The sequence below is a fragment of the Pelodiscus sinensis genome, chromosome 3, assembly GCF_052426305.1.
Source record: "Pelodiscus sinensis isolate ZL-2025 chromosome 3, ASM5242630v1, whole genome shotgun sequence".
Lineage (NCBI taxonomy): Eukaryota > Metazoa > Chordata > Testudines > Trionychidae > Pelodiscus > Pelodiscus sinensis.
This window is the reverse complement of record NC_143054.1, coordinates 111,932,882-112,176,674: the sequence shown is the minus strand read 5'-3', so window position 1 is coordinate 112,176,674 and position 243,793 is coordinate 111,932,882. Positions and strand designations below refer to the sequence as shown.

At 42.4% G+C, this 243,793-nt stretch overlaps 2 protein-coding genes across 7 annotated transcripts; one reads left to right on the top strand and one right to left on the bottom strand.

The window, feature by feature from the left end:
• Positions 1-3,489: 3,489 nt before the first annotated feature.
• On the top strand, positions 3,490-106,107 carry IPCEF1 (interaction protein for cytohesin exchange factors 1). 6 transcript variants are annotated; one of them, XM_075924477.2, is made up of 12 exons: positions 3,490-3,596; positions 4,588-4,717; positions 35,851-35,901; positions 41,360-41,396; positions 42,029-42,198; positions 54,139-54,212; positions 57,758-57,829; positions 61,844-61,905; positions 65,654-65,745; positions 77,147-77,522; positions 92,863-93,053; positions 96,979-106,106. In XM_075924477.2, the coding sequence occupies exons 3-12, from the start codon at positions 35,878-35,880 to the stop codon at positions 97,141-97,143; spliced, it is 1,263 nt and encodes a 420-aa protein (XP_075780592.1). In that variant the 5' UTR covers positions 3,490-3,596; positions 4,588-4,717; positions 35,851-35,877; the 3' UTR covers positions 97,144-106,106. The 6 variants fall into 6 exon arrangements, with proteins under 6 accessions (XP_075780592.1, XP_075780590.1, XP_025036432.1 ...); XM_075924475.2 differs by lacking the exon at positions 4,588-4,717 and having other exon boundaries at positions 3,500-3,596; XM_025180647.3 differs by lacking the exon at positions 4,588-4,717 and having other exon boundaries at positions 3,501-3,596; positions 77,348-77,522; positions 96,979-106,107.
• Positions 106,108-128,704: 22,597 nt separating this feature from the next.
• On the bottom strand, positions 128,705-173,501 carry OPRM1 (opioid receptor mu 1). Its single transcript, XM_075924482.2, has 4 exons — positions 172,777-173,501; positions 141,308-141,660; positions 132,230-132,750; positions 128,705-128,868 (listed from the first exon to the last, which is right to left on the bottom strand). Exons 1-4 carry the CDS (start codon positions 173,079-173,081, stop codon positions 128,830-128,832), a joined length of 1,218 nt encoding a protein of 405 aa, XP_075780597.1. The 5' UTR covers positions 173,082-173,501; the 3' UTR covers positions 128,705-128,829.
• Positions 173,502-243,793: the final 70,292 nt, after the last annotated feature.

Sequence of the window (243,793 nt, the reverse complement as noted above, 5' to 3'; positions counted from 1 at the left end):
ACAAAGTGCAGTGCAAATCTCTGAGGGTATGTCTACTTTACAGGATAAGGGAGAATTAAGATAAGTAAGTTCAGCTACGTTAATTGCATAGCTGAAGTTGAAGTACCTTAACTTGACTTTTGGCGCTGTCCACATTGAAGGAAGTCAAAGGGAGAACACTCTTCCTTCAACTTCCCTTACTCCTTGTGAAAGCAGGGCTACCGGCAATGACCAGAGTGCCCCCTCACTTCGAATTAGCTATCTTAACTAGATTGCTAATTTGAACCCTGAAAGATTGACAGCAGCAGCTTTGGTCTTCTCTCTAGTGTAGACATATCCTATGGAACTAGCTATAAAAACATTTGGACAGCTGTGTGCTCACCAGACATTAGGGCTCCACTTTCTTTATTATGTCCCTTAGGAACATAGGAATTGCCAGACTGGAGCAGACTCAAGGACAATCTAGTTCAGTATGCTGACTCTGGCTATAGCTAGCATAAGATGCTTCACAGAAAGACAGTGTTGCTAGTACTAAGACTACTAGGAGTGCTCCCACACCCCTGGCTTGAAGTAGTAGTAAAAATCCAAATACATGGCTTCTGTCATCAGCACCCACACTGTAATAATTGTTCCAGCACTCTGGAGTCAGAAACTTGCAGAAGGCCAATATGGATGATCTGCCTCTCAGATCAGGTCTCACCCTGCTCTCTAATAATTAAATTGGTTTAGACCCTGAAGGATAGGCTTTATTTTTTCCCACTTGTTCTCATTAACTATAAATCTGGATATTCTTGACATCCCGATGGACACCCAAACTCAAAGCATGTTAAATGTTTGGTCTCTATGACTTCTGTGGCAATGAGTTCCACAGCCTATGAAATGTGTGGAAAAAGTATTTTCCTTTTTATTTTTGAATTTGTCACCTTTTAATTTAGTTGAACAGCCCTTGTTCTTGTGTTACAAGGCAGGGAAAACCAAATTTCCTAATCTACTTTCCCTAGACCCTTTCTATGTTTTATCATGTCCCTTCTTATTCATCATCTTTGTAAGGTTAAAAAAACAAACCAACCCCAATATTTTCAGTCTACTTTGAAAAGAGAGTTTTTATAGATCTTGAACCATTTTAGTGACTCTTGAATTCTCTCTACTTTTGTAATATTCCTTCAGATACAGGAGGTAACCAGTACTGCTCAAAATATTCCAGTGGAGGACACACCTTCAATTTATATAAGGGAATAGCAATATTACTTGTATTATTAACTATTTCTTGTGCATCCTAACATATTATTTGGACTTTTAAGTGCAACTGCATGTTCTGCAGAGATCTTCACTGAGCTGTTTAATATGACATCCAGGTTCCTCTTTTGAGCTGATCCTTTTATGGCTCAGTTCATACAGATTACTCTGCTGAGTACTCTTCAAATATTTAAAATGGTAATGCAAAGCCAAATATGCACATGCTTGCCCTTGTCTTAATATGTGCCCTCAAATTAAATAGTGGAAAGAAGACACATATAGACAAGACTCCCTGGAAAGTCACTAGTACCTTAGATAGCTAGGGACTGGAGAAACTGAAAAAGCTTCTGATTTTAATTCCCATCTCTGTTTCAAATTTAATTTCTTCCCAGAGTCAGGTAGGGGACTTACACTAGCTAGTCATGGAAAGATTGGAATCTTTATCAATATAGGATTGTGACTGGGTGGGCCAGGTCCCGGAGCCCTGTGCTGGAGATTCGTGGTACTGCCACACTTGACCCAGCAAACCATACAGAAATCTCCAGGAAAGACAGAGTGGCACAAAGGATATAACCAATTAGGGTCCAGCAAGCCAGTTAAAAGGAAGCTGCTGGGCCAAAGTGAGGCAGTTCCTCTGTGAGCTCAAGAGGCTTAAATTTGGCTCGAGGGTTGGGTCACAGGAGTCATAGCAGGGAATGCAGGCACAGGTACTTGGCCAAAGTGGGCCACTCACATAAGATGAATGACTCCCCATTACAAGGATAAAAATATAACTAATAGACTAAGTAAAAGCATACAACTGTTTCTTATTAAAGAATATTAGTACCTAATAACACTTAAATACCACAATCCTTTTCAAAAAATTCCCCTAGTGCATCACAGAGGAATCTAAACGCAGATGACATCATCCATCGTGGCACAAGAACACCTAAATGTTTAACGATAAAACATATTTTTACTCTATTTTAAAAAAAGTAAACATAGTGCTGAATTGACATGTAGATTTGAAGGCCATAAAGGACAATCATGATCACTTAATCTGACCTCCTACACATCGCAGGCCACAGAACTGCAGTTACGCCTATAATCAATTCATAATTTCTGGCTGAGTTTTTGACATCCACAAATCTTGATTTATAATGTCCTCAAGTTACATCATTTGCTCTAGATCAAACCATCAAGTGAAGATAGCCACTCTACAGAGGAAAGTGAAACAAACCCATTGTCTGTGCCAAGTTGACCTGGGGGAAAATTCCTTCCTTGCCCCAAATGTGGCGATCAGTTAGACCTTGAACATGTGTGCAAGACCCATCAGCCAGACACTTGGGAAAGAATTCTCTATAGTGACTCAGAGCCCTTGCTGTCTAGTGTTCTATCGCTAGCTGTTGGAGATCTTTGCTAAGAGAAGAAGTCATCCATTTAAAGAAAATACAACATGAGCAACAGGAATGCAAACTTTGCCCTGTCTCAGCTTTGGTATAGGTCTAGTCTTCATTTGGAAGACGTACCATATGTCCATGCTGGTTAAGGGTGTGACTTAAATAGTTGTACCAGCACAAACCCTAGTACAGATAAATTGAAATGGTACCTTACACTGTTATAGCTATTCCCCTTCCCATACCAGATTAATAATCCCTGTATTTAGCACCTTTATGTTGATATAACGGTGTCCACATGGAGGTTGGTAGCTAAGCTGCTTTAATAATGCTAATATCTTTAAAATGGTGCAATCTCCCCAGTGTAATTGTGGGTTTAGAATTACAGCCTGAAATGAGTCATTCATTTGCTGTGGTAATTAAATCCTAGACCTCTGTTTAATTGCCAGGAAGTGTGATGTTTAATATGATCATTTTGGACAGATCAAGGCAAACCCACATTTGAATGGTCTACAGACGACATCAATAGTGTCAATAACACCAGCAGTCAAACAATAAATGTGCTGTGCCATAAAACAAATTGAGGAAGAAGCTAGCCACAGACATATGGAACCACTAGCACTGAAAACTCCAAATCCCAAAATTTACACCAAGAAAGCTGGGAAGTTTCATTTAATTTTCACCCCTCTCCCCAGCCCTTTGTCTCATTCTACACTTTTGGATTATAGGGCTAAATGTGTGGAAATACAATGAGAGAACTGGTTCATGAAACATCTGTTCCAATTTTGCTGTTTACCAATGTTGTTGGTACTTATCTGAAATAGACCTTCACATTTTTTATGTTCACACTCCAATAGTTCTGTAACTGGTCAGTTGGATGTTTCCTTTATCTCTTTGCAGACCATGGAACTCACTCATACAAATGGAGAGAAGCTTGAGGAGACACAAGAAAATTCCTAGAAAGAAGTTCAACTTTTTTTCTTCCTCAGCAGATGCTTATCTATGGTATGTTAATGATTGTGAAGGGGAAAGCACAACGCAACACACATAATGAATTGCCATATTTTAGTGGTCCATTCCATCATGAAGGGGGAAGAGATGGAGGTTCTATTTACCGTATATACTCGAGTATAAGCCGAGTTTTTCAGCACAGTTTTTGTGCTGAAAAATGCCCCCCCCCCGGCTTATACTCGAGTCAGCATCTCGAGAACTGAGGTGGGCAAAGCCGCAGAGGCGCGGGACCCCCCCCCGCGGCTGCGGCTTCAGTCCGGGAGCCTGTGGTCTGCTGGGGACGGTCCCCAGCAGACCACAGGCACCCAGATTGAAGCGGCAGCAGCGGCGCTTCCCCGCGCCTCTGAGGCTTTGCCAGAGCAAAGCCTCAGAAGCGCGGGAACCCGCCCGGTGCCCCTGGTCTGCTGGAGACGGTCTCCAGCAGACCAGGGGCACCGGAGCAGCTTTCGCCCCGACTCATTTCCTACCCTAGGCTGCCTTATTTCCTACCCTAGGCTTATACTCGGGTCAATACTTTTTCCCAGTTTTTGGGGGTAAAATTAGGTGCCTCGGCTTATAGTCGGGTCGACTTATACTCGAGTGTATACGGTAGTATATGCTGTTCTTCCTCTGGATTGAGGCAATGTAAACAATAGGTAAAGTAATGTATAAACAATAGCAATTAGCAAGATTTGGCACTCTGGAGGCTATATCAGTTTTCTCTAATAAATCCTGATGCCCACATACCTTCCATAAGATGGTTAAAAGTTCTGTGAACACATATCAGTTATTCCAATAATGAACCCAACCATTTAAGATACTTACTTTGTATTTTTCTTCAGTGTTTCACTTCCTGTGAGTAAAGCACATATTACACATTTCTAGAAGCCCTTCCTTTCTTCGTGATTCTCTCCTAACTAGCATGGGCCTAGTTGGCATGGCATTTAGCAGTTGCTGTGTCAACTGGCTTACAATTCTTAAGTTTACACAGTCATGTCTTTCACAGACACAGCAGTTTCCTCTTGGGCAACTTCAGCATTGCAACTAATTTGAGTAAGAAGTTCTTCTCCATTTTGAGATGTTGAGGTGTTGGCAGGGCAAGTGTGTGACTAGTCACAGGAATTCCTAGCTGGTGGGTAAGTAACTTTTAATCTTTTCCTCCTAAATTGGATCCTTTCCTGTCTTTGCTGAATGACTATCATGATATCAACTTTTACTTCCTTCCAAATGTTCAGTAATTACACTTATAAAATAAACTGTTCACATTGGCACATAAGAGATATGCTACTTCCTTTTTTTCTTTGCTTAAACAAAGCAAATGGATTACTCCAATATATAAAATGAATGTATTTCTACTTTATAAAAGATCTCAGTGGATATCTGTAAGCTGCATCTAAGGTCCATGTGAGAGCCTAATTTTGGATGCTTAACTGAAATATGATGTATGTGAAGATGAATATTTGATAGTAAACAGAAACTGCTAAACCAATTTTGGTTTCTCAGAGGTAAAACATGTGAGTCCTATAAGAAGCTATATAGATTTATGGTGCTATATGAATGGTGAGATTTAATCTGCTGTAGCAATAGCAGTAAGTAAATGGAATACAAGCATATTGTTTAGAAGGATGGAATATGTGAATCTTGTGTCTGTTTTGCTCAGAGAAATCGGGGGTGGAGATTGCTCATAAAAATGAGGGGTAGTGATGTGCAAAATGACAGGCATGTATTAAAGCTATCTCAGTCAGCTAAGGCTTTAACTGTGACTCTCATATTGTTCAAGTCCCAGGCTTCTCTGTGAATAGGTATTCCAGATTATATAACACTGGGTCCAAACTAGGACCAATTCCCCTAAACAGAATTCAGACCTATTTAAGGTTCAGATAAGTAACCTCTCCAAGATCTCTGACTCTCACCAGATGCCCTTTCTGTTTCTGCACTTGGTTGAATTTAAATCCTAATGTATCTCTTGCTGATATATTCTATTATTTCAGCTAAGAAATCTGAATACTGTTAACGAGGATTTGGTATTTTCAGTGGTGCAGCTGAGTTGGCCCCAGGATATTAAAGAAACAAGGTGTGTGAGATCTTTGTTATTAGATCTTTCCCAGACCTGAAGAAGAGCTCTGTGTAACTCAAAAGCTTGTCTCTTTCACCAACCGAAGTTGGTCCAATGAAAGATGATACCTCACACACCATGTCTCCCTAAGGAATTGGTAGTCTTTCAGTGATGCCAGTGATTTGCAATTCAGCAGTTAGAGCAAGCTTCTCTTAGGCATCTCTTAATATAGTGAGATGTGTTTTGGTAACTTCTATTGGGTGCTATTCTGTCCTTTTGCTGGTCTTTCAAGCTCTGTAGCTTCCTAGAGACATTTAGGGCATGTCTTCACTATGCAGAAGATCGATGCTGTCACAGTCAATCTTCTGGAGTTTGATTTAGTGGGTTCCACTAGATTGAATTCAAAGGGCACCTCATCAGTGTTGCTCCTCCCGCTCCTCATAAGGACTAAGGGTATGTCTACACTACAGCATTATTTAGAAATATCTTATTTCGAAATAGTTAATTTGAAATAAGTTAATTCGAAAGAACGCGTCTATACACAAAATTTCAAAATTGCGTGTCCACACTGAGTGGACTCTGAATTGCATTTAAGGCTGGCCGGAAGCAGTTCCAGCAGGGCACCAGGTCAGGACTTACTGTGTGGGGCTGCTGCCTGAGGCTATCTGAGGTCTGTGCTTAAAGGGACCCCCCAGGACAGCCAGTTCTCAGGTTTCTCTGCTTGCTTGTCTACCTTGATGAGGTACAGTAAAGCATTTTGTCTCGGCGTGCTCTGATTGCCCTCACTCGGGACACCACAGCACTCTGCAACATGGAGCCAGAGCTGCCCCTGGGCACTCTGGTGCTTCTCCTGGACGCGTTGCTGAGAGCCTGGCAGCACGTTCTGCAGGCAGTAACAGTCTCCCTGGTGTGCCTCACTGGGGGCTTGTGCTTCATTCCTCCTTCACGTCCTTCCACTTACCCCTCCCTAACCCCCCTTCCTGATGTTAAATAATAAACATGTATTTTCAAAACTAGGGGATATGAAACTCTGGGGAGACTGGGGAAAGGGGGTCGGTGAGGGGAGGGGGAAACCTGGGAGGAGGGAGCTGGAAGGGGGAGGGGAAGTTCAGGGCTGGGGGTTTTGCTGGGTTGACTCTCTCCCAGCACAGCGGGTGCGGGAGCCTCGGTGTCCCTGGGGGGATGGGGAGGAGGGTGTGGAGATTGAGGAGGAGGGTGTGGCGATTGTGGAGGGAGAGACAGCAGGGGGAGGAGGAGTGGGAGGAGGAGCAGGAACTGGAGCGGCACGAGGATGAATGCTCTGCATCAGAGGGCTGGTCACATATAGCACGACCCTGGGTAAGCAGCTCCCGCCAGAAGTCCCTTTTGTCCTGCACCCACTGCTCCAGGGTGCGGTGCAGGGCTCGCAGGGCCCCCAAGTGCTGCTCGTGGTACCCCTGCTGTGTTCGGGTGGTCCTCCGGTGGAGCTCTTTGCTGCAGGAGGCGGTCCTGGATGGGATGGTGCGCCTACATGCGCAGCTGGTGCAGCTGTGGAGAAAGAAGAGAAGTGGTCAGTTCTCCCTGGGGACACAGTGGGTGAAGCACAGCCCCCCTCTGCAAGGTGAGGATGACTGTGCCCTGCACTGTCAGAGCCACTGTGCTTGCACAGAGGCCATGGTCGGATTGTCCAGCTATCCCCGGTAGTGGGAGCTGCCCCGAGACTGCTCCCAGGCCCCTGTGCTGTGTATAGTGTGGCTGAGGTGGGGGGAAGATGTTAGAGGGGGCTTGTGAAGGGACGGCGTACTGCTGTGTCTCGCCCTGGATCAAGAGCATGTCAGGTCTCTTCACACATGCGTTTGGCTATCAGGCGACAGCCCCTGTGTGGCAGGCAGCTGGAGCCACCTGCCCAGGGGTGGCATGGCACTTGCTTGCATGTGCACAGGTTGATGCATGGTAAGCAAGGGCTATGTGCGTGGCCCCTGGTCTCCTTCCCCACCCCCCCAGGAAGGGGACAGTGACAGTACTACATGGTGTGGCCTCCCCGGATGACCCTTCTGACTCCTCTCTTGGGACTTCTCAGGGGTGCTGGTGGCGTGACTTCTCTTCTCTTCTGCACCCTGGTCAGGGCCCTCCTGTCCCAGCTCGCTGCCCCCCGGGGTGGCACAGACCCCACCACCCCCCAGGATGCTGTCCAGAGCGGTGAAGTAGCGGCAGGTCTCTACCCCTGCTGCGGAGCTGCCCCGAGTGGCCCTGGCATATGCCTGCCGCAGCTCTTTTATCTTGAGGCTTACCTGCTCCTGGGTGTGTCTGTGGCCTTTCTTGCCCATGGTGGCAACTATGTGGCCATATATGGCCGCTTTCCTCCATCTAGTGCAGAGATCATAGACACTGGGGGCCTGCCCCCAAACCTCAATGAGGTTCAGGTGGGCTCCCGCCGTCTACGGCCTCTGGCTGGCTCCTGGGTGCTGGGGGATTGGGTGGGGGACAGCTCACTGCCACTGGCTGCCTGGCTCATTGTGTGGCCACTGGTGAGGGGCAGTGACTGCTGACAGGCCTGGCTCTGGCACATGTAGTGCTGCCAGAGTCTACCCCTTTAAGGGCTCCGGGCCTGGGGACAGGAGAAGAGTTTTTCTGATTTGGCCCTGAATGGCCACCAAGGGAAACAGGGAAGGGCTGGAGGCCCCCTATTTCGGATTAAGCATCTACACAGAGTTTATTCCGAATTAGTTAATTTGAGTTTGGCGTTATTCCTTGTAGAATGGCATTTAACTAACTTGAAATAAACGCCCCGCTATTTTGAATTTATTTTGAAATAGCGGTTTGCTTGTGTAGATGCTATGGAAGTTAATTTGGAATAATGGCTGTTATTCTGAATGAACTTTCATGTGTAGACACAGCCAGAGGGAAGCTGATGGGAGCCTTGATGTAGCTGGCATTGCATATCTTACTTCAACCTTCCCATGTAGTATAGACCATGGCTTAGTGCACACTGGAAGAAGGATATATTCCTGATATGCCACATTCCTGCATATAAGAAGTCTTACAGTACAGGAAAATCTATTTCCATTTGTCTATTACCATATGTCTAGAGATGTTATGGAATCTCCATCACTGGAGATTTTAAAGAGCAGCTTAGAAAAAGACTTGCCCGGGATGGTCTAGATCAGTGGTCCCCAACCATTTGAGGTTGCCGGGCGCCAGGGGGCGTGGCCGTTCGCCCGCCGGGTGCCAGGGGGCGGGGACACTTGCATGCCCGGGGGCGGCCCCCCCCCAATAGCCGCATGCCCGGGGGCGGCCCCCCCCCATAGCCGCATGCCCGGGGGCGGCCCCCCCCCATAGCCGCATGCCCGGGGGCGGCCCCCCCCCATAGCCGCATGCCCGGGGGCGGCCCCCCCCCATAGCCGCGTGCCTGGGGGTGCCCCCCCCCATAGCCACGCGCCCGGGGCCGGCGCCCCCTCCAAGGGCCGCACGCCCGGGGCCGGCGCCCCCACCCTCAAGCGCCGCACGTCCGGGGCCAGTGCTCCCCCCCGCCAAGCACCACGCGCCCGGGGCCGGCGCTCCCCTCCGCCGCGCGCCCGGGGCGCTCGCCGCGCGCCATATGCCCGGGGCCAGGCCAGGCACTTGGCGGGCGCATACAAATGCCCCCACGGGCGCCATGGCGCCCACGGGCACCGTGTTTGGTACCACGGATCTAGATGGTGCTTAGTCTTGCCGTGGTTGCAGAGGACTGGACTTGATGATCTCTCAAGTTTCCTTCCCGTTGCAGTATTCTATCATAGGTATTCAGTGATGTGTGGACATCCCTCTTTTAACTGTGTTTTCATTGTGACTTTGTTGAGGTTGTTCACCCTCTTTTTTAAATGGAATGGCGCACTCTTCCTCAGAAAAGAAAGAGTAGGATATCTGCCTTCTATTTGCAGCTACTCTGTTCTGTATGAAAGAGGCACTGACTTGTTCATTGGATAGAAAGGTGAAACTACAGGTGTTAGTGGAGTAATCATTAGTTGTTCATGCACAAACTATTCGCTAATTGTCCAGGGCTTCCAGGACATTGAGATTGTCTGTCTTTTTCATCAACAGAAGTTGGTCCAGTAAAACATTACTTCACTCACTCTGTCTGATATCCTGAGACCAGCATGGCTACAACTCCACCGCAAAGACTTTAAGGTGTCATTAAAGTAATTTAATGTCTTTCTGGATGGGTGCAGTGCTGTGATATTGCAGTTCAGCTGGGTGTGCTTGCTTGTGCAGGCCATTCTTCAGTATCATATAAAACACTGCTGAGTTTTATACTGTCCCCCATTCTGTTCAAGGTGTGCATAAGGCAGTGAGACAATATGGGCTTCACTGCTGTGGTATGGTGATGACACTCTGCTTGTCTGGTTTCAGTGGCCAGCTAATATATTGGAATAAATTGCCAAGGGAGGTGGTGGAATCTCCCTCTCTGGAGATATTTAAGAACAGGTTAGATAGACATCTGTCAGGGATGGTGTAGACGGAGCTTGATCCTGCCTTGAGGGTGGGGGGCTGGACTCGATGACCTCTCGAGGTCCCTTCCAGTCCTATTATTCTATGATTCTATGATAATAGAGGCTTGGATGGGAATGAATTGGCTTGGATTCAATCAGGATAAAAGAAGTGGTAACAGTGGCTGGAGGGAAATGTCTAGGCTCCTTTGATTAAGGAATAGGGAATAAATAGCCTTTTGTTAGCAGCTTTGCGGAATGGAGGTCCTGTTGGATTCAGAATGTGGAGGTCCTGCTACTGCAGTGGTCTCCAACCTTTTTACACCCAAGATCACTTTTTAAGTCTCAGAACAGGCGAAGATCTACCGCCCTGCCCCTTCTTTGAAGCCCCGCCCTCTCTATTCTCCTGTCCATCACTTGCTGAAAGCCACAATCAGCTTGCTGGGGTGTTTCAGCCCTCCCAGCTCCCACCATTCCTCGCAGCTACTCACCTGTGTTGTTGCTCAGTGAGTAGCTGCTCCTCAAATGAGGAAATCAAATGTAAATGTACTGCGCAGGCGCACAGTTCAGAGAGGGCTCAAGAGCTACTCTTAGAGCCCCTGAGATCTACCGATAGCTCGTGATCTACTGGTTGGTGACCATGGTGCTACTGGATTCTGGCATAGCAGCAGAAGCCATAAGCACTGTACATTTGAGATTTGACTGAGTGGGTGCACCCCTATTTTCTGATATGGAAATTGCTGCAGTTGTCTAGGGCTTTGTCATTATGCAATTTTATTATGCTGTGCATGGGACTAGCCTTGAAGGCTACTCAGACGTCTAATAGTGCATGAAATATGACTAGTGGAACTGGAGAAAGAGGACGGGCTGCTGTATCACTTATTGCATGCTGAATCAGGTTCCATGGTGGTTTAACAATGCTGCTTTCATGGACCATGGATGATTAGATAATATTATGTATAATCATCTTCATTGTTGTTGTCCCCCTGCCACGGTTGGGTTGGACGAAGGTTCTGAGCAGATTCCATCTTATTCATATTGATTTTTTTTAAATGTGACTGAACACCTAGGTTGCCCCCTGAGGTGGTTGCAATGGTGCTTTGGATTTGTGGCCTGGTCGGATCTTGTTTCTGTGCAAGGTACTATAGGGTTGGCCCTTTCAATAATTGACTTGCCAGCAAGACCAGCTAGCTGGAAATCCACTTACCTCTTTTACAGTCCCCATTTTTTAAACCTCAGCTTATGTCCCTGAAGAAAACTGGCCAGATTTCTGTCTTTTTATAATTTTTTCAGAAAAGTGTTAAACAGTGAAGCCTCAGAACTATGAAATGCAAAACTCTAAATGTACGTGTCAATAACAGCTGTCATACAGTCTGAAATAGAGAGTACCGTGCAATTTTTTACTGTCAACATTTAATATAAATACAAACATTTTTAACCAGTATCTGGAATATTTTTTCAAAAATTTCTTAATAACCTCTATCTGGCAGTAAACCTGATGGTGTTCTTTATACAGACTCCCCCACTTAGTTGCTGTTGCTCCTATTTCAGAATCAGATTTTAATAGATCATGCATAATTTAGGACTTTTCAACACTGGGAAGTCATAAGAAATTTAATGTGAAACAGTGAACATGTGAATTTAAAGTGCAAAACTATTCTGCACTAACTCCCACTGTGGACACTTTTACTCTACGCTAACGCTATGTCTACACTACAGAGTGTGCCAGAATACACCTCCTGTGTAGATGCGACCTGTGCTCACAGTTTTCTGTCAATGTAGCAACATCACCTCCCGAATGACTGTAGCTACATTGATGGAAGCGCTTTTCTGTCAACACAGCTGCACCTACAGTAGGATTTTTGTCAGCATAGTTGTGTTTGGTTGGGGTCTGTTTGTTTTCAGTCCTTGTTTGACATAGCTGTGCTGATACAGTTTTTAAGAATAGACCAAGCCTAAGTCTACACTTTAATCCTGAGTGAGAGCGTCCACATGGGCAGGTATTAAATGTGCTTTAACTCATACATGTTGATTTCATGCCTTTACTTGATTCATTTAAACTTTTCTGTGTGTCATCATGTAAACGTGCCCCAAGAGTGTCTTTGAGCTTTTTAGATTAGTCCACTTTGGAATTGGATTAAGTTAAAATCCACAAAGATATTCTTAGGCTTGGTCCACATTATGTTGGCATATTTATGTTACTTGGGGGTGTGAACCCCCCCTTTCCCCACATCCCTAGCCAACTTAGCTCTGACAGCAACTGCTCCTCCCCAGCGTAGACACAGCTATGCAGAGTGAGTCTGTTGATGTTGCTAATGTTGTTTGGGGCAGTGTTCCTACACAGTCAGAAAAACTCCTTTTGTTGCTATGGGCTTTGACTACAGTGGGGGCTATCCCTATAGGATAGACATGTAGCCTTTGTTTGCTGTTGTATTAAGTTACAGCACATCAAGATCACTTTACTTCTTTGCGAGAGCTTCTCAGGGTGGTTGGTGTTGGTAACATGCTTTAGCTCAGGCACACTGATAACATCCCACTTTCAGCTGCATCACCTTAACTTCCCTGTCTGTCTCCATGTAGATAAGTCCTTAGTGTGAAATAAGAATGTCCATTCAGGGTATGTCTACACAGAAGGGCAAAAGTCAAATTAAGATACGCAACTTCAGCTATGTCAATTGCGCAGCTGAAGTTGAAATAGCTTAAATTGGCTTGAACAAAGCCACACCAGACTAACACGGATACATTTCTATCACTATTCTTAAATTGGCTTGTGGCACTGTCTACACAGCAGGAAGTTGAAGGAAGAGCATTCTTCCTTCAACTTCACCTACTCCTCGTGAAATGAGGCTTATAGGAGTTGGAGTAAAAAGTCCTCCAGCTTGACATTATTTTGAAATAAAGGCTTGTGGTGTAGACGTGCTCTTTGTTATTTCAGAATAAAGCCAGTTATTCTGAAATAACGCTGTTGTGTAGACATACCCAGAGTGAGCTAGTGAGCTCATGTAGAATAGCTGCTTAGCAAAAGCCATTCGGCACAGCGGGAACAGTTTTTGTAGTGGGAATGCTGAGCTGCACCTCCCCCCCTTACCTCTGTCCATAGCCCTCGCCATCCCTTAGAATAGGGGCTGGTAACCAGGAAACCCACATATGGGGCCAGTGGTCAGGACTGGGTGGGACCCTATATGTGGGACATGGGACCAGCAGCCAAGCCCTTGTGCATGTGGATGACAGCCGAGGGGAACTTGGGGATGGAAGTGAAATCCTTGGGCTGGAAGCAGAGCCCCTGATGAACACGGGGTCAGCAGTTGAGCCCCTGCACATGAGGACATCAACCAAGCGGGACCCATGTCTAGAAGCAAAGCCTCTGTGGAACAGTGGGGCCAACAGCTGGGATTTTGGGCAACAGAGGCAGAGGGCCGGTGGCTGGGAACCTCGGCAGCAGGGGCATGTGGCCAGGATGCAGAAAACCTGGGGAAGCTGTGGCTTTCTCATGCCCCTACTTCCTGTGCCTATGATTCGGCATGAGCTATTTTAGGCTTTTTCCCTGTGTGTATGAGACCTTATGTAGCACACTCCTCTATTCACATTCTGCTCTAAGAAAAGCTAGGTTAATAACTGATTTAAAAAAAAGGTTGTCAGCACTTACTCCAAGAGATTTTATTTAGATTTGTGGGATTTCCATATACAAGGATAAAATTTGGCCCTTAGTTGTGGTGTTTGTCTCATGCCTTTTTATTCTCCTAAATATTTCTTCTCTATTTAAAAACAGGTTGGAGGCCATGTACTATAGCATCCCTACTTCGGGAAGACTGGCTTTTTGCCCTTATTGAATAGGAGTCTTGTTTTCCACATGTGCTCATACACCTTTCTGGGATCTTCAGGAAGGCATCTTCACTGATCACTCATTCAGTTATGCTAAGGTACTAGTGCCAGCCAAAGGTTAGATGAGAGACATCCAAAACGTTAAATAATAGGAGTAAAAATACCTTGCTCTTATACAGTGCTTTTCATAACATAAGTGACAACTTGTAATATATAAATATAATATTTAGCTTTACAACATCCCTCTGAAGTAGGAAAGTGCTGTTAATGCCATTTTGCAGTTATTGACTCTGTGCCTCAGGTCCCCAACCCTGCATAGCTAGTACAGGCCCGTGGCTAGTACAGGCCAGCTGACTCAGGCTTGTGAGGCTTGGGATACAGTGCAGGCTTCTGGGCTTGGGCTGGGGTATTCCCACCTCCCCAAGTCCTAGAGCCTGGGCTCTAGCCTGAGCCTGAAAGTACACTGCAATGAAACAACCCTGCAGCCCAAACCCTGTGAACCCAATCAGCGGGCATGGACCAGTGACAAGTTTTTCATTGCAATGTAGCTATAGCCTGGATGACTCCCCCAAGTACCTTACCATTGTAGTACTTCTGTAAGTACTATTTAGTCATCATCCTTCTCATGCTTAGTAACATTTTGAAACATACGTGCTAGCTTAGACTATCTGGTCAGAAGGTGAGAAAAGTCATGTTGCGGCCAACAGAAACAGGAGGCATAACAACATGTACTTGGACAGGCCATTAATTGTAGATGGGAGGGGGGGAAGCGAAAGTGCTATTCCATATGTTAGGCAAGAGTTCAGGCCAAAAGCAGTGTCCTGCCAGGTGGATTGGTTTAAGTCCTTGCCAGGGGATGTGGTGAAGGCTAGGACTCTAACAGGGTTCAAAAAAGAGCTAGATTGATTCGTGGAGGTTAGGTCCATCTATGGCTATTAGCCAGGATGGGGAGGAATGGTGTCCCTAGCCTCTGTTTGTATGGAAATAGGTGACTGGAGAGGGATCACATGAGGATTCCCTGTTGTGTCCCCTCCCTCTGGGGCACCTGTCATTGGCCACTATCAGTAGACAGGATACTAGCCTTGATTAACCATTGGTCTGCCCCAGTATGGCCGTTCTTATATTATGTACTTATAAGTCAAGGCAACTGAAATCACTGGTATTTAAAATATTGATATTAATCTTTTAAAAAACCCCTCTAGCTGTTTTAAATTACTGCAGTTGAATTCAATCAACATGACTATTGGATGTATTAAGTGTGGATTAGCTACCTTCTGGGTACTTACTGATGTTTGATTGCATATGTGCGCCATGTTCAAGAAGTGATGTGTTTAAATTGGGGTGGGCAATAATTTTTTATGCAGGGCCACTCCAAGATTTTGGAAAGTGGTCAAGGGCCGCACTCTTTCATGGTATTAATGTAGGGGTGCAGAGTCTAGGATTGAGGTTGGGTGCAGAAGGGAGCTTTGGAGTAAAGGATTGGGGTGCAGGAGGGAGAATGGAGTCTTGGAGGGAGTTTGGGGGAAGGAGGCAGTTTTGACCTAGGGCAGGGAACTTGGGTGCAGGGTTTTGGGTAGGAGGGGATTGTGATCTGGGGCAGGAGATTGGGGTGCCAGATCTGGGAGGGGGCATGGGTGCATTTGGAATAGTGGGTCAGGAGTGAGGGGCACAGGGTTGGGGAAGGGAGGAACTGGAGTTCCAGAGGCAGAGGCAGGCTCTGGCCAGGAGACTTACCAGTCAGCAGCCAAACCAGCCTGCCTGCAGAGCTAAAGGCTTGCAGAGTTTAAAATGTTTCTGCCTTCCAAGCCTGCCTGGGGCTCCCTACTACCTCCACAGGCCAGATCTGGTGGCTTGATCAGCCAGAACTGGCCCCTGGGCTATATTTTACCCAGACCTGGTTTAAATGAATCTCTTCAGTCTTTATTCCTAATTTTATTTACCAAGTGTCATTCTTCACAGTGTATATGCACCATGCTTCAAGTGGCACGTGACTAGGAATGATCACCAAATTTGTCTGCTGGTTGGATCATTAGCTTCCCCAGCCCAGACTGGATAACGCTAGGGAATGTGACGTGAATGCTGATCCATGACCTCCTTCTCCTCTTCCCCCTTGCCTAAGTGTGTTGTTAGAATGCAGTATATGGAAATTTTATGGTTAGACTAAAACTACTCTAAGCAGAGTCTTAATTTATTTTTAAATCTGTACTTCCATGCATTAGCACTCTAAAATTTTGAAAGTGTGCTTCTGTACCCATCAGGAGTGTAATGATAATAGTTGCATCAAAATTACAGGCAAAGCATTTGAGGTGCTACATTCAGTGTAAATTCAAGCGAAATATCATCTTAAGATACACACACACACACACACATTGAATCCAGTTTACAGGAAAAAAAGAGACATGGGAGGGAAGGGAAGGTGATAGAACAGCTTTCATAATTCAAAACTACTTTTTTCCGGTTTAAAAAAAGGAGCCCTCAAGTTGTCTTTGATGTGGAGAGAGATGTAATAGGATAGATTTTAGAGGGGAATGAGTTCCACATGCTAAAACCCAGGCACACAAAAAGTATAATTCAGACCTGGTTAGAAAATAATAAGTATTATTAATTCATTTTTTGACCGATTTCCAGCCATGTCACAGGAATTTTCTAATTTTTTTTAATGGGAAAAATGATGAAAAATTTCCCCAACTCTTTTCATTTTGTTACAAAAAAGTGGCATATTCTTTTAAATTATTTTTTTGAGACACAAAGTTTCTATCACTGTTTTAGACCAGCTTTGTTGCAAACACCCACTGAGTTCAGGTGCAGTGGTGGTAATTCTTATCTGTGGGGTTGTGTGTGTTCATCAGCACAAAGTCAAAAAGCAATTGTGTAAGACAGGACAACATTCCTATGAGTAGTAATGAACAATTGCCTATTGGGGACCCATATTTATGTGCATTTTAGGTTTATACATGAAACAATAGCCACAATAGATCCAGAATTTTAGTCTGGCTTGTGACAATAGCTATAACAATCCTTGCCATTAGCAGTGAACTTTGCAAATATTTTATTCTTGCTCCTAGGTTTTTAAACATCTGGTACATTTGTGATCCTTCTTCCAGACTGTCAACAGATATAGGAATTTTCCAAATATTTCTACCTAGACTCTTTGCGGGGTATGTAGACAGAGCAAGTTTTCCTCTTTTGTCTGGTCTCTGCAGTCACTATTGTAACCAAAAAGGCAAGGAGCATAGCTGAGATCTATCAGGGATAAGAATGCCCCAAAACCTGGGAATTTGGGCCCAAATCTGATGCCTTGATAGACACTGATATTACTCAAAGCCACAGACATTCTTTAAAATTATATTGTATATCTACAATCAGAATCTGGTCATTTGCTGCCTCATCAATTCTTGGACTTTAACACTGAGTGTAGGTGCCAACACCATGGCTCCTCTAGGGCTGGAGCCTCCATGGAAAAAAATTAACAGGGGCTTAGCATTCACTGGCAGTGAAATTACCCCTCCCCACAGCTCCTGCCACCCACCAGCAGCCCTCTCCATCAACTCCTCCTCAGCCTTCCAGGGTCTCTTGCCAGCTGGAATTGGTGTAGGGAAAAGGCGACTCCTGCTGCTGCCCCTCACCAGGCCCCCAAGTAATCCCCTGGGTCCCTCCTATCCATAGGACAGTTGAGATGGCTGCCACAGGGCCCCCCAAAACATAAGGCCTGGGGTGGCTGCCCCAAATTGTCCTATGGACAGGATAACTCTGACTGAAAGTGCTGAGCACACGTTTGTGGGAAAACTTCTAGTCTGCCCGTGCCTACATGACGTTGTGAGGGTGCTGAGGATGAGTATTTTCTTCTTTATTCTTTACAATTATCATGTCTCATTTTCAGAGTCCTTTTACTCAGACCAGTTCAGTCTAGTTTCTCCTCACCCACAACATAGTCTTAGAGGCTAATCATATTGCCTGTTTTCCTTGGGCATGCGTCAGTGAGAAAAGGAAGCTCATATAAGACAGAGGAAGGAGAAAGATTCCCATTCCATAGGGACCAAATGTATTTAATACTGACTACTGTTGTGCATTTGTCCTCCTCTGCATTTCCCTTTGAATCCTCCTTCTGCAATTAAAGAGTGCAAGGCGTTAATGCTCATGAAGCAGTTAGAAGCTATGGAGTGCAACATAAGTGCTAAGTACAATAGCAAACCTCTTCCTTTCTAAAACTCTAGAACTTTCCCTTCTAAAACGATGGTGAAGAAAGAGAAGGCCAATCAAATAGGAAAGGAAACCTGTTGCTAAAATCGAATATGGTAAGTGGGAAGACTGTCCATCCAATAAGTAACAAAAGATTTTTCACTGCAAACAGTGTCTACAGCACAGTTGCTCTGAGTTTATCTCTTACAATACAATTTTCCCCTTCAATGGAGGACATCCTGCTCTGATTCATAAATGCCAGAAGGAGCACTGTTTGGTGAATCTGATCCAGAACCGTATTGGTGTGTATTTCTGGAGCCTCTGCCAATGAAATGGTTACAACAAAAACTCTGATGCTGCCACTCTGGTTCACTCAGCATCCTCTTGCTGTGGAAGTGCCATTCCCCATTCTATACCCAGGGCATACACAAAAGGGTCTTTATCTGAACGGATTTCATTCTAGAATGGTGGCATTGTCACCACTACATCCTGTTGGGATAGCCTAGATTCCTTTTACCCCTTGAAGAAATTCACTTTCATGAACATAAGATGGAGGCCTTTGATGGAAAAGGACACTCATGCTCAAGCTATTGCTTCACAGCTTTCCCTCTTCAGAACAGTATCATGGATTTTGTTTTGCTTTGTTTTATATCTGCTCTCTTTCTCTGACATTTCGCTTTGATTCTCAGTACCAGATTTTTATAATGAGTTGGCATACAACGGATTTGCAAGGGTGGCCAGATCAGGGAGACGATCCACTCCCAAAACATAGAAAGAGAACACAAATTGTAATGATATTCTGTTTTCTTTTACTCTCCGATGTGTGCATCAAAGGGAAAGGCTGAGTATTTGTGACTGAACAATCTGACAACGGTTTTACTATTTATCTTGTACTTTACTATTATCTGACAGCTGTGACATGTTTAGTATTACTTCTGAAAAGGACCGATTGCTCTTACTATAATTGCCTGCCAGTCAGTTTTATTAGATTCAGATACTAGCTTGTTCTATGTTCAGTCTGGAACAAAGTTAAATCAGGGGCATTCTAGGCTTGAGTGGGTAGGTTGGCCAGTTTCTGAAGTATGGTGTTCATTGTCTTAAATTATTTTTGGCCACTAGATGGCTCTACACATATATTTATATAATTTTTTTTTTTATTAATATCTTGATTTGGGTGCCATAGCAATGAACTAGAGCTCAGAGGAGAATCTGTAAATCCTATTTCACAGAAGATTTTTAAATTTATTTTCCATCCAGTTTGGAACAAAAAGGCAAAATCAGAAATAAAAAATATATATATTTGGAAAAATCAGAACATTGTGGCTATTTCAAAATGAAATTCAGCCTGGCTGGCTGAAGAAGACAGGGGAGCCTGGGACTCTAGCTAAGCGAGGAACTTCAGCACTTGGGAACCAGAGTTTGTAGGCTCTCAGCTCCTTTTCAGCTTGATAGGCTGACTTTGCACAGGGCTTTGGGATGCCAAGCTATTGAGGTGCTGTAGGTTGGAAGCTGGGATTTCCAGGCTTTTGGCTCTTCTTCAGGAGGGCTGAGAGGAAACCAGGCAAATTTGTTTTGGAAACCCACCCGACATGTCGGTTCCATCCAAACTATACAAAAATGAACATGTCCTTGTAAAAGATTTTGATTTTGAAAAATACACAAATTCTGACTGAAAAAATGTTTCGTCAGAATTGTTTCTGACCAGCTCTACTTACCTGTTACATTTTCTAAATGTTTGCCACTGGTTGATTTCCAGAATTCCTTCAGATGACTTTAATGAGAGTTGTGCAGCCAAAGCCCCAGGGAATGTTTTAGAAACAAATATTTTATGTTAGTGGGTGCAAAAAGTTTGTGCTAGTTCTAGCTATTCTTCCAACTTTCAATATTTCAGAAATATTCCCTATGCTTTCTAGTCCTACCACTGGGAGAAATTTTTAAGAGCACTCTTTATATTTAGACTTGAATAATAGCCAGATGAGTGTGATTACTAAGCATAAATTTATTGGGGTTCCCTCTGAAACCTCTTTTCCTTCAGCTTCCCAAGAACTCTGCAATTACCAATGAGAACAAGACAAGTTGGAGTGCGAAGGATGTGTTTCTAATTTGTGTTGGAGCCACTGATCCATGGGCAGCCAAGATCCTAGGCAGGGGAATGCACAGCCTTCCCAAACCGCCAGGCATGGCCCTGCCCACACTCTGCCCCCACAACACCTGCTGTAGGCATACTGAGGGGGAGTGTTGCTGCCTCTGAATGCCCACCCTCCCTGTGCTCCAGAGTCAGGGGAGGCTGGAGCTGCATGAGGCTGGGTAGGCTGGAGCTCTGTGCCCTCCTCCCTCCCTACTGCTCCAGGGCTAGAAAGGCTGGGGCACATGCACACTCGCCTCCTCTCCTCCCCATGGTGTGTGTGTGTGGGGGGGGCGGCATGCATGCTTGGCATGCTGCCATGCCTCCCTCCCTGTGGTTGGGTGGTGGGCCCTCAGCAAAAGGGATGGGGTTGTAGGTAGGGTTAAGGGCCTGCCTCCTCCACCCCTACCTTCACTGACCATCCTTGCACACATTTCAACAGAAATATTAACTCATGGGGTGTGCTTGTCCACTTCTTGTGAATGGAGGCCTACTTCCTCTTTTTCTTTATTTGGAGGGTGCTAGTTGAAATCTCCCTTGTTGGTGCACTTGCTGAATGGACACTGCTCTCTGCAGTTGGCTTCACAGAAGTGAGTAGATGTTTCTTTGTTCCGTGTGTGTGCTTTTTTCGAGGGATTTGTTTCTGTGGAGGAAAACTGTTTACTCCTACTTTTTTCACAACTGGTAGGGAGACCCCCTATGTTGACTTTGTTGTTGGCCTTCCCTGGGCCTCAACATATCAGGAAAGCTTCCAGACAAGGTCTTTTTGCTAGCTCTCTGTTCCTTTCTTTCTTCTTCAGGACTTCTAAGGGAATTTTGCATTTTGGAATGGGGAGCAGGTCTTGGAAAGATTCCCTTAGTACTTCCCCACAGCACCTGTACGCACGAGCAATGAACATTCAGCAGTTGTTTTCACCCATTTTGGCCGCCAGTGGCTTAGCTTTGCTGTACAATTCTTTGAAGACACTACAAGAGGTTTGATAAGAGGGTGTCAGTATCACAGTCCTGTCTTCCCAGCAGTCCTCTGCCTTTTTGGCAGCCCATTTGGGATTATCGTGAGGGTAGCAGCAAAACAAATTTCAGAGCCATCTTGCTAGTCAGCTCACCCACCTGAACCTGTAACATGTTACAAGACTGCAAGTAAGAGGGCTGCCCATGTGGCTGATATACCCTGGGTTGAACCAGGATCTCCAGACCTAGCAGGGAGCTGTTAACAACCACTCTGTGGATCAGCACAAAAGGGATACCACACATTCACCAGTCAGTTACATGGGCAAGGGCAAATAAAGGGTCGACATATATCTCCAGGACAGTCAGCCACCGTAACTATTTGTTTTTGTCCTGAGTGCTTCAGGAATGGGCTTATTCCCTTGAATCCACTTTTTCCTCCTCCCCTTCTTTCCTGGGAGCCAGCTACTCTTGGAACAGCTTCCTTCAGACTTTCTCACAAGTACATTCACATGTAGCCTGTTTGCATACCGCCCTGCTGGGTTGACAGCTTGCTAACAGACTGCAGTCCAGTCAGGATTATAGCTACAGATCTCTTTTGTGGTACGATCAACCAACCTTGTCCCAGTTTTTCATAGGTCTCTCTCAAGAGGAGTCAGAAGTCTATTTGGAAGACATCCAGGTGAGGGCATTGAATCCCCCTTCAACCTATTTGAATCAAGGATGCTGGAGATATGAAATCTTCTAACCCAATCTGTTAACTGCATATCTTGCTTCCAAGGCTGGCTTTGATTTTATATCTATCATCAACTTTCAAAGGACCATTTAACAAGAGGAGGCCACGTGAACACTTCAATATATAATTCTAGTCCAGGGTGCAGATGCTCTGTGGAAAAACATTACTTGTTCATGTTACTTCAGGGTAGTGTTTTTGTCCTTTTTTAAAAAAAAAGGGGGGGGGGGGAAATCTGTAGTTTTGCAGCTGCTTTAGTACATTTACATTTTGAAATGTTATTTAATTGCAGTCGAGATAGGGCAGAATGCAGCTGCGTCAACCTGAGGTACAGTTCCGGGGAAATTTAAAAAAATTGTTCGTCATTTGGGTCTGAAGCTGATCTAGTGGCACAATCTAGTTTCTGATCTTCCTGGACACCCATATGTCAGAGAACAATCTACAGATGATCCTCCATCTTGTTGTCCAAGTGAGACAGTAATTTGGGAATAGCAAAGTCCACACCGAGAACTTCTTCAGGATGACAAGTGCGTTGTTTCCTGAATCCAGAGGAGTCATCTGTTTTAAGATATATCACAGGGTTAAAGCTCATGTGACTTTACCCCTGTATTTCTATAAGGACCTTATCCAGATAATGAGAGATGACTCAAGCAGTTATGCAAGACTATGACCTTGATACATGTCAATGGCAGAAATGCTTCAGGCGTCATTATGGTTATGAAATTGTTAATTGGGATTAAGTAAAATCTATGGCTGTATTTTAAAAAAAAAGCCGTGTATAGTTTGTCATCTGTCAATTCATCTTGAGCATAAAGTCTCACAGACAAAAAACAAAAAGAAAATGGGGTGGGGAGGGCTAAAGTGAGTGAGAAATGTAGGAAAAGAAGACAAAAGTGAGGGAACTCCAAAGCATTTGCCTACTTCCTGGTTGTTTCATAGGCCTGCTTCTAGTTGGAGTGAAAACTGGAATCTCTTCAGCCAGTCTGTTTTATACTGTACAGGCAGTCCCCGGGTTACGTACAAAATAAGGACTGTAGGTTTGTTCTTAAGTTGAATCTGTATGTAAGTCGGAACTGGCGTCCAGATTCAGCCGCTGCTGAAACTGATCAGTTTCAACAGCGGCTGAATCTGGACACTAGTTCTGACTTACATACAGATTCAACTTAAGAACCCCAGGCATCCCCAAGTCAGCTGCTGCTGAAACTGATCAGCGGCTGATTCCAGGAAGCCTGGGGCAGGGGCTTCCTGTAGTCAGCCACTGGTCAGTTTCAGCAGCGGCTGACTTGGGGACGCCTGGGGCAGAGCAGCTGGGGTGCTGCTGGGTTGGTCCAGTAGCGCCGCCGCTCCTCGGCGCTACTGGACCAACCTAGCAGCACCCCAGCTGCTCTGCCCCAGGTGTCCTGATTCAGCTGCTGCTGAAACTGATCAGCAGCGGCTGAATCAGGACTCCTGGGGCAGAGCAGCTGGGGTGCTGCCCGGTTGGTCCAGTAGCGCCAAGGAGAGGTGCCTCTGCCTCCCCGGCTTTGCTCCGGGTGTCCCTGGTCTGCTGGAGACGGTCCCCAGCAGACCAGAGGCACCGGGAGCAAAGCGGCAACGGCGGCGGGGTGCCGCGCCTCTGAGGCTTTGCTCTGGCAAAGCCTCTGAGGCGCGGGACCCCTCCACCTCCCCGGCTTTGCTCCCGGTGTCCCTGGTCTGCTGGAGATGGTCCCCAGCAGACCAGGGGCACCCGGAGCAGCTTTTCTCGCCCCGGAAGTCGAGGTGGCGGGACCGCTGTGCTCTGGGCGGTCCCGCTGCCTGTAAGCTCCAGGGAGAGAGAGCCCCGTTCGTAAGTGCGGATCCGACATAAGTCGGATCCGCGTAACTCGGGGACTGCCTGTACTCTTTTCCAAACAGGAAGTGAGCCACGCCCATTTTGGATGCTACCACAATACAAATAGCCATGTTACATATCTAAAGTGTTTGTTCACAAGCTGCAAGGCATATTCCCACTTTCAGGATGCCATCTTACGTATGTCTCATAAGCCAGACTTGTGCCAAAAGCACTGGAAATCAGTATGTGCACTGTATTTTACAATCTGTGAGATACAAACTCACAAGCACTTCTGGTGCTTTTTAGTTCTTCAAGAAAAATGTGATTGGCAGATTAGGGCTTCCCTTTGACATGAGGATTGTGAGTACCTGTTTATATCCTTTCTGTGTTCCTTTGATCTTTGATTGTGACATCTCTATTTTTCAGAATTGAGGTAGTAGATAGGTGGAAATTATTGCAAGACATTTCAGATAAGTTATCTGGTGCGTTTCCATGTTCATTGCATCATCTGTTACTCACATGCCATTAGGGTAATGAAGATCTTGTAAGAACGGGAGTAAAGAGTACTAGTAATTTGAGCTGGTCTAAACTATGCTTGCCACCCTCTGGTTCCCATATGTGCAGAAATGTCAATAGTTTTTTTTCAATGTCAATGATTTCTGCAAATAAAAACATTCATCTTTGGTCAATTTGTCACAGCAGGATTTCTTCAATCAAAAATAGCAGTACAAATACTGAAAATGGAGACTGAAAATCAGCAAACCTTGTCAGTGAACAATCAACTGTTCCTTGAACTCAGTCTTGCAGTTATTGTTTGTGGGGGAAAGGTGTGCTGCTACATATCTGCATTTCAGACTTATGTTTTGAGTTAGTCCAGGCTCAAAGGGGTTGGATGTGTCAGGCTGCTTCTACTTTTGTGACTACTTCTAAATCATCAGCTCCTCCTCCTACGTCAGTTGCTCAGAGTCAGACAATGCTACCTAAACCATCTTCAGGATCTCATCATAAAAGATGCCATCAGTAACAACGTTACTGTTATGGCAGTATGATGATATAGCCAACTCCCATTCGGGAAGAACGCTGAGCTAGAACTGCTAAGTGCTGGGTTTGTGGGAAGGAAGTACAATTTAAGTTAGTGTGCCACAGTGCACTGGTTCATAACAAGGGAATGCCTGATGTGCACAGGCCCTTCAAAAGCAATTCTGGGACCCAGGGCAGAACAGTAAATGGGCCCCTGCTGGTGCCCAGTGAGCTTCTGGCTGCACTGCTGGGTATGTTCTTCTGGTGCGGCCAGGGCTTCCACATGCCCACCCAGCCTCCTTCACTGCCACTGGTATCACCCAACATGTGCCTAGGAGCCTTATAGCCCTCTCAGGCACAGAGGCAGTGGGTGTAAAAGGCTGCTGCCATGACAATATAGGTTTCACGGTGATGTTTTCCACTTATGCCTAATGCAGGTTCTGAGGCAACCAAGGAAACAGAATGTGCTATTCAGCTTCCTGAATTCCTCTGTCTGAGAGTAAAAAGCATTCACTTAGATTTATACCACTTCTCTGGGATGCCAACTCTTAGGCTATGTCTAGCCTACAGGCTTTTTGCACAAGAAGCTTTTGTTGGAAGAGAGCTTCCTCAAAAACTTCTTGTGCAAGAGAGCATCCACACTGCAAAAGCATGTAGAAAAAGCAATGCGCTTTTTTGAAAGAGAGCATCCAGACTGCCTGGATGCTATCTCGCAAGTAAGCAGTGATTGCTATGGACAGAATGGCCACCAGGGCACCTGTGCTTTTTCCTCTTCCCTCTTCTTGCGTAAAAAACCCCCTCTTTCCCATCCACACATGCCTTTTTGCGCAAGAGCTCTTCCTTGTAGAATGAGGATTACCAATTGCGCAAAAACCCCTCTGATCTTTTGATTTGCTTGTGCAAAAGCATGCTTGAGGTGTGAATGCTCCATGAGGTGTTGTGGGAAAACTCTGTAGACTTAGACTGATTAGACTGATTAGTACTTCACACATATAGACAAGTAAAAATGAGTAATAAACACAGCAAATAAAACCACAAGCACACCAGTGACAATACTGAAAATGCGAAAGGAAGTAAAACATCAAGTGATTGGTGATGGGTATTTTAAATGAGAGTTTATGACCTACACTCTGCTGGTGCAACAGAGCCCTGTAGAAGTAGGCAAAGGTTGCGGGGGGAGGGAGAAGGGGACACACACACTCTGAGTAGAACATTAACACTTAGCTTTGGAGTGTGCAGACAGATCCCTATTTCAAAGAGATTGCAAGTAAGGTCTTCATCCTCCTAAGCACCAGTGGGAGCACTCTGAAGAGCCAGACCTGTAAAAGATAGCAAAGAGCTGGCCTTAATAATCTCCAATACCTCTTTCCAAATAAACTGTAAAACTTAATGGAAATTACTTGTCTAGATTCCAACATTAATTGAAAGGCCAAACAAACAACAAATCCATGGAGAAGTTCTTCCAGATTTAATAATTTGCCGTGTATTAATAACACTGGAGAGTTTTATAAACATCATTAAGATCACAGTTTTCAGATATTTAAAACACTCCAAAAGAGTTACATTGTTAAAAGAATCCCTTTCTTTCTTACTGTAAGCCATTAACACCTCCTATGTAAACTTGGTTTGAAATGGAACTGTGCAAAAGTCATAAGCTAGGCCTCTCTACATGCTTTTGCTCCAATATTCATTCACTAAAGCCCCTGCATGGGAGCCCTCCACATGTGTAACTGCAAGATTAGTATCTCAGGGTATGTCTACACAGCAAAGCTATTTCGAAATAACTTTCCTAGCGTTTACACAGCCAAACCGCTATTTCGAAATTAAATCAAAATAGCGGAGCACTTATCTCGAATTTGGTAAACCTCATTCTATGAGGAATAACACCAAATTCAAATTAGCTAAATCAAAATAAGTGCTGTGTAGATGCTAATTTCGAAGTAGGGGGCCTCCAGCCCTTCCCAGGGTGCCCTGGTGGCTACTCTGGGCACAACCAGAAAAACTCTTCTGCTTCCCCCTGACCCCCCACCCTGGAGCCCTTAAAGGGGCAGACTCTGGCCACAGTGCCTGTGCCAGCTGCAAGCCTGCCAGCCAAGAGCCAGTAGTCTGTGCCCCTGGCCCAGCATGAGCCAGCAAACCACTGGCACCCAGCCCTCCACTGCTCCCCAGGAGCAGGCTGGCAGCTCCCAGGAACCTGCCAGGGGCTGCAAAAGGCGGGTGCTTTCCTAGTCTAGTGTGGAGATCGTGGACCTGATTGCGGTTTGGGGGGAGGTCTCATCAACCAACCCCCACATTGATGTCCATGAACTGGCCCTGGTGGTCAGACCCAGCCTGCAGGATGACTGAGAAATATCCCTTCCGGTTGATGTAAAGGGAGGCCTGGTGGTCTGGGGCATGGATGGGAAATGTGTGTCCCGTTGATTGCCCCCCTGCAGTTGGGGAAGTCCAGGGCGCCAAACCCCTCGATCACTGCATCCAAATTGGTGAGGTGGATGACTCTGAGGAACAGCACTCTGCAGAGGGACACACAAAACCACCGAGAGTCACTGGGGTGCCAGGGTGGCTCAGAGTGCTTCTCCCCCGCCACTGCCTTGTTCCCCCATTCCCAGGAGCAACCTTCCCCCCTCCTACAATCCTGGCCACCACGGACAGTGCAGGTGGGACGGACCGAACCCTCCCAGGGAGGGGACTTTAACCCTCTACCCCTCTTTTCCCTAGGACAGCCCATCCTCTCTTTGCACCCCCCCACCCGGCACAGTGGCCGGAGATTGCCATACCTGCATGAGCACTTCTCTGATGGTGGATCTCCCCAGGCCGAATTAGTTCGCCATTGATCAGTAGCTATCCGGCGTGGAGAGCTTCCAGAGGGCGGTGGCCACACGCTTGTGAAGGGGAATTGCAGGCCTCATGTGCGTGTCCCATTGCCGCAGAGCAGGGGTGAGCCACTCCCAGAGCTCGAGGAAGGTGTCCTTCATCCTGAAGTTCTGGGTCCATTGTTGGTCTCCCCAGCACTCCAGGACAATGTGGTCCCACCAGTCACTGCTGGTGTCCAGACGCCAGATGCGGCGGGGCACGTTGGTATCTGGGCGCCGATTCTGCTCCTCCCTGGTCCCTAGGAGGGTTGGGAAGAGGGCCTGGGGGTTGGGCTGCAGCAGATGCTGCCAGGCAGTCTCAAGCAATTGCAGCCAGGCTTGCAACAACACATCCAAAATGAGCAGCAGAGTGCCCAGGGGTGGCTCCGGCTCCATGGTGCCAAGTGCTGTAGTGTCCCGAGACAGGGCAACCAAAGCAGGCAGAGAGAAAAATGCTTTGCTGTCCCTCATCGAGGTACGCAAGCAAGCAGGGAAGCTGAGAACCGACTAATCCCTGAAAGCTGCATGGAAACTTTTTAAATACACCATAATAGAGGCCTAACTTAAATGTATACCCCAAACTAAAAAACATAGCAAGAGACCTAAAAAAGAGTCACCATGGCTTAACCACCTTGAAAAGAAGCAGTGAGGGACAAAAAGGCATCTTTTAAGAAGAGGAAGTCCAATCCTAGTGAGATAAATAGAAAGGAACATAAACACTGTCAAATTAAGTGTAAAAATGTAATAAGAAAAGCAAAAAAAGATTTTGAGGAACAGCTAGCCAAAAACTCAAAAAGAAATAACAAAATGTTTTTTAAGTACATTAGAAGCAGGAAGCCTGCTAAAAAACCTGTGGGTCCCCTAGACGATTGAGATATAAAAGGAGCAATCAAGGACGATAAAGCCATTGCAGAGAAACTAAATTATTTCTTTGCTTCAGTCTTCACGGCTGAGGACGTTGGAGAGATTCTCAAATCTGCACCGTCCTTTGTGGGTGATCAATCCGGGACAGTTCCTCAGATTCAAGTGTCATTAGAGGAAGTTTTGGAACAAATAGAAAAAGGTAATGTTAACAAATCTCCAGGACCAGATGGCATTCATCCAAGGGTTCTAAAAGAACTCAAATGGGAAATAGCTGAGCTATTATCTGTGGTTTGTAACCTATCCCTTAAATTGGCTTCCATACCTAATGAGTGGAAGGTAGCCAACGTGACACCAATATTTAAAAAAGGCTTATAGGCGATCCGGGCAATTATAGACAAGTAAGTCTAACTTCAATACTGGGCAAATTAGTCGAAACAACAGTAAAGAATAAAATTGTGAAGCATGGAGAAGATCACAATTTGTTGGACAAAAGTCAACATGGTTTCTGTAAAGGGAAAACCTGCCTTGCAAATCTATTAGAGTTCTTGGAAGGGGTTAACAAACATGCGGACAAGGGGGATCCAGTAGATATAGTATACTTAGATTTTTCAGAAAGCCTCTGACAAGGTCCCTCACCAAAGGCTCTTGTGTAAATTACGTGGCCATGGAATAAGAAGGGGAAAGTTCTTTCTTGATTGAGAACTGGTTAAAAGACAGGAAACAAAGGGTAGGAATAAATGGTAAATTTTCAGAATGGAGAGGGGTATCTAGTGGTGTCCCCCAAGGGTCAGTCCTGGGACTAATCCTTTTCAACTTATTCATAAATGATCTTGAGAAAGGGGTAAGCAGTGAGATGGTAAAGTTTGCAGATGATACCAAACTGCATAGGATAGTGAAGACAGAAGCAGACTGTGAGGGACTCCAAAAAGATCTCACCAAACTGATTGTTTGGACAACAAAATGGCAAATGAAATGTAATGTGGATAAGTGTAAAGTAATGCACCTCAGGAAAAATAACCCCAACTATACGTACAGTATGATGGGGGCTAATTTGGCTATGACAAATCAGTAAAGAGGTCTTGGAGTTATCGTGGACAGTTCTCTGAAAACTTCCACACAGTGTGCAGTGGCAGTCAAAAAGGCAAATAGGATGCTAGGAATTATTAAGAAAGGGATAGAAAATAAGACAGAGAATATCTTACTGCCCCTGTATAAAACTATAGTATGCCCACATCTTGAATACTGTGTACAGATGTGGTCTCCTCACCTCAAAAAAGATATTTTGGCCTTGGAAAGGGTTCAGAAAAGGGCAACTAAAATGATTAGGGGTTTGGAACGGGTCCCATATGAAGAGAGGTTAAAGCAACTTGGACTCTTCAGTTTAGAAAAGAGGAGACTGAGGAGGGGATATGATAGAGATATATAAAATCATGAGTGGTGTGGAGAGGGCCAATAAAGAAAAGTTATTTATTAGTTCCCTAAATAGAAGAACTAGAGGACACCAAATGAAATTCATGGGTAGCAGGTTTAAAACTAATAAAAGAAAGTTCTTCTTCACACAGCGTGTAGTCAACCTGTGGAACTCCTTGCCAGAGGAGGCTGTGAAGGCTAGGACTATAACAGAGTTTAAAGAGAAGCTAGATAATTGCATGGAGGTTAGGTCCATAAAAGGCTATCATCCAGGGGATAAAGTGGTGTCATTGGCCTCTGTTTGTCAGAGGCTGGAGAGGGATGTCAGGAGACAAAATTGCTTGATCGCTGTCTTCGGTCCACCCTATCTGGGGCACCTGGTGCTGGCCATTGTCGGCAGACAGGATACTGGGCTAGGTGGACCTTTGGTCTGACCCAGTACGGCCGATCTTATGTTCTTATGACTATCCAGGCGGGTCCCTTTAAGCACAAGCCTCCGATAACCTCAAGCAGCAGTGACACAAAGCAACTACTGACCTGATGCCCTGCTGGAACCGTTTTCAGTTGCCCTTAAATGCGATTCAGCGTCCAATCAGTGTGGACGTGTTATTTCGAAATAGGAAAACACGATTTCGAAATGCATTTTCCGTGTAGATGCGTTATTTCAAAATATCTTATTTCGAATTAACTATTTCGAAATAATGCTGTAGTGTAGACGTACCGTAAGAATGAATAGCATGAAAACAGGTTGTTAAAGTGATACCAATCAAAATAAAATCACAGATCTATTTTTATTTTTAGCCTTGGATTGCTTTACTTTACCCATATGCTCACTCCCATGTAGCCACATCTCCCTGTATCCCCAAATGCCAGAAGCTCGCCAGAAATCTTGATACCCTGTCCCCCTGCCCTTTGAAGCCTGCTCCCTCCAGCCACTCCACCCTACTCTCTTGCAGCCTACTCTCCTCAGCCCAGCATTCCACAGCTGGGAGTCCAGGGGGGGCTGGGACACTCCAAACTCCCCACCCCACCTAACCTCACTGAATCCTACCTACCACCTATTTCTCCCATCACCTCATATTCTTCCACCTTTTCTCCATCGTCCAAAAGGAATCCACACCTGATTAGTAAAGCCAGCCTTCAGGCTCCACTAATTAACTGAGAGGCCCTTCATTCTCTGCTGCGTGGCAAGCACATCAGACCAGGACTACTCTGGACAGCAGTGGGGGTGGGGCTGCAACTGGCCCAACGGTCCTCTGGCTGAGGGGTGTGTGATGGGTTGAATCATGCAAGTCCCCCTTGGGATTGTCCCTCAGTGGGTTGATCACGCCACTGACACCTGCCTTTTTGCCCTCTTGGGCTCTTTACCAATCTGTCTGTCTGGGACAGATCCTCTGGTCTCCCCCAACAAAACCAAAGGGTTGACATTACTGACTCTTATGCAGCATAATATAGACACTGAACCAGTTCAATTCTGGGAGGGCTCAGCTGGGAGGGCTCAGCTATAAGGGCTCAGTTCCTAGGAAACCAGTTCCCAAAAGGAGCCAAAACCCCAAACAAATCCATCTTCCCCTGTGTAAAAATTCTACGCAGAGAAAGGCCACAAGGAAGTGCATCTATTTTATCGGTGAAAGAAAGGAAAGTGAGATATGCATAGTGGTTGCTCCCCACCTTCAGGTAACATTTAATTACACAGGGCTTGATAATAAACACAAGTGTTTTTATTAAGTACAAAAGGTAGGATTTAAGTGGTTGCAAGTGAAAACAGATCCAAGTAAGTTACTAAATTAACAAATAAAAATTCACTTAGCTAGTTCTAATCCACTAAGAAACTTGTCACATGCATATTCTTACTGTGAACAGCTGCTCTTATTTCAGCTTCAAGTTAGAGTGGATTATTACTCTGGTCTGGGCCCACAGATTTTCAGAGTTCTTCCTTGATAGTATCTTCTTAGGGTGGGTCAGGCAGTTTCAAAGGCCAGCTGGAGATCAAGGTCATTAAGATAGGGAGCATCACTAATGGTTCTCATTAGCATATTTAGACACATACAGGGATCCACACTTCATATTTCTAACTTCACATAGAAGAATGATATGTTCATAAAGCCAGGACATACAGCTTCCTCAGACTGTAACTGTAAAATTGATAAGTTACATGAACAGTTTTGCATAAAGCATTTTCAAATTATGCCTACTCAGATCAATAAACCAATTTTCATAAAGCATGGGGGGAGGGGTGACATGACAGGGGATGCTCCGGGTTTCTCTGGGCAGGGGGAGCTTGTGGTTCTGGCCCAGGGAGGCTGGGGGTCTCCAGGCTCTGGCCATAGAGGAAGGGTACAGGCGGAAGGGGTGGAGCTCAAAGAGGAGCTCACTGGCTGCCCATGTCTGGGTGATTTTAAAGGGTCTGTGGCTCCCAGGTGCCATTACCGTAGCAGTAGGTGTGGCCAGAGATCTTGGGCCTTTTTAAATCACCTGGGCACCTGGTCAATTACCCTTTTCCCCTCCCCTTATCTGGATATGAGCCTGGATATGCATAGTGTGAATATGAAGCAGCAGGAGACTACCTTTATCAGGGCCCCGATGTTATCTTGTAATGTGATCTTCTCATGCAGCAAGGCACTGGGGTTGGTATCCTGTTTTGTGGGAATTAATGGTACACTGATGAAGTGCATGGTGGAGATAGATACTGAAGTTTAACATATTCCCCTCTGGATTCGTTCTTAAAGCAGAGTCAAAAGCCAAGAGGCTGTAGCTGATAGCAGTACCTCCCACATGGCATACTGAAAGTCAGTTGTGATATATACGAGCTAAGCACTGGCATGCTTTACAGACAGTGGGTGAAGCTCTATGTACCATGCTCTACAAATGCGTAGCCTTGACTTCAAAGTTTTACATTGTTAAAAGTACTGTTGTGCATATTATTTCATTATTGTCATACGATCTATGCTATGCATGAACTTGCATGCACAGGACACCTCGGGTGCATTTGTGTCAGCTAGATTAGGGGCGACCCAATGTATGGTTCAGAGCCATCACCATGATTTATTCAACAGTGATGGTGGTCTGTCCATGGGACATGTGTATTCTCGACAGATGGACTTGAATGCCTAGCCCTTCACACTGCCTGCGTGTTGTGTACCTCCCTACCTCTGCCCTTTGAATAAGCTGCAAGCAAAACTATAGTGCATTTAATATAATGGTGGTATTTGGGATGGGGAAGGACCTACAGATTGGTGCTCACCCACAATGTTTCTAAAGAAGAAAGGTGACATTTGACTGTGGACAGATTTTATAAATCTGTGGAATATGAGTTGCTTTAATGGCCAGACTTTGAAGAGATGACATGCCAGGTGAGTGGATCTTGGGTTTTCTTTCTGTTGGATTACTGAGAGGCTATTGGCAAATGCCTGTGCCTGAACATTTAAATTACAACTGACTTTCAGTATGCCATATGGGAGGTACTGCTATCAGCCGCTGCCTCTTGGCTTTTGACTCTGCTCCTGAGGTATTTTAGAGAGTAGTCTTTTAGCTCCTTGAAAATATAGGGGGTATGTTGCTATTAGGGTGACATTCTTGTCAATGCTAAAACCCTTCCTAAGCCTGATGATATTCTGCACCAGGTGCTAACACAATTCCAACAAGTTATCATAAAGTTGAATACAGCTAAGTACAGCATCTTTTGCAAAACTTAACACTTTCTAGGGCATTCTCTGTCATCGGATGTTGTGAAACTGACACCTGAGTTGGTATGTGCTGTTCCTGTGCTAGCCTTACCCACTCCTCGGAAAGGTTTATATTTGTCTCTTAATCTAAATCAATAAATGGATGGCCATGTTCAGCCCCATTTTAGTATCCTTGCCAACTTGCTGTGAGCCTGCATCAAGTCCTCTGTCAGATCCAATCCTGTGCCTTTTTTTTTTTTTAAATCTGTGGTGAGTCAAACTGATGAATGCACTCAGGGGTCAAGGCAATTCTGCTGCAGGAGGAACATCTGGTGATATCTGTATCTCATATTCTCATGCCAGTGGAAGCAAAGTCTTCCCAGACTGAGAGTGTTCTTGGTAATGGCTTTTGCTAGTGTATGCTTCAAAGTCTACTTAGTGGGAAGACATATTACTTTGCCTATCCTGGGCCTCTATCATAAAACCTGAATGTGAGGTTATAACAGTGGATTATTCAATAGCAAGTCTTGACTCAAGTTAACTAACATGAGGAAAAAAGTCTATGGAGCTTAGATTCCTGCATGCCCAAGTCACTTTTGGAAATGGGACTTTGTCTCCCAAGTTACCTGAATGCTTTTGAAAATTTTACCTTCAGTCAAAGTCATAGCAAAATTTTTTCTGAAACCAATTTCAGCCACTTGAACATAAATGGGCCCCTATTAGCCACACAGCAACCTTTTCCTTGACAGTTACCTAAATCTCTTATCTTTCACTCACAGGCACAGTGTGATTTAAAACTGTGTACATTTTTATAATTACAGTAATCACCATTGTCAATTGTTTGTTCAGTTATTGCCTTGTTTTTCTTGTCCAGCATTTGATGCGTCTGCTTTAGTTTGCTTGTATAGCTAAGATGTTTCCTTTCTTCCTGTTTATACTTGGATATGAGTTTTAAATAGCCTTGACATTCTTTTCTATAGAATCTATCCTTATTAATATACTTCTTCAGATTTATCTACTTTTATCTTTTTATTTTTGGGTTGAAACTGTTGGGGGTCAGACTCTGTGTGTGTGTGTGTGTGTGTGTGTGTGTGTGTGTGTGTGTGTGTGTGTCTCTACGGTTTTTATTTTCAAAATAAAACAAATATTACATGTTAAAAATGGCATCTCTTAAATTCTCAAGGTTAGACAGCACAGAAAAAAGGACCATCAATAGAGTTCCTTAAACTCCTTTCTATAAGAAAATAAAAGTTTTCTTATATTCTTGCTGCTGCTCATTTAAACAAAATACCATATTCTCTAAACACTCCTTTAACTGAAATACTTTTTGATGTCCATTATTTCTGAGGGATTGGCTTTCTAGTTAACTGGTTCCAGTAAAGTTATTGTGCCTTTCGTTTGTCCAGTAAATTGCTTTGAATTTCTGCTCCCCTCCCCCATCCCAGATATTTCAGGGTCCAAAGGAATATTGCTCTCCAAAATCATACTGAATTGGCAGCAGAAATTATCTAGCCTGGTGGCCTGAAACCTGGAGAGAGATTCTTTTTTGGGAGAGATTTCTGCTGGACTACATCTCCCATAACACACCCTGGCCAAGGACTTCATGATGCACTGCTTCTCCTCACCAAAAGTAGACACAAGGATGGCTTATGGGCAATGTTCCCTGTAATCTTTTTCCAACCATATGTGGATTTTTTTCCATCCATGTGTGGAATAATTGTTTTCTGTGTGCACCGAGACATGTGCAAATGTGTGCCATCAGGGGAAACAAAAACTTAGCTATGGGCATTCTGCTAATCAGTTAGGCAGAATTTGAATCTCTCTTAAGCAGCCACACAAGTGCACATATTACATGGAACACTAATTATGGGAGATGTAATCCAATTTGGATCCTACCCCATAGAAGAGACTCAGGGTATGGGGAATAAACTAAATTCCTTTGTGACACCGCTCCCATTTTTGGCCAAAACCTTTCGTCTAAAAACTCTACATTTCTGATTAAAAGTTGATTTTTTTTTAAATTTCATTTTCATCATACATTTTTATAGGGAAAATTGTTTTTAGACAAGCTCAACCCATTTCCTAAGACAAATTGTAATCTTCTGCTTTTCTATTGAGCAGCTTGAAAAGAGACCTGATGAAGCTAGACCTCAGGTCCAGATCATTATTTTACTTCTCTGCTAGTAAATCTAGTTCATATACAGCATCCTTCTGTTCAAGAATACAACTTAAACTTAGGCAATTTAGAACTTTTTTGAAAACTATTTTTCCCTTTCATTGAGGATGTATGCTGTAAAAGTGTGGTTTAAATCTTAAACATATTTTTGTTCTTTGTTACAGCTCTCCCCCAGGGTTTTGGAATCCTACATGGCTGCTGATGGCAATTTTCTTGTAAGTTAGACAAACACCTGTTATGAATGGTCTAGATAATACTTAGTCCTACCTTGATTTCCGGGGACAGGACTAGATGATCTCTGAAGGTCACTTCCAGTCCAGTGCTTCTATGATTCTCAGTATATCTTCAGTTTTGGCCATGGTCATTAGTTGCAGAGTGGGTTGAGGAAAGTACCGAATTTGTATGTGCATTTTTACTCTCCAAGGCTTTATCCACACTGCAGGGTTTTTGCGCAAGAAGCTTTTTGTGGAAGAGATCTTCTGCAAAAACTTTTTGTGCAAAAGCACGTCCACACCTCAAAAGCGATATGCTTTTGCGCAAGAGAGCATCCACGCTGCATGGCCACTCTTGCGGAAGAAAGCTCTGATGGCCATTAACAGAATGGCCATCAGAGCACCTGTGCTTTTTCCAATAGGCTCTTTTTGCACGAGAAACCCCTGCAGAGCGTCCACACTTGCCTTTTTGCACAAGAGCTGTAGCGCAAAAAGGAGTTATTCCTCATGGGGAGAGGAATAACTGTTGGCAAAAGCCCTCTGTCCTGTCGATTTACTGTATTTTTTTGCGCAAAAACGCGCTTGAGTATGGATGCTCTGCCTGTTTTTGTGCAAAAACCTTGTAGTGTAGACAAAGCCCAAAAGGCTGAGATTATGGTCAACCTTTAAATAAGTTCTTGATTATTCACTGGGCCAGCCGATGAGATTGTTACAACATGGCCCAGGTCTTCTTTCTGGAAGGGCACCAGTGTGTTTGAATTGGATCCAATGGCTGAATCTCATGTGCTTTTAAGCTGCTGGGTCTTGATTGTGACTCTGGTCACTGTTCCTAGTTCTGGGTCTCTCTAGCATTCTCTCAGGTGCAGTCCCCAATGTCTGATGCATTTCTTGGGCAGTGGTACCCCATCACCTGGTAGCTGAGACATCAGAATCAGTCTGTCAGCCCTCCCAAATCCCAGTTTCTTAGACAAATTCCCCCCCAGAGATCACCTGGTGAGGAAGCTCTGATTTTTCTAGTTCCACCCCCCAGGGATAATGTGGCAGTAAAGCAAGAAACATAGACTTAGCTAAGGAATATGTTATACTTTCACTCTCACTCATTTCTAGGTGTGAGGTAGGGAAGGAATTTTCCCCAGGTCAAATAGGAGGTGACCTTGGGGATTTTTTACCTTCCTCTGCAGCCTCCACATATGCGGGTCCCTCGCTAGGATTATCTGGGTATTTCTCACTTAATCATTCGTTTCTCTGCTATTGTGGGTCCCTCAGGTAGCGGTGCACCGTGGTCCCTCCTATTCTCTACTTGTAGCTCAGTAGTCTAGCCTCTAGTGGGTTGTAATGCTTCGGCCTCATGTTGCTTGTTGAGTTACTGTGCAGTGGTGTTGGTGGCCTGGGATGTACAGGAGGTCACACTAGGTGACCTGATGATCACTTCTGGCCTTAAATTCTATCACACTACTAATAAAACCCTAGAGGGTTACAGGATTCCTTAATGCCTAGTCTACACTTAAACTTTAGTTCAGTGCTCAGGGATATGATAAATCCACATCTGTTAGTGCTGCAGCTATTCCAAAAGAACCCCCAGTGTAGGCTCATCTATACTGATGGCAGAGTGCCTGTGTTGATGTAGCTAACGTTATTCAGGGAAGGGAAATGGTATTCCTACAGAAAAAACCCTTCTATGGGTGTAAAGATATGCTGGCATAAGCTCTACAAAGAAGACATAACTTATAATCTGTCCACCAGATGCCTATTCCTGCTACCAAATGAATGCTCGAAGCTATGCCAAAAGCTACATTCTCAACAGAGGTTAAAAATACAACAAGATGTTCACAAAACCAAAATGGAATTTGCCATCTGATGCAGACATATCCCCCAATTCATCACATCTTTATAAGTTTTCTGCCTATTGATTGGTTCAACCAATGAGACAAATGAATGTGAGCTAGTGCCTGCATGTATTTGCACTCTGCGGGAGCTCTGGATAGTAAGCCGTAGGTTTGCAGTCTACATTTAGGTGCAGAGGTTCCAACAGGCTACAGTCCCACCACATTCTTGATGTGCGAAACTACAGTGAAACAAATTCCAGTATTGTCAAATGTAAGCAAAAACCAGGAATCGGGCTGCACAAAATCGTGAGTGGCTTAAAAATGCTGAGATTTTTAAAACTTAAATTCAGTGTGTCTTTTTTAGGTCCATTAAGGGATTTGTATTTTCAGCTTTCTCACATAAATTGGATGACACTAGGAGCTGGGGTTTAAAAAACATACCAAATATCATGGGACATACAATGAAATTACAACAGATGGCACACTATATACTTATATTGTTCCAGTGAGTGTGTCTTACGTAAGTATAGTCTCTTCTGAGATGGCTGGTATTTTTCTGGTCTGGACCATCAGTTTTATTGGATATGATTGGATGTGTTTTTATAGTGGTTTTCATCTGCTTCTCAGTGCCTTGAAAAACTCCTTGGGTATGTCTACACTAGCCCCCTAGTTCAAACTAGGGGGCTAGTGTAGACATACCCCTCCTTATTAAAGGGATTTGTCTCTTGGTCTGAAGCTAAATTTGCAAACTGGAAAACCACAAGCGACTCTTTACTGATTCCTTGTGTTACTCACCCGAGTATTGTGCAATGAAAGATTTCTTACAAATAATGGCCACATCTGGATATCTTGCAGATGGGTTCAGTTTGATTTTTGGTGAACCATTTGTTAGTACAATCCATCATCCTGTATGTTTTGGGACAAGCTGAACCTAAATTTTGGTGTCTCTGATGAGACAGATGGCAAGTTTAGTGGTAGATTAATTTAAATTAAAAATTGAGGTTTTTAATAATATAGTTCAGTGAGTATAGCTATTTCCACATTTATTAGCTTTGTGAGTAGGAGAGCATGTGTTTCTATTGGTGATACACACCTGCACTTTACTTGGTGCACTTAGCAACATTTATTCCACACCTGGATGGAAAACATTAGCTGGAACAATGACCAGAAAGGGTATCAACTTTTGAATTTTTTTAAACGGGTGCTGAAATTCTGGAGATCAGTGCTGTGAAGGTAGGGAGATACTGTGACAAATCCTGCTGCTGTAGAGTCCTGGATTACAGGCTCCCTAAACTGTGCTTGAACCATAGAAACTGGTACCAGAAGTGTATATTAATTCATGGTGATTGTAATCCATAACCTGATTCTGGGATTGTTTCCTTCATTATATTGTTTTGTCTAGTTCAATTATATATAATTTATGCAATGGGGATTTTGTCTCTTCCCTTCAGAGCAGTCTATGGTCTAAGCTATAGCTCAATGATAAAGGCTGTGCATTAGCTGGAGAGCTACTTCTTCATCAAATAGAGAGAGCCACATCCTGTCACTGTGTTGCAATCTTATCATGACATTTTGTTAGTTTGGATTTAGTTGATGCGTCATCTTTACAGCATCATTCCCACTACCTGGCTTCTGCGTAAGAGGTGTTATTTCATCTTCCTCTTCCTTCACCTCATCCTGATTGCTAAATAGGAAGTATTGAGTCTAAGTATTGAGTCCTGGCAGCTCTTACTATCTCCCCACTGGCCCAAGACTGAGTAAGGTACAACTTTCTTTGGAGAGAAGACTTCAGTGTCAGTCTATATGGGACTGGGGAATATTATTGACTCTCATGTAGCTGGTCTATTTGCTCATAGTGTTCCTTGATCTATTACCATGGAATATTGTCCTGAGAGTAACATCCTAGGTAACATAGCATATATTAAAAAGTATGGAATACGTGATGTTTAACATGAATTTGGGATAATTCATTTTTGACAAAGAGCTCCACAAGTGAGTTAGGAAGGTCATCTCAAATAAACACTAATAAAAACATTGTGGTACACATTTATATATGTGTTACCTTATGTTGCTGAGAAAGATATTTAGAAAATATTTGAGGGTTTTAAAAATTTATTTTGGAGATTTTTTGGTGTCCCTGCCACTCTAAAACCAAGTGTCCTAGTTATGAGTTCAACTGTATGTGGAGCCATGTTAACATCCTAAAAGGGTATAAAATAGCTTTTTTCTCCCTAAAGCTAATATATGTTAAAAGACCAATATGTTGCAAAGTAGGTAGTCAAAGGTACATTATAGTCCTTTGTTACATAGTTCTGCAATTCATCAGATTAATATCACTTCAGCATAGCAGAGTTGTGAGCATAAACAAATATCAGAATACTGAGTTTGAGTGCATCATTTTTCACTGGAGAGATCTGAATGTTTTAGAAAGAATAAGTATCATTGTCCCCATTTTATAGATGGGAGAATGGAGGCAAAGAGCAGTGAGTTGCCGTGCCTGAAGTAAAATAACAGGTCAGGGAAGAGCTAAGAATAGAACCCAGGAATTCTGATTCCTAATTCCCTATTCTCGGGACCCCACTTCGTATAGTTTAGGTTATGTTTACACCATATAAAGCGGTGTGTTCTTAACTTGCATTAGTTAACCTGTGTGAACTAATTCAGATTAAATAGCAGTGAAAACACAACTCCTCAGCTTTTAATTTGAGTTTACAGCTCAAAAATAGAGAAAATGAAACTAAGGTTCAGCATCTTGAGTTAAAACCTATAGGGGAGTCTAAGGTTGGATTTTAGTTTACAGCTCAAGTCCAGCCTTAGGTTCCCCTATAGGTTTTAACTCAAACTGCTGAACTTTAGTTTCATTTTCTCTATTTTTCAGTAAGGCAAATGTATTTTCCATGTAATAATGTTGGATAAAAAAAATGTAAATATGCAAATGAATATATATAACGAAAGTACATAAAGTGTATATGAGATGACATAATAAACTAAGCATATTTATACATGAAAGATAAGGAAATCAGCCAAACATGGACAATATTTTTTAAAAATGCTGAAACACTGTCGTCTTATCTGTAACATGTTCTGTCAACATTTTACTCATGTGGGGGGGAGGGGAGGGGGAGATATGTGTACTAGAAGGAAAAAAGGGGAAAACAGTGATATATTTTTTATTATTTGTTTACAGTAATGCCCTCAATGTGCTAAGAGCTCAGTGCTAACAAAAAATACCCGACATGTATTTTTCAAGCTTACATGCTAATATCTCTAATAGAGGCAATGAGGCTTAAAATGTTTCAGTTTTAACTTTTTTTTTTTTTAACTTCAGAGAACATTATATCATTCACGCTAAAAAGCAGTCAGAGAGGCTGCCTGTGGGTGTGAAACAGGAAGCACTAGTGGATAGATTCATATATGTAATAGCACTACATTTGTTCTTGTTCAGCTGCATATACATCAGTTTTAATTAACACATTTTATGCTTCAGCTAGTAGCGTCCCTTTAGCTGTAAGTGGGTTTTTAGATTCCATCCTCCGTATAAACACCACCTCCTTCAGTCCCCACAGCAGTCTGTCTTTACAAATGTTGTAACACAATCTGAAATTTCCTTTCTTTCCTTCCTGCATTTCTTGCAGGTTCCCTTGCGTCAGAAGACAAAACAGAAAAGTCAAGGTAACAGATCTTTTTCCTCCTCTTTTGTTCCTCTTTTTTTTCCTTAAAGGGTGTTTTGTTGTGGAAGGTTGAGGTTTTTGTACCACTGTCTAGCTGGTGAAGGAGTGTTGTTTAAACTCTGCTTATTTTTGCATTGATTCTGAAAACATGACAGCATGCTGTTCATTTGGACTAAGCTCTTGTGGTATGTCAATAGGCACAGAGCGGAGAGTCTAGAGTGAGACAAGGAGAAAGACATGCAGCTTTTCATTTCGTTGAAAGCTAATCCTCTCTCTCTGAGACTTAAATAGCTCTATCATTTTCTAATGCAATTGTAAGGAAGATGAGATCCATTTTTATCTAGTATGTTTTATTTTACAATAATTCATGTGTCTTATTTGTGTGCAATTATCTTCAGAGAAATTAGCAATTATTTTAAGAGAACATCTCATCTTATCTCTGTATATTAGTATGCCTTTTAAATGAATGTATCTAATAGACATCATAAAATGGTCTGACCCATCTGACTTCTATGAGCATTTTAAGAGACACTTGGATTACTGTCAATATAACAAATGTAGATTGACTGATATATTTAATTTATGTAGTACTGTGCATTTAAACAAGCAGAACCATTTATTTTAATGGCACAGGGATTGTTATTATGAGTCGACGGAGGATATCGTGTAAGGACCTGGGACAAGTTGATTACCAGGGATGGCTCTATAAGAAAAAAGAAAAAGGACATTTCATTGGCAACAAATGGAAAAAGTTCTGGTTCATGCTGAAGGGGTCTTCCTTATACTGGTACAGCAGCCAGTTGGTGAGTACAATAAGCTCCTAACTCTGTGTGAGTGACTAAGCAGGACTGCTGGCACTGGGAAGGAAAGCATTGGGGGCAGATTGGAAGTATAATTTGGTGATGTATAAATGATCAGGCATATTTAGTTTGTGTTTAGTCCGGACGTTTCTTGTAAAAAGAATACATGCCAGAAACTTGCTGCCGCATTTTTTAGTTCTGCAAGCACTTGTGAAACATGGACTTGTACAGTCTGTTCTTTTAAGGCAGTGGTTACCAACCAGTAGATCAGAATCTACTGATAGATCTTGGAGCCTCTGACAGCTGATCCTGACTGATTTGTCTAAGAGGCTATCAAGTGTCTGCACTTCAACTGCCCCTTACCTCCAGTGCTGCCCCTTGCCTTGGAGCTGTCCCTCCCCCTGGGAGTCTCCTGCTTTCTGTGCAGGGCAGGAGAGCGAAAGGAGGGGTTCTGATGTCAGGGTGCCCCCTCTCCCACTCTGTATCCTTTCTCCACAGAGCAGAGAGAGGGCACAACAGGACTTGGGATGGAGCTTGCTGGCTGCTTTAGGAAGTGGAGTAGGGCCAGGGCAGGAGTGAGCCTGCCTTAGCCCCATATCACCACCAACCAGGAGCCACCAGCGGTGCCCAGCTGGAGCCCACATGCCAAACTCTTACCCTGGTCATGACTTCCCTCATGCACCCCAAACCCTTGTTCTAGCTTTGAGCACCCCTGCATCCAAACGCCATCCCAGAGCCTGCATCTAGAACCTTCTCCTACATCCAACTGCCTGCCCCAAGAGCAGCTCAGAGCCCCTCTCACACTGCAGGATCCCTTAATCCAAGACGAGAGCCCGCACCCCAACCCTCTGCCCCAGCCTGATGAAAGTGAGTGAGGATGGGCAAGAGAGGGAGGATGGAGAGAGCACGGTGGGAAGGAGGTGGGGCAATGATATTTATATTTGAGGTAGATCTTGGATTGCACTTAAATTCAAAAAGTGAATTGTGCTTAAAAAGGTTGGAGACCCCTGCTTTAAGGGGTATCCTTGACTAGCTCCTTTGTCATTTCAATGCTGAAAGGAACTTGCCTATTTGAGATGCTTACAGACATCTACAGTCAAGGAAGGGGCAGCACTCTCCATATGTTCTCAACTGAACTAACTGCTTAATTTTAATAAGGGGACCTGCTTCCCCCTCTCCCCTCCCCCCCAGCTTCAACCTCACGTGGCCTATCTTTTACTCTCCTTTAAATATTGTTGTCTGATTAGAAAGCCGGTGTCAGAATTACAGCGTAGCTAGCTAGCTATAGCACTGTTGCTCTGTTATTAAATGGTCATGGGTCCTGCTAATTTGTAACCTGCTGCTCTGATGTGCCAATGATAAAGGGCCAGATTTGCAATGTATGAAGGCAGGAATGCATTGCACTTCAACACAAGACTCAGCTTTCAGTTCAGATGATTAACTGTCCCTAAAGAAGCTGGTACATCCTTTCTATTTTTATGACAACCCTCTGCTTTTTCCAGGCATTCCATCTTCTATTACAGTGTGAATGGGAAACAGCCTATGATGCAGACAGGCCTGCTGACTGGCGGGGGAGGCAAATAGGGGCATTTGCCCTGGGGCCTAGCCTATTAAAGGGGCCTGGAGTTGGAGCACTGCTATGCTGCTCCATGTGGTTTTGAGGGCTGGAAGGTACCCAATGCTGAAGTCCAGGTGGCACTAAGGGATGACTTCACTTGGCCGCACCCCTTCTGCCCTCAGCCCTGCCCTTTGCAGGGCATGAAATTGGGCCCCCCCGCCCACCTTGTCCCGAGACCTGCAGTGGCTGTTGGCCCTGCTGGATGGAGACAATGAGCAGACCCTAGATCCCTGTGATCAACTGAAATAAAAAATCACAGAATCCTAGGGCTGGAAGAGACCTCAGGAGGTAATCGAGTCCAGTCCCCTGCCCAAAGAAATAAAACAATGTGTTAAGAAACCAGAGATGAATTGTTTTTCTAATGGTACAATAAGACTATGTGGTAGCCAATCACCTGGAACAGGTGCTGTTTAGCTACAATGCTTTACCTGGGTTTTAAGTGGAAGATCATGGCTTGTGAGGAAAGGCACTGCATATACTGGAGAGTAAATATACTTGTTGTAGACTGATGGTCATGACCCTACTTGATTAGGCAGGGCTAGTATCTCGCATTTGCTGGTTGGGAGAACCTAAGTTGCAGGGCTTTTACCTCCTTTTTACTCCTGTTGCACTCATGTGTCCCATGGATATGGCACAAAAGATCCTACTGTATTTTGTATGGAAACCTACACTGAGGGAGCCCAGAATTTGGAGGGGCAAGTAATTAGGTGATGGTGATGTCACTGATTGGAATCATGAAGTTTAATTGCTGAATAGCGAATGAATAAGTTTTCTAAATGCAAATAGCTGTTATGCTAAAAAAAATGAAAGGGAGGTCTTGGGGTCAACAAGGGGTAAGATATCTTTGCAATTACAACACTAAACAGTTTAGTGTGTCTTGGATTTCATGTTAAGTAATTGCTGGCTTAGCTACATTGTAACAATTACAGATAAACATCTTTAAAACTTTTTATAAAAAAATAAAACTTTTAAAATGTAAGGTATCAAGAGAGGTTTTCATTTTAACATCCCTTTAGCTGTACAGTGGGGTTGGGGGGACCTTTTTTGGGTCGGGAGCCACTGACCTACAGAAAAATCAGTCGGGGGCTGCACACAAGTGAGAAGAAAAAACCTCTTAAAACCTCACAGATGTGGCCCCCAACTGAGAAGGAGAAACACCCTCCCCACATTCCCCCTCTCACTGGAGCCTAGGATCCTATGAGGCCCAGGCTAGTAGGTTTTGTGGGGGGAGCCCGGAGCCTTGGGGGCCAGATCCAGGCTCCCCACCCCTGCTAGAGAGTTATTTTATAGAAAGGAACCAAACCCCTGTCTTTTTAGATGCTGTTAACTTTTCTTTCAGGGGAAAAGAGAAAACAGTTGAGGAGGCTTGGAGAAGTTCTTGTTGCAGCAATCATTGTTGAAGCCCAATCCTTCTTTCTTTAAGATAAAAAGAAGACAGACACATGAGGAGAGAAGAATAACAAAGATAGAAAACGCAGCTTCTGATGCTGCTGTTGAATCTCACTTTGAGCCTTGCTTCTTGAGAGATACGGGCAGAGCATACAGTTTTATCAGCCATTCTGAGATGTGTCAGACTTGGCGTGCTAAACAGAATCTTTTTGGACAGAAAGTAAAAAGGAAAGAGAGCTAGGAAAGAAGAAAACTAAAACTGGAAAGGAAATTGATATGAGTGAATGGAGCACATATCTCATATACCAGATAGCATCGGTTTCCTCTCCCTGGCTTGCTCTTTTCAGGTTTCTCTCTTACGATCAGGATGATGAAGGCCCAACAGTGTCGTGGTAGTTTCCAGGTCCATGGAGATGGTGGAGATGACAGCCATGATAATAAAACAGTCTCCTTCCAGTCCACATCTCTGGTGGGCACTGAGTGACCTCTAGATAGAGCATGTCCAAAAAGAGACAGCTATCTTAGTTAGTAAAGCCATTCAAAATACATTCAGTGATTTTTACTATAAACAATGTCTCCCATTTTGAGACTCATCAGCTTGTTGTCATCAATCTGTAACTTATGCCAGAGTAACCGCCACCGGGCAGATTTGAACCTGAGCTCTCTGGAATTTAATATAGGAGCCTCTACTGCTTGAGTTATAAAGCCAGCTGGAAGACCCTTCATTGCTGTTCTTTTAACTTAAGCAATCCAGTTTGTACTGGTTCGTTTGTCTCCAACTTTTGTTAAATTATATAAACAATTTTATGGAGCAGGCTGAGTTGGATTATTGTTACCTTGGACAATGTATAGCACAGCCCTCTGCCACATAACACCAATGAAACAGTGTCAAAGAGGACAATTCACTCACTTTTATTAAGTGAAAGCCATCCCAGTTCGATTAATTTCAGCAGGGTTACCCTAGGCATGTATTTGGACCATCATGTTTTATAGGTTAGTGCAAGGGTGGGCAGTACACCGGCAGCAGTTCACCAGGGTTAGCCCCTGACGGGCCACTGCTGCTATATTACATGCATGGTTGCAGGTACTGGCGATTGTAGCTCCCATTGGCCAAGAAGGGTGATCCGCCGCCAATGGGAGCTACAATTGCCAATACCTGTGGTTGTGCAGGTGAATATAGCAGTAGGGGACCACCAGGAGCTAACTCTGGTGGATCAAATCCAGCCTGTGGGCTGGTACTTGCCCATGCCGGCTTAGTGAATGTTTCCACCTCTTCATTTATTTTTAGAAATGCTTAGTAATGCCTTGGTCACTTAATCACTCTTGCTCCTAAATGCCAATGACTGGAACAGAATAAGGGCGCAGTGTTGTGGACAGGCATATAATAAATTTCTCCTAGTTTCTTTCTGAATTGCTGAAAGATATTATGGTCCCAATTCTCTGATATGACATCAGTTTTTATGCTGGTGTAATTGTATTACCTCCAGTGGAGCTAATCCTGATTTATGCCAGCACAACTAGCATAAGAATTGGGCCCTATTTGTTTTAAAGAACGTTAGAATGTTCTGGAGTTTTGATAGGGTGGGGATCAGCTTCTATGTATCAGGCTGTGAAGATGCAGCATGGTCACTTTCCACTTTAGCATCTAAACACTTAAGATTATGGCATAAAAGGGCCTGTACACATCGATCCTCATAGATGTTGAACAAACTAGTGAAAAATGGTGAAGGTAGAAATGAGCTGAGGTTAAATAAATGAAATAAGTCACTGATTTTGGCTACTCATGGTTCTGTATGACCCATTTCTTTATTTTAAAAAGCAAGAGTCTTTTTTTTTTTTAAAGCTTTCCACAGATGCTACAGTCAACCAGACACTGACAACTGTAGCATAGCAACAGCAGTGTGGTGTTGATGGCCTTTTTTAAGAAATACTGGGAAAATATCAGAATTTGGATGGAATGTATAATTGAATGTACGTTTACTTTCTCAAGTTAGGGTGGGTATTCTCCGTAATCCCTGATGGATCATATACTCTTGATTAAATCTATTCTGGGGTCTCAGAAGCTGTGGAACTCTTCTTTAATCTGGCTATCATGTGCAAACCTTGCTAATTGTGGGCCTCTCACTGAAGAGGGAATGGGGAATGAATTCATTCACATCTCACTAGCAGTGTACCACAACACAGAAGCTGGGCAATCTCAACAGAAGCAGTGCCAGATTTATGACCTTAATAAAAGAAAGATGAGGAGAGGCAGTTAAGGTAGTCAGGGAACACCTTGAGAGAAGGAAATTGAGAAGGATCTGACTGGGTAGAAAGGTGTGAATGAGAATTGGTTTGGGAATACGTGGAACAATCTTATTAAGTTAGTTTGGTCAGCTTCAAAATGGTTGATTGCATATCCAGACGAACTCCAGATATCTTTGAGAGTCACTCTTTGCTAGTCTCTGGTTCCCTCTTTTTGTTGTTATTTTGTACAGATGGATGCTTCAAAACGGAACATTCAGAAACATCACCAGGGTCTCCCTCCCCCGGCAGTTTTAGTTCTAGTCTGGAGGATTCATACTGAAACCTTGCAAGTGGGGCATTACTTCTGTATGGGAGGAGAAAAATGAACACAAATAATGCTGGTTTTAGACATCTGTTTCACCTCATGTCTGTCTCACATATGCACCCGTGATTCATTGGAAATTGGGAGACCAATCAACTGTGTGGGGTGTCTCTGTAAGATAATTTGTGTGACTTTCAGTGGATAGACAAAAATTCCGAGTTGTCTTCTGTAGCTATGCGCATGGTTTTAGAGATTGGGACTGTGAACAGTATCATGAGGAATCAACTTAGAAAAATCTTTTAATGGATGCTGTGAAAGGTGGTCCATGCATCTCTAGAAGTTTTGGTGCTCTACACATCCCCACATAGAGGCAGGCCCCTCTGTGGGGGAGGGAGGAGCTGCACTTAGGGCTGTGGGTGCAGGAGCTGTGGGGGGTGGGCAGGCGCAGGGGAGGGAGGCAGCAGAGGTTGGGCCTCATTCACTGACAGTTGGCCGGGGGAGGACGGGGAGAGGAGTTATGTGGCTGGGAGCCAGTAGAGTGGACTGGGCTGGGGCCAGGTAGCTCTGCTTCCTCCCACCACTGCCAGTGAATGTGTCTGACCCCTGCTAGTGGCACCAGGCCCCCCACTAATCCCCTGGGCCATGTCATGTGAAGAGGGAGTTTGGGGGAAAGGGTGGAATGGCGGTGGGGAGGAAGCAGAGCAGGGGCGGAATGGAGCAGGGACTGGAAGAGGTGGGGCAGGGACTTAGGGGAAAGGCTGGAGTGTGGGCAGGATGGGGGTGGAGCAGGGGCAGAGTGGGAGGCTACACTATGCAGCTGTGTATTTTGGGTATTGGTAGGGACAGCCTTGGGTCCAGGTGATGGTGGGCTCTCAATATTTATCCTCAAGTCTTGCTCTAACTAATTGTGTTTAAATTGTGCTCCTCAGGCCCTTTGGCACTGATGAAAAGTCATTGCCTTGGCTGACTGTTGGACTATGAAGTCAGTTTTGCAATTTGGTTCCTCACCAGACTGGATAAACATTACGGCAGGAGAACACTACAAAAATTATCTGAATTTGGTGCTTATCAGGGAAGCAGAGCATTAAATATACAAGAAAGCTGAACTTCTCACTAATGTCTACAAATGGTTCTCCTCCCTGCCTCAGCCACAAGTGAAGCATGATGTCTGATGAAGTCACTGAAACCGGTTTGGCCTGTTGAGGCTCTGCTGTTCAGTCTCCAGCGCTATTAGTTTTGTACTTCTCCCTCTCATTGCTTATGTTTGCTCTAAAAAGTTAAAACTAAATATCACTTAAAAAGTAAAGATGTTCATAAACCTTAGAGGAGGGTATATAATGTAATAAAGTAAATGGGAAGGTGTCTTTCACTGGGATTCTGCATTTTGTGTCTATCACAAATAGAGTTGGTTGAAATCTTTTGACTGAAAAGGCCTTTTAAAAAAAAAATTGGTCTGTTTTTAAAGAAAGTTTTCACAAAACAATTGTGTTTTGCAACAAATCTGGTGACATCTGTAATCAAAGTACTTTTCAAGGTTTTTTATATTCTTTTTTACTAAAACTAAAATGATTAATAAAGTATTTTATCAATAGCTTTAAGATGGCAAAACTTTACTAAAACAAATGGGTTCATTTTAAAGCTATTGAAATGTATATAATGCAATTATTTTGGTCTTCTATTGCTGTTTAACAATGCAATTAATCTTTTTAAAATCTTTTTTATCTTAAAATTAGTTGCAATTATTTTATAAAATAATTTGAAAGCTTAAAATGTTTTTAATTGGTCACAAACTAGCTATAGTCACTCACTTGTTCAGCAAGATGGCTGCTTCTAATAATACTAGTGATAATTTTTTTAAAAAGACATATCCAGTTAATTTAGAATGATATATTTTGGTTTATGAACTTTTGAACTGTTGGATAGTTTTCCTTTATATGTAGGGCAACCCACCTTAAAACCAAATGCAACAGCTTGTTCTAATTTTTGAACATCCTGCCATATAGGTAGATCGGGGTTCTTTCAATTGGAATCCTTCATTTTGAGACATTGCAACAAGACCACAGAGGAACTTGGCCTCATCATTATGAAATTACCGTAAAATCTTGAGTATAATGCGTACCTATGTATAATGCGCATATGCCTTTTAAAGGTCAAAATTCTTGAATAAACTAAACTCTTATCTATAATGCGCACCCCCATTATACTTGAGATTTTAAGGTATGCATAGGAAGGAAGGGCTCTCTGCCCAGCTGAGCTCATGCCTGCTGCGGGGTCCCTCTGCCCAGCTGAGCTCATGCACGCTGAGCTCTCACCTGCCCGGGGGAAGGGAGAGCCTCCCCCACCCAGTTGCCGGTGCGCCAAGCTCGCGCCTGCTGGGGGAGCCTCCCCTGCCCAGCTGTCCGTGCGCCGAGCTCTCGCCTGCCGGCCCCCGGGCCCAGCCCAGCCCAGTCCATGCCTGACTCCCTCCCCGCCCAGCTTGTGCCTGCTGAGAGTGAATTTAAAACTTTAAAAAAAAACCTCCTATGGATAATGCGCACCCCGACTTTGACGTTAAAAAAACGGGGGGAAAAGTGCGCACTATACTCGCAACTTTACGGTAATAATGGCGAATTTAGAATCAGGTTAGAAAATCTTTCTTGAGGCAAGTGATAATGGTTTATGACTTTCACAGAATTTTCACATCCAAAAAGTGATTGTAAAAATGACACCTTAAGTTCATATATCAGCTCCTGATGCTTATTTAGAATCCTATTTGCTGACTTCTGTGACTACAGCTATCACAACACTGCTCATAGACATACTTGCTGTGTGTCTTGGGATTACAGTGGAAATATCAGGTCTAGTTTACAGAACTGTCAGTTAAAAACAGAAACATAAGAAAAAACAAAACTAAACAAACAATGCCCCCCACACACATTGCCCAAAACAATAAAAGCATGTCCAACTTGTAAATGCATTAAATATGATGTGGAAATCACAAAGATACAATGAACATGGAACCCTAAAATGACACTTAGAGAATCACTTCTCAGGGTTTGATCCTGAAATATGCAAAGCACTTAAGCACCTACTTAACTTTAAGAATGCAAATAGTTAAGTGGCTTCAGTTGTTGCACATGCTTAGTGGAAGCACCTGTTTTTAAGTGTTCTGGTGTATTGAGGCTGTAAGTATGTCATCTTAAATGATTGAAAGGAATTATTCTTTTTAAAACAGTGTGACACACAGTGGGACAAAAGGGTCAATTAAAACCTGAAGTGCTTACCGTTATAGTCTACACTTGTTTGTAGAGCTGAATCCTCTGCAGGTCATTGGTGTGCATAATTATGTTTGGAAGGAACTAGGACTGGTATTCATAAATCCATACATTTTTAAAGTAAGGGGGTTCCATTAGATCATCTTGTGTGAGCTCCTGTATATCACAGGCCATAACATTTTTCCCATTTCCCCCCATATCGAGCCCAATAACTTGTTTGACTGAAGCATAACAACAAGTGTTTGGCTGTCAGTTCTGATTCTAAGATATCAAGAGATAGAGAATGCACCACTTCCGTTGGTCACTGGTTAATCACTCTCATTGCTAAAAACAATTAGTGCTTTATTTCCAATTTGCATATAGCAGACTTCAGCTTCCAGTCATATTTTTTGTTGTTGTACCTTTCTCTGCTAGAGTCCTTGGTATTTCCTCCCTGTGAAGGTACTTATATATTAAAATCAAGCCACTTCTAAATCTTCTTTTTGATAAAACAAATAGATTGAGCTTTTTAAATCTCTCTGTCAGGCATTTTGCCTAGTACTTGATGCATTTTTTAGCTCTTCTCTGAATTGTCTCCAGTTTTTCAACATCCTTCTTAAAATGGTATAAAGTGCATTAGGAGGACTCTGATGCCCAGGATTTGCATTTATTTTTAGCTATGGCAAACTTCCAACAGGAAATATCTTGTTGATCCCTCAAAAATACAGTATATAAAATATATACTATGGTACTGTGCAGTCATCTCTCTTCCTTTCTTTCTTTTTTTTTAAAAATAAATAGAGATTCATATTATAGGCTGCCAAAGAGCCTCCTGATGTTACAACGTTTATTGGTTCTTGCTTTATATTTCATTTTGTTGGTGTGTGGGTAGGGCTGGGGGGTGAGGGGAGGTGAAGGATGTTCCTTTTAAAAAATATCATCTTAATCTCGATTTCTAAAATTGTATAGTTTGATTGTGGGTGGACGGAGTGGAGAAACAGGCATTGTGGGTGTACCTTTCCAGTCCAATGGTGCATATAATAACAGCTGTTTCAGCGCTATGCTAGGAATCACATGGAGTACTTGTCTGTGTTGACATTTGTTTTTGAAAGCTTGTGCTGGGAAGAGAAATGTAGATTGTTTATTGTACTTGGCTTTGGAGAGATGGGGTTTTTGGTACTCTAACACTGCATAACTACGGTAGTTCTCTTCCCTTAATGCTGTCAGTAGCCAGACTCTGGAAGGCATGCTCACGGAATTCCTTTCTCTCTTCTTGGCTTTCCTTTAATTTTCCATTCGTTTACTAGGGCTACTAGGTTGAAAGCATTAGTTCAGGGTGTTGTTTACCCTATTTTAAATATGATGCAATTTTAGTAAAATTCCCTTTTGTTTGTTATTTTTCCTTCCCTCCCCTCACTCCCCCCAAAAAACCTTCTGATCTCCTGCTCACTGTATTTTAATGTAATTACATTTCAACATGGGAAACATATAAGTAAGCCTATCCTAGTCTGTAGCACTCTGGACAGATAGTTAAAATTAGAATCTAGAGAAGACAAAAAACAGCAGCAAACCAGTATTTCTCATTGTAGAAGTCACTCCACAAAACTGCAATTTCCTCACCTCCTATGATTAACCTCATTGCTTCCTCTGCACTTAATTACTCAATCAATGTCTTCAGCCACTCTAGTTTAAATATTTGACACATAAAAACGTGAGACTATTCTTGGCTAACATCCCCCTTTTCATAGTCACTTCATATTCACAGACAAACAATGTCATTTGAGGTGCTGTCAGTCTTCTGCATCTGAATTGTCCCTGTGCTTTGAATTACCTTGAGATAGCTTAGCTGCTTATCACAATGTACGTTTTCAGAATTATAATGTGGTAAGGTTGAGGGGGAGGACGAGAAAGGAGTAGCTCAGGAATTAATATTTATCATGGTTTTTGAAAGTGAAAATCTGTATTTTCCCTACACATGTAGATGCAGGTTCTTGTTTGTCTGCATCATGGCCATTCATAAGAGGAGAAGGGTTCAGATCTACAGAGACTGAGCACAATGCTCAATTGAAAGAAGGAAGACATAGGGATGGATTTTAGCAACAGGCTGCAACCTTATTGGGGAGGGGTTCTGTGCCTTTCCTTCCCCAGCACCCTTGTGTCTTGCAGGCCAGGCACTTAACTGAGTTCAGGATAAGCTTAATTATCCAAATATACCTGTAAATCAGACACTTAGATATTTAAATTACACTGGCAATGTTGTGAACAATTAAAGGAAGCCTGGATAAAATCTGGCCCTTTATTTTAGCAAGGTGTATTAAGCAGTGTTGTGCTGAATGTCAAGCCAGCTCAAGCACTTACTCCTCTGAGATTGCCATGCCTGCAAAAAGAAGACTTATATTGACATTATCCTTTACCTCCCAAGAGAAGAGGCTTCTGCTTTTTTGGAGTTGAAGGTTAAGAGTTCAGCTTCCCATGTACCCTGTATGAGGTTTGGCCGATCACTTTGTTCATGTACAGCAGTAGCTGATTGAGACCACTGATCATTGCAAAGGGATCTGTAGTCCGCTAGCTCCTCCTGTTCCAACCCCAGACTACATTTTGCTTTTGGAGCTTATGTCTGGAGCTGACCCTAAGACCCAGAAATCTCAGAGGAGTAGCTGTGTTAGTCTGTAACTTAAAAAAATATATTTTAAAAAATGAGTGGTCCTGTAGCATCTTAGAGACTAACAAAAGAAAATGGACAGCATCATGAGCTTTCATGGGCACAACCCACTTCTTCAAACGAGTGGTGTAAGAGTGTGACTTTGTGATAAATCCTGAATACAAGCACAGTTGTTCCAGAGGAGGGAATAATCTTCCCTAACCCTATGTAGGTTCAGATTCCATACCCTCTTGTGCCTGTTCACCTCTTCTAGTTGGCCTCTGGGGGTATGGAATAAAACCTATGCCCGCACCTTGTTCACTTGCACAGCAGGCAGTTTAGTGACACTACCATCACAGTGGCATAGACAACCCACAGTCACATAAAACCAAACCCTATCTGTTTCCTTGCAGTAGAGATGTATGCACACAAAATAAAAGTTTGTCAGGAATTGATATAATCTTGGTCCCCTCATTGGAGCCTGGGTTAATGCTGGTGACATATTTTGTTGCAGGCAGAGAAAGCTGAAGGATTCATCAACCTGCCAGACTTCACTGTGGACCGAGCAAGTGAATGCAAGAAAAAACAGTAAGTGTGTCATGTGACATAGCCCACAATTTGGCTGATTAAAGATTTTTACACAGCAAAAGCTGCACTTGAATTTGATGGTGGTCAGTGAGAGAGGCTGGAGATCAGAAATAGCATGATAGATTATCTGAACAAGAACTTCTGAATTTCTTACTTGCACCATGACTGGACCTAACTTTTGTCCAAAGAATAGCCATTTTGTGGTTTTGACATTGCTTGGGAAATTATTTTATTTTATTTAGCTGCTATGCCTTTTTTGCTTACCATGTCCTACTTGCACTGAGTATCTAGCCTTCCATGAAGAACTCTGTCATGGGATTAAAGCAGTTTTAGGAGTTGTGCAAAGTGAATTTGGTGCACCTTGTAAAGATAAAATTTATGGCATACAGAATCAGTAAACAACAAATATGTTTTTATGTTAAGGGCTTTATTCCTACAGGTATCCAAATAGGAAAAATCTTGATTATTAACCCGGCCAGTTAAGAAAATATAGTTAATGATATAAATAATACTGATGTGTATTAACAGGGATTATTAAGTAAGTTACAGTGGGGGATGTCTAGGTTGGATATTAGAAAAAACTATTTCACCAGGAGGGTGGTGAAGCACTGGAATTGGTTACCTAGGGAGGTGGTGGAATTTCCATCCCTAGAAGTTTTTAAGTCCCAGCTTGATAAAGCCCTGGCTGGGATGATTTAGTTAGGACTGGTTCTGCTTTGGACAGGGGGCTGGACTCAATGAGCTCCTGATGTCTCTTCCAGCCCTAGCATTCTATGATTCTATGATTATTATTGAAATGATATTACTGCCATGGGATATTCACTAGGATATGCTTGAGGATCACAGAGAAGTCTGTGTTTGTGCAGGCATGACAGCTTGCTTACATAGCAGCATATAATGACTGATATATTGCCATACCCTGGGCTGGAGTTAAGGACAGGCAACCCATGTGACAGCCTGGCTTGCAGGACACTGGGTTCAGGATGCTGTTTTTCTTGTTAGCAACAAAAGGGAAAATAGAATACCCTTTGAAAATGTTTGAGGAATCATTTTTCACTAACGTCCTAACATTTCCTAAAAGAGAACCTTGTGGAGCTTTCCAGACTTTCTGAGAACTACATTTTCCTTGAACCTTCTAGAATGTTGTCAGACATGCCCTTGCAGGTATAAAAGTGGTGGCACGTTGCCAGTCAGTACTGAGATATAAGAGCAAAGTGTCAGAAATGAAAGCCTGGGACCTGGGTTAACATTCTAAGGCTGTCACCTAGTATGACACATTTTAATGCTGGTCCTTCCTGTATTGGTGCACAGATCAATTTCTTGATGTTAGTACATTTCAGTTATTCTTAAAATATTTTTCTATAAGCATAGAGAACATGATTATTTTTCTTATTTGCTTATATTGGCATGAATAAATACAGATTTAAGGATCCTAGCATGTCAATTTATCATCTCTCATGACAGGGATAAATAATGCAAATCATTCAGCAAAGTCATGAAATGGCCTACAAATGCAATAAAAACAAGGTATCTAACTGTTTAATAAATGGAGGGGGTGGAAATGCCAAAACTATTCCTTGCCTAGGGCATCATTTGGTCTTGGGCCATCCCTGACCATTGTATTCTATACACTACTTTTGGCTTCCAGCTGCATCTAAACGCAGTTCAAGGAGTTAGTTTTTAATCTATAAAATACTGCATGGTTTTCACCTGGCTTTTAAGGGAATGCTCTCCTCTCTGTGCTCTATCTCCATATTTTTCTTGAGGCATGCTTCCTGGAAAGCTTGTTACTTGAATTCTTGAGGAACAGAGGCAAAATGTTATGAGTAAGAGTCTATGGCTCCAGAGTTCCCTATTTGTTCTCAGAGCTCATGTTGGCTAAGCCACATAAAACACAGCAGGTGTAGACTGTTTCTTTTGGCTTCAATGAACCATTTGCACCATTAAGCATGATAGATAGTGTTTGTAAATGAGGGGCCCAATGTGCCTAAGGTTAGGCCCTCAAGCATGAAATGTTCAGTTGTAAGTCACCTGGTGTGTTTATGTTCCTTGAGTGGATGAGTGACACCTTTAGAATGAGGATTCCTATGTGAATACTTTGCAAATTGATTGTTTGCTTTCTGTAGCTATTCCTCAATTATTTTCCAACTGATTGTTGCAGTGATCATTTCTGACACAAGCTACTTTGGTAGAGTTTTTGCCATTACTGTAAATCAGGGGTGTCCAAACTTTTTTCAAAGAGGGCCAGATTTGAAGAAGTGAACATGCGTGAGGGCCGTCCCCGCACCCTCAGCCCCAAGGTGGAGGGCCCGCGGAGTCGGAGGCGGGTGGAGAGCGCAGGACACGCCGGCCTCACGGCGGCCCGGGGGCAGGGCGAACCCGCAGCCGAGCGGGGGAGCGGGGCTGTGGACGTGCCCTACAGGGCAGGCTCTAGGACCGCGGAGGCCATGGGCTGCGGCGGCGCGGCCGGAAGCAGCGCGCTGGGCGCGCCAGTTCAAAAGAGCGCCGGGGAGCCAGGAGAGGGGGAGGAAGCGGGGGCCGTATTAAACCGGAACACGGGCCGCAATTGGCCCACGGGCCGGACTTTGGACATGCCTGCTGTAAATGAAAACCGCCCCCCCCCCCCAGATATTTTGAGAAAAAGTGCCCTATGATCTGCTTAGGCTGCCTGAAATCCTCTAGTTAACTACAGAACAGAGATGCAATTGCCTGTAGAAGTGTCATTTTTTTCAATTCTAATTTAACAAGTAGCTAGCTCAGTCTTCATTGCTGTACATTTCTTCATTGAAGCTGCCATTGACAGAGTTGATGATGCATGTTTATGTGGACACTTGCTAACAATATTTGGATTGAGTTCAATTCATTTTATGTAACCCACCAAGCAACCATGAAACGGGATTGACTTTTATTACAGTCCCATGGGCAGCTTCCAGTCCCATTGGCCCTCCAGAAATTTACTAGAAGGCAACTTTATTGCTTTTCTGAAACAAGATGACTTACTCTTTTGGGCGGAAACAGAACAGAGGTGAATTGAGATGGATTCTATGTGAGCATCCAGAATTGGAAACTTTTTTTCTTTAGTCTGCACATCTCTCTTGTGACACTTTGGTGTTTATTCCCAAGCCTATAGCATTGTTGATTTGATAGAGGGCAGCCAATATCACTGTAACATTTACTCTTACAAGTATCTTTTTAACTCCTTCTCTTCATCAAAAATGTGTAAAAATCAGGCGGCCACAAAATGACCCTACAATGCTAAAAATATGTTAGTAATTTTTTTCTTCTGAAAATGTCCTTTCAGTCTTGATATGCCTCTTCTCTATTTTGACTCATCGTTCTTTATATCTTTGCTAAAATGTCTGACCTCTAAAAGTCCACTAAAAATGTCAAACAATTTTGAAGAAAAAATACATTTCTTAATAGACTGGGGTGTACAAAAGTGTTATGATTTGGATAATTTGGTAATACAATTTCATGGTTTTTTCTCTACCTTAATTAACACTCTCTCTCTCTCTCTCTCTCTCTCTGTTGTTTGTTTCTTGAAGTGCTATTAAGGTCAGCCACCCACAGATCAAGACTTTTTATTTTGCAGCAGAGAATGTGGAGGAAATGAATAGGTAAGTAACAGAAAGTGAACATCTTTATCCTTGTCTACCATCTTAGAACCATTCCTTTGCCCCAGGTTGGTTTTTTTAGATGGCAAGTAGTAGTTGTGATTCAAGAGTATTCTTAGATTGTTGTTTCTGTTTTTTCTTATTGATGCAGTAATGGATATCTTCAAGGTAAATGTAAGATAAAACACTCTGATCTACTGGTGGTTGTTTAAAAATGTGCCAATTTAATTAAGATACTATGTAGTGGCAATATTTGATCTTTGGGTATGTCTACACTACCCCGCTAGTTCGAACTAGCGGGGTAATGTAGGCATACCGCACTTGCAAATGAAGCCCGGGATTTGAATTTCCCGGGCTTCATTTGTATAAGTGGGGAGCCGCCATTTTTAAATCCTCGCTGGTTCGAACCCCGTGCAGCGCGGCTACATGGGGCTCGAACTAGGTAGTTCGGACTAGGATTCCTATTCCGATCTACCGGTACAGGAACTATACGATTAAGTTAGGATCCTATTATAAAGCCCATTTTCAGTAAGTCCATCACAAAATCACAAAGATAAATCAGTTTTCCTAAAGTTCTCATAAACTAGCAATCCTCAAAGATTAACTCTTGCCCCTGTTGTTAAGCCTTTAAAATATGATCTGTATTGTGAATTATGAATTGTCTGACAAATTTTAATACACTTTAAATAATACAAATGGAAATTTCGTATACAATCTTACAAAGGAAGGTACGGTACAATAGGCTATACACTGATTTGATATCAGAGGGGTAGCCGTGTTAGTCTGAATCTGCAAAAACAACAAGAAGTCCTGTGGTACCTTATAGACTAACAGATATATTGGAGCATATGCTTTCGTGGGCAAAGACCCACTTCATCAGATGCATGTGACAAAGTGAGTCTTTGTCCATGGGCTTATGTTCCAATATATCTGTTAGTCTATAAGGTGCCACAGGACTTCTTGTTGTTCTTACTGATTTAATAATGGCCCTGATTTTAAAGCCATAATGAAATTTACCTAACTACAGTTTGCAAAATATATTTTGTGAGGATGGAGTGAGACATGCCTGCATAGGTTTTAATTTGTCACTCAAAGGAGACTAAATATTTCAGAATTGAATATTACGACACTCATATCTTCCAGCTGAGTTCAAAAAGTGGTATTGTTTCCTTGTGTGCCTTCCTCTTGACTACATCTTTTAAAGTCAACTTCTTTCTTTTCAGAAGTTTCTTCTACCTAATATTCACTCTCTCCCTTTCCTTCTCAATTTACATACCCTGAGATTTTCACTGTATAGAAGAGATTAGATCTATGGTACACTGAGGGAGATGTAATGTCCCTTTGTATGGTGCTCCCTGCTCCTCCTGGCTGGTTGCAATGAGTATAGCTACTTATACTTGCAGAAGTGTACAAAAACTAATTTCCACAACCATCCCCTTCCACAGTGAGGTCAGTATGTATCATTACTCTACTTTCCTGACTGGACAAAGAGGCAAAGAGAAGTTACATTATTTTCCAAAAGTTCAATGTCAGATCAAGGATTAGATGTCTTACTACCACTGGCTTCTCTCTATACCCCAAGATCACAATGCCTGCCAAACAAGCTGCTTAGTATTAGTTATTATTACTACACAGAGCCCTATAGACTCATTGCACTTTATGTATAAGCAGCATTCCTATCTGCAACAGAATACAATCTACAGTAGCAGACACAAACGGAATATAAGTTGCATGTAAGTCAGACAATGTCGAATGTAAAGTTAAGTCAATAAGGAGTAAAAAATACTCCATGCATAGTTGGGTGCCTTCTAAAATTAATTTTGCTTCAGCAGTATTCACATTCTTATTTTCACTTGTTTTTCATGAATATTGAAGCAAACAATTCCTACAAATGTTCATAGAAAAAAAACATGTGGACCTGCCACCAAGATTCCTTTATCTACAAAAAAAAATTCATTTTGTACTGGAGGAAAAATCCACGTACATTGAGAAAATAGTTATTTTGTGCTTTTATATACACAGTTTCTCACTAATGTACCCAAGACGCTGAAAGATATCTCAAAACAAACAAAATCTCATTATGGCTTAAAAAAAATCAAACCAGAGTGTAGTTAAGTAAAATCAAACTGTAGTTAAGTAAAAAAATAAAATATCTGTCATCTTGGTTCCAATCCTGAAACTGTTTACACTTGTCACTAGTTCCACTGAACACCACCACACCGGTCATCTGAAGAAGTGGGTTGTGCCCATGAAAGCTCGTGATACCACCTACATGTTTTGTTAATCTTTAAAGTACTACTAGACTATTTGTTGTTTTTTAAAGTTTTTCCTGTTACAGACTAACTCAGCTACCCCTCTGAAGCATGTGTAAAGTTTCTCATGTACGTAAAAGTTTATAGGATTATGACCTTTGTTTGTGACTCCCACAGGCTTTCATCCATTAAACCACTAATGAGTTTATTCAGGGAGTAGTATGCTTCATTTATTTGGTACATGTGTTTGAAGATGAACTCTTTGCAGTAGTCAAGCAAACATAGAGCAAATGAGTGCTGGATAGCAGATAGCTACATGTGTCTACCAACGTGCACTTTACACTCCTACGTGATGGCAACCTTTTAAATCTGGACTTTTTTTTAAACCTATCTCTTCTGTTTGAAAGGATCAAATGATTTATAAATCAAAAAGGTACAAAAACTGTAACCTGGCGTCACTTTATGCACGAAGAGAACACAGCCCTCTAGGGAAGGCGAGAAAGAGAGCAGCTGTTAATAGCATGCAACAGTGCTACTGAACAGTTTAGAACAGGAAGTGAAGAATGCTATATAAAACTGATGTTAGAAAGGCAGAACATAACTTACACAATTTTCAATTTGGTCAGGAAGCCTGAGTTAAAGGATCTACTCTTACAAAGTACACTGTAATCTGATCAGAGCATGAGATTGTGTAACCCTGGGGAACAAACAATATGTTACAATACCTTAAATAATGGAGATATTGGTTCAGATTCCTATGTATGGAGGCAGTTTTAAAATAGAGGGACTTTTAAATAGCCTTACAAACAATTCCTTAGCCTGTGAGGTGAGGGGTACATATCAACTTCTTAGATGCTTGAAAGCGACCTTTGAAATCAACGGGACTAGTAGGTATTCAGCATCTTTTAAGGAGAGTCTGCACTATAGAGGCTCACCATCAGCTTGGCTGCTGTAGCACTGTGCTGTATAGACACTTGCTACCACAATGGAATGGGTTATTCCATTGCTGTAGCAAGTCCATCTCTCCAACAGGCAGGTTACGTCTAGACTGGCATGATTTTCCGGAAATGCTTTTAACGGAAAAGTTTTCCATTAAAAGCATTTTCGGAACAGAGCGTCTAGATTGGCACGGATGCTTTTCTGCAAAAGCACTTTTTGCGGAAAAGCGTCCATGCCAATCTAGACGTGCTTTTCCGCAAAAAAGCCCCGATTGCCATTTTCGCGATCTGGGCTTTTTTGCAGAAAATAAATCTGGGCTGTCTACAGTGACCCTTTTGTGCAAAAGTTTTGCGCAAAAGGACTTTTGCCCGAATGGGAGCAGCATAGTATTTCCGCAAAAACACTGACAATCTTACATGAGATCGTCAGTGCTTTTGCGGAAATTCAAGGGCCAGTGTAGACAGCTGGCAAGTTTTTCCGGAAAAGCGGCTGATTTTCTGGAAAAACTGGCCAGTCTAGACACAGCTGCAGTGTTTAGCTTGATGTAAGAATTATTCCATTAGCCTAGTGGTGTCTTCACTGGATCTTCCTTTAGCTTAACTACTTTGCAGTGGGCATGACATTTTTAACAGCCTAGATGTAGGCAAGCCAACCTCACGTGGCAGGGTAAACTTGCCCTGAATCCCACAGGAAGTTTAAACTGAGGGTCAAAGAAAAGAACGCTGGTGGTGAAAATCAAATTTAGGAAGATGGCTGTATCTGAAGATGATGCAGAGCAGTTTACAAATATTCCTAAAAATGTGTTTGCTTTCTGTTTATAACACAGGTGGCTAAATAAACTGGGATTAGCTGTAATTCCCCAGGCATCCAATGGAAAGAATGAGGAAGGTATGTTCACATCACAATTTTTTTGCATGGAAGTTTGGAACCATTTCATTTTTTTTCTTACCCTGTGAAATTTTTTTGTGCAAAATTTCTCGTTAACCCTGTTCTCCTTAAACTTTTAGTTAGTGGCTCATTAGTTGTTAGATGTTTCACTAGCACCAATAAGCCATCTGTGCCCTGAAATATCTGATTTCAATCAACCAAGGCATAGCCATTAATTGTTTGGCAACCGTGAAATGTATGGTTTAAAAGCGTTTCCATAATTTATTCATTAATGAAATATTACATATGTAGTGCTTTCTAGGCATAAAATGACAAAACCCTGCATCCCGGGAGTTTTACAGCCTAAATGGTTCACTCTGTGCGTATGAACACCAAAAGGTTCTGATACACGCGTCTCTTTAGGCACTTTGCTACTTCTGCGAATGAGGGATTTAGTTTGTACATAGAACACATTCACGTAGGCTAACTGTGCTGAGCTTGCTCAGTGCCATATGGTGTGGTATTACAAGCTGCTTTGTGCTGATAAAAATCACTGGTGGTGATATCTTGAGGTACCTGGAGAAGCAGAATGCCTCACAGTCTCCTTTGGGTAAACTGAGATACAGTTGTGTTTTTCCTTCCTTCTCTTTAACAGAAACCTCCATTCACTGGTTCCCTAACTTTCCCCCCAAACTTGCCACTTATGGATATGTTCCCTAGTGACTCTTCATTCAGGTATTAGAGCAGTTTGGGGCAAGTGGTGAGCATGTTGCTACATTGGATCTTAGGTCTTGTGACAGGGAACCCAATGTGATAGGTATGTCAGAAGAGGGAAGTTTGGTGCAGCTTTGCTGGAGCTGTATAGGCAAGCAACAGAATGGCTGGTTGGAAGAGTATGACAAAAATTTGACTGGCAGTCTCTCAGTATTATGGAAACAAATAGGAGATTAAAAATGAAATAACCAGGAAGCATACTATGCTAGCTGTGTTTGGGGAAATAGCTGAAGCAAAAGGAGAGAGAGGAAAATAAGAAGCAATTTAAATTAGGAAAGTCAATTGAGCTTAATAGGAACTATGCAAGTGGACGAAAGAGCTCCTATCCTGAGAAACTCTACTCAGCTAACCTCTACAGCAGGTGACTAAGTTATCAGCACTTTATCATCAGAACAGATGTAATGTTGTCTGGCATTTTTTTAGACTTTTAAAAGCTGACATACTTCATTCTTGTTTTAAGGAAAATTAATCCCTTCCCATCTCCTCCCCTGTACTCCTGAAATGTGTGTTGTTACAGGCCTATTCATCTTCCTCCTGTTAGCTAGGTGGGCACACCCCACATTTTGGGAAATTGCTTACATAGCCTAAGGACATGCCATAGTTCCCAGCACTCTAATGCTTTCCTTAGGGTCAGTAAAGGAGCTCTTGAATTCCTGCTTTTCTGGGGGAACATGTGAGGGAACTGGTTTCTGTGCATTTAGTTCCTCCTGCAATCCATGTGCAATATCCGAAGCCAGGTATAGATTTTACTGTTCTGGTGTGAGATGTGTATATAAAAAAAGAGCTGCAGAAAGAATATAAGAATATTTTCTTTATTAATCAATAGTTCCTTTGATTTCTTAAATGCTTCTACTTGCATGAAATTTCAATCTGTTATTCTAAACAAAATTTTAAAACATGTAGCTGGCCAAAGTTTGCAGTAAACAAAATTATAGCTTTGTTAAAAATAACTAAAAATAATGCTCTATTTCTGCCAATAATAAAATGCCAACATATGCAAAACTGCACAAAACCTGGCAAATCCCCTGCATGTCATTTTATCTACATCTTTATGACATCTTTCTTTTGCTTAAACTCTTCATGTCAGCGCTTTTTGCTAGCAGGTAAATGATTAGAACCAAAAAAGTGGCATACAGTATTCAATATATAAAAGAAGGGGGGGAAAAGAGAATGTACAACCAATAATTTATGGGAAAGAAGTGATAATTGATTGTTATCAACTGGTGATGTTAATTTATAATACTTCGTACCTGCATGGTGTCATGACATTTACAGAGCACAAAATGCTTCGTGAGCATAAAAACAGAAATTTTACAATCTCCCTGTGAGCTAGGTCAAAGATAGTAAGGTGGTATTTCCACCAGATGAATGCTACTGTTATTAAACGGCACAGAGTAACAGTGTGCAACAGCTGAGAAGAGGAAATGAAGAATACTGGTTCTACAGGGGCAGTCAAACCACAGGGGCAGTCATTACCTCTGTCTCCCATCACCCGCTGCTGCTGTCGTCATTGAACTTTGTTTAACTGATGCTTGCTAACCACACGATGGCTCCGTTCAGATCAGATGAACAGGTACAGGGCGCACATGTGTGTGTGTGACACATTATATGCAGCACAGGAAAGTATGTAAGCAGAATGAAATCTCTCATAAACACTTGCTCCAAGTTTGAATCTGAAATGTTGGTGACTGTTGAGGGACTGAAGCTAGTGAAAGCTGTGTTTTCCATTGGCTTCAGAAGTACCCTGCGTATTAGGACCATTTACATTTTGATTTCCTTTGTCATCTTCTTTGTCATTTTAAGTTCTGTGTCTCAGTTTCTCTGTCTGTAAAAGAGTATATCTGTATTAGAAGCTATGCCATGTTTGTGAATGCTTTGTTTGTTTAATCTAGTTTTTTAAAAAAATTCCTAGTAGCAGCAGTGAATAGTTCCACCAACTCTCTTGCTGTTTTTCTTTTGATTCATATTGTTGTCCCTCTACTGAGCAGTATAAGATGTTGGGGCCTTTCAGGTCAGTTTCCCCAAAGGAAAAAAATATGGTGAGGTAGAGGTGATGTGAAGTAAAACTTGTTTACTTCACTTTATGTAAATTAGTCTTAGGCTATGTCTATACTAGACAGTTTTTTTTAAAGTAGCCTTTTTTCGAAAAAAACTTCACCTGCATCTAGACTGCCATTGTGTTCTTTTGAAATTAAATCGAAAGAAAGCAGTAGTTTTTTCGACAGAGGTAATCCTCATTTTATGAAGAAGAATGCCTTTTTTGGAAAGAACTCTTTCCAAAAGTGTTGTTCTTGAATGCAATAGGGCTTTTTCGAAAGACAGCGTACAGATTGCCTGAGTGCTCTCCTTCGAAAAAGCGGTTGCTTTTTTGAAAGTCTTGTGGATGTCTAGACGATCTCTCTCGAAAGAGGCTTTTTTGAAAGAGCTCTCTTGAAAAAGTCTCTTTTGAAAGAGGCTTGTAGTCGAAACGTACCCCTAGAATGAAGATGGTCACAAACAGTATGCAGGAAATCTTTCTCCTCCAGGAATTCTGGCCAAAACACCAATGCCTCCTTTCCAGAGAGCAACTCTAACCCAGCAATTGACACTAGAGAGACTAAGGAAGAGAGCAAACTTGCCACAGCTTCCTCAAAATTGCAAAATTAGCAACAGAGCATTTCTTCATACTTGAACGCTGCATACACGCCAAGAAAAGGAACTGGTAAAACTATATGGCAGCATCATTTGATGACTTCTGCCATATTAATAAAATTAGAATATAAATACATTTCAAAACAAGTTGCCTTACAATAGTGGTGAGGGGACACTGTTGTGAAGTCATTAAGATAATGGGTTTGGGCCTTCAAACCAAAATAACCATGAAGTGCAGTTACATGCAATCAGAGGCAGCTCCATCATGTTACTGAATGTAATCCTATAATGATCCTCAACTGCTGAGCAGCTAAAAGGAATAAATAGGTTTCTGAATTTTTCCCATATTACTTTTTTCCCCTAGAATGCTATAGTGAAAGTGAACATGAAGATCCAGAAATAACAGCAGAGACACCACCCCCTCCGTATACAGCACAGCCGCAACCTCCTCAGTTGGTATGTATTACAGTAATTAGCTTGTTTCCAGTTGCTAAACAACTGGCACAAATGTCATCGCAACCTCTTCAGTAGGAGCACCTCTGACTAATAATTTATAATATGGGCGGTAGGCATTTATCTAATCTGCTTGTGAAACATGGATACACTTATTTTCTGCACCTACCCACTCCTTGATGTATCAGCCTTCTCTACCAACAGTGCAGAAGGGCGTGTCAGCCTTCACCATGACAGTGAACCGAGACTTGAGCACGTGAATGGAATTATTAATATGCATGAAGAGAAAACATAAAAGTTATAATTTTAGAAAGAAGTTGGAGGGGGAATGTATCTTTGATGGAAGTGGTGGTTTTCTCATTGTATATTGCGCTCCCTTCCTGGGTTAGTCCATAAAGACCTGCCCTCATTTAAATCCCTTCCAAAGAGTCGTCTCTTCTATGATACTAAAGGAATCTAGCTGATAGTCACTTAACCTATCGATTTTTATCTACTTATCTGATGAATATATGTCTCATTAGTATGGAAGGAAAGGGGTTGGTCTTGAGAGACGGACCTAAAAGCCTTGGAACAGAAGTGTGTGAGTGCGAAGTGAATGGAGAGAAGATGATGTCACGTGACAATGGTAAAAAAATCAGCGTGTCACTTTCTTCTAACACTGAGCAGGCAAACAATTAGAGGAAAAAAAATTACTAAAGCTACGCTGGCTGTCTCTTTCTGTCTGTTACTCCACAGAGCTTCTGTCTAGAATATACCTCAGTTCCCTCCTGCCTGGCTTCTGTTACAGACTAAAGTAAACAATACTTATATGCTCTTAGGTGAGAGAAAGGAAACATAACAATAAAATCACTCAGATCAACACCCACCATTTGTACTGCTCCCCTTCTTTGCACATTGTATCACACTGCCCCAGCCCTTCACTTTTCTTTATCTTTTTAGACTCTTTATCGATATATGTCTACACTACAGTTAAAAACGTGCGATTGACCTGGGCTCTCAAGGCTCGGTTGAGGGAAGTGTTTAGTCGCACGGTAGATATTTGGACTCAGGCTGGAGTCCTGACTCTAGGACCATGTGAGGTGAAAGGGTGCTAGAGCTCAAACTGAAGTCTGAGCCCAAACATTGACCTCCCAATTAAACAGCCTGTTAGCCTGAGTCCTGCAAGCTTGAGTTAGCATGCACAGTCCAGCCACAGGTTTTTATTTGCAATACAGAGATACTGTAGGGTAGTGATCTCCAACCTTTTTAACCACAAGATCACTTTTTTCATTTTAAGTGCAATGTGAGATCTACCTCAAACCCAAATACCTTTGCCCCACTCCCTTCCCCTGCTCCACTCTTCTCTGATGCCTCACTCTGCTTACTCCATCCCCCTTCCTCTCCCATTCTCACACACTTTCACCAGGCTGGGGTAGAGGGTGGGGGTTCAGGCTCTAGTCTTGGGCCAAGGAGTTTGGAGTGTGGGAAGGTCTCCGGGCTTAGCTCAGGGTGGGGGATTGGAGTCCAGGAGAGGTTTCAGGGTGCAAACTCCAGGCAGGGGTTTGGGTGCAGGAGTTGTTCAGGAAGCAGTCTCTGGCTGGGCACCAATTAACTGAGATGGCTTCCGAGTGCTGGATCAGTGGGGTTGAGGCAGGCTCACTCTTGCCCTGGCCTTGCACCACTCCTGAAAGCAGCTGGCATGTACAGCAGTGACTCCAAGGTGCCATGTGCTGCCCCTCATCTACAGGCACTGAGCGCACAGCTTCTACTGGCCAGGTTCCCTGCTATTGATCAATGGAAGCTGCAGGAGCAGTGTCTGCAAGCAAGGACAGCACATGAAGACCCCCTGCTCTGCCTTTCTTAAGGACTTCAGGGAAATACCAGCCACGTCCAGGAGCACAATTACCATAGGGCTAATGACTCCAGCCACAGTAGGTTACACATTTTACAACTCAAAGAATTAAATTTAAGCTTAAGAGAGAAATGAAAATTATGAAATGCACAGACCAGTCAAAAAATCAAAAATAACCCACTTTGCAAGCAGTAAAAGAAGTAACAACAACCCCCACATGTGTGTTGGATCAGGAGATGAGAGTGAAGGATAGTGTGTGTGTTTGTAAGAATGACAGACACACTCACAGTGTGTGTGAGTGACAGATTTGCATTGCCAAGCTCCCTCTGTCCCCTTCTCTGTGTGTGGAGATAGGGTACAAGAGTGGGGGAAGGAAGGACACCCTGATTTCAGTGTGCTCCCTCTTCTCCCTCCCACACACTGCACAGCAAGCAGGAGGCTCCCAGGGAGGCAGCTCCAAGGCAGAGGGCAGGAGTAGCATGACAGTGGACGGAAGGGAAACTGAAGTGTCAGTGCTTGATAGCTTCCTGGCCAAACCAGATCATCTGTCAGAGGTTCCAAGATCTACCTGTAGATCCCAAACTACTGATGGTGACCTCTGCCCTGGAGCATGGACTATGTCTATCTTTGTGTTTGGAAAACATCTAGCATGTTTTGACCACTAGTGCAATGACTCCAGACCAGTAATAAATAATAGTTGCTAATGTAAAATTGTAGTACAGTGACATGTGAACTGATCTTATTTCTAGTTCCTAGTAGACAGATACCACACCACAATAAACATAAGCATGCTTGGTACTAAGAGACTCCCTTATTGATTTGTCCTAAGGCAAAAGCCAAATTCTAAATGCCCCCTCACCCTGAGAGATTCTTCCTGAGCAAATTGAAGCATGCACATGGGTTGATCAGTGAAGCTTACACTGTTGTGAGTACTGTTCTGTGGATAAAAAGAGACTCTGTCTGCAGGGATATCTGTTTGGCACCCTGCACTAGAGCTAAATTTGCTTTTATAAAGTTAGGATTGTGTGTTACACGCTCCATTATTTTCCATTCTGGCTCAGTCAGATAAATTAATCTATACTTCCTCTCCTAAAACTGTTATCAAAGGCTGAACACTGTAAAACAACCCACCTGACGCTTTTAAAATGTGTATGGTTCCTGTCATGTAAAATTACAGATTCTTTATTCCCTGCACTAACTGAAGGTTAAATGTGGTCCATTGGCTATAAATAACAGAGACAAAGAGAACCTCAGAGATTCTACAAAAAGATTTATTCTGGGTCAAAGGCTCGTAGTGAATAAAATATCTTGAATTTTATCCTGCAGTGAATAATTTTCTCAAGCGTGCCAGCATTAAGCCAATGGGTTGTTATAATACTTTGTAGCTGCCCTTCCCTCATGTTCATCACAAAGATTTTAATTGAATCTGTATTTCTCCATAGGTGGGTTTATCATGTACTATTTTTAATATTCTCTTTCTGGCATGCTAGTGTCTTTCTGCTCCATTATTACAAAGGCTATTATTGGGTGTCTCCTTCCCTTTATGTTCTTCTGTTGAATGTGAAATCAGCTACCTCGGGAGTCAGGCTGGCTTTAGGATTTTAGCAGGCAGGGTGGTGGGGAGTGGGGTGGATGTGGTGGGCTGGAGGGGATTGGAAAAGGCACAAGCAAGATGGATGTTGTGTGGATTTCCTTGATCTGTCCCATCATCAAGCTTCTCTTTTCTTTCTTCCCCGTTCTTGTTTTATCTCTCCACCCCCTCATCACCTACCTGATGGAAACCAGTCTATTATCCCCTAGGCAACCTAGTTGTTTTTTAGAGCTGGTCGATAGGCTGTGTTGGCATTGAACTGTGCTACCCACAGCTTTCTGGCTTTTAGCTAGCAGAGCACATTCAGACACCAGAAGATCTGATTTTAATGTCCAATCAAAGTTCTCCTTGGCCAGAATTCCATAAATCACTAGAGGCAGCTATAGGTGCCGACTCTTTGGATGTACAGGGGCTGGACCACCTATGGAAAAAATGGTAGGTGCTCAGCATTCACTGGTAGCCCCGCTCATCATCTCTCCCCTTTCCTCAATGCCTCCTATGTGCCGGTGATCAGCTGTTGAGCAGGGTGCAGAGGCACTAGCAAGTGGAATGAGGGTGGGGTGCTCTTGAGAGAAGGGATGTAACAGGGTGGGAAGTCGTGGGGCAGAGCGGGGGGGTGGGATGGGGCCAGGTTGGGATTGGAGCCTTGGGAGAAGGAGTTGAGTAGGAGGGGGACTTGATGTGGAGTGGGAGACAAGCCCCCCACAGCACCTTAGGAAGTTGGCGCCTCTGGCAACAGCTGTTGCAGCAGCAGAGACACTGGGAAAATGAACAGCATATCTCATAAGGAGGTACATAAGAACATAAGAATGGCCATACTGGGTCAGACCAAAGGTCCATCTAGCCCAGTAGCCGGTTTGCCAACAGTGACCAGCACCAGGTGCCCCAGAGAGGATGGACAGAAGACAATGATCAAGCGATTTGTCTCCTGCCATCCTTCTCCAGCCTCTGACAAACAGAGGCCAGGGACACCATTTCTATCCCCTAGCTAATAGCCTTTTATGGACCTAACCTCCATGAAATTATCTAGCTTCTCTTTAAACTCTATTATAATCCTAGCCTTCACAGCCTCCTCTGGCAAGGAGTTCCACAGGTTGACTACATGCTGTGTGAAGAACTTTCTTTTATTAGTTTTAAACCTGTTACCCATGAATTTCATTTGGTGTCCTCTAGTTCTTCTATTATGGGAACTAATAAATAACTTTTCTTTATCTGTCCTCCCCACACCACTCATGATTTTATATACCTCTATCATATCCCCCCTCAGTCTCCTCTTTTCTAAACTGAAGAGTCCCAGTTGCTTTAACCTCTCTTCATATGGGACCCATTCCAAACCCCTAATCATTTTAGTTACCTTTCTCTGAACCCTTTCGAAGGCCAAAATATATATTTTTAGGGTGAGGAGACCACATCTGTACACGGTATTCAAGATGTGGGTGTACCATAGTTTTATACAGGGGCAGTAAGATATTCTGTGTCTTATTTTCTATCCCTTTCTTAATAATTCCTAGCATCCTATTTGCCTTTTTGACCACCGCTGCACACTGTGTGGAAGTTTTCAGAGAACTATCCACGATAACTTCAAGATCTCTTTTCTGATTTGTCATAGCCAAATTAGCCCCCATCATACTGTACGTATAGTTGGGGTTATTTTTCCTGATGTGCATCACTTTACAGTTATCCACATTAAATTTCATTTGCCATTTTGTTGTCCAAACAATCAGTTTGGTGAGATCTTTTTGGAGTCCCTCACAGTCTGCTTCTGTCTTCACTATCCTATGCAGTTTGGTATCATCCGCAAACTTTACCACCTCACTGCTTACCCCTTTCTCGAGATCATTTATGAATAAGTTGAAAAGGATTGGTCCCAGGACTGACCCTTGGAGGACACCACTAGATACCCCTCTCCATTCTGAAAATTTACCATTTATTCCTACCCTTTGTTTCCTGTCTTTTAACCAGTTCTCAATCCAAGAAAGGACCTTCCCTCTTGTCTCATGGCATTGTAATTTACACAAGAGCCTTTGGTGAGGGATCTTGTGAAAGGGTTTCTGAAAATCTAAGCATACTATATCTACCGGATCCCCCTTGCCCGAATGTTTAACCCCTTCAAAGAACTGTAATAGATTAGTAAGACATGATTTCCCTTTACAGAAACCATGCTGACTTTTGTCCAACAAATTATGTTCTACTACATGCCTCACAATTTTATTCTTTACTATTGTTTCGACTAATTTGCCCGGTACTGAAGTTAGACTTACCGGTCTGTAATTGCCAGGATCGCCTCTAGAGCCCTTTTTAAATATTGGTGTCACGTTGGCTACCTTCCAGTCATTAGGTAGAGAAGCCAATTTAAAGGATAGGTTACAAACCACACATAATAGTTCAGCAATTTCCCATTTGAGTTCTTTTAGAATCCTTGGATGAATGCCATCTGGTCCCGGAGATTTGTTAACATTACCTTTTTCTATTTGTTCCAAAACCTCCTCTAATGACACTTCAGTCCGGGACAGTTCCTCAGATTCATCACCCACAAAGGGCGGTGCAGATTTGGGAATCTCCCTAACATCCTCAGCCGTGATGACTAAGCAAAGAAATCATTTAGTTTCTCTGCAATGCCTTTATCGTCCTTGATTGCTCCTTTTATATCTCAATCGTCTAGGGGACCCACAGGTTTTTTAGCAGGCTTCCTGCTTCTAATGTACTTAAAATACATTTTGTTATTTCTTTTTGAGTTTTTGGCTTGCTGTTCCTCAAAATCTTTTTTTGCTTTTCTTATTACATTTTTACACTTGATTTGACAGTGTTTGTTCCTTTCTATTTATCTCATTAGGACTGGACTTCCACTTCTTAAAAGATGCCTTTTTGTCCCTCACTGCTTCTTTTCAAGGTGGTTAAGCCACGGTGCCTCTTTTTTAGGTCTCTTGCTATGTTTTTTAATTTGGGGGTATACATTTAAGTTGGGCCTCTATTATGGTGTCTTTAAAAAGTTTCAGGGATTTGGCTCTAGTCATTGTGCCATTTAATTTCCGTTTAACTAACCTCCTCATTTTTGTGTAATTCCCCTTTTTGAAATTAAATGCCAGAGTGCTGGACTGCTGAGGTGTTTTTCCCACCACAGGAATGTTAAATGTTGTTATATTATGGTCACTATTCCCAAGCTTCATTTGCAACTGCGGATGACTACATTACCCCCGCTAGTTTGAACTAGCGGGGTAGTGTAGACATACCCTAAAAGAGTATCATAAGGAGGAGGAAGAAAATTTGTTCTGCTTGGCCTCTGTGGTTAGGATGAGAAGCAATGGGCTTAAATTGCAGATATTTAAAACCAGGTTAGATGGACACCTGTCAGGGATGAGCTAGAGCAACTCAACTTTGGAAGCCTCAGGGGCTGCATTGATACTTACAGAACATGCTGAGGGGCTCAACTTAAGTGTGGTTGCATATGCAAGCAAATATATACAAATAGTTTCTCTCACACTGACAAGCATGAATACAAAGATCAAGGCAAGACTACACAACATACAGGCCCCATTTAAGTCAGTTCTGCTGATATTAATAAAATGCAATATTTACCCAATTTCTACCCATGTGACAGCACTTTTCATGAGCAATGACAGTCCAAGAATTTAACTACTAAAACATATCAACAGAAGATCATTACACTGACTACTTTTTTGTTTTGGCTCCCACTCGCCAGCCACGTAATGATCCCCCACTTAAACCCAAACTGCACCGGGGGGCAAAAATAACTGGCTGTGGGCAGCATACCACGTTATTAATAAATATTTTTAAACCTTTACCTTTTCTCTCTGCTGCCATGTCTCCTCTCCTTGCTCCATCATCTCCCCTCGTGCCTGCTGCCCCCCCCACTCCTCACCCTCCTCTGGGGCTCGTCTACACTGGCCCCTTTTCCGGAAGGGGCATGTAAATTTCATGAGTCGTAGTAGGGAAATGCGCGGGGGATTTAAATATCCCCTGCGGCATTTAAATAAAAATGTCCGCCGCTTTTTTCCGGCTTTTAAAAAAGCCGGAAAAGAGCGTCTACACTGGCCCCAATCCTCCGGAAAAAGCGCTTTTGAAGTAGGAATAAGAGCCTCCGGAAAAGGGCGCTTTTTCCGGAGGATCGGGGCCAGTGTAGACGCTCTTTTCCGGCTTTTTTAGAAGCCGGAAAAAAGCGGCGGACATTTTTATTTAAATGCCGCGGGGGATATTTAAATCCCCCGCGCATTTCCCTACTACGACTCATGAAATTTACATGCCCCTTCCGGAAAAGGGGCCAGTGTAGACGTAGCCCTGCTGTCCTGACTTCTGCCCTTCTCTCTGCCCTCAACCCTCCTGTGACCTGCTCCCTTCCACCAGCCTTTCTCTCCCCTCTGTGCCCACTCCTCCAGTAGCCCTACTCTGATCATGTGAGCTACTCCTCTTCTAACACCTCTTTCTATATGCCTGCCCTGCTTCTCTTCTCTGGTGCTGGTCCCTCCCCTGGAGGTGTCTGCCCTTCTGCTTCATGCCCAGAATCCCCTGGCACCTGTACCTTCCCTTAGCCCTGCACCCTCCTTGTGCCTCCCCTTTTCCTCAGTGCTCCTGCCCCCTTTGCCCTCTTTTTCCCTGTTGCCCATCCCCTCACCACTCTCTGCCCCCATTCCCCTCACGCCCCTGTGCCCTCACATATGCCTTGCTCCATCCCTACCTCTCATGCTCACCCCTTCTTTCAAGCCTTCTCCTCCAACCCCCAATGCCCTTCCCCTCTCCTCTTCTCTCCCCGAATCACCTGTACTTGGTCCCCTGGCATTTGTCTCTCCTCCAGCCTGTCTCTTGGTACCTTCTTTCTTCCCCCTCCCCCTCCGCACAAGCCTCTTCTTCCCGCACCCCATCCAAGCCCCTGCCTCTGCCCCTCCCACCGCTCCTGCTCCCACTCCTGCTCCCCTGCTTTCTGCGGGGCCGGACTGCAAACCGTGTGTGCTGCGGTGGCGGCAGCATGGCACTTTTCAGTTTTAAAATCCTGGGCGTGAAGTTACGTCTTGCCCAGGTGTCTCCCCGCCCACCTGCAAACAGCATGTATGGCAGCAGCAGCTGGCAGCGTGCACAGCACAGGTAAGGGGGAGCCGAGCCGAGGGAGCTGACTTCCGGGTGCAGGCTGCGGGCCCCCCTTAGGTACGGGGCCTGATTCGTCTGAATTGGCCAAATCGGCTTAAGGCCTGTCCTAGATACAGGTTGTCTTGACCTCTTCCCAAACACTAATGTTCACGCATCTGTCTTCCCATTTGATCTTCAAGATCTGGCAGAGGCAATGTTGGTAATAACTCTCAAGGACTTTCAAGTGAGGTCTATAGGTTGTCCAAGTTTCAGACCCATACAATAGTGTTGGGAGAAAATATTGGCTTGATAGACAAGAAGTTTGGTGTCTGTTCGAATATCGTGATCTTCAAAAACCCTGTATCATACATGAGCAAAGGCCGCACTGGTACAGCTCAGACAATGTTGGATTTCTATATCAGTATCTGCTTTGGATGAAAGATAACTTCCAAGGTAGAGAAAATGATTGACATTCTCCAGTGCGCCTCTGTTGGTTTTAATAGATGGGGCATATGGTACCTCATTTGGAGAGGGCTGATCGAGCACTTGGGTCATCTTGATGCTGAGGGTGAGACCAAGACATGCATGAGTATGTTCAAGATATCCTGAAGATCTTTCTCAGAATGGGCAAAAACTGCATTGTCATCAGCATACTGAAGTTCCACCACAGACGTAGTGGAAATCTTACTTGTAGCTCTCCATCTGCTGAGCCTAAACAGCTTTCCATTCATTATGTAGATGATTTCAACACCATTGAGGAGCTTCCCTGCAATTAGGTAAAAAATGACAGCAATAAAGGCCATGAACATGGTTGGGGCGATGATACGGCCCTGTTTGACTCCTGTTTGTACTGGGAAAGGTTCACTCAGGGAGCCAGTGCTGCTCAGAACAGTCATGTTGTCATGAAACGACTTTAGGGAATTGATGTATTTATCAGGACACCTAAACTTCGCAAGTACAGTCTAAAGGGCATGGCAATTCGCTATAGTTATTGTATCCCTAGTGTAAATAATTTTAAACTCTGCAAGCATCTGAATGAGGCTCAAGTGCTCTGGAAAAACATTTTAATATAGTTACAAGAATGCAGTTAGTTCAGGATTAGAGCTGGAGGACTGACCTTTTTTGTTGAACTATGCAGATGTGGGTTGGCTAAAACATTTAATACTTTTTTCTTAAAGTCATTGAATTGTTTCCATCAAAACAAAGCAAAATTGGAAATGTCAAAATAAACCCTTTTGCCATTGTCAAAATGGAACATTTCAGTGCTGGGACTTAGATACAGAAAGGGATTTACCCCCCATTCACAGAATTGGAGCAAGTGGTGATGCTTGTGCTGTAGTTCTGCCCTCTGTGAGAGATGAAAGAAGCAGAGAAATACCTACTCTGCAGCAGGCACTTGGAGCCTGGGCAACCATCTTCCCAGGTGAGCACCTGAACCACTGCATTACAGAGTTATTCCCATTCTCTTTCTCTGGCCCAATGAATATTTTATACAAACTGTAATATCTTTGGCAGTAGAGATTGATAGAGACCCATTCCAAAGTAGCCTAGTGGTTAAGTCATCCTCTATCATGTTGCCCTTTTATCTCTCTTGGTAAAGTCCCTTTGAATTTCCTCTGTCTTCTCTGGGTGTGACCCTTTACTCTTACTCTTTGTTTTCTGTCTTAGGCAGTTTTTGGGTCATGACAATATTTTGCCTTTCACCCATGACTTCTTACTTTCTTAAGTAGCTTCTTGTGAAGGATCTTGCCTGTTGTCCCTCATGCAATGGGGATTTGACCTGATTATAGCCATTGGTAGCCAGCTATCAGTTTAGCTGCACTAGTGCATCTGCCTTTTGTAGACAAGGTATAAAACCCATGTAGAACAGATACCTGTGGTCATCAGACCACAGATCATTAAAGCTGGGAGAACTAAAATCTATTGAAGTTTTGAGATACCAAGGAAACAAACCCAAAACATAAGCATTTCATTGGTGATGTCCCCTGCTTAAAACAGGGGTTTCACTAGTGCAAATGGTGGATGTGCATGTCTATCCTGGAGTTTGCACCATTTCTGCCCTCCTAATGATTGTCAACCAACGGCTTTAACCAGAGCTGGTCCCTAGTAAAGACAAGGCCTTAGCTGATATTTTAAAGCCACATGCCTGCATGAAAGTGTAACCCACACACCTAGTGTGGCACCTAGACCATAGCAACAGTTAAGCTCAAGAGACCTCTACAGCATAGGCTGGGAGCCAGCTGGCTTTTAGCTCAGAGGGTAGAGACTCCTATACTCTGCTTCAGAGGTCCCAGGTTCAAATCCACCGAGGGTGGTTACAAGAGGGGGCTTGTCTGGGATCTCAACTGGGTCTCTGAAGCTTGGGATGTGCTTTCTTACCTAAGGGAAGTATATAACCCACACACCTACGGTATGTCTAGTCTGCACCCCTCTGCCGGCAGAGGGATGCAGATTAGGCTGGGCAAAATTGCTGATGAAGTGGGGATTTAAATATCCAGTGCTTCATTAGCATAAAAACAGCCACCGCTTTTTTCCGGCATGGAGCTTTGTTGGAGAAAAGCGGCAGTCTAGAGGCTGATCTGTCACTAAAGAAAGTCTTTTCTGATAGATCCCTTATGCCTTGTAAAAAAAAATGCCCAGAGGGTAGAGGCTCTTATACTAAGCTTCAGAGGTCCCAGGTTCAAATCCGGCTGGTGGTGATTACAAAAGCGTGTATGGGGAGAATTTGTTGATTTGTGACTGTGCACTTTGCATACTTTGAAAATGTGGGAAACTTTGTGCAAATATAAATATATATATATATATATATATATAATGCTATCTTCTATTTTATGGGCCATTATAATACATAAAGAAAGAGGGTTAGATAACATTTCCCTCCTTCAATTTGTTCTGGAAAACAGGTTCAGCAGCAGCCCTTCTTGATCTCACCTCTATCAAGTGAAGCATCTCTCTCTTCCCTGGAAAGCACCATGAAGTCAGAAGGTTCCACTTCCTCCTTGCTAACCAAAATGTCTTATCCAGAGAGACAGTCTTGGCTTGACATAGTTAACATCTCTTCTGCTCCGGAAGAGGTTGATCCACCTTTATCCTTTTGTGTTCAGATTCATGCTGGTGATCATTCAATGGCAGACTGTAGTGAAATGGCAGAAAGCCGGCTTCTCAAATCTAATAAAGAATCTCAGAACTCTTTAAGTAAAGACACAACTTCATCGGACAGCAGCAGAGATTGTCTAACTGTGCCAGAAGATTTGATAGGAACGAAGACACTATCCAAAGGTGAGTGCATCAGAGAGGCAACTCTCTGCAGGACTGCACACATGAATTCTGCATTTTCCTCTCTTCTTTTTAATTTTTCTCTAAATAGTTTGCCAGTGGAATTTGACTGATGAGTGAATGTCTGTACAATGCACTGAGTACATGATCTGCTGTCACGACCAGATTGTGGACAGGTACATCTAGTTATTAGAGTCAGAGTCCACATCCACAGTCATGAGACAGAAATCAAGAATTAGGTGGGTCAGGATACTAAGAGATCTGAATCAGAAGGTAAACCTGCAATTGAAACCAGAGTTGGTAACCAGAGTCAAGCCAGGTCAGAATACCAGGGGATTAAAGGTAGGAGACAAACCTGAAATCAGAACCACAAGTCAGATGCCAGGAAATCAAGCTGGGGGAGTGGAAGCGGGAAGCACACAGTGCACAGCAGGGTGTCCTAGTTGTTCAGACAACTTCCAGTTCCTGATGCTGGCTTAAGTCGGGCCAATTGGCTGTCCTGGGATTCTGCCAATAGGACTTCAGGAGCAAAGCCTCAAATTTGGACTGGGCTTCATGGGTTCTGGGTAAAGAGTTATCAGCAGGCTGTCAAAGGGAGTGTTGGCATCTCCTGTGAATCCTGTGGGCTGAAGTTCAAGGCCTGTGAGTCATGACGTCACTCCCTCTCCTAAGGGTGCACTCTGGGTGACATAGGTCCAGAGTTCTGAGTGGGGCTTCTATGGCAGACCCAGATCAGGGCAGGATTGTAAATATTCTCATCTGGCTCTCAGGTGCATCCCCTCTGCACTGTAACTTTCCCAGTTGATCAGGTACCAAAATTTACGCAAGCTGACTTTGGAACTGAGGACTTCATGGACAATGTATTCCTCCTAATCTTGTACTAACACCAGTATGGGTCGTGATTGGGCTTTATGGGGAAATGCATTCTGAGTGCAGAGTTATATCAATGAGTGTGGAAAACAAGGTGGACTCTAAGGGTGTGTCTAGACTACAGGTTTTTTTTTTTTAAATAGAAAGAACACTGAAGTTTTTTTGATTGCAGTAAACCTCATTCTTCAAGGAATAACGCCTTTTTTTAAAAGTACTCTTTCAAAAAAAGGTGCTATTCAATGCAAACTGTGCTTTTTCGAAAGAGAGTGTCTAGATTCTTTTTCAAAGAAGTGGTTCGCTTTTTTGAAAATTCTGCTTGTAGTCTAGATGCTCTCGTTCGAAAGAGGCTTGTTGTCTAGACATAGCCTAAGAGATTGAGAGAGTCAGAGCTCAAAGATGACCAGAGTGATTTGTCACCAAATCTGGCATGGTCCAAGGAACCAGTGATCTAGTTTCTGAGATGGCCTGTCTGCCTGGCTATAGAAACTTTGAGATTTTTCTTACATAGTAGGCATAGTCTTGTTGCTGATGCTGGTCCATGTGCCTTTTGTAGTCTTCATTTGCCTTCTCAGGGTAACCCTTCACCTCTTATTGGATGCTATGGATGTGTTTTACTAGGTCTAAGGCTAATGAAGGCAGTTTGAGGATGCTGATAGTGGTGGGTGAAATCAGGAGTGGTACCCATTATCATCAAATAAGGTGTTGTGGCCTGTGTATACAAGAACTCGACATATGGAGATAGTGTAGACCAGTCATCCTGTTAGTGATTGGAGTAGCATCATAGATATTGTTCTACAATCTGACTGATTCTTTCTATTTGGATGTTTAACTAAGGATGAAGTGGGTCATTTTTGAAAAGCAACCCACCATCAGAATTGTCATGAAACCACTGGATTCTGCTAGATCCACCACAAAGTCCAATGAAATGGCCTCCCAGGTCAGAGATGGGGCATCTAGAATTTGGGGGAGTCTGTACAGCTTCTGCCATGGGCTGATGTTGTGGGCAAGCAGCAACAAAGGTCTCTATTGTGAGGTGCATGTGGGGCCACCAGAAGTACTTGGATATTAATTATCAGGTTTTATGTCACCCCAAGTGTCCTTCCAGTATAGAGTCAAGGCAGCTGAAGCACTTTCACTCCTTCGGATCCCGGGGGAACATAAACGTGATCCCTTACAAACTTACGTAATGTGGGTCTCGGTCAATAATGGCCATCTCGTTGGACGGAATTGCAGAGTCCAAACAGAATGGATGAGCATTAGCAGATCCTGGCAGTGGGTCTCACTGAGGAAATTATCATACTTGAGAATGTGGGCTGGTTCTGGAGTACGGCCTTGTGTGTCAGAATCATACCTTTTGGGACAAGGCATCAGCCTTGCTATTTCTAGTGCCAGTGAGGTAGGTCAAGATAAAGTAGAACCAGAAGAAGAATGGGGACCACTGGAAGTGTTGTTTTATGCTTGGGCCCTAAGCTGTATTTGATTATTTTTTTTACATCAGTAATACATGGACTTAGATGATGGGCCCCTTCCAAATAGTGACACCACTCTTCAAAGCCAGTGTTCCTTGACAAGAGTTCTTTGTCCAAGATCTCGTAGTTTTGCTCAGGAGGGATAAGCTTCCTTAAATATAGGCAATGGGGTGCAGTATTTGCTTGTGTCCATGCCTCTGTCAGAGGACTGCCCCAATTACTCAGAGTTTGCTGTTCAAATGTTTGTCATTTTACTTTTTTGCTTGTACACACTACAGTGATATTCTCAATAACCTAATAATATTTAGTCTTGCCATGAGTTCATGGGACTGGACTAGAAGACCTCTTGAGGTTCCTTCCAGTCTTATGATTCTATGCCTCTATAATCTCTATACCATGAATACTAGGGTAATACTACACATGGCAATTCTGTTGTTTTGACAATTACTTGTATCCTTATGACTTAGCATTTGCAGTGTTGTTGTGGGCTGTGTGGATCCCAAGATATTAGAGAGACAAGGTGAGTGAGGTAGTATCTGTTACTGGACCATCTTGTCTCTTTCACCCCCAGAAGTTGCTCCAGTAAAAGAAATTACCTCATCCACCTTGTCTCTGCGATAATTAATAGGCACAAGGATATGTAATAAATTAGGAATACAATTTGTCAGAATAAAATCTGACAAAGGTAAAACACTACCAACCACTAAAACAAAGAAGAGGAAAATCTCGAAACTTTTTGGTATAACTGTCTTGTAAAGTTATAGAGATTCCATTGGTACCCTGATTTAAAATGATGGAACATATTTTGGAGAAAAGTAATGTTTCCTCCTCCCCCATTGCCTAGCTGGCAGCTGTCAAAAACTGCAGAGTACTTGTAAATTGATCCCTTGCTATTGATGGCCTGTGATGGAATTCCAGAAATAGATAACTTCAATAAGGTAGTCACTATGGCAACTGAATAACTTCAGTGTTTGCTTGTGTGCATCATAACCTGCTATCGAGTAATCCATTTACATACTGTACACGTCTTTCGCTCCTTTATTTGGTTGGTGGGGGTGGAGTAGAGAGTGAAAGCTTTTTATTGAAGTAGGTTTTCAGGGGGGGAAAGTGTTTTCAGGATAGATAAATTTCATGGCTTTTCAGCTATAAGAGATGAGAAAACTGAGGATTTGAGATGAGCATATTGGAAAGAATAAAATACTGGTTCTGAGGCTCATTGAACAAGACGATCCCACTTTAGGTGTCCGAATCCCCTCAGAAGCATATTCTAAGTGGAGCAAAGCCCAGGCAAGCCAGGCGTAAAAGACCTCTACTTGCAATTTGCAACCGAACAAAATGATAGTTTTAATCTGTGAAATAAGTATACCATAGCTTGAAGATTTGTTAATGAAATCTGTATTGGTTCTTCCCTGAACTTGTATTATAGTTCTTCACTTGCATGCCCCTCTCCTTTAGAGATGGGGGGTAAGGTCATAAGTTATATATTGCTGCTCTTTGAAAGCCCAATACTCTTATAGCCTAATGACCTGAATCAGTGTAACCATTACAATTATAGAGTTGTTGAAGCATTCTGCTTCATTCACATGCCTTCCTCCTCACTCTTAGGGTGCATCTACACTGCACCGTTATTTTGGAATAACTAGTGTTATTCCGAAATAACAATGTAAGCATCTACACAGCAATCCTGTTACTTTGAAATAATATTGAAATAACAGATGGCTTATTCCGACTTCTGTAAACCTCATTCCACGAGGAATAATGTCTATTCCGAAACAGCTATTTTGAAATAGCTGCAGTGTGGATGCTCTACGGCTGCTATTTCAAAATAGCTCCTCACCAGGGCCATTCTAAGTAATTTCTCCCCAGTGCTTCCTGGTGCTCTAACTCGAGATAGTGCATCCACATTAGGGGAGCCTGCCTTGGACTAATTTTGAGGCTTCCCTGTAGTGTGGATGTTCTATTTCAAAATAAGCTCTTTTGGAATATATCTTCCGGAATACTGTATTCCAAAGTAAGTCTGCAGTGTAGATGTATCCTAACACACACTAGTATATTAAAAGAAGGGAGTTACTTATCAAGGACTTTGTAGGATGGGATATGAATTAAAGAAGGGTGTCTGGTGGGTAAAAGTTTCATAACCCCAAATGAGAATTTCCACAGTCTGACCCTTTCATTAAAAAGCCCAACTCAGGTTAATTGTATATATGTACAGCTTTGTCTTCAGCTGAGTTTAGCTGCAGGTTTTGCCATTATCTATCAGGTTTGTGTGTGCCCCTGGGTGACTCTATATATGTGAAGAAAAACTTAGTGATTAAAAAAACAGATTCAAACAGTTACTTTAATTCTGGATGATGATCAAAACTAAACAAGGATTTTAGCTTTACTGATATACTGGCAAGATTAAAAAACACAGTGACACTAGTTTAAAAAAATGTTCTGCTTAAAAAAAAAACCCGACTGTATAATATTGAGTTGATAAGAATATATGCTGAGTGATAATAAATATCATGATTAGGAAGTAGCATTTCATGGACTCAGGAAAACAGAAATGAAACAAACCCAATACTCTTTTTTCGAAATGGCTGTGTCCTTGAGAGAAGCAAAGGATTCAGATAAATGTTCAGACTCAAATTATATAAACTGAAATGCTGAATGGTTTGAGTGCTTTTAAATATTATTGTTAGTATTGAATCCACTGCTCTATATTCTGAGGAACGCTCATGTATCGTAGAGATAAGTGTGGCACACAAAAAAAAGATAAGGGAGAAGGTGGAGAGAAACATTTTCTGTAGAGAGCTGTAGCAGGTTTCTCACTCTGAAATAGGAAGTTGATTCCATCATCTTCTGCTTTTTATAGAAATTAATATTGCAGTATTATTGCCTGCTGCACATAAAACAAAGGAATCAAAACTCCATCTGGCATAAAGAAAAAGAGAAGTAAACAGCAGTCAGTTAAAAATATAAATATGTATCTGACTACGTGCTCTGTATCCAGGGGTTTGCTTTCCTCCTCCCTGGCAGTAAGATATACTCAATAACCGATCCCTATAATTTTTATTTCTTTTGGCAACTGTTGGAACAAAGTGCCTGATTATGACCACAACCACAAATAATAACAATAAAGAAAGAAAGGAAGCAGAAGATATTGGAACATTTATTTATATTTATATAGGTTTCTTCTACAACAGCAATAACATCCTTCTTCCAGAGCACTTCCTGAGGATTTATGACTTGCTGAGGATATTGGCCTTACTGCAAGAAATTCTTCCAGTGAATGATTCTCATGCTGGTTCCTGTGTTGTTGTTTTTTAGCCAATAACATTTGATCATCTGTCACATGCTCATAATTAGAGATGTTGTAAAACTGGAGTCTGTTCTTCAAACTCTTTCGACTTTGGCAGGAGTGGCTCTTTGGGAAGGAATTTGTTAATGAGATCTGGATCTGAAAAGTTCCTGGTTTTCAGAATTGACATTTTCTTCCCTTGGCCTGTCTCATCTCTGATAATAATGCCATAGGCCAGATTCTCTAATGTGCCTTGATCCTCTTTTCCTGCTCTGACTATGTAAAGAGGTCAGATGCTGGTTGTAGCTAACCAACAGAATTCTCTTGGTGGAGTTCCGCTGCAGGAGAGAATCTGGTGCTGCATGTGGTAGGTAGCCCTGTAGGTGGACATGGCTAGCCTGAGCTTTATTCTTGTAAGCGGAGGAATGGTCCCGCTATTGTGGGGAACTTTCCTGGCTTCTATACCCCGGTGAAATGGACCAGCGAAAGGATCTGAGTCCTCGCTCCCACTTCCTTTACCCCATGGCTTCCTGATCCTGAGGGCTCCCCCTCCACTCTGGCACTTAGCTGTTCGCAAGTACGTTCGCAACCAGTAGTCCATGAGGTAGACTGGCCCCTCGTGTTGGCTCAACAAGCACCCGGTATCCATCGAATCTGCTTAGCACCTGGCAGCGTCCATCAACAATCTTCTCACTCCAGGGAGGTATAACTGTCTCCCTGCCACCTTAACATAGCCAATCTGTCCTGTGGGACCAGGAAAACATCCTTGTCTCTCCACTTGGGCCAGTACCCGCTTCAATGCAGCATCCCTCCTAGGCTCCCCATGCTGGTTCATTTCTTGGGTACCTTCCCCCACTAATAGTAATTCTTTCAACTCTCTTATTATATTCATCCCGAGAATTCCTGGTGCTCTGTTCCCCATCAAAGTCTTCTCTGAAGCTGGATCCTTTAGGATAAAGATGCATTTTCCCGGGATTATCCGAACCATATACCCTACATCAGCTTCAAGGCACCCCACAACAGGGAGAGCTAATCCATTAGCTGCTGTTAGCTGTACAAACCGGGTATTATGCATGGTCAGATCTCTCTCTTTTAAGTAGTTTTGGAAATATGATTCAGAAATAGTGGTGACTTCTGAGCTGGTGTCTATCAAACAGCGGGTCCTCACCCCTGCAATGGTTATTTCCACTGTCAAGCAGTGTCCAAAAGCTCGACCACAGAAGTTATCAAATGCACTAGCATCATCAGGGTCCTTTTCCTCACTGCTGGCATGCTGCCCTTTTCCGAGGGACAGCCGTAAGAACCCTTCTGTCCCCGCTTGGCCTTCCCCTGATGTGCTACTCGATCTTGGTGTCTCTTGGATTTCAGACGCTCGGGATTCCAGTCCCCTCATCAGTGGACAATCTCGGCTAGTATACCCTGGCCTTTCACAAGTGTAACAAATGTACCTTCCCAGCTCATCCTTTAGTGGGGGTCTTTGGGACCCTGGGGTTCTGGGGTATTTTGGCCTAGTAGTGAAGGTGGAGGATTTATCATTCACCACCTCAGTCATTACTTTCAGCATCTCCCCTTGCTGGACTGCTAGTTTTTGGATAGCTTCACTTAAACTTTCCAATGTTAACTGTGTTTGTGGCAGGGCCTTTTCCCCAGTAGTTGCACTGACTAGGCCCCCACTCCGTGTTCGGGAGTTAGGCTTGCCGGTCTCTTCCAAAGGAGCCTCCTCTTCTTCTGACCACATAATGGCAGCCTCCATGAGTTCAGGGAACTTCTTCCCAGGCTCTTCCTTCAACCTTCTCTTCATTTCACAGCGGAGGGAGTCATCTCGGAGCCCCAACACCATCTGTTCTTTCAGCGCCATATCTGCGTCTGAAACTCGTTGAGGGTCTCGCCACTCCATTTTGCTCATTCTCTCCTGGAGTTCATAGGCATATGCCCGGAGAGTTTCACCAGGCTCCTGCTTTCTCTCAAAGAACTCCTTTAGCCGGTTCCAATAGGTACCTTGTCTCCATATACTTCTAGAAGGAGTTCAAATACCTTTTTCACATCTTTCTTGTCTGCCATTGCCATAAACTTTACTGTGGCCTTGGGCTGGCCCTTGAGGTGCTCTTCTATGAAATCCACATGATCTTCTTCAGGTATTCTTAGCACATGTAGAGCTGCCTTCAGACTTCACCCACTCCTCTACCGTAATGTCTCCTGGCCTAGTTGGGAAGCCACCAAACTCTGCAACCTTCCGCTCCCATGGGACATAAATAGTAGGGGGTTTCTTAGCTTCTGCTGCCTGTTGGTCTATAACTGCCTTGATGTAGCCAGACACGAACCCCATCTTGTTTTTCGCCCCCCGTCCCAGAGAGCAAGAGAAAGGCAGTCAGCCTTTGATGCCCTGAGAAACCAGGTGTGGTGCCTGTCCCTGACTCTACCATAAACAGAAACCAGACAGTAAATGGGCTAGTTGACGACTGGGAGGCCTCCCGTCACCGTGATGGCTAGTATCAGTAATTGACACGCCTGCACTCTCAGGAGAGGAATCTTCGCCCATCACATACCAGAGGTGTCCATTGTCTGCATTTTCCCAAGTGTGAATTATGCTTTCACCCTTAGTGGGAAACTTGGCATTCAAAGCCATTTTTCCTAATTGGCCACTTGAGACCAGGAAGAAGCCTACGTGACCCAAGGGGTATAAAGAGGGGTATAGTAGTCCACCCCATTTGAGCTCCAATCATCTATACCTGCTGGCAGGTATTGATTGTCCCCCAAGGTCTGTGGGACGCCCAACCTCATCCTACTTCTTCCTGAGGGATTGAGAGAAAGACGCTGGCCACGCCAAGTCTGGAACGCAGGGGTGAGAATATATACCTGCTATGTGTCTATTTTGCATGCATTTAATAAAAGCTCAGAGAACCAAAAGGGTTTCATGGGACCTATAAGTAACTTATTAGTGTAATTTCTGTCCTGTCCTTTGTAGTGGCTGTGTTATCTGTAACACAGTAGTAGCATTTAATAACTAAGTTTACCCTGTAACAATAAAATAGTAACTGTTTAAGCTTTAATCTGACTCCTTCAGTTGCTGTAACAGAATCAAGCACAATTTAAAAGAACTTCAGCCGGTCATAAAGGACTCACTGCCCTGTCGGCTGACACTTGACCAGTGATAAGGCTTCTCTATGCTCTGCTCTAGCTTGCTGTAATGCCTCGCTTTGGTCTGATAATCTGCACTGAAGTTCAGCAACCTGGGTCTGTAGTTCTTCAATTCCAGCCATGGTAGAGCTCTTGACCAGGCCTGGATGGTGCTACCAGAACTCAACAAATAAACCAATGGGGTGGACCCTTTGAATAGGGTCCTGTTCGTGACGCCAATTATGTAAGCGGGGGAATGGTCCCGCTATTGTAGGGAACTTTCCTGGCTTCTATACCACCCCGGTGAAATGGACCAGCGAAAGGATCTGAGTCCCCGCTCCCACTTCCTTTACCCCACAACTTCCTGATCCTGAGGGCTCCCCCTCCACTCTCTTGAGTAGCAGAGCCCTCGAAATCCCAACAAGGCTGGGCCCAGGTTTCCTGGGGCTTAATCCCCGACCCTGTAGTCACTAGGGGCAGGAGTTAGGGTGTCCCCACTCCGAGGTGCTCTCTTTACACTGCAGGCCTTCTTGGCCCAGTGATCACTTCATAAGGTTCAAAGCAAATACAATTTATTAAACATCAACTGATTAAAGAGAAAAGAATAAGAAAAAATGAGAATGGTTAAATGAGAACACACAGCCCTGCTCTGTAGCACAGGGACATCAAAACAGCAGCCTGCAGAGTGTAAGGACAGTTCACAGTCTCTTCCTTAGAGGCCCTGGATGTGCTGCAGGCTGGACAGGCTTGCTCTGGCAGTGACCACACAGCCTCAAGCTCTAAGTGGCCAGACCCCTCTCCCAGTCCAGAGCCTCTCCCCACACTTTGCAGTTCCCAGCTGCTCACCACATTCAGCTGCAGGCTGTGCTGCTTGGCCAGTCTCTAGCTCCTTGTGTTGCTTCTCTGTTCTTTTTGGCTCTCTGAGCACTGCCAGTCTGCTGCTCCTTGAGCTGTGTGTGTCTGGCTCTGCTGCTGCAAAAACTGCCCCTCAGCACAGCTTGCACTCCTCTTAGCAGTCTCTTAGCTCTCTCCTTGCTCAGAGAGACCCTGAACAATCCCAGCTCACAGGGAGGACGGGTCCTGGCGTCTTGCTTTTCTCACTGGCCTGTCCAAATTGTCAATCAGGCTGAGCTGGAGTGTTGGCTGCTTTCCATTGTCTCTTGGGTCTGTCAGTCTCATGGACCCTTCCCCTTTTGATACTGGGAGCTGGCAAGCCAAAAAACTCCCACAGAGTTTAAGTAAGGGGCTAACAGTCCCCTTACATTCTGATAACTCTGATAGATGTAGGAAAGGATCAAAGTTTTAAATTAAACATTTACCTTTACATTTTTTCAGAACCTTGCAAATTTGCTTTTAATTGAGTGACTCCAGTCAGGTTTCAGTTCTTTAAACATTGGCTCAGTTCTGAACCCAAAGTACAAGTAGGGTAAATGGCCTGGCATTTAACGTTTGCAATGACACATCTTTCCTGTTTCTTCAATTTCTTCCTTTTATGAGGTTGAGTTTTGCAGCTCTGCATTCATTAGGACCAGTTTGTTTAACCTTGGCTCTCTTAAGTCAATTATTTCCCAGCTTCTTTTGTTTGTGCTCTTGAGAAAGCTGTAATTAACTTCCCAGGGACATCATCAAAATCTTGAAACAGAGCTTGTTAAAAAATGAACAACAAGATTTTAGTCTCCCTAGTTTCCTCTTAACCACAGGTTCCATGTCTTCTATCACCACTGAAAGCACACAGTGGCATTCCACAGTCATAACTGAGAAAGGAGATGAGATGAGCGAAAGAGAAAGGGAACCATGAGTAGGAGGTGCAGAATTATCTCTTTCTCCAGCTCCCCCTCTGATCTCTTTTCTCTTCCGTGAATATGAACACCAACATATTTTGATGATTTTGGAAGTGGAATTAAAAATTCTGATCTGTCCTTCAAAGTGCTAGTCCCTTGGGAGGTGCCGTACAGAAATGTTGGCACCCTGCCAAGGGGGAAGGAGGAGGCAGGAAAGGGGACAATTACTCTTGAGCCCAGTGATTCAAAAGGGCCTGGAGTCCTGGGCACTTTGAATCATTGGAGGTGTGTGGGTGGTGGTGGTGGTGGTGGTTGGAGGGGAGGGGAGGTGCGCTGCCCTCTGGATGGTCCTGAGGGCTGCGGGGGTGGGAAGGGGTGGCAGTGTGACATGCTTTCTGACTTGGCCCCACCCTTTCTGCCCAATGTCCTGCCCCTTCCAGGAGTGTGGAGCTCCTCCCCTTGCACAGGGGTCCAGCATGGCTGTCAGATCCCCTGGCCATAAGAAAACCCTTCGTTCTTGTAGCAGAAGGTTTACATTGAGAAATTAGACAGAGAATAAGAAACAAGTTATTGGGCTCAATGGAGTGGTAAATGAGTGGCATTTAATGGCCTGTGAAATATAGGAGGTTAGAGTAGATGATCTGACAGTCCCTGCCAGCCTTAACCTCTCCAAATTCATGAAGTAATTTAATTAAATGTGGCTCTTCATCAGCTCACTGTCATGTACAAACTCAGATAAATAACTAGTTTTGGCCTTTGACCATGTGAGTGTTTTAGTAGGAAGTTGAGAATCTTTCCAATTGGAATGTTTTGTGGAGGGATTGAAAAAGAGAATTGATCAAAAAGAGTTTGAAAATTGGCTGCTTGGCCTAGGAATTAATGCTTTTTGCTGCCATATAAAATACTGTGATTATTATTGTTAAGAATAGTAATATTGCCCAGTTAGATGTCAACAAGCAGAAATCAGAAGCGGTCTGCTCATGGATAGCATGAATCGGCTCCTCAGAGGCCTCTGTGGTACAGGCAGTCCCCGGGTTACGTACAAGATAGGGACTGTAGGTTTGTTCTTAAGTTGAATCTGTATGTAAGTCGGAACTGACATCCAGATTCAGCCGCTGCTGAAACTGATCAGTTTCAACAGCAGCTGAATCTGGACGCCAGTTCCGACTTACTTACAGATTCAACTTAAGAACACCAGGCGTCCCCAAGTCAGCTGCTGCTGAAACTGATCAGCGGCTGATTCCAGGAAGCCCTGGGCAGAGCAACTCTGCCTCGGGTTTCCTGTAGTCAGCGCTGGTCAGTTTCAGCAGCGGCTGACTTGGGGATGCCTGGGGCAGAGCAACTTGGGTGCTGCTGGGTTGCTCCAGTAGCGCCGCTCCTCGGCGCTACTGGAGCAACCCAGCAGCACCCAAGCTGCTCTGCCCCAGGCGTCCTGATTCAGCCGCTGCTGAAACTGACCAGCAGTGGCTGAATCAGGACGCCTGGGGCAGAGCAGCTAGGGTGCTGCCGGGTTGGTCCAGTAGCGCCCAGAGCGGTGCTACAGGACCAACCGGCAGCGCCCCAGCCGCTGTACCACTGGCGTCCGGAGCAAAGCCGCGGAGCACGGGGGCAGCGGGACAGCCCAGACGCGCCGTGGCTGTCCTGCTGCCCTCGGGCTCCGTGGCTTTGCTCTGCTTTGCTCCCCGTCTCCCTGGTCTGCGGACCAGGGGGACGGGGAGCAAAGCAGAGCAAAGCCGTGGAGCATGCGGGCAGACGACAGCCCAGACGCGTCGGGGCTGTCCGCTGCCCGCGTGTTCCGCGGCTTTACTCCCCATCCCCCTGGTCTGCAGACCAGGGAGACGGGGAGCAAAGCAGAGCAAAGCCGTGGAGCACGCGGGCAGCGGACAGCCCCGACGCGTCTGGGCTGTCCGCTGCCCGCATGCTCCGCTGCTTTGCTTCCTCTCCCTGGTCTGCTGGAGACCAGGGAGACGGGCCCCGTTCGGAACTCGGGGACTGCCTGTACACTGCTGACCATTGAGTAGCTCCAAAAGAAAGTCATGTTTAAGAACATAGGTACATAAAAACTGTCATACTGGGTCAGACCAAAGATCTTTCTAGATCAGTCTTCTGACTGCTCAGTGCCAGGTGGCCTGGAGCAAATGAACAGAAGAGGCAATCATCAAGTGACCCATCACCTTCTGGCAAACAAATTCTAGGGCTATTCAGAGCATGGTGTTGCATCCCTACCCATACTGGCTAATAGCCATTGATGGAGTTGTCCTCAGTCCTCTGTTAATTTATCTAGTTCTGTTTTGAACCCTAATCCCTTAAGCTACATCTACACTACAACACTATTTTGGGATACTGGAGTATCCCAAAATAGCTATTCCACGTCTTAACAGCATGCCCATTATTTTAAAATATAGCAAGCTTGCTATTCTGATGTCCCTGTAAACCTCTTTCCACGAGGAGTAGGGGATGTTTTGGAATAGCGGGTTATTTTGAAATTTGGCGCTGTGTAGACTGCGCCAAATTACAAAATAAGCTATTTCAAAATAAGATCGAAATAAGCTACGCAATTTTGACCTATGGAGCAGTGTAGACCACCCTTATTAGCATATTTTGGGCTGCTCCATGAGGCTAATGAAGTTGGATATCGTTTTTTCTACTGAATTGTTTATTCACGTGATAATTGTTACCGTCACTCTGCAATATTTTGAGCAAGATCCACTGCCCATGGAAATCAATGGAAAGATTCCCATTCACTTCAGTGGATACAGGGTGAGACTTTTAGATAATCATGGTCATGAGCGCTACAGGGAAACCATACAAAGATAAGCTTAGGATCAAATCGTGGATCCTACCCTACACTTTGATCTCCCATGGTGCTGCTCTCTAATGGCACTCAAGAGCCTGTACAACATAGTATTACTGGCAGAACTCATTAATCCTTTCCTTGGAGAGGGCAGGTCAATCATAGCATGAAAATTTTGTATGAATGTGTGTGTGTGTGGGGGGGGGTGATGTGCAGAGAGAAGATAGGTGCAACCTGTTCCTTCAGACAAGAAAAGATTTTCTTGTATGGAAGATAATTTGGTAGGATGTAAGAAAAGGAATAACTTCACTTCTATTCTGATCAATAACATTTAGTTGCCCATTTTTTTTAATGTTATCCTGCTGCCAGCTAAAGGACTCGGTATTACTGAAGGAAACAATAAATTCAGCCTTTTTTCTTGCGAGATTTTGTGGGCTAAAGTGTGTAGCTTGTAGTTTGAATTTGATCAAAAATCTTTGACTTTATCAGAACAGTGGCAAAATGAGCCTGCAGTTAAGATTCCCATAGTGAAAATGCTATGTTACTAACCCAAACTCCTCTAAGTCCTGGCATGGATTATTTGTCATGCCTTCATATTAAATAGTGTCTTTAAAAATTTACCTTTTATCCAGGACTGCTTTTGTCCTATCTTTCTGCTTAGTTCCTCACTACCTTCTCCTTCTCCCAAATGTCCCCATCTAGAGGAGATGGTGTTGCAACAAGAAAGCTGTCAGAGTGAAAGGACTAACTGAAACAGAGATAAACAAGAATTCATTGTGAAATTTTCATGAGGAATTCTTGTCCACAGTCAGTCTACGAAATTTGGCCACTTTATGTAATTTGGCCATATGTCCTAGTTGTTCATACATTGTCCCAGCATCTCAGAAGCTTATTTTGTCACTCCTAAAATGTCCCATTTTTTATTCCCTCAATCAAAATGTTTTTGTTGTGTGTTTAAAAATTAAATTTTAGGATTTCTATACCTTTCTGTGCCTCTTGCTCTATTCATCTGATGAAATGGGTGATGCCCATGAAAGCTCATGATACTGTAAAAAATTTGTTGCTAGTCTCTAAGGCTACGTCTAAACTACATGGCTCCATCGACGGAGCCATGTAGATTTGTTTTTTTGGCAAAGGGAAATGAAGCTGCGATTTAAATAATCGCGGCTTCATTTAAATTTACATGGCTGCCGAGCTGAGCCGACAAACAGCTGATCAGCTGTTTGTCGGCTGGGCACGCTAGTCTGGATGTTCCCCTGCCGACATGTAAGCCTTTTATCGACATCCCCTGTAAACCTCATCCTACGAGGCATAAGGGGAATGTCGATAAAAGGCTTTAAGGTCGGTGTGGAGTGTCCAGACTAGCGTGCTGAGCCGACAAACAGCTGATCAGCTATTTGTCGGCTCAGCGCGGCAGCCATGTAAATTTAAATGAAGCCACGATTATTTAAATTGCGGCTTCATTTCCCTTTGCTTATCTGTCTAATCTGCATGCCTCCATCGACGGAGGCATGTAGTCTAGACACACCCTATGGTGCTACAGGACCACTCTTTTTTTTAAGTTACAGACTAACACAGCTACCTCTCTGAGACTTACAAAATGTTAGTTCAAGATATACTGCTGTACCAAGCAGAATTTGCTCTGTGTTTTCTAGAGAGAGACCAGGGGAATAAGTGTTCAAGGTGATGAACAGGAGTGAAGAGAAAAGCTGAATGAGAGTAGATCTTATCAAAGCTTCTTTATGCTCAAAGTGAATGTTGTTAACACTTGTTCAGAGTTTCATAATAAAGACATTCAGGACACAAAATAGCCGTTTGCTTCAGGAAATAGATATGGAAGTATCAATACCAGCACTTTTTTTTTGTCCTACGTACATTACTGAAAAATTACCATCTGTTTTTATTTTGAGAATCTGGTGACTTTAATTTTGTTGAAATCATTTTTATTAATTGAATCCAACATCACTGTAACTTGCTGTAATAGTCACATTCTTATCTTCTTTATTTATTATTATTCTTTTCTTTACAGAACAGGCAAAATGCTCTGAAGATGAAATGGAACGACTTTACAAGTCATTAGAGCAAGCAAGTTTGTCTCCCATTGGGGACCGTCGACCTTCAACCAAAAAAGAGCTCAGAAAGTCCTTTGTCAAAAGGAGCAAAAATCCCTCCATTAATGAGAAACTCCACCAAATCCGAATGCTGAATAGCACATTAAAGGTGAGGGGTAAAGTTGAAGTCTAAAAAGAAAAAACAGTTTGAATTAAAAAAGAAACACTCCTAGGCTTTGTCCCAATCTCAAAGTGAATGTTCTTCAGTAAAATCTTTGAAATAATGTTTCACTTTCTCCTCTGTATTTTGTGGCTATGTTAGAAAGCGGAAGCAAAAGCAAAAATTCAGAAAGAGCTGTTCTTCCTGTATTTCCAGCCCAAATGGAGAAGGTGCGAGGAATTTTATAAGAGATCATATTTTAATCAGTTGTAAAATTCACACGCTCAGTGGGTGTTTGGTGAGTGCGCTGAATGGGGCAGCCTCAGAGGAATGAGAACAGATGTATACCGGTAATGACAAACAAATGACCCTTAGCCAAGAAAGTTTTCCTTAAGTAATTACTGCAGAATGCACAGGATGTGCCAAATCTATTTTAAGGGCCTCCTGGAACTAAAATAGCTTTAATAACACAGGCATCCTGCTTTCATGTTGGAATCTTATCCTGGGTAGAGAATGACAGGGCTTCTCAGAACATTCTCTGGAGGGCCTGATGAACAGACTGCAAAGCTCTGCTGGATAAACTCATATGTGATCCTGGAGAAGTGAAATCACTTATTAATATACAATTAAACTGTAAATGCTGAGGTTTGAATGAACATTAAAACACTGTCTTTCCCATCCTCTTGCTTTTTTGTCACTAGAACTAAGAACTGAGTATGTTACCTCAAATGCTTTTACTTAGCTTTCAGTCATGTCTATTCTGGAGAAATTTATAAAGAGATTTCTCGGCAGCACTATTGTCTGTTCAGCTGATGATAATTCATTCTTCTATAGCATTTGCTGTTTAAGGGCCTCAAAGCTGTTACAATAATTAATGAAGTAAATCCAACTACCCGCTTGTAAGATAGATAAATAGTAATTCCATTTTACAGGGGAGGAAAAATGTTACATGGCTTTTCCAGTGTAATGCCGATCACCAATAAAGGAAAGAACAGAGTTGCTTAGTGCCAAGTGGACTGGTAGCTTCCATGTTAGTGTAAAATCTTCACATTAGAATAACGGTAAGTTGGGTAAAATCTTTAGTGCTATTAGAGTTTTCATTTATTTCCTAGGGGATTCACATCCCTCTGGGTAAATAAATGAGTAAATTATGGACCTGATAGTGGTTAGTCCTCTTTATAACTTTAGACTTTTATTTTTTTGGGAGGTGATTTTCTTGGATATTTTTCTTAAAGCAGAAAATATGGTGAGTTTTGCTTTGTTCAAACTGAGAAGTTGGAGTGCCGACAAGATAAATATGGCATTAGAGAATTTCACATGGAGACAAATAGTATTCTTTATGCAATGGTGTTTACATTAGCTGGTGTGAATGGCACATTCTCAGAGCAAGGAAAATGCCAAACTCTGTGCATCAGAAGAAAAGTATGCTTTTAAAGTAATTACTGTCTTTTTAATATTATATGAATCATGACATAATTAACCCTGCATGATCTATTGGAAATGCAGAACTTAGTGAAGTCCCACATTTGATCCACCTATGCTGTGCTTTGACTAAATCTTTATTAGCTTAAAGCAGAGTGATTTATGAACATGCCAAGGCTGAGTGGGATTCTTATGTTGGACTTGCTGCTCCATGTCTCTAGCAATGAATCAGTGTTGCTGCTGCGGTATATCATTAGCAAAACATACATCAGGTGGCTCGGAAGAGAGGAAAGCTGTATGCAGAGTGTTTCACATGCTAAGGGAAGGGGGGAAATTAGTCTTTTCTCCAGAGATACGGAAGAAAGTTCCACAAAGAAAGAAAATTTCCCCATTGGAAAAAAAATCCCTTCTTCTACATTAGCAGCATCTCTCTTTGTTTCTCTCTCCTGGGCCTTTTGCTGTTCTCTGACAAAGTTGCCAGCTAGACATGGGGTTGAATAATCTGACTTTATAATCAGATGTCCAATTCCAGATGATTTACAGATCACAGAGGTCAGGCATTCTGGGAAAATTGTTGAGACTACTTTTGTGTTTAATTCTGGGGTCTAGAACGCTCTGCGCCTTCTTAGCTGCCTTTGCATCCCCACTTACTCTCTAGCTCATCATCTAGCTCTAACCGTGAAACTTTCTCTCTCTTCCTTTTAACTCCTTCTGCAATGACACTTGCTGGGGCTGACTAGAGGGGCTTAACATAGGCCATTGGAGGGGACTGGTGAATTCAGGAATGTGCCACAGCAGAAACACTCTCGTGCTTGCTCTGAATGTCTGGGGGGGGGGGTGGGATTAAATGCAAGGGAGTGACTTTGGCAGAGCAACCACCACCATGTGAACTCTCCCACAGCTCATCCAAAGCCAAGACAGTAAAGGAGGAGGGAGGGGAATGGCTTGAAGGAAGTTGCTATTGTACCGCCTGTCTTTGGCTTAGCTGTATGCTGTCAGAGCAGGACATGTTAGCAAGAGCTAACTACTTCTGAGTTCAGCAGCAGAAAGTATTATTTGACATATTAATAGTGGAGGGTTGAGATGCTGCCCTTTGAGATCCCATCACTTTCTGTACACGAGCGACAAATAAAGCTTGTTCTGTGGAAACAGACTAGCTTTAAACAGCTGTATTACAGGATTGTAGAGGCAAGTGACTGGCACATTGCATTTGAGAAATGTGCTAATGTAATTAGACTTTGTAAAAATTCATATGGGCATTTTCTGAATTTGAGCCTTGAAATCCATGATATTGGTATCCCAACATTCAGAACAAATGCATACATTAGAGTAAACCGTATGTTGAGAGCCCAGCATATTGAGGCTGCAGGGCAGCTGCTGGGGACTGGTGAGCAGCTCATAAGGAGAACAGCTCCTCTCCTGGAGGGAGACAAGCCATGTGGACAGATGACATATCCCGTTCTTACTATTTTTTCTCTCCATAATGGCTGTTTTTTCTTCCTTCTGATAGCACTAGAACTTCTTCTCATGGGGCTGTTTAACAGCAGAGGCCTTCTCTGAACATGTGCCAGAGAGAAATGGCCACTTTTGCAGCTAATTTGTCTCAGCAGAGGTTCCTGCTCAGAGCTGGCATAGTTAGATGATGATCAGTGGAGAACCTTTTCAGTTCAGATTAGAAACATTTTGTTGTAATATATGTGTCCATAGCTGAAATCCAGTATCACCACTTGGAGGAGCCCTGTATGCCCGGGACACGCTAAAAGGATAAGAAGATACTGTAGACCAAATGAAACTCTGCAATAGAGAATAAAGGTTGAGGGTTTTATTCTCCATGTACCCATATGTCTGGTCACATCTCCTGTGTGGAATGAAACTCAGATCTCTGGGACTAAAAATGTGAGCCTCTACTTAGTGAGCTAAAGGAACAGTGTTCATTAACTTAAAGGTAGTAAACATCTCTGTATGGTCTAGTGGCACTAGACTGGAACAGAGAGCCACTTTATATGAGCTTGGATTACACCTAAATTTAATGAATCTAGGACCTTAAGGGTATCTACAAGGTGGGCAAGGAGTGTTCTTGAAGATCAAAATTTTTGCAAAATGATGTGAAAAGGGACTAGTTCTTCATGACTCTTCTTATGAGCTTTTGTGAAAAAATCCCGTGAAATAGCTTGGCTAGTTTAAATACCCAGATGTAAATAGAACCCTAAGTTCTGTTGAAAAAAACTTTTGTCATGGGCTGTTTTAAAATTCTCCTACTCAAAAAGGGAATCACGTTGCCAAGATGGGCAATTTGCCAGCTGTATAAGGGGATGGGCCTGTAATGTTCATACACGTTTTATTAAGGAAAATTTGGTATGAAGTTGGTATGGAATATATATATATATATATATATATATATATATATATATATATATATATATATATATATAATAATAATGTATGTAATAGAATATATAATATGATATGATATGATATTTATCGTTATTAACCCTCTTGATTTTTTTACTAGAGTAAAGAGCATGACCTGGCCATGATTAACCAATTGCTGGAGGATCCTGAGTTGACAGCAAGGAAGTATAGAGAATGGAAGAACACAAACTCCATATTGGTGCAAGATGTCTATCAGCAGCAGGATGCCCTGGCTGGGTCTGAAGGGAGTAGCAAGGAGCCATAGAAGAACTCACCACCATTCTTTAACTGAAAATGTTAACTGAGGACAGTGGAACCTGCAGTATGTTACAGGATTCCTCTCTAACCCTCTTTGCCTAGTGATGCTTTAAGCTACTAAAGTTTAAGGTGTGGTTTTTGCAAGTGCATATGTCATCCCTTTTAAAAGGAAAACAACCCATTCTCCCAAACATTTTTCCTCTCTCCAAACTCATTTCATGCCAATAAAATGGAACCCCAAAACTACAAAAGATGCCCTTTCTGGGCACACATCTGAGGCAAACAGTATATGAAGCAAAGAGGAAATGGATTTGCATTCAAGAATGGGTGATCTTTCATAAGAGATAAAGTGAATACATAAAGACCTGAAAGTCTCCGAGGAATGTACATATTGTAGATACTAGACCTTTGGGGTCATTTTGTTCATGTAAGCTCTTGATTGAAGGATTTTTTTTAAAAGCTATGAAACTCCTAACAGGATACAATCCTCTCTCCTACCACTTGTTTCTGCACGATAACTACAGATAAGAACTTTTATCTCTACTTATCCTTGTTTTGACTGCATTACCATTTTAAATGGTGACAACTAAGATAATTATTATACAAAAATCTGAACTTTAAATAATGTTCAAGGCACTCAGTCAATGGACAGCATAAAGATTTCCTCATTGTGTATGGACAAGATCAAGATGCTGTTTTCCTACATCATCTAGAGAGGGTCCGTTAATGTGTGTCGGTGACAAATAAATTTGTTCTGCAATTTGGAAACTCTATCTCATCAAGTTTCAACTTTTCTTATGGAGTATAGGATTCAGTAAAGGACAGTTTTCTGCTTATATTTTTGACAGTAATGAATGTGTGAAGAATAAGAGTGTCCTGAATTTTTAGACATAACAATAGCCCTTATGCAGTGCTTTTAAGAAACAGAGCACAGTATTCTTTATAAAGAAGATCAGTATCATTATCCCCATTGTACAGATGGAGAAACAGAGGCACAGAAAAGCAGTGACTTGTCTGATGACATTCAGCAGGTAGTGACTGAGCTGGGCAGATCCAAAAATATAAAACATAGTTGTTTATATTTTTGTAAATATATATGTCACATTATGGCTTACATAAATGCCTGACCAAGTACTGTATATAATTTTATTTATATATTTATGTACTGTGCATTTCCTACTGTAGAAAGGATCACATGTTATAGATGAGATTGTTTATCTGTTGATTTCAAGAGAAATGCCTGCTCAGTTTTCACACTCAAATATGATTAATATAAATTCATATTCATAAATTCCAAAGTTACAGACACATCAAGTGTTGCATTGTAAGCTTTATTTTGACCACCTCACTTCTACCTTTTTGTTCTCGTTATGAGATTTGGTTGAAAATTTCACTGCATATTCTAGGGTAAGAAAATATTTTTCTGTAAAATTTCATTACCTCAGGTGATATAGTTTCATAACCCCAGGTGGTATAATTTTGATTAACAGACTACTTAATAAAAAAGTAATTTTTTTTTTTTTTTTTTTTTTTGCTGCAGTGTGTTAACATTTTCAGCCTTAGGTTTCTCAGCACAGGATATGCTTTTGAACTCTCAACTAGGCCATGTGCAGTATAGTTTTATTTACACATTTGAACATATAGAACTTTGTAAAGTCATTGAGTTTTAAGAACTGATCTTCCTTTTTAAATGGATGCCCATCAGAGAAACTAACATTTAAAGATATATACTCAAATACTCTGTGGGGAAGGAGGAGCACTCCAATAAGCCAGTGTGTAAAGATGCTCTCTAGAGTTTTTGGACTCATCTAGCTTTAAAGCAGAATACACCATAAAACCAAAAATCAGATGTATGCAGATATTGAGCTACCTGCATGCATACTGTAGGTTATTAGAATTTTGATTATGAAAACAAATATTAATCATCTTCATTGGAGTAGGCTAGCTCTCCTCCACTTGCTTAGCAATTAGTTTTAATTGCTTGGAGATATTTCATTACTAAGCAATTAATATTTTAAGATCTAAACACGTAGCTATATCCTAGAACATCCAACATGATATTGGCTCATTAGAGAAGGCTTGAATGTGGTAACTGAATGCAGGGGGAAGTCAGGAAGAGGGGAGGCTCTGAGCACTGAGGCAGGGCAATTTTGGCAGCTGGCAAATTCATTCAAGTTTGATTGTAAGAAGCCCTGCATAGGTAGAGAAATAGGTTTTCCCTTCTGCAGATATTAGTGGAGGGAGACATAGATTGAGGCATGGCAAGACACAGGCAGCAAAAACAAGTGCTTGTTGGGTGTTGTGACTCGGGAGCAAGGGTGGATCAGGGATGCCACCAGCACTGCCTCAGTGAGTCTAGATTTGTATTGCACTATGGAGAGCATTAGCTAGAAAGCAAGGACTGGCTCCGGACTGGAAGTGGGTGGTAAGAACTAGTGTTGGAATCAGAGAAAGAGACTGAAACAATCACTGGGCACATCAGTTAAAAAACAAAACCACAAAAACCTTTTAAATTAAACCTCCTAAACTATGGAAACCACAAGCTAAGTGACATAAGTAGAGCTGACAACTGCCTTACCCATCCAGCTCATTCCCTTGAATTGAACTTAGCAGCTTTAACTGTAACATGATGATGGTTTGTTTGTTTTAGGTCTGAATAGGTATATGGATATATTCTATTGTTTTAAACAACAGTACTGAAGGGTTTTTTTTTTTGCCACTGATATTATGCAACCAAAGGTATAAAATGCTTCAGGAACTCAGAGAAAATTCTGCTTAGGATAAATCAAGAAAACAATTTATTCAACTATGAAATTCCTTAGTATGGTTTGAGACTTCAAACATTTTTTTTTTCAGTTCCCAGTGAATAACAAAACTCCAGAATGTTAGTGATATTTATTGTCCTGGTAAGAATTCTTCGCTCAAAGCTGTCATTTTTCCAATGTGTACCTACTACCCAACAAACAGCTTAGGCTAAACCAATAGTTTCACTCACATTTGGAATATTTCCCCTTGTGTCTTAAAAATCAGTTGCCAAGATTTGATACAGTAAGTAATTTTTTTTCAGAAAGCCTTCAGAATGACCCATATAACTACCATTTGAAAGGACAGATCTTCATCAGTCGGCATGGAGTGCTGGGTGTGGTGCCCATTGCGCTTTCTGATTCTGAGGCTACTCTGTATCAGCCCACAGTATTAAGATCCTTGTACCTTCATCAGCTGCCATTGGACCCTGAGTTCCATAGGGCAGCCAGGTTTATGGAAGCCCTAAATAGTGCACCTTGTCCCTAGCTGCCCTCTATACTGACACCCAGAATAGGTGGTATGGAAGCCACTACAGGAACTCTATACCACTCAAGGATGTATCTGTCCACCAGAGTCCTTTAGGACTTGTTCTGCCTAGTTTAGGGTTAATTTCCATTGGGAAAGTGACACCAAACTCCTCACCCTCAGTGTGGAAACTTGGCGAAAGCCTTGGTAAAATATATAGACAGTACAGAAATGTGTTTCACATTTCACATAATACAGAATATACATGTGTATATATATTTGCCCCACTTTCTCAGTTGTCACAGTGCTCGCTCAGCAGTGGAATAAATACACCCTCCCCTCCCAGCTCATGATACATGCTTTGATTTTATAACTCACTATTCATAAGTATCCCTCCTGGGGACCTTAAAGTCTACTGATGACATCACATTTTATTGTGCCATTGCTTGACAGATCAAACAAAATTGCCTCCCAAAGTGCATGTGATGAACCTGAAACTAAATCAGCTAGATAATACCAATATCAGGTGATTTACAAGGTCACCCACCACACAGTCCCATGCTAGCCCTCAAAATAGCAACAAGTGGGACATAAATAATGGATAGACCTCGAATGAGCCCTCTGCATAGGGGTGGATCGTATGTGTGTTCAGGAGTAAAACAAATAATGTAAATGTAAACGATTATCATAAATCTGAGAGTGTGAATTAAATTGTTGGCTTTCCAGCAATACAGACTCCAGTGAAGAAAGAGATGTTTATCTATTAATTAGTATCTCATGTCTGATTTATTTGTGTATATATTTTTCATCTGTAATTTGGTTTGGTTGAAACAGAAATGGAGATGTAGAGATACACAATTAGGGTCTGATCTTGTGAAAGGGCTCTCAACTTCCATAGACATCAGTGATAACTGAGGGGTTGCTTACATGGCGAGTTTGTGTGCAGCTTACTGGAGCATGACAGGTAGCACGCTGTTAGTGCACAGGTAGCTAGTGCACTGTATATTCACATCCTATAGTTGCCATGAACTAGATAAATGTATAGACAAGCCCTGAGCCATGTCAGCACCTAACTGACATAAGTCCTTGAAGTACATGTAGGTAACAAGTCCTTACCAGCTTATGATCTAACCTGCTTTAAAAGCTCTCAGTCTTATAATCATTCCCAGCAAAACCTTGAAGAGGGGACAATCTAATTGTCTGACTCCTGGAAGTAATTCTCCAAAAGAGAACTGCCCAATTAGATGTGGAAATGAAGGGATGCAAGAGGGATCTTTGGCCATATATTTGGTATTAGATCAAATAATCACTCAACCCATTTGTGATACTCTCATGTTTAGAGGGACCAGCTTGAGGATTAATCTCCTGGGTCCATCTCAACTGTAAACCTGTTGTTGGGACTAAACATTCAATAAATACATGGCTAAATTGTGGTAGTTTAGGGCTTAGTCTTGAAAGTGGCTGATTGCTTTCCCAGGTGCTTCATTTTAACTCCATTGCCCACATGCTCAAGTGCTTTTCTGAACCAGTGCCAGAATGATCAGCAGCTTGCAGGACTGAGCCCTCGTACCCTGGCAAATCTGGAGTGACTCTATTGGTTGAAATAGATTTACATTGTGTAAATGGGAGCACAGTTTGGCCCAGTGGGTCATGCCATCTTATGATTAGTGCAAATGCATGCATACGCATGTGTGTATTTGTAGGTGTATGTATGTTTGTGTAATAAGTAGTGACAAAACAATGTCCTTGGATTAACAATGCAGTACAATTGATTGCAATAGGGTCATGTAGCCTGAAACAATTTTGGAAAATTGGAATAGTGCCTTGTTAGCTGGGCAATAGATTTTTTAAACTATTGACTTTTCAAGCAACTAACAGAGAGTGGATTACATCACTTTGTTACTTAAAATAGAACAGAGAATTCTCAGCACAGGATAATTTTAATGTAGCTAATATTTCAGGCAAAAACCTGTTGTCTAAGAAAGTAAATTTACTGAAATGTCTCATTCAGAATGAGAGGAGAAGAGGAGCGGAATAATTCTATATAAATTGCTGTAGGCAAATGATGGGTGTAATTGTTAATTATATTAGGACAAGAGACCACTGAGCAGCATGTTCTCTAATCAGTAGTGTTGACAGTCAATAGTGTTCCTATAAAAGATTTAGGAGTATGAATTAGGAATGGCAATGTTACTCTAAAATGCAAAGTACCCAGTGAATTATGCATGGGGTTCTAAATGGGTGCTAAAACAACTATTATGCTACCCACCCACGTGTGTTATTTCACATGTTATTCAGGAGAATTTAAACATGTTTTTTAATTTATGTGTATAAGTGAGACAGATGGGGGGGGGGGGGAAGGTTTCATTATTATTCCTTTGTCCATAAGGCTTTGAAGTGACTGCAAAATGTAACAATTTTAGTCATTTCTAAAATCCATTTTAATGGCTTTTTTCAAAATCAAGGATGCCTCTCTATTTCAGCCTATAAGAGCTCATGAGCTGCCAGGACTAGAAGTGAAAGCTGCAATCCACTGAGATGGAACTGAATCCCAGCACTCTCTAACTGTAACCATTTCACTAGATAGTGGACTGGACATTTGTCACTGCTCTAGGACTGACTCTGTGTTTCAGACACATGTCATTTTTGCAGGGGAGGGGGAAATCCTACCAATGCGGGGAGAAAGGAAACTTTTTTGTGGCAAATTGTAGAAGTGTGTACGTATGCATGTGGAAATGAAGCTGTTTTAAATCCACTCACAATTTTGGAATCATTCCTCACTGGAGAAGTTAAAGGGCAGAGTGCGGGTAAATCGGTCAAATGTGAAAGATAAATGCAGTTTATCGCATCAGTGTCATACCTACCTATTTGTGTGTATATTTGGTGTGCCAACGTATTTTTTGATACAATGCATCTATCAAAATATAAGGTTATTTTGCAGGTGGAGTCTCATTGCATTGTATGGTAAGAATTTTTGTGTGTGACTTGAGTGACCAATTGCAATGGCCGTATGTGTCATTTATAAGAGAAACTAAACTCTTATAACAGGAAATAGTGGTTTTCTTCTAGTTTCCAAATTTCCTGTGCTACGTGGGACATTTAGAAAGAATATACATGTAAAAATGTCGGTCATGATTTCCTTGAACGCTGAGCAAGATCTTCAGTTTTTTGTGCTGCAGTCTACTGATTTAGAAAGCTTGCTTTCTTTTTCACATGGACCCAGCCTTTAAACAGAAAGGTGTACTAAGAAAGTGAAATTCCCCCTTTGCAGACAGGCACTACCAAGTTGACATTCCAGTAATATCCCATTTACACCCTATTTGAGGAGGTAAGTGAACCTTTTTTGTTGCCAATTTTCTCCAAGACTGGTGGTGTGCATTAGTAGATTGGCCAAGAACTTAGGAACCATCTAAGTGCTATTGCTTACTCTGTCCCAGATATTGTGGGGCCTTGGACAGGGTACTATAGCTGCTCTAACAAATTACCCTCCCCATTTCACTTTCCCCCTTTTTGTAAATATAGATATAAACATTTATATACCTCAGATGGTGATGCAATGAGTAATACCAAGTCTTGCAAACACTAACACAGATGAGTAACTTTACCCATGAGAAGTCCGTGGAGTGACTCACATGAGTAAAGTTATACACATGCATAATAATAACAGATTAGAAAGGACTGTACCAAGAAAGCCAGTATTATTATCCCCTTTTTACAACAGAGAAGCTAAGGCACAGAGCAATGACATGACTCACCCCAAACCACCCAGTAGACCAGTGGCAGAGTCAGGAACAGAACCAGATTTTTTGAGTACCTGTCCAGTGCTTACTAGCTAATTAAGTTACTATTTTAAAATTTAAAGTACAGTAGGTATGCTCAGAACTATTTTTATTGCCTCTTGGTGCATGTATGCATGTAACACCTAACCTTAGCATATACCCGTGGGTACTAGCCTCCTACATTTACACTTCTGTGTTAAACATTAAAGTCAGAATTATTAACTCAGACTTTTCTATTTTCTTTTTCAAATTTGTTTTGGAAAAAAACACTTGGCTGCTTTGTAGTAAGAGAACAAAAAGTCTGTTCCCAGACAGACAAATTTACTTGGGGATTATTCTTTCTAATTTTTTTCTACAAATTTTGGAAGCTTCTGGGAATGGGTGTTTTGAAAAATGCCTTGCATTTTGGTAGAGCACATAGATTTTGGGACTGCATGGTTGAAACAGTTCCCTTAACTGGCTCTTTTATCTGTTCCTAAAGAAGGATAACTCATGCTAAATGAACTCCATTGAGAGACATGTGCTGTGCTTACATTTTCATATATATTGCAGACGGGCAGCTCTTTTCACTAAAATCTACTATATTTGAAAGTTCGTCTGTCTGTTTGTGTATTTGTGTTTGTTCAAGAGCTCCCCCTAACTGGTTAGAGCTAGGACCACCACATTTGGTATGCAGTTTCCTCTCAACTGAAAGCAAGGTAAGGGTTTGGTTGTGCCAGGAAAATGGGGTATTCATGGAATGGGATTGCTTCTCAGAAAACCATACAGAAAAGAGACAGAGTCACATGGCATGTGAAAGGGACTGGCTGGGGGCATGCTCCCCTGTTCAGGAATGCCCCAGCCCCTAACCTTTCACCCACTGGTGACCTTTAAGGGGGGGGGCGGGAACTGAAGTTACTCCCCCCGCCCCCCAATTCATACAGGGATGTTGCTGACTGTTCTCTTTCATCAGGGAACAAGAGGAAAGTGCATAGTTTGCTGCATTCCTTACTCTGGCTAGGGAGCACAGAGGGCAGATGAACCTGAACCTGGACCTGCCCCAGCTGGGGGACATGCACCCCTTCCTGGCTGTGCTGGTTGGAGCTGCAGTGGCCATAGAGAGGTGCTCTTCACCTGGGTCCAAGCTGGGCTGGGGTAGTCCTCTCTCTCTGAGGCAGCCTGGATAATGAGTCCTTTGTCCCCAACCCCACCCCAGAGCAATGACACAAATGAAGTATGTACGTTTTCATTTTATAAAAAAAAAATTGAGTTAAGGACCTGAGTAATGCTGGGTAAAACTTTTAGTAAAATAATAAAGGCAATGGGAACTGCATAAGGGAAATTTCACTTCAGTTTTGAAAGGCATCACATGCAGCAGCACAAGAAATATCCTTCCTCCAGATTCCTGTCACACACTGGTATTAAGCAAACTTACATCTTTGCCATTTCCTTCTTTCTCATCAACTTTTTAAGTTACGCTATCTCTTGGTGGAATAAAGAGCAGCAGCTCAGCATCTTATTTGTGTAAGAATGGAAATGAAATGAACTCTTTGATCTGTGCATGTATCATACCATAAGTAAAAAGTTTAAATATATGGGAAATGATCAGTTATTTGTCCATACAATGTATGTGTGTATTGCTCTATATATATCACAGTATTTTATGGTAATTGGACAAGATCTTCAGTTTATATTCCTTTCTTACAGCTCAATAAAACAAAGGAAGAGAAGGTGGTAATATTTTGGGATAAAACTACCATTTATTGCCTTTGGGAAAAGGCAGCTTTATGATAGTGTTATCAAATAGTAATAGAAATGTAGCTGTGTTAGTCTGGTGTAGCTGAAGCAAAATGCAGGACTATGTAGCACTTTAAAGACTAACAAGATGGTTTATTAGATGATGATATTAGAGGTGGGGAAAATTAGATGTCTGTGAGCTAATGGTATTAGAGGTGATAATTGGGGAAGCTATCTTACCTATTACCAGGATATCACCTCTAATACCATTAGCTCACAGACATCTAACTTTCCCCACCTCTAATATCATTAACTCACAGATACTTACCTTCCTTCCTCCCCCACCCCCCGCATCTCCCTTCTGTTCTGAAATGTGATTTGTCCTTTTCATATGTGTTCATTTTTTTTAATTGTATCCTTTGGTATATATGGTTGTGACTATTTTCTTCCACTATTTGATCTGAGGAAGTGGGTCTGGCCCACGAAAGCTCATCATCTAATAAACCATCTTGTTAGTCTTTAAAGTGCTACATAGTCCTGCATTTTGCTTTATCAAATAGTGTTTTTTAATTAAGAAAACTTGTACACAAGCACAGCCTGCTGGTTTTTACTGATATTGCAAGGGAAGTGATAATGAAAAGAGTTTATTCATAGGATATGATTTTTTCCCTTTTTATATCTTTTTATTTTTTTTCCTTCTGTGTTTTTACTGCACCATGCAAAGTCATGGCATAGACACAAAAATCATTGTCAGATCTATAGGTGCTTGAACTTGGGCACGGAAACTTACCTAATTATGGTAAAACTTAAACAACACATGGTCTGGTAGCACTTTATACACTAACAAAACATGTAGATGGTATCATGAGCTTTCGTGGGCACAACCCACTTCTTCAGATGACTGGAGTTTTGAGTTTAGGGAGTGCAGACCCAAAATAAAGAGGGGTGAAGGGGGGGGGGAGAAGGAAAAAAATGGAAGGGGACAGGAAACAAGGAGCAGAGGGTATGAAAATATCAAAGGGAAAACCAAATAGGCAGAACTGGTAATCTATAAGCACCTAAAGATAGGATAGTTAAAAGAAGCAGATAAGGATCATAGGATAGCAATTAGAGAGGAAGGGTACTAATGCAAGAATCTACACCATAGGTTCCCAAACCAGAGGGTGTGCAAAGAAATTCCAGGGGGGGGCACAAGGTGACCCGGTTCCCCCCATGAACCCCCCCCCCCCCCCAAGAAAGAGCAACCTCTGTGCTGCTTGGACTGGTCAGGGTGGGGGGAGGATTGGAGTGTCCCTGGCAGACTTCAAAAGGTTTTTTTTTTTGCTCAACAATTTTTTGGTCCTGTTTTTGAAGGGGAGGGGAAGGGTTTCTCAAAAATCAAAAAGAGGGCATGATGCCAAAAAGTTTGAGAACCGCTGATCTACAAAGACAAAGAGCTGTTAGCACCTTCATTGAATGTTAGGTTGATAATGTCCAAGCCATCCGTTATCTTGACTGAGGAGGTCATCAGTGTGAGAACTGAATTTGTGGATTAATTGTAATTCCAATGTCTCTTTGTGTATTTGGCTTGTAGAATTATGGTAACCATTGTCAATTCACTTTGGTTGGTCAATTCACTTTGCCTGGCAAAAAACCAAAAACATAGGCTGTGTGTTAGTTATGCTTCTACCACATGCCATGTAAATGGCTACGTTATGCCCTGAGGCTGCAAGGCAGACTCTTTGCCCACATGGACCTCTGTGTTGGAGCACTGTAGATAGAGCTCTATACAGGACCAGGCCTTTGTCAACCCTGTTACTTGGAGTGGCTTCAACAAGAAATTGTGCTGCCTAGTAATTAATTCATAATAATTAACAGGCTCTATCTTCATGACAGAAGCTTGATTTTGTTACATGCTCTATGAAGGTTATTTGGTGCTCTTTGGTTTATTTCTTTATAGTAAATTAGTACAAGGAAATATAAATGCAAAGACATTATACATCAACTACTAATAATTATATAAGCAATTTTGTGTTTTAGAATCAACTAGTAATTGTAAATGACTAGAAAAAAGATAATTTCAAATTTTACTCAGTCTAGATAACTTTAGAAATAATGTCAGGAGTTCCACAAAATATACTATTGTATTATCTAGACAGACTTTAGTTAAGGTGTTACTGGTATGGAAATCTATGGTCCCTCACTTACATTTTTATACAAAATTATTTTCTTTCCCTTAACTAATTTGCACTTGGGTAGCAAATGCTATTTGAGGGTTTCTGTGTTGTTTCTGTTATAAAACCCAGTTTTCTTACAAAACAGCAGAACTTTCTAAACATCAATTGTCTTTTTGTTCTGAGATGTTCCATGCTTGGTTTCAGACTGAATATGATTTTTTTTGTGAGTGAAAGTTTAAGCAAGCTGAATTCAGCTGCTTTCATGTTACCAGGAGCATGGATAAAAATACATTCTTCCCATTCTAAAAGTATCATGTTACTTTTTTCCTTCTAAAAATAGCTTAAAATCCAGCTGTGATTTGAAACATGAAATTTAGCACATATAATGCGCCTTACCTTAGGAAAATTGACTAGAAATTAGCAAAGTTATAAACTTGGAAAAAGTTGCTCTGGATATGAAAAGTGCCCTTCAAATACTGTGTTTCTAGACATTTTTATGGCATTCATCAAGGTAGTAATGAAGCACCTCATACATATTTAGTGAACTTATCCTTGCAAATCTCACTCTGATGTAGGAAATTTCCCCTTTTGCATATGGGCAAACTGAGGCTCAAAGAAGGGAAGTGACTTGCACAAGGTCACATCGGAAGTCCATGGCAGAGTTAGGAATAGAACTCAATTGTCCTGAATCATAACCCAGCATTGTTACCACAAAACTATCTTTCCTTATAGCATTTCAAGCACCGTTCTCTTTGTAGTTCCACTGCTGCGTTTTCCTAGTCTCAGTTTTAATAAAGATAGTGAATTACATTCACTCAGGGTTAGCACCCTTTCTCCTGATACTTTATGTATAGAGGTAGGGAGGTGAGCGACAGAGCATCTTTCTGCCTCCCCACCCCCTTCCCTTCTCCTATTTATTTTGAGTTTTCTTATCCCCTAGTCATAATTCTGGTCATCTGAAGAAGTGGGCTGTGCCTACAAAAGCTCATGATACTGCCTACATGCTTTGTTAGTCTATAAAGTGCTACCAGACTATTTACTTGCTGTTTTTTTCCTGCTAGCATGTAATGATGCTAACTGCCTGAGTGCTGAGGGCTAACTGCCTGAGTGCTGAGTGCTGGCTTGCTGTTCACTCCTGGTGGTTCTGCTGAAGGACAGCAACATTCAACTCTGCAATGGGGGGATCGAGCCCACAGAAACCGTACACAATGTTGCACATAGCTAGAAAAAAAATGCGTCATTTTAATGATCAGCTTGTATGCCCTTTGTTTGATATTTCACTTTGATGTCACTTGTCAGTTGATATCGACTCTGTATTGTTATCCAGACTGGAAATTCTCCTGCTTGCACGATGACAAGCAAAGGGAATTCAAATTCACTCGTCCTGTGTGTTCCATTTGAAACACATTTTCTTATACTGTAAAATGCTGAATTACGCTGCTAATACCGATAGCTGGCTGCAGATCTAGAATTCTCACGTCCCAGTTGTGCAGACACAACTCAGAGAGTGACACAAATGATGGCTTGCTGGGAGTGAGAGACCCGCCTAGCTTGCTTACCAAGGAAACATGGTTTCCTCAGTCTTCAGGAAATTAGAAGGGCATTGAGACTATAGGAAGGAATGGCTTGCAAAGCAACAGTGTCTGTGTCAGAACCAGGATACAAAGTAGAACTGACTGACTGATACACAGTTAATTTAGCTCCTCTCCTTGCTCAAGAAACATCAGAGAGCAGAGTGCGATTTCCTTGAATTTGTCATTGCTGATTAACCAGAGACATGTATTTATTTTCTGTGCTGCTGTGTGGACTGATCACAAACATTTGGCTGTGGGCATGTCATGTGAATCTCTAGGGGTTAGAAACGAAGGATCAAGAGGAGCCTCACTTCATATCACCTTAATGCTTCCTCTCTTGTGAGCTGGCCAAGAGTTAACAGGGATAAGAATATAGAAAGGTAAGGGGTGAAATCTTGACCCTACTGAAGTCAATGGGAGTTTTGCCATTGATTTCAATGGGACCAGGATTTCAGGCAAAACCTCTAATTTTTAAAGTTGGCTTCTGATGTGGGACTCTTGAGCATGGGATGGGGAATTGTTTCATTGTAACTGTTCTGTATTTGTAACTAAAAGAATATGTGTGTAGCCCCAGTCAGATACCATTTCCTAGAGCGCAGACCCACCAATCCTGCCAAAGGAGATGTCCACTGAAGACTCAGGGTCAGACTCTCAGCTGGGGGTAGATCAATATAGATCTATTGATTAAAGATCTAGAAAACATGACTTACAAGGGAAGACTGAAAGAACTGGGTTTGTGTAGTCTGGAAAAGAGAAGACTGAGAGGGGACATAACAGTTTTCAAGAAGCTAAAAGTTTTTTCCAAGAAGGAAGGAGATAAAAATATTCTCCTTAAACTTTGATGATAGGATAAGAAGCAAGGGTCTTAAATTGCAGCCAGGGAGGTTGAGATTGGACGTTAGGAAAAACTTTGTCAGGGTGCTTAAGCACTGGAATGACTTGCCTAGGGAGATGGTGGAATCTCCATCACTGGAGATTGTTATGAGCAGGTCAGAGAAATATCTGCCAGGCTCCAACTCAGGTATGATTTAGATCAGGCCTGGGCAAAATACGGGTTGTGGACTGGATCCGGCCCATGGACACAGCGGGAAGCCCTATAAAATGGCCAATGGGAGCTGCCTGTTTGAATAACAGGCAGGTACGAAGCACCATGTCCTCTCCCCTGAAGCTCATAGTTATTCTCACATACACATAGCCCTGTAGCCTGTATGGGGGTTGAGCAGGCAGACAGGCTGCCTAAGAAAGGTTCTGGTCTGCTGGCCAGGAGTCACCTGGCCAGAGCCTGCCTCTGGCACCCCACCTCCTCCCTTCCCCAACTCTCTGCTCCCATTCCTGCCCCCCTACTCCACATACCCAACCCCTCTGCCCCTCTTGTATCCATATCCCCTCCCAGATCCAGCACCCCAATCCCTTGCCCCAGATCACAATCTCCTCTTGCCCTAGGTCACAACCCCAACCCCTGCACTGCCTTCTGTACTCCAATCCCCTGCCCTAGATTACAATCCCCTCCTGCCCTAGGTCACATCCCAAAACCCCTGCACCTCCGTCCAGTGCCTTGGGTCACAATTGCCTCTTTCACCCCCCCAGATCCACACTCCCTCCTGCACCCCAGTCCCTTACCCCAAGCTCCCTTCTGTACCCAACCTCCATCCCAGACCCCCACACTTCATCCATTAATATCATGCAAGAGTGTGGCCCTTGACCACTTACCAAATTCTTGGAGTGGCCTCCCCATTAAAAATTATTTCCCACCCCTGGTCTAGTTGGTGTTTGGCCCTGAACAGGCAGGACGTGATGACTTCTTGAGGGTCCTTCCAGTTCTATAGTGCTATGAATTCATTGATGTCAACTAAGCTATGCAAAGTTGCACTAGGTATGAAACTAGCCCTCCACATTAACCACTTTGAGTGGCTGTGGTTATCTGTAAGAATCCTTTGGGCGCTGCAATAAACCATAACTGAAGCCTGCAGAGGCAGTTTTTGGCACCACTGGCTGTACTGTCAGCAGGATATAGTATCTGTGGTGAACTTTTTCAAGGTTTCTGTTTAAAACCAAAAAAATTCTAATTTTGGGTTGTTTTGGAAAACACTACTGTTGCTGACCAAACTGAAAATGTTTCGTTCAAAAAAATTGTTGGTAGGGCAAATGAAATACTTTCCTTAGTCAGTGCTAATACTGAGTTCATTCTTTATACCCTTTGGCTACGTCTACACTGACAGCTTCTTGCACAAGAACTGTTTTGCGGAAGAGTTCTTGCACAAAAAGTCTTCCACAAGAGCGTGTCTACACTGGCATGTGCTTTTGTACAAGAGCATCCATGGCTGCGTGGATGCTCTCTTGTGCAAGAAAGCTCTGATGGCCATTTTAACCATAGGGGCTTCTTGCACAAGAAATTCATGTTGCCTGTCTATACTGCCCTCTTGTGGAAGAGCTCTTGTGCAAGAGGGCTTATTCCTTGTGGGGAGAGGAATAACTCTTCCGGAAGAAGCCCTGTTTTACAACACTATACTGTAAATTTACTTGCGCAAGAACACGCGTGCAGTGTGGACAGCAGGCAAATTTTTGCTCAAGAACAACTGTTCTTGTGCAAGAAGCTGCCAGTGTAGACATAGCCTTAATGTATTTTGCTTTTGTGTTGTGAGCAGGAATCAGCGGCAATGAAAGTGGAATTATTACAGAATATCCCACGGGAATTGGCACTCTGTCTGGAGTAGTTCATGGCTGAGAGTGCTGACCTCAGGGCAGTCCATGAAGAAGCAGGGCCGAGACCTCAAACTGGTTGTATTATTAGATTGTTATATTATTAGATTTCACCAACCCAGTAACAAATGTAAACTCCTATAGCACTTTACTGGTCTTGTCATAGAGTCATGGACCATCCCATTGGGCAGTCCCAGTCTATTTTTGCCAGCCATGCAAGCTGGACCTACTGAGAGTTGGCTCCCACCTATCAAAGATCACAAAATATTCTGTCTGTTCCCAGTCTCAAGAGACCAGTCACTTACTTCAAGTCAATTTGTACCTTAGATCTCTCACCAAAGACAATGCTTGCAGCCAGCCCTATAATAAACTAACTAAAGATTATTAACTAGGAAAAAAGAAATGAGAGCTATTTACAGGTTAAACCAGGCAAACAAATATACACAAATAAATTACAGACTATGGTTCCCAAAGCTGAGAGCGCTGCAGTAACCAATCAGCACTGAATTGTATTTCAGAGCTATCCCAGATTGACCATTAGGCTCCAGCTCCATGAAAGTCTAAACAGCAAAAGTGAGAGAGAAATGTTTTCTTGTCAGCTATTTTTATTCTTTCTTCCATAATTCAAGTGGATGGGACAAGCCCCTTTACACGTAATCTCTTCATGGGTTTGAAGGAGCAATCAAAGTCTTGTGATGTCTTTCTGTAGTTCAGTTTTTTTAGGCCTTCTTGTTGGTTGGAAGACAAGCTATCCTGCCTATCTGAGTCCCTGGTCTAGAGCAAACATTGTTTACAGTTATTAAACACAAATGTAAATATTACCTAATAGCACGTGATAAAAATATTATAAGTGAAATTAATGCATGCAGCAGCTTCCTAGTATTTAATAAAGTCTAAATACGAAACACAGTGTTACAAGAGCAATATCCATATTAACAATAGTAACATGCAGGTGAAACAGACTGGTTTCCAGCAATGAATATGTCAGTACTCAGCTGAGGCCTAAAGCCAGTGTATCAGGTATGTGTGAGAGCCTGGCCTGTCTGTGCCCTCTCTGTGGCCCTGTGCAGGGCTGTCCTCTGAAAGGTGTGGAGACCAGGACAACCCTTCCCTCTGCCCTAGGACACGTTATGTTCCACCTCTTCTTGCCCTGCTCCACCCCCTTCTGTCTCCATTGCATCTCTTCTCCCAAGCTCTCTTCCCCAAGTGATGTGGCCCTGGGCATTACTGGAGGGCCTGGCACTGGCAGCAGGCCTCTCTCCCCCCCCCACATTTACTATGGCAGGAAGTGGAGCGACTGAACCACAGCTTGCTGTGCTCGCCTAAGCCTGGTTCCCAGCTGCGTTGTGAAGTGGATGCCAGAGGAGGTTGCGAAGACCAGGACTTTAACAGGGTTCAAAGAAGAACTAAATCAATTCATGGTGGTTAGATCCATCAATACTTATTAGCCAGGATGGGTAGGAATTGTGTCCCTAGCCTCTGTCTGTCAGAGGCTGGAAATGGATGACAGGAGAGGGATCACTTGATGTGTAGCAGTTCTGTTCATTCCCTCTGGGGCACCTGGCATTGCCACAGTTGGCAGACAGGATACTGGGCTATATAGACCTGTGATCTGACCCAGTATGGCTGTTCTTATGTTCTGCTTTCTGTGGCTGTTGCTGCTTCTGGTGAGTGCCAGTCCCCCAGGTAATCCCCGGGCACCTTGGACCCCACAACCCTTCTCCCTCCCAAGCCTGGGGCAGCTGCCTTGAATTGTCCTATGGATGAGACAGCTCTGGTCTTGTGGGATATACAGACAGTTCTCTCTTCTCCCACTCCACCAGCACAAGGGAGGCAGGACAGAAACATGCCTCTTTGTTGGAAAGAAGCTGTACAGACAATTGAACTATCCTTAAAAATGTCATTTGTAACTCTAATAGCTAGCTTTGTGCACTGGTCCAGCTGTGGTGCTGGTGGAGACAAGGATGACACAAAACATTTCGGGGAGCTGTACTTGTTCATGCTGCAAATTGTTTTTTGTGAGTTTGGTCTCTACGGAATCGTATTTATTTTAGTTGAAATGTATCAGGCAGGAACACAGTTTGAGGCAGGTAGATTTTTCTGGATGGGAATGTTTTTATGATGTGTAGCTATGGACAGGGTCAGTTCAATCACTTTCGAAATCCATGGCCACTTGAGTGTTTGGCTGAACTCTCGAAGGCTATGTCTAGACTGCAGGCTTCTTTCAAAAGAGGCTCTTTCGAAAGCATCTTTCAAAAGAGCCTCTTTCGAAAGATCGCGTCTAGACTGCAGGCGGATCTTTCAAAAGAGCAATCCGCTTTTTCGAAAGAGAGCACCCAGCGAGTCTGGATGCTCTCTTTTGAAGAAGCCCTATTTACATTGAAGAACGCCTTCTTTCGAAAGAGGAACTTTCGAAAGAGGAACTTTCGAAAGAAGGCGTTCTTCCTCGTGAAACGAGGTTTACCGCCATCGAAAGAAAAGCCGCGTTATTTCGAAATAATTTCGAAAGAACGCGGCTTGAGTCTGGACACAGGGGAAGTTTTTTCAGGAAAAGGCTACTTTTCCCAAAAAAAACCCTGAGTCTGGACACGGCCTAACTGTGAGACATGTGCTCGCTTCTGCTTCAGGATGCAGATAGAAGCAAAAATCGCAGAAAACCTACCCGGAGTTCTACCTACAAAAGCATCTTCCTGCCTTATAACCAAACTCTTGCAGAGGACTTGTCTACATTTAAAACACAGCACTTGGGCAGCTGCATCAATGCAGCTTGCTGCTGTAATATTTTAATGAAGTGTGCCAAGTCAATAGGAGAGAGCCTCTGCCATTGGATTAGTTGGTCCACCTCTGTGAGAGCTTTCCTGCTGATATAGTATTGTCTACACCAGCCAGGCCCACCAAAAGGGGAGAGGAAATAAAGGGGGCAACTTCTCTGGGACCTGGCAATTCAAAAGGGCCAGGGACTCCCAGATGCTGCTGTTGCTATGGCAGCAGCAGCAGCCAGAGCCCTAGGCCCTTTAAATTGCCACTGGAGCCCTGCATGTCATGCTCCAGAGCCTCAGGTGGCACAGTCTCGATAGCGTGGAAGGGTTGGAAATGGAGAGGCTAACCTCAGCCTGCACCTTCTGCCTGAGGCCCCATCCTTTCCAGAAGCGTGGTCCCCTCTCCCCACTTACTCAGGGTCCTAGCAATTCTGTTGGCCCCCATGACACCAGCATTTAGTTTGGTATAATTACGGTGTTTGAGTCATTCACACCCCGAGCAATAAAGTTATACCCAAGTCATTCTGTAGTGTAGATTGGTCAGAAATTAAGTTAAGGAGCCACTGCCTGGCAGCTGGTTGGGGGAAGAGTTTGGAGCATCTGCACCACAAAGCATATTTGTCTCACCCCAGAGCAATCAGGTTTATGGCACAATCGAAGTAACAGTAAGTTTCTCTCACCCCCATCCTGTTACTCAAGAGTGCTGCCTGTGATGGGAAGGATGGCTTCATGGACAGAATACTGAACTGGGATTCAGGACATCTGGGTTAAATTTCCAGCTCAGCCACAGACTACTTTTATGGCCTTGGTCAAGTCTGCAACTTAGCCAATGTCTCGGTTTTCCATCTGTAAAATGGGGACAATACTTGCTTTTCTCACAGGGTTGCAGTGACGATAAAGATCCATTAGTAACTGTGGGATGTTAAAATGCTACAGTGATGAGGATCTCAGGAGCACCAGGGCAGGTGGGGGCAGAGAGGAATGGTAATCTTAGGGGTGGGCAGGTAAACAGTTCCTTTTGTGGGTCATGCCCTCTGCCTGGTTAGTCTGACATACGCTGCACTTCCCAGAGGGCATGTTGTGGTGGAACAGAGTGACAGGACATGTCAAAGAGCTTTCTTGCTTAGATTTCCACTTGCACATTGTTGTATAGGATAAGCTGGGGAGTCAGTTGCATCACCAAATGCTGAGAGTTTCTGGGTGCAACTTTGTCCACCCTCCCTATATTGAAACCCACTCTATAGCTACAAAATTTGAGGCCCTTAAGCCTGATGCTGACCTTATCACTTTCATTCCACTGAGTTCAACAGAATGACTTGTTGTTGATACAAATGTGAGATCAGAGTCTGGTCCCTCATGTTGCTCTCTGAAAAGAATCCGACAGGAGCCTGAGTTAGTCTTCAACTCTCATTTCTTCTGAGTGATCAGTATAAAGCTTTTGGCTCGTCTATTGCACTAATATCAGTTTTGTTCAAACCTACCTCACACTCCATTCAAAACTCATCCAGTCTCTTTGGGGAACTAATAGAAAAATATTAGCAATTACTTTCAAAAGAAACCTGACTCATTTCTCCAGCAGTGACTCAGAGCTAGATTAATTGTTTTCACTGCTCTCTCAAAGTGTTTGGTAGTGTTCCAGCAGATTCGATTGATGGCCTGGTTCTACAGACATTATAAAAGAGTGCACTACTAACTTACTTGAGTCACTGGCTTATATAACAATATTTATATTAAACTTCTAGAATTGGATCAACTGTTTTCATGATGGGGACTAATAATTGGTAGGAAATAGCTATTACAATGACAAATACTATAGAAACCCTTGAATCAGACAGCCAGATGAGCCCTTGAACCTAGCTTTTATCCAAAAGTTTTAACTTGCCCTTCTACTAAACATTTCCCCCCTTTCCCCATTTCTATTTCCAGTTATTAAATGCCAGGCATTTTCATCTGAAGAATGAAGCTTATCAGAAACTATTTAAACTATTTTGGCTTAATGTTGATCCAAGCGTGTATTTATATTGTTAGTCTATTCCCCTGTCCAGACTATCTGAGTGCAAGACATTTGCAATCTTTTTCTGGTGGCCAACGTATCAATGAAATCATAAAGTTCATTTACACTCACCTGTGTAGCTCTTCTCTTTTCAGAGCCCTGGAAACCTGGGACTTGTATAGTTCTTGCAAGTTATAGTTTTCAATGATTTGCTCGTATAATTTGTTTTACACTTGGTTACTTCAGAAAGGTGAGACTATAGAAACAATGAGGGACTGAACTGTGCTACTGCTTTTAAAATTACATGTATTTGTTGATATTCCACAGATGTAAATATCCCCATATAGTAGATGCCTTGGTAAATGGAATAGCAATTTTATCAGCTAGGATAACTTTCACCCATGATCTTCACACTGGTGTAAAAACATTTTCCTTTCTTGTTCCTCACATTTCCCATTGTCTTTATCATATCCTGGGAGCTCCCTTTGCTAACAGTGGGATCTTTGCACAAAGAATGGGGATGGAATGGTAGCCTTTAATATTTTGGTGTGTGGTCAGAATGTGATAGACGTTATTCCACCAATTAGAGTGCTTCTGCTGCTGCATTGCACACCAAGGAAGTTCAGATGATACTTAAAACCATATACAATAATATGATGTGTAACTCAAAATATCTCTTAGCATTTAACAGAGTCCTTTGAATATATTGGTTTCTCCATTTCTGTAGTAGTGAGTACTTCCTTTGGTTAATTACCCCAATTGAGAACATTCCTAGAGAAATGCACAAGGTGTTCTAGTTTAATTATTTTTCTTTATTTCTAAACCTCATTGTATCTCATATGCAAGAGCATTACAATACAGAAGAACATGTTTGTATATCCTGGCACTGCACATAAAAAGCAATACAATATCAAATAAGTAAGAGGTTTATAAAGGACTAGATTGATGATAACAGCAAAGGACCTTAGAGCAATATTGATTCATTATAATGTTGATCAGGTGAGGCTCCTGTACAGGAATAATGTGCATTAGCTTCTGATACGCTGCAACTTTGCATGTTGCTTTTTTTTTTCTTTTTGCATGCCATGTGAACTTAGTCCACAGTATCCAGAAACCAGTCAAAGGTTAAAAGAAGGTTATCTGTAAATGCTAGCTTGTGACTGGTCAGTGTGTGTGCAATTGCAGACATTATCTCTTGGTAATGCTGATGACGGTGTGTCATTGCTGGAGGACCAGTTTGAATGGTGGGCCACCTAGTGGTGATGTTAATTATATACAGTCTCCATCTGTGCTACTGAACTCTGTATGCAAGCTGCTCATTATCACGTCACTGCACACCATATGTTTATTGGTCTAATAAAAAATTGTAGCACTTTACCCATGTTTGTTTCTTTTTGTTGTCAGGCCTTGGAATTCAGATGTGAAGTTATCTTAAACACCCTTTTTTGAGGAAAGGTGATCTTTGGTAGTACAATCACCTTCCCCCGTTAACAGTCTATAAAAAGTCTTAAAAGAAGTAGTAACAAACATATGTATTCAATTTATAACCTCTGTTAAATCTATTAATCTCATAGTAATACAGATAATAATTTTAAAATGACTGAGTTTCCCTTTGGAAAAAGCAGAATAGAATACAGGCAAGTAGAATACAGGCAGTTCTTATAACACAACTGGTTCCTGAAAACTGAGTCATAAATTGAAACGATCATAACTCAGAACCATAATTCACTCCATTGCAAGACTGAGTGTTGCAAAGTGTAAACCACTATTTTAAGTCCAATCAGAGCATACATTTAGAAATGTCATAAGTGCTATTCATTGTAAATCAAATGTCAAATGTCATTGTAAATCAGACTGCCTGTAGATTATTCAAGTCATACGTTTATTACAGGTGGAACTTTAGTGAACTTAGCATTATCTAAACTTTGGAAAAAGCCATCATTGATATCTTAAGTAGCTTATCACAGGCTATTGCCACAGGCAAGGATTTTTAAAACTTTTTTTTTACTCTTTATTTTGTTCTCACTATATTTTCTGTATGAAGTATGCTCAGTGAACCTTCTAGTACTGCTATACTGAGCCCGAAGCAATCTTTTGATTATTGTAATAATGAACTAGTGTTGCTAGTTCTAGCTAGTAATGATTGGCAATTTAAAATGCAAGCTGTGCCTATTAAGCAGTTAATACATATTACTGGTCTTATGGCAGCAGAGACAAGGAGTGTGTGAAATGGAGCATCATATTTCTCTTCATGTTCTTAATGTTTAAAAAGTGTATGAATAAAGCAGAATATATTGTGAATATTTGATCATTTTTCCACAGCCTTTTTTTTTCTCTCTCTCTCCACATGGAAGGTTTCATTTTCATTGCAATAAATATAGGCATATTCAGCATTACAGTGTTTAGTAACCCATATACTGGAGGTCCAGCAAGTCTCTCACACTCACTTTTTCTTCTAAAAAGTATAAAGCCTGATAGTGAGTTGTTTGATAGTTTCATTGTCACTTTTTCCTAAAGCATGACTCTTTCATTTGTCAACCAAAAGGTAAATAATGAATGCATATTTAATCCAAGAAGATGAAAAATGTCACACTGTAAATTAAAATAAGGAACAGAGAGAATGGGTGAGAGATCTTAGGAGAGAGAATTTACTATCAGGCTTTCAATAGAGGAGGAACATTTTATTTAAGCATAGTCCCATAAATCTAAAGTAGCCAGGCTCATTTCTAGGTATTAGGCAATAGTCTCCTTTAAAAAGAGGAGAAAAGGTCAATTTCACACAATTAATTTAATCCTAAACTGTGGAAGATGTGTAATGACCCTCAGCAGTACATTAATGTAAGCAACTGTTCAGTACGTCACTTGTCTCCACTCAGAGGATAAAGTTTATGGTTCTCAAATACAGGGCCTAATCCTGGACCTAGCTCCAGTCTAGGAGCTCATACTTTTAGCTTTTGAGATTCCGTCATTCATTCTGTATGTCAACCAATCTGAACTGACTTCGGGAAAAGCAAATGTGTGGTTAGATGGGACTGAGTCTAGCTCTAATCAGTTTTGCCATCCAGACAAGATACCAAATGGAGGGTAAAAGGATGTTAGGGTTGGGATTCTCGTCACACTATGTTATAGGAAACAAAATGGCAGACAAGGGACCACTGCTTACATCTAACTGCAGAAAATCTCTCTTGTCCCTTAGTTTGTTCCAATATGCTCACAAATTCCTTTGGGGGTACATGTCCAACAAACAGTCATTGTTTATAATCAAGTTGCAGATGAAAAATGCTGTAGCACTGCTAATTATCAACAGAGCACACAATATCCCCATATAAACAGAAATCTGAAACCACTGCTTCAATGGGCATCATAATAACCCATTAACTTTTGCATGTCTAGTGAAAGGGAGGGTGCAATTCTCCACAAGCAATATTATTAAATTAAATGCAAAGATCCAACCATTAACAAGTGGTAAAATGGAAATCTCAGACCACTAGCAAGTTCTGACAATTGATTTTTAGTCACTGATCTTTATCCCATGATACTTTCCCCTTAACTCTGGTTCTCCCCAACCTGAGTCCAGATTAAGAACAAATTGCTTGGTCAGAAATTAATTGAACTATGAGCAGAAATTAATTGAACTATGTATACGTGGCATGGTTCACCTACATCCCAGAGGCCTGTCAATTTTGCAGCATGAGGGGGACCCTGGCACATGCCTATTTGGAATGACCAGGTTGTAGCCCCATTTTTGGCTCTTCCAGAACCTCTTGTTGAGGTCCTGGCTGCATGTTCCCTATACACGCACATTATGACTGTGTGAAGCCAAGCAGTCATGAGATCACCTTGTCAACTCCCTCCTGACACTGGCCAAAGTGTCTGTCTATAATACCAAGAGTTGCTGCAGGAGGGAGGTATTTGGTGACTATGGATCTCTTTCCAATCTCTCCTTGTCTCCTGCACCTGAGCAGAGTTCCTCTGGGTGGCATCTACTGACTTCCCTAGACAGCTATGAGGAGTAGTGGGTGCTGTCTGGGGCTCTCTACTCAGTTTTCTGACCTGGATCCTTATTTTGAGCCTACAATTCCTACTTCTGACTCTCTTACTGGGTCCATCCCTAACAATACACAAAATACTCACCGGTGTAGGGTTCCATGACATTTGGGGCACCAAATGGAGGGTAAACCGATCTGGGCACCCAGATTTCATGGTGTCCTAGGTAGCTGTGTGCTGTGTATGTGGAGTTGCTAGCTCTTGCAGCCAGTCCCAGCCCCTGCCCCCCCAGGTTGTGACAGTCAAAGCCATGCGTAGGGTTGTGCAGAACCTAGGACAACCCCACCACCCCATCTCTGTTCCATGCCCACTCCTGAGCAACATGTCCCAAGGGATAAGCTGTGGGTTAAAATGGCCATCAGAGCTTTCTTGCTCAAGAGAGTGTCTATACTGTCATGGATGCTCTAGCGCAAAAGCACATTTCTCACACAAAAGCACATGGCAGTGTAGATGCTCTCTTGTGGAAGAGTTTTTGCACAAGAACTCTGTCGCAAAAAAGTTCTTGCGCAAGAAGCTGCCAGGGTAGACGTAGCCTTAGGGATGGTGCTGCTGTTATTCCTAGTTATCCCATGCATTCAGTTGAGTCCCAGGTTTGCCTGCTTCCTGGAATTCAGCATGGCAAGCATGAGAAGGCTGGGCTTGAGTTGAACGAACTGTGTGGTCTGCAGCAAAATCTCAGTGTTTCAGGTTTCACCTCTCTTCTTCCCTGCAATCTGCAAGGACAACCCCGATAGTTTCTAAAATAGCTCCAAGCTTCTTCCTTTAGCTGTTCCTAGTTTTGCTCTTTTCACAAGATCCGAGAACTCTGGTATCTGAGAAACCATTCTCTGTGCTCCATGTTTCTGCAACCTACAATGCTGACTGCAGGCTCCGTGCTGCATCTTTTCCTTCAATACAAGAAAAGGTGAAAAGAGACTGACAAGCTGAGAGGTTCCAAGTAGTTTGTGTATATTATCTTCTGCTGATATGTTTCCCTCTCACTGACCAAGTCGCCATCTAAACATCTCTCAGGATATGTCTACACTTGACCTCTACTTCGAAGTAGGGAGGCAAATGAAGCATACCGAAGTTGCAAATCAAGCCCGGGATTTAAATATCCCGCGCTTGAGTTGCATGTTCCTGGCCGGTCGCCATTTTAGAAATTCACTAGCCCGGAGTAACTGCCCGTGTCTACACACGGCAGTGAAACAGGAGTCCCATTTAAAGCCCCTAATTCGAATTAGCTGGTAAACCTCATTGCAGGAGGAATACCAGCTAATTCGAGTTAGGGCTTTAAATCTGCTGCTTTAAATCTGCCAGCTGCAGAAGTGTTTGTATTTTTTCTTTTTGCAGTTTTCTCAAGCTCCTTTGGGTTATTTTATTTCCCAACCACCCTTAGTTTTGACAGACAGCACCAAATAAGCTATAAATATCAGTAAAAAGGAAAGATAACTGTTAAAATTAAACGGTGGCATTTTAAATCACTCCCCCAATTTCAATAGTAAAAGAAAAGTGCTGTGTTTTCAGATGTATGAGTGAGTTTCCTTTATCTTTACCACACAATACGTGGCCTTCACTTTCCCAGGGTGTGTGTGTTCCTAAATTAGCAAAGTGAGAGAAGCAAAATGCATGAATGAAATCTGAAAATTGTATTCTAAGTCCTATGGATAGCACACAGATTTTGCTTGGAATAGGAAGTGATCCCTTCAAAAGTCATTGTTGCTTCATGGAAAATTGCCATCTGGAAAGGTGAATGTACCTTTTAATCTCATTTCACATTTTCTGTGATTTTCTATGATGGCTTTTACTTTTTTCCTAAGGACACTTAACAGAAACTCAGGAAGGTTATTGCTAAAATAATCCTTGTGTTCTGTTGATCTTCACCTAAACTTCCACCTTCCCTAAGGTCAAACTCTTCTGTTTTTGGTGTCATAGTCATGTCTATAGGAACCTAATTAGTGCTGTGATGATGTCTTTATAATTCTTAGCTGCACGGTGATTCTGATTGCTAACCAAGTCTGATGTTAGAGAGGACTGAACTGATTGGGAATAAAGAACAGCTGACGAACATTTAAATGCAAGTCTTCATAAAAATGTTATTAAATAAAGAGCAAAGAGGAATAATATATATAAACCATTATGTCTAAGATACTACATTAAAATCATATTAGAGCTGTAAAGACAGGCACATAAAAGTAAGGAAATTCCAGAATTAAGATGGTGATAAAATTCAAGTGCTAAATTGCAATAAATTTAGCTCACTCACCTTTGCCCACTACTCCAGATCCCTGTGATTTTTTTCTAACTATCCAAAATGCTGAGTTGCTTCAAATAGCTACCATTAGGAGGAAAAATGGTCTCAGAAATGCTTTCTCCTCCTTCCAAATATTTCCAGTAAACTCATATGAGCTTTGAATTTGGGACAGTTGAATTACTTTGAATATTAGGGTGTTTAAGTAACTTATTAGCAAGAGAGGAGAGAACACAAAACATCTTCAATTGTCTGAATAAAATGTGAAGGCACAGTGCTGCCTGATAGTTAATATAAGATACCTAATGTTGCTCTGGTCCTTTACTCAAATAAGTTTTGTTTTTCTTCATTTAAATCCTTGCTTTGGGGTGGAGCTGGGGATGAGGGGGTCAGTATGCAGGCTGCCCCAGGGAGAGAGCTGCCCCAGCTCTCTCTCATGGCAGCACTTTGGGGCCAGATGAGAAGCTTCTCTCAGTGGCTGCTGAAGCCCCAGCATGGGGCAAGGGTGCATGTCCCCAGCCTGGGGCAGGTCCATGTTCATCTGCCCTTTGCGCGCTCCAGCCAGAATGGGGAATGGAGAAAACTGCACTTTTCCCTTGCTCCCTGACAAAGGAGAACAGCCAGCAATGTTCCTGTACAAATTTTGGAGGGAGGGGATATGCGACCTTCCCACCCTCCCTAAAGGGCATCTGGAGGGTGGGAGGCTCATGGCTGGGGCAGTCCTGGAATGAAGGGGAGGGGAGGGAGGAGAGGAACCTGTCAGTCTACCCCTCTACAATTAGAATCTACAATTCTAAGAGCAGATGCCATATGGTCTATTTCTTAAGAACCTTATGAATGGACAAAAGTACAGTACAATGGTAATTTATATTAGCTGGGTATAATAACCAAAAGTCTCAGCATTCCTTCAAGTCGGAAGGTGTTTCTTTAGATGTGGAGAAGGGAATGCATGGAATCAGTTTGTGTAAGTAGCAAATACTCAGGGATTATTTGGAATTTATTATACTTTATATGTATAAAAGTAATTGTCCTCACTTGTATACTGCCTGATTTTGACCAGGTTCATATTCTATCTTAATACAATAGCTGTGAAACGCTTAATTTCAGCATGGTTACATAGGATGCAAATGGAAGCAGAGTTGGGCCCATATGATTTTTGTTTAAATAATAAATTATAAGAAATTTGCATTTTTAGACAAAGAACATTAATCTTCTTTGAAGGCAGTTTGATAGTGAAGGACATGATCCTTCAAGATCCCTGTGGCTGAGGAATGCTCAGCACTTCTGAAAATCAGGTCAGTTATTTAGACAACTCTGAGTACTTGTTTTTACTGTTCTCATCTGGACTGCATGGAGGACATGTGACCAGACACAAGGGTGCCAGAAGTATGACGCTTATGACTGAAAAAGTGTGTTGACAAACGAATATTAAAGAACGTGGTTACAGCGTATTTGTCCCCTAAGGATGTAAAAAATGTGTTCCACTGTTTTAGTGTAGACAGGATCTTAACCTTACTTCATAACCAAGCTCAAGGCCTTTAGATGATTTTTACTGAACGGATGCCATTTGGACATAGTACCTTGTGCATAAATGAAAAGCACAACTATTTTTTATTAATGCATTACCACAAAATATTAAATAATTTCCAAATAGCATTCATGGCCTCCTTAGCAAAAATGAAGGAAATGCACTTTTCTAAATTTCTAAAGGAAATTGCTTTACTACAATTTCTACTAATAAGTATTCACAGTGAATAATAATGAATGTACTTATGTTAATTATTAAACTGTGGGAAAGCCACATTTTTATAATATTTGACTAACCATGAAGAGTGTGATTACTGCACTTGAGAACATTATTCCATTCCCAGCCCAACAGAAACAGGGGTTATAAATAATTAAGCCCTTTCAGAAGAAAACTAATGAGCGCAGGAAGCCATAACTTCTGTCTTTTAAGTATTGTATTGCTCTTCTGGCATACCGCTCAGGACTTTAAGAAGTTGTAGTTCTTTATATTTCACTTAGCCTTTCTTTAAACTCCATTAAATGAACTATAGCGGAATAGTGACATTACTAGTGTTGGCCAGTAACTATTCAGTTTTCCTTCCCAGTACAGATAAAGTGTGAGAAACTTCTACTTCTCCTTGTTAGCCAAAGAATAATACAATATACTAACAAACCGTGTGCCACATTCCTCTCTGTAGGCTTCCGCATCATTGCAATAAGAACTCATGCCTTGAAATCTGTGATGTTTTGATGACCCCTGTGAGAAGTTCATAGTTTTGTGGTACTGCAAGAAATGGCTTCTCCTGGATTAAATCCCATGGCAGCACGAGGCAGCTTGTAACAGAGAGAGAAAAAAATAAAACATTTCGATGGGTTTAATTGTTTGTATTTAGTTGATGTAGAGGGTCAGATATTCAGCTGGAAGAAATTGATGTAACTTGATTTTACCAGATGGGGATTTGGCTCTCAGTCGGTATTACACTGTTAATGACAGAAACCAACATAGACTCATAGAATACTAGGACTGGAAGGGACCTTGAGAGGTCATTGAGTCCAGTCCCCTGCCCTCATGGCAGGACCAAATACTGTCTAGACCATCGCTGATAGACATTTATCTAACCTACTCTTAAATATCTCCACAGATGGAGATTCCACAACCTCCCTGGGCAATTTATTCCAGTGTTTGACTACCCTGACAGTTAGGAACTTTTTCCTAATTTCCAACCTAAACATCCCTTGCTGCAGTTTAAGCCCATTGCTTCTTGTTCTACCCTCAGAGACCAAGATGAACAAGTTTTCTCCCTCCTTCTTATGACACCCTTTTAGATACCTGAAAACTGCTATTATGGTCCCCCTCAATCTTCTCTTTTCTAAACTAAACAAACTAATTCCTTCAGCCTTCCCTCATAGGTCATGTTCTCTAGACCTTTAATCATTCTCATTGCTCTTCTCTGGACCCTCTCCAATTTCTCCACATTTTTCTTGAAATGCGGTGCCCAGAACTGAACACAATACCCCAACTGAGGACTAACCAGCGCAGAGTAGAGCGGAAGAATGACTTCTCGTGTCTTGCTCACAAAACACCTGTTAATGCATCCCAGAATCATGTTTGCTTTTTTTGCAACAGCCTCACACTGCTGACTCATATTCAGCTTGTGGTCCACTATAACCCCTAGATCCCTTTCTGCCGTACTCCTTCCCAGACAGTCGCTTCCCATTCTGTATGTATGAAACTGATTGTTCCTTCCTAAGTGGAGCACTTTGCCTTTGTCTTTATTAAACTTCATCCTGTTTACCTCGGACCATTTCTCCAATTTGTCCAGGTCATTTTGAATTATGACCCTATCCTCCAGATTAGTTGCAACCCCTCCCAGCTTGATATCATCTGCAAACTTAATAAGCGTACTTAATATACCAAAGTCTAAATCGTTGATGAAGATATTGAAGAAAGCCGGTCCCAAAACAGACCCATGAGGAACCCCACTTGTTTGCCTTTCCAGCAGGATTGTGAACCATTAATAACTACTCTCTGAGTATGGTTATCCAGCCAGTTATGCATCCACCTTATAGTAGCCCATCTAAGTTGTATTTACCTAGTTTATTGATAAGAATATCATGCGAGACCGTATCAAACGCCTTACTGAAGTCTAGGTATACCACATCTACCGCTTCTCCCTTATCCACAAGACTCATTATCCTATTAAAGAAAGCTATCGGATTGGTTTGACATGATTTGTTCTTTACAAATCCATGCTGGCTGTTCCCTATCATCTTGCCACTTTCCAAGTGTTTACAGATTATTTCCTTAATTACTTGCTCCATTATCTTCCCTGGCACAGAAGTTAAACTAACTGGTCTGTAATTTCCTGGGTTGTTCTTATTTCCCTTTTTATAGATGGGCACTATATTACTATCACTATACATGGGCACATGTTCACATTAAAAGATTAGTATTTTATATATACTTTAATTACAAGAGGGAGAGACATGAAATGCAGTAGCAGAAATAAAGAAACACAAATATTTGGTAAGGTTTTATTTTACAATGAACATAAATTCATGTAAGTACTTTTTGCCCCAGGGTAACTTGACCATTTAATTATATACAGCAAATACCAATCAGTGGCTAGAAAATATGATATTACCACAAATTATCTACATGAATATTTTGTCTTTTATACTAGAGAGCATTACACAGCAATTGCTTTTGTACAGTGTTTCTTTTGTACATTTTAAAGTGCTTTAGCAGACAATACAAAATGGAAATACAGACTACAATTTAATTACATTGATTAGAAAAACATAAATGTTATGGGCTTGGTTTTAAAAAAGTAATTTACTTGCAAAATGGAACTTTACTGTTTTTCTCCTTTTAAAAGACTTAAAATATCTTCTATATTTGTGTAAGCTCTTCACACATATAATAGTAGAGATTTACATTTTATATAGCTCCTTTTATCCTGAAGGATCCCAAAATGCTATACAAAAAGCAGTACTTGGATGAGTCTGAGACATTGCTGTTTGCACAGTTGAAACTGGAGAAACGAGTTCAAAGAGAATGTATAAACACACTGTGCTAGCTTTGAAAGGATTAACAATGTACATATATTCACAATGGAATTTACAGAAATAGCTGCAGTCCCTTTATTGATCCACTTTACAAGCAACAACATGGAGCCCAACAAACCTTTCCAACTGTTATTCCCACTTGCCTCTTCCTAAACAAGTGACAATGCATTATTGTTATTCGTAACATATTTTTGTATGCTAAAGTGGAAGAGGAGGTGAAGATTGGTGTTTTTGAAGTGAGCATTGAAAACAGTGAGTAACTCTTCATTAATATACTAACAAGGGTTATATTTTGTTGAGAAAGTTCTTTGTGTCACACAATAGCTTTGATCTCCTTTGTTACAGTAGCTAAAGGATGATTTTTTATATGAAAAACATATGTATTGTAACCTATACAAGAAACCACCATTATAAAACACATTATTAGCTTGAAACTGTTCCAAAATATCTCTAGGTATGCTGTATGCAGTTCTGTTTCCATTTTTTAGAAAAGCATCTCCATTATGTAGCCTATATTTGTCCAACCCTCAAGGTTTTGCTTTCAACCTAATGCTACTATAATCATCCAGAGCAAAATTTGGGTCCATCTGACCCCACTAATGACCAGTAGCCCCCTTTTAGACAAATGTATATGTTATTGATGAATCTGTATATTTTTGTACACTGGAGCATGGTAGGCCCCCATTTCATCTGATTCTGCCTGCTATTAGGTTTCATACTTCTGTAATGTGCAATGCAGAGATGCCACAGTGGCAAATCATTTTGCTGGATCTTAAAAGCAAGCACTTTCCTCCGAGGTGGGGGTGGGAGAGAAGTGTCTCCTCCACATTCCCCACAAACACATGGTGGCACTGGTTTGTGATTGCTTTGAGGGCTATACGGCAGGAGACCCACTCATGGCAGAGGTGTGGCTTCAGCTTCCAGGAGTTCCAACTGAAAGGAAAGAAATTGTAAATACCATGAGCACTTCACTGATTTTCCCCTCTCACATGTTTCTTGCAAATGTTTTTGGGTGAATGTACCCAGCATTTGCTGTGACTACCTCACCCTGCAAAGCTGAGGGCAAGAATTTTTTTTCAGTTTACATCACAAAGGCAGAGAAATTACCACAGAAATAGTAGATTTAGCTTCAGGGCTATATATGATAAGATATTTAAAGAGAAACATGCAAATTCCTTGTTGATCTTTTAAAACTAAGCGTAGTTCTTCCACTTAAAATCTCTGGCAGGTTCTCGGTAAGGTAAGATGACAACAATTGCATTTATTTTTTACCCAAGTATTTGAATAGGCCAGATCCTATTCATCCCTAGGTGTGAATTAACATAACTCTATTGAATTCCATTGTGTTGTGCTGCTCAAAACCAGTGGAGGATCCCACCCAATGGCTGTGTCTAGACTGGCCAGTTTTTCCGGAAAATCAGCCGCAGAAATTAGACAGCAGAAATTTGTTTTCCACAAAAAAGCCCCGATCGCGAAAATGGCGATCGGGGCTTTTTTGCGGAAAAGCGTGTCTAGATTGGCCATGGACACTTTTCTGCAAAAAGTGCTTTTGTGGAAAAGCATCTGTGCCAATCTAGACGCTCTGTTCCGAAAATGCTTTTAACGGAAAATTTTTCCATTAAAAGCATTTCCGGAAAATCATGCAGTCTAGACGTAGCCATATGCTTACATCAGAGGATTTAAAACAGAGACATGTATTTGCTATGTCATAGCTAGCCTGCCATGTTTGGCATTACACGCCAAGCACATAATAATGGGAGTTTTCTTTCTGCAGGGAGAATCCTGTATAAATGTCATTCATACAGATCTTCAGTCCTCTGAGTGCACTTTCTGCAGCCATTGCTGAAAAGTTAGTGTTCTCTAAGACAGTGGTTTTCAGCCAGGCTACACAACTCCTCTAAATCAGCATTTCTCAACCTGGGGGTTGAGACTCCCAAGAGAACCATGGGATGGGTTAAAAGGGGTTGCAAATGCAGGGCCAGCATTAAGGGGTGGCAAGCCAGCCAATTGCCCAGGCCCTCACACAAAGGTAAGATACATGCTTCAACCCCAGACAGCAGTGGGACTTGGGCTTCATCCGTGCCACCCAATGCTCTGGCTTTAGTCAAGGCTTACAAGTGAAAAATAATAAGACAAATCAACCTCTTGAAAGGGACGTAGACGTCTGGAAAGTTTCAAAGTCACTGCTCTAAGACACATGAGTATCTTCTTCTAAGATTTTTGCTTCCTATTGTGCCAAACACAATCATCACCCTGTCTGCCACATTAGGAGTTTTAACTTTTTAAAAGTTCCTCTGTGGTAAGTTCACAGTTCAGTATGATACTGAAAAGACAAGAGTTAAATCCCCCCCCCCCCCACACACACACAATGCAACCATAGAGGTATGATAGATATACAGAGTTTTCTTTTTTGTGATCAGGGTGGCACCTGAGCAGCAGAGCATGTTCAATAATTTAAACAGCAAAACCTGCCAGCTTTTCTTTTCCCTCCTGGAAAGCCATTGCCCATTCCTATGCCCTGATAATGAGCTGTATTTTTCAGTGTTGAAATCAAGGTGAAACCTTTGCAAGTGAAATGTCTGCTGCTCAAAAAGTAGAGCTCCTAATTAGATGTAGACCACTGGCTAAAGCATATTGAAACAGGAGAGGGAAAGCTCTCCCTGCACCTGCCACAAAGGAAGAGAAAGTGCTTCAGAGATCACCCAACTCAAAGACAGGAGGGGAACTCTTAACTATTATTTCAGTAAGGAGGTGTCTTCCATGGTTTAGAATAAGATAGGATCTGTCAAACCTGAACTTGAGTTTAGCAGAGGTTTAGCAGTGTCAACATTTCACAAGCTTTATTTCAGATCTGCCCACAAATCTATGGTGGAAAGTCCATTAGCAGCTACTTAAGTAGAAATGGACCATAATCCTCAGCTCTGAATAATCCTATGCTTTGGGGAAATTTGCATCCAAAAATGACTGTTGGGCTTAGGCCAATCTCTTACTTTCATAGATCTGATAAACTACTTTCAAGTTTTCATATTTTGCGTACTTTTTCCATAGACTAATGAACATGTATCTTGTTCTGAGTATTTAGTTAATTTAATACTTATAAAAATGCCTGCAATTGCAGCAGCTATTTTTTAAAGATAATCAAGTGTCATGGTATCTTGATAAAGATTTATTTTTCTGCTTTGTTTCTTTAACAACAGGAATGTTATAATTTTCTTTTCCCATTTAGTTTGGTATTTCCCTGGGAAGACTCATGGGGAATAGAAGTAATCAGACTTAATTAAGGGGCATGGATGTTAAATAACTAACAAAAGAACTTCTTAAGCAGTTTGAAAATTGAATTAAATACATATCAATAAAAAAATGACAAAGCAAACCTAAGTGTTTTAAACAGCTTAAATAAAAGTCTCTTCCCCTCTCAATAAATCATTTGATTTTATTGGGATCTGTGATAAATAAACCTACTAGTTCTCTAAGGCTTGTCTGCACACAAAAGTTTAATTATATCAGTATAGCTGAAGTGGCAAAGAAACCCCTCCCTGTCTAGTATGGATGCAGTTATATTGGCATTAATTTGGCATGCATAGTAATAGTTTATTCCTCTATGGGAAGGGATTACAAGGGCCTCCATGGGAAGAGCATAACTGTGCCCACACTAGGGATGGAATTAGTATTACAGTATATTGATTACAAATAAATCATACCTCTAACGAACATAGTTGGTTATACTAGTACAAAAACAAAGTGTAGACTGGACCAAGGTTTGTATAGTCTCCCAGGAAAAACAGGGCCTTTAAGAACTTCTTCATAGACCATAAAGAAACAAAAAACGTGAAATCACCTTTAAAATGGGAGGGGATATGGGGTATCAGTTTGGCTTTCCACCGTATGCTAGTGGTGTCAATAGAAAAGTCTATGATCAGTCACAAGTTACAGAATGTTCAGAAGCTGCAAACATGCCGTTAAGACCATTAGGCTCCTTTCTCTGGTGTACAGTGTGTGTGTGTGTGTGTGTGTGTGTGTGTGTGTGTGTGTACTCACACTAGGCCTCATCACGCAAGGCCTCATCACGCAAGGTATATCTGAAAGCCCTCTACTGCCAAATTTCAATGGAAATTGTGAGCACTTTTAGCTTCTCACAGCCCGGGGCTGCGTGTACGTGCATATACCAGCTTTAAAGATAAACCAAGCTACTTCCTGATAGCTATACATCAGTAAAGACTGTAACTTCAGAATACATGTCATCTCCAGGAGGGAGACCTGAATCCAGAGATGACATCTCCACTGCTAGTCATACCTGCTGTTTAGTCCTATCCACAGTACTGGCAGTGGAGGCATGATCACGAGTGTTTTGTCGGATGCGGGTGGAGTTTTGCTGCTCAATAGTGGAGGAAGTGGGAATGCAGAATTCTCTGAAACATCTTTTGAAGTTTTCATCTAGAAATGCATAAAGGACTGGATTAAGGCAGCTATTTGTGTACCCTAAAGCGATACAGAAGTGCCAGGAGACTGTTTGGAATGTAGTTTCTGGAATATTGATCAAGGCTTTAATGATGACATAAATGTGGATGGGAGTCCAGCAGACAATGAACACCGCCACCACTACAAGGACCATTCTCGTGATTCTCCTCAGGTTCCTATCCTTCTCTTTGGAGCCAGACAGCATACGGACACTCTTCAGGCGTAAAATCATCAACCCATAGCACACGGTAATGATCAGGACTGGCATGATGAAGGCAAAGATGAATACACAGATTTTCAGTAGGTTGTCCCAGTACCAAGCTGGGTGAGAGAACGTAAGTGTGCAGTCAATAGAGCCTAAAGTAAAACAAAATTACAGAGAAGAATGAACAGTTCAGTGTTTAACTTGCTTGGTTTTCATCCCTCCCTCCTCCCTCCTGCAACACTGTACAGCACATTAATGCAATTTTATAAAATGAGTAACTAAAACAAAACAGCTTTGAATAGCTGATACATGTTTGTTTAAACCCATGCAAGTACTTTACCACAGGCCTGGACATCTTCTGTAGAAGGTACTGTTATTGCTACAGATAGAGGACATTTTGGGTAGAATGCCCCAACCAAAAGGAATCTTGCTTTGTTTTTGTTTGTTTGCAAACCCTAAGTGAACTTTTTGGAAAACTTGCTCCAATTTTCAGTCTCACCATGGAACCTGATGAAACAGGACAGTTTAAACAATGTCTTGTTCTGAGGATTTGGAGGTTAAAAGGACCAATGAGAAAGAGAGATGGTTTTTCAACTGTGGAGAGCAGCATGAAAAAGACATACAAGTGTGAATGGGAGGAGGAGACCAAGGTGAGCAACAAGATGAGTGGATGAAGCAGAAGAGGCAACGAGAAGTTGCAGGCAGGGGACCTCAAAGTCAGGAGCCATTTTAATTTTATGCAAAATGAAACAAGGCAGCATAGGCAGGCTTTGGGGCTTGGTGCTGACTTGCATGCTATACCTTATTTAGCAAAACATACTGACATGACACAAGCTTATACCCACTGAAATCAATTGGACCTTTGTAACAAGCCAAACTTTTCTCTTTCTCTCTGGGGTCCCTTACAGATGGTCTTGGATGCCTCGTTACTGTCAATAACTGAACCCTAAATAGAGTTTTCTGTGTCTGAACAGCATGCCCATTATTTCAAACTGCAATCGAAATAATGGGCTTGCTATTACGACATCCTGGTAAACCTTATTCCATGAGAATTAAGGGATTTGTTGGAATAGCAGTCTATTTTGAAATTTGGCTATGTGTAGAGAGTGCCAAATTTTGAAATAGATTATCCTGAAATAAGCTATGTAATTTGTGTAGCTCAGATTGTATAGCTTATTTTGAGCTAGCACCACTATGTAGACATACCCTCAGTTAAAGCTGTAGCACACAGTCATTTTTCTCTCTGTAAGTGCACTACATGCCACTTGTGATGGGGTGAAGCAACCCCGTCACCAGGCGCAGCCAGAAGGGCCGTCCATGGTGGCAGGAGCTGTGGCTTCAGCCCCGGCGGTGCAGGGAAACCCGCCTCCGGGCAGTCCCCGAATGGGGCTAGGCGAGGCCAGGAGCGGCCAGCCAGAGGGCGGTGTGAGCACTGTGTGCCAGCGCCTGGGGATGACGTGGCCTGATGTCACTGATGTGCCAGTAAAGGAAGGGGATGGGCACCCGAAAGGAGAGGAGAATGGCACGGGGGAGGGATTAAAAGGGTCGGATAGGCTGGAGAGGGGGGGGAGGTCATGGAGAGAGAAGTCGGGGAGGTAAGGGAAGCCTCGGGGGGGTCGGAAGTGTGAGGAAACATGGACCGGTCTCCTCGTGGAGGGGAGGAGGTTGAGCCCACCGCTGGCAGGGTTAATAGGCCCAGGGAGGGTCGTGTAACCCGTGAGCAGGCGAGTTTAGGGGCAAGCTCCCACCTGCTTCCATCAGTAGCCGAGCTCCTGGTGTTAGGGCCCTGGGTCGAGGTCAGGGAGTGAGGGAGGGCCCGGACCCCACCCTGGCGGAGGCGGTGACAGCAGCGCCCAAACCATCCTAAGGTGGCGGCGATCGGAACCACGCGGGCGACGCGCAACACATGGTGGAGAATGTGGGCAACGTCCCGGGCCCTGTAGTAAGGGCAGGGAACGGAGATGATATAGTGGCAATACTTGTTGCCTAGAAGCTAGGTACCATGGAGGCGAACAAGTTACTGGAGTGGCTGATGGAAAACCAGCGACAGCAGCAGCAGACGGAGGTGCTGCAACAAATCTTGGTGGAGTTTGAGGAGCAACAATGTTAGCTGTTGCAAGAGCTAAAGGAGGGAGGCCCCTCCAGCGCAGAGGCACAAGGACAAGGTACGGGTCCCTTGGGGGGGGACGAGGAGGGAGCGATGAGTACTCGCCTTCTGATCAGATTGGCCAAATTAGGGCCAGAGGACGCTGCCGAAGCATTCTCTGACTTTTGAACGGGTGGCGACAGCCGCCCGATGGCCCCAGGAACACTGGGCTATGACATTGGCCCCTTATCTCTCGGGACCTGCACAGCTGGCCTATCGTAGCATGTCAGACCGCGATGCATTATGTTACTATAAGGTTAAAGAAGCCATATTAGACCAGCTGGGGATTTCACCTGAAACATACAGGCAAAAATTCCAGGCTTCCAAGTATAAGATGGGGCAGCGCCCCAGGGCAGTGGCCCAGAGGGTCAAAGAAGCCGGTATGAGGTGGTTAGAACCCTCTACTAAGACGGCGGCACAGGTAGCGGATCTGGTGGTCCTAGAGCAGTACCTACAGGTGCTGTCCCCCAAAGGCCAGTGATGGGTGCGCCGCCACCTTCCTGGGACCCTAGAGGAGGCGGTCACTTTGATGGAGCATTTTATGGCCGCAGAAAGTGCTGAGGAGAAGGGGAAGTCGGGGACAGGGGCGGGCGCAGCCGGGCGAGGCACCCCGACCACACAAGGAAGAGAACCCTGGGTGGAAGGGGGGGTTAGGCCTGAGGATTGCTCCTAGCTGAGGGGCCGACTGGAGGCTAGCTCCCATGTGGCACGGCATGGAAGAATGAGGAGGAAGCCCGATGTACTGAGAAGAAGCGGTCGGACGTCAGGACGCCGTCCCCCCCGATGGTGACTTGCTTCCAATGCGGGCAGGAGGGTCACTTCCGGAGAGACTGCCCGATGATGGATTGCACATTCGGACAGCCTTCCGCAAAGAAAGCCCCGAGGCAGTAGGGAACCACTTCACATTGGTAACCGACCACGCGCCCTTAAAGTGGATTCAGACGATGAAGGACATGAATGCCCGGATAATGCGCTGGTACCTGAGTCTGCAACCCGACCATTTTGATGTTATACATCGACCGGGCAAGGACAACCAAAACGCCGACTGCCTCTCGCGCATACCCGAGGAAGGTCACAGGGTGGTGGCGAGTATAAGAACAACAAAAAGGGGGGAGGTGTGTGACGGGGTGAAGCAACCCCGTCACCAGGCGCAGCCGGAAGGGCCGTCCGTGGTGGCAGGAGCCGTGGCTTCAGTCCTGGCAGCACAGGGGAAACCGCCTCTGGGCAGTCCCCGAATGGGGCTATGCGAGGCCAGGAGCGGCCAGCCGGAGGGCGGCATGAGCACAGCGTGCCGGCGCCCGGGGATGATGTGGCCTGACGTCACTGGTGCGCCGGTAAAGGAAGGGGCCGGGCACCCAGAAGGAGAGGAGAACGGCACGGGGGGAGGGATAAAAAGGGTCAGAGAGGCCGGAGAAGGGGGGGAGGTCACAGAGAGAGAAATCGGGGAGGTAAGGGAAGCCTCGGGGGAGTCGGAAGTGTGAGGAAACACGGACCGGTCTCCTCGTGGAGGGGAGGAGGTTGAGCCCACCGCTGGCAGGGTTAATAGGCCCTGGGAGGGTCGTGTAACCCGTGAGTAAGCGAGTTTAGGGGCAAGCCCCCACCTGCTTCCATCGGGAGCCGAGCTCCTGGTGTTAGGGCCCTGGGTTGGGGTCAGGGAGTGAGGGAGGGCCCGGACCCCACCCTGCTGGCGGCGGTGATGGCAGCACCCGAACCATACTAAGGTAGCGGCGATCGGAACCACGCAGGCAGCGCGTGACACCGCTACATGGGACAGTACACCACACCCAGTAGGTGTGTGAGTGACATAGATATTGGGCTCAGGTTGGAGCCTGAGCTCTGGGACCCTGCAATCTGGGACTAAGCATCTACATAGCATGGTCTCAGCCCAAAGCCTGCTCCCAAATCAGATGATCTTGTCCCAATGTATCCTAAGTGACCAGACTGCTGGGTCTGCTGCTGGCTCCCAGCAGTCTGTCTCAGCCATCTACATGCTTACAGTATAGCCAGGTCTACACAAGAGTTCCTATGTAGCTGCTCTATGGAGACAAGAGAGACTCTCCCATTGGCATAATTAAATCACTTCCAATAGTAGTGCATCTCCCACCAACATAGTCCTGTCTATACTGGCACGTATGTTAGTGAAACTTGTATCCATCAGAGATGTGGTTTTTTTACCCCCTGAATAACAAAAGTGCTAATGTAAACATAAGCTAAACATGTGCTTAATAAGTCTATCCCTCGTCACTTCAGCACTTAGGTACTAATTTAAGAGTTGTGTTGAATCAGGGTCAGAGGGGCAGCAACTTGCAGGATTGAGGCCTTGAAGCAAAGTCCATGGCATAGCTAAGGGAAGGAGAGGAAGATTAATTTAGTTGGTGATTGTTAGAAGAGAATAGAGGAAAGAGACCAGAAGGCTGGAGAAAAGGTGGCTACACCAATCTTATTAAACATGGACAGTAATGTACACACTCAAAACCAACTCGCTGGCTGAAATGATCAGGAAAAATGTCTTTAATCAGATCAAATATGATAAATATTTCTATTGAATGTTGGGAGTACAGGTGATTTTTGTGTGTTTGTGTAATCCAAAATGGTAGAACTTTCAAGCAATTCCTGTTACTACCTTGAGAGTGTTTTCTTTATAATTTAGTATATTTAACACACATCAAATGTACCAGCCAGTTCTTCTGTTATCCAAATAAAGACAGCAGTTGCAATGCAAGATTTTCCATAATGCCCTCAAACATAAAATGGATCTCTACACATCTGTGGATTTTTTTGCAGACTTCTCTTTCATTGTGAAAATACTGAATGTGGAGTTTTTAATCTGTGTTGGTACATGTGTGTTCAATTATCTTGACCATACCAACTCATTGCTTTATTTTACTGGTATGCATTTTATACCTGATGATGTTCTTATTTTATCCATACACACATTTTCCCTTTCATCTGTTGTTCCATATAATTGGGCAACCCTTTTAATTTCAACTCATAAACAGATACCAGTGATCTTCCAATGGCCATACATCAGAATGATGAAGAATGTATCTGCAGATGTTAGTCAACTCTCAACAAGAAAATGTATTTAAGACTAATTTGTGATAATAATGGTGGCTACTTTTGTTCCAATGTGTTTTTCTTGTTCTTTGTTTGCTTTGTGATGTCAATCAGAACTCCCAAATGTCAAGCCATGGTAAATCTGCTCTATAACATCAATATCTCAGCTCTTGTGTCTTTCTGGCTTTTCTTTTTTTTAGTCCTGGATAGACTTCTGCATTTGCTAGGTGTATTATACGGATTAATTAGCCTCTGGTGTTGTTCTAGGTAATATTTCCTGTTAATGTGCTCGTTTAAAAAAATCTGAAATGCTAATATGCTATTACAGTTCCTTCATTGGCCAAAACGTAATGTTTTATATTATAGTGAATGTAAATCAATAGGTGGGTCTGCCTTGATTACATAAATAGGTTCTGTAATAAAAACCGAATATGCTCTTAAATAAAGAGGAGGGAAAGCCTGGGATGCATTTTAAGTGCTTTATATGTCATGGGAGAAATTTATAGCATTTTTGTACACAGTGGGCTCGTCTACACTGGCCCCTTTTCCGGAAGGGGCATGTTAATTTCAGCTATCGTAGTAGGGAAATCCGCGGGGGATTTAAATATCCCCCGCGGCATTTAAATAAAAATTTCAGCCGCTTTTTTCCGGCTTTTAGAAAAGCCGGAAAAGAGCGTCTACACTGGCCCCGATCCTCCGGAAAAAGCGCCCTTTTCCGGAGGCTCTTATTCCTACTTCAAAGCACTTTTTCCGGAGGATCGCGGCCAGTGTAGACGCTCTTTTCCGGCTTTTCTAAAAGACGGAAAAAAGCGGTGGACATTTTTATTTAAATGCCGCGGGGGATATTTAAATCCCCCGCGGATTTCCCTACTACGATAGCTGAAATTAACATGCCCCTTCCAGAAAAGGGGCCAGTGTAGACGTAGCCTGTGTGTGTGTGTGTGTGTGTGTGTGTGTGTGTGTGTGTGTGTGTGTGTGTGTGTGTGTGCATACAAACAGAACAAAGCACTTTAGTGATCCAAGTCAAAGTTCTCAAACATTTTAAGATAGGAAGTAACATACAATCCCTTACACAAACTCATTGTGCACACAGCTATTATCATAATGCAAGTTAACATAACACGTATAGACTATAAATGCTTGGATTTGTGCTAGCAGTGCTGTGAACACTTTTTGGGTATGCCTACCCTACAGTGTTGTTTCAAAATATCTTCTTATAAATAGTTATTTCGAAATAATGCATTTTCACACAAAATGCATTTCGAAATAGCATTTTGCTATTTCAGAATAGCATGTCCACACTGAGTGGACTCCGAATCGCATTTAAGGCTGGCTGGAACCAGTTCTAGCAGGGCTCTAGGTAAAGACTTTCTGCATGGGGCTGCTGCCTGAGGCTATCTGAGGTCTGTGCTTAAAGGGATCCCCCCCAAAAGCCAGTTTTCAGGTTTCCCTGCTTGCTTGTCTACCTTGATGAAGGACAGCAAAGCATTTTGTGTCTGCGTGCTCTGGTTGCCCTCACTGGGACACCACTTCACTCTACTTCTCTTGGACATATTGCTGTGAGCCTGGCTGCACTTTCTGCAGGCTGCCAGCCGGGAGGTCCATCAGGGGGCTGTCAATATCCAGGAGGCCCTGCGGGAGAGCTTCCACCCTGAGGAGCACTAAGAGCCTCCCTGGTCTGCCCCACTAGGGGCTTGTACCTCATTCCTCCCTCACGTCCTTTCACTTACCCCTCCCTAACCCTCGGGTGTGTCTAGACTACATGCCTCCTTCGACGGAGGCATGTAGATTAGCCAGATCGGAAGAGGGAAATGAAGCCGCGATTAAAATAATTGCGGCTTCATTTAAATTTAAATGGCTGCCCCGATCTGCCGATCAGCTGTTTGTCGGCAGATCGGGGCAGTCTGGACGCGATGCGCCGACAAAGAAGCCTTTCTTCATCGGCACAGGTAAACCTGGTTTCACGAGGCTTACCTGTGCCGATGAAGAAAGGCTTCTTTGTCGGCGCATCGCGCCCAGACTGCCCCGATCTGCCGACAAACAGCTGATCGGCAGATCGGGGCAGCTATTTAAATTTAAATGAAGCCGCGATTATTTTAATCGCGGCTTCATTTCCCTCTTCCGATCTGGCTAATCTACATGCCTCCGTCGAAGGAGGCATGTAGTCTAGACACACCCCCCCCTTCCTGATGTCAAATAAAATACACACCTTTTCATGAACACAAACTCTCTTTATTTAACAAAACTGTGTGTGTGGGGGGGGGGGGAATGAAACTCTGGTGAGACTGGGGAAAGGAGGTGAGAAGAGAGGGAGGGAGAGGAGAGGGGGAAACCTGGGAGGAGGGAGCTGGAAGGGGGAAGCAAGGGGAAGAAGGGGGAGGGGAAGCTTAGGGCTCAGGGTTGGGGGTCTCGCCGGACCAACTCGATTGTCATGCAAACCTGCTCCTGGGTTCGCATGTGGCCTTTGGTGACCAGGCTGGCAGCTATCCTGCCATAGACTTCCGCGTTTCTCCATCTAGTGCGGAGATCATGGACATTGGGGGCATCCCCTCCAAACCTGAATAAGATCCATGATCTCCACCCTGGACCAGGAAGACCCCCGCCTTCTCCAGGCCCTGGTTGGCTTGCTGGCTCATGTTTTGGGGCCACTGGGTCAGGAGCAGTGACTACTGGATCTGGGCTGGCAGGCTTGGAGCTGGCACAGGACTGTGGCCAGAGTCTACCCATTTAAGGGCTCTGGAGAGGGGAGGAAAGAGAGAAGTGTTCTTGGTTGAGGCTGGAGTGGCCACCAGGCACCCTGGGAAGGCTGGAGGCCCCCTATTTCGAAATAAGTGGCTACACAGCACTTATTTTGAAATAGCTATTTCAAATTTGGCATTATTCCTTGTAGAATGAGGTTTACCAAATTCAAAATAAGTGCTCTGCTATTTCAAATTTATTTTGAAATAGTGGTTTGGCTATGTAGCTGCTAGGAAAGTTATTTCGAAATATGGGCTGTTATTTCAAAATAACTTTGCTGTGTAGACATACCCTTTGATACTTATGACTTGATTCTGGCCCCACTAGGGCTCTATCATGCATCTTTGAAATCAACGGGATCTTTGTTATTAGCTTGAGGTAGTACAGGATCAGGTCCTAGATCAATGGGAGTCTATACACAGATTTCCTTAGGGCTTGAATAAGACTCTTAATACGTTAATAATCATTTTTCTTGCATGAAAATGGGAACCCCTTTTTAAGAAACAAAAGCCCTTGAAAGTATGTCACTTATTAGTCAACTAAAGTTTGTGGACATCTCATGACATGACTGGCTTGATTTACATACATGTTGTTTGGCGTGTATTTTGTGTATATAGATTTTTGTTATTTGGAAGTGCAGAGTAGATGAGGAGGATAAGACTTAAAGCCTTAGAATTAAATATTGTCTTCATGGAACCTGAGTGGCTCCAGAGGACTTGTGTAAACATTCAGTTTAACTCAACCCCGGTTATGAAAGTCAGACTCACCATTACTGTATTTTGTGGTTGCCATGATCATAACTGGTAGACCTATAGCTGAAGAAAGAATCCAGTTGCAGACATTGACAATTTTGGCATTCCTGGGAGTGCGAAAATCAAGAGCCTTCACTGGGTGGCAAACAGCTATGTAGCGATCCACACTCATGGTGCAGAGTGTAAAGATACTTGTGAACATATTGTAGTAGTCTATGGACATGACAATCTTACAAAGGATAGGACCAAATGGCCATGTTCCCATCAAGTAATTCACACTCTGGAATGGTAAGGTACTTGTTGCTAGGGCATCTGCCAAGGCAAGGTTGAAAATATAGATATTGGTAGCAGTCTTCATTTTGGTGTACCTAGAAAAATCAGCAAAGTGGGTGAATGAACACAGCTATCAGTATTGAAGGAAATCAGTACAAGTGACTTACCTGTAAGAAGCATCTGTGAAACAACAGTATTGGCTTTGAGATTTTCAGAGGGACACTTTTTATATTTCATTTTATTTAATCTAGCAACTGTCTAATGCCCAGGCTTCAAATGTAATATTTTATACACCTCCATGAACATTTGTAAAACAACAAGAACTATTGATTGAATGAGCCAAAATGCAATCTAGGAAAAAATTTGTAGAAGAATCACCATGGCTGCAGTGGAATTGAGGCAAAAACTGATTCAACAAATATTTTTCATATTCACTGGGCACCATATGAAATAAAAAGAACTGCTCTATCTAATAAGTGTTGGAATTGAAGTACATATATAAAAAAAGTATATAAAAATGGAGACAAATCATATGCAATGTAGTATTACTATGGTGCACATTCTCGGTGAATAAGTAAATGAAGAGAGATTGTCAGTATAGCTGAGACTAGGGGCATTTATTTCGTATACATATTTTTTTCCACTTCTCTTTCAAAAGAGGCTTTTCTGAAATTTGGCCTGTCTACATGGGATGAAATTTCAGAAAAACCTCCTCTTTTGACACATCTCTGCTTCCTCATATAATAATTACAGGGAGGTCGAAAGAACGTGTCCGCTTTTTCAGAAATTGTTCCGAAAAAGACGACGCGTTCCTTGGATGCAGCATAGATTTTCCGGGATTCCTCTGGTATCTTGGTAAAGCTCTGCAGTCTAGACATAGTCTAAAGCTCCAAGTTTTTATTTTAAGAATTTTGGCTTGCTAGTAACTTTAGGAAAGCTATATTTTAAAACGTATCTATTAAATCAGCGGTTCTTAAACTTTTTGGGTTCCGGAGCCCTTTACAAGCATAAAAATTAATGCGGAGCCCCAGCGGTCCACTGATTGTATATGTTGTACCTATTGATGTTTCCAGTTTGTCAACTTCGTGGATCCCCTGGAGATGTCTCACAGAGCCCTGGGGCTCTGGGGAGCACAGTTTGAGAAACACTGTATTAAATAACAAATTAACTATAATTATATTACAGCAGTGGAAAACATAAGACAATTTTGTATCCTGAGCTGGCATGTTGGTTTGAGTGACGTATATAATTAGGGAAAAATTGAATGAGGAGAGAGCTGCTGTTAATATAAGGACACATTTTTAGAAGTATACATTTAGGCTATGTCTAGATTACATCCCTTTTATTGAAAAAGGGATGTAAATTAGACATTGAAATTGTAAATGAAGCTGGGATTTGAATTTCCGGCACTTCATTTACATAATGGCGGCTGCGGCTTTTTTTCGAAAGCGGCTTTTCGAGGGGGGAAAAAAAAGCTGTGGTTAAAACCTGAGGATTACAGGATCTTTTGAAAAGGGGCATTTATTTTGAAAGATCCCCATCTTATCTGCGGGTTTTTTTTCCGAAAAGCCACTTTTCAAAAAAAAAGCTGCAGCCGCCATTATGTAAATGAAGCATGGGAAATTCAAATCCCGGCTTTATTTACAATTTCGATATGCCTAATTTACACCCCTTTTTTGATAAAGGGATATAATCTAGACATAGCCTTAGTAACCAGTTAGTTTTAAATTTACCAAGTATATTTCAATCACAGCTGAACAAGTATGGTTTACTTTCTATCTTAAAGTTAGGTCTGGTCTGTAACTCAATTTATGTTGAACTAGCTATGTTGCTTAGGGCTGTGACAAATGTGTTCTACTATATATAGGCCAACTTAATCTTGTAGACACCGCTAAGTCGATGGAAGAGTTCTTTTATCAACCTAGAATAGTGATAGAAATGTAGCCGTGTTAGTCTGGTGTAGCTGAAACAAAAAACAGGACTACGTAGCACTTTAACAAGATGGTTTATTAGGTGATGAGCTTTCGTGGGCCAGACCCACTTCCTCAGATCAAATAGTGGAAGAAAATTGTCACAACCATATATAACAAAGGATACAAATATCTTTGGTATATATGGTTGTGACAATTTTCTTCCACTATTTGATCTAAGGAAGTGGATCTGGCCCACGAAAGCTCATCACCTATCAAACCATCTTGTTAGTCTTTAAAGTGCTACATAGTCCTGTTTTTTGTTTTATTAACCTAGTTACAATTTCTCTAGTGTTTGGGTTGACAGGGATGGTAAAACCCCTCCCATTGCTCTAGCAAGTGTCTGTTCTATAACGCTAGCTCGGCATAGTTGTAGTGCTGAAACTTTGCTCCTATAGTTATTATAGTATAGATAAACCCTTAATATTGCTCTGAGTGATGCAGTAACTTCCCCTTTGTTTTATTAACCTTTGTGAACATCCTCCACTTTCGTATTCACTAAGCCATCTGAGTACTACATATGGTTGTTGAGTTTAAAGGTTTTGCAGAGTTACAATTAATTCCTCTGTCTGTCTGTCTGTCTCTAAGGCTGTATCTAGACTACATGCCACTGTCGGCAGAGGCATGTAGATTAGACAGATAGGCAAAGGCAAATGAAGCCGCGATTTAAATGATCGCAGCTTCATTTACATTTACATGGCTGCCGCGCTGAGCCGACAAACAGCTGATCAGCTGTTTGTCAGCTCGCGCGCTAGTCTGGATGTTCCCCCTGTCGACATCAAAGCCCTTTGTCAGCAGCCCCGTTATTCCTCGTGGAATGAGGTTTACCGGGGCTGCCCACAAAGGGCTTTGATGTCGACAGGGGGAACATCCAGACTAGCGTGCGAGCTGACAAACAGCGGATCAGCTGTTTGTCGGCTCAGCGCGGCAGCCATGTAAATGTAAATGAAGCCGCGATCATTTAAATCGCGGCTTCATTTGCCTTTGCCTATCTGTCTAATCTACATGCCTCTGCCGACAGAGGCATATAGTTTAGACGTACCCTAAGTAACTTTCTGGAATTCTGATTGCTTCCTAGGTGCCAAGTACATTTATTTTCTCATTGTCAATGGGTCAAATGATTTGTTTTAAAAAAAATTTAATTCTTTTGTAGTTCCACAAAATAACATATAAAGTGTCTTACCAAACAAAATGTCCTTGAATTTTAAGGACTGATTTGTAAAAGAAACAAACTACTAAAGATCTTTCTTCTGGGAAAAGAAATAAAAAGTGTAAAGGAAAATATTCTGTAATTCTTTTTCTTGCCTTGCTCTGTTTACAAGTTGTACTGAACAACAGTTGGTTGTAAGGAATGGGCAGTCACTATTAACTAATGAAGGCAGATTTGTGCAACCTGAATATGGTCTTAAGAACTCTGTTGAAAATTTCTGATCTAGCAGAATTTCTGAAACAGCAACTAATTTAGTTTTCTCAACTCATAGCATTGTGTATGTTGAGCCATAAGCAAATTAAATGTAATGTTTTTGTTTTTTTAAATAGTTTTCTAATGGTTTAAAACTAAAGCAGCAAACTGTTGGTATCATGCTCATTTTACTTTTTTGGGTAATTATTATATGTAATTATGTATCTAAATGATAAACCTAAGCAAAGTGCATTCTGAAATGAGAGAGTTCCCAGGAAGCTCATTTGACTGCTACTCCCCGCTCTGCAAGGACAAAAGGACGAACAACGGACATAAATGTGACCCGAGTGATATGTAGGTTCTATGTGAGAGTCTCAAAGTACCCGTACTGCTTTCCTGTAGACTTGTACTCAGTCTATTGCTAGGATCCTAAGAAATACAGAAGCTGTTAGGGGAGAGTCCATGTGGGAATGATTCAGAAAAAGCCAGAGCTATCAAAACAATGGACAGGGAGGAGGAAGAAAGTATCAGTGACTAGGTGGAGGTTTGTTAAAGGGAAAGAGTTAATTTGCCTCTGCAAATTAACTAGCCTGGTTGCACTGGAGGGTGGGTTGGGGCTAATTAGAAATAAATCCCAGCAGGTGAGAATAGAGCTTGTTTCCATAAAAGGATGGATGAATCCAGCTGAAGGAAGAAGACTCACAGGAGATGGGAAGTAATATATTATTAGGGGGTGTAAATTATTAAAAATAAAAAATATTTAAGGTCATTTTGAAGCTTGGAAACAAACCTTACTTAGCATCAAAACCTGCTATGAAAATTGGAATGTTGAAACTTGGCATCTGGAATTTCAACAGCTGAAATTCTAAAACTGCAATTGGCTTGTTTGTAAGTAAGGGTGGGATTTGACTTTGCAAAACATTATTTATGGATTGCTGGAACTCCACGCCATAAGAATCCTCAGTTGTCCAATTAGAGCAACTTTCTGGACTTATTTGTCATGTTATTGGATTTTAATAGGAAAATTTCGGATCGGATATACATAAAGGGAACATACAGAAGCCTGTTGGTGAGCGTTTCAGCCTGCCAAACCACAGTCTGACAGACCTGGAAGAAGTTATCTTGTCACAAATCAGCTCCAGAAGCCAGATCCACAGGGAGGCCCTGGAATCCCAGTTCATCCACAAATTCAATTCACATGCTAATGGACTCAATCATGATATGGTCTGGTGGGGACTCTACCTACTTAATAACCACTGAAGGTGCTAACAGCTCCCTGCCTGGTAATCCTTCCTGTCTTAGGAATCTATCTATTGACTTTGATTTTTATCTGCTTAGGGTACTCTCCAGATACTTAATGATGCTCCGTCTCCCACCCCCTCCCTTTTTCTTTTTCTTTCTCTTTCCCCCTTCCCTTCTCCTCTCCTATTTATTTCAAGTTTTCATATCCCCAACTCATAACTCCGGTCATCTGAAGAAGTGGGCTGTGCCCACGAAAGCTCATGATGCCATCTACATGTTTTGTTTGTCTATAAAGTGCTACCAGACCATTTGTTGTTTTTTTTCTGTAGCAGACTAACTCGGCTACCCCCTGAAGCTCACTCTTTTGTGTTTGCCCCAAATTCTGTGCTAAGGGGGGGGGGGGAGGGTCAAGTGAATTGTCTATTGAAAACTCATGCTACCCTGATTCTATTTGTGCTGCTCATATACATGTATGATTTTTGTATGTAAAGTTATGAATATGGGCTCTGTACTTTTATTTTCAATGTTTTCCATCTGGGAGAGAACAGCAGATGTTGATCACCTATTGTGAGGGATGATTAATCAGGCTATGTCTAGATTATGGGATTTTTAAGGGATACCAGAGGTATCCTGGAAAAATTCTGCCGTGTCCAGGGAACACGTCTGCTCTTCCGCCTTTTTTTTTTTTTTTTTTTTTTTGCAGAAGAGCAGATGCATTCTTTCGGAAGCCCTGTCTTCCTCCTCCCACGAGGAAGAAGAGCTCTTCTGAAAGAGGAGGCTTTTTTGAAATTTGGCCCAATGTAGACGGATCTCCAGAGAACTGAATCATATTTGTGAAGGTGGTGGGGTGGAAGAAGAGTCCTTAATTTTATTAACAAGTTTGATATCTACAACAGAGTCTAACTCTAAACAAAGACATTGGATGGATGGCCTGCTACATTCCACATACTAACGACATAAAAAAAAAACCAAACAAAGGGTACTTAGAGTGCTCTTATCAGCTTCATTTAGCATGGACACTCTAATTGACAATTTCTTTCCCCTTTTCCCCACCTTCTTTTTCCTTCTTTCCTCCCCATCCCCTCTCTGTGCTATTTATTTGAACTCCATTTATCTGAAGAAGTGGGTTGTGCCCACAAAAGCTCATGATATCATCTACTTTTTTTGTTAGTCTCTGAAGTGCTGCAAGATTATTCATTGTTTTTGGTGATTGATATATGTAATGTGCTTTCTTTAACAATTCTACTCTCAACCTTTTCTATCCTTTAGAGTCTAAAGGATTGGCACACTATGCTCTTTTGGAAAAAATCTGAGGTATAAATTGACCTGAGACTGTGGCTGGTCCTTTGGAATCGAAAGAACCTGAGGTGAGATGGGTTTTCATAACCTCTCATCTGTGTAAAGAGTGGTGCTGGTTGTGGCACGGGTAAAGCTGGGGTGTCTAAGGGGATTGTTTGTGAGACTTCTTGCTGGCCAGAGTGGCAGCTGAAGTACTCTATATGACTGGTTTGGTGCCTTATAGAGGAGGACCTCAATATTGGGCTTTAAGTAGTACTGGTTCTGAGCAGTTCATCCTGATTTGACTCCAGTGCTCCAGACCACCTGTTATATTACCACAGATGGAGTGCCACAGATGGAGCCAGAGCAGGGGCCAGGCCTGGTGAGAGCACAGAAGGTGTAAAACATTAACCAATCAGAATGAACTCCTGTGCAGTTGTGGATGACAACACAATGTTCAAGGCAGAAGAGAATCAGGCTGCTGCAGTCAGGTTTTCTATCAGTGTGCTTCCAGGTGGGCTAGAATATCATGTATTAGCAATGATGTCTTTCAGTAGCAAAGGCTTTCCAGGCTTGTGCTAACTCAGAAGCTGATATTCTGCTTAATCTAATCCATAATGATGTATTCAGGCTCAATGAGAAATTGGTTGTGATGTCATTCTGGGAGTTTTTTTGTGGGAAGAAGGCTCTTATGATACTATTAAAAACATTTATAGACTAACAAAACATGTAGATGGTATCCTGAGCTTTCATGGGCACAGCCCATTTCTTCAGATGACCGGAGTTATGAGTTTGGCATGTGTACACCTGAAATAAATAGGACAGGGGAAGCAGAGAGGAGAGGGGGGAAAAAGGATAGGAGGGTGGGAGACAGAGCATCAGTAAGTATCCACTCTCCCTTTCCCCTCTCCTATTTATTTCGGGTGTACACATCCCAAACTCATAACTCCGGTCATCTGAAGAAGTGGGCTGGGCCCACGAAAGCTCATGATACCAGCTACATGTTTTGTTAGTCTATAAAGTGATACCAGACCATTTGTTGAATTTTTTTTTCTATAACAGACTAACTCGGTTACCCCCCGATGATACTATTAGACTGCTGTTGTGCTCACTGAAACAAGAGCGCAGACAAACTAGCCACTAGGAAATGTGCATGAAAGAGCTGTACACAAGTAACCAACGTAATTCCTACAAATCTCTTTTTGCTGTACTGGGGGACATTAAATTATCCCCCAAACTAACACCCTCTGTGCAAAAATGGAGATGTGTTATGTTCAGATGGATGCATACATTAAGTTAGTTAATGTAGTCGAGGTCTTCTTGAATGAGCTTCAGAAGATTAACATGCATGAAATACGGCAAGATGAACTAATTTAAATTAGCATTTATTTTCAGCACTACTTTGATTAATCTTGGATGATATCTAGATAATGTATTCTCCTTAAGATAGCAATAATTAGCAAGGACATGTTTTCTTTTGGGGTTTTACCATTGTTAATTCATGGCATTTTAGCACAAGTGGTACAACTTGCTGAAGTCGTGTTCCTTTTCTTACTGAAAGGAACTGCAAGAATCATTCTGTTCAGTGATAGCAGATGAGCCTCAGTGAGCATGTTCTTTTTATATTGACAGGTACTGCAAACCTTCCGGCACAATAATGTGACAGCAGCAGTGCTATGTGATAAATTGTTAAAGAGATGGATTAGGAAATAGACGCTTCCTATGTCAGTCTTGTCCATCAGCCCAATTTTGTTCCTGATTTCATAAGGACCTGTGCTACAGGTATCTAGATGATACAATAAGCATGATATCTGCAGCCTACGGAAGGCTTAGGACCCAGTTCTGCATGATGCTCAGTGAGTCTTTGAGTAACAAATACTTTTAGCTCTTATTGGGCCTGGGCCTTAAATTCTCAGAGCAAAGTTTATTTTTAATGTATGTTCCACGATAAAAGAAATACTTAACAAGTTTGGAGTCATAATTGGGTGTTCCATACTCAGCTGAGTGCATGCAGAACATGTGATCCCCTAAATTATACAATCGAGTGGTGACCACACTATAATACTATAGATATATCTCCTTTCCCTTTCTTTGCATATGTACTACTTGCCAGAATAGCAGACCTGCATCCACTAGTATTGACTCAGTGTATAATTTTGTCTTGCTCATAGAAGCAGTTACATGCTATGGCACACAGTATTATCTGCAATAAAGCTTTGATTTCCAACATATAGCCGGTGAGCAAGATTTATTTGGGGGTGGGGCATTAGGCATTATTTGAGTCTATTTCTAGCTTTGTATCTGATCATAAAAGAGCACAAATATGTAGAGCTCAGAAATATTTTTGCAAGCATCTGTACTGCATCCCCACCTCAAAGCCCTCCCGTGCAGGAACTGGTGTAATTAAGAATCTATTGAAAGGGAACATTTGAAACCTATAAACACATACAGGAGGGTGAGAATAAAGTCAGCAAAGTGCTGGGACGTGAGGGATCACACAGTCTCTGTGCCAAGGGAAAGGAATGTCACAGGCTTCCCATGTCTTGGCTGTCTGGATGTATTGCCTTGCTGAAGCAACAGTTTAGAACAGTTCCTCAACTTTGGAAGCCCTGGGGCCACAATGATACTCACAACTCATGCTGAGGGCTGCAACTTAAGTGTGATTACATATATATGCAAATAGCTCCTTTCACACTGACCGGAATGAATGCAAAGATTAAGGAAAGACTGCACACACAGGCCCCATTTAAGTCAGTTCAGCTGATCTTGATAAAATGCAATAATTACCCAGTTTCCACCCATATGACAGCACTTTTAATGAGCAATGACAATCCAGGAATTTAACTACATATCAACAGAAGACCATTATATTGGCTCCTTTTTTTGTTTTGGCTCCCACAGCATGTTGAGCCCCACATAAACCCAAATCGCACCACGGGCCGCTAACAAAAGGGCCACTGGCCGTGTGCAGCCTGCGGGCCACGTGTTGAGTAGCCCTGGTTTAGAAGGAGCTCAGTGTGTCTGCATTAGTGCTTGATGGGCTTTGTTCAGAACTGCTGCTTGTGAGCTCTGAAGAAGTGCGGCAGAAGCACCAGGGGATACCCTTCAAGTATCATAAGAGTTGTCAAGTTTCTATATGCATAAAAACAACCCACCTGACCTGCCCCTTCTCTGAGGTCCTGCCCCCACTCGCTCCATTCCCCCTCCCTCTGTCACTTGCTTTCCCTATCCTCCCTCATTCATTCATTTTCACTGGGTTGGGTGTGGAGGGGGTAAAAGCTGTGGCTGGGAATGGAGACTCTGGAGTGGGGTCACAAATGAGAAATTCAAAGCGTGGGATGGGGCTCCAGGCTGAGGCAGTGGTTTGGGATGTGAAAGAGGTTGAGGGCTCTGGGATGGGCCCAAAGATGAGGGGTTGGGTTGCAGGACAAAGCTCCATGCTGGGGTAGAGCCAAGGGATTTAGAATATGGGAGAGAGCTCTGCGCTGAGGCAGGGGACTGGGATATGAACAGGCATCGTTCTTGCTGTGCTTACCATTGAATTCAGTAATGCCACCAAATAATCCAAGCTCTAGCATTACTGCTGGAGAGAACCCCCCTTTCTTCCCACATAACTGCTAGATTCCCTAATTATCACCTCTAATATTAGCTCACAGACATTTACCTCCCTCCCATTCCCCTTCTGTTCTGAAATTTGATTTGTCCTTTTCATATGTGTTCATTTTTTTATTGTATCCTTTGGTATATATGGTTGTGACAATTTTCTTCCACTATTTGATCTGAGGAAGTGGGTCTGGCCCACGAAAGCTCATCACTTAACAAACATCTTTTTAGTCTTTAAAGTGCTACATAGTCCTGTTTTTTTGTTTCAGCTACACCAAACTAACACGGCTACATTTCTATCACTATTCTGCTAGCTGAGGTGCAGCTTCCCAAAGGAATTTCTGCAAAGGCATTTGAAAAGATATACAGTAGGTCTGAATGTGGAAGGTACCAGACCAGAGCATAGCTATTATAGCTCTGTTCTAAAATCCGATTTGTCAATTTTATATGTGTTCACTTTTTTTTTTATTGTATCCCTTTGGTATATATGGTCATGCCAATTTTCTTCCACAATTTGATCTGAGGAAGTGGTTCTGGCCCATGAAAGCTCATCATCTAATAAACCATCTTGTTAGTCTTTAAAGTGCTGCATAGTCCTATCTTTTATATTGGTGTAGGTCAACTCATTAGGTTTGGCTATATCAGTCTTTGTCCACTCAACTCCTCCCTCCCATTTCTTTGTACTTTTATTCTGTGGATTCCCTTCTCCACAAAGTCCTTTTTTCCTCTCATTCTTTTCCCTGAATTCTATTCCCTCATCCCCTAAATTTTCTTTTCCTCCAAGATCTCTACCCTCTCTCCTCTCCCTACTCTAGTGCTTATGGTCAGAGGAGGAGAAGCATCTCCAGGAGACAAAAGTAATGCTAATCCTTACCCTGTGTTCACAGAGCACCTGCAGGGCCAGGAGAAGGAAGTAACTTCAAAAGACTAAATTCCTTTGGAGAAGCCTATGTGCTCACTGTCCTTAGTCATGCACTCAGAGCCAATTAGCAGCTTCAGCAACAACCCAGCTTCTGGAATTGTTGGGCTCTGTTAATTTTTAGCCACCTGAAGCTGCTCCTATGACGAATGATGTGGCACCCCCTAGTGCGTCTCACTGAGGATGTCTGACTCATTCAGTTTTTAATTAATTGTTGTAATGTTTTCGGCCTTGGGCTCAAACTGCCCATTAATTCACTTGTTGCTGTTTTTTTTATAACAACTCCTCTTCCTGTAACTTCCCCATCACTTTCCTCCAGTGGCGGGACAGCTTACATTTTTTCCATAATGGTTTATGAATTATTTGTTGGTATTAATCCTCCCCCAAATTGAAAAAAAAAAGATTCTTTTGGCTCAAAGAATGTCAGTTGATCTCCATTCAGAGAAGACATCTTATCCATCAGTTGAGGCAACATATTTTTGCTTTGTTTGCAAAGGCTGTAGCAGCTAGAAAGTAAGGAGTTTGTTCTGGCTGTAGAGTTTATATAATGTAATTATTTTACCACTGTTTTTAATCTCATGATTTTACTTCCTTCTTTTTTATTGCACACATATATAGAATATATGGAAAGAGCCATGGCAGGAACCTGCACTAAATAAAAACAATTTCATAAAAACCCACATTATTACAGTTCATCTCTATAAACAGAAAAAAGAAATAATTCTTAAGATTTCTATGATTCAGAGCAAAAATATCCTTACTGTCTTAATCCTCTTTTCTCAGACTAGCAGTGAAGACTGATTTCATTTTAAAAAGAAACTGGTGTCAAGTGAATGCTCCAATACACAAGCAAATAAACAGTAAGAACATTTGGGGCCATATCAGTTTCAGTGTAAATGGGTAAAACTTCCCTTCAGTCAAAGAGGTAACAGTGTCAAACCACTGTTTATTTAAGACAAGGTGTTATGACACAAGGTGGCTCTCCCATAGTAACTGTTGCTCCCATATGACTTGTGTAATATACCACTAAGAAAAGATTAATGTTGCTAATACATACATTATATCTTCCTTATTTAGCAATGAGCCTTGATATACTTGCTTTGCCAGAAATCCACTCTAAAGAACATTCTCAGCTTCAACTACCCATCTTGCCTCCCTCCCAGGTGCTTCCAGTGAAACTTATTTTTGAGAACAATCATTGGATGTATCCATGATAAATTCATGGGAATTCATGATAATATTTCAGGAAACATTCCACAGGACAAAGACATTTTTTAAATTACAAATTTATGTAATAATATTTTAAACATCAAACATGGCTCAAAACAAAATAGTCTAATTCCCCCTCCTTTGTTTGCCTTGAAAAGTCAAAAAAATGAATTCTTTTAATTTGCCAACAATGCTAAAAAAAATCAGTTTGTTTTTGTTTGGTGGCCATTCCAAAAATGAGTAGACAATTTTGTGTCAATTTGCCCAGCCCTACTGCTTCCATAATTAACTCCAGAATTTCTTGTCTTTCCCTTGGAACCTTCTAATATCAGCCACCGTGACATCTGGGGCATCACCTAATAAACCATCTTGTTAGTCTTTAAAGTGCAACATAGTCCTGTTTTTTGTTTCAGCTAGACCTCTAAGGCATTCTGTCATTGGCTTCCCTGTAGCTTTGGGCTGCCTGAATGCTAAGTTGCTATGGCTAAGATCTCTGACTGACACCTGTATGTCACCCACAAGGCCTGGCTTCCACCACTGTGGTTACTCCCTGTAGGGTGACACTACCAGCCCTTTTAGTTCAGAATCTTCTCACATTCTGAGTTCCCAGCTACTGAATGTTCTTCACTGATTTGTTGTCCCTGAAGGCATGAAATCTGCTTCCTTGCTTATCAGCTCACTTTAGCGCATACACACTTCCCATCATTTGTACAACAGAGACCTGCTGGAGTAAAAAATAAAGGCGTTTATTTAATAGAAAAGCTACAGATGCAAAGCTGAACTAGTGAGGGGGAGCAAATGCATATAAGTTACATAGAAAAAGGAAATTTGTCTAGTATGGTAACATGGAGCCTAAAGTTGCACCTTCGTTTATTTTCTAATACAAGTCACCTGTTGCTTTTAAACAGTTTCTCTGCAAGTCCCTTCCCCAGAGCAAGGATCCAGCATTTCACAGTCAGCTGCCTGTTTACAGACTGCCTTCCCCCTTGCAGTTCATTGATTAAAAATTGCTTCAAGTCTTTTAAAAAGACTTTTCCCACTTCTTCCCCCAGCTTTGTGACTTATTATTATTCTGAGAGGGGGGGAATTTCCACCCACCATACTTCAAAAAAGAACTAGATAAATGAATGGAAGTTAGGTCCATCAATGGCCAGGGCCGGCCTTAGGCCGATTCAACCGAATCAATGGAATCGGGCCCCGCGCACCTGAACCTGGAAGTGCCAACTGGTGAGTTACAGAGCCAGGGCCCTGCTCCACCAATATGTGGAGCTGGGTCTCTCCCCCGGCTTTGCAAAGAGCAGGCCCCGGCCACCCCGTCGGCCCCCCCATGCGTCCTCCCACCCCGCCCTCAGAGCATCCCCCGCGGCTCCTGCTGTGCGTGGCTCCTTCTCACCGCTTGCTGCTGCCCATGTGCAACGCTGCACGTGGGTGGGGAGGACGCCTGGGCCGTGACGTGATGTCACGGCCCGGGATTTTAAAAATCCCGGGAGGCCACATTGCAGAGCCTCACTGGCTCCGGGTCAGGAATGGGCTTGTGCAGCGGCGGGGTGGGGGAAGGAAAGGGGCTTGGGCTTAGGCAGAGGTGGGGGTGAGGGTGGGGGGGAAGGGGTTGGGCGGAGGCAGATGGGAGGAGTGGAAGGAGAAGGGACTTGGGCGGGGGGAGGGGAAGGCACCAAGAGACAGGGGTGCAGGAGAGACAAATGCCAGAGGGCCAATGGCAGGAGGGGAGGTGTCAGTGGGAGAGGGGACAGGGTGATGCTGGAAGAGGAGAGGAGAGGGGAAGGGCATTGGGAGCTAAAGGAGGAGGTGCTGGGAGAAGGCTTGAAAGAAGGGGTGGACATGAGGAAGGATGGAGCAAGGCATGTGTGAGGGCACAGAGGGGCAGGAGGGGAACGGGGCAGAGAGTGGTGAGGGGGTGGGCATCAGGGAAAAAGAGGGCAAAGGGGCGGGGGCAGTAAGGGAAGGGGGAGGCACCAGGAGGGTGCAGGGCTAAGGGAAGGTACAGGTGCCAGGAGATTTTGGGGTGAAGCAGAAGGGCAGACACCTGCTGGGAGGGACCAGCACCAGAGGAGAGAGGCAAGGGAGGTGTTAGAAGAGGGGATGAGGAGGGGTAGCTCACATGAGCGGATTGGGCACAGGGGGGAGAGAAAGGCTGGTGGAAGGGAGCAGGTCAGGAGGGCTGAGGGCAGTGAGAAGGGCAGGAGTCAGGACAGCAGAGGAGGGTGAGGAGTTGGGGGGCAGCAGGCACCAGGGGAGATGATGGAGCAAGGAGAGGAGACATGGCAACAGAGAGAAAAGGTAAAGATTTAAAAATATTTATTAATAACTTGGTATGCTGCCCACGGCCAGTTTGTTTGCGACCCGTGGTGCAGTTTGGGTTTATGTGGGGATCAACACGTGGCCAGCGAGTGGGAGCCAAAACAAAAAAGTTGTCAGTGTAACGATCTTCTGTTGATATGTGTTTTAGTAGTTAAATTCTTGGACTGTCATTGCTCATGAAAAGTGCTGTCACGTGTAGAAATTGGGTAAATATTGCATTTTATTAATATCAGCAGAACTGACTTAAATGGGGCCTATGTGTTTGTAGTCTTGCCTTAATCTTTGTATTCATGCCCAGGGCTCGCTGAACCGCGACGAGCCCCGCTCGCCAGCCGTGCTGTCCAGCGATCTGCGCATGCGCAGATCGTTCTGCACATGCCCAGATCGCCCGAACCCGGCTCTTCTGGTGAGTAGATTGTATTATTTGTCGAGCCCTGATCACGCCTGTCAGTGTGAGAGAAGCTATTTGTATATATTTGCTTGCATGTGCAACCAACACTTAAGTTGAGGCTCTCAGCATGTTCTGTACGTATCAGTGTGGCCCCTGGGGCTTTCAAAGTTGAGTTGCCCTAGTTCATCCCTGACAGGTGTCTGTCTAATCTGGTCTTAAATATCTCCAGTGATGGAGATTCCACAATCTCACTAGGCAATTTATTCCAGTGTTTATCCACCCTGACAGGCAGGAAGTTTTTCCTAATGTCCAACCTAAACCTCCCTTGAGGCAATTTAAACCCATTGCTTCTCATCCTAACCTCAGAGGCCAAGCAGAACAATTTTTCTTCCTCTTTCTTATGATACTCTTTTAGATACTTGAAAGCCGATCTCGTGTCCCTTTTCAGTCTTCTCTTTTCCAAGGTAAACACGGCCAGTTTCTTTAGCCTTGCCTCATATCTCATGTTCTCTAGACCTTTCATCATTTCTGTTGATCTTCTCTGGACTTTCTCCAGTTTCTCCACATTTTCTGAAATGTGGTGCCCAGAACTGGACATGATACTCCAGCTGGGGCCTAATGTAGACTCATTCCCTGCCTAGGGGATGTGAGACTGGGCAGGTTAATTTCCAATCCTCCTGTTTATTCTTTTCCTAAGCCAGGAGGGCACAGTAGTTCTGATTGGGGTTAGAGAGGGAATGAAAGCCAGATCCAAGACCAATGAGCCCTGGGAAGTGGGCCCATTGAAAGGAGACTGGACCTCTGGATGCCTTGGGGCCTGCTTTGGGAAGCCCCCTCTTTGGAGGTGAATGTGGTAGCATTGAAACGTTACCCAGAAGCAGGCGCCACAGACACTAACTTCAGATTCATGGGACAGCTCTCATAGATTTTGCACATGCATAAGATGATAGATCTGGGGGGGGGGGGGGGTCAGTTGCCCCTGGGAGAAAAATAATATAAAATGGATCAAAATTATAGGTGCTTTGTGAATATGCTGTCTTGAGAGTGGAAAGATTTCATATTATCATATATGATTCCTGGTAACCCATCTCAAATATGAAAAACTAGGTTGATACCTGTTCATATCAGGAGCTGTTGAATTCAGTTCACCATTTGCAGTATCTCATTAGGATGTTTAGTGGAGAAGATATTGTTGTTGTTTTTTATTTATACTGTGGGCAAAGCATGGGCTCACAAGAATTCCTCCATTGTTTTACCATGAGTCTCAAAACATTTGGTGTTTTTCTAAAAGCTTGGAGTCAGTTGATTATGTAGGAATCTCAGCTTTCATTTAAAAAAAGTTCTCTCTACTTCTGGGCCTTACAGCTAAGCCAGAAAGCTTTAAAACTGAACCCTAAATACTCAAACAAAAGGCCAATAAAAATCCAATATGTTTTATTTTAAAAATATCTTATGATTTGTAGACCATTCCCATAACTTTGTTTAGGCGTTCCTTGTGATTTTTGGGTTGGCAATACTGCTCTTTTATTGGTGAATTTAGAGAGGTCTCTCCCTTCAGTTTCCCTTTCCACCCTCCTTTTTGTCACAGGTCATCAGAGAATCATAGAGACAATGGAAAGTAGGGTGAGTCCATGACTATGGTTAATGACTGGTCAGGGTGACTAACTATTATCAGCCAGTGGTCTGAATGAGCTAGCTACTGCCATCTGTTAATCAACTGTAGGAAAAGGCTTCACAAGCAGACCTTATTTATATAGACATACCTACTTTGCCACAGAGTTCAGTAGACACACTTGCTGTGTCAAGGTGATCAATTTTGGCTCTTTTGGGCCGAAATTCACTTAAGACTTGGAGCTGGGAGAATGAAATGTTATAATCCATATTGTATGATTAAAAGGTAAAAGACCTGAACTTAATATGACCTGGCTTAGGGTCTGCCATAACTTGAACACTAAGCAGAGGATAGTGAGTCACATCTAACTGAAAGTCACAGAAGATGGAAACAGGTTTTATTTCTGGCGGTGTAGAGTCTATTTGGGAGTCCTCAATTATATCTGACACTTTACATCCACTATTTAAAGGCAGAGCTGACTAGAATCAATTGAGAGTCCTTGTTTTGTCTCACTTGAGCAAAAATCATTGATAAAATCTTGTCTAGACTGATCTTGGACTCAACATGCAGGCAATATGTTGAAGAGCAGTGCAAAGGAGGCAATGGTGGTGAGGTACCATATTACGTAGTGAAATCATTGGTGCTGAAATCACTAAGGCCTGGAAGATGACCACAGAATTGACACTCTTAACAAAGACTCCATATTTGCTATTTAAAAAGTAAGTCAATGTAACAGAAAACTGCAACGCCCTCTGGTAACTTTTTAAAAATCAAACTTTAAACTTTATTGAAAAAATTGGATAGTTTGCAATCGAAAATATTTGAGCTACACTTAAGGTAACTGATTTAATTTTTTTGTAAAATTTCGCATAATAAAGGATGGCATATTTTTTAAATGATCAACTACATTTTGATCAGATCTACAGGCAGTCCCCGACTTACGTGGATCCGACTTACGTCGGATCCCTAGATACGAACGGGGTGAGGCAACTCCCGCACATGCGCAGCAGCATTCCCGGGGCTCGCTCACCTGGGTCCTAGGATCCTCCTCCTCCTCGGGCCGGCTCCGACTGGGGTCCCGCAGAGCTGCCGGGCAGAGGAAAAGTGCCTCCCCATGCCCGCTGCCCTCCCACCCCCCTGCCAGCAACAGGCTGCCCCCTCCCCTGAGCAACAGGCTGCCGAACAGACAAAAGCAGCCTCTCTGCCCCTCCTCCCCTCTATACATGCCGGGCTCCAGGAGCGCAGCAGTGTCCCTGGGGCTCGCTCACCTGGGTCCTAGAATCCACCTTCTCCTCCTCTTCGGCCGGCTCCAACTGGCCTCTGCCTGTAGCAGCTGGCCACAGGGACAGGGATCCTGCAGAGCTGCCGGGCAGAGGAAAAGTGCCTCCCCACGCCCGCTGCCCCCCCCCTGCGGCCTCGCATCCTGCACGCCTCTCCCCTCCCCCCCCTGCCAGCAACAGGCTGCCGAACAGCAGACAAAAGCAGCCTCTCCGCCCCTCCTCCCCCTATACATGCCGGGCTCCCTGGGCAAACAAAGACTCCACCAAAACAAACAAAGTGCTGGCCTCATTGTGTTAGCAAAAAAAGGACCCTCCTCCTAGAACCCTGGGTGGTGTGTGGAAATAAAGCTATTAGCTCAAAGCATGGTGCAGAGCTGTTTGGTATTTGATGAGTTACTCCTTTAGTCCTGAGTTTGTCACAGGGACAGAAATAGATGTGAAATCTTCTGAACAGGGGAACAGACAGCAAAACAAACATTAGAGGGGAGTTAACCTTTCCCTATGCTATCCAAAACTAAAAAAAATGTTTGGCTAGAGTTTCCCCTACAATATGTACCAGTTCCGACTTACATACAAATTCAACTTAAGAACAAACCTACAGTCCCTATCTTGTACGTAACCCGGGGACTGCCTGTACTTCTGATGTGATATTTGTGTGTGGTTGTGGTTTGTTGTGCGGGGCCCCGTACTTCCTAAAGCCGGCCCTGTCAATGGCTATTAGACAGGATGGGTAGAAATGGTGTCCCTAACCTCTGTTTGTCAGAGTCTGGAAATGGATGACAGGAGAGGGATCACTCATGTTCTGTTCACTCCCTGTGGGGCATCTGGCATTGTCCACTGTGGAGTATAGGATACTGGGCTAGATGGACCTAAGATCTGATCTAATATGCCCCTTCTTATGCTCTTACTCTCAGCCTGGACCAGTCCACAGAGGAGATATACTTCCTGGACCCTCAAATAAGTATGGTCACATAAATATCACCTTATCCCAGAAAACTACTGACCATTATACTTACTTACATGCCTCCAGCTTTTATCCAGAACATATAACACAATCCATTATCTACAGCAGTGGTTCCCAACCTTTTCCAGGTAGGGACCTATTTTGACAATTCAGGAATACTTGGTGACCCAAGGAAATTCAAAAACTGGAGCGGGGGAAGCAGAGCCACCTGGGGAGACACTTGGCGACTCTCTTGGAATGTAATGGTGACTGATACTTGGGTTCCGACCCATAGGTTGGGAAACCCTGATCTACAGCCAAGCCCTGAGATACAACCATATTTGCGCCAATCCCTCAAACAGAGACAAACAAACTATGGATTTCTATCAAGAATTCTTAAAACTACAATATCCCCCTGGAGAAGTGAAGAAACAGATTGATAAAGCCAGATAGCCAGAAGACACCTACTACAAGACAGACCCAACAAAGAAAGCAATAGAAAGCCACTAACCATTACCTCCAGCCTCCAGCTAAAACCTTTCCTACATATCATCAAGGATCTACAACCCATCATAAATGACAAGCCTTCACTCTCTCAGACCTTGGGAGGCAGGCCAGTTCTTGCTTACAGACAGCCCCTCAACATGAGACTCACTACTAACTTCACACCCCACAACAGAAACACTAAACCTGGAACCTGTCCCTGCAACATACTCGGTTGCCAACTCTGTGTACACACCTACCCTACTGATACAATTACAGGATCTAGCCATATCAGTTGTACCATCAAAAGTTCATTCACCTGCACATCTACTAATGTAATATGCCATCATGTGCCAACAATGCCCCCTGCCACATACATCCGATAAACCAGACTGCTTCTTTGCAACAAAGAATAAATGAACAAATTAGACATTAAGAATGGCAACATACAAAAACCAGTTTGGGAGCACTTTAACTTCCCTGGATACATGGTTTCACACTTGCAAGTTGGTATTGTCAGGCAACCCTTCTCCCCCCCCCCAAATCTTCAAATACAGACTGCAACGAGAAATGGCTGAGCTGGAATTCATAAGCAAATTTGACACCATGAAACAAGATTAAATAGATAAATGGAGTGGTTCTTTCATTATCAGGAGTGGCCCAAGGCCAGCTGCGGCAGCTGGTGCCCCAGGCGGAAGGCATGATTGGCACTCCTGCCTGCATGGCCGTCAATGGCCATGACGTCATCATCAGGTGCCCAGGCCAGCGGCGCCCCAGGCAACTGCCTAGTTTCCCTAGGCTCACGGGTCACCCCTGTTCATTATCATTACAATAGGTAACTTCCTATTCAAGTGTTCTTACTTCTCATTGCTGTTTGATGTGAGCCATGTCTGCTCTAATTTAATTAGCACTGATGTCACATTCCCATCTCTGTATCGCTGCCTTTTTTCCTTTTCTCTTCAGTATTTGAGGAAGTAAGTTGTAGCTCCCTGAAGCTTATGCCCACATACCCCAATACATTTGTTAGTCTTTGAAGTTCCACCAGATTCCTTGTTGTTTTTGTTGAAACAGACTAACACGGCCACTCCTCTTGAAACTTCTGAACTTCATAGTTGATCTCAGGTTTCAATGTCTTCCCATTAATTGTAATGGCCCACCATTGCCTTTTCTTGGGCTGGACAAACCCCTGGTTTAACTGCTCATTTGGGGGGCTTAAACCTTCTGTTCTCCTTCTGGGTGTGGTGAATGCTGATTGTCACAGCCAAAGTCAGACAGCACACTGGACTAAATGAATTATTGGTTTGCACTCAGATGGAAATATTCATATGAATCATGGTCTATAAGAATAGAATCTTTCTACATTTAACAGCTAATTACCTCAATTTGTCCTGGGCTAAATCCTGTCCTTAGGTGGCTCACCAGTGTAATTCTTCTGGAGAAAACTGATTAACTACAGCTTTCCTTTCATGGAGGTAAGGGCAGAATTTGGCTCAAGAATAACTCTAATTTATTAGTTGAGAACAACTAGCAAAGTGGAGTGATTTTTGCTTTGTAATATATAGATCAAACTGGTAATCAGATGTGCATGCAGCTTCATGAATATAACGTAGTCCTTAACATTTAAGGAAAATCAGCAGATTCACCACTGACTGCTGTGAAGTGACTACTGCTGCATGTGAAGTGATTATAAATGCCTTAAATCATTTGTAGGATATTTGCAAGACAAATAACTTTAGATGTTAAATGTTGATTTAATCGTGTCACTGTTATCTGACCAATTGTTATCATTAAGATAGAGCTGTAGGATTTTTACAAAGTTGCATCTAATGACAATGCTAAATAATGCTAATTAGCCCAGCCATAGCCCAAAGTAAGACAGGTCACAGATATATTGTCCTGAGGTTGCTTTGGGAGGCATTGTGCTTCAGGGACATCCCTCAGAAGCACAATTCGTTCTGGGGTTCCTATATTGCATAGTGGTGGTAATTTATGTAATGGTCCTGTTATGAGATGCAGCATTCTCTTCACCTGACATTTGCTTCCAGGTTCCCTATGTAACATGAGTTGCATAAAATGATCGAGGACCATTGCAGAGATATTAACTAAACCTTGCAGGAATTCTCTCTAAGTGGCAACCACTTTGGGTTCAGGGTGGTCTTCATAAGACTAAAATAAGACAAAAGCTTCTGTGACCCATTACCAGTCCTCAGAAGTACCCAATTTATCCTAAATGTGATATTTTAATATAAAATGTTAATATAGATTATGTTAACAAGGGTGAATAAAGGCATGGAAAAGAGAATTTGAGTTATATTCAGTCTTTGTTCAAGTTCTAATAAAAATAAATACAACAGTATAAATGTTTTTCATCAGTTTGTTTCTCTTGATCTCTAGGGAGAAAATGGCTTGATAGTCAAATATTTACCAGACTGCAGTGATTACTAAGGCTAAATTTCAACCAAGGTGGTTTGCAAACACAGATGCCTTTCTGTTCATAAATGTAAAAAACATGGATTGATACATGGATAGCTACTGCGGTGTTCAGGTTAGTTAAGGTAAAATCTTGTAACTGTTCAATATCTTCACAGTAATAATGCTAACCATATGGACTTTAATTCAACATATATCTGGGGTGCATTTTTCATAACCCAACTGGGCTAACTGCTAATCAGTAATCATGATGGTTTGAAAACTTAAAAATATGTAGTATTTTCTTCTCATTTAACCTATTTTTGATAGAAACAAAAATGGCCCTCCATTCCTAATCTAAGGATTTACTTCTACTGTCCTTTCTTATTTAGAGTACCTTGGGGATAATCTAAACAAGTGTGGCAGAAGGGTTATAAACACAATTAATGACAAACCTGAGAGAGGGAAATTAGAGGCCAGGGAGAATAATAATATATAAATAAGGATGTGTGGTACATATCATGTAATGATTACCTCTTACTCCTCAATGTGTATGCAAATTAAAAAAAAATGTTTGCATCTAAAATATTTCCAACCAGCACATGAATACAGATACAATTTCCTTTGTTGTTATTTTTGTCTGGTTATTTAATCTATACCTTGTCCAAATGGTTCCCATCTTAGGCATGGACCTTACAGCGGGATAACAGTACTGCTTCAGCTGAGCCATGGCAAGGCCTCCTATGTGGCCTCTCCATGCCAGCAGGAGAGAGTTCTCTTGCCAGCATAATTAATCCACCCCCAACGAGTGACTCTACAGAGAGCATCTCCTGCGGAAACAGTGTTGTCTACCTCTAGTACTTTTAACAGTGAAACTTATGATGGCCAGGGATGTGTTTTTGTGCAGCCTCAAGAAAGTAAGCAAGTAAAAATTAGAACTGGAAGAAACATTTTTGACAAAGCTTCACTTTGTCCAAACTGAAACATTGGAGAGAGAAAGAGACTTAACACTGGTTTGAGAGATACTCAGGTTCAAGTCTTTGATTCACAGCTCAATTTGCCATCCCAGATCACTCTGAACCAAGGGATTTGGAGCAGTATAGAATGTGAGAGTTGCTCTCTTGTCTGAAGTAACTAGCAAGCCCTGGACTTCAAAACATCTTCCTGGACAGAAAAGCTATTGTTTCAGTCTGAAAACAGACATTTACAACACAATTTTGTTTTTCATTAAAATATTCAAAAGGTTTTGGTTTTGTGCTAATGTGGAAGAAAAATGTCGAATGCTGCCACAAACCAGAATTGTCCTCTGGACAGCTCTCATAAAATACTAGTATAGTAAGCCCTGGTATGTTTAATAAAACTAACAAATTATTAGGGCTACCAAACCATTAAAATTAATTGCAATGAATCTCAGTTTAAATGATAGTTAATAATAGAATATCAATTTAAATTAATTATATATGTCTTTGGATATTTCTCTACACTTTCAAATATATTGATTTAAATTAAAATGCAGAGTACTCTTTTTTTAAAAAAACTTATATTTATACTGCGAAAACATAGTCAAACAAACAATAGTGTACTCCACAAGACGAAGCATGAAGGGTCATGTGAATGTTTAGCATATCTGGCAGTGCTTCAACAGTGCCATGTGAAGACCTGTTTTCACTTTCAGGTGATATTGTAAATAAAAAATGTAAATATAAACAAACCTGTTTGTTTTAGCAATTGGCTGAATCAGAAGTAGGTATGAATGGAGTTGTAGGCTCTAAAGTTTTACACTGTTTTGTTTTTCAGTGCAGTTATTTAAAAATTTCACATTTTATAAGTTGCACAGCCACAATAAACAGAGCAATACTTGCTCTGCAGTATTCGTATGAGGTGAATTGAAAAATACTATTTTCTTTGTCTTTTATTTAGTGCAAATATTTATAATGAAATATAAAGTGAGCACTATAGACTTCATATTCTATGTTCTAATTGAAATCAGTATGTTTGAAAATGTAGAAAAAAATATCCAAAGCAGTTAAAATAAATGTAAATTGGTATTTAGAACAGTGTGATTAAAATGGCAATTAATTTTAAATAAATTTATTTGTTTTGAATTAATCACTTGTGTTACTGTGATTGCCAGCCCCACAAATAATATTACTATTAACATCCCAGACACTAAATTTCCCACTTTGAAGAAAGTTAAAACAAAACAAAACAAACAAAAAAAAAACAAGCAAGCAAAAAAGAGCAATCACTTGGAGAGTTGTTAGATATAATTTCATGAAGTGGGTAGTGCAAATAGATTTCTGGCAGAATTCCATTGCTGATAACACCATTATTAGACCTGAGCTTCTGCACTGAAGAAACATGAAGAAAGCTTACTAAAAATTCACAGCAGAATTTGCTGTTCCACATTCCATAATTTGCACAAAAATGCAGTTTTTTATTACTCTGCAAATGACTATTATGAAACACAGTTACAGTGAGGACACATAGTACTCGAAATTCATTCATTTTATATATTCTGCTACAGTAGTATATCCTGGAACATTATTCAGTAATTAATTCAGTTTTCAAGTATTTAAATATGTCAAGCATATTTTATGATACATTACCTTGACTTTTTTACTGTTTGTTCCCACCAAGCCTGATCCAAGACCCACTGACATCAACTAAAAGACTTACATTGATTTTTCTGGTCTATGGATCAGGCCTTTTGCCAATTTCAAAAGTTCAAGAGTGGGTTTCTTAATCACAAATATGAGCTAATGAGCTTCTAATGTACAGCACTTTAAACAACACACAGACAATTCTCCCCCCCTTCCCACCCCACAAAATTTATAAACACTTCCAAAAACACTTTCACCACTTTAAAAAGCAATTAAGAAAATGCCATTAGCAAAGAGAAAATTACATACCATCAAAAGAAGAGAGAGTCTGAGGAAATAAGCAGCAAAATTTTCCACAAAATATACGAAGAAAAAGTTACCCTCTCAAGATTGTTACAACACACACACACACACACACACACACACACACACACACACGAAACATTGAGCCCACTACTGAAAGCCTGCCTGTAAAAATATATAGTCAGTGTCAACATTTTCCATCCATTCTGTCCCCCCAACATTGATTCTGAATTGAGGCAGATGCTCTAGCTACTGGGATTTGTGATTACATTAGAAACTTGTCTTTCGATTAAAAAAAGTTTTAAAGCCTTCTTGGTTATGAAGAAAAATTCAAAAATGCCCCTGAAGTGCAGCCAATGCAATGATATCAGTCTGAGTTTGTACTCTGAGAGTCTCTGCAATCAGAGGGTATATCTAGACTACATGGCTCTATCGACGGAGCCATGAACATGAATTTACTAGACATAGAAAAATGAAGCGGGTGATTTAAATAATCGCCGCTTCATTTACATCAAAAATGGCAGCCATGCTGTGCTGATCAGCTATTTGGTGGCACAGTGGGGCAGTCTGGACGCGCTGCGGTTGACAAGGGAAGCCTTTGTTGACCACTCCGGTAAACCTCATTTCAGGAGGCATAGCGAAGCGATCAACAAAGTCTTCCCTTGTCGACCGCAATACGTCCAGACTGCCCCGCTGTGCCGCCAAACAGCTGATCGGCACAGCGTGGCGGCCATTTTGATGTAAATGAAGTGGCGATTATTTAAATCACCCGCTTCATTTTTCTATGTCTAGTAAATTCATGTTCATGGCTCCGTCGATAGAGCCATGTAGTCTAGATATACCCTCTGATTGCAGAGACTCTCAGAGTACGCTTCATTTTCCTATGTCTAGTAAACTCGTCTACATGGCTCCAATAATGGAGCCATGTATGGCTCCAATAATGGAGCCATGTAGTCTAGACATACCCAGAGAGAAGGGAACCTCACAGTCCATCTCAGTGGAGTGTTAACTTCCAGACCTCTGCTCAGAGGTACCCTGGCAACACTAATCTAGCAAATCATTGTACAGGAGGCAGGAGCAGAAGAGTGCGATGTGTCTGACCAATTCACCCAAGCAGATTCACCTCAGTTACAAAGCCAAGTATTGGGGGAGGAGCAATGCTGCTACCTTACCATTTCAGAGGGGAGAGATTAGCCTGGTTGCTATCAAATATGTGCAATAGCATTACACTGATTCCTAATGCTATGGTGTGCTTTGTGTCCTGAATGGGCTTAGTTTGGCCCCAGACATTTCCCATGCCTCCTATCATGAACCCAGAGCATTCTTTCTCTTCTACCATTGCTTCTCATCCAAATCTTGAGCAGTCTTACTTCTGCCTCATATTCTTGAGAGTTCTTAGGACAACCTAGTGAGGGGGATTGTGTCTACTTCAATTGCTAGATGCCAGCCCACCACTGAATTCCCAGATTTTACATGGAAAATGTTGGTCATAATTTTGATAAGTGGAATAAATGTGAAAAATGTCATGGCAAGCAAAATACTTAGAGAAAGGTAAGAGTTCTGTGTGAAATATTTGGTTTTAAAATTGGTAATTTTGAAGAAGTTTAACTTGTTTTATCAGTAGGTAATACATGCAGACCCTGGCACGTTCAGGCTGAATTGGCTGTTGTCTGTGGCTCCCTCTTCTCTATCTGGTCACAAAGGGATGATTCTGAAATATGTCCTGGCAAGAGCTTGGGCTCTAACCAACATGTCTGGACTGCCAAAGTAAAGTACAATGTTCGGTTGTTTGCACATATAAACCATATTTTGTGATTAAAAATAAACGTAATGTTACTCTTTGTTTCTCTAGACTCTAGAGCCTAATCCAGAACCCAGTGAAGATTCCAAAAGATTCCCATCAGTTTCACTGGGCTTAGTCACTACTTATATTACCTTTAAATCCTTAGTAAAAACACATCCTGAAAAATCTGAAGGGAGGAATTTTGCTTTCTACCATTTGTCAAAGATAGGTGTGCTAATATTTAATGGCCAGAAGCTGGGATTGAATGACAAAGGACAGATCTTTCATTGTCCTGTTCTGTTCATTCCCTCTGAAACACCTGATATTGGCCACTGTCAGAAGACAGGATACTGGACAAGATGGACCTGATCCATCTGGTCTGAACTAATATGACTGTTCTTATATTATAATTTCAGGTTTGGTGTATGAGGCAAATCACTTGCTGTCTTGATACTTGGCAAAGGCATTTCTTGTTGTAAAGAACATGTCAACAAGAGTATGTCAATCTTCTTAACTTACCAGAAATGTAGTTAAGGTTCCAGTCCTGAGATGTGTGTAGTGCCTTCAGTTCCCATTTAATTTACTGGGTTTTGAAGGCACTAAACTCCTCTCACAAGGAGCTCAGCACCTTGCAGGATTGGGCCCTCAGGTGAATATTCTGTTTTCTGGGCTTCACTGTTATATCAAGTATGGTATAATACAAATGTAAGCCAATCTGCCTAATACTGGATATGCTCAAGTCTTAGTCTCAGATCCTCAAAGGTATTTAGTCAGCTACCTCCCATTAAGACCACTGAGCATTAAGTGTCTAAACAGCTTTGAGGATCCGGGCCTCCTTTCATGCCTATTCATGAAAAATTTCCCACTGACTTAAATGGGAGCAGGATGGCATCCACAGATTTGGGTAACTGAATTCACTCTGTTACTAATAGCATATCATGACTATGTGCTACTTAATGGCTGAAAGTCACATTTGTTGTGGCCTAACAATGTTTGCTTAGTCTCAGAGCCATTTTAGTGTATATTTGCAAAAAACAATGAGGAGTTCTGTGGCACCTTAAAGACTTACAGATTTATTTAGGCATAAGTTTTCTAAATCTGATAGCTTTTAATGTTTGCCTAGTAAAATGTTAAATTAAGAAGAAAATTATAATTAATGTTACTTGAAAAACATTACAGAACTCTATTATTTTTTGAATTAATATTTATATGGACTACATGAAGAAAATAAATGATAAAGAACCATAATAGTCAATAAATCAATGGAGGGTTATAAAACTTAAGCTCTAGAAATAGAGGAGAGGAGATGCTTGATCATCACTGATAGAAACAACTTAGAAATAGCTACACACAGCTTGATCTGACAGGATGCAGATATCCCGAATGTACATATACACCATTCTGTAAAAAGTTATGAGCAAATCAGGGAAACCTGACCTTGCATCAGTGAGAATGCCACTGCATAGTTGCCAAGTACTTCTCTTTAGTGGCAAAAATTTCGTGAAGGAAAAGAACAAATAGATAAGCAAAGCCTCTAATCTGCAAATTGAGATTCACATTTAAACTGATGTCTTTCACTTGTCCCATCACTCCAGAGAATAAGGGAGAAGCTGCAGAAGTGACTTGAGCTGAACAGTGGATTAGCACTAGGCCTGAACATCATATAAGAACTTGCAAACTTGAGGCCCCCAAACCCATAATTTTAAAACTTTTTCTCAGCATTATCAAGGATAAGATATGGAAAGATTATGCACTCAGAGTTGAGATGTGTGTGCCAAAAGAACTTTTCTTTTTGGAGGAGTTAGAAGGTAGATGTTTGAGTACTTCTAACAGAGTTTTCACCTTAACTATGGGGCAACTCCATGGCTGCATCTAGACTGGCATGATTTTCTGTAAATACTTTTAATGAAAAAGTTTTTCTATTAAAAGCATTTGTGGAAAAGAGCATCTAGATTGGCATGAATGCTTTTGCGCAAAAGCACTTTTTGCAGAAAAGCATCCGTGCCAATCTAGATGCGGTTTTGCTCCAGAAAGCCCCGATTGCCATTTTCACCATCGGGGCTTTTTTGCGCAAAACAGTCCTCTCCTGTCTACACTGGCCCTCTTGCGCAAATACATTTGTGCAAGAGGGCTTATCCCTGAGTGGGAGCATCATAGTATTTGCGCAAGAACACTGACAATCTTACATTAGATGGCCAGTGTTCTTGTGCAAATTAAAGTGGCCAATGTAGACAGCTGGCAACTTGCCAGTCTAGACGCAGCCCATATGTTTTCAACTACATTTCCAAAGGAGACATTTATTTGGGTGTTAGTGAAGCTCAACACCTCTGAACATTGTGTCATTACTGTTCTTGTTGGGCCTGATCATGCAAGATACCCAAGTCCAGTTCCCTATAGGCATTTAGGTGCCTAACTCCGATTGAAATAATATAACATTCTGACATGGGTCTCCCTCAATCTCTCCATTTAAAGTTGTTCTGTTTTAATTAAATAATGAAATATTGAGTCAGAGATGGCTTGAATGACTCTACTGTTTAGTAGTTAAATCACTCTGCTGCAAGGTGGCACATCCCTGTTCAAATCTGCTTAATTTAGTAGGCAGAGGGGGCACTTGAACCTATGTGTGTACCTTAACCATTGGGATAAATGCCATGAAGGAGGTTGCTTTGTCTTCATCCGTGGCAATTTTGTGTAAATGCATCTGAGGAATCCAATCTGGTAGGCAGCCTTTGAACATACCCACTGCATGAAATCTCATCCCCACAAATTTAGGCAGTCACACTATCTTCCCCTGGTTAGTGAATGACTGTGGGTCTCAGATAGGAGATAAGTGCCCAGATGCCTAGCAGGTGGCTGCAGTGTACATGTGCACAAGCAGGAGCATAGACACATAGGGACCTTGACTGAAAAACCATAGGTGCTGAGTGCATATAAAATTAAGTGGCAGCCAAGCAGGAATTTTGTGGATCTCAGAGGGGCCTAAAACTGGGACTTAGGTGCCTAAGTACCTTTATGAATCCCACTGTTAACCTCTTTGTGTCTCATATCCCCATCTGTAAAATGAAAGTAATAATATTTCCTTTCTCCACTTGTCTATTTTTCTTATCGTTGGGACGTTAGTCATCCCTTACAATGACTATGTAGCATGGTTAGGACAATGAGGCCTGCTGATGCTGCTGTAGTACAAATAATAATAACTACAAAATAATTAAAATGTAATGATCAGTTATTGGCTATTGGACAGGTTCTAGCTGGCATAACTAACCCCCCCCCCCCCCAAACAATGCTTATTTGCTTACATTCATATTTACTGTGTTATATTATACATCTGATTTTCCCCAGCTTAATACATTCAATGTATGCATAGAGTAAGTGTGGTGATAATGACATTTAGAAGTATTTAAATAGCTGGAATGTTGCCAGAAAATGCCATATCTTGATTTGGTAACCCCATGAAATGGTACAGAATCTTTCCAGCTATTTAAATTTAAAATCCAGTACCTGAAAGGTAATTTGAAAAAACAACTCCCTGGCCTGGGTTAGGACTACTCCAGTCTGAACCACTTATTCAATCTTTATTTCCATTAACCCTATCAAATTGGCTTATATTTAATAGGTGTGCCATAAATTCACTAGCATGCTACTAGTGCCCTTAAATAAATACTGTGGGTGAGAGAGATTTCTGTTCTCATCAATACCTCAAACCTTGTGTTTTCGTATGTCCTTTGTGAAGTTTCTGTGGTTGTGACTGCAGTGCAAACAGATGCTTTGGGACTGTCTCTTGTCTGTCCTTTCAGTTACCATTAGGATCTCATCACAAGCATCTAGTTTCCATGCTTTTCCTGCTAATCGTGCCCTGCTACACCAATCTGCCTCATGAGTCCCAGGTTTAATCAAACATTAAAAAGTTCCCTTCTTCTATTCCCTGGAAAATACAAATTTATTTTAAAACAACAAAATTAAATTAGTAGAAAAACATAACAATTTTAGAAAATAACTGCTAGTCTTATTTTGCCTTTGGTAAGGCATCCTATTGTTTTTATTTACTTAAACATGAATGGTTTATAACTTTGCTCTAATGTGTAAAATTATTTCTCTCTCCTCTTATCGCATCATGAAATCTTTAAAAATTACATACAAAGTAATGCAAGAAAGATGCTTCTCACTAGAACATGTATTCTAATTGAACCCCCATTTCCTACAGCAAGTCTATCTGTTGTGATCAGTACTTTCAATAGATGGTGCTGTTTTCTCAGGGAAAGTGATTGTAATCTGATTTCAAGCAAATGTTAGACAAATGTAAGGAGCAAATTTCATTCCTCTCTTCTTTGCCTTGTACTAAGAAATCTGATTTGCAAGTGGAGTAGAAGACTCCCTTATGAAACAACCACAACTTATTTTTTAAAAACCCACTAGTAAATATATTTATCTGGAAGTGAGATTATTTGTTAGAAAGCTGCAAAATATAGCAACACCACCAGAAAAGCAGTAATTAATTTTAATGAGCCCCATCCTTTTCTTAGTAGAGGTCAGTTGGCATGTCAAAGAGGAAACTACAGAGCCCCAGGAAGAAAGGGGTGGGGATGAGTGAAAAAATATTAGGTTTTATAATATTCTCATTTGTGTGGGGTGTTAAAAAAAAACCTCCTGCTAACCCTTTGTCTTCTTACCTAGTGTGCTAGGATTTCGTGTGAAAGCAGTAAGAAATGTTCTGCGAATATACATATTTTAGGGCACTTGTTCTGAACACTCAGGTCGTGTTTACTAAATTATAAAAATCACTGCCATGAAGGTAACAAGTTGCTCCTTAAACAAATACACGTCACTTTTGCCTCTGGAAGATATGGCAGTAATTTATTTCTAAATTATTATTATTCAGTTAGGTAGCTCACTTCTGCGCCTTGCTGAAATTGCCTCCATCAGACAGAAGCCTTCAGTTGCCTTCTTCTGGTCTGATATTTGGGAGAGATGTGCTCTCTCCGCCAGACCTAGAGCACAACTTTCCCCCAGCACTTCGTCTTGCAGCGGCGCCCTGCCTTGCATAGGGTATTTCAGCAACACAATTCCCTAGCTTCTACGATTAGCCACAAGGCAGAGAACGAGAGAAACAGAGGTCTCTCTAAAAGACCTGCCCCACCCCCAAGTTCATGAAGCCTGAAGAGGAAAGCTGCACGACTCTCAGCCCCTATCTAGGTGTCCAGGAGAACAGCAAGGGGGGAGAGGCACATCTCCCAGTGGAAAGTATCTCCGGGCAGGACCGTACTTGCAGCCGAGCCAGTCGAGGGCAAGGACACCACGTCCAGTCTCTCCCCACCTCGGTGTCAAGCGGAGGAAAGTGACTCAGAACGAAGTGTTTAGTACTTTATAGCCACCCTGGTCTCCGTCCCCTTCGCCACCCCCCCAGGCCTCAGTGCGTGCCCCCCGCTCTCCCTAGCCCCGGGGCAGCCTCCTTCCCCCCTTACCTGATGATGACATACATGACCAAGAAGTTCCCGAAGAGCCCCACCACGCACACGACGGAGTAGAGAGCCATGATGGTGATGGCCGTGATCGTGGAGGGGCTGACCCCGCCGCCCGGGCACAGGCTGCCGCTGCCTCCCTCCTGGCTGCTGTTGCTGCCGCTGCAGGGGTCGGACTGGTTCCAGCCTGGCTCCTCCGGGCGGCCGGACAGGTTGGTCCAGGCGCCCGGCGGCAGCGGAGGGCAGCTGGCGGCGGGCGGCGCGAAGGGGCCGCAGGCGCTGGAGTTGGCGGGGAAGGCGCTGTCCATGGTGCTGGCCGCGGGAGCAGGTGAGCGGCGGCGAGAGCGGGAGGCAGCGAGGCGAGCGGAGCCTGACACGTGCTGGGCTTCTGCGGGCAGCTGCCCTGCCCGGGCCGGGCCGGGGGGCGCCGGGGAGCAGGCGGCTGAGCGGGATGTAGCGCGAAAGACACTGAAAAGGCTTCGCTCGCCCGCCCGCCAGATGCGCGCAACCTCCTCACGTGCGCTGCTGCCGCCGCTGGCGGGGCGGCACCCGCGTGCGCTGGGTGGACAAGCGCGGAGAGGCGGAGCGGGCGGCAGCGGGAAAGCGGGGAGGAGGGACTCTCTTGGTGTTTTGTTCTTGGGCACCGGACTTGTACAAGGAGGACATGTGACTCCGCTGCTGTGTCCAAGCCGCGCGCGGCGCTGGCTCTCCACTCCTCTTGCCCCTTGCCTGCCCACCCTCGTACAGCCCCTGGGGCAGAGGAACTGGGGAGAGAGCAGCTGAACTCCAGTCTCGCCTTCCAAAGCCTTTCTACCTGCTTTGTTTCTGCCCACTCCTTCTCCCTCTCTGAGGGCGGGGAAGCACACAAGGGCAGCTCCCAGGACAAGCCACCCCACTAGCGTTCCCAACTGCACTGCAGTCTTGCAGCCCCAGCCCCTGGCAGCAAGGGCACATACAATAATTTCAAATTTCCCCTTCCCCGGGAGCTGGCACCTGGTTCACTTAGATCCTGGAGCACAAGAAAGCGCCAGCACCACTAGCGAGAATGTGACCAGAAGCTGGAGATTAAACAGCCGGAGAGTATAATATGTTCAACATGTAACTGATTAATACAAGAAGTCGGGGTGCTTTATAGGGGGGTTGTCCTCTTTAGATATCTTCAGTGTATGTAAGAATAAAATGTGGTTGCCCATATGGCAACAGGTTGTGAAATGATAGGCAAACAGACGTGTGTGTTGGAAGTAATTTGCTTTTCACGAAACCTAACGATTGTGACCAGAGAAACTGCTGCTTGAGCTGATAACAGCTATTTGATCAAGAGTGGAGATTTTACACGATTTGCTAACATTCAAAGGAACAGACTAATAAGTTTCACATTTGAAGGCTGGGGACATGTATTTTATTTTCACATTGCTTGTTTGGATGGGTTGGCACTTTTACATGGAACACTCATTCCAAAGCTGCACAGGGACAATCATGTGCATTTCCAGAAACAGCCTGCCTGCTCAGCATTTCTTGGACTACATTCTTTTGCTGTCACATCTTTGAAATCAAAGAAGCTCCACTGCAAGTGAGAGAAAAAAAAAGTTAACTCCCACTGAACAGGAACCAAGAAACATAGCTGGCAGTGTAACTACTACATATGCTGCATTACATTGCTGGTCTAGCTCATTCACTGCTCAGGGTCAATACACCTTCTGACTGCAGAGTAGGGAAGAGTGAGGATGTGGAGGGTGACCAGATAGCAGGTGTGAAAAATCATGATGGAGGACTGTATGTGGGGTAATAGAGTGCTATATAGACAAAGACCCTAATATTGATATATCTGGTCACACCTGTGTCAGAGTTGCATAGGAGTGTGTAAGGCTCCAAAGTCTAGTCACTGTACACTCAGGAAAGGCAAGATGGCTGAATAGCATCCATTTTGGGAGTTAGGAGTTACTTTCATCCCATCCCATACTAGGGAAGAACAAGTGCTATATTTGCATTCATGGTGGAGGTTAAAGGAGTTATCATTAGCAAGGGAGCAGCAAATGAAGTACCTCAGTTCATTAGCAATGCGAGGAGGAGGGGAAGAGAATCCTTAGGACTTTACAGTTGGAAAATAATTATTTCAGGTATATAAATCTGGGTAATGGGGAATATTCTCCCTTTTTTCTAAAGTGACATATCATCGGGGATATTGGAGTAGTAAGGGAAGTGGAGGAGAAAGGTCAAAGAACCTGCTGTGTGTGCAAGCTGGTAATGATCTGTATGCACTTTTCTACAACCAGGTGATTTTTTTCAAAATTCCTAAGGCCTGTCTGGATGGGGCATAATCAGTTGGAATAAAAGTTTTAAATGGTGTTTAACATAGGAACGTCCTTCTCCAGTGTGAAAATCTAGAGGAGAGGGGGGAAATATAGCAGCAACTCAGATACATTCTTTCAAAGTTGATGCTTCATTCTCCTTTCATGAGGAGATGGACTTTCTGGCATGCAGAATGAGTAGGTAAGAAAGTCTTGAAACTTTATGGCTGTGTCTACACTGGAGCGTTCTTGTGTGAAAACGGCTGCTCTTGCGCAAAAACATGCTGCCTGTCTATGCTGGCATTCTTGTGCAAATAAACTGACGTTGTACTGTAGAAAATCAGGGCTTCTTCTGCGAGAACTCTGATGCTCCCTTTCAGGAAGAAGCCCTCTTGTGCAAGAGCTCTTCCAGAAGAGGCCAGTGTAGACAGGCAACATGAATTTCTTGTGCAAGAAGCCTCTATGATTAAAATGGCCATCAGAGCTTTCTTGCACAAAACAGCATCTACATTGCCATGGATGCTCTTGTGCAAAAGCACATCTCTTGCACAAAAGCACATGCCAGTGTAGACGCGCTCTTGTGGAAGACTTTTTGTGCAAGAACTCTTCCACAAAAGAGTTTTTGCACAAGAAGCTGCCAGTGTAGATGTAGCCTACAACTCTCAATGAAATGGATTTTGGAGCATGCACACAGTGGAGCAGCCCCTCCTTATTAACCCCCCAACCTCCATCAAAGTTCTCTAACAGCTTAACTCAGGAGTAGAGCCAGGTGATCATTAATCCTTGTGATGTGCTTGTGCCTAGCCCTCTTCTAGGTTTAATAAGAAGATGTAGGGCAGAAACTAATGCTGCTAGCAGAGTCTGTTTTCATCCCTTCTTGTCCCTTAATTATCACAACCACTTGTTGCCTATTTTGGTCTTATTTTAATAAAGCTCAATGACTCATTAGACTGGTCATTAGGAAGACTGTTTAATCTTTAAAATGAACTATTGATGACTAGATTAAATGGGCTAGTACATAATATTTATTACATGAGAAAAAATAAATGGTAAATGAAATTGACCTTTTGACAGGTGAAAACCGTGACTTCACTGAGGCCTGGCAAGAAGCCTCAGGGGGTTAGTTCCACTAAGATCAAGCTTCATTAAGCAACATTTCAGAGGTAAGTTAAAGAAAAAGAAAACTGGTTAAACACAGCATTTTATAAATACAGTGCAAACTTTATTACTCAAGTGGCATAGGAGACACTGAATAAATCTGAATAATGAAGGTTTTTGTGTATCAAGTGTATCCTTAATATGATTAATGCATGTGACCCTCTTTTTGTTAACAGGAGATATAGGATAATTGAGGCCTGGATATTCAAAGTTCTGCTGAGTCAGATGAGAAGAGATAACAGGCACACCTAGGAGGTAGAAATGTGGCTTTTAGCTTGCACATCCCTGACAACCTATGGAGAATGTCACTTTCAATCCCTCAAATTTTGGGGGTACTTGTGATATTTCCACTTAAAACAGGGATAGTAGGTGACCCTACTATTTACATGGATTGGCATTTCACCTGGTGTGTGTGAATCTGTTTGCATATTGTAAGTTACATCTAGTATTCTGTTCTGGATGCACTTTATACCCACTTGCACAGGTGGAAATTAGAAAATCAAAGGCAGTGGACAATGAAATCGCAATATATTTTTAGTATGTACAATGGCAGGCATTGCAAAGTTGAGAGTTATAGCACCTAGAGAATCCTGGAACAATACTGCAATACACAATTAGCACCTAATCTATTTATATGATGAATGGGGAGAGAGAGGTGCCTAAGAATGCAATCCACAAAAGCCAGAATGCTTAGGTGTGGAAGACACATAAACTAGCCACTGGGAAATGTCCACCAGAGTGTGGGCTAATAAGCTACATGCCTCTTGGGTGCTTAAATTCAGGTTGCAGACAGGTGCCTATATTTGCTTAGTAATCCAGGAATGGAAACCCACCATCTGCAGTCAAATCACTTCAGCTCCTAAGGTATTTCTTACAGGAATGTGAGACGATGACCCTTAAAAGAGTCCTTGAGTTATATCAAGGTATAAGCCATGTAGGATGGTGTCAACGTCCACAATGTCTCTCCTGCAGCGTTTGGTCTCTGCTCATCTGGCCCAGGTCAGAGCATAATTTCTGGAAAAAAGGAGCATTTGATTCAAAGAGTGTTTATGTTATGGCCAAGTCCCAAATATTCATGGCATATATTTAAACATTTTGTATGAATTGATGAAATGATTAATCATTGAAGGAAATATCAATGCCTAGAAATAAATGTGTAGCAATATCACTCAGATGTGTGCATTTATCTGGAAGATTGTGCTCTGACATGCCTTTAACAGTTAAGGATAGTGTGTGCCTGGAGAGTTACAGTTTATAACCTCTGTGTACCTAGATCAATTTCCTTCAAATTGCAGGGATGATTACACACAAGCAAAATTTTCAGTTTAGGGGGAAAAAAGCCATTCTGAATGGTCAGCATGCAGAGTGAATGCAGGACAATCTGTATTTTTCTATGATACAGAAATGGCCCAACAGATTTTTTTCAGACTTTCTCTCCAGAATGTTTACCTGGACTCAGAACAAGTATGGTGCATTTCTAATTAAAAGATATTTTAAAGGAATATGTTAAGTGTCTGGTGATAGGAACTTTAAATAACTCATCTCTGACAGGGTAGACAAATCCTGCACCAGATAGGAAGGAATTAAAAAGCAGCACCGCCCTCACTTAGCCCCCATCCTGGTGGGTATTGGATTTAAGAGGAGGAAGGCCAAACAATTGACTATCTGTGAAGGCAGGCAGGCAGGCAGGCTTCTCCTATGTAGAACAAGGAGCCTGAGTTGCACCAGGGATTGTAAGAGGGCTGTGTTGATTTCTTGGACACTGGGAAGGCAGGCACACCTGGTTTGTAGATTAGAGAAGAGCCATATTGGCAGTTGCTAAGTGCTCAAGGGTTGAAATGTGCCTGTTAACCAGTGAAGAGAGAGCAAGGACTGTGGTAGCTTGGAGGATAATGCTAGTATTGTCAGATGCTAATGATGCCGGAGTCCTGACACACAGCAGGTGAGAACATGGCTTGCTTGTGCTAAGGACAGGTGGTAGCAAGATGCCTCACAACAACCCTGGCTATGCCCAGGAAGCATCTCAAGTTCCTTGCTGGGAGACTAGTAGTAAATTCTGGAAAGGGCTGTGCTGCAGAAAGGCAATCAGTGCTCCATGTTTCCTTTGCTGAAGCAAATGCTGTCAGTAGCTTTTGTCATTATAACTCTCACTACTCTCAATCCAGTGCAAAGCTGCAAGATTTAATAAACACCAATTATTACTTATAAGAAGTCTTCAATATTATTGACCTCCATTTAATGCACACAGCATAGAAGGGATGCAGATTTAGAAAGCTCTTAGAAGATACTTTGGTTTTTTTTTTTCTGTCAGAGAACGAAGCACAATTTAAGTCCTGTTGCTGTTATTGCTTTGCATTATCTTACCTGTGTCAGGACTGAGTCCAGGGCACTGGGTCACAAACTGAGTTTGTTAATATTCATAGAGAAGGTTGGCAGGATTTCGTCAAGGAGTATTTTATGAACACATTTTCATTATTTATCCAGCTGCAGTCAGAATTCAATCAATGAAATGTCTGAAATGGGGATTTAGAAAGCAATGCAGTTAACAAACTCTTCTGTCTACAAGGCAGAGCTAAATTACACTCTCAGGAAGCTCAGTTATGGATCAGTAGACTGTTGTCTTGGTAAAAGAATCCAATATGCCTCTTCTTATCCTCTTATCTCAGCCTTCTTCCATATGCATAGAAACAAAGAATGGCATACTGGTTCAGACCTATGGTCCTTCTAGCACAGAATCCTATCATCCAACAGTCAGTAACAGATGGCTCAGAAGGAACAAACAGAACAGGACAATTACTGACTGATCCTTTCGCTGTAGTCCAGTCCCAGCTTCTGGCAGTCAAAGACCTAGGGTGTGTTTAGATAGCACCTTTCTGTCAGAATAAGCTACACAATTTGCGCTATGCAAATTGTGTAGCTTATTCCGAGTTTAGGTCGAAAGAGCTTATTTTGAAATTGGGCGCTATTGTTATTTAAAATGTTGTCAGTGATAGGGAAGAAAACATGAAATCATCACTGACAAAGTTAGGAGATGGCATAAAAATTGGGGGAGTGGCAAATAATGAAGAGGACAGGTCACTGATTGAGAATACTATGGATCACGTAGTACATTGGGCACCGACTAATAATATGAATTTTTATACTGCTAGCATAAATGTATACATCTAGGAACAAAGGACATAGTCCATACTTATAGGATAGAGCACTCTATCCTGGAGAGTATCTACAATCCTCAAATCTTTTTCAGAGTAATTTATCAGCTGAACATGAACTCTCACTGTGATGCTGTGGCCAAAAAAGCTAATGTGTTCCTGGGGTGCATAAACAGAAATTTTGAGTAGGAGTAAAATTATTATTTTACCTCTGTTTGGCACTGGTGCAGTTGCTGCTAGAATACTGTGCCCAGTTCTGTTGCCTTCAATTCAAGAAGGATGTGGATAAATTGGAGAGAGTTCAGAGAAGATTCACAGGAATGATTAAATGATTAGAAAACATGAAAGAGTTCAGTTTCTTTAGCATAACAAAAAGCAGGTTAATGATACTTTATTGTAGTCTACATGTGGAACACATATTTAATAATGGGCTCTTTAATCTTGCAGAAAATTTATAATAAGGTTAATTGAAGCTAGACAAATTCAGACTGGAAATAAGATGTAAATTTTTAACAGTGAGAGTAATTAACCATTGGAGCACTGTAACAATGATCATGGTGTATTCCACATTGCTGGCAATGTTAAAATCAAGACTGGATGTTTTTCTACAAAATATGTTCTGAGAACTATTTTGGAGAACTTCTCTGGCCTGTATTATGCAGGAAATCAGCCTGGATGATCACAGTGTCTCTTCTGGGCTTGGAATATATGAATCTATGGAGCAGAGAGGATAACAACTCTCAATTCCTAGTCCTCACACAAAAGGGGACTTTGAACTATTGTGAAATTACTATGGGTGCATCTACACTGCACCGTAGCTTGAAATAAGATACACAATTTGAGCTATGCAAATTGCATATCTTATTTAGATTCTATTTTGAAATAGCTTATTTCATAATTTTTCACTGTCTACACGTGCAACATTTTAAAATAAAGCACTATTCCGAAAGTCCTTTACTCCTTGTAGAATAAGGTTTATACAGAATAGTGAGCCTGAAATAACGGGCTTGCTGTAAAGGCATGGGATAATTATTTCGGGAGACTCCAGTATCCTAAAATAGTGTTGCAGCGTAGACAAACCCTATGTAGTCAGTGTGTGCAAGAAACCAGCAGTCAGAGAAACAAATGAATCTTGCCAAAATGTATATTTACCATTTGCTAAGGTCTTCTATGAAAAAAACAAACAAGTTGTGATTTATTTCTCATTCCCTCCATTCTGAAGAGTTAAGCTTTTGTAGATGACATGGCAATTAAGTGGGGGATAACTCAGCTCACTCCTCTCCTGATCTTGGTCTAATCTATACCATTAACCCACTTTTTCTTTAGCTTTATGTCTATGGAAAAACCCATTACTTTCCCTTCAGATCTTGTCCTTTTCTACTTACTCCTGCAGTATTTTTATAGAACAAGCAGGGTTGCATAGTAACCTCTATTCAAGCTCATTGATATGTGTTTCTGTGCCTTACCTTGCACCAAGGACAAGCACACAGCTCTCCTGTTTCTTTCTTTGGTGTGAATTCTTCTTTGGAATTGTGTTCCCCTCTCTATGTCCAACTAGCTGAAGAAAGGTTTATATTTGTGTGTGTAAGATTATAGCCCTGCTCCTTAAATATTCACTTTTGGGTGACTGAGACTCCTCAGGAACTATAGAAGAAGTGGTCTTTCCAGTGCTCCTTTTCCTGGCCCTTGTGCAAGGGATGTCTCACTTTAGTTATACCATACTATAGCCAGGAATAGCCTGGTCTAAACTCATTAATGTGAGCTATTGGACTGAACAGTAAAAGCATGTGAGCCTTAGCACAATATATACAATTTAGGAACATGAGGCACTATCTCTCTTTTCACTATGTAGTAAGGAACATCAATGGAAAATAAAAAAGTGTGGTGTTCATTAGCGTGCCAGTGGGTGCATCGATTCTGGTTCTTAGGGCACTAAAGTGCATTATTCTCTTCATGCTAACTGTGAACCACATGCCTTATGTTTGTCACAGATGGAGGATATACAGTCTATATCAAGGAACTTGCCTAGACATGGCCTATGTTTTTTCTGGGATCACTATCATCACAGTATTCATCAAAAAGAGGCATGTATGGCCCCTGCCAGTGGCTAGGAACTTGCTGGTTGACATGGTATTGCAGGATGTATGCATAGCAAGTGTTTTAAGAGTTATGTAATATGCAGACTATTGTGTTCCAGAGCAGCTAGATGTTAAACTGGTCACCTAGAACAATGTGATTCTAAGAGCTAACCCAACAAAGTCAGAACAACTGACATCATTTGACCCAGCCAAGCCAAATGTTGATAATCTTGACAAGTTGGAGGCTTGTACCTTTCCAAAGTACAGATGAACCCAGGAAAAAGATGGTGAACAGAGGAACCAGCTGGGACCAAAGTTAACCAGATGCCCTGGATATGAAAGAAGACAAAAGGTCAGGAACTGTATAATAGGAAAAATAAGGGTGCAAGATGGCATCTGTTATAGAGGTGACACTCTGCCAACATGAGAATCTTATGAAAAGTGAATCCCAGCTCTCTTGACTGGGCAAGTGCTGTTCAGTCTGGGTATGTCTACACTACAAAGTTAATTCGAACTAACAGCTGTTAGTTCGAATTAACTTTGATAGGCGCTACACAGGCAAACCGCTAGTTCGAACTTAATTCGAACTAGTGGAGTGCTTAATTCGAACTAGGTAAACCTCATTCCACGAGGACTAACGCCTCGTTCAAATTAAGTAGTTCGAATTAAGGGCTGTGTAGCCACTTAATTCAAACTAGTGGGAGGCTAGCCCTCCCCAGCTTTCCCTGGTGGCCACTCTGGGCACCACAAGGGAAACTCGTCTGCCCCCCTCCCGGCCCCGGAGCCCTTAAAGGGGCATGGTCTGGCTACGGTGCCCGTGCCAGGTGCAAGCCTGCCAGCACCCAGCCAGCAGACCCTGCACCTGGCACGGCTCAAGCCAGCCACCCGCTGCCACCCAGCCCTCCACCTCTTCCCGGGACCAGGCTGGCGGCTCCCGGGAGCCTGCCCAGGTCTGCAAGAGGCGGGCGCCCGCCTGGTCTAGTGCAGACATTGTGGACCTCATCCACGACCTCCGCACTAGGCACAGGAAAGTGGCCATGTAGGGCAGGATAGCTGCCAGCCTGGCAACCCAGGAGCAGGGGTGCATGAAAATCAAGGTGGTCCAGTGAGACCCCCGACCCTGAGCTAAGAACAGGCTAGTGCAAAATGCTAGCCTGAAGAGGGAAAGAGCAGGGGTTATGGGGGATTTTATTGCTAGCAGCCAGTAATTTTTGTGTGAGTTGCCCATGGTAGGCAGACAAGAATCCTTTGTGTTATAAGCAGATGGTAGCAATTCACCCTGAACACAATGCAAGTCATTTAACCTCTTATATTTACCATATAAATGATCTCTGAGGATTAGCTGTATTAGTCTGTAACTTTTAAAAACAATGAGGAGTCCTATAGCATCTTAGAGACTAGCAAATATATTAGGCCATGACTTTTCATGGTAAAACCAACTTCATCAAATGAGTTGGAATCATCTGATGAAGTGGATTTTACTCATGATCTAAAAAATATTTGTTAGTCTCTAAGGGTACATCTATACAGCAGCGTTATTTTGGAATAACTTATGTTATTCTGAAATAATACATTGCGGCTACGTCTACACTGGCATGAATTTCCGAAAATGCTTTTAACCGAAAAGTTTTCCGTTAAAAGCATTTTCGGAAAAGCGCGTCTAGATTGGCAGGATGCTTTTCCGCAAAAGCACTTTTTGCGGAAAACCGTCCGTGGCCAATCTAGACGCGGTTTTCCGCAAAAAAGCCCCAATTGCCTTTTTCACGATCGGGGCTTTTTTGTGGAAAACAGTACTATGCTGTCTACACTGGCCCTTTTGCGCAAAAGTCTTTCGGAAAAAGACTTTTGCCCAAACAGGAGCAGCATAGTATTTCCGGAAAAGCATTGATGATTTTACATGAGCTCGTCAGTGCTTTTCCGGAAATTCAAGCGGCCAGTGTAGACAGCTGGCAAGTTTTTCTGGAAGAGCAGATGATTTTCCGGAAAAACTTGCCAGTCTAGACACAGCCTGCGTGTCTACACTACAAGCCTTTATTTTGAAATAATGTTGAGTTAGAGGACTTCTTACTCTGACTCTTGGTAGCCTGCATTTCATGAGGAGCAGGCCCGGCCTTTGGGCAAGGCGAGTGAGGCATTCAGGGCCACGCGCTGCCCAGCTCTCAGCCCCACCCACCCAGCCGGGAGCTGCATGGCCGTGCGGCTCAGCATGCTGCCTTGGGCCCTGCACACTCTTTGGCTGGGCCTGACGAGGAGTAAGGGAAGTCAAAAGAAGAGTGTTTTTCCTTTGACTTCCTGCGGTGTAGTCAGTGCCTAAAGCCGAGCTATTTTGACTTAAGCTATGTAATTGATGTAGCTGAAGTTGTGTATCTTATTTAGACATTAGCTCTGCTTTGTAGATGTACTTTAAGGTGCCACAGGACTGCTCATTGCATATCAATGATAACATTTTTAATTATGTTTACGAATTATCCTCTCAAATTTGAAGAAAACCCTGGTATCACCAAAGTGGCTTCTCCTTGTCTCCCTCCTCTTTCCCTGGCTCATTATGGAATGCTTACAATATTTGTCTGTGCTTTAGAGAGTTGAGAGTCATGAAATGCTTGGATTTATGCCTGATAGGTAAGAGAGTGAGCATGGGGAATATGGGGAGAGGAGATGCAGTGATAAAAAGCATGGCTGGTGTCCTACTCACATTAATATTTTTTTATAATTATTTTTGTCTGAATTTAGTGCCTTTGAGTGGTCATTGAAATGAGAGATTAACAGCATTTGTGGTACTCCAGTACAAACTTGATTCTGCTAAAGTACTATTTGTGGCAGACTTGGGCTAACAGTAATTAATCAGAACTTGGTTGCCATCACCTTTATATACCATATTTAATATGGAAGAACACATTTTGTCATGACTAAACGTAATGTGATTGAGTCAGAAATGCCTAATTCTGCTCAAGTTATGCTGGGAGTAAGTAAAGAATAATAGAACTGAAAATAATGCAGTTACACTGTGTGAGAACAGAATGCTGATGGACCTAACCTCCATGAATTTATCTTCTTCTTTTTTGAATGCTGTTAAAGTCCTGGTCTTTACGGCATCCTTTACAGCAAGGAGTTCCATGGGTTGACTGTGCGCTGAGTGAAGAAAAAACTTCATTTAATTTTGTTTTAAACCTGCTGTGTGGGGATCAGGTGCATTATCTTTACCTTGTAGAAGGCTTCTAGTTAGTAATCTGATTTATTTATTTATTTACATTGTAAAAATTTTGGACAGAGATGATCTTTTGTTAAATGTGGTCTATACCATTAACCAGCTTTTAGATATGTTTTTCATTTTATGGGATAAAACCATTGTGGACTAGTATGTGCTGTCAAACAGTAGTCTTGTTCCACCCAGAAGTGGCTGCATTTAAATGGTGTTTAGGGATCTCTGTATATCCTTTGTCTGTCTTCTAAGGATGCTATATGGTTTAGTTAATATTTGTGAAGTGCTTTGTGGTCCTCAGATTACAGGTGATATGATAATCCATAGCATTATTATTCCGTATCATATGCATATTTTTTCTTGCATATATATAATTTCATCAAGTAATTCTTGGCAAAAAGCATTCTCTGGTTAGAATACAGTGTGAACTTGTATAGTAGCACTAGTCAAAAAAGATGAAGAGGCTAAGAATTTTTTCGCTTGAAAACCATCGCAGTTTGGGATGAAGATATCTATTTTTCAGATAATTTATTCACACATGCCTCACACAGGTTAAGAATGATCTGTCCTGCAATTTGCAAAAAACCTACAAGGTCAATACCAATTCTCAAGTGAAGGAAACAAAAACTGAAAAGCTGGCACTGTGATTCTAACAGCTGGTAGCCAACTTGTAGATTCTGTTTGACTTGAGAAACTGCCTGCCAGTTCCCTGCAATTCTTTTTAGGTCATGAAGAACAGACACAATAATTAGAAAAGGGATTTGAGATCTCAGGTCATTACTAACACACAAAACTTTTCCCTTTGATATGGCTGATTGTGGGAAGGCAGACTGGGGAGAACCTGAAGTATTACTGCTGTATTAGTGACTAATTTGAACAGCTGGAAATCTTGAAGTAGGCTTGCAGTCTCTAATATATAAAGATTTTCTCTGGTTTGAAGAAGCCAGTTTGAGAGAGGAATGGGGAACCTTCCCCCCCCCACCAAATGATTCATTATTATCACCAATAGTTCATTAAATTACTCAGTCACTTCATTTGGTAGACCTCCCTTAGTGCATGGATCCTCCCAGAGCATTGTACCATCAGCTAGAATTCATGAGCTGAGTACGAGCACAAAATAAAAAATCTAAGCAAATGCACACACAAGAATATAACATAGAAGATTTAGCAGCAGTCAGGGACTTTCCTTCTCAGGGTACATCTAGATTACATCCCTCTTTTGACAGAGGAATGTAAATTAGGCACTTCGAAATTGCAAATGAAACTGGGATTTGAATTTCCCACGCTTCATTTGCATAATCACATAATGGCACTCTTTCGAAAAAGCTCCATTTTGAAAGTAAAACCGCAGTTTCGACATGGTTCTTTCGAAAAGGGAAGGCTTTTTCAAAAGATCCTGTAGACCATGGTTTTACTTTCAAAATGGCACTTTTTCGAAAGAGCGCCATTACGTGATTATGCAAATGAAGAGCGGGAAATTCAAATCCCAGCTTTATTTGCAAGTTTGAAGTGCCTAATTTACATCCCTCTGTCGAAAGAGAGATGTATTCTACACACAGCCTCAGAAACAATGCTAAATATTTCTACAGGCAGATTGAGTGGGAGTGGGTGCATAATTTAATACTGCGATTACAGAGAGCAGCAAATTACAATTCATTGAGACAGCAATGGCATTCCCTTGGTGAGGGTTCTGTTGGTGGAGAGAAGTTTTAATTTGTGGTTGAAATATCATAAAGGTCTAATCAACACTGATTAATACTACAACTGGTGTCAGTGAAACCCATTCAAAATCAGGGCCCCCTTGTGCTAGTCAGTGTACAATCTCACAGTGAGAGACAGCCACACTCAACGGTTGAATGGCAGAGCTAGGAGTACACATTCAAGGTATGTCTTCATGAATATATCGTTCATTGCAAGTCAGGTCTGAATCTGCCCCACACTAATACAGTGCAGACTAGCTGTTGATGTGGACTCTGCTGATGTACATCAGCAAACTGTTAATGCATTTTGATCTAGTTTTCTTTGAAACAACTAGATTAAAATGCATTAACAAACTGTTAATGCATGTCAGCAGAGTACACATGAATTGCTGGTCTGTGGCAGGCTAAAACAGGGTAGATTCCCACCCCAGCTGGCCACAAACTAATTATTTTTTTGTAAGCAATTCCTGATCACTTTTGTTGATATAACTTATGTTGCTCGGGGGTTTAAAAAATAAGTATCAATGTGGACTGTGCTATGTCAGTGGGAAAGCTTCTTTTGCCAATGTCTGCTTGTTGGGGGTAGTTTAATTATGCAGTTGGGAAAGCTCTCTCTAATGGTCATAAAGCACCTCACATTAGAGATCTCACAGCTCACCATGCCCTAAATTAGTGTTTCAGACACCCTCCTTTCCATAGGCACACACACATTTTTGGTATTGTGCTTATCTCACTTGGTGTTTTAAACTATATATAGGGTCAGATCCTCTGGGGGTGTAAATTGACCTAGTTCCATTGTCATCAGTGGAGGCATACTTATTTACAGCAGCTGAGGAGCTTCTCCCTTTAATTATTTCTACAATCTGTTCATGTCTTTGTTATGCAATCACAAAACAGAATTATAACAACTTTTTTTTAAATTCTTTCTTTGGGCTAGAGTCTGGCTTTTGTTGCCAGAGACACAGTGAGTGGGAAATGTATATAGAGGGGCTGGATTAGCTGAGGGAAGGAGTACTGAGTCATTCTGCCTGCCAAAGAGCAGCACATTCAATGGCACTTGTTGAGACACGTCCAAAAAAATTGCGCATTACATCAGGCACTGCCAGATGTGCAGAGGGGCTAAGCCCTTAGCTGTGCCTCAAGCTGCATGTCTAGTCATGCTCTCCATGCACTAAAGAGCACTTCTGAGTGTATTAGCATACATGCAAACACCCAGCCTGATGCTACATCAATAGAGCATTAAATGAGCGTGGTATCCTGTGCCTGCTCTAGTGCACACACCTAGCACTTGCCAGAGCTTAGTTCTCTGTTTACATAATTTTTCTTCCTAAAACATTTGTTCCTGGAAAAATCTAGAAAACAAAAACCTGCTAAACATACACTTTAAATTATCCAATGTTGTTTGACACAGATATAGACATACTTACTGTAATAGTCCTGATATTTTGTTCCTGTGTACTTACAAAACATCGTTAATGGGAGAGAAAATGTCAAAGGATAATAGTTTTCTACTACTGGATAGTATAAAGCACTTTTATTTTTCAAAACAGAAGCTATTGATTTTGTAACAGTTTTCTCTTTACATGAGCTAATTTCTGCTATTTCAGATCATCAAGATGGATATAATCTATCTGTTAAATGGATGTTTGTATAATGAAATGTTTGAGGCTTTATTGTGCTGTTGGTGAAGAAGCACTAGCATTCTAGTCTGATTAGAGGGAGAAAATTGTGCGCTTCAGGCTATAACAAGCTTATTTGGAAAAATAGGGTTTAGTTTATCAGTTAAAAATCATAAAATGTATTTTAGAAGAGTATAGGCTTGTGTGTAATTCAGAAGAATATTTACTATAAAGATGTGCCCAACATAACGTTATTTTTCCATAGAACTCAGCCTATGATTTCTCAAGGTTCTTCCAGCCCTATGTCTACACAGCAGCATTATTTTGGAATAACTGACACTATTCCAAAATAACAAAGAGCTCATCTACACTCCAAGCCTTTATTTCAAAATTATGTCAAACTGGAGGACTTCTTGCTGTGACTCCTGTAACCCTCATTTTATGAGGAGTAAGGGAAGTTGAAGGAAGAAGTGTTCTTCCTTTGACTTCCCGCTGTGTAGACAGTGCCAAAAGCCAAATTAAGCGATTTCGACTGTAGCCTTGCTGTGTAGATGAACACATACTGTCCAGTCTCCTTTATTCACTGAGGCAGGACTAAGTAAACCTAGATCAGTGGTCACAAAGCAGTTGATTGTGATAAACTGGTTGATCTTGGAGGCACTGATTTCGACACAGTCAATTTTCCCAGCCCCCCTCTCATTTCCCTTCACTCGCAATGAGGAGCCCACACTGGTGCTACAGCCTCCTGCCGCTTGCAAAATTGGAGCCGGCACTGGCTTCCTGTGGGGGGGCAGAGAAGTGGAGTCCCGAGGCTCTGTGCCAGATCCGGCTTGTCAGGGAGCATGCACTGCTCCTCCCCTCCCCAGCAGTGCACGTGCTTCCTTATCCGCCCTACCTTCCCCCATGCTCTGGGGAGGTGGCAAGGGGGGGGGGGGACTAACCCAGTGGCAGAGGAGCTGGACTTTGGGTATGAGAAGTGGCTGGATTTCTTAAAGGAGCGGCAAGAGGAGAGCTGCTGGGAACTGGTGCCCTAGGCAGAATGCGCGATCGGCGCCCCTGCCTCCATAGCACTCAATGGCGTGAGGTCATCACTGGGCACCATGTTAAACACGGTGCCCTGGGCAACTGCCAAGGTTGCCTATATCCATGGGCCACCCCTGTGTGTGTCTCTTCCAGTGCTGCCTCTAGATCCTGCCCAAGAGATACTTGTTCCTGGAGACCCCCAGGTACTGGCTGAGCTGCTCCTGCCTGATCTCCACCTCCCCCAGCTAAAAACTCACCAGCACTCTGCTCCTGTCCCTTGCCCTTTGGCCAGACACCCACCAGCATCCTGCTCCTGTCCACTCCCTCCTGGTCAGACACCTACCCCAAGCTTGCTCCTGCACCCCAATCCCTACTCTGCTCTCTGGCAGCCCTGTCCCGCATACTGGACCCCTCATTTTGGCTCCACCCCAGAGCCTAGGGGGCCCCACAAAATCCACTAACCCTGGTACTGCAGAAGAGTTAATCTGGCCTGAGGCCTTGAACTTCAGTCCTAACTAGCCTCCTCCACCATGGGGCTGGAGTGTCAAGAGAGTGAGGTGTCTCCGTTGGGGCTACATCAGTGAGGGTTGGGGTTTTTGGAAGGGTTTTTATTTGCATCTCACTTGTGTGGCCCCCGACTAATTTTTTTCTGTGGGTCAGTGGCCCTTACCCAAAAAAGTTTCCCTGTCCCCTTATAAATAAAGACAATGTTGAAAGGTTTTGTGTTGGACATAATATTTGATTTAAAAATGAAGCCTGGCCAACAAGCATCCAATTGGACCCAAGCCCCCATCTGGCCACAGAATCATAACACTCCTGCACCCCCCATTTCCCCAGTCTTCTGCCTCAGCACTCCTGCATCACTCACACACCGCAAACCAGTGCCCTGAGTCCATCATACACCCAACCCGCCTGCTCTGAGCCCCTCATACACTCCATCCCAAACCCTGCACCCCCCGATATCCACAAGCCTGCAGCTTGCTCAGCACCCCAACCCTCCACCTGACTCCAACACACTCCAGTCTGGAGCCCTCCTCCCCGTAGCCAGAATCCCCTTCTCCACCTCCTCCTGAACTTAAATTCCCTTTCAGAACTTGCACCTCTCACTTGTTCCCACACCAAAATCCTTCATTCCCACCCCAGAGCCCATGCCTCCTGTCTCAACTCGGTGAGAGTGAGTAAGGGCTGGGGACAGCAAATGATGGAGAAGGGGGGAATGGAAAGGGCAGGGCCTCAAAGAAGAGGTGGGGTTTCAGGGAAGGCATCAGAGGAGATCTTGGCTTTCCCGGACATTGAAAAAGAGATCTTGGGTGTGAAAAGGTTGGAGATCACTGACCTAGATCATCATGGACACATGTTTGTTTAACTAGTTCATAAAAATTTCCAGTGACAGGGATTTCACAACTGCCTTTGGAAGATTATTCCTTTGCTCAGCTATCTTTACAGTTAGAAAGCTTTTCCTAATATTTAACCTAAATCTCACCTGCTGCAGATTAAGCTCATTACTGCTTTTAGTGGACAGGGAAAACAATTGATCATTGTTGGTGTTAATATATTTGAAGACTTTTATCAGGTTTCCCCTGAGCCTTTTCTCAAGACAAAACATGACCAGTTTTGTTTAGCCTTTTCTCATAGAACAGGTTTTCTACACATTTTTTTTTGCTCTTCTCTGGACTTTCTTCAGTTTGTCCATATCTCTCTCAAAGCATTCCCACTGATGTCTCATCAATGCTGAATGGAGTGTCTTACATATGCCATTCTTGATAGTGCATGCCAGTATTATATTAACCTTTTTTGCAAGTGAATCACATTGTTGATTCTCATTCGATTTGTGATTCACTATAACCTCCAGATCTTTTTCAGTAGTACTACTGCCTATTCATTTATTCCCCATTTTGTATTTGAAAATGTGATTATTTTCTTCCTAAGTGTAGTACTTAGCACTACACTACAGTTCCCTTTGATCGAAATGGTTGGATGGTGTGTTTTAGGGGTTGATGTTTGTAGATTTCCTATGGACTGTGTCATAGCTCAAGAAGTCTGTATCCATCTTGGTCACAGTGCCCTCAACTCACTTTCTTAGCCTTTTCCTAAATTCCATATTCTTGTAATATGCCATCCCTAGTTCTCCAGGTGAGAATTGTCTATGGCTATGTCTACACAACAGAGGGTTTTTTTTGAAAAACGGCTGCTTTTCTGAAAAAAAAACTTTACTTACGTCCACACTGAAATCGTGTTCCTTCCAAAAAAAAAAATTGAAAGAATTGAGGGGGGTTTCTGACATTGGTAAATCTCTTTCTATAAGGAAGAAGCCTTTTTCTGAAAGAGTTCTTTTGGAAAAAGGCATGTATGGACAGGGAAGAGGGATCTCTTTCGAAAGAAGAGGAAAGAGGAAAAAGCACAAGTGCCCTGATGGCTACTCCATCCATAGTTATCACAGCCTAAATGAGAGAGAGTGTCCAGTCAGTGTGGCCGCTATCTTTTGAAAAAGCAGATAACTTTTTTGATGCGCTTTGGCAGTGTGGACGCTGTCTTTTGGAAGAAGTTTTTTTTTAGAAGATCTCTTCTGGAAAAGCTTCTTCTGAAAGAAGCCTGCAGTCTAGACCAGTGTTTCTTAAACTTTTTAAGACTGAGGAACACCAAGCAATTTTTTTATGGGGAACACCGAAGATTTTTTGGTTAAGGAAAAAAAACCCACAGCCCGCAGAGAAAATTTGTCCAGCAAAACAAAGAAAAAAACCCCACCAGGAGGGAGAGTAGAGGAGGGTCTCAGGGCAGGGTGTCTGGCCAGGAAGGAGGGCACAGGAGGGGACTTGGGGCAGGGTGTCAGAGCAAGCTGGGAATGCGGGGTCTTTGCAGGGGGAGGCGAGTAAGGGGGGGTTGGGTGCGGGATCTGGGCATGAGGGGGGACGCTTACCTGGCTTGGTACCCTGCTGCATCAGGGAAAGCCTCCAGGGATCATGCTCTTTTTCCTCAGAGAGAGTGGGGTGGAGAGTTCAGTTGTCACCCTCCCCCCATGCAGCTAGGAACCCTGTGGAGCTGCAGCACCAGGCCAGATTTCCCGTTGGCAGGGCGGGAGGGGGTGGGGGGGGGGGGAAGGAGTAGAAACCCCGACCATCTCCGCCAGATTAAATTCTGCCAGTTCCTCAGTAGGCTGGGGAGGGGTGCAGGAGAGAGAGAGCAGCAGTGCATGGGGGGCAGCAAAGCCCAATCATGCCCTGGGGGGGGGGCAGCAGAGCCCAAGCGCACTGCATGTGGGGGGGAGGGCGCGGCAGAGCCTGAGCTCGGTCCCCGCAGGTGGCAGTTTTAAAATGCTGAGGTCTGGGAGCGGCTCCTCAGATCCAGCCACCACTCCCCTTCCCAGCAGCAGCAGCTACTGTAAAAGCTGCCATCTATACACAAGGAGGAGGAGGAGGCTGAGCAGCAGTGGAGGCCCTGTGGGATGGGGAAGCAGCTGCAGGGGGAGCTGTCTACGGGCTCTGCAAGGTGTGGGAGGGCAGAATTTTTTCTGTTTTCTCCACGGCACACCTCTGACTGCGTTGCAGCACACTGGTGTGCCACAGAACACAGTTTAAGAAACGCTGGTCTAGACGTAGCCTATGTGCCCTAGTAGCCCATCATGTCAAATTTAGATTTATCTCCTTTGCTTCAAGGCTCTGAGGGTATGTCTACATAGCAGCATTATTTCAAAATAACTGACATTATTCCAAAATAATAAAAGGTGCATCTTTATTGCATGACATTATTTTGAAATAATGGCGAGCTGGAAGACTTCGTACTCCAACTCCTGTTACCTTCATTTTACGAGGAGTAATGGAAGTTGAAGGAAGAGTGCTTTTCTTCCGACTTCCTGCTGTTTGGACAGTGTCAAAAGCTGAATTAGGCTATTTTGACTTAAGCTATGCAGTTCATGTAGCTGAAGTTAAGTAGCTTAATTCGAAGTTTTTCACTGCTGTGCAGACTTATCCTAAGTGAGTCTACTCCAACCTACATCTCTGATCTCATCTATTCATGTTCTCTGATCAGCTACATGCTGTCCGTGGGACCTGTCTCAATGCCCCATTTGTCTTTCTCTCATTCTATCATACCTCCCTTCAGCATGGAATGCCTCTTCCATACCCTTCACCGCATTTTCAGCATCTAAGTCCACCATTAAAATTGCTTTCCCCATTATCATTAAAAGTAAACCAACAGTAATCAAACAAATAAAACAAAAATTACAAGTTTCCTTCTCCTTTGGGTATCCCAGAATGTCTTGTCTCCTCTGTCTTTTAGCACATAAGCTCTTTAGACTAAAGATATTAAGTATTGTGTAATTCACTAATCGAATAGTTGATGCATATTTGCATTGACTATCCAATTAGTTGATAGGGTGGTGATGCCCCTTTGAAATGCCATTGTGGCATTTCAAAGGGGCAGCGCCTCACCGATCCCGGGATTAGCTGGGGCTTCAAAGGGGAAGCGCCGCATGGAGCACGGGATCAGCTGTGCAGCATTGCCGCTTTGAAGTACCCCCTTTTCCCTCCCCTTTGCTGCCTCTATCTGATAGAGGCAACAGGGAGCGGGGGGGGGGGGGGGGAGGAAAGAAACTAGTTGACTCAACTATCCAATAAGAATTTGCTTATCACATAGTCAGCTAGTCCTTAACATCCTTACTTTATACCAGGGTATGTCTACACTACAAAGTTAATTTGAACTAACAGACATTAGTTCGAATTAACTTTGATAGGCACTACACTAGCGCTCCGCTAGTTCGAACTTAATTCGAACTAGCGGAGCACTTAGTTTGAACTAGGTAAACCTCATTGTATGAGGACTAAGCCTAGCTCGAACTTACTAGTTCGAATTAAGGGGTGTGTAGCCTTCCCCAGCTTTCCTTGTTGGCCACTCTGGCCAACACCAGCGAAACTCTATTGCCCCCCTCCTGGCCCCGGGCCCCTTAAAGGGACCCGGGCTGGCTATGGTGCCCATGCCAGGTGCAAGCCTGCCAGCACCCAGCCAGCAGACCCTGCACCTGGCACGGCTCAAGCCAGCCACCCGATGCCCCCCAGCCCTCCCCCTCTTCCCGGGACCAGGCTGGCGGCTCCTGGGAGCTTGCCCAGGACCGCAAGAGGTGGGCACCCGCCTGGTCCAGTGCAGACATCGTGGACCTCGTCCACGACCTCCGCACTAGGCACAGGAAAGCGGCCATCTAGGGCAGGAGAGCTGCCAGCCTGGCCACCCAGGAGCAGGTTTGCATGAAAATCAAGGTGGCCCACTGAGACCCCCGACCCTGAGCTTAGAATGGCCGTACTGGGTCAGACCAAAGGTCCATCTAGCCCAGTAGCCTGTCTGCCGACAGCGGCCAACCCTAGGGACCCTGGAGGGGATGGACCAAAGACAGTGACCAAGCCATCTGTCTCGTGCCATCCCTCTCCAGCCTTTCACAAACTTCGGGCAGGGACACCACTCCTACCCCCTGGCTAATACCACTCCATGGACCCAACGTCCATGAATTGATCTCACTTCTCTTTAAACTCTGTTCTAGTTCTAGCCTTCACAGCCTCCTGCAGCAAGGAGTTTCACTGGCTGACTCTTTGCTTTGTGAAGAAGAACTTTCTGTTATTAGTTTGAAGCCTGCTACCCATTCATTTCCTTTGGTGTCCTCTAGTCCTTCTATTATGGGAACTAATGGAGCACTTTTCTGCATGCACCCTCTCCACCCCACTCGTGCTTTTATAGATCTCTATCATATCCCCCCCCATCTCCTCTTTTCTAAGCTGAAAAGTCCCAGTCTCTTTAGCCTCTCTTCATATGGGACCTGTTCCAAACCCCTCATCATTGTAGTTGCCCTCCTCTCTCCCACCCTCTCTCTTCCCCTCTCCCACCTCCTTTTTCCAGTCTCCCCCAGTTTTGTTCAATAAAGAGAGATTCTATTTTTGAACACAATTGTCCTTTATTTTGTACATCAGGAAGGGGGGCTAGGGAGGGGTAAGTGGAAGGAGGTGAGGGAGGAATGGGGTATGAGCCCCCAATGGGGAGGACTGGGCTGGCTCTGCGGGCTTCTGGGGGTGGAACCTCTCCGGCAGCCCCCCAATTACCCCCTCTCTCCCGATGGCAGGCTGTGGCAAGTGCAGCCGGGCTGATGGTCGAGTGCTGTGATGTGCCCAGTGTGGGTACTCCGGGCAATCCAAGCCAGGACTGCTTTGCAAGTGGGGCACCCCTGAGAACTGTCTGTCCAGGGTGGGGGTCGGGTCCCTTTAAGCACAGCCCTTGGCTAGCCTGAGACAGCAGCTCCATGCTCTAAGTCCTCATCTGATGCCCTGCCGGCACTGCTTCCGGCCATCCTTAACCCTGGTTCAGGGTCCACTCTGTGTGGCCATGCTAGTTCGAATTAGCAAAACGCTAATTCTAACTAGTTTTTTAGTCTAGATGCGTTAGTTCGAATTAGCTTAGTTCGAATTAACTAATTCGAACTAAGTTAGTTCGAATTAGCGCTGTAGTGTAGACATACTCCCAGAGAGTAACTTCATTTTGGCCCCATTTCAGAAACAGCATTTAAGCATTTGCTTCACTTGAAGTATGTATGTTCTCAGGAGTTTTGCTGAGTAGGGATGGCTGCTGAATTGGAGACCACACAGTGCTGATTTCTCTAGCCTGATCCAGACAAAGACTCAAGTATGTGTTTAAAGTAGAGCATGTAAGTAGCCCCACTAAGCCAATGGGAAAATTCAAGAGCTGAATGTTAAGTTCATGCTTAAGTATTGTACTGGATTGAGCTAGAGGGTTGAGCACTTTGCAAGATCAAGGACATAGTGATTCACAGACATCCAAGCAAACTCCTGCTGCTTCCCATGTAAGACAACATAATAAATAAACAGCAATGATAAATGATCATAATAGATGAAGTCCTGACAATGGACCTTCTCTTGCTTAATTGAATTTCCTTTCCTCTTTTCCCCATTGCTTCTTATCTGTCTTTCCAACACCTTCATGCTGTATTAGCAGAGCTTTTAATCAGCAAAGGATGTGAAACCTCTCTTCTTCCATCTGAAACTAGCATAACCCATCTCCATTTTATTTCCTCTGATTTGTCAGAAATTCATCCTCAATTGCAAACGATAATAGAAATTAAACAGATACATATTGCCTTGTTTGAAAGACATTAAACTCTGTCCATAAATACAGTATTTCCAACAGTAAGTATTTTTTGTTCAGATACACTGGCATTGGAAGTAGGTAGTGTAATTAAGGCAGGAGTTCAACAATGTTAAAAAATTTAGCACTACTGAAATATTTTTTCTAGAGCAGTTTATCTCCCTTTCTTCCCACCATAAAAAATAGTGTTTTTTTGTTGGTGGTGCCATTCACTGCATGAGACCAGTCTTAATATTTGCTTGTTTATCCATGTCTGATTGATCAGATGCCACTCTTAATTCCAGAATCAGTTTTGGACTTATATAGATGTTCTTGGAGAGAAGCCAGGGTTTGGTTTTAAAATGTTGGCTCTGATTTGTGTGAGATTAACAGCAGCTATTGTAATATTTTCGGCAGATGGAAAACCCAGCTACAACAAAGTTATTGTGGCTAAAAATGTGTATAATTTTGCATAGTTGGATTAACAAATGCACAGAATGGAGTCTGGGGACATATTCAAATCTTTCCTTTTTATTTCCAGAACTCAGACACAAGGCATGTTTTGAGAGAACTCTTAGCTGGAAAAGAATATCCTGTCTGACATGCAAATGAATATGCCCAGCATCCCAGTTGCCTCAGCGTACGATTTGGTACAGCCACAATAAGAGTTTTTGTAGTGGAGATGCATTTTCACATTAATACTTTATGCCTTTGGAGATGCAGTTAAAGTTTCATGTAGTTTTCCATCAGAAGCCCATTTTTTCCTCCTATCATGCCAAAACTGAACTTAATATGTTTGAAATTAGCTCTTCTGTCATCCTCTTTTTAGAAGAGAATTGAAGGGAGCTACGGGCAATTGTAGGGACTTGGCACAAAGATAGTTAAATCAAACACAGTAAGACTAGTTTTCAGTTTTAGAAAAAGTTCCTTACATTTATTTTGCCACCTCAAATAGGACAATACCACATCTTAGAAATGCCGCATTTATGTTTGTTGTGTTGGTCTTCATAAGAGTAACACATTTCCCAATTTGGGGAAAGTTCGGTGGGTAAATGTTGGAATTATTTGTGTTAAATAGTCTACAGAACTTATAAACTGTACAATTATGATACATGAAACTTGGGAAATTTGTAATTTTTAGTCTGCAGACTTTTCAATATGTGCAATTGAGTCATAGGGATACATAAAGAGATATATGTGGGTATTTCTATTTAGATATTATAACTATATACACTGGGTTTCAGCTATATGATCCATAGTCCTAGACTGCAGATTCTTTAAAGTACATATTAGATTTGGTGTAGAATATGGGTTAAAGCTGTCTGCAAGTGTCAGCTCCAAGTAGCAAGTAACAAGTGCATGGAAATAACTCCTATGGGGGATATAATTACATCAAGTACTATCTCATGCTGATTGTCATAGCCATAGATTCATAGCAGCCTCTGTATTCTTCAGTTCCAGGAAATTCTCAAACTAGACATCTAGCTTTGAGAGGGAAGAAATATCTTTTGCATGTAGTTCTATCTGTCTGTTGTATTAGCAGTGTGATCCTGTATTAGTCCAAATGGTGTCAGGTGAGCTCTATTTCACCTGTTTCAGTCTCTCTTAGTTTATAGGGTTGAATCAAACACGAGGTTGTAAAGTTTGAGGGGTGTGGTTATGTTTTATTTTTAAAGTGCTGTTTCAGTTTTGATGGATTAGTTTTGTTCTGTAACAGTCAAACTCCTAAGTGCAGATTCTAGTGTCTAAGGAGTAAATCAGTTATTCAAAGTACAGCCTGCAACGGGATACTAAGACAATGTAGAAGCTCGCTGCCCTAGTTGATGGTTAGGGGGTCTCAGGCAGGCACAGTGGACCCACAAAAGTGCCATGATCTCCTGTCTCAAACCCAGTCCGAGAGGAGCAGTCAGGCTCCAATATTCCACCTGGCAGCATTGCTGGGACCCATGAAGCTCAGCCCCAGTGAGAGGATGCACCCCTTTGGTCGATTTGGCAGAGTCTCAGACTGGCTAAATAGTCTTAAAGCTATCTGAACAACTGGGCTCCATCCTGCTCTTCCTCCTCTCTCTCCCCAGCTTGATTTCCTGGCACACTGATCCAGTTTGACTTCTGGCATGTGACATGTGTTTCCTGACTTTGACTCTCTGGTATCCTGATCTGGCTTGACTCTCGTTCCTGACATGTGATTCTGATATCCAATTTGTCTGCTGCCTGACTCTTTGTTACGTCTACACTACAAGGTTTTTGCGCAAAAACCTGCAGAGCATCCACACCTCAAATGAACATTTGCACAAGTAAATCAGCAGTTAAATGGCAGAACAGAGGGCTTTTGCAGGTGTAGGTAAACCTCCTTTTACGAGGCATAACTTGCTCAAGAAACCACTATGGGAAAAAGCACTGGTGTTCTGATAGCCATTCTGTGAATGGCCATCAGAGCTTTCTTGCGCAAGAGCATCCATGCAGTGTGGATGCTCTCTTGTGCAAAAACACATCACTTTTGCGATGTGCTTTGAGGTGTGGAAGTGCTCTTACACAAGAAGTTTTTGCGCAAAAACTCTTGCGCAAAAGGCTTCTTGCGCAAGAAGCATGTAGTGTAGACATAGCCTTTGGTATCTTGACCCTGCTGACCTTGACTTGTTTCCTGACTGTGCGACTCTAGCTACTACTACTAGGACTGTCCACCCACGACCTAGCCAGGACATAAGGAGCTTATTTGGTACCTGCCATTTAGCTTGAAAGAAGAGTGCTTGGCACATCCATTGATTTTTAGCCAGGTCTCTGATTGTCTTTGCACCAAAGGCTGGATAGGTGGCAGGCATTAATATCATCCAGCATAACTGGGTCTTGTAGAATATATTTGGGAAAGCATGGAACACATTTTCTTCAGAGAAATACAAAGTTAGTGCTAATGATTTAGTATGGCCTTTTCTCTGTCGATTTTAAAATACTGCCTTTCAAATATGTATGTAGGGTACTTTCTAAACAATGAGGCAGTAGCAGGAAAATAAAAGAACCAATCTAAGATAATAAATAAAGGAAGATGGCTTATTCATGATGCTTTTTGGAATAAAATACAGGGATAGCAGGCTCAGTGTGCCCAGGACAAGGGAATCAATCTAACGTGTGCTCTTTGTTTATAGGCATGTCCTATGTAGCTGTAGAACTATTAGTGTAAATCTGCCAACAATTATATCAGTACAAGTCACAGTGGGTGTTCTGCCTTCAAGACACGAGACACTGACACAAAGAATAGATATCTTAAATATTTTGGTTATAGATTTAATCAAACATATTACCAATCATGCCTTAAAAATAGATGACAACAAATGAAGCCTATGTTTCACAAGACATCATCCACTTTTCATATGTAAAAGAAGTAGCAAAGTCCCATTACATTTTAAACACTCTGAAATGTAGAAGGAATAGGAAAATAATGTGAGACCAGCTGTGTAATACATTCTTGGTTGGTGTATCAAAGAACTTATCTGAAATAGATATTGCATAATATGTTCAAGAGAAACTCTTGTATTAAACAAAATCTGGAATAATCTGCCAAACTGATTCTCTCACATATTTTTTGAAAAATGAAAGTTCTCCAAACATCTTGATATTTTTACTCAGCTGTGTTATTTTATCTTTTCAACCATGAAACTGTATGAGGTACATATCAGTTCTCAGTAATATTATTCATAAATACAGTTATCTGAAATGGATTTTTTCCCTGACATAATATACAATGTGCTAATAAAATAAAATCTCACTGCCCAGTTTTTGCAGTGCTATATTTCTTGGTTTCTTGTCATTTCAATGTCTCATACTTGTTTTTAGAATATTCCTAGGTATGGACCTATGGTTTAGACTACACTTCAAATTTAGGTTGACAGAGTGTGAATAATCCACAGCCCTGAGTGAGTTAGTTATGATGACCTAATTCCCAGTATAGATGCAGATAGGTCAATGGTAGAATGTTTCCCTGTGTAGCTACCAATAATTGTGAAGTTGATGTTCCTACATCTATAGAAAATCCCCTTGTATTGGTATAGGCATTATCTACATGATGAGATTATATTAGCATAACTACAGTGCCATTGCTATGTCAGGATAGTTCCTGTAGTGTAGATGTTACATCACTTTCAGAATTGTAGCAAATAAAATATGGTGTGACTATATCTATATAAATGCTTCTCTGATAGTTGTTTGTGTATTTATTTTAAATAAAATACCTAATAATTGCATGTTCAAATGTTGAATATTTAGGGCTAAATTAGTGTTTGATTACAACTACTTATCATAGAATTGTGGGACAGGAAGGGGCCTAGAGAGGTCTAACTAGTCTAGTCCTTCCAGTCCAGTCCTCTCCACTCATAACAGGAGTAAATAGTATCTAAGCCATCCCTGACAGATGCTTTTATAACCTGCTCTTAAAAATCTTCAACGACAGATATACCATATCTTCCCTAGATAATTTATTCTAGTGCTTAATACCTTAACAGATAGGAAGTTTTTCCTAATGTCCAACCTAGATTGCTCTTGCTGTAATTTAAGCCCGTTGCTTCTCAGAGGCTAAAGAGAAAATTTTTCCGGCTTCCTCCTTTTAATACCTTTTATATTCTTGAAAATTGTGATCATATCCCCCTCTGTCTTTCCTGCTCCAGACTAAACAAATCCAATTTTTTCAGTCTTCCCTCATCCATCATATTTTGTAGACTTTAATATTTTTTTATTTTTTATTTTCAGGACTTTCAGTAATTTGTCTGCATCTTTTCTCACATGATGCCCAGGACTAGATACAATATTCCAGCTGAGGCCTAAACAGCATGGAGTAGAGCGGAAGCATTACTTCTCATGTCTTGTTTACAGCACTCCTACTAATACATCTCAAAATGATGGTGGCGTTTTTGCAATAGTGTTACTCTGTTCACTCATATTTAATTTCAGATCCACTATGACCCCTAGATCATACTCCTTCATGGGTAATCAGTTCCCATTTTGTATGTGTGAAACGGATGGTTGTTTCCTAAGCTGAGTACTTTCCATTTGTCATTAAATTCCATCATATTTGCTTCAGACAATTTCTCCAGTTTATTCTGATCATTTCAAATTTTAATCCTATTCTCTAATGCACATGCAACTTGAACTCCCCCCAGCTTGGTATTATCCACAAACTGTACAAGTGTAGTCTCTATGACATTATCTAAATCACCGATGAATATACTGAATTCAAACTGGAGCCCCATAGGTTATGTCCTTACACCTTGGAAGGTGAGCCATTGATTACTACTTTCTGGGAATGATTTTCCACCCAGTTATGCACATACCTTATAGTAGCTCCATCTAGGTTATATTTCCCTGATTAGTTTATGAAAAAATGTGAGACAGTATTGCTTTATTGAAGTCAAGATACACCAGATCATCCACAAGGCTTGTTACCTTATCAAAAAAAGCTAGCAGGTTGGTTTGATATGATTTGTTGTTGAAAAATCCATGATGACAGTTGTTTATCACTTCTAGGTGATTGGAAATTGATTGCAATTATCTTTCTGACTACTGATGTTAAGCTTAGTCTGTAATACCTAGTTTATTCTTATTCCCCTTTTCATATATTGGCACTATATTTGTCATTTTCCAGTCCTCTCGTCTCTCATGGCTTTTCAAAGATAATTGCTAATGGTTCTGGTATCTCTTCAGTCAATGCCTTGAGTATTCTAGGATGTCATCAAGTTGGCAGGGCTTAATGAAATACAGCTAACTTGTCAAAGTGATTTTTAACTTATTCTTTCCTTGTTTTAGCCTCTGATCCTACTTCATTTTCACTGATATTCATTAAGTTCAATATCCAATTGCTACTAAACATTTTGGGGTACGTCTACATTGCACACTTATTTTGAAATAAGCTATTCTGGAAGAAATACTCCAAAATAGCTTATTTTGAAATAGTACGTTTACACTACAGGGAAGCCTTAAAATTAGTCTGAGGCAGGATCCCCTAATATGGACGTGCTACCTTGATTTAGAGCCCCAGGAGGCACCGGGGAGTAGTTACTCTGAATGGCTCTGGGGAGGAGCTATTTTGAAATAGCAGCAGTGGAGTGTCCACATTACTCCTATTCTAAAATAGCTATTTTGGAATAGGCGTTATTCCTTGTGGAATGAGGTTAACAGAAGTTAGAATAAGCTGTCATTTCAAATTTATTTCAAAATAATGGAAATGCTGTGTAGATGCTTGCATTATTTTGAAATAACAGCTGTTATTCCAAAATAATGGTGCCATGTAGACGCACCCTTGGTGAACACTGAAACAAAAACATTGTTTAGTACTTCTACTTTTTCCATATTTTCTGTTACTGTTGTTCTCCCCCATTTAGTAATAGGCCTACTCTGTCCTTATTCTTCATCTTGCTTTGAATGTATTTATAGAATATTTTCTTGTTACCCTTTCAATCTCTATCTAGTTTAATCTCATTTTGTGCCTTAATTTTGTCCCATATTTTTGTGTTTACTTATATTCATCCTTTGTAATTTGACTTTGTTCCATTTTTATAGGACTTTTTTTTTTAGTTTCATTGAAGATCTATTTCTCCACTATTTTTCAAAACAGATGTATCTACAAATATTGTAGATACAATCAGGAAGACCTACTGAAAAATTTCCTAACAGTATTTAAACAAACCTTAATCATAGAATCAATCATGGAATCATAGAACATTAGGGGTGTGTCTAGACTGAGTTTTTTTTAAAAAAGTGGCCTTTTTTCAAAAAAACTTCACCTGAATCTAGACTGCCGTTATGTTATTTTGAAATTAAATTGAAAGAAAGTGGCTTTTTTTCAAAATTGGTAAACCTACTTTTACCAGAAAGAATGCCTTTTTTTGAAAGAGTTCTTTCAAAAAAAGGCGTTATTGAATGCAAACAGGGCTTTTTTGAAAGAGAGCATCCAGATTGCCTAGGTGCTGTCTTTTGAAAAAGTGAGTTGCTTTTTTGAAACCCTTGTGGCTGTCTAGACGATCTCTTTCGAAAGAGGCTTTTTTGAAAGAGCTCTTGTAGTCTAGAAGTACCCTAGAACTGGAAGGGACCTCGAGAGGTCATCGAGTTCAGTCCCCTGCCATCACGGCAGGACCAAGCACTATCTAGATAATCTCTGACAAGTGTCTGTCTAACGTGCTCTTATATATCTCCAGTGATGAAGATTCCACAACCCCCCTAGGCAATTTATTCCACTGTTTAACCACCCTGACAGGCAGGATGTTTTTCTTGATGTCCAACCTAAACCTCCCTTGCTGCAATTTAAGCTCATTTCTTCTTGTCCTATCCTCAGAGGCCAGGGAGAATAATTTTTCTCTCTTCCTCATAACACTCTTTTAGATAGTTGAAAATTGATATCATGTCCCCTCTCAGGCTTCTCTTTTCTAAACTAAACGAGCCCATTTCTTTCAGTCTTCCCTCATAGGTCATGTTGTCTAGACTTTTCATCATTTTTGTTGCTCTTCTCTGGACCTTCTCCAGTTTCTCAACATCTTTCTTGAAATGTGGTGTCTAGAACTGGACACAGTACTTCAGTTGAGGCCTAATCAGTGCAGAGTAGAGTGGAAGAATGACTCCTTATGTCTTCTTAGGTCTTGCTCACAACATTCCTATTAATGCATCCAAGAATGTTTGCTTTTTTTGCAACAGTGTCACATTGTTGGCTTATGATAATCCTCGAATTGACATTAGCTAAGGTAGTCAGGACATAACCCCAAGCTCTAGGTATTCTTAAGCTTCTGATTGGCAGAAGCTAGGGCTAGAGAACTGGGGCTGGATCACTTGATAATTTCCCTGTTGTCCCATTATGCAACTGTCACTGGGCATTATCGAAAAAGATGATAGTGAACTCAATGGACAATTAGCCTGGCTGAATAAGGCTATTGTTATGTTTTTATAAATAAATCAATAAGAGTTTTGCACTCCTGCGGTGTGAATAATTCCCATTGAAGTCAACTTTGTGTGTTGAGTGAGCTGTAAGGATTGACCACTGCTGCATACTTTCGAAAGTACAAGTATGAAGAAATATAATCAGCTTTATAGGTACTTCATTGGTTAGTAAGTTTTAAATCAAACGAGTGTGAAAATGTTTGATTGCTCAGATCTCTGAGCTACTGCCCGTTTCGATCCTTTGAAGCTACATAGAAAGATGATAATAGGGACACATTAACAAGGTAAAGGCATTGCACAACATCCACAAACCTTCTTCCAATTTACAAATATCAGATAAAAAGACTTTTTAAACTTCTGTTTGTATAAAACCTTCAATGTTTATTCAGAGTTAAGCAAAGTTAGAGATTGATGAAAATGATAAGAGTTTGAAACTTGGTGCAAAGTAAACCACTGTTTGGTGTATATTTTGCTTCCCTCTTTGTGCCTGATCCATCAAAGATCTGCATTTGATAAAAATTCCCATTTAGGGGTTTAGTTGTTAAGCTCAAGCCGTAGAGGTTTATGATCTTATCTCTAAAGCTCTTAGGTTCAATTCTTAGTGACAATCAACTAGATGGTTATAATCAGGTAGGTGTTTCACACACAGCAAACTCTCAAATATAGTAGATATAGTATATCGAAGTACTGACTCACATTTGCCTGATTTCATAAGTTTAAGTATTAGTTAAACTAACATGTCTGGAGTTTTCGTGATGTTTTCCAATATTTACTACAGGCTGGATTTAAACGATTAGATTCACAGGCACATTTCAAACTAGGATTTCTGTGATTATTCATTAGCAGGTACCTACAAATCTTCTACAGCTTGTCTTAAAATTTAAATAGTTTAAGAACTAAGCCCATGAGACTGAGATACCAGAAAGGGGAGTAACAGACAGGATATTTTTTTCTGCAAGCAGCCTATAGAATGAAAACTTTGGAGATGCATCATCCTAGGATGTACTTGAATGAGATAAAATGTCAGCTTTATAGTGACCCGGAGATCGACAAGCTTGTCTTAAATGTGTCTTAGATATTCAAATTATTTCAGAAAATCCTGGACACAGTCTCATCACACTGAAGAAAAAGTCTTACCAATTTTGTCTGTACTAACAAAGCAAAGAAACAATAGGATATACAATAAAAAAGACACAGATTGGACATTACCACTTAGTCAAGACATCGTTCATAATGAGAACCCATACCACACAGGCTTTATTATTGAGCCACTATAAGAAGAGTTACATCTAAGTCAATACAAATGATTAATTAAAAGGCACTAGTGCTGCATTACATTATGTTGTGGGTCAGAGAAGAAAAATCTTGTGAAGAGCTACCATTTTTTGCATTCACCTGAGGTTTGTTTGAGCTGATAAACACTCTCTCAAATGTAATAATATCAAACAAATTAGTACTATATTTATTTTTTGCAAAGTACTACCAAAAAGCTCCAACCAAGACCAGGGCTCCGGTATGTTAGTCATTATAGAGCCATACAGTAAATCATAGTCCCTAAATATATATATCTTACAGTTTAAATAAACAAAATAGTGAAATGATGGGTAGACAAATGGAGATACACAGAGGTGAAATGACTTATACAAGATCCTCCAGCAAAACACTGGCAAAGCAAGGAAGATCAGGTCTCCTATATCCCAGTCACCAAATAGTTTTATCTGTATATTTAGAGCCCTGCATGGATGCAAAATTGATATCTACATCTGCAAAAATGATCTGTGGATATCCTCATTCACATCTGCAGATGTGGATACCTGTCGATATAGGGCAGATATCTGAACATTTGCAGGGTTCTAAATACAAAATTGGTATTTGCATTTGCATCTGTATCCACAAATATGAGTCATGCATATTCTTATCCACGGCCGCGGATGTGGATACTCATGGATATAAAGCAGATTTGCCAGGCTCTATGTATATTTTTTCTTCAGCAAGAGAATTACCCTGTAAACAGCCCATTTACAAGCCTGTTATTTTGAAATAAAGGGCTTGCGTGAAGGGGTCCATACCATTCCCTGGGCCCCCTCTCTTCTTGGTCCTTGTCGCCGACCTCCTGACCGTGCTCCTTCAGTCAACCCTGTCGGGAATGTTTTTCCTTTTGGCTCAATTCCACGCATGGGGGGTCTGGGCCCGCCCTCTCTCCAGGCCACAGCCCAGGACCCTAAGGTGGGGGTGCTCCTTCCGGATGCCACCCACCTGGCTGACGGGGCTAACTGCATAAACGCGCCAGCCCACAAGCGGTTTTCCGTCCACCTGCCCTGGGCTGTTTCCTCACTCCCGAGCGTCCAGACTTTCCCTTAGCCCTCCACTCCTTGGGGTCCTCAATCTTCCCCCTCCATGGTCCATGATGGGCCCCCCCTCCGTTGCCCTCTGTGCCTCTACTTTTATGGCTGCAGTGCCCCCACTTGCGCCTGCGCCAGCGTCCAAGGCCGGCTGCCTTTCCCTGCCCACTGTGGCCCCGCCTGACCTCCCCCTTACCGCGCCTGCGTCCGTGCTATGACTCCCCAGGTCCCAGGTGCCAGCGCAGCCCAGGAACGGTCTGTCTCCTGCCGGCTCCGCTTCCGCCGCCGATTTTGTCCTTGCCACGGCCGGGAGTGGCTTGTTCTGCTCTAGGAGGGGATCTAGTGATGGGGGCGAGTTCGGCTTGGTAACTCCATCACAGCTTACTTCAAAATGATAACCCCTCATTCTATGAGGAATAATGCCTATTTCAAAATTACTATTGTGAAAATAGGGTTAGTGTTAGGGTTAGCTCAGCTGCAGTTGTTTCGAAATAACTGCGCCCCAGAGTCTTTCAAAGTAATCAACCCCCAGTGCTTCCTGCATCTCTAAGTTGAGATAGCATGTCCACCTTAAGGGTACGTCTACACAGCTGGGCTAAAGTCGAATTAAGCTATGCAACTTCAGCTACATCAATTGCATAGCTTAAGGGAAAATAGCTTAATTCGGCTTTTGGCACTGTCCACACAAGAGTTGGAGTAAGAAGTCCTCCAGCTAGACATTATTTTAAAATAACTGCTTGTAGTGTAGACACACACTATGTTATTTTGGAATAACAACAGTTATTCCAAAATAACGGTGCTGTGTAGACATACCCTGCTTCTGACTAATTTCGAGGCTTCTGTGTAATGTGGATGTGCTATTTCAAAATAGTTTTTTCTGGAGTTATTATTTTGAAATAAATAACCTGGTATTTTAGACCAAACACTAGGTGCTACATCACCTAGACATTAGCCTCCCTTTTGCTCTCGTTTATCCCTGAGCTGTGCAAAAGAGGATTTCAAACCCAGGGAAAGTATGGTTGGCTTTGAAGAGGCTGGAATCTGCTAATTTCAGCAGATGTTTAAGCAGGGGAGATGTTGGATCTTGTTCAATTTAGACTGCAATACAGATGCCCTGATCTGCCATATTTCCAGTTCAAACAAATTAGGTTTTACATTACATTACCCACGGGAAAAATAGAGATGCTCTAAGTAGAGAACTGTCAAAGAGTGAGAGCTTCATTAGCAATAACAACAACAAAAAGGGAGAGTCTGAAGCTTATACAACAAGGCACAAAAACCCTATGCATGCAGATGAAAGGACAATATTTATAAAACTGCAGGGGTAGGCTTGAATAAAAATATTAAATAAACAGGAAAATTAGCATCAGGTTGCTTGGTAATGAGAAGAAATTTGCTTAAACTGGTATAAACACATGCATCTGACGAAGTGGGTCTTTGCCCACGAAAGCTTATGCTCCTACACTTCAGTTAGTCTATAAGGTGCCACAGGACTCCTCATCGCTTTTGGTATAAACTAGCTGATTGTAACAAGTGACATATGCTGGGAAAGTGAGGGATAAATGTTGGAGGTTATGTAGGAGATTTGAGGTTTGATGCTCTGCTGTATTATCCCAGTTTTACGCGAGTTTAACCTGATTCTTCTCATGCTGTTACACTGGCATAAAACTGGAGTAATACAGTAAAAATTAAGGCCCTTTATCTGACCCCAGACAAAAAAAATCAATTAAAATAGAGTTAATTTTGAAAATACATATCAATAATTTAGGGTAACCTAGATTACAGAGGTTGAGTGTGTGTGCCTGCACTCTCTTGTTTAAAAGCCTCTTCAGCTGATGGCGGAGTCACACCACCTCTGTGAAGTACAACAACAACCCCTTCTGGGGTACACATTTAACAAGGGGCCATCTTGGTGCCTTCTGTATAATGTCTGAATCCATTCCCTCAGTCTGTTCCCCAGTCTGGAAAAGAGTGATGCCCCTAGGGACATCACTAGAACAGCTTCCTCACCCTCACCTCAGGGCTTTATCTCAGAGACCTAGGATAGTCCATTGGTGTCACTAATCTCACCACATGTAGCTGTCTGCAGTGCTGCTGCTGCTGCTGCTGCCAACCAGTGACCCTGTTTGAGGTCTTCCGAGTCACTGGCTGCTGTTTAGTCCTTTAGCTCCTTTTATAGGGCCATCCTGGCCACTGATTGGCCACTTCTCCTGAAGCCTCTCTAGCTTGCTTGGAGGACCTTTCTATGGCTCCTCTGAAGTGGGGTGTGGCAGGATCACAGAACCTCTGGCAAGGGGCCTCAGGACCTAGTCCACCCTCTCACACCAAGTCTTTATACATGAAGAAAATTCAGTTAAATTAAACTTTATAAAAATACAAATGTCACATACCATTCCAACCCCTCATACAATAACACTCTGAAATGTTGTACAATGGCCACATTCAATTATATAAGGATTAATGGTCATTTCCCTCTCCCATTATTTTTCATAACTGAACTTTTCTCCTTCAGGGGAAACCTTAACTCTGCCACTAGTGACACCATTCAAACCATAGGATTATGATTAAGATATTTGAATGTTGGGGAACCTACATTAGATTAAACTGATTTTTAAAGACATATTAGATTTATTTTTCATTCCCCTTTTTCTAGTGTCATTAAAAACAGAATTAAGGTTATAGAGGGCTGGCAGGACATGTTAGGGGGTGCTACTGGTGAAATAGGTAAGTTCTAGGCCTCTTTTAGGTTAGAAGATGCTGGGGATAGGATGGGAGACTTAACTCTCTATAGTTTCACATTAAAACTTATTAGCGTTTTTGATGCACTGACAAATGAAGAAGCTAACTAAAGGAAGGATATCCTCAGACCCCCTGGTTGAATTTCTAAGGGGTCATTCAAGACATGAAGAATGAATATCACATGTACTTGTGCCAGCCAAATATTTTTGGGGGCTTGATGCTGCAAGGCATGTACACTCAGTCCCATTAAAAAACAAAACAGAAACTGGGGAGTATTGGAACATTGGCACCTTTCACAGAATTCCATGCAACACTCTCTATTGTAAATGAAATTAGCTCAGGACTCTTACTTTATTCCTTCCTACATTGCCTGGCCCCCATTAATAAGTTTTCCTGATATGTCCTCTCTTCATTCCCTCTTGGAACCTATTCTAAAATCCATTTTGGTTTATGAGTCTCAAAGGGGTAGCCATGTTAGTCTGTAACTTAAAAAACAACAAACAATGAATGGTCCTGAAGCACCTTAGGGACTAACAAAAATATAAATAATATCATGAGCTTTCATGGGCACAATAGTTAGACTCCCATTGACCTCAGTGGGCTTTGGCTCAGACTTTGGTCTGTAAATTGCAACCACCTTTTCTGATAGTGACAAATATAGTACACATTTATGCCATCTCTAAATTTACCCTATCATTTATTTTAATTAAGTATCTGAAAACAATAAAAGTAATTTTAAAGCAACAAATATCTGAATTTGACAGATTGAAACCTTTCATTCACAGCTTAAGGCAACTGAGATTTTTCTTACATTTTCAGTAGTTTTTTCTAACAATCTTTCATGGCAGCTTCTTAGTTTGTCAGTCACACTTGTGACAGCTGACGTAGCTTACTTCATCATTTTCATTAAAGCCTCACCCAATAAAAGCTACAAAATATATGGATCTATGTAAATAGGCCTATCATTCACTTCCTTGTTATTACACATACTTATTTTAGCTGAGGAATGATCTTTGTAAGAAATCAGTACAGCAGTTTTAAAATCATGAAAACTTTACATAAGCAAGCAGGCCAGAAAGGGACTTCCCACAATAGAAGAGCTGTGAAGCTAGGCACAGTTTTTCCAAGATATTGAATGGCACATATACCGGTGGAAAAGACAACATTTGATATCTACATCAGTTTTATATTAATGCTAGACTGACGAAGTAAGGGAAAGTAAAAAGCCTGAGTCGATGATATTGAGCAACATCACTGTGATCTGGAGCTCCCTGGGATTTTCTGATGGTGATCTGACAGAGTTTCTCAACAGAATGTAATCAAAAAACATCCCCTCCCCCCCCAAAAAATAAAAAAAACCCAATAAAATCCCAACCCTGACTTTGAAAAACACAGCCTAGGGCAGTGATTGAAAGGCCACACTGTACTGTGAATATTTTAGCAAGGGAGTTCCAAAGTTCCACACTTATTTCTCTTTAACTTGAGTTGTCCTTAATCATGGGATACATGCTTGGGAAATCTATTCATTTAAAGAAAAATAGTATAACTGAGGAAAGTTGCCAAAACCATTTGGCAAACAACCACATTAAATAGCACATGCCAGAAATGTTTAGATAGAGTTCCTAAAAATTATGATGAGATGATGGGCAGTTTCACACACTGTTCAGCCTGAGTGTTTTGAAGATGTGTTTGGGGTGAAGACCTCATAGGTGTGGGGCTTCCCCACTTTGATTTTGTTTTGTGTGTTTGCTTTCGGAATAGATCAGATTTCACCAGAGTTTGTCATATAACTCATTTATGAGTCCCTGGGATATCACCGCTCGCACAGTTAATCAGCTCACCATGATTGATCACCATCACTATGGTGCTCATCATTGCCAAAAACTGCTAGGATACAGGCATTCACTATCACTCCATTCAGCCTTTTTCTTCCTCCTTCCTAGAAGATGATCTGTCTATACCAGAGAAAACAAGGGAGTTAGAAGGCGCAAGCTTCGTTGCCACATCTGGAGCAACTTCTAAGATATGAACGTCAAGTTTCTGCTAATCCCCCCTTCCTTGTCTGTTATTTTTACCTCACTTTATATCTCCCATCTTCCTCTTTTTGCCTTCTATCTAGTAAGATTCCATTTTAGGAAGTCAGGAGAAATGTTATCTAACGATTTCCTGCTGTGACCAGTTAGACAAGCTAAACTTAATGAATGAGAGGGCCTATTAGCCATAGAGGTTTTGCCTTCCAAAGACTGGAGAAAGGAAAATAGAAGCAATTGAACTAGATGGTTTTTTTTAAACAGCCAGGAATATGAAGTCAGAGTCTAGCACTGGCTAGCTGGAATGCTATGTTTGTGGGTCTCCCACAAATGAACTGCAAATCTGAGACAGAAGCTTCACTTTCATATCTTTTGTCATTCTTCACACCATTCCCTTTGTGTGTATTTGTCTTGCTTTGTCTTAAGAAGAAAACAGCAGGACGAGAAACTAGAAAATGAAAAAAAAATCATTCTAATTTTATTAGAAAATTTGAGTTTCCAAAATTTTAAAGGGTTTTGACATGCATCTGATGAAGTGGGTCTTTGCCCACAAAAGCTTATTCTCCAATAAATCTGTTAGTCTATAAGGTACCAGAGGACTCCTCGTTGTTTATACAGATTCAGACTAGCATGGCTACCTCTCTGATACTTAGAAAATGAAAGCTTCCAGGCTTCCTCTCCTTTTTTTTCCCAATGGAGGCATTTGATGCCATTTGAAAGATGTTTAATCAAGGGATTTTCCCTTTAAGAGACTGTGCAAATCAAAGGAGAATGAGGGAATTTGTTAAAATGTAGATTAATTTGATTTTTTTTGTTTCCAAATTTTTTTGAGTTTTGATTTAATAGGTTTTGATTCTGATTTAATAGGTGTTTATTTAGATAGCTCATCAAGCAAAACCAGGACTCTGGCAACAAAATAAAAATACAAATTACTCTTAATGATGTTGCTCTAAACCCCCTAACTAATCCCCACAACAGGATGAGGGAAATACACGAGTCACGGGAACAGAGTCTGGGAGTGGTCCAGAAGAATTTGATCAATGTAGGGGCATGGGGATCTTGTTATAAGAGGGGCTAGCAGTTACTGGGAGGTTTTGTGGTACAAAGGACAAGAAGAAACCATGTAAGAAGCCCAATGGTCTTAAGGGGTGCATATGTTCAGTCAGTCCAGCAATAATTATCCTGGTAGAGCTTAAACAGCGATGTCAGCTGATCTGATTCTGAAGAGGGCAAAATGCTGCTTTTTGTAAAACTAACAGGGACATAGTTCTGGTAGCACCTGCACTGACCAACTTTTTGACACTTTTACTTGCTCAGAAGGCCAACGACTATTTCAGGGAGCCAGTCTCTGGATGGTAGGCTTAGTAGGGTAACAAACTAAAGCAAAACGCTTTTTTGGGGGGGTAAAACCTTCTAGGGGCCTGAAAATGTTTGAAGAATACCTGTTTACCCTACCACTGTGTGATCTGTGAAGTTCCAGAATGCTCACAGTTGACAACGCTGCAGTTGCAATTTCAGACCCAACAGGTGGCAATCACACCACAGCCTGTTCCTCTTCACAGTGTGATGAAAAGTGACTCTGCATTCTTAAGAACTTAAAAAAAGAGAGAACAAAACAAGGGATGGGGGGGAGAAGGAGAGATTGCCAGAACGGAAAGATCAGCTTCTAGCATGAAAAACTGTTTTCTTCATGATTTCTGGCCATTTTCTGAGGGAACTAACAGTACTGGCTCCATGTTAGAAACCGGAATAAAAAAAGAGCAGCAAACTATGCCTGGGGCCAGATTCACTTACAAATCTTTCATTCACATTGAAGTAATAGAGATTGCACAATGTCCAAATCAATTAGCAATTTACCCGTCTATGGTCTATTTTCATGTGTACATAAATTCAGAAACTGAGAAATTTTTTTTGATAATATGAGAAAGAAAGAGGGAGCAAGGAATTCTAGTTGTTAGTGCAGCTAGAGAGTTCACTATTGCCATGGAAACAGTCACATCCTAGCAACAGCTTATTGATACCAAGATGACATGGAGAGACTTGAGCTGATACCTCCATACAGGGGGGAAATAAGCTATATTGTTTTTAAGAAATGCAAAACCATTTAACATATCACCCCCAGCCATGTATTATTTTCCCTAAATTGTCCAGCCACTGTACTGACACATCACCCCAGCTAACAGTGTACGATTTATGTGGTGAATTATGATGATTAATTAGCAGTCCAAAGCAATGATACCACGCATAAAAATAAAAACACTAAGGGTACATCTACACAGCAGGGTTAAAGTTGAATTAAGCTACGCAACTTCAGGTATGTCAATTGCATAGCTGAAGTCGAAATAGCTTAATTCGGCTTTTGGTTCTGTCTACACAGCAGAAAGTCGAAGGAAGAACACTCTTCCTTTGACTTCCCTCACTCCTCATAAAATGGGGGTTACCATGAGTTGGAGTAGGAAGTCCTCCTGCTCGACATTATTTTGAAATAACGTCTTGTAGTGTAGACAATAACGTGCTCTTTGTTATTTCAGAATAACGTTATTCTGAAATAATGCAGCTGTGCAGGGAAACACATATAAGATCAATTTACCATTTTATTCCAGTTGCTCTGCACTCTGGGCCCATTCTTGCTGCAGTTGATGTCAGTAAGAATTGTTTATTGATGCATAGAAATGAGAGTGGGCCCTTTGCCTTGCCTTCCCATGTTGGGAGGAGGGTAGAATGAGGGGAACTGAAGAGCCTTTCTCACTTTTATGACTTGCTTTGTGCTTGGGCAGATTTGCTCTCTTGAGAAAAGTGGAGCACCATGTCTATATCAAAAGGGAGGCTTACAATGGAAAGTGTTAAGGCAAATGTAATTACTATTATTAACATAGCTATTTGTACTGCACTAGCACCTAGGATTCCAGACCTAGCTGAGGACACTGTTGTGCCAGGCTTTGTACAAACATAGAGCAAAAAGACAGTCCCTGTTCCAAACAATTTACACTAGTTGTTGATGCCAGGTCCCCTTATGATATGCAAATTTAAGGAGAAAAATCTTTTGCTGATTTGCCTGAAACTTGGATAATGTAGGTAGTGCTTGGAGTAATTTCTGTTTTTATAGTACCATTTTTGAAAGTGAGGAAAAGTATGTAATCATTCTACATATGAAATCTGAGAGACGGAAGCATGTGTTTAGCTGCTTTCCTGAATTGGGAATGTTTATTGTAGCTTTGGTAGTGAGGAAAATAGTGCATTATTGCAATCACACAGTCAGAGAGAGCATGTTTCAGCCATATGGTCCTTTACCTATCACTGAATAAAAATTAGGATAAGAAAACACCCAGGAAGAGGCCAACAATATTTGTTGCAGTCATAATGCCTAGTGACCTACCTTCCTGAAGGGGTAATAAAAATCTAAGTCAGCTTAAATAGCAATAGCAGTGAAGCTGTGGCATCACACAAGCGCCTTTCATGTGTATCTGGGGCTGAGCCTGTGCATCTGCATGTTGCCACAGCTCTACTGGCCTTGTTCTTCAGTTAGCTGGGGAACATCCATAGGTGCTGCAATCACACCTGACTGTGATATAGACTTGCTGCAAGACACAAGCAGAGGGGAGGAAATTAAGACTCACAAGCAGAAATGCAAATTGCAAAAAATACATTGGAAAAAAAAAACCCCAGAGAGAGGCAAATGAGAAGGGGGCGGGCGGGGGAGGACAACGGGAAAAAAAACCCAGGAGATTTGCAGCAACAATGCCAGGTGTTTGGGGAGCCTCAATGCAAACATGTCACAGCTAGGCATTTCTGCTTGTGAGTCTTGAAAGTAGGAATAAGGGATCTTCCGGAAAAGGGCTTATTTTCCGGAAAATCGCGTCTAGACTGGCGCTTTTCTCCTGCAAAACCCCAAGCCGGAATAAAGCGGCAGCCATGTAAATGCAAGTGCCACGGGGGATATTTAAATCCCCCGCAGAATTTGCAATTCCGACTGGTCTCATTAGCATCCCTTTCCAGAAAGGGGTGCCAATGTAGACACAGCCGCAGTGATTAAAAAGGCCTGGGGCTCTAGTGCTACTGCCACTGAAACAGTCTTGCTGGGCCCTGGAGCAGCTGCCTTTTCTTCTGCCCCCATTGGCAGGCCTGCACATAGCTATAGTTTAACTTTTACATGGGGAGTGGGTATTCCATGAGACCAATGGGGCCTCGTGAAGGGAGCGGCACATTTTGTGCCTGCCCAAGGCTTGCAGTTTGAAGGCACAATGCTTTCCCCAGTCCCCCAGACTATGCCCATGTCGTATACTTATAGCAGTGGTCTCCAACCTTTTTACACCCAAGATCACTTTTTAAGTCTCAGAACATGCGAAGATCTACCACCCCGCCCCTTATCTGAAGCCCCGCCCCTTACCTGAAGCCCCACCCTCTCTATTCTCCTGTCCATCACTTGCTATCCCCTGCCCTTATACACTCTGTTAAACAGTTTATTTTAAAATTATGCAATATATAAAATTAAAATCACATTCATAGTTATGAAATAAATGGTCTGTTTGCCACAGTCAGCTGGCTGGGGTGTTTCAGCCCTCCCAGCTCCCACCATTCCTTGCAGCTACTCACCTGTGTTGTTGTTCGGTGAGTAGCTGCTCCTCAAATGAGGAAATCTAATGTAAATGTACTGCGCAGGTGCGCAGTTCAGAGAGGGCTCAAGAGCTACTCTTAGAGCCCCTGAGATCTACCTGTAGATCGCGATCTACTGGTTGGTGACCACAGACTTATAGGCTGTGTCTACATTGGCATGATCTTATGCAAAAGCACCTGCTTTTGCGCAAAAACGTGCTGCCTGTCTACACTGGCGGGAAGTTCTTGCACAAGAACACTGACGTTCTAATGTGTGAAATCAGTGCTTCTTGTGCAAGAACTATGATGCTCCGGCTCAGGAATAAGCCCTCTTGAGAAACTGTTCTTGCGCAAGAAGCCAGTGTAGACAGGCAACATGAATTTCTTGTGCAAAATGGACATTGAAGCTTTCTTGTGCAAGAGAGCGTCTACACTGGCACAGATGCTTTTGCGCAAAAGCACATGCCAGTGTAGACGCTCTCTTCTGGAAGAATTTTTGCGCAAAAGAGTTCTTGCGCAAAATCATGCCAGTGTAGACGTAGCCTTAAAGTAGTTGTCTTACCCTAAACCAGGGTTTCCCAACCTATTGGTTGCCATTACATTTCAAAAGGGTCACCAAGTGACTCCCCAGGTGGCTCTTCCCCCTTTCCTTCCCCCGTTTTTGAATTGCCCTGGGTCACCAAGTCTTCTTGAATTGGCAAAATGGGCCCCCATCTGGAAAAGGATGGGAACCACTGCCTAAACCATCTTGCAAGGAATTTTGAAAAATTATATACACTAATCTGTAAGTTAAAAGTAAGCTTTTTCTACCCTTTGGAAAACTGCATAGCAGCATTGAGTAAGCTATCACCTTGCATTCTTTTGATGCTTATAGGTTGCTCTTGTTTGACATTGGTTAGGCAAATGATAGGCTGTGATTTCAGCAAGCTTCTCTTTGCTTTGGTTCCTTGTCCTCCCACCCAACCGCTGCGCCTGTTTTGCTGTTCCTTTATCCTATCTGACACCTGTACATGAAGCTCTCTGGGGCAGGAGCCTTGGTTGGGATTCATAGGTGCTACCATAATGTTGATAATAATCAGAGTAAGTGTCTGACTTTTCTTTTATGCTTTATGCAGGAGGTGGATTATGGTGAACATATTTATAGATTTCATGCTCCTTAAAATGCTTGAAACTTTGTGCCACAACAGAAATTAGAAATCTCAGCAAGTGCATCTGCAAGATCATAAGACAATTTCAGAATAGAATGAATTTTACAGCTTTGCCTATTATTTCTAGACTTGCAAAGGTTCCTGTGATTATGATGCTATTCTCTTACATGAGGCAGTCCTTTGTGGTGATGAATGAATGCAGTATAAGTGTTGGTCAGTTATTTTTCTCTTTTACTTTTTTTCCCTTGTAAACTCATAGGATTTTATGTCCTTCCTCCCCTGCCCATCTGCAAATGGAAGAGATCTTGGGGTTGTGTCAAGGCATACTCTATCCCTGTCCTCAGATGCCCCAGCAACCTTTCAGACTCCATCCATTGTGTGGTCAGTTTATGTGATTTATTTATATTCCCAGGGGAGCTGATAGACTCGTCGAGCCCCTGGACAAGATGGGGTGGGGGTAGAAGGGGGTATATGGCTCCATGCTCCCAGAAGGGGCAGGAGCTCAGGTAGAAGGGGCAGGGCCAGTGCCAGCCAGCCTGGGGGTCTCCCCCCCAACCCTCAGTGGCTGCCTGGAATGCACTGTGAAATGCTTCTGCCAGCCATTTAAAGGTCCCAGGCCTCCGGGTACTCCCGCTGCTACTGGTCCTTGGATGGTTTTCTCCCTTTGTCCCCCTTATTGGGTAACCTGTACATTCCTGTTACTACACCAGTACACTTCTGGCAGCAGTATTCTATACAGTGCTTCTCTATCTTAAGACTTTTGCCCGAAGACCAGGATGGGAAAGAGATCTCCCTTCCTTGAGATCTTGGCACACACTGAGCTCAGCTAGCCCTGGTTACACCTTCTTTCCTCCTGCATGTCCTTCCTGTATCTTTCTTATACCCCTCAGCTGGTGGATTAATTGGCTCATGGAGCCTCGCAGCCTGATCAACCAATTAGCCTGCCCAATCCCTATCAGTCTTCTCTGAGAAAGCTGATTGATGCCCATTGTCTGGGCACTCATTAATGGATCTCAAATTTACGGTATTATTTCAAACTAATTTCAAAAGCCAGCTCAACAGGGAAACTACAGAACTTAATTTCATTTACAGTTTTCATACTTACAATGGAAGTCTAAACAAGGACGTTAGCTGGATGGCCTGCTACATTCCACTTTTTTTCTTCTCCCTCCCCCCCCCCCCATCACTTGTCTGTGCTATTTATTTGAAAACTAGACTAACACCTTAAACTCCATTCATCTGAAGAAATAGGTTGTGAAAGCTCATGGTACCATGTGCTGATGATACCATCTACATTTCTGTTAGTCTCTAAGGTGCTGCAAGACTATTTACTGTGTTGGTGGTAAGGAAGGAATTCCTCCCCCGGCAGGTCAGATTGGCAATTATTGTTGTTTTTTAAATTTTTGACTTACAAAAATCCACCATTTATTCTAACTTGAAGTGTTTAAATCAAGATTTGAGGACTTTAAACTCAGCCAGAGGTTATAGATTCTGTAGCTTGAGATGTGTAGGAGGTCAGACCAGATGATCACTGTGATTCATTCAATACTATTCCAGTTCTGAGAGAGACAAGGTGGGTGAAGAAACAGATATTTGTTATTTTATTTTAATTTTGTTGGTCCAATAAAATATCTCACTTAACTCACCTTGTCTTTCTAATATCCAGAGGCCAACACAACTAGAGCAACATTGCAAGTGACAATTGTGATTCTAATTTAGCTTGATTGATTGACTCATTTGGGCACCATTTTCTTCTTTTTCATTTAGAGGTGTCTTACATGTTAGTAGCAGATTGATTAGTGAATGCTTGCACTTAATTAGGAACTTTTTTAACAGTTAAAAGCAAGTCTAGTATTGGAGCATGATTTATGCATTACTGACTATAATTTTTGCTTTTTTTTTTTTGCTGTATCTTAACTGAAGAGAGATAGTAAGGGAATTTCAGGTCTTAAAAAAGTTGATTTATTTTATATATTTGTAAGCTTGTTATCACTATTACACTAGATCTGTATTTGGCATCCTTGTAAATATTATCTCGCCTTTGTGTTGTGAACATAAATATTCAATAAAACAATTAAGGCTGACAGGCCAGATCCTCAGCTGGTATAAATTGGCATGACTCCATTGAAATGAATCTTCATTTATTTTGTAGCTGCATTGAAATCAGTGGCATTAAACTGATTTAAACTAGCTAAGAATCTGTCCTGACAGCTCATGAGGATTTCAAAGTTTTGTGAATATGTCATGTTCTACCAAACTCAAGGACATTTTTAATGCTATTTACCTCTATTAGAGGTAAATAAAATAAGGGCCAGATGTTCTATTCAGAAATGACTTTGTTATTACCTCAAGTGCTTTTGGTCTAGTTATTGTAATGGAAATTCAATCAATGGAGAATAAAGAGAAAATTTTTGACTGATAAATAATAATATTATATTTTTAAGATAAGAAAAACAGATGAAACTACTTGCCTTTAATTGAAACAGTAATAGGCCACATTCTACTCACATTTGTACTGGTACAAAACTGGAACACTGACACTCAATTCAGATTTATTTCAAAGTTATGCCAGTGTCAACAAAAGCAGAATCTGGCTCACCATCAGCTATAATTTGGAAGGTGAAAACTTTATTCTTTAAATAAAAAAATCTAGAGTAAGTCAGAAGAACAGTGTTGAAAGAGAGTGGGTCAGCTCTTCTGGGCCTGTGCTCCTGGGTGTGGGTAAGTCCATGTAACTGAGCCCTCCCAGAACTGAGCAGTTATCAGACTCTGTTAGTCTGCTGGGGGAGAAGCAGTGTTACCACAATTCTGTGCCTTTGCTGGGGGGCAGACAAGAGCTTCTGACCCAGCAGGACAATGTGGTGGGGCATACCAGAGGACAGGTAGGTGGGCTCAATGGCATGATCAACACACTGGGTTACAGTCTCAGGGGGAGCTCTGTGATTCAACCCATCACATGTGTATTTCCTGTTGTTTTCTTGAGGCCTTGTTAAGTTCATAACAACAGATCACCCTAAGAAGGGAGTTACTAGTTTCAAATTGGTGATTTAGTAGGTGTGAATAGGCACCCTGGTGTTATGCATATGTTTGTCTCAGGTAAGACATAAACCAAGGAACCTGACTGTTCATGGGCATTAAAGTCCTGAAGAACATTTTTTACAAGAGAAAAGATTTTCAGTCGGAGTCCTCTATGTGCTGTTGTAACATCCTTCTGAAATTTCAACTGAACACATTTTCTTTCTTGCTTTTTAATAAATAATTCAAAATTGCTCTATCAGGCAGACCATCTATCTATTCATTTTTCATACCACACCATCATTATAGTATCTGAGCATCTTCGGTCATAGGAGGGTAACCTCTTTATGTGTTCTGAAATGTGCTGTCCCACAGTAGCAGAAAATCTGCCGAATCAGGCAATGATACAGATGGCTTCTTTATCACTGAGAGTTTCCCCCAGGCTCAGTTCTTAGTTTTACTGGTAAATTCTCAGCAGAGCAGAGTGCATAACCTGCAATGAATAATTTATTTGCCCAGCATCACCCTTTTCATATTTGTAGATTGTCTGTAAACACACCGGGGTTTTCTCAAATGTATTTATTTGAAAGCATTCAGTCAATAGTTTTTGTAAATTTCATTAAGTCTATGAGTTGCTATTGACATTTAAAATCCATGGTACATTGCTTAGTGTTTGGCTGTGTGAAGTGAAGTCTAACACTTAGTCCAATGGCATTTCTCCATCTGGCTACAACAGGAGAGCTTTTGAATGCTGTATCTGATCAATTCCCAAATTTCAGGCAATGTTCTAGGCATTAATGGGCTAAACTCTACAGATTCTGGAGAAAACCAGAAAAAAAGTGAAAGGGGTAAACTGGAGACGCTTGGGCTATGTCTACACTCGTGGCTTCTTGCGCAAGAACATCTTGCACAAGGGTTCTTGTGCAAGAAATCTTGTGCAAGAAAATGTCCACACTGCCATGTGCATGCTGTGCTTTTGCGCAAGAGCTCCCATGGCAGTGTGGATGCTCTCTTGCGCAAGAAATCTCCGATGGCCATTTTAGCCATAGGGCTTTCTTGCGCAAGTAATCCCTGCCGAGCGTCCACACTGCCCTCTTGCACAAGAGCTCCTGCGCAAGAGGGCTTACACCTGTTAAGAAAGAGCGTAGCTCTTGTGCAAGAAGCCCTCTCTTACCACGCTGTACTGTAAATTTCCTTGCGCAAGAGCGGGCAGGCAGTGTTGATGCTCTGTGGATTCTTGCGCAAGAACGGCCATACTTGCACAAGAAGCCACGAGTGTAGACATAGCCTTGGAGGCCCCTGCATCCTGCAGTCTGATGAAGCCCATTAACACCTTTCTGCTTAACAGTACTCCATCTCTCACCTTTGTGAAGCCTAAAAACATCGTTAAAAACTGTCACCTGGTGAAAATGACTTACTTCCCATTCAGAAAGAAAAGAAATAAGAATGATGAGAGGAAAGAGGGAATGGGGAGAACGAGATAATGGGAGCCACACAGAGCTCTTGGTGTGGATGAGGGCCTGGGGGATGCATAGAGACACTGCCACAGGGCTTCTGTCATGGAGTAGGAGAATGAGGGACCCTAGCATAGGAGCAAGTGGGAAGGGTAGGCACACAGAAGCAATATCTAGGGAGGGAGAACAGGAGACCCTACTAAGGTGGAAGAAAGAAAAAAATAGGAGGCATGGAATAAAAGGGGAAGTGGAGGCCATACAGAGCGTGCGTGTGTGTGTGTGTGTGTGTGTGTGTGTGTGTGTGTAGAATGGAAGATGAGGGAATGGGGGAGAGGAACATAAGGGAGAAAGAGAGCTCTGTCATATGGCAGAAGAAGTAAATGTTGGGGCACACAGAGACACAGCCATGGCAGGAAAGGGGGGATTGAGAGAGATGAGTCTAAATATGGAAAAAAAGAAATCATGCAGAGCCACTAGTGTTGGGGGGTGGGAGAGACTGGGGGACACTGATATGGGAAGGTCTAGGGGGCACACACACAGGAGCCCTAGTTGGGGGAATGGGAGGCATATATAAACCTCAGCACAAAGGAGTGTGTGGGGGTATTGTGGAGAGCATACAGGAAACAGAGGACTGCAAGGAGCTTTAGTGTGTGTTATTTGCAGAGGCGCAGCAAGGATGTTATACACCCAGGGGCAAAGACAAAATTTGCGCCCCCCCCCCCCAGTCATTTATTACTACCTGTGGGACTTTACACATTCCAGTCTGTGCTGGGAGGGGAACATGCGAACAGAATTTGGCTTGGACCCTCCATGCTGCTCCCATCCAACCAAAGTGCAGAATTTGCCATGTGGGAAGCGGGATCTCGCAGCCTGGCATGTGAGTGGGGCCTAGCAGTATGGGTTGACAATAAATCATACCCACGTGGGCGGCCAATGCCGGAAAATTGTTTGAGCTCTGCACGGGGGCAGTGCGCTGTGTGTATCTGCTGTGTCCGTGCCAAGCCTGGCAGCATGACTTTGTGGGAAGTTCGGCATCTGGGGCTTCCAAAAGAGGCTGACAAGGCTGGGCCCCAAAGGAACCGGGGTTAAAACTGCTGTGTGGGTCCCAGGTGGCATTGTATTGTGAGCAGCCGCTGCAGCATAGCCGGAGTGGGAGCTGGTCTCTGTAGAGCACTGAGCAGTGTCCCCAGTTTTGTTTGTGTTTTTAAGCAGAGGCATGGGACATGTAGGGGGGCTCAGGGAAGGAAGTTCCGGTGTCAGGAGACTGGTTTGGGACAGGGGGCTGGTGTTTGGAGGGATGCAGGTGGAGTTAAGGAGGTTAGGGTTTGGGGGCAGGCTCAGGGACAGGAGTGAGGGTGCAAGAGTCAGGGATGGCTGTGGGAGGTGAAGGGCTCATGGCAGGGAGCTGGAAGGCAGGGGTAGCTTACCAGGATGGCCAATGGAGAGTCTGACGCTGCTCTTGTGGCAGATCCTCACGGGGGCCAGGAACTCCAGGAGCTGGCCCTGGTTTCAGTCTATTCCCCTCCAGCGAGTGGGGAGGCCTAGCTCTAGGGGTCAGCCCTTGCTTGCAACTGCCCCTGCAGCTCTTGGGGGTTTTGTAACTCCAGGGTCTGCCCGGCCTGCAGCTGCACCCCAGCCTCTAGCCAGATCAGGAGAGGGTGGAAGTCGGAGTCAGCCCTGAACTCCAGCTGCCACCGCTCCATCCCCCAAATTCAGGATCGCCATGGTGGGGTTGCTCTGATCTTGCACAGAGGCTGTCAGTGTAAAAAGAAGCTGGGTCTAGCTGTCTCACCCAGGCTGCGCTGCAGGGCTATTCATAGACAGCTAAATTGGCAGCCCCCTAGCGTGGCGTCCGGGGGAACTGCCCCCCTCCCGCTCTCTCCTTTCTACACCTCTGGTTATTTGCTTAGTCTTCAGACACAACAAAGTGTGTGATCCTCTAGTTATTGGTGCTGGCAATCACATCAGATTATTTCTGTTCCCACACTGAATGAGGCTCGCTATTATAATCAAGTTTCCTCTGTGAATTGCTTTGAGAAGTGAATTTAAAATGCACTTTTCTCAAGTTCTTAAGCATGCATGCTTAAAATTTGTTCTCTGCAACCAATCATGCTACTGAAAGCCAATCACTTGTATCTTAGCAGAAAGTGAGCATGAAAGGAGGGGAAACACACAGCATGCAAATTTGTATAAAGCAAACAAAATATAGAAATGTTTGCCATATTCTCCCAGCTGTACTTCTCAAGTAAAGCTGTTTCTCTGTTGGACATGGGCTAGCATGGTGATGTAAAATATGATCAGATTTATTTTTCATCTCTTCAGTTGCTTTTGGGATTCAGGTATGGATTGGTTCATTTGTAATCCAAGCCTAGCTGCTTTGCACAGACTTGAATTTAAAGAGCTGGAAAACTGATCTTGTAATGTAGTGCTCTGCTCTCCATTGTCAAGGATGCTATCCATCCCATATATCCTAATACCATTTATTAATTTGAAGTCTGCAGTTTGCAATTAAATCAACTCCCTTCTTCTTGGTGAACTATTTAAATCCATTGGCATGATTATCAGTTTACAATGTGAAGAAGAAAAACTAATCCATTGTTATGAAGTCTGAGATGTATATTCATCAAAGAAAGGAAATGTGAGTTATGGCTGCTACAGCATGAATCTCTGAATAGCCTGGGGTCATGTGCAGTTTCCAGGAACTAACCAGTGATTAATGCACAATTACAATTAAGGGCATTTTTAAACTACTGCCATTACAGAGACATAACTAGAGTATTGTAGTGTGAAAGCTTCTTACATCGATGGAATGGGTTGTTCCATCAGTGTTGGTAATCTATCTTTCTGGGAAGCAGAAGCTAGACTGGAAGAATTTTTCTGTCAACCTCACTATATCTGTGTAGTGCGCAAAGAGCCTTAAGTGATGTACTTGCATTGGTATCAGCATCTGGCATGGTGGTGGGGGAAGGGAGAATGAAGGACCTCACCATTGTAGGAAGTGGCTTTGGCCATGACCTTTTAACTGAAAATTCTCTTATTCATACCATTTCTTGAAGCTGAAAGAAACTCTGTTAAATGGTAAAGTGACAAGGTAAAAAAGCAATGACCCCTGTTTCGGTGATGCCACACAAGACTGCACAAAAATTGTGACAAATGGACACATTCTGCCCATAATTCATGTTTGATGCACAGTAGAAATACTAGGAAGGGAAAATGATAAATAAAATATAACTTGTTTTAAAGACAAACTGAGCTTACTTGGTCTGACAACTCTAACCGATGATAATTGACATACAAACCAGGATCCAGACATCTTTGCTCTTCAGTCTGATGAAGGTGCAGGGAAAATCAAAGTAGCATTTAAAATATTAGCTTTGAAGAGGGGAAGTTAGGAAATGCTACCAGTGTCGGATGGGAGAGGTTAAAAAATATAGAGAACAGAGATTGCTACGTTGGTTCTTATATCAAGCATTACACTATTGAAATGCTTATGTAGCCTTCGCCAGACTGCCTGAAATAATGATGAATTCTGTCACCTCTTTAAAAATGGTAACAAGCTTTTAAAAGACTGAGATCTGAAAGAAAAGGAGAAGATAAGTCATCTAAAACAACCTCAGTTCTGTGACTCCCATTTTGTGTTGTCCCATTGTAGCCGGTCTGAGGGATGATAAGAGGAAGAAGAGGAGGAAAGAGACTGGAGATATGTTTATTGGCTCTGATTCAGACAAAGAAGGACAAGTAAAATTAAGGACAAGTAAAAATAAGGATTAGGTACAGACCTAATTGACACTTACCACCTAACAATAGAACCCATACGGGTTTTCATTAAGCAGCTGAGATCTATACTTGAAGGGGACCATATCCTGAAATAATTTGCTCTTAAATCCTCTTTTCTGGCCTTCAAACAAGCCCTCCTCCCCCATGGGTGAACATTTTTCACAAAACTATCAGGTTACATCTACACTGCCCAGTCTTGCGCAAGATGCAAATGAGGTGCGGTGATTAATATAAAAAACCTCCTCTTGTGCTAGAGCAATTCTGCCTGAAAATAAGCAGCAGAACGGCTCTTGAGCCAGACGGGGTTTTTGCGCAAAAGCCCCTTGCGCAAAAATGACGGCTCATTAAGGATGCAAGTGAAGCACAGCGATATTCATTGCCACGTCTCATTTGCATACGTTCTTGCGCAAGACTGGGCAATGTAGATGTAGCCTCACTGTATATCTGACTTTTCACTCCTTGGTTTTAAAGGAAATCTACCCAACACCTTCAAAAGACAAGCTTGTGAACCAGTGTTTCCTTAAGCTGTGTGCTTGGACAGCCACCCAGGAGAGATTCAAGTGCCATCCAACTGATTAGCAGAGCATCCATTCATAGTCAGCAGCATGTGTTTCTATTGGTAGTGCACATCTGCACATGCCTGGGTGCACATAATAACATTTATTCAGCACACAAATGGGGAAAAAATAGAGGGAACATTGCTTGCAACCTTAAATTTCATAACTTTGCTAGACGCTGAAAATCATTGACTTAATAAAGACACTGGATTTATGGTTTATTAAAAAAATCAGTAATCTACTAATCCTCCTTTTTTGTCTTGTGATGCAGAAATGTTAATGGGCTACTTTTCCTTGAACGATCACTTGTGTGCTAACAACTTATTGCAAAACAGTCTGTTTCAACCGATATTTATCCATGACAGTGTGAGGCTTGTACTACACTTAAAATATTAGGTCAATCCAGATAGATTGCTCAAGGGTATAAAAAAAAATCTCTCCCCACCATGTCAACAATGTAATTAAACTGAACTAACTCCCAGCATAGACAGAGCTTTGTTGACAGAAGAATTCTTCCTTTGACCTGGCTGTTGTCTCTCACGGTTTGTCCAAACTACACCCCTCTGCTGACAGGGGGATGTAGATTAAGCACATCACTATTGCAAATGAAGCGGGGATTTAAATATCCCACGCTTCATTTGAATAAAAATGGCCGCCGCTTTTTGCCGATGCTGCACTTTGCCGGCAAACAGCGGCAGTCTAGATGGGGCTCGGTCGACAAGGAAAGCCTTATGCCTCGTACAATGAGGTTTACAGGATTGGTCAGAAAAAGCTTTCCTTCTTCAGGCAGAATTGCTCTTGCGCACTTCATATATAGACATCCGCTAAGTAGCTTTCCCAGACCTGAAGAAGAGCTCAATGTAGTTTGAAAGTTTGTTTCTTTAACCAACAGAAGTTGGTCCATTAAAAGATATTACCTCACCCGCCTTGTCTCTCAGATAAATTATATTCATCCTCAGTGAGGTGGGTGTTGATATGTGGGGTTTTGATTAGGCCCATAATAGCGATGGGATCAGTCATAAAATTTGTATCTTATTCCAGTGATAGGTTCTGATAATGTTGTTAGAAAAGAGCACAGAGGCAGATGGAATAGAAGGTCTTCTTTATAGCAGATACTCGTTCCATATCGAACTCTCAAAACTTTGGTTTAAGTAATCAACCAATTAACCACAAGTATACCTTTTTACCTTTAGTATGTACATTCACTTATCACAGCACCCCTTAAATCCTAATTTAGTAATGTGAACATCCATACAATGCATAATCATAACCATGTGACGAATGAAATTATACCTGCCCCTGTTTACTGTTTACAGATTTTTAGCTGAAGCAAGCAGTTCTTATATCACAAAACTCCTTAAATCAGCAGTTACAGGGCAGGGGGAGGAGATGTGATCCTGATTATGTTTCAGAGTAAGTGGGAAGGAGGGAGGGGAGAAAGATAACATACAGTTATAGACAAAGAGTATTCATTAGAAGTTACATCTTTGGTACAGCTATGTGCTTATCTATACCAAGCAAGCAGGAAAGGAAGAAAATAAATCAATAGGGACAGTGCTTGTCCATGGTGTACCCCTATCTCCATGGTAGTGATTACCAAGATCCCTTACTTAACTCTTATACACCTCTAACAAATACCACTTTCCCTCACTACACACATTCCATATTTCAAGGGATGCTCTTATCATAATGAGGCTGAAGTGAAATGCTACAGGTAGTGCTACCTTGCTGTGATCCACATTGCTAAAAGAAAAGATACATAGAACAGATATGTGACTACAGTTACTATTAGATTAGTATGAGGAAATGCTAGATTACTTTTCCATTAGAAATCAGATGGATTTTCTCTTGGCCAATTTTGGGTCTGATCATGTTCCAGCAAAGTGTGATAACTATATTCTGCATTTATAAACCTGCATAACAATTTGAGCTCTCCTGTATGTTGTGTATTTCATAATTATGTTTGGATGCAAGCTTGTACTTTCTACAAATGGCCAGAGGTGGTGCTGAATGTTTAAGTACTGCCTGGTGAAACTGAATCAGATCTTGAAAAAAAAGATTGAGGTTGGAGAATTGGCATGTTAATCATAAATGCATTGAACTACTACAAAGGTGTAAGGAGGACAAAAATAAGTTCAGCGAAGGAGGGAGATATGCAGCCAGTCAAGCAGTATAAAATAAAACTGTCTGAAGATGAGAAAGTGGGATAAAACAGAACCCTTGAAATACTATCTAACTTTGCTCCTTTTCAAAATGAATATATTAGCCAAGATAAAATCCCCTGCAGGTGAATTAACTGAAATTTGCCACAGGGAGATGGAAATAGTAATCAAGATTAATTATTGGTGGCCAGTGGTTTGGAATTTATTGTTGCTAGAATCTGTTAATTACTCTCTCCACTCGTATTTCTTTCTCATTCTGTTATTGAAGTCTGCAAAGTTTTTGGGAATGGAGTGCAACTGAAAAGATGCTATGCAAATGAGGGATCTGATTCTAAAAACTTTTCCTCGCTTCCTAATCCTTATGTAGTCAATGACAGCATTTGTAGTGAGCAAAGGTTATTTTCATGTAAAAGTTTTCAGGATTAGATTCTAATTGGATTGCTTTATATTGTTTATTGGTTTCCTCTATCTATTTGTCTGTGCCTCTTTCTCTATTTTCCATTTCTTTTCCAGTACATTTAACTATCCACAAATTATCAGCTCACATGGAAAATAATTTGAAAACCTGAGTTTTCATAACCTCATTTTTAACAGTTTTTCTTACTGGTTCACTTGTTACTCAAACCATTGTATTGATCCCTTTTGCTATCAGTTCCCCACTACACTTACTATGCTGATATTTTCCATGAACAGCGTGTGAGTGTGTGGGAAGGGTGGTGATAGAAATGTAGCCGTGTTAGTCTGGGGTAGTTGAAGCAAAATGCAGGACAATGTAGCACTTTAAAGACTAACAAGATGGTTTATTAGATGATGAGCTTTCATGGGCCAGACCCACTTCCTCAGATCTTGTTTGGGTGTGGCTGGAAAGTTTGGCAGCAGATTAAAATGTGTCTCCTCCATCTTCTCACTCAATGTAATTGGGCATTGAAATCGTAACCCAGGATCGTTCACATCCTAGTTGTCATTCTCACCCTTTGAAAGACCGCCCCCCCACCCACCCATGCCCTTGTCTTATCTGAGCACCTTCAAAGTGCTTAAAACTAGAAATGATAACAATAGTTCTCCCTCCCTTTCAAGCTGTAGAAGTGATAGATTGATTCCTTTTAAAAAAAATGTAGTTGCATCAGAATGTATCCCTAGATCTGCTCACCCTTGAGAACAGGTGTCCCTCCCTCACGTGAAGAAGAGGGGTTCAGATACCACAATGCCACTCTCCCCCATCCACATCCTGCAGAAGCCAGGTTCAGGTTAAAGGTGTAGACTAGTCATGGGGATGCCTGGGTGGATGCATATTGTTTTCCCCCTCTCAGGCTGTGAGAACATTAGTTAGTTTATTGTGGATAGTGGGGGTGCTGCAGCTAAGGGAAGGCGGAGAGTGGCACCTTGATAGCATGAAGCTGCAGGCCAAAGCCAATGCAGAAGCACATAGCAATGGTATTAATGATTTTGATCTTCTGAGATAATCCATAAGATCCATTATGTTTAGAGATGGCCCCTATGGGCTAATATGAAAAGGGGAGAAATTAACTGTCCCTCAATCCCACTGGAGGATGTGGTGCAATCTCTTCATGTGGATTCTCAATGAAGATTTTTCCTTGCAGAATCCATTATGTGTTTTTCTATAGGAGGGGATGGCCTCAACTTGTATATTGTGGGTGTGAGTCAGAGAGAGAGAAGAATTGAAGGAAATCCCACTCAGAGATGAATTTCCTGTGTCAGCAGATACTAGTGTCATCAGCACTTCAATATGACCTATTCCCAGGAGAAGGCAAAAGGAAGCACAGAAGACTGTGGGAGATCACACAAGTCTTCACTAACAGCAAAAGAAAGACAGAAGAATTGGCCAATTTAAAAAAAAAAGAAAAGGCTAAAAATCATTGGTGAAATAAAGTAAAACCAATTTCGAGGCTTCTTGGTGAGTGAAAAGTGGCACCTGCTTTATTTAAAAGGAAATGCTTGTGGTTAATCAGTGAAAAAAGCTATGGAAGTGATTTTCCCAGTTAATTAGACTGACAGAATTACTGAAACTGTAATGAGCGGCTGTGCTTCAATCAGTACATGCTTTGTCATGCTGCTCTGTTGAGAATTCTGTATGTGGCAGAGAAGGGAGATAGAACATTCCACTTCTGTGCTGCGTGTGGGTAGATTTCCCCCTCTCCCCTTCTTGTATCCCAGAATGTTAGGTGTTGATGAAAATGAGAAGTTGGTTAAAAAAAGATTTAATTGCAACTTAAAGACATTGGGAAAAGAAGGTGAAGTGGGTATTGTATTGGGTTTAATTACAATCTATAAAGATAGTCTGAGGGGGTAACCAGGTCAGCAGAAACAACTAGAAGTCTTGTGGCACCTTGGAGAGTAACATTTATTAGGGCATAAGCTTTTGTGGGTAAAACCCACTTCATCAGATGAATAGGAGTGACAGTTATAGAAGCAGGAGTATTTATAAGGAAGAAGTTGCTTGTGTTAATGAAACTTATCTAGTCAGGGTGGAAGTGGGTCATTCACAGCATTTGGCCTGGTGATGTGAATATTCAGAGGGGGAAACTGCCTTTGTAATGTGTAAACCAGTTGAGAACCTTATTCAATCCTAAGTTGACAGTGTTGAATTTGCAAATGAATTCCAGTTCAGCTATCTTCCTGTGGAGTCAGTTTTTGAATTTTTTTTGTAGAAGGGTGGCCACTTTCAAATCCAATCCAGTTCTGCTGTCTTCCATTACACAGGGAGACATCTGAACTGGAATTCCTTATAAATATCCTGCTTCTATAACTTTCACTCCAGTCCAACTGATGAAGTGGGTTTTACCCATGAAAGTGTATGCCCTAATAAGTCTCTAAAGTGCCACATGACTCCTCTTTCATTTTGCATAAAGATAAGCAGAGGTAAGCTGAAGGGAGAACATTAACGTCTTCATTCCTGAATTTTCTACTACCACATGCACAAAGAGACATACATGTGGCTGAGAAGTTAAATATCTCGTCTGATCTCTTTTCTATATTGTACATTCTCCTATACACAAAAATGACAAATTTCTGAGACTGCGGGGTAATTACTAGCTAGAGATTTATTACAACTGTTTCTATAGGCACAACATGAAAGGCTTGTTGTTACTAATGAAAAAGCCAAAGCATTCATGGATCATTTCCTATGTTTCCTAATAAATCTTGGCACTTTTAAAATCCATGCTCTCGCTCTTTGACAATGTTGGTGTTGGGCAAAAATAATAAATGACTCACTCCTCTCCCTTGGATGCCTGTGTGATCATTTTTCTCCACCATGTAATTTGCACAAAGTTACGTGAATAGACGTTGTATAGGGGACAAATATAACCTTGTATTCACTACATTTCATACTCTCAAACAATATTTACAAAGACCCTTCATTTGTCTTATCATATAGATAATTAGCTTTTTGTGAAAGTCAGTGTAATAGTTCTTCTACCACTTCAGGCAAGATTTACAAAAGGACTTAGGTACCTAGCAACCACTTTAGGCAACTAAATCCCAGAATCAGGACCCATTGGGATTCTCAAAACTCCTGCACAGCTACCTCTGAACTTTTTAGAAGCTACAATGATTCTGCACCTACACTTCGCAGTAAGAATTCAGTAGGTGCCTATGTTTCTGTCTTTGAGTTTGTGCATTGCGGTTCCACATGAGACATCCAGATGCCTATTTCCCAGAGTAAATTGGGAGAAGGTAAGTGCTCCTGCACCTAACTTGCCTGCAGGACTCAATCAGGTACGTGTGCTCAGACCTCACTTACCAGGTCAGACTTCTATGGGTGAGTGAGCTTATAATAAAAAGACCAAGGAAGAAGACCTCTCTCATAATTTTTAGCCTAGTGGTTACAGTTCTCATTTGGGATGGGGAAGACCTCCTGTGTCAAGTCCACCCTTTACCTGAGTGGGAGAAGGGATGTGAATTTCCACCTCCCAGATAAGTGCTCTAAACACTGGACTATGGAATAGACTGAAGTAGGACTCCTGTTCTGAATTGGATCTCTCTCCAGTTGAAGGTGTTTAGTTTTGGATAAATAGTGACGGGAAGGCAGGGGAGAGAAAGAGAAATTAACAGCAAGCATGAAAATGACTCAGTAGATTGAAGGTTAGCGTGCATCTGGGAGATTCAGGATCCAGTTCCCATGTACCAATGAATTTTTCATTTATTATCCAGAGTAGGATAGCTTCAACAGGAGAGACTGTAAGCCTGACAGTCTGCACTGCAGCCTGAGTCTCAGCTGACCTCAGCAAGCAGCAACTGTGCCATTAGTCTTTTATTGCAGTGTGAACACACCCTCAGACCTTATATTGGTACTCAAAAGTTAGGCATAGTGACTCTCAGCATCTTCATGCCTATGTTCCTTTGTGACTCCAGCCACCAATGTTTACTATAAATCCTGAATGAAGATCAAAAAGTGAGTGTAATATCGGTCTGCTTCACACTCCTCTCTAGAGCTTAGCAAGGCTTTTATTGCCTTTATCTGAAATGTTTGAGCTAACGAGGGTGACAGAACTGTTGTTCTGTGGTTAAATACATCAGCTCTATTTCCTGTCAAATCTCTTCTGGCAGCATGTTTTTCTCATTCCTACTCTGTACATAATTTATCTCACCTTCTGCTGGTGCAAAAGCTACAACTCCCAAGACCTAGAAAAGCCTTCCTGTAGCTTAATCCTTAGGAACTTCCCAGCTTTTTTCATAGCTCATATATAATTTTTCCTTGCATAAATTTGTGACTGTGAAGGATGGTCCTGTGGTGAAGATGCTAGTCTGGGATATGTGGGTTCAACAAGCTTATCTGCCATAGATATTCTGCCTGACCTTGGACCCAAGTGCTACATCTGTTAAAAAGGGAATAATAGAAATTGTCTACCTCACAGGGGTGTCACAAAGTGTGACAGATACTATGGAGCTGGTGTCTGTGTCTAGGTAAAGTGGATAGATTATTTTTAATAATAGTAGCAGAAAGTGGTCTCATGTTTCTATAATAATTTTTATGTAGTTATACCTTTTTTCCATCTTGAGTGGTTGTCCCTAATAAAAATGTATTGAACTCTGCTAGTGATATGCAGGAACTGAAGTTAAAACAATATTGCCAGTATTCTGCCTCTGAATCAAACCACTTATAATTCTCTGCATTTCTAGAAGGAAGAGCAAGAGCAAATTATCCCACTATGCAGTAAAGATAGGAAGTATAGCAAGAGACCATCTCATGTTAACCAGTAGATCTTTGATGATCTGAAACTGAAAAAAAAAAGTCCTACAAAAAGTAGAAACTGGGACAAACTATAAAATGTTGATATAAATATAACACAAATATGTAGACATAAAATTAAAAAGACCAAGGCACAAAAGAGGATTAAATTAGCTGTAGAAATAGAGGGTAACAAAAAAAAAAATTCTATAGATACATTAGAAGCAAGAGGAAGACTGAGGGCGGGAGTAGGTTTGTTATTCTATGAGGGTGTTGCCCTAGATTTCAGAATGTATCTACTCAGGGCTGGCCCTACCATGAGGTGAACTGAGGCAGTAACCTCAGGTGCCAGACAGTGGCGGGCGGGCTGGGGGGAGGGGGTGCCACTAGGACCCAGAGTGTAGAAAATTGTGTCTGCTGCTGGTGCATATGTAGGTAGCAGGGCAGTACCATGAGAGGAGTAAAACAGGAAGACAGCAGAACTGAGACCTTTCAAAGTTCTGGCCCAAGCAAGGGGTCATCATTTGAGCTCCCTGCCTCAGGTGCCAAAATGTTGTGGGCTGGCCCTGTATCTACTCCAAAATGTGATCAAACTAATTGAAACCATCTTATGTGCACTTAGCCACTATGAGTTAAATAAAACATCACATAATTTATAGTTAATTTGGAGACAGACTTTCAGAAGTAAGTTCAGATCTACTGGCAATTTTGCTAATCAGTATGGAAGGAGTGGGAGGAAAATGTAAATAACTGAGAATTAAAAAAATATGTGGATGGCCAGTCTGGAGTTTAGCTGCCTCTGATAGTGAACGTTTATTGAAAGTTAGGAAAAGTGATGCTTTAGCAGGGGTCATTATGACCTGTGTATTTAGTAGCAGTTAGTTATAAAATGTTAGGAGCAGTCCTCTGAAGCCATTCTGGGAGAGACATTTTCTTGACATCTTTACTCCCTGACAGGAAGGCATTTGGCCAGTGCTAACCCATTGTTGATTCCTCAAGACCATCTCAGAATATAAGTAAGTAACTGGGATGTTCCAAACCTATTATTTATGTCTATGTGTGTTTGTTTAAATCTAATAAAATGCAGTGTTAGACAAGAACATGCTTACTTGGTTTACTCATTGATCATGATAGCATATTGGAGTCCCTGTTGATATATTCATTATACCACCTGGAGTGAAAAGGTTAAGTTGTCCCTGTTAAGACATCTGTATTGGCTGCCTTATTTTGCATCCATACCCTCCTCCCTCGCCTGCTCTGTGTCTATTTGTCCCCAGAAGGATTACCAAAATGAATCGAGTGGCCTGCAAATCTGGCCTTGATGCTATCCTTAGGATTTCTTAAACTTTGCACTTTCAAAGGTACATGTGATATTCTTACACAGATAATCCATGCAAGACTAACAAGTTAATTGGATGACTGATGTACAAGTGCATATTTATTAGTAATATTGGTATGCCCCAGTTACCCTTGACTGACTGGTACTTCTTAGATATTGAACTGGATAATTTCCTTTTCCTTTTGTATCTTTAAAGAAGATGTTATTTGAGCTAAATGGGCATCTTCAGAAATTGGAAACACATCCCAAGTTAAGTCTATAGAGAAGAAAATGAAATAAAAATAGGTAAAATATAAGATAGATATCAGGTGTGCAAAGTGGAAATTGATGAGCAAACAGCCAGAATATGACAAAAAAAATTAATAAAAGGAAACTTTTTTTACCCAATTTATCTGTGGAACTCACTGCCATTAAATAGCAGTGAAGTCAAAAGTTTGTAAGATTTTTAAAAGGATGAAGACTTATTGATAATGAAAACATCTAAAATACCATAGGTAGGATAAAAACAGATTAAAACCCACTCATGTTTCAGGTCATAAGCCAGCCACAAATTGATGAGCGTGAAGAAGAATCACTTCCTATTCCGGGGATAACTGTCCACTGTAGTTTCTTGTGGACATATGTGAGCACACTCACACCCCATCCTATGACACATCTTGTATTGGCCACTTTCATAGCTACAATACTAGACTAGACTAGAGGGTCGCATTGGCTGATTTGGCAATGCCTATATTCCAAGGAAATCATATGACAAATATTAACACAGTGCAGTTAGGTTCTTAAAAAGCAGGACATATGAAAATTAAACTGGGAACTACAAATCAGCCGTGTGTGTGTGTGTGTGTGTATATATATATATATATATATATATATTACAGTACTCTTGATTCCATTCCATTTTATTCCATTCCATTCCATTCCATTTTATTTGGTGAAAAAACCCTGTATGCTATAACATTATTTGAGAAACAGTATGTGACACCATGCAATTAACACTGAATTGTATGCTTGTACCAGGGGAAGAGCTAAAGGGCTGTGGTCCAAAGCCTTGCCCCTCCCCCAGAGCCAGGCACTCTCAGCCCCCCCAGCTCAATGCCTCACTCCTCCCCCCAGAGCCAGGCACCCCTCAGACACCCGCAACATAATGCCTCCCCTCCCCGAGAGGCAGGCACTCCCAGCCACCCCCAACCTAATACCTGGGTCCCAGAGCTGCTGTCTCCACATTGCTTAGATTTTCAGAAAGCCTCTGACAATGTCCCTCACCAAAGGCTCTTATGTAAATTGCATTGTCATGGGGTAAGAGGGAAAGTCCTTTCATGGACTGAGAACTGGTTAAAAGACAGGAAACAAAGAGTAGGAATAAATGGTAAATTTTCAGAATGGAGAGGGGAAACTAGCAGTGTCCCCCAAGGGTCAGTCCTAGGACCAATCCTATTCAACTTATTCATAAATGATCTAGAGAAAGGGGCAAGCAGTAAGGTAGTAAAGTTTGCAAATGATACTAAGCTGTTTAAGATAGTCAGGACAGAAGCAGACTGTGAAGAACTTCATAAAGATCTCACAAAATTAAGTGACTGGGCAACAAAATGGCAAATGAAGTTTAATGTGGATGGCTGTGTCTAGACTGGCCAATTTTTCTGGAAAATCAGCCACTTTTCCAGAAAAACTTGCCAACTGTCTACACTGACCACTTGAATTTCCGCAAAAGCACCGACTTCCTATTGTAAGAAATCAGTGCTTCTAGTGGAAATACTAATCTGCTCCCTGTCAGGGGGTGCACGCCCCCAGTGTGCCTCAGTGCCCCCTGACTGTCCTCATATAACCCCTCTCAGGGCAAGTTACAGTCTGTATGGGTTGCTCATCATAGGCATTTGCTCTGCTTACCTAGTCGGCCTCCTGATCGGCCCGCAAACCAGAGTCTTTGTCTCCAGCCCCTAGTCAAGAGGAGTCTTGGCTAGCCTACTTCCAGCCTTTGCTGGTCACCTCCAGCTTGGCTCCCTCCAAGGAGCTCCTGCTTCCTCCCCCATCAGCCCTCCACTGACTCTCTCCCCAGTAAACTGGGCTTCTCCCTTTATAGCTGACAGCTGGGCTCACCTAGCCACCCGGGCTTCCCTGGATCTCTGACAGCTGGGGTCTCATTAGCCTAACCGCTTCAGCTGGGTTCTTCCAGCCACCCTAAGGCTCATGGCCTGAGCCTTGGGCTTAAAGGCCCAGTGCAGCGCAGGTGCCCTGTCACACTCCCGTTCAGGCAAAAGTCCCTTTTGCGCAAAGCTTTTGTGCAAAAGGGCCAGTGTAGACAGCTGAGATTTGTTTTCTGCAAAAAAGCCCCAATCGCGAAAATGGCAATCGGGGCTTTTTTGTGGAAAAGCGCGTCTAGATTGGCACGGATGCTTTTCCGCAAAAAGTGCTTTTGCGGAAAAGCGTCCATTCCAGTCTAGACGCTCTGTTCCGAAAATGCTTTTAATGGAAAACTTTTCCGTTAAAAGCATTTCCGGAAAATCATGCCAATCTAGATGCAGCCGATAAGTGTAAAGTAATGCACATTGGAAAATAGCCCCCATCATACTATATGTATAGTTGGGGTTATTATTTGGCTATGACAAATCAGGAATGAGATCTTGGAGTTATCGTGGATAGTTCTCTGAAAACATCCACACACTGTGCTGCAGCGGTCAAAAAGGCAAATAGAATGTTAGGAATTATTAAGAAAGGGATAGAAAATAAGACACAGAATATCTTACTGCCCTGTATAAAACTATGGTACGCCCTCACCTTGAGTACTGTGTACAGATGTGGTCTCCTCACCTCAAAAAAGATATTTTGGCCTTGGAAAGGGTTCAGAAAAGGGCAACTAAAATGATTAGGGGTTTGGAACGGGTCCCATATGAAGAGAGGTTAAAGCTACTGGGACTTTTCAGTTTAGAAAAGAGGAGACTGAGGGGGGATATGATAGAGGTCTATAAAATCACGAGTGGTAACGACATTACTCAAGAGGGGTTTTTTTGCACAAGAAGGGGAAGTGTAGACAGCTCCTTCTGGCACAAGAGCCCTCTTCTGAAAAATGGCGGCTCATTAGTTATGCAAATGAGGCTCGGCAATATTCATGCTTAGCCTGATTTGCATATTTATGGCACAAGAAGCCGTGAGTGTAGATATAGCCGTTGTGTTTTCAGTCAATCTGAAATACATATACATTGAAATTTTGAGAGAAAGCCTGATCATGTTGTTCTTCCAACATTATTTCTAGAATAAGAAGGCTGGTGTGAACAGGATAAATTTCAGCTCAACTTCAAACCTTGTGTCGGCTAGTTATGGTAGTAATGATGACACAATTCTAAACTGCACATTTCAAGGGAGATTTTGCTTCTGGATTTTTAAACTGGCTACAGGACCCATATTCCCATCTGCATGCCTACTTGGAAGAGAAAATGTTTTTACTCTGCGCTTAAAGGGGAAGGAGTTTGAACAGACTGCAACGGAGACAACATAAAGCCTGGGAGGTGTGGCTGCCCACCATCTCAGGTTTGCTAAATTCTCTTTAGCTGGGGTGGATGACCTCATGTGGGATCCTTCCCACCTGCATATTTAAACTCTCTTAGGGCTTTTGAAAAGCCTTTCACTCTTGCAGTATGCTCCCTCTTGCCAAGTAGAATCCAGTAGAAGAAAAGAATTCCCAGCTCTTACCTAAACGATTCAGCTACTTTAGCACTCCCTATAGAGGTAGAGAGAGAGAGGAGGGATTTTTTTGTTGCAGTTGCTATAGAAACCTATCCATATAATGCCCACGCATTCCATGTGTCTTTCTCACTTATCTTCCCATTTTCACAGATACTATTATTTGGGTGCATCTAGACTGGCAAGCTTTTGCGCAAAAGCAAAAACTTGCCAGCTGTCTACACTGGCCGCTTGAATTTGCTCAAGAGCACTGACTTTGTAATGTACAAAATCAGTGCTTCCTGCGCAAATACTTTCACGCTCCCGCTCGGGAAAAAGCCGTCTTGTGCAAGAATACTTGTGCAAGAGGGCCAGTGTAGACAGGGAAGAATTGTTTTGCGCAAAAAAGCCCCGATGGCTAAAATGGCGATCGCGGTTTTCTTGCACAAAATCGTGTCTAGACTGGCCACGGATGCTTTTTGTGCAAAAGCACTTTTTGCGCAAAAGCATCTGTGCCTATCTAGATGCACTTTTGCGGAAATACTTTTAACGGAACAACTTTTCCGTTAAAAGTATTTCCGCAAAATCATGCCAGTCTAGATGCAGCCTTTCTGTTTTGAGGGGGGGGAATTTGGTAGGGAAAGGTTTGGACAACAATGACCACTGAAAAGTTTATTGTATGTAGAGGGAAAGAAAAAAGAGAGAATATAAAATTGCTTATGCTCATAACAGGTTGAAACATGAAAGGTCATAAATAAAAACTGTTCAGAGATTATTTTTTTTTACACAGAGAGTAATTCATATGTGGATAATGCTACAACATCCTCCCCCTAATCCTAAAATTTTTTTCTCTGTGCTTATAGAAAGAGAAGTCAAGCAGTAAGTCACGCAATCATTGGCATCAGTGTAGTTTTGTGTTGTTCTGTTGGCTATTTTCTTCTAAAGATTAGAGGTCTCTTAATACACATGTTGGAAGCTTCTTTGGTTATGGTTATTTCATAGTTTTCACTGCATTATTTTTCTTTGTGATTTTTAAAAGTTTAATTTAGTAGGATACTGTTTTCAGTATTTCACATTTGCATAACAGTTTTTCATTATTAAGGTTTCATTTCAACTATCACCCTATAGTTTTCTCCTTCCATGTAATCTACCTTTGTTGTGCATTAAAACTTTGTTATATTCTCAGAACAGTGGTTTCAGCACTGTGACTTGCCTAAGGGCTATTCCTCTGGTGTGTGCATTATGGGAACTTGATTTATGACTCTGTCATTTCTAAAACAAAATAAACTTCCTCAAAAACAGAGGGGCAATAGTTATTAAGTTTTGATCATGTATTTATGCATTGGACACCCCAAAATCTGATTAAAATTATTTGGATTCGGGGTAAACAATGGACACATAATTGGGCCTTAACATCATTAAAACCCAATTCAGAAACATAAAGAGAACCGATATCTTCATATTAATTAAATCAGACACTTTTTCATTTTAATTAGAAATGGATGAACTTCCTATTTCAACCTTATTGAGCATTATGGATTTGTATGGTGCTGGGCTTCTGTCTACTTAGGAAAGAGTCAGACAACCGGTGTGTGCGGAGGAGTAGAATAGGTTGTAAGAGACATACAGTGTACCAAAAAGCATGACAACCCTGAGGAACAAGTGGAGGCAATGCATAAGAAAGAATGGGGGAAAGGAAGAGAAAGGGTTCAGAGGGAAAGTTAGTAATGAAAATAATTAATGTAATTTAGTCACTGTATACATGGTATCTTGTTATAAGGTGGGCTGGCTCTTTAAGGGAGTGTGGCTCAGTCCCACCTGTATATAGTTAACTAACTCCTCTGGGCTATGGGGGGTAGAAGCTTGCTAGAAGAAGGAACCTTTTTAGCTCAGAAGGGAGAAAGAAAGTTGGGGGAGGAGATTGAGAGGTATGGGATGGCATGGAAGGTGTGAGGAGGTGCTTTACAATGGAGTCAAGGAACAGGCCAACAGATGCAGATAAACACAAGGCAAGGTATGGGAAAGGCCAAGAGGGATGCAGCAAAGATTCAGTGTAGATGGCACTGATTTTCTCCTGTTTTCTTCTACAAAGCCTCTCAGCAAGATGCTGTGAAAACTCCCTTATAAGGGGTAGTGTTATGTGTAAATGGAATATTGAGCCTGGAGTTAGACTGAGGATCCAATGTGAGGTTGCTGAACCAGACTCACAGGCTTTGGCTAGAGAGCTAAATAATTAAGACTAGTGGAAGTGATCTGTCCAAAAGTGAGAGTCTGAACTGTCTGGAACTGTAGGATGGGAACAGAGGCAGGGAGCATCGGATAACAAGGTGGTCTTATCACATCCTCATGTATAGACATAGTTTCTGGGGTCAAGGACACCACCTCAAATGTATAGCACATATATATCCTTTTAATGGAAACTCGCTCATACCACTTTGTTTAGGAATGAGGGTTTTTTTTTTCATTTTGTTAAAAATGAGACACGTGAAGTTTCATTTCTGAGGAGTAGGCAAGGATAGTGGTGGAGAGACATTATTACTCTTTTCTATCTTTTTCCAGTGGAAAAAATACAAAAGTGAGAGAAAGTGGTAATTCTCCCCCAGGGTTCTCTCTGTTTGAAAATATAGTAAACCAAAATGATAGTTTTATTGTGGTTGGAAAGACATATTCCACTGGAAAAGTTGTGATGAAAATCTCCGAACAGCATAGGTAAGTGGAGCTAAATGAAAGAGTTTTACTTGTGTTACATGGAAGCTAGCTTTTCTGAGTTTAGTTTTCAGCGCTGTTGTGATGTGATTTTTTTTTTTAATTCTGAGACTTGTGGTTCAGCTATCATGGGAGCTGTAAATTGCTAAGCATGCTGGGTATAAAAGGCCCGGTTTTCTTAATTAGGAAGATCAAGGAAATACTGTAGTAGTTTTGCTATGGGACTTCTTGCCAAAACAGACCAGACAAGGCTGGAGTTCTGTTCTTTTTCAGGGGAAATGATTCAGGAAATAGATTTAGAGGAGCTGGACAAAGGCTCATTTTAGAGCCATGCACAGAGAGGGATGAATCCTGAGAAAAGGATAGTCCACTCAGCTGCTAATGTGGGGGGATTAGCCCAGGGAATTTGGATAGATAAAAAGAGTATATAGGCCTTGTTAGAACTGAAAACTGAACCAGATAGCTAATGGAGAAACTGAAGTACTAGCAGACTCTAATGGGAAGGTAAGTGGCATTTCTCACAATCAGATAGCACAACCTTGGGCCAGCTTGTTGTTGTTATTCATCCATCATGGTCGATGAAGACCTCAACACCACAAGTTCTTTGAGACTGGATACAGTGTGTCCGAAGATGACTTATCAAGCCAAGTCGGGCACCAAATGTCCTGGAACATGTCGGGCAGACATGTGTAGGCATTGTAATTGTTGCGCTGGTAGCTTTGGACTTGCGCAGCACGCGCTTGTGTTGCGCTTCAGAGATGTGCCTTGTTTCGAGAGCGTGGCATCCCTTGTGGATAAGACTGCACCAGGCAGGGCGGTTGTGTGCCAGCGATTTCCAGGTGGTTGTATCAATTCCGAATGACTTCAGGGAGGCCTTGAGTGTGTCTTTGTAACATTTCCTCTGTCCACCAAATGAGCATTTACCAGTAGAGAGTTCCCCAAAAAGGAGCTGCTTAGGTATACGTTCGTCTGGCATACAAATGACATGACCTGCCCATCTAGTCTGTGCACTCATCAGCAGAGTGTGGACTGACGGTAAACTTGCTCTAGAGAGAACCTCAGTGTCTGGTATTTTGTCTTGCCATCTGATGCGTAATATTCTGCGAAGACAAGTCATCTGGAAGTGATTAAGCTGTTTTGCGTGCCTCCGATACACAGTCCACGTTTCACAGGCATACAGGAGGGTAGTGAGTACCACAGCTCTGTAGAGCTTCAGTTTTGTCTCTTGGCTGATTCCTCGATGTTCCCATACAGTGGGGCACAGTCTACCAAAAGCAGAACTTGCCTTCGCTATTCTGCATGTGACTTCTATGTCAATGTTAGCTGCATGGGAAAGAGTGCTGCCAAGGTAAGTGAACTGGTCCACTGCCTGTAGCATCCGCCCTGTGACTGTGTTGTGGGTTCTGTGTATGGTGCATAAGGGACAGGCTGATACATGACTTCGGTCTTTCTGCTGTTAATGGTGAGTCCAAAGTTGTCACAAGCTGTGCAGAACTTGTCCACACTAACTTGCATCTCTGCTTCAGAGCCAGCATACAAGGCGCAATCATCGGCAAACAAGAAGTCTCTCAAAACAGTCTCTTTCACTTTGGTGATAGCCTGAAGTCTCCTCAGGTTGAAAAGATTCCCGTCCACTCTGTACTTAAGGCTGATTCTGGCAACGCTGTCCTGGAAGGCATCATTCAGCATAGCAGTAAACATGATGGTGAACAGTGTGGGTGCGAGTACATGCCCTGTTTGACGCCATTGGTGACTGGGAATGCCTTAGAAGATTCTCCACCATCTAGCACTCTGGCCATCATGCCATCATGAAACTGGCGTACCATCTGAATGAATTTGGAGGGGCAGCCAAACTTTGACATGATCCTCCACAGACCTTGTAAGCTGACAGTGTCGAAGGCTTTTGTGAGGTCAACAAAGGTTATGTAAAGATCACGATTCTGCTCCTGACACTTCTCCTGAAGTTGGCACGTGGCAAAAATCATGTCAATAGTCCCGTGGCCCTTACGAAAGCCACATTGTGACTCAAGCCACACTCCAGATGAGTGACCAGACGATTTAACATCACTCTTGCAAGGATTTTACCTGCAATGGAAAGCAGCAAAATTCCCCGATGATTGTCACATACCTGTCGATTGCCCTTCCTCTTATAGAGGTGTACAATGGATGCATCCTTGAGTTCCTGAGGAATGGATCCTTGCTCCCAAAAAGACTGGAACAACTCGGTGAGCTTCTCTGTGAGTACATGACTGCTGGCTTTATAGACCTCTGCAGGTATAGCGTCTGCCCCTGGAGCTTTGCCACTGGATAGCTGGCTAACAGCTTGTGAAACTTTGGCTACTACTGGTGGATCATCCATGGCGCCATTGATGTCAACCTGGGGAATCCTCTCAATTGCCTCGTCATTGATAAATGACGGTCGGTTGAGGACATCTTCAAAATGTTCAGCCCATCTCTGCAGGATCTGAGCCTTTTCTGTAATCAGAGTTGTATCATCTGTACTAATAAGGGGGGAGCTCCCGAGAGACTGAGGTCCATAGAGAGTGACCTTGGGCTAGCAATGTGCATCTGTTTGCCCATAACTTCTATTGAGTGGATTGCAGAAAAACAAACAAACAAACAAACAAACAAACAAACAAACAAACAAACAAACAAACAAACCAACCAACCCCCAAACCCTGAAAGCTACTGGGGATTTTGTGAGAGGCAGGGAAACAGGCAGAGGAAATAGGCACAGAAGTGGAAGGAAGAAGAGTGATAATGATTGTGGAAGAAACAAAAAAGCCTGGAGAAATTGGGCATCAGTTTGGCATTTGATTGAAACCACACATTCCCATTGAAATAAACAGGAATTTCTTATTAACGTTGCTGGGTTGCAAGTTAGCTTACTGTAAACAAATCAGAAATACCTATCTATCTATCTAATCTCAGAATCCCGTATCTTAAATTGCTTCAGGTGTAGATGGCTTTTCTAGGATTCTCTTTGTCTTTGGGTCATTTGTACTCTGTACACATCTCACTACTTTTATGAAGCTATTTTTTATACTAGTGTTAAATTATCACACCTGC

Excerpts from the sequence above, each read along its gene's own strand:
- IPCEF1 (XM_075924475.2), top strand. Across the intron at positions 57,830-61,843 it reads AATGTGGAGGAAATGAATAG|GTGGCTAAATAAACTGGGAT; the intron begins GTAAGTAACAGA and ends TTTATAACACAG. Across the intron at positions 65,746-77,146 it reads AGCCGCAACCTCCTCAGTTG|GTTCAGCAGCAGCCCTTCTT; the intron begins GTATGTATTACA and ends TCTGGAAAACAG.
- OPRM1 (XM_075924482.2), bottom strand. The coding sequence starts at position 173,081 with ATGGACAGCGCCTTCCCCGCCAACTCCAGCGCCTGCGGCCCCTTCGCG. Across the intron at positions 141,661-172,776 it reads GTCATGTATGTCATCATCAG|GTACACCAAAATGAAGACTG; the intron begins GTAAGGGGGGAA and ends TGATTTTTCTAG. Across the intron at positions 132,751-141,307 it reads AACCACAAAATACAGTAATG|GCTCTATTGACTGCACACTT; the intron begins GTGAGTCTGACT and ends GTTTTACTTTAG.